Source organism: Callorhinchus milii, unplaced genomic scaffold, assembly GCF_018977255.1.
Source record: "Callorhinchus milii isolate IMCB2004 unplaced genomic scaffold, IMCB_Cmil_1.0 Scaffold2, whole genome shotgun sequence".
In the NCBI taxonomy this organism is placed as follows: Eukaryota; Metazoa; Chordata; class Chondrichthyes; order Chimaeriformes; family Callorhinchidae; genus Callorhinchus; species Callorhinchus milii.
Window position 1 is genome coordinate 38,976,705 of NW_024704743.1, and position 219,232 is coordinate 39,195,936.

Here is a 219,232-nt window from a genome sequence, read left to right on the forward strand (position 1 = left end):
AAATAGCACAAAACAATATCCCCAAAACAGCCTTGAGATCCATAGATTCCTAGACATAGAAACAGGAGTGGGCTATTCAGCCCCTCGAGCCTTTTCCGCCATTTTATAAGATCAGAAACATCTACCTACCTCTGTCTTGAAAATCCACAGCCTTTTGGAGGAGACAGTTCCAGATTTCCACTACCTTTTGGGTGAAAAACTGCCTCCTAATTTCACTCCTAAATGGCCTTACTCTCATTTTAAGATTATGCCCGCCTGGTTCTCGATTTCCCTACTAGAGGAAATAGTTTCTCTGTATCCTATTGAATCCCTTCATTATTTTACAACCTTCAATCAGATCATCCCTCATCCTTCTGAATTCAAGGGAATAAAGAATGGCCAGGGCACCGAATAGTGGTTGCATCACAATGTTGTACCACCAAGATTTAAAAGGAAGGCAAATTTTATTTCTTATTCCATTGGAAAAAGTGTGAGTCATTAGAATAGGTGTGAGCCTAAGTCGGTTGGTAGCAAACTTGCCTCTGAGTCAGAAGGTGGAGTCCTGTAGCTCAGTGGTTAGAACATTCGCTTTGCAAGCGAGAGACCTGGGTTCAATTCCCGGCAAGTTTCCTTACTCCACATGCCTGATAATAATCTCTCAAGAAAAATCACAATAATATATTGGTCATTTAAATGTACGAGTGTTTGTGGGACACTGTTGTGCGCAATTGGCTGCCGCATTTCGCCCACAAATATACAGTTAATTTACTTGATAGTCTATTCTGTGAAGCGCTTTGAGACGTCTAGAAGATGTGAAAAGCGCGATATCAAATGCAAGGATTATTATTATTATTAAGGTTGTGGGTTCAAGTCCCACATTGGGACCAAGTTGACACTTGCAGTGCTGTGGAGGTTCTGTCAGATGAGTTGTTAAACTGAGGTTATGTCTGCCTGTTCGGGTCAACGGTAAAGATCCCTTGACACTATTCAGTACCTGGACCTGGCCATTCTTTATTCATCTCAAGGCTGTTCTGGGGATGTTGTATTGTACAAATTCCATGCTGCATTTCTCTACAAGCACAATCATTGCGCTTTACAGTAAAATCCTGTGAAATACTTTGAGACCTTTCAATGGTCAAATAAATGGATTATTTTATTATTAATCACAAAATAAATGGAATTATGACACTAAATCTTTGCTAAAGGTAATGCCAGAACTGCCCCTCATTTTGAAACTCCCCATGATGACTTTATAATTGAATAGAAAAGTGAGGAGATTTAGCTTCTTGAGTTTATTACTGCCAGCTCCGCCACTGGTATCAATCAGAGTAGATGATCCCAATTTTCGGTTCCCTCTCCAAAACCTCTTACAACAGAGAACTTGATATTGACACTAATATCTGGTCCCATTGTGGATCACAGTGTATGTGCTTCGTATATGCCTATCTCTCTCTGCCTCTTTGTTTGCATATTTCTGTGTGTAAATTTCATTTTTTTGTCTCTCTTTTTATTCTCATACTCACCAGGATCAGATCTCTCCACCAAAGATTTTCAGCAGCTTTGCAGCACAACTTCAGAGGCTGTGTTGCAGATAAACAGACACGTAGAAAGTTGACATGCGGTTAAGTGGTCTTCTACTGTATTTGTTCCTAATTATATGTTTCCCAACTCTCAATAGCTGCTGGTGGGAAACATAATTTTTGAGTATACATTGTTCTTTTCCCAAATGTACAATTTCACAGTCTCACATTAAACTGCATGTGCCACTCATCTAACCATTCTGCCATGGAAATGGAAAAGTAAGGATTATTATTTTATTGTTCTGGATAGGTAAGCACATCTGGATATAATAAACCTAGAGAATTTCTGAATATGATAAATAATAATACTTGCATTTGACAGGGCACCTTATCACATCATTGAGAGTCTCAAAGTGCTTCACAGAATATATTATAATAAAATGGATTGACTCTGTATTTTATGGGCGAAACACAGCAGCCAACTGCACACTGTTGTATGAACAGTCGTGGATTGAGTTAGTATATGTTTTTAGGCATTCTTACCTCTGAGAAGCGATCCGCCAAACAACTATCAACCAGGTTCCTACTTACTGCTAGGTAAATGGAGGTGTGTGGAGTAAGGAAACTTGCCTAAAGTTTCACCCCATCCAGGAATCTAACCTGGGTTCTCTCGCTTACGAGATGAGTGAGCTATCCACTATGTTGCTGGACTCCACTGAAATAATAAATAATAATGACTCCACTGAAGTGAAATTTAGCAGTGTAAGTGTAGATAACATCTTTGGTAAAGTTTGATTGGAATTATTCAATTTCTTTACCATTAACATTAATTATTCACACATTTGTCATAGGAAACACTGAAGAACTAATATTGGTTCTGCTTTTATAAAAATAGTTAGCATGACCTCCAGATCCAGATAATTGCATCTATAACAAAATATTTAACCCTGGTGGTTTTTGAAACTTGGTGAAATTCCACTTAAGTTCCTAGCAGATAGATAAGACAGACAAATCTTGTTTTGTATTCAGCAAGTGATTCTTAAGTGAGTTTCAGGCAAGTGGACTGTGAAACAATGTTGTTAGCAGACTCGGTACGTTTAATAAAATAAGGAGGTTGTAGTGTTGCCAAGTGTCTGTAAACATATGGATTGTATGTAAATTTGTATCTTAAATTTGCATAAAAAGTGATAAATATGGGAGTGGGAGAGTACAATATCAAATGTGGTAACTATGAGGATAATAATTATCACATTACGAACTGTATTTTCCCCTATAGGCAAGAAATTTCACCAGGGTCCAAATTCACAAAACTACAAAAGTTCTTGTTTATCTAGTATCTTTTCCTGATCCACCTCTTCTTATACCCATCTCTGGGTCGGATACTCTTAGATTGGCCTGTAAAGTTTTTGTCTCCTAATCTTTCCCTTTAATTCAAGGCCAATCTTTGTAGAATAAGAGGAATAGTTTCCTTATATCAAATTTCTCTAAAGAAAAGAAAGTGGTCTCATGTACAAGCTTTTTTATCAATCTACAAAATCAATCTTATTCTCATGGGAGACATGTGCAAGATATTATTTCTGAAATGGACAATTGTATATGCACCATGAGCATAGAATTAAAAAGGCTAGCATTATTTTCCAAGATCTCTCAGGATGGTTTATGCACACAATTAAATACTGATCATTAATAACCTGAATTAAAATGTCTGCCACAATTGGGGAGGTATTGGGAAAACAATGTGCTAATGTTATATTGAAAATTCCTTTACATGATTTGTGGCTTTGTGGGGTATCAATACTCATGCCTAGCTCATGGAAAGGTCCTGAAATATCCATGTGTTTGAGGAACTGTTCATGTATGTTGGAACTTATAATATTTTTGCTATGACATAAAAACTATATACTCAGCTTCTCTATAGGGAATATGCACTACCTTGACTCTGTACTTCCAACTGTGTGAGCGCGACTGAGAGAGAAGCCCCCAATAATCATTTCCCCAGAAACAAAGGGGAAGAAGGAAGAGAAGGCAGAGAACACTATCTCAACACCTTCCAGGGCCTTGTGTATATTCGCCCCTTTCAGAGTAACCAGGATGTTATGGGACCTTCATTCTCACAACCTTTTGATGCCTACTTAGTCTCTTCCACTTATCTGCGTCCTTAAGTATGTGGATCGAAATTAACCACGTTCTGAAAGATATAAAACCAAACAAGAGAAATTCAACCTCAACAAATATTGTTTTTGATGAGCCGGGAGTCCGACACATGCAGAAACTCATCAATATTCTTAAGAGTATCCAAACCAAACTAAGAGGTCCATGCATCCCACTGTTACAAGGAAATTCCAGACATATTTATTGGAATAGGATGTGCACTCTCTCCCTGGAGGAAGACATCCTACTTACCTAATTCTGGAAAGTATACACAATAAATGGTACAGTTTTAAGGGGGGTTCAGGAGCGGAGAGACCTGGGGGTTCACATACACAGACCCTTGAAGGTAGTAGGGCAGTTGATAAGTTGTTAAAAAGCATATGTGATATTTGACTTTATAAATAGAGGCATAGAGTACAAAAGCAACAAAGTTCTGTTAAACCTTTATAAACCACTGGTTAGGCCTCAGCTGGAGTATTGTGTCCAATTCTGGGCACCACACTTTAGGAAGATTAACCTGGAGAGGGTACGGAGGAGATTTACCGGAATGGACCAGTAATGGGGGACCTTCGTTATGTGGAGAGACGAGAGAAGTTGGTATTATACTCCTTAGAACGAAGAAGGTTAAAGGGGAGATTTAATACAGGTGTTCAAAATTATGAAGGTTATTTATAGAATATATAGGGAAAAACTGTTTCCACTGGCAGTAACCAGGGGACATAGATTCAAGATAATTGGCAAAAGAACCAGAGGGGAGATGATGAGAACGTATTTTACCCGGAGTTGTTACGATCTGGAATGCACTGCCTGAAAGGGTGGTGGAAACAGATTCAGTAACAACCTTCCAAAAGGAATTGGATAGATACTTGAAAAGGATACATTTGCAAGGATATGGGGAAAGAGAAGTGGAGTGGGACTGACTGGTAGCTCTTCCAAGGAGTGGGCACATGCACAATGGGCCGAATGGCCTCCTTCGGTGCTATAATATTCTATGATTCTATGAATATTCAAAGAGAATAAATGCAACAGTTGTAAAGGGTAGGATTTGTTTGACATGCTATTGATTGCTGGATTTGATATTTCTGTTTTGGTATCTGATATGTATTGAAACTAAATCACACATTAACTTGGGAGCATCATTTAAAGTGGCCATTTCCTGCTGTTGTTGGCACGGTCTTGTTTATCACCTGCTTTGTAGCAACATGTTTCTTTCGTAACTTATCTGTTCTGTAGGCAGCCAGTACAGGGTTATGTTTAATATACTTCAGATTAGCTGAAAGTAATCTGCATTCATCAGATTTCCTCTGTGTTTGGCTTGGGGGAGGAGGGGACGTAGAACAGGACAGGGTGAGTAGCTCTCATAGCAATCTAATTTAGAAAATTGCCTTTCAGTAAATATTGATATTTGTGGAGTCCTGTAGCTCAGTGGTTAGAGCACTCGCTTTGCAAGTGAGAGACCTGAGTTAAATTCCAGGCAGAGGGCGAAACCTTGGGCAAGTTTCCTAACTCCACACGCCTAATAATAATCCCTCAAAAAAAAACAATAATAAATTGGTCATTTTCAATCCATGACTGTTTGTGGGACAATGCTGTGCGCAATTGGCTGCTGCGTTCGCCCACAAATATACAGTCAATTCACTTTACAGTATATTCTGTGAAGCGCTTTGGGACGTCTAGAAGACGTGAAAAGTGCTATATCAAATGCAAGGATTATTATTATTATTATATCAATTTATACAACTAAAATACATTTGAGCTGCTTTTATATATTTCTCTAGTATATATGCAACCTTGATAAGTTACTTATGGTTTCACTTGTGCCCCAACCTGTTGACAACATGTAATCGTGGGACAAGTGATGCATGTATATAAATTAAATGTGAATACTGTTTACTTGTGGTGAAGCAGATATGTTAAGCGTGCCACTACCTAAATTACTACAGAGATCTCAGGTGATAAATCATACCCCTCCCTCTTGTTTTTTTAAGGATTGCTGTTTCCAAATGGCTCTTCCAATATTTTAAACTGATGTGGGAAAATAAACTTTCTTTACTTATGGGGTGGAGAAGAGAATAATAGTATCTTAAATGTATTGCTCGCTGCAAACTGCCCATCTGCTCCTTCAATGTGTTGAATGTCTTGCCAACAATGGAGTCAGCCAATTCACAAGAATATAAATACAAAACTTGAGTGCCACCATCTTTGATACTGGCATTGTTTTGTTTTTAATATGTTTTAAGCCGTTAGAGAGTGTGAAGCATTTCTTTGTTGATTTCAGTTATTTTTGGGTTCGATTTTAGAAGAATCCTGGAATTTGTGCTCTTCCTGGCCTGAAAGATTTTATTTCAAATGACATTGGGGCCTTAGGCCGAGAGCAGGATTAATGGATTCACACTAAATTGTGGCAATAATTAATATTAATAATTAACCTGTTCCTAATGATATATTCATCAGGATCTGTGGCTTTACTTTTCTTGTCCAGCTTGATGTTTGTTAATTTTAAATCTGTCCTCACACAATCCAGCTCAAGTGGTCTGTACATTATTTATGAATCTCGGCATTTAAAGGATCTAGATCCTGTTCCTGTTCAATCTTTCCTCTAAAGAAAGCATATTCAGCTCCGTGGGTCTCTCTCATAACATAAATGCAGAAGATTAGAATAGTTAGTTTAATTTTATAGTCAACAGTTTTGAGCTGCAAACTAGCGTTAGATTAGTTTTATTGGCAAAAGCTTTTCATCGACGGGAAGCATTCATGGCATAGTCATGCACATCTTTTTCAATGGTCACTCATCCATATTGTATACATATCAGATGCAAGGATTATTATTATTGAATTTTTTTTATTCTAATATCTGTTTATTATCCAAATTACTGTCAAAAGAAGTAAGAAATTTGCCCAATATGTTTTTTTTCCCAGAGTTAACAGCAGAGACATCTTGGCTCTGAACAACAGAAACCTTATTTGTTGGTTAGCTTTCTTTTCCTAAAATATAAAATCTCATTTGTCACAGTAGAGATACTACTGTGCTTGGCGAGGACCTCTTGGGGTAGAAATGTTTCTGCTACTAAGTGCTGCCATGTTGGCACTTCATTTTTAATGCGATATTGTACATAATCGTTTAAACATACATTGGACTATAATATCAGATGTTAATCCGAGGCACCGTCTGCCTATTCAGGTGGACGTTAAAAATCTCATGGCACTATTCAAAAAGGGAAGGGATTTTCTCCCAGTTTCTGGCCAACAATCCTCCAAATAAAAGATCATTTACTCCATGGCTGTTTGTGGGACGTTGCTGTGTGCAAATTCCCTGCTACATTTGCCCACAAAAGACACAGTCACTTTACTTTGCAAAATATCCTGTGAAGCACTTTGGTCCATCTTCCTAATATGAACGGCACAATAACAAATGCAAAGATTGTTATTAACAATAAAATACGGCAATTACTAATGGGATTTTTTAATAAGGAATCCAAGCAAGTTTTCTTCCGGAAAATAGAAGCACGTGAGACTGACCTATGGTTACTCGGTTTTGCAGAAAGATTGTGTCAGAGCAGGATTATAAACTTCCAGTTTTCCTAAGAATGAATCCTGTTAGAAATTAATGCTAATATATAGCCCCCATTGTCAATATTAGTATACCTATCAGTAAGATTGATTTCACCCCATTCCTAGGATGTTAGCATTTATTTATTTAGTGTTAAAACCTAGGTTATTATAATTTACCTACAAAATACACAGTCACTATGTTACACACACATGTGAAAATACTTCGAGATATGCTAGACATGTAAAAGGCATCATATCAAAATAGACATGTGGTTATCCAAATGAACAGGAAGGAAGATACCGTAATGTGATAAGGGTTTCAAAATTTCCAGAGATAATGTGAACAGATAACAAACAATGCCAAGTTACAATACAAGTTATTTATTTGTAATAGGCAATTGTTTCTTAATGAATCACATGAATCAGGAAATAAAGACAGATCGTAGATTTAATAGTTTATCAGAAATGATGAGTAACTTGGAGAGGTGAACAAAGGTATAGTTAAAACCAAGACCAATGATAAGGCAAATCATTTGTGCAAGAGTTTAGGAGAGCATTGTTTGGGATGGCCAAACATTTTAAAATGTAAGAATGTTAAAATGCAACATTGCTGTAACATACGTTACAGCCAAACAAATTTTTGGTGGCAGTTTGATGTTATGTTCCTCAGGGCTCTGTCCTTGGTCCCCTCCTCTTCAATATCTATATGCTCCCTCTTGGTGACATCATCCGCAGACATGGGGTCAACTTCCACATCTACGCGGATGACATCCAACTCTACCCTCCACCCTTGCCTCCAGGACCACTGCTATCCTGACAGAATGTCTGTTAGACATTAAGTCCTGGATGAGAGCTAACTTTCTACAGTTGAATGTCAACAAGACTGAGGATCTCCTGATTTGTTCCTGTCAGTGCCTCCTCACCTCAGGCACTGGCAGGATCCCATCCACGGATGCACACTCCACCTTGCTAAGCCAGTCTGGAACCTTGGATCTTGTTTAACCCTCAACTATCCTTTCTACCCCACATCCATGTCATGACCCGTTCTGCCTTCCCCCACCTCCGCAACATTGCCCGGCTCCGACATTGACTCCCATCAGGCCTCTAACACCCTCATCCACGCATTTATTCCATCAAGGCTCAACTACACCAACTCCCTGCTTGTTGGCCTTCCCAACTCTTCCCTCCACAAGCTGCAGATTATCAAGAATCTCCGACACCAGGCTCCATGACCCTATTATCCCCAACTCACCCGACACCACTGGCTCCCCATCCCCTCGAGGATAGTTCAAAATCTTCATCTTCGCCGAGTTCAATTCCAGGCAGGGCAAAACCTTGGGTAAGTTTCCTTACTCCACACGCCTAATAATAATCCCTCAAAAAAAAACAATAATAAATTGGTCATTTTCAATCCATGGCTGTTTGTGGGACACTGCTGTGCGCAATTGGCTGCCGCGTTCGCCCACAAATATACAGTCAATTCACTTTACAGTATATTCTGTGAAGCGCTTTGGGACATCTAGAAGACATGAAAAGCGCTATATCAAATGCAAGGATTATTATTATTATTATTATTTTTATTCAAGGCCCTTGGCGACCTTGCTACTTCCTACGTCTGTGACCTGTTAACCCGATATCAACCTGTCTGCTTCCTCCGCTCAGCAGGCTCTGGCCTGCTCCACATCCCCCGCCTGGCCCGCCCCACCATCGGTGGTCAGTCCTTCAGCTTCTCTGCCCCCACCCTTTGGAACTCAATCCCCCACTCCCTTTCTCTTACTCCCTCCCTTTGCCTTTGTCTTCCTCACATCTCAAGACCATCCTCTTTAACCACACATTTGGCCACCCTCTTAGCTTTAAAATTCCTGCCCTCCAACTCCCTGATTGGGTCCAAATCCCTGACGTCCAGCACCTTGGGATATACTCCTGACGTGAAAGGCGCTATACAAATGTAATTTGTTGTTTGTTGTTGTGTGGAACCTTATCAAATGCCTTCTGAAAGTCAATCTGATGTTTAATGTTGATTTTTTTTCCAACTGGATTCAATGCTGAAATAACAAAAGCAGACGTTACCTGTTGAAATCAGCTTCATAAGTTGCCAACAATACAGCCCCAGTGTCAATCTGGACTCAGAATACAAATTCCGGTGTGGTGTTTAAACCCAGGCACGCCTGACTGGCTGACCCAAAGACGAAAGTCGTAAATTGAAACTCTCATGCATATTGTACATAGAGTTTATGCATTTACAGTCATAGCCCACCCTCTCCCATTCCAATGTCCTAGGCCTGGGAGAGCGGGGCTGGTATGAATCTTAAACATTAATCCAGGAGGTGGCGCTGCTGTTAAGCAAAATTTGACTTTATGCAAAGTTTTTAAAAATAACATCAATAACAACTTGCACTTATATAGCACCCTCCACACCGGGTAGCATCTCAGAGTGCTTAAAAGTGGCGGAGCCTGACTCCGAGCCGGGGGGAGGATAATGGTAAGCACGGTCAAAAAGGAAGGTTTTCAGTCGGGACTTGAAAAATGGGAGAGAGGTCAAGACGGAGGGATTGAGGGAGAGGGTTCCAGAGTTTGGGGGCGTAGCAGCTGAAAGCACAACCTTCAATGATGGGGTGAAGGGTGCGAGGGATGAGCAGGAGGCTGGTGCCAGTTGAGCGGAAGTGCCGGGTGGTGGATTGGGGAGTGATGAGGTCGGAGAGGGAAAGAGGTGCCAGGGAGTGAATGGATTTAAACACGAGTGTGAGGATCTTGAATTCGATCCGTTTGGTGATGGGGAGCCAGTGGAGCCTGGGCCAGAACTGGTGAGATGTGGGTACAGTGTTTGGTCAGGGTCAGTATGCGGGTGGCAGAGTTCTGAATGAGCTGGATCTTGTGAATAGTGGAGCTGGGGAGACCAGGGAGGAGTACGTTTTGAGTAATCCAGCTGGGAGGGTACAAACGCATACATGAGGGTTTCAGCTGCATTTGGGGTAAGATACAATCGGAGGCGGGCAATGTGCCGGAGATGGAGGAAGATGGTCTTGGTCAGGGACCAAATGTGGTGGTGGAAGGACAGTTGGGGATTGAACCAGATGCCTAGACTGTGCACTGGTTCAGTGAGTCTGAGGAAGCGCTCAAGGAGATTGAGGAGTTCAGATCTTCAGCGTTGACAGGAACCACGGAGTATGGCTTCCGTCTTGTCCACAATCAGTTGCAGAATGTTTGCTCTCATCCAGGCTCTGATATCTGCCAGACAAGCTGATAGAACATTGGCAGACCTGGAATCGATACTGGAGGAGGCAAAGTAGATTTGTGTGTCATCCCCATACGTGTGGAAGTTTACTCTGTGTCTGCCAAGAGGGAGCATGTAGATGAGGATGAGTAAAAGATAAGGGTGGGGGGTGGGGGAAGAGTGCAAATGTTCTGCTATGCAGCCTTGTCAAGAGGACAAGCAAATAAACTTGCTCAGGTTGCTTAACCTTGCCTCTGGATCGAGACTTTGATCTTACAGGCTCCAGTGCAATGCTGGGGGAGTGTTGCATTGTTGGAAATGCTGTCTTTGGGTGAGACTTTTAACTGAGGCCCCATTACCTGTTCAGGTAGATGGTAAAGTTCCCATGGCACTATTCTAAAAGAGCAGGGAGTTTCTCCCAGTGTTCTGGCCAACAACCTGCCAGACAAAATCGCTTTCACATCATGGCTTTTTGTAGAACACTGCTATTCAAATTGACTGCTGTGTTTGCCAACAAAAGCACAGTCACTATACTTTACAGTAAATCCTGAGAAGCACTTTGAAACTTTGGTGACATGATAAGACGCTACATCAAATGAAAAGCCGCCTCTTGGACATTCAAACTTGCACTTCAATTTCTAATCTGTGCTGAATTAGCTCATCTCAGCAGTTGGAGTGCTACAATTTTAACTTTGAGTAAAGGGGCAAGACATCAAGTGGAGTTCCTGATCCCACCTGCCAACCAGATACTCTCTCCTGAAAGTCTGCAAGTGTAGATGCTGAGTGAGAACATTGTAAACACACATGAAGATCGTGAAGGTGCGGGAGAAAGAAAGGTGACATCAGCAAGTTCCAGAAAGGAAATTAAATGTCATTAAGCCTGGAAAATTCTGGAGAAAAAAGCTGTCAAAGAAACAGAATGTAAAACAATGCTTGATATTTCTGCTTTCAAATATATTGGAGAATAAACTTAAAAAATGAGCAAACTCCTGTGTAACTGTATAAATATTTTATTTAATAGTGTTAGCTACAGCATCTGAGAACATTTGATAAAAACTAAAGGCCGAGTCAGCTACTACATGTATAGCATACTGCAGTATGAATATAGCTCAATAGGTCATCAATCCAGTACAGAAGTTATGTACTGTGAATTAGTTCAGGAACAAAGACGCTTACTAGTAACAATCCAGGTCAAATTACTAAACAAATTTACTATCTTTAAAAAATGTACAGACACACACTGTATACATACAACATTGCACATTAGATTCCCCTTAGCAAGAAAATGCTGTGAAAATATGGATTAACAAAACATGACAGAAAATGGGATGGATTACAGTCGTCCATTGAGGAAAAGCTGCCAGCAGCATTCCAGTTGCTCAATCCCATAACTCTCAGTCTCAGAGCCGGGTGTTATGTTAGTGCACAAAAATATCTAACACCTTATCGCTCCAGCAGTTTAAAATTTAAAGCCTTCCTCTCCCCCTCCCCCTCCCTTCTTCATTCCAGCACTCATTATTTATTCCAGTCCTTTAGTGAAAATCATAGTCCATAACAAGATGAGTTTTACTGTAAGGCACTTTCTCTGCTTAATAGCAGTGCAGTGTGTTAAGGCATATTGGCATTAGCGCTGATTAGGGTTTGGAAGGCCTGAGGAAATAGGATCAGAATATAATACTCTTGGAGCAGTAAGGGTCTGCTTGAATGTACCAATATTTCTCTTGAAAGGCGGCTGAAAGCTGGTTGAATTTAAATAGCAGTTCCATTGGCATAGCTTGTACATGGGGCACTTTCAACTAACGTCTGTGAATGAGGGCTGCCTGTGCAGGGCAACACTTAAGGGAAGGAAAAGTCACTGGTGGAACCGATTTCACCTGCTGCTGCACTGACTGCCCCGACTGCTTGCAGACCGTGAGGTGCTGTAGCGCTTCTTTACAATCATGCTGATGTAAGCTTTCATGAGCTTGGCGATGTCCACCACCTGCATTAAAAAAAGACAAGTTACAAGATCACAGAGGGGTGTGGATAAGAGATGGTCCTTTGGCCAACTCAATCTCATCCTTCCAGGATTCCAACCCTACCATCAATCTATTAGAACATGATGAGATTTCTTAAATGAGCTCAATGTCCTAACTTCAACGACCCTTGCTGGTAACCCACTCCAGGCATTAATTATCCTCTGTGTAAAGAATAAGTCCCTACGTGTGTCTAGAAGTTACTAGTTACAACTCTAAATCCATGTCCTACTACCTTGGTATATTTGAAAATATATTTCTGTTTTCTTTTCTTTTTCATTGACAATTGGATATACAGTAAAACTCACAAAGGTTGTATCAATCAGGACCATAACATTTAATGATTTACGTGAAATACGCATTGCAGGCAAACTGCACAACCCGTATCAAATCCGATTTAATCAATAAATGGACACCGTGCATGAATAATTCAATGCAGCTTGTAAGATAGACGGGTCAAGACTACATATCCTGCGTTTCAATGCGTCTTGACCCGTCATCGCGGGTGCACTTACTGGTAACCAAGGAATTACATTGAATCGCGGGAAATGAAGTTTTTCTGCGCATGCATCGAAGGATCAAGACTGCGTTTCCTGGGAATCAATGCAGCTGGCGCATGTGTGACATAAGTGGACGGGTCAGGATGTCATTGCCTGTGATTCAATGCAACTTGCAAGTCCGGGAGCAATGGAAGGTAGGGGAGCGGAATTAATTAATAATTAATTAATCGATAGGTAATTAATATGAGTAGTGCAAATAAATGTAAGTGATTTTGATAGGATACTGAATGGGACTTGAGAGAATGTATAATTTAGGTAATAATACGATTTATAAAGGTAAGACTTATGATGGTTTTACTGAACCTCAGTAAGTCCTTGCCAAGAATGTTTTCAAGATGGAAGAGTACTACCTTATTTAACCGTTCCCATGGCTCATGCCTCTAACACTGGAATTCAGTCCAGTTGCTCTCCTCTGAACTGATCTTTAGGGCTTGTCAATCCAGTTTGAATGCAGCAATAAAAAATATACTCCATATGTAACCTAATCAGAGCCTTTACTGATAGGAATATTGACCTTTCAATTGTTAAGCTAATTCTCCTTGGTCACATACACGCCAGGTTTTGCTGCGATGTTATCCAATTATCTTTGTTTAAAGTGAAACATTTTTCTGTGTATTCAGTGGCCCAATTGGATACAGTTTTGTTGCTTGAAGCATGGAGAGATTTTATACTATTTGTTTGCCTTTTCTTTGGTAGAGTACCAACAAATATATAATCTAGATGCAGCTTGAGGGTTTACTTGTCGTTGTTTTCATTCATTCACTCACATTCCATGAGTTCCTTACCTCTGTTGTATCAAATAGCAATTCCCTCTCATCCACAACAATTTTGTAGGTGTTTGGCTGAGGAGCTCCAAAGGAACGGATATTTTCATAAGGGAAGGTCTCCAGGGGTCTGGCCTCTCCACGCTTATATACTGAGACTGATTCCCCACAGATCCCCAGCCACAGGTCTGGTGGGAAACCACCTTCTTTACACTGAAAAAAATATTGGGATTTAATGGATTGAACATTCACATCAGTTCTCACTTCCAACCTCCACAAAACAAATTGAAACATCCAAAGGTATAAAAAATGACAAATGAAAGAATAATATTAACAATAATAATCCTTGCATTTTATATTTTATTACGTCTTCATGTACTAGGGCTGGGGAAAAGATGATTGAAAGTGCAGTCAATGAAGTACGTCTTGAGAGGGACCTTGAATGAAGGGAGCGAGCGAGTTGGAGGGATTCCAGGATGGAGTTCCAGAGAACCAGGACAGGTCGACTGAAATCCTGCCCGGCGACTATGTGGCAGATAGGGTGGACATGAGATCATGGATGAGGAGGGGTTTTCTTGCCATGGAATGAATAGATGTTCTGGAGGACAATGTGTAGGTGATTGGCAGCTGTGGAGGCTTCTGAAGGATGTGTGAGGGAAAGTAATGTTGGGAAGGATGGGATGTGAATAAGATCCCAGAACAGGCAAGCCTTGCAGTGAATCTGGGCAATGGGACAGTTAGGGTGGCTGCTTTTAGACAGTCGTCAGTGGGTGCTATGATGAGCCTGGTGGGGATGCCCAGGCTGGACCTCAGGGAGGCCGTACATCAAATTTAAGAGCTATATTTATTTTTCATGCTGAATAACCAATGTGCTGGTTCGGTTCTAGAAACCAAGAACTCAGCTTAGTGGAGGAAGACTATGGAAAGAGCAAAGTCATTCATGTTAGCTGTAATTGGTCACAGCTAGATTGTGCTTCAGTGAAAGAATTATCCATTGCACTCACCTCCACATCAAACAATGTGGAGCCATATCCACACCACTCCTTGATCAAAGCCATGTACTTCACCATGGCCTGCTCTTGGGTCATTCCTTGCACTTTCTTCCACTTGTCAATAATATTATCCTTGGCACCCGAAATCTCCTCCTTGACCCACATGTCCATCATCTGGTCATCCTCAGATTTCTGTTTACTGAGAGAGTTATTCCGGAAACTCCTTCTTAATGTTCCCTCCAAGAAGCTGGAACGCTTCTTGTCACCAGAGGGAGCAAAGGTCTTGGTTGATTGCATGATTCGCGCCTTTAACCTTTCCATTGGGAAAACCTCTTTCAGTTCTGGTACGGTTACATGTGAGGTGTAATCTCCCTGCAGGAACTGTAATCTTAAAGCAGCCAGATACTGAAGAGTCTCTTCGGGGGCAGGATAGTGACCTTGAATGGTAGCCTCATGAGCCTAATAATTCATAGAAAAAAAATTGAATGGTCTTAAAGAAAGGACACAATATATGGCTGGAGAGTTAACACAGTTGCTCATTGGGTTGCGATCCTGGGATTTCAGAAGCTCTATTACCATAGGGGATCCTGGTCCTGGAATCCCATATGGTAATGGTGTTCGCAAAATCCTGGGAACGCAACCCCTGGTTGCTCGAGCAGAAATGGTAGATTTTGTAAAACAGTTCATCAATAACAGTACAGTGAATTTGCATAATGTTAAGTTGCTTATTGTTAAAATCTGCATAATGTTAATACATAATGTCTGCCGGTCCCAGCCGTGCTTAGTATGTGTGTACACATTTGAATTTGTGCATTATTATAGCTGTGTAATGTTATAATTTGTCTAATGTTATTCAAATGTGTGACCCCAGTTAACAAAAGATCGATTAAGGTTATACCCGGTGTGGAGTGCTGCTGGAGTAGACAGGAACATCTCTCACTGGCACCTCAAATCTGGATCAAAGAGACAGATGGATGGTCCAGTGAGAACATGGGAAGGGTTGATGGACAGGTGGATGGCCTAATGGGAGCTTGGGGCAGGTTGTTGGAAGGCAGATGATCGAATGAGAAGAGTATAGTATTTTAGCGCCCATAGTGACTTTTATTTTTGTGATTCAATGCGGATAAAACAGGCGAAAATAACCAATTTTATTATAAAGTAACCCTTACTACAATAAAACTAAATAAAATAATGGATCTTTTATGTATTTTTCTTATCCTTGAATAGTAAATGCCTTCAGAACAGTCTGGAAGTGTTTGCAAGTATTTGAAAGGGAAGTTCTCCTATTCTTATAGTACAAATAATGTTATAATTTTGTCCTGTCGTACAGTTTATAACATTAAGCAGACTTGGCTGCATTAACTTTTTATTGTGTTTGGACTTACAATTAGATTAACAATAACATTTTAATGATTCCTTGTCCCATACCTGTTCAAACATAAAGGCAAATTCAACACTCTCTTTTGGCACATTATCGGTGTCAAGGAAGCAGTAGAGTTTGAAGTAGAAATTCCAGGGATTCTCTTCTCCTTCTGATTTGGCTACATATCTGAGACACAACAAAAGGTTTAGCACAACTAGCTTGTTATAAAATAAAACCATGTGATAAAAGATGATACCAATTCTTATGAATTTACGTCTATGAGGAAAGGGAAAAGGACATTTTATTTTTCATATTGGAAATGTTAGTGGTGATAATGGAAGCTAATAAAAGTTCATCTGGACAAGTAAGGTCTAATGTGTGCCAATTTCTAGGAGGATCACTTAATGAAGAAAGAGGAAGTATGTCATGCCAATCTGTAAGAAATTAACTCCAATGTTATTTACTTTTACCTGTAGTATGACATGATATTGGTGACGTAGGTTACGTTTCACCTACAAAATACAGAGTCAATCCACTTATATATTCTGTGAAATGCTTTGAGATGTTTTTGATGGAAGACAACTGGCAAATATGGTCAGAAGTGGGAAATTGAGGCTGAGATCAATCAAAAATAGGGTGGGTACATTGGGACAAGTGTTTTTTTTCCTGTTCCTAAGATGTTCTAAGTTTCCCGAGAGCATTTCCATCTTGTAATCTTGATGAGGAATGTGCTAAAATCCATCTTAATGCAGGACAGCCCCATTATGAAGTGATAGTTTGGAAGTCGCTATTCTTAGAGCCCTCCCGAGGAATTTATCAGCTCCAAGTAAATACAATCAGGGCAAGCTGAACATTAATGTAGATACTGTCAAGCAAGGGAATGAGCCGGAATGAATAGATTGTGTCAGTACCTTATTACTTAGTTTGCTCGATAGAGGGAGTCTGCAAATTTTTTTGTAGTAGGAAAAAGATCTCAAGATTCAAATAGAATCATAGAATTATACAGCACAGAAGGAGGCCATTTAGCCCATCGTGTCTGTGCCGGCTCTTTGAAAAGAGCTATCCAAATCAATTCCACTTCCCCGTTCTCTCCCCATAACCCTGCAAACTTGTCCTCCCCCAAAAATTATCTACTTCACTCTTAAAAGTTGTTATCAAATTGACTTCCACCACCCTTTCAGGCATTGCATTCCAGATCCGAACAGCTCGCTGTGTGAAAACATTTCTCCTCACCTCCCCTATGTTTCTTTTAACAACTATTTTAAATCGGTGTCCTCGGGTTACCGACGCACCTGCCAGTGGAAATAGTTTCTCCTTGTTCACCCTATCGGATCCCCTCATAATTTTGAAAACTATTAAGTCCCCTCTTAACCTTCTCTGCTCCAAGGAAAATAATCCTAGCTTCTCTAGGCCTCTACTCAACTGAAATCCCTAATTCCTGGTACCATTCTGGTAAATCTCCTTTGCACTCTCTCTAATGCCTTGACATCCTTCCTAAAGTGTGGTGCTCAGAACTGAAGACAGTACTGTAGCTGAGGTCTAACCAGTGTTTTATAAAGATTGATCATAACTTCCTGACTTTTGTATTCTATGCCCCTATTTATAAAGCCTAGTATCCCGTATGCTTTTTTAACAGCTTTATCTACCTGTCCTGCCACCTTCAAAGATTTACTTATATGAAACCCCAGGTCTCTCTATTCCTTCACACCTTTAAGATTATATTGCCTCTCCTCATTCTTCCTCCCAAAATGTATCACTTCGCATTTCTCCACATTAAACTTCATCTGCCATCATCTGCAAACTTTGTATTTGCTATACCCAAGTCCAGGTCATTTATAGAGATCAAAAAGAGCAGTGGTCCCAATACTGAACCCTGGGAGACACCACTGCACACTTCCCTCCAGATAGGAAAACAACCATTCACCACCACTCTCTGCTTTCTGTCTCCCAGCCAGTTCTGTATCCATGCTGCCACTGTCCCTTTAATACTGTGTGCTTCTATTTTGCTTACATGTCTCTTATGTGGCACTTTATCAAATGCCTTTTGAAAATCCATATAAACGATATCAACTGCACTGCCTTCATCCACCCTCTCCATTACTTTATAATAATAATAATAATAATCCTTGCATTTGATATAGCGCTTTTCACATCAGGAGGACGTCCCAAAGCGCTTTAAAAGTATATTTGTATTTTTTATTTGTGGGCGAACGCGGCAGCCAATTGCGCACAGCAATGTCCCACAAACAGTCGTAGATTGAAAATGACCGATTTTATTATTGTTTTGGGTTTTGGAGGGATTATTATTAGGCGTGTTGAGTAAGGAAACTTGCCCAAGGTTTCGCCCTGTGCCTGGAATTGAACTCAGGTCTCTCACTTGCAAAGCGAGTGCTCTAACCACTGAGCTACAGGACTCCAAAAAACTATCAGGTTTGTTAGACATGATTTGCCTTCAACAAAGCCGTGTTGGGTGTACTTTATTAACCCATGTTTGTCTAAGTGAAAATGTATTTTGTCCCGGATTATAGTCTCTAGATGTTTCCCCACTCCTGTCGTTAGGCTAACCATCTTATAGTTCCCGGGTTTATCCTTCTGCCCCTTTTTGTACAGGGGAGTAACATTTGCAACCTTCCAGTGTCCAAGGAGAATTGAAATATTGTGGCCAGAGCCTTCTCTATTTCCATGTTTACTTCCCTCGATAACCTAGGATGCATCCAGTCCGGACCAGGTGACTTAACTACCTTGAACACCATCAACCTTTTTAGCACCTCTTCTCGGTTTATTCTTATCTTATCCAATCTCTTTCCCCTCTCCTTCGATACTGTGGCATTGGCTGCATCCTCTTCTTTTGTAAAGACAGATGCAAAGTACTCATTCAGTACATCAGCCATGCCCTCTGCCTCCACAAGAAGATTTCCTCTTTGGTTCCTAATTGGATCCACCCTACCGTTGACTAACCTTTTTTTCTTTATATGCTTATAAAATACCTTAGGGTTCCCTTTTAGGTTACCCGCTAATCTTTTCTCATATATGATGTATTGACAATTTATAATGCAACACGATGATCTGAAACATGGGTAGATACTTACTTTTCAAACTTCGCCAAAATATCAGCCACAACTGTTCTGCTTTCAATTGCTTTATCGGTAGTACCGTTGTGTTCAAAAAGAGCAAACATGTTTCTACTGTCCTCCATTGCTAGACCACGGATCAACTTCTCAACAACCTGAAACACCAAAGCAGACGTCAAAGCATTGGTTCCATTTTACAAGCGTTTCTTTTCCTTTTTTTGGGTTTTCCCTAAGAAATGAACAATTCCTCCCCCTCTTCTAACAACAAAGAGCAAAGTGTAATCCCCTCTCCAACCTCTGCCAATATTGCTCTACGTCTTACACAAGGAGCTACGGAAAAGCTATTATTCTATTCCCAGTGAGGGGGTTCAGTCCTTTCCACAGTGATTCGCACTCCAGTGTAACTCGAGAAACAGGTGATGCCCAAAATTGTTTCTTGTCCTAGCTCTAAAGCCATTGCCTTCAAATGCAACAGTGGAATTTTAGAAATGTCTTAAATTCAATCTTTATTTGGAAACTTTTTCTACAGTTCTTTTTAAGACGTGTTGGCTGAGAGCATAAGAAATTGCAGGCCTCAAAATGGTAAATATAACCCTAAGCATCTTGTCCACAAATTATACAGCCAGCTCACCTTGCAATATATTCTGTGAAGCGCTTTGAGATGTCTCGAAGATATGATATGGGGCTATATGAAACGCAAGGATTATTATTAAACCTGCATCCACGTATACCCCATTGCACAGTGCACTGATGTTCCAATATCCTGTGGTTCAGCAAAACTCTATTCCTCCCATCCCAGATATACCAAGCCCTTATTAACCCATTCTCTGGAGTGAAGTCTTACCTCCCCAGCTGTAGTATGAGAATTAATTGTGATTTTGCAGGAGCCGCCTCCGTGGCAGTAAACAGTGGAGGTCATTTCTTGTCTGTTGATCAAGGCAAGTATTTCTTCCTGAGAAGGTATATACTCTCTCGTTTTGGTTTTCTTCAGTGATTCACAAATAAACATTGCATATTTCTCCATCTCGGTACCTGGAAATTGGTCTCGTATCCTACATACAAAAATTCAAAACAAATTGTAAGAGGAGCTAAATCATTTGGTAGTTACAAATACCCTGGAGTGGGAGCGAGAAGATTAGACAACAGAAGAATTATTTTACTTTGGTCATTCACTTCTTGGCTATTAGTTGCTGAACACAAATGTATGGTCACATTTGCCTATGAAATACAGTCACCACATTTTACAATAAATTCTGTAAAACGCTTTGAGATGTCCTTCTGACATGAAAAGTGCTTTGTCAACTGCAAGGATTATTATTAGGAATTATTATAAGAATTAGGTTGACAACAACAAAATTACATTTATAAAGCGCCTTTCACATCGGGAGGACGTCCCAAGGTGCTGAAGCATTAGAGTGGATAACCTGGGCAGATTTTGCACTAGGATTTGAGACAATCAGTGGCCTGAAATCTATGTTCTGAGGTTTAGGACCATTTAAGGTCATGCAGAATTTTGAAAAACATTAGATTCAGTCTGAATTGAGAAGCCAATTTTGGTGCAGCAGAAACTCAGCGTCTAAATTATGACTGTATTTAAGACCATTTACCAACATTTTGTACAACCGTAAAATTTTAAGACAATGGTCTTAATCCTAAAATCATGAGAAAGGTCAGGTTCTGGAGTTGCTCAGCAATGATGGTTAACTGGATTCACAACATGGTATATGATATATACCTCTTGAGGTGGAATTTGAGGTAACGGACCACAGTGCGCCTTGGCATAAATGTGCAGCTCATGCAGACAAGCAATTGCCAGTTGCGTAGGTTGGCGAGACTCGTTGGATGAGGGACTTTGTTGGTCTGTTTGATGAGCTGACAGTAGAGCTCATCTCGTAGGGTGCGCAGGTCTTGAGCGGTCTGCAGAATGCCTTGGATGATAGAAATATGATCGGATGAAGATTCCAGCTGCTGTAAGGAATTGAAGAGCTTGATGGCTTCATCTTGCAGCGTGGTATAGCCTTTTTCTTTCAACACTACAAAAAGATTTTACAACAAACATTGAAGCTTTAGGAGGAATGAACATGACAGAAATAGATTGGAGATTTTAGCCACAAATATATATTTTTTTCGGGTTTTGTGTCAAGTGAATTAATAATAATACTATTTAACAGGATATTATATTGGGAAGAATGTAAAATAAACAATGATCTTCGCTCTTTGTTGCCATCTAGTGATCTCTACTGGAAAGAGTTAATTTTGGGATTCTGTTGAGAACAGGATTGGGCTGGATGTGTAATGCCCTGCTGTGCAGTGGTCGAGGCAGAATCCATATTAGCTTTCAAAAGGGAACTAGATAGATGTCTAAAAAGGTGTAATTTGCAGGGGTATGAGGAAAGGCAGGTAAATGGGACTCAATGAATTGCTCTTTCTAACATCGGGCATAGACACAATGGGCTAAATCGCCCTGTGCCAAACCACTGTCCAGACCTGTGTGAAGAATGACCAGTTAGTAAATTACTGGAATCAAACTCCAGAAAAAGCAACCTTCTTCTTTACTGGCTTAATGGGTGTATGGACCTCGTCTAGAGATTCTCAGCTGTAGAGATCAGCATGGTCTGAGGTTCACTTCCATGTCTATGCCAAGTTACTGGAATTCAGTGAACAGAGCACATTGGATACATTGGGTTTGAGCAGGATATAGTTAGAACAGGAGCCTGCCACCACTCACATGTGAAGAATGGCAGCTTGAGTGAAATACCAGTGACGTCCATGGAATCACAAGCTACTGCGAAAGGTAGGCAGCAAATAAATCCCAGCACTCCATTGGTCTCAACATAACCAAAAAGACAGAACGTTCTGCACTATCCCCAATGTGAACCACAGTATAATATAGTCAGCTTTTGTACTTACAACTTAAATTAATGTCTCCGTACGGTAGTGGAAGAAGTGGAGAATGCAAAGGGTGGTGAGTATAACGCAGGATTGGGTTCCTCTTGTAGATTTGCTCTACAACTTCGACATTCAAGCAGTTTTCCTGATAGACCACAGACCAAAGATATCTCGGTTAGAACATTTTAAAGGGTACAGGATTTGGTCACTGTAACATCTCAACTGATTTAAAGAAAGAAGATTAAACTATGTAATAGTAACAGTCTCCCCACATACCACAATATATTGGAAAATATGTTAAATGTTATTTTACTTAAAATTGATAGTAGCACTCTGCCTTTAGCCTCGTGCGTCAAGCAAACATATTACACAGTTGCAAGTTCAATTCCCAGTCTGTGCTGAATAAGCTGATTTCAGTCAGGGAGCAGTTTGTGTGCTTTAATTGGCCTCAGAGCACATAAGCATGGGAGAGATGAAGGCCAGGATGCTGATAATCATCATCTAGCAACCGTGCTGTAAAACACGTGGGTGGGGATAGGATCAGGAGGTGACTCACTGTACAGGTTCACACATGGAGAATGACCCTTAAGCCAGAGAGCTGATGCTAACACGCCTCATCAAGAATCAATGCCTTAAAGTGAGGAAAGAAAAGGGAAAAAAACTTCTGGACAAATTGCCACTATTTTATTTAAAACCGTTTAATAACAGTGAAGCACATGGCATTAAAGGAAGTGAGTGCCCTGTATTCCGATACAATTCTAATTGCATTTCACAGCTGTTTCCTTACCTTGATGTCCTGAATGAGTTGCTGTGTGGGTGTATCAATAGGTACTTTGGTATCGATAACATTTTGGATGGCACCTGTCCACCTCATTGCCTCATTCAGCAGCTTTGTGTGAAGGCGATAGCAGTGCTTGCGACCGTACACTGTCACATTCCAGTAACCTGCCAGCCCGGGGTAAAGAAACTACATCAGAAGACGCAACAAAATGGACAGCAATAAAACAGATGTTTTATTCAAATCAAACGTGGAGTAGTTCAGGTGGAAAGGACTGAATTTCATAGGTGTTTCAGACATTAATAAATTGCATTTGAAGTACAATTCAAGCTAAAGAGAGAAAAAAAAAGCCAGCATTTTTGATTACTATGCAGTGACTCATGTTGGGCTTTGGCTGCAATGCCCTCCATGGCTTGATAGCCAACTGTGTCTAACCACTAGTTAGTTGTGGCAGACTCACATTCCAACTCTCTGAGCTCGTTGGACTTGCTGGCCCTATTGAACTGAACTAAAGCCAGAGCTAGTGACTTGAGCAGAGGAGGGGGGGAGGAAATTGGCAAAATACACCCGACATATTAACAACTGAACCATGTGTCGAAAAAAGGTCTTTAATGCCTTATGTGCTTTCCTGTTTATTTTCCACTAACGACCTCAGCATTCTAATGGGACACAAAAGCAGTTTTCTTTCAGAAGCCTTTGTGAAACTCCATCGGACAAAAATAAATTCACGCATAAACTGTGAACTGGGATCTTGCTGGAATGGAATTGAGGCACCAACTACTCACCAGTTTCTTTGAAAAATTTTTCATCAGGCTGCACAACAGAGCAGAGACTGTTGAGCACCAGGGTTCCCAGCTTCACGGCCCCACTCTCTGAGCTCTTGTAGTAATCCAGAGAGTTATGGGTCAGCACAAACCAACGCTTTTTCAGCTTCAGAGAGTTGTTTTTTCCACCGTTCCTTGCTTCCTTATGAAGCCACCCTATCAAAATGCAGAGACAGATTTTAACCATTTCACATAATCACTTACCATGCAGACAGTGAATGTAGAAGAAGATGGTAAGTAATCTCCTGCTGAGCGATTAGACACAACAAATTTCACAGTAAATTTCTACTGAATAAAATATTTTAAATAAATAGATGCTTGGCTAAAAATACTTTGCTGAGAGGTGATCAAGACAAAATTTGAACAATTTAGAATTAGGTATGTGATCTTTTATTTGTAAAAGGAAGCATTCTATTCAGAGTCTGATTTTTTTTGTGTTAATACGATTACAGAATTTTTTCTCTGCTATCGTTGTTTGAAACTCTGAAATTGGCCAAAGTGATCTTTTCATTGCGTTGCTATTCGTAGCATGTAATTGACCCCAGTATGAGTGGAAAAGTTCAGTTAGTGGAATTTGATAGCTAAGCTGCCAACATAAAACTCCTGATAGGTTAAATTCTGCTAAAAGCAGATTGCAAAAGGTTAAAAGCATTTGTAGCCTGATATATTTGCTCTGAGAGAGTATAGTGAAGGGCAATTCGATTGATAGATACCATTAGACACTTGAATGAATAGAGGAGGCTATGGAAGGAGGAAAATTCTGCTGGAGAAGGCTCAGGGGAGATCTTAATAGGTTTGCCACAAAATACAGTCAATTCACTTTACAGTACATTTTGTGAAGCGCTTTGAGTCGTCTCAAAGACATGATAAGACACTAAATCAAATGCAAGGATTACTACTACTAGCTCCGAGACGCTATCCTGCGTGAAGGGCACTATATAAATGCAAGTTGTTGTTCCAATAACATATTCAACATGGTCAAAAAAATCCAGAACAAGAGGATAAAGGTTCAAGCTCAGAAGAGGGAAAATGAACAAACAGTTCAGATCAAAATATTTAACTCAGAGAATGGTGACAATGTAAAATAGACTATGCAGGGATATGGCGGAGGTTGATTGAGACAGCAAGTTCAAGCAAGAATTACACAGCTATTTGGCAAAGATATTGATTTGAAGGGTAAGAGACATTTAATATTGTCTGTCCAGCACCTTTTTTTTGAAGCGCTCTCAGATTCTCACTGGTGAAGGGTGCAGTATAAATGCAAATTGTTGTTGTGGTGTAGGATTTTTATTTTTACTTTGAGACCAGTCAGATGAACTCAATAGGTTTTTTCCTAGTCATATGTATGACAATGATGTTTATGCTCCTACCTCTGACAACAAATTCCTGACCCTCTACTCTTGTGTCCCCCTTAGTCCTCTGTAGTAGTGTGATCCAGTGATGCATCTCCTCAGGAGTATCTGCATTGCAATGCACTACACGATTTGCTGTAATAATCACAAATGAATTGGATCTAGAAACACACACAAAAAAGGGAAAATGTTGGATTAAAAAAGGAACATACAGGCAAGTTACAGAATAAGGAACAATGTTGTATTGGAATCCAGTTGAAGACATCGCCCTCATTTCTGATTAATTGGGTGAAGTCTTTCAAACCAGAAAATCCATTCAAGCATGTTTTATTACATCTGCTTACATCAATTACACTTTGAAACTGAGGTCTGCTGTATACTGAGTTTTTATAAGTGAAACACTTTTACCACAATGCATATCAAATGCACATGCTAAACCCTAAAGTCCAAGCCCCTGTGGTTCCTTGGCAGCCACAAAATGGGTGAACTAAGACGAAGAACTTTCTATATCACACTAAAAAAAATCTTAAAACTGGCAAAAACTCTCATGGGTATTCCTGGTTGCTGGGACTGGTTGGTGCCAGGCTGTGCCTGTGTGCTATCCACAGAAATCTAGGCAGTCAGACTTGCAAGTGCATCTCTAATACTTCTGGGTCCACAGTTGGCCGTGTTATAAACAGACCTGCTCTATACTGGGCGCATTATAAAATGGGACCTGACTGTATCATCACCATTGAATCCTGAAAGAAAACTAAACCACATTTTTGATTAGCCTGGTATCTGATATGTGACCCATCACTTGCGGTACTGTTATTCCTTAATCACAACTATAAAACTACTCCTTAACCTACCCCTAATAAGCTATTAAATTACAGAGAACAGTTTTCTCGATCTTGTTAGCAATTCAGATCAAGACAGTCATAACCATAAACTTATACAAGCGCTTTTAAATTCTGTAAATATTTAAACTGGCTCAGGTCTAATAAACATATCTTTTGTTTATTACCTTAATCTAGACCATAAATGTCACGTTTCTACAACTGCAAATTAAAAGTGTATGTGGGAGCAGATTCCAAGGCAGATTAAAAAAAACATTTTCTTCATAAAACACTACAGTATCTGCCATACTTCATTACAGCCATAAAGAAAAAGACTGATTTAGGGCTATGCTCTGTGTAACGGCTGGAAGTGAAGCTGTTGAAAAATGTCAGATTCATTGAACCTAAGTACGGGTTTGCTGGGAAAGGAAAGTATTATCTTACCTGTCAGGGTTATCCGAGGCACAAACTGAGTCGATCAGACCTACATCTAATGTACCCTGGACAAAAAAAAACACAGATAGATTTAAAATGACGATAGAATAATATCTTATCATAATATGAATATTTTAGAAAATATTTCATTTTCAGAGATTCGTATAATTCTATATGGGGATGGGGAAAGGGAAGGTAAATAGAAATGAAAGGATTGCTCTTTAAAAAGCCAGCCACAGACACGATGGGCCAAATGGCTTCTTCTGTGCTGTCAATTTCTATGGTTTCTAAGGCAATTGATGGTTCTGAAGCTGATCCTAGTAGTAGACAAAAAAACATGAGATTCTTTTGGGGGAGGAGGAGGGACTGAATCCTGAGTGATTTGTCTCAACAATTGGATTTTCTCAAGGTCTGAACCAAATCTGAATTCAGACAGACATAATCCCTACACCCAACCAGTTGTAGCAACAATGGAAGGAACATGGTATACTATAGGGTAAAACAGTGGACACAGAATGTATTTTAAGTGGACATTCCCTGAAACCCACCCTCCAGCGTCTCGGAGTGAGGAACTTACCACTGCATTCTGTGGATTTGCTTGCTCATCATGCATTTCTTTAATCTCTTGTTCAGTCGAACCCTGAACCTGACTCAGCACACTGAACCATTGGCTGCAACAAGAAAAGAGGAAGAAATTAGACCAGGACATTTTATGGCCCTTTTCTGGGTTAATTCATTGTCTGCAAATGGTTCTCAGGGCTGGAATATGTTTGGTAGTCTGAAGAGATCACAAGATTAGCATAAAAGAACTTACTATGACCAGCTCCCGTTGTCTGATCATGTGATTTGGGGCTTTGGCCCAAATGTTTTTTTAAAATCTTTTTTTGGTTAGTTGGGTGTCTGATACATGTGGAAACACATCACCATGCTTAAGAGTTTCCAAACCAAACTGAGAGTTCTACATACGCCACCTACACATGGAAATTCCTGTGTCTGGATGGAAAGTGCACTCTCTCGATTGAGGAAATGTACCCTGCTTACCTAATTCCAGAGAGTATTAGCTGCAGCTCGGCAAGAGGCAAGGCTTGGAGGTCTTAGAGTGTGTGGTTGGTACTGCTGGACTAACCATATAGCTTGCCATTGAGAGTTCTGTCTAGCCAGCTTTCCTGCTGCTTGTCCAGCTAGGATCACTAAAAATGCCCATCCCTAGTCCTGCTGATGTGCCAGACTGGCTTCTCTGTCATCAGCAGTTCCCTGAAATACTGTGTACCTACCTGGCTCAGAAAACAAACATGTGAATACAGTGACACTATTTCATATATCATGGCAAAGAGGTGTGAACGACTCTCTTTGATCCTATTAAGTGACAAATGTAGAGTGCAAACATACTTTAAACACTTCATCTAGCTCTGGAATTTCCACGTATAGGTGGATGCATGGAATTCTCAATTTGGTTTGGTACTGTCAAGCATGGTGATGAGTTTCCACATGTGTCAGACACTCAGCTGATCAAAAAAAAGCTTCAGGAATTCAGGAAAGAAGGAGGAGGGAGAAGTATTTTGTGGTCACAGTAGTTATGATCTTTAGTTACCCAGAGGGGTTTACTACCACATACTCCCCAGGTGTGTTTGCATCAGTTCTATCATATTTTGCTGCGTTTAATGAAACAAGGAATCCTGAATTGCTAACAAACAAACAATAATATAATTTGGCACATTTAATACATATGTTTATGCCTTCAGATCACGACTGTGTGACCACTGCTTGCCTTTATCCTAATCTCTCTAAAACCCTTACATTTGGTAATGGTCTTGTGGGCAAAAAGCACCCTATTAAGTGACAAATGCAGCATCTTAAACACTTCAGGAATTTGAGGAAAGGGGGAGGAGAGGCCACCATGGGGAGTGTTGGTGTTAAGCTTTTAAACATTAACAAATGGTCCTTTAAAAATTCTTGGGGTTTCACTGGTCATTCCAATAACTTGCAAAGGACCATTTGGGAGGAAAAACAGAACAATCGACACCTGCTGTGTTTATGCTGCAGGGTGTGAATCAAAGTGCTGCTGAAACCACCTCCTCAAGTTGTCTCGGCTGCTGGGCTCAGCATGATTTACTTTGGCATCTCACTGGCCAAACCCAACTTTGTTGTAAAAAAACAACACCCGTATTAACTAATTTAGGTTGGTTGGGTGGGGAGGATTTGTGGTATGTGATAATGATGAGTATAATTTATCACCCAGTGGGGATAATTATTACAAGGAGAGAATTTGTGATCCTTTGAATCTGGGACATAATAACTGGTTGGGACTGAACTCCCCGAATTCTGGAAAATGGTTTCTGGTATTGGGTCAGGATGAAAACAGGAGGAGTCGATTTCTTTTTGTAGTTTAGTCACTAAAATAGACTTTTAACTTCTTTTATGATAGTTAAGATTTATTTTTAAGCTCCTGACTAGCAAAGAAACACATTTTCCACAAATTCCCAGGCCTTGATTTACGATTTTCCCAATCTGGAAAAAGGTCAATGGGATTATATAAATGACAGAAGTGTTGTTGTTCTAGTAATGCTCAAACCTACACTGCACAAGACAGCATGCTTTGCATATCCTCAGCACCATGTAGTAATTCACAGCACATCCTATTCCGTTTCATTAGGAGTATTCCAGTAAACCATTTCTTTCGCCCACAAAATACATTTTACAATATATTCTGTAAAGCGCTTTGAAACGTCTTAATGACGTGATTAGGTGGCATATCAAATGCAAGGATTAATATTCTTATTTCCATTTTCAGCACATTTTAAACTCTGAGGGGAATTTATGGTATGTGATAATTATCATTGTTGCCCAGTCCCAGTCAGCGCAACGGCAGAATTTGCCATTGTTTTAGTCTATATAACTGAACACAATGATTCTAACAATCAAACACAAATAAGTACCTGGCATCTTCTGCTGTCTCCGCAACCAGATAGAAGACACGATCATCCATTACTATGTTAATGCCATTCTCCTTTCCAGCATTGTCAATGATCTCTCTAAAATCAATACCACAAATATAGGAATCAGCACCAGCAAATTATTGTGCAGTTATTTAACAACAGAGTATCTGAGAGACGACAGTCATGTGGGCAGTTCCACCTAAGTCTGGATTTACTCTATTATAGCAGCATTTAGCAAGTTAATTTAGTTTGACTTGAAGAATTTAAGCAAATTGTTGAATTAGGTTTTTTACTTTGATGCTGTTTTTCTGTAGCCTTAAAATAACTGTCAGAAAAACAGCTTCAAAATTGAAGACTTCAGTTAAGAATTTGACAAATTCTGGTTGCTCTGAAATGCCATTTTAACAAGAGCATATTTACACCCATGTGGAATTTGTTCTCCTACGGTGGGTGCATTACTTAGTGGCCTATATATTAAATGATCTAGTTTGATAAAATCATTAGTTCTCTTTACCTTGCAGATCTGATCTCAATAGTTCCTTTCAATTTATCTTCCGTATCATTCTCAAAATACATCAGTTTACCGTCCCGCAGGACAAACCAGCGCTTCTTCCAGTTACGCCTGGACAAAGTTGATGTGCCGCCACCTTTCTTGTGTAGCCAGCCTAGTTTCAAGGCCTCTTGTTTTGCACGGAACCACATGAATGTTTCATCTTTTAAAACACACCATCGCCGTTTCCAGGTATTTATCAAGCCTCCTAAGAAACAAAAATACGAAATGTTAGTCATAAATTGAGGAGCTTCAGGATAAGAAAGGTACAGAAAATTCGTCAGCCAGAAGAAAATATAATATAACCTGGTAGATGGAACAATTCTCCTGGTATTCCTGATGGGATATTTCACTTGAATACATTTTGTATTGTACAACTTTGGTTTATATAGCTCAAAGGAAACACTGGTGCAGCATACTTGAGAAAATTTACTTGGGTCAAGATCTACTTTATTTTCTTACTGTTTGAGAGAATCCAGAATTTGGCAAATGCTAAAATGATATTCGTTAGCTGGAGGCTGGAGTCAAATTTGTTTGAGCGTCTCAGCTACTTACTTGATCAACCACCAGAGCCGGTGTTACACTCTGTGCAAGCAGCGCTATTTCAGTTAAGCTCACCTTTCATAAATAAGAAACTGTGGAAATATGGTAGGCTGACGCAGCTATAGACAGATTCCCGTCGGTAAGCCAGCTCTTCATCAGTGTCAAATCGAGAATCCACGTCATCTTCACTGTCTTCAAACTGCAGCACCGAAGAATTCATAATGATGTGGAGCACAACAGCAGCAGTAATTGTGTAAAAAAATATTGGGAGGGGAGAGGAGGAAAAAAAAATGTAGTATGTTATATCATGATTTGTCATAAGGTCAGAAAATGTGGTCAACCAGAAATTTTAGGTCCAATTCTAGAAATAAACAAGTTTTTTCCTCTCTCTCTGGCTCATTCAGAATTGAATCGTTATTGTGTATTCATTTTGATACAGTGATGGAACAAAGCTCTTTTTTATTCCTAGTCCTAATTAAAACATATTTTTTCAACTTTTTTCAGAATGTTACTTCTGAAATTAATTGTACCTTAATTCTAACTTACCTGGAGAAGAAGCATGAAACCTGTGCTTTCACTGTTCAATTCAAGACATTCCCTGACCCTTATAAATAATTCCGACGACCCTTAAAATCAGGACACCGTCAAGAATTTATTAAGATTGGACCTAAAATTTCTAGTTAACTGGATCTGCTCGATCACCTCTGGATTGGGATTTATAAATTACTCACCGATGATTGTGGCTCTTCTGAGCTCAATCTGTACGCTCCAGAGCTGTTGTACGTTCCTACAGAGTAACGGTAGTGATAGTCTGGGGACCACTGGCTACTGCGGGGATTAGAGAATGCTACACTGCTTCCAGATGTAATAGCTTCATCTTCACGGTTATCCTGATCATAATCAGACTCTTCATCTGGAGGAATCAGCTCTACAGAATCCTGCTGCCCATCAGCTACCTGTTCAGGCATACAGTAAGTGGAGTCTTCAATGGATGGCTTGCTATAGCTGGATTGTGGCTCTCCACTGCTCTCACTTGTCATTGTCGTCACCACTGTATCATTCATATATGGATCCTCTTCTGAAGAGTCGTCACTCGTCCGGATTCCACTGGTGCGCTGATCAAAATGGCCATTCTCACTCGGGTTTGGCGAGTCCTTAAACGCATCATCATCAGCATCGAAGCCCTCATCTTCCTCTTCCTCGGGGTAAGGCTGGCTAAAGTTGAACTTGGGTTTCTCAGCAGGATCAGACACAGTTGAGGTGCTCAGCTCTCCATCGTAGTTGCTGCTGACAGAAAGGGACTTCTCAATATTGCGAACGCACTCATCAATCTCATCAAAGTTCAGGGACTCCAGGAACTCCTGAGCTGCTTTGCAGGCCTCGTCTTCCAGACGCTTTAGCTCCTCATCCCTTAGTTGCTGGAGATGAGAAAGTGAATTCTCATTGAGTGTTGATTCATGGCGCTCCTTCTTACGCTGCAGCTCTTCAATCTCTCGCTCTAGCCGTAGGATCTCCTCAACCTGCCTGTTCTCTTGCTTTTCCAGGTGGTTATTTTGCTCAGCTTTCTTCTGAGCTTCCAGAAGAGCTGCTTGTTCCTGTTGCCGCTGTGCTTCCATTGCCTGTTGTTAAAAAACAATTACAGAACAGAGGCTTCATTAGATTCACAGGTAATCAGTTTAACTTGGTAAAATTATTTTCTATTTACAGCTTTAATAATTCAAGCAACCATAAGCGGGGTCTCCTTGGTGCTGAACCTTCTCCAAGTTGACATGCCAGGCAATGGAATGTCAGAATCGAGCCAGCCCTCTGTGGCAGTCTCAGTAGTCCGGTTCCTGAGCCAGGCGGGTCCGTAGTATTGCAAGGCACTGCTGATGACAGCACAGCCAGCCTGGCTCATCAACAAGACCTGGAAGGGCAGACTAGTCACTGGGGGCAGGGAATCCTCCCACTTAGCTCCTGTTAACCCTGCAAGCCAAAGCCCTAACAGGTAGGGTGGTCCTAGCTGGACAAGCAGTTGGAAAGCTTGCCAGACAGCAACATCAATGGCAAGCTATGCACTTTTAGCTGGTTAGACTCCAGCAGTACCCCAATGCACACTCTGGGGTCCCCAAGCCTTGGCTCTTGCCAACCTGTACCTAATACTTTCCAGAATTAGGTAAGCAGGATGTGTCGCTCCAGGGAGAGAGTGCGCATTCCATTTCAATAATCTATCTCTGGGATTTTCAGGTGTAGGTGGAATGGATGGATATCTCAGCTTGGTTTGTATACTCTTAAGCATAGTGATGGGTTTCCGCATGTGTCAGTCACCCAACTAATCCCCCCAAAAAGCAACCACACAAAGTTGAAAATAACAGCTTGTTCAGAAAATTACAAACAAAAAAAAATATTCGGCACCCTTGTGATTTCCTAGATGTTAGACTACACTCTTTGAGTCAGAATGTTGTGTGTTCAAGCCCTATGTTGGGATTTTGAGCATATAGTCTAAGATGACACTTCAATGTAGTGTTGGGTTGTGCTGTATTATTGGAGGTGCCGTCCTTTGGATGAAATATAAAACTGAGGCCCCATCTGCTGTTGACGTTAACAATCCCTCTTTTCTCGAAAAGAGAAAATTGATCATTCACTTCATAGTTTGTGGGAAACTGCTGTGCGCAAATTGGCTGCCGCATTCACCTACAAATACAACCATTATACTTTACAGAAAAACTCTTATAATGTGTTTTGAAATGTTTCAACATACATGATAAGATCCTATATTAAATGCAAGGACTATTATTCTTTTAACACACATTATTTTCCAGCATCATTATCAAAATGTTGAACTTTTTTTTAAACTGTAATGATCCTACGAAAGGGAAATAAATCATCAAAAAACAAAATGTGACCGAAAATAACACAGTAGTATGCTCATCTGCAGGAATGTCAGCAAAACTATAATAAACTACAACAAAGGAGACTGTGTAGAACAGAGACGATGAGTATCATTTGGATTATGGTTCTGATCTTTCATTAATCCAAAGAGTCAGAAAATAAACATTTTGGATATGATTCAGGAAAACTAATATCCACAGATGATTAATTACCTGCTGTGCCAGGAGCTCTGCTTCTCGTTCTTGCCTTTCCCTATGAAAGAGAGGTGTGAAAATATAATGAGGTGTCAGTGGAACCTTACAGGCCCTGTGTTGGGAGAGGAACAAGTGAGAGTTTGTAAATTCACAGATTATTTTTACAATTTGGATTATAATTAGGGCCCGTCTTGGATCTCAGTAACCATAACGGCAAAAACTTAACCAAGCCATAATGTTAAACTGTCCATCACATGCCAAAGTTCTACTACATTTCCAAGTAACATTTGAAAACAGATAAAACATTCTTTATTGCAGTCTCAAGCTGACCTTTCTTCTTGTTCCTTCCTTCTCTGCTCCTCTTCCACTCGCCTCTTGTCTTCAAGCATTTGTTTATAAATCCTGCGTGCGAGCTGACCTCGCCTGTGCTTTTGCAATGCAATTGCAGAAATTTGTAGACATTGGAATTTCCTTCTCCAGAAGAAAGCTCGGTAGTTTTTCTGAATCACAACAATATGGTTGAGCACCTTTTTGTATTGTTTTCTGTTGGGGGTGGGGAAAGAGGGCAAGAGGGAAAAAAGAAAAAAATGAAGAATACAAAAATCACAAAGTATTTCAAAGCATTATATTTCAAAACATACTGTTGTAAATAAAGCTAATAAAAATATGAATTAACCCGAGAGCTCTGGAAACAGATAACCAGTTGAACAGCATCTGAAACTTCCTTTAGCATCAAGAGCTTTTCTTTCAGTTGCGGCACTGTGATACGTGCAAGAATGGCATTGATACCTACAGAGGTTGTTATCCCACCTTCTCAAGAGGTCATCAATGTATAGAAAGTTTATAGATCCTGTGTGAAAACTTACCTCGCCTGTGCTTTTGCAACGCACAAAGTTCAGGACTTAGAAACTGTGTCCATGTAACACAGGACCTGGGTACCTGTGCAGTTGGTTCCATATTATTGCTAGTGTCTTTTGTTCCACTTTACAAATCCAGGCGCCATGTAACTTCAGAACCAGCTCTATTTGATGTCACCTCATGGCTGCATGTGCACATGGAGATCCGAGCACAATGCACTATAAATACAGCAGTGGCAGGAGGATCGGAGAACTCCAATACTTTCCTGTTCTCACTGGTCTTCCTACCTCCAATATGTAAACTAAATATGGATTTAAACCATTGTTCAGACCAAAAGGTGACTCATGTAAGACCAGAGGGGGGATCAGACCCTATTCCTGCAACTTGTGCTGAAAACGTGACTTGAAATTTTTTTTTGGGGTGATGAGATACTATTCATTAATATATTTTGACCCATATTACACATTAAGGATTGTTTTATCAAATGGTTCAGATTGGAATGTGAGCAACTATTGCCCCATTTACACTGATTAACAAAGAGAAATACAAGTGTAAAGGGCAGCCTGAGCATAAATCAAACACCGTGCAAGATTCAACATATTGCAGTCATAGGTTGAGTAACCTACCTTGCCAAATAGCCAAGGACATGAGCCTGGATGATCATAGCAGCTTTGGTGACCTTCACCTCACGTTGTCTCTCTAGTTTATGTTCAAGGGACTCTCGTAGAAATACCTAAACAAAGCAGAATATAGGAGAGTTCTGTTACTTTGCTGTATTACTTTCATGCACTAGCCAGAAAATAACTTCCCAGCACGTCAGTCATTCATGTGGAACATTTGTTATTGCACTTTGAGACGTTTCAACAACATGATAAGGTGCTGTGTCAAATGTAAGATTATCATTATATATTTCAGGTTAAATGCACAAACTTAACATTTCTGAATTCTTCAGTCAATAAATATGGTTGAACTGCATTCTATCACACTTTGTTATAATGGGCACCAGGCGGCTGGCTTCCTGCACATCGGCCACTCTCCCCCACATTTTAAATTGTCCACTTCCAGGTCATAATATTAATAATAATATGTGCATTTGATATAGCACCTTATGATGTCTTTGAGACATCTTAATGCGCTTCAGAAAATATACTGTAAAGTGAATTGACTGTATATTTTGTGGGCTAAACGTGGCAGACAATTGCGTACAGCAGTGTCCTACAAATAATAGTGGATGAGTGACCAAATTAATATTATTATATTTATTTTGAAGGAAAAGTGATCCGCCAATCGACTAACAAATGGTTCCTACTTACTGTTAGGTAAACAGAGGCGTGTGAAATAAGGAAACTTGTCTAAGGTTTTTGCTCCACCCAGGAACCGAACCCGGGTCCTCTCACTTGTGAGGCAAGTGCTTTAACCACTACATTACAGGATTCCAACTCATTATGTCGCTGTCGACAGGACTTCCTGTGTGTTGCATACACACAATGTACATTAAGTGTCAGCAGTTTCTGATGACCTGGAAAGTATCTGGCTTTCTGCCCACGTACGCAGTGGCACATAACTACCATGTTATAAAAGGGCTTTACTGTATTTGGAATTTGTACATATTATGAAAGAATAAAATTAAACTGATGGGGTTCAAGTCAAAGTAATAACACATGTAGAGGGTTTAGTTAATAAACCACTTGTCTCTCTAGGTTTAGAATACAATTTGAACCACTCAACATGTTACTGCTTCAAAGTACACTTCACATGGTCTATTCTCGCATATTTATTACTTTAGATTAAATACATCAGCTTGTGCATTAGGTTACTTGGATATAATTTTGATTGATTGTAAGCCATAAAGGATAGGAACAGCTGGAGTTTCTTAATGTAATAAGAGTATAACTTTGATTTGACAAGGAGGTTCTCATTTGAACAACGGGAATAAAATGTCAGAAACTGCTGTATCAGGGTCCTGCACTTGGCTCTGTGAGCCGATCCCCATCCTCGTCTGGTTCTACTGGCCCCTCATTCCCCAGAGGATTGAGTTCAAGATCCTCATCCTCACTTTTAAATTCCTCCATGGTCTTGTCCCACCCCACGTCTGTGACCTTCTTAAAAGTGCAAACCACTCCCTCCACTCAGCAGGCACTGGTCTGGTTTATGTCCCTGCCATGCCTGCCCCCACATTGGCACTCAGGCTTTCAGCCTATCTGTTCTCCACCTCATCTCATCTTGCCTCCCCCCTTTCCCTCACCTCCTTCAAGGTCCATTTCAAGGTCTTTTTCTTTGACTGCATCTTTCCCCTCAGTGTTCTGGGCTCGGTATGGGAACACGCAGGGTTTCTATGCCTGATCATTGCCCAGAAGTGCTGGTGGAAACTGTATGTGTCTACAGTGTATTCCAGTAGTCTGGACTCACATATGAAAAATGGCCAATTGAATGTTGGGCACCATTTAATACCTCGCCCAGGAAAGAAGAGCCAGGGGAAGTTGGTGGGGGGGATATTAAATCAATATTGTGCTGTAATGCGTTTAATGAACAAGAGTTTGATGACAACTTATGTAAAGCCAGCTTGGTATCTCTATTTATTATGGATCATGACGATCTCAAGTACATTTAATTTTCAGGGATTAGCAATCCCCTGCTGTTTTGCCAATATCTCCAGGCTCCCATGTGAACCTGGTCAATGCTAATAACATGGAATCAGCACAATAATACTGAACCTCCAGGGGGATTAAACTGAAAAGAACCAGATCTGTTTCATTCAATCCACCACTAAACATATGGGCAGTAGAAGAAATATATGAAGTGGTTTAATATGATTGCGGTGCCGAGGTACAGTTCACTGATAACTCCCACCATGCCAACTGTGTTTATAGGGGTGAAGGCAGAATCATACACCCAGACATCAGACAGAGTCAGCAGAAGAACATTTATTTGTAAGGAAGGCAGTAGGCTGTTCGGTTAAAACCAATTCAAGGGTGGCTTTTTTTTAACATGGATATGGAGTTGCAATTTGTAATGTGGTATCGTTGATATTGATTCCGAGTCGCAAACAAGAAATTCTGCCAGAAGTGCATCACTTTCTGAAGTGTTTTAAATAGATTGTGAAGATGTGATTTGATGGGTTTTAAATGTCAGCCGGGCTTGATTGCTAACCTCCTCTGAGACATAAGGCTGAAAATTCAAACCCGCGTCAGGACTTTAAGATCACAGTCTAGACTGACAATCCAGTGTGGTGGGAAGACTGCATTGTTAGATATGCAGTCCTTTGAATGAGACATTAAACTGAGATCCCTTCTATCTGTTTGTTTGGTTTTTAAGAATTCAATGGGACCTTTGGAAAAGAAAAGGCAGTTTCTCCCGGTGTCCTGACCAACAATTCTCCAGAAAGAATTGATCATTAACTTCATAGCTGTTTGTGGGACATTGCTGAACTCAAATTGACTGTTAAGTTTGCCTACATAATAATAATAATAATAATAATAATAATAATAATCCTTGCATTTGATATAGCACCTTATCACATCATTGAGACGTCTCAAAGCACTTCTCAGAAAATACTGTAAAGTGAATTGACTGCATATTTTCTGGACGAAACACGGCATTCCAATTGCACACAGCAGTGTCTCACAAACAGTCGTGGATTGAGTGATCAAATTATTGTGATTATTATTTTTTTCTTTAAAGGGATTATTACCCCTGGAAAGCGATTCGCCAATCGAATATCAACTGGATTCCTACTTACTACTAGGTAAACAGAGGCATCTGGAGTAAGGAAACTTGCCTACGGTTTCGCCCTGCCTGGGAATCGAATCTGGGTCCTTTCGCTTGTGAGGTGAGTGCTCTAACTAATACTCTACAGGACTTCACGATACTCAATACACTTTTCAGTAAAATCCAAACTATTATTTCTTCCCGTTTTCTCCATTTATAATTTGTGTCAATATTAATTATTCCTGTTACAAATCATTTCAAATTAGATTGATTTTCTACCATCCAGCAATTAATACCACAGTACTTCACAGGGAATAAAGAAGTCTCCATCTGGTATTTACCTTTGTTTTCCCCAGCTGCCAATCCATGTTGGTGTTGTCATAGAGATGAAGCAGCGCAGCACACTTTTCCTTCACATCTTCTGGCAGATCGAGGTTTTGCATCAAGACTTTATACCTGAAGAGAGAAGCCCATGAACTCAGCCTGCACTGTTCACTAAATATACATCTTGTAAACTGTACAGCCATCAAGTCAATTTGCAGCCATTAGCAGGTTGATTCACCAAAAGCAGTTAAGTTCTATCTCAGGATACAAATTCCAGGAAACTACTGGTACTAGAGTGAACGATTGGTCCTATATAATTTTTTGTGCCCAAACTTTAACGCATGAAAATTGTTCTGTTTCAGTGTTATTCTCCAGCAGACAGCAGAACTGTAGTCAATCAGAAGCCGTTTTCAGAATGAATCCGTGACTTCAGTTTAACATGCAGTGTTAACTGCTGCCTGGACATGTTGGCCATATTTAAAGACTGATTTGAACAGGAATTGTAACCCCAAAAGCATGTCAGTTGCGTCGTGGGGGGAGGGTGTGTGTGTGTGTGTGTGGGGGGGGGTGGTGGGTGGACTGGAGATGAGAGCAGAAGCCAGTTGAGACTGAATTCTTGGAGCTAGAATGTCACGGCTGAGATTGCAATGAGAGTTCGGACACATTTGGTCCTTCCAGCCTCCCGGCTGTCCCTTTTGTCTGCCGTCTTTTCCCATTAATAATAATAATCCTTGCATTTGATATAGCGCTTTTCACGTCTTCTAGACGTCCCAAAGCGCTTCACAGAATATGCTGTAAAGTGAATTGACTGTACATTTGTGGGCGAACGCGGCAGCCAATTGCGCACAGCAATATCCCACAAACAGTCGTAGATTGAAAATGACCAATTTATTATTGTTTTATTTTGGAGGGATTATTATTAGGCGTGTGGAGTAAGGAAACTTACCCAAGGTTTCGCCCTGCCGGGAATTGAACATTAGCAGCAACAGCACCAAGCTCAACAGCCTGAGCCAAGTTCACAAGCAGTATGTCACTGCCATTCACTCCATAGCTCTTTCTGGGACATTCCTATGTGCAAATTGGCCAACCCGTCCGTGTACAAAATACAGTCACTACATTTTACAGTAAGTCATGTGAAGGCTTTGATGTGAAAGGCGTTATATAAATTGTTCACAAATGATACCTTGCATGAAAGTCCTGGAAGGGCCTTCTGACCGGAAATCCAGCTTGCCGTATTTTCACAGTTTCTAACATTCCTGAATACCGCAGCTGGTTCAGCACCACAGTTTGGTCAAACTGATCTGGCATCTGAGAGGAGAGGCAAACCAGAGAACAGAATTACTCAATCTGACATCGGGAATTGCAGAGTAATATTGAACCCCAATGGGAAAATTTATTGCCTCTGATTATTTATACATTCCAGCTGCTAAAGCATTTTTCTCTGCGTGATGAACATTAAAATTAGATTTTCCTGAGGCATTCCAGACATCGCCATATCGAAGTTTCACTAACATAAGACATGATTGCATAAAGAACAAGGTACGATAATGTTATGGAGGCACTGATGATACAAATTGCTTTCAGTCAAAATTTAAACTTTCCTATATTTATAAATAAGATGAAATCATGTGGGTGAATGTTTGTGGTGGGGGTGTGTGTGGTGCGGGGAAGAATAGAGCTGGCACAGTATCCGACTCAGCTGTGTTGTCTCCCTTAGTGCAATATCTGACATTCACTGTAATGTTCACACAAGAGGAATGGACACTTTGGCTTTTCTGCAGGGAGATTATTCAGAGGTGCTGAACAGTGCCCAATTCCTGTGGAACCGTGCCCCAGCAGAACGAATGAGTCAAAATGCCCCTGGCAGAGAGGGAGGAAGAAAGGAAAAACGAGAGGGAGAGAGAAAAAAAGAGGAGAAAAAGAAAGCAGAAAATAACACTGCAAAAGTCTGAATTGCCAATATGCTGCAATTTTCAGAAAGGGATGCTGTAAAATAAATTGCTCACAACAGCCATCATGTTGAAACAGACATTTGTGAAGAGGATCCAGTGTCATATCCAGAAATATTACTGTAAATCAATCCTCGTAAGCACAAAAAGAATAAGAAAGAGGCTGTTGCACTGGGAAGAATAATCTTTTCTATATTAATATCTAAAAGTTTCCTTTAAATCTAAAAGTGTTGTTGAAAACAATTGAAAGGTCTTTGCCTCTGCACAGTTTCACAGTCATTTATCCATTGTTCTTCTTTCACATTTCATTATTCATATACTAAAGTAATCAATCAGGCAGACAAAGGATTCAAACACCTCCCCACCCCCTCTTCTATAACTAGTCGCTAGAGAACAGATCATTGTTCAAAGCTTCACTGTGCACACAGGACCAAAGAGAGAAAAAGAAAATCTCCTTGTGAGAAGCAATAGCACAGCTCTGAACACTAAAATGAGCAGGGAAATTAGACTCATAATGGGTTCCACAAATCCACAGGTACCATCAGCAGCAAATCAACCAGCAGGTGGGGAGATTTCATCAAGGTGAGTGAATCAGACACTTTGCACTCCTTACTCTTTTCCCTTCCCATCCCAACCACTGCCTCACCTCATGGCACTCACATTCCGCACTCACTGGCCTGACCAAGAACTTAAGTAACATATGCAGGGGACTCCATACACATGAGGCAGTAGAGATACATCAGCTACCTGAGCTGTTTCTTTGTCCTCTCTTTTGGTTTTGAGCAGTTACGCACCATTCCGCCCTTTCAATCATTCAGTAGTTTTATGGCTGGTTTAAGACACCCAATAAGTTACTAATCTTTCAGGGATCGATGTAATCACCTAAAATCTGACTTAAAAGTTTTTGCTCCCAGAAGGAAACAAAAACTAACACACTTTCTAACTGACCCTTAAGCAAAAGCACAGCAAGACTCCCATTTTTTAAAGAAAGCTACAACCATAGGCAAATAAGATTAAAAAAAAAGTTCAAGTTCTCCTTGTTATCTGAAGCTAAAGTTAAATACTTACCAAGCGGTAGAGTGAATATAATGTGCCCAGTTCACCAGCTCCTTCAAATCTTTAGTTGAATTCCATACGTAAAAGCTAAGGATTGCGACTGCCCTGACCTCGCTCAGACAAGCAGATAAACTGAACAATACTAAAGTCAGTCTAGCAATTTAAAAGTGACTAGTTTCTATGACAACGCTTTCCATGCTGAGGGTAATTAGTGGCTTGTACTGGGAGGGCTATTGGACTGCAGCGAGAGCAGTACTGGTCCAGTAATATTCAACAGTCACCAAAAGGGCGAGCTTCAACAAGTCACCTATTGAGACAAAGCAGCTGTGGTCTTCACACCAATTTCAAGGGAAAGCGACAGAGAGAGAGAAAGCGAGAGAGGTCCAGCTGACAATTTTGCAAGCCTACTACAGCAAATATTTGTTCTCTCCAACCCTCGCCCTTTTCTACGCTGTATGAGCCTATCTAAAATCGATGTGTGAAGAGAGGGCTGCTAGTTATATCATTGAAAAGCAAATAAGAGTCCGCGAATATGTTTGAGAACGCATCAACCTTAGGCCCTTCAAGCAGCCACGTAATGGGCATATGTCTTATCGGAAATTGCAGTAAGGCAGATTCTCTTGATCATAGAGTATTGGAAATCAATAGCTAGTTTTGAAAGACTATTTCCACTTGGCAGTGTATCTGTAACAAGAGTATTACAAAGACCTGTTCACATAAGGAAGGACACTGGCACTATAAGTGAGAGAGTACTAAAATGGGGGTGTTTATAATGGGGTTTTGCTGTGGTTGGAGCAAAAGCTGGGTTTTTCTTTAATAATGGGAATCCAGTTATATAGCAAATACACCATAGCACTAGTGGATGGATCCCTGTTGCATCTGAGGTGATAGCACATGAGTGGAGCTCTCACACAATGCCAGTCAAAAAAAAACTTGCCCCAAATCTCTTCAGCACACTGCCATCACCATCTTTAACTTTTCACAGATAAGTGATGTGAACATCTATTTGAACTCTCAAACAACATGATGCTTGCCAAGGGTTTACCTATTGCAAACAGGAAAGAAATGAAGGAATCAGAGGTTTTAAAAAAATGTTCATTAGCATCAAAGTGTTCTCAAACAAGTATGGAAATGGGTCAATGTACACAGCTATACCCAGGGGGTTCAATGAGATTTAAAAAATAATCCATCAGCACCGGGTACATTTTATGTTCAGTCCTTGGTTAAGTAAATGTGGGGCGCAGTACAGATCATAGGTTTGAAGTAACGATACTTTTTATCTTCGCTAGGGTAAACATGTAAAGGTGAAACATAGTTTATTGGACAGTGGGACATTTCTCCAATTCCCTCATTTCTCTCCACAAAGCTCTTGTGGTCCTTTGACCTCAAGTGGGTGAAGACAACTGTCAAAACTTGCTCACAGGCTTCAGCTGACCACCAGGAGGTGTTTTGCAGAAACCAGCAATTCCTACACCTTTGATTCTTTATTCTAGTCGGGAAGTTACATGTGCGTACATGTTTCAGGGGTGGGAGAGGGTTATGGAATTATTCATCAAACCCGTGGCTTTTTCGCTTTGAACTCACAGTCTTTGCTGACTCTCCAATGCAATACTGGGTGTGTGCTGCATGATCAGAGGTGCTGTCTTATGAATGAGGTCTCGTCTGCCTATTCAAATAAACATTAAAGGTTTCATGGCACTATAGACACGATCAGCATATTCAAATTTCTATTCAAAAAGAGAAGGGAGTTTCTCCAGTTGTCCTGGTCATCAAATCCCCCAGATAAAAATTGTCACTCACTTCATGGCTGTTTAAGGGACATTTCTGTGTGTAAATTGGCTGCCACAACTTGCCGATAAATTCACTATCACTACATTTGACAGGAAATCATATGAAGCGCTTTGAAATGTTTTGATGACCTGATAACCTAACGATTATTGTTTTCCCAATTAAAAGACTTCTGCTGTCCCCTTTCCCCTCTTTTGGTTTCTGTGGGAAGCACAATCTGTGGTTCACCGGTCAGCAGGGATCCCTGTCTGTAGGCCTGAGCAGACACAGCTCAGTACCCAGCTGCTCTGAGATGTACAAAAACAGCCCAGTATAACTCACGCTCCAATGTGACCTCCCACACCACACAGAGGGAAGTCTCTTTGGAGGGAAAACAACATAAACTGATGCCCCAACCATTCTTCGATATAGGCCACTGAAACACCAATACTGCTTTCCTCACAAAAATATCCCTGGGGTTTCTGCAAATGTGTAAATGTCTATTCAAGAGGGTTGTAAGTCTGGGCAGAGAAAACATTATGCAGCAAAATGACAAATGGAATCGTGCCAATTTGTGTCACAAAGCAGTTCATTTTTTTTCTTCACTTTGTGCCCATACTTGAGTTGCTAATTTAGTCCTAATACACTTGGAAGTGCAAAGCTGGAATTAAAAGGCTTTGACTTTCTAAAGAGAGTCGTCTGCAAGCACAATGGGAGCAGGGAGCACAACCGCTTCCTCGGTCATTCTCAAAACCTTCGAATTCACCAGAACCCAATAGGCAAGGTACAGCCACACAGAGCAGGCTCCAGCTGGGGTCTCTCACAGACCCTCCTCCCCACCTGTGAATAATCTGTCACAGCTTCACCGAGGTCAAACTAATTAGAGCAAGTTTCCTGTGACACAGACATCACCCGCACTGCTGCCAGCAGTCAGCATTCTGTGCCGAAGTTTCTCTTGGACCATCCTTCCCTGCTGTTGAACGTCCATGAAAATGGTGTTTAAAAACTAATTAACAGCCAGCTGTCTCCTGAGGACACCTTGTCTGGCTTATGGTCCTCAAAGTCACTTTTATTTCTATGGCCGGAATGACAAGAACAAAACCACTTGTCTGGACCCAAGTGTGTTTCATTTTGTGATACAAAAGGCTTGACGTTAATTACCAGATGTACCCGTGCATGTCCAATACCTTGCAAATAGTAAATACATCCAAGTGTTAAAACTCCAAATGTTACAATGGCATACATTTTCCTACACTTGTTCTTTTTGATTCAAGGACATAAATGTATTTTTTAAATGTTCAATGTGCCTTAAAGAAGAAGAAAAATAAAGGGAGAGAAAATCCCACCAGCCTATGAATTTTGCCTTAGAACAAATACGACTTTTGAAGACAAGTCCATAAGTGCTTTGAATACTTGAGAATTTATTTTAATGAAAGGAAATGTAGAATGAGCAAGGGGAAGTGGGTAGGGTACAGTAGAGAAACAATTATCTGCACTAATTGGGAGTGGCTGTTTCTGGATAAGAAAATGTTACATCAAACTTATTCTGTCACCATACTGTGCTTTGTCACTCTGAGTCCCTCTAACTTACAATCTTACACTGTCTATCTCTATAATTTTCTCTCAAGATTTTCTCTCTCTCTCCATCTTGAAGCCTACACTGAAGATTTCTAAATAAACTTTTATCTTTGCATTGCCATTTCACAGTGTAATCTCACGTGTGCGACAAGATTTCTTTGCAGCTTGGAGTTCACTTTTCTCGCTCTTTCTCTCTTTGAGACATCTCGAATACGTGATAAGGGTCTATATCAAACGCAAGGATTATTATTATTGTCCTGCTGTAGCCATTTCAGTGTTCTGTGGTGTTTGCTCAGGGCTTTTATTGGTGTCATGTGACTTACAAAACACTGCAAAAGACTCCTTTTTCGCGGAGCTCAGCACATCTGATAATTAGTGGATTTGAGGAGAATTGGCAAGCGAATAGGCACCATTCTACTGTAGGTATCTCCAGTGGAGGTGATAGCACCAGAACAGACACATGAATTCTTCCTGTGTTGCAAATCTTCAAATTAAAACTGCATCTTCCACCCGGCTAGTGACAGCTTTAGTTTAGTCGCCATTCACTTTACCTCCTGTAGAGTTTACAGGGCAGTCCGTAATGGAGCCATATAATAATAATAATCCTTGCATTTGATATAGCGCTTTTCACGTCTTCTAGACGTCCCAAAGTGCTTCACAGAATATACTGTAAAGTGAATTGACTGTATATTTGTGGGCGAACGCGGCAGCCAATTGCGCACAGCAATGTCCCACAAACAGTCGTAGATTGAAAATTACCAATTTATTATTGTTTTTGTTTTTTTGGAGGGATTATTATTAGGCGTGTGCAGTAAGGAAACTTGCCCAGGGTTTCGCCCTGACCTGCCTGGAATTGAACTCAGGTCTCTCGCTTGCAAAGCGAGTGCTCTAACCACTGAGCTACAGGATTCCACAATATCAGCTCCATGCACAAACTCACAGGTCCATGATATGGCCTGGACTTGGTGTTGAGCCGGAAGTCGGACATTTTAATACCCTCTGAAGACCCACCTTAGTGAGCTAGAGCTGGGAACGAACAAAGTGTAGTAACAAATCTCAAACTGAAGGGGGGAAAAAAAATCATTTTATTTGAAAACGAGAACCATGATATAGTAGCTGCTGCCTTTCTTCCAGGCTTTTCCTCTTTAAAATCTTAGCTTTTGAAGCCTTCCCCACATAAATGGTGTACAGGTGTGCAATAACCTGGAGAGAACTGAAACAAAAAATATTGGAATGCGCTGTCTCTGTTGTAGATCAAATGTGTCATTTTGGCAGTACATTAAATAATAAAATGATAAAATAATGATCCTTATATTTGATATAGAACCTTACATGTTAGGAAGATGTTTCAAAATGCTTCACAGGATTTATTGTAAAGTGTAGTTATTGTGTTTTTGTAGGAGATCGGGGCAGTTAATTCGCTCAGTAATGTCATGAAGCAATAAAATACTGCATATTGAATATGGATTTTCCTCCCAAACATATTGAAACAAAATATAAACAGAAATCGGTTAGGTTATATATAAAATAACTAGTGACTGGGAACCCAATAATGGATTCTGAAAAGGTCATAAACTGCAAAAGAGATCCCTGGGCGATTAATTTATGTCATTAGAACCCCAAGATTGTATTACAGCTCTGCAAAAGACTCCCTGCCATCTGTTGTTTTATACAATACATAGAATTGGGTTTCTGCCTCTCGAGAATTAAAAAGTGCAGGTTCACAACTCCCTGCCCTTCTGCGTGGAATTGATCAGTGTGACATTCACACCAGTTTGAACGTCCTCGGAGTGGTGCAGCCCCATGGAAAGGACACAGTTAAGTTTGTTACCAGGAATATTCCCCACCTAGATGCACCACATTCAAACCTGCAAAAAGATGGATACCAACCCGTAGAACTGTAGTTCTTTCAATTTATTTAAAATCCTTGAAACTAGGGCAGCAATTGAACACAATATTGTATCTTCCTGATTTCAAGTCTCTCTTAAGGTGAGGTATAAAAGCTTAAGATAAAATAATGCAATCAGTTAACAGAGTAGTGGGTCTAAAGTTAAAGTAATCATCTCCACATTAATTATGACCCCTGTTTGCATCTGAAAATCATGATCCCAAATGCTGACAAAAGCAGTTGTGTGCCAGCCATTTTGCTTATAGTCCTTTGCTCAGCAGAGAAATAGTGTAAAAGCAAACCGCTAAATCCACGTGTAGGTGGGATGCACGGAGCTCTGTTTCGTTTTGATAATCTTAAGCACAGTGATGGGTTTCCGCATGAGTCAGACATCTGGCTGTCCGAAAACCAAATGTGACTCCTGGTTTCCATCACAGTTTGTGTTTGGTTTCAGGCAGTTTATGAGTCAAGGAAAGGCCCGAAATGCCCAACAAAAGTACGGAAGGCAAACACCAACCATAAAATAGCTTTTGCCAAAGTACCGTGAGTTACTCACACAAAACAAATGAAAGCACTGAGTGAACACCACAGAATATCACCACACTGAAGTGGCTAATGCAAAACAACCCTGAAGAAAGCAGCACTGAGTTTACAATAAAGACGACAACTATAAAACAGCTAAGACAGAACAGCACTGAGTTCACCCTACAGAACAACACCTACTGCAACTCTCGCCTGACACAAGGCACAACTGCTGTACAGCACTTACATTATTCGGGAACCTTCAGACATAACCACCTGACAATTCTGTCATTAACTCAGGATTTTTTTTTGTTCGCTCTGTGGCTCAGTTGGGATTGTTCATAACATAAAGATCATAAAACAGCTACAATAGTGTTGTGTATTCAACCGTTTGGTTTGCATTCTGGTCTGTAGGTTTCACACAATATCACAAGGGAGATAAAGAAGATCTTTCATCCCACTTTCATCTCATCATTCCAGAATGCCCACCCTCCCATCACAGCATCACACTATTTAGTAAATGAGTCCCATGTTCTGGCCTCAACCACCCTTCCTCCTTGTGAATTTCTGCTTTATCCTCATCAGGACCAGAAACATCTGCAGACATTATCCTGTACACAAACTATACTCCTATGCTAAACCTCACTTTGGACACTGTGGTGAGTGTATTAAAGACAGATTATAATTGACAATACTTTGGAGAAAGAAAGCATTATTTGACAGAGGCATTGACAAACGATGGAACGACAAAAAAGGAACTTGTGGTGTAATAATAATCTTTGCATTTAATATAGTGCCTTGTTACATCTTCGAGACGTCTCAAAGCACTTCACAGAATATACTGTAAAGTGAATTGACTGTATATTTTGTGGGCGAAACTTGGCAGCCAATTACGCACAGCAGTGTTCCACAAACAGTCGTGGATTGAGTGACCAATTTATTATTTATTATTATTTATTAATTTAATTATTTTATTATTATTTTTTTTTTGAAGGAATTATTACGCCCGGAAAAGCGATCCGCCAATCGACTAACAACTGGGTTCCTACTTACTGCTAAGTAAACAGAGGCGCGTGGAGTAAAGAAAGTTGCCCAACATTTTGCCCTGCCGGGAATCGAACCCAGGTCTCTTGCTTGAAAGGCGAGTGCTCTAACCACTGAGCTACAGGACTCCACAAACTGCATAAACAGTTTTCTGCAAGAAATCTCCTGTATCTCAAACTTTGACTTTTGACTGCTTGTTCTTGAAGCTGAAGACTTATGATTCAGTTTGACGCACATACAAGGGATTCCCTGGAGAAAGCGCAGTGCCCATTGCAGATGCTATTTTGCCGCTAACTAAGTACTTGTCCAACCCCACAGGCGGCTTTTCTTTTTCCAGCGTTAGAAGTTTGCCACTAAATATCTAATATAAATTTATTAAAAATTAACCATTCAATGATTTTGCAGATCGATTAGAAAAAAACTTATTTCTGCAAAACTAGTTTTTAGCCAATGATGCCACAAATACAGGCATTTTTGGTTTTCAGTTCACTGAAGTGTTTCGTTCTGCTGTTTGTATTATATCCATCAGGTCTTAAAAGAAGCAAATTCAAAGCAAAATAATTCTCCACAAGCAAATTGCTTCAATGTGGCAAATTCCTTTACGTCTACAAAAACCCTTCGCTGGATTATCTCCATCGAAGGACGGATGACAAGCCGTCGTCATGGGAATGGAGCTATGTGTACCTCGCGGCCACTATATGATATGTTCGATGTAAAACCGCTTTTAACATGTTCTCCCAAACAACTTCAGGTTGCTGGGAAACCAGGGGTCAGACAACACTCAAAGGCCAGAATATTCCCATCCCCTGGCAAACCCATTGTGATAAAAGAGTAAAGGAAAAAGGAGCGCTGAGCCACCCTCTGAAATACCAGCTCAAGGTACTCGCAACACACTGTTCATTTGCACAACGCAAGAGTATTGAAATCAGTCCAGCTTTTGCTGCTGACCCAGACTCATCAATCAAAAAAATAGCTTGACCTTGTATCGTAATTGAAACAAGATTATGCCAGATTTAGAATATTTAATAATGTGGGTGTTTATTAATTTGGGTGTTTATTAAATGGTAAAGAATGATAACGGTAGATATATTAATAATAATACTTACATTTGACAGCTTTCACGACAGGAGGACAACTCAAAGATCTCACAGGATTTACAATAGGATGCTATGTGCTGGTCTGTAATATTAATGTATGTGCTGGAACTTTTTTAAATCTGAATTTTGTATGTCTTTGTCACATCTTGTTACACTGGACTATGATACTTGTCTCAAGAGATAAAGTAGAGGTGGATGATGTCCATGATAAGGTAAAATAGCAGACATGATTACTCAAATGGCCTTTTCTTGCTCTGTGCATAGACGACAATCTCAATCAACAGGACATAGCAACACCGAAATCATTGTGCTTTAGGAACTTAATAATCCCTATAAATAATGTTCTCCTTCTGTGCAATCTATGTTAGTAGAGGGCATTGGACAGTGACTAGATTATGAGTTTATGGATAGAGAAGCGGTGTCTGTGTGTGATGGGGGGTGGGGTAGAAGTCTGTGTGTGTGTGTGTGTCTGTGTGTGATGTGTGTGAGGAGGAGGTGGGGTGGCGGGGGGGTGGGGGGTAGAGAAGTCTAGCACTGTGGGGGAGAGAGAGAGAAAGAAAGGCTGGCATTGTGTGATACTTTGATGACAATATGACTCCAAGTGGAAGATGTTTTGGATTAATATAGTCCACTGCATTCTGCACCGCAACAATATTGTAATTCATCATCAAATACATATCTCGGCGCGATCCTTCTGGGGATACAAATAAGCAACAAAGTGCTCGAGAATCCAAAATGTTTAACCTGAGTAACAGCAGAAATGCAACACTTTCATTCCAGACATTATTATTATTATCAAGCTACGTAAAGTGGTAGATTTCACCCGTGTCCAGCGGGCAAAACAAGCTAGAAAAAAACAATTATTTTCAAACTCAGTTGGGTTATATTTAAGCCTTAACATTACCTCACAATGCAGGAGAACAGACGTACCTTAATATTCGTGCTATTTTGGAGTCTGTGGAGAGAGTGATACTGAAGATTTACAATCAAAAATCTTTCAGGAGCTGGTATTCCAACTGCTTCCTGCAGTCTCTCGGCTGTTAACTTTGTTATGTCATTTTGTCCGCTACTGAAATCAAATTGTGTCCACCGTGGATTGGCTCGACGATAACCACAGTGAACACTTCTAACAGGCTGAAATCAGGGTCCAGTCTCTCAAGCTTCATAATGTGAATTTGAACGTGTATTTTCAAGTGCCAAAGGTTTGCATCAAAAACTATCCAGACACTGTAACAGGAACTCCTTTCAAACAACACAAATTGCATTTAAATAGCCTTCCACGCCTTTCCAGCACTTATGTGAAAACAAGACCTGAGCACATTTTGCAGTGAATACAATGTTTTACAGTGAGCACAATGTTTTGCACTGAGCTGTGTGCACGCACGTCCTCACTCAAACACACACTATGAATGGATTCTTCTGCTATGTCGTATTTCAGTTTCCATTGATGCCATTGTCAAGGTCATGCATAACTTTCTTTAGTTTCTAAGGCAACAAAGCCAAGAGAATTTTAATTTGAGTGATCATTAGCATTTCGGAGGTCTGGAAATTCAACTGAAATTTGGGACCTGGACCAATCTCGACTCCACTAAATTGTTTGTTTCTGGCAGCAGCTTTGGTCTTTTGCCCACTGGACTGGGAAATGGGAAACTCACTGTTCTTGGCAATAGTTTCACAATATTTCATTGTACATGCACATACTTTAGAAATGGATTTTCCAGAGAGAATCTAATAAATAATGACAGGAGATGGGGGTGGAATTAAAGCCAAGAGCAAAATTGCATGATACGCGTCAAATCTCCCAGTCTCCGCTGCATTTTTTTTCATTTTTTCATTAGCAGTAATTATAAAAATATATTTCTGAAGTATGTGTAATGCATCTGATATCAGTGGGTCACATACAAAAGGTTACGTAAATTGGCATATGTACAGAACGGCCCGCATGCATTTGCTGTGGAGGCATCATAGTCCAAACGACTATACCCTAGTGGGTAGCATGTCCTCCTGGACAAGGAATGGGAAGCTTGCCAGACAGTTCTCTGAATGAGTTTTGCCAACAAAATACACAGCCAATTCACTTAACGATATATCCTGTAAAGCGCTTTGAGACGACTCCACGACGTGATAAGGCGCTATGTCAAATGCAAGGATTATTATTAATGTAAGCTATGTAGATTTAGCTGGCAGTAAACTTTTAAACATTATTAAATATGCAAGTAAAATTTTACATTTCAAAATGTTATACTCCAGCATGACCCCCAACTCACACTCTGGGGTCTCCACTGAGATAGTTTGCATTCCATTCCAGACACAGAGAATATTTTAGACCCATGTACATGTTTGGATTGGTTTCTGTATGTGTCAGACACCAAACTTACAAAAAAGTAATACTGATTCAACTTGCAGTGACCTACACATTTGAGCCTCTCCTTCTTCACTATGTTACTCTTTACTAGTGTAAAACCTGATCAGTTCTAACCAGAGAGAAATCATCTATGAGAAAGTGGAAGACAATACAATTCCAGCTGCAAGGGCTCAGTTACATATATTTTTTTGGAAACTTCATTAATTCACCATATCCAGAGGTTTAGCAGTAATTGCATGTCGGTTCCAACCAGGTCTTTCACTGGTACTTTTAATCTTTGTTCACTCAGCTCTGTGCACTGCCCAATAATTCCTCTGAATGCAGTTGCTGGAAGCACCCAGTGAAAGATTCATTCATCAACTGGCACATAAATTAGTTGCAGCGACAATGGTATTGTTTGCTGGTGTCGCATCACAGTAAAAGAGTGTTAATAGCGGGCCTGGAGCCCAAACCTTTTGAAACCCATAAACTGTTCTGCTGGACTCATTTTGTAAGTTTTTTAAAAAAAATAATAGGTCAAGAAAATTATTGATTTACTGACCGAAAACAAATACAAATATATTTTGTTTCAAGCGTTCCTGTAAAACTGTTCCAACCACAGAATTTTTTTGTGTGGCCAGCATCTTAGTAAAAGGGATTTTGGTTCCAATCATTGAAAAGTACTCATTGTGTATCCTGTACATCAAGCACCAATCAATGAATAACAGCTGCATAATCTATGTGCAGTATGATCAGACTTATCACTCTATTACAATGTCAGGAACATGAGTGGTAAAGAAGGTAGTATCTGTACTGATACTGGAGAAAACCCATCGTAAACTGGGAACGCCCCAGTGGGAAGAACACCTGAGCTTCTCAGCATCGTAGATTACTGCTTCCTGACTCAGTGTAGCAGGGAGTCCACAAGGTGCAGTTTTCCCCTCGACTCTGTTCTTGCTAGTGATTCAGACACTATTCAGGAAGCGCAAGTCGTTGAACCACTATGCAATAAGAGATAACAACCAACAACCTTTGACTTGGGAACACGGCAAGCACACAACCAAACTCCACTATACAACTTTAGACAAACAAACTGCAGGGTATGTCCACTGGTGCTAATTATCTCACACACATACATCTATCTGTCTCTTGCCCAAAAGTCCACTATTTGGCAAGTAATCTTTTTCATACACAAAATACTTGTTTTTTTTAATTCAACGATTAGCATCTTGCTTTTAACAAAAAATATCCATCCCTGAGAATGTATCAAACAGGTCGTTGAAAAGAGTGAAAGAAAAGCTGGGTGTAGTGCACACACACTAGAGCTGCAACAACTGTCTAGATGGCAATTGTTAACTCACCTTCTGCATGTTGGGTTTGATACAGCGGACAAAGAATGGATTTGATGAGCTTAACGTTGCCATGAGGGAATGGAGGGAGTTCTGAAAGTTGAGGAAAATAAATAAAACATAAATAAAACCTGGTTATGGCTTTCATAACTGATGAACCAGTGAATGTGTGCGGTGAAATAATGTCTGTGCTAAAACATAAATACTTGCTATATATTTCGTTAAAAAAAGCTTTCTGTGAACTTAAGTTGCATCACAAATCTGTGTCACCATCTCCCACCACAGGGTACTGAATTATTTTAAATACTCAACAGATAATAGCTTAAAGTTAAAGTGCAACAGATATGATACCCACATAGTAAAAATATAAACAGCTTGTGTGGTTAGAAACTGTATTAACTTCACATATCGTGGCTTATTTCATTCTGAGAGTAGAATAATTCAGAACCAGTTGAAGCTTACACCTGGATCTCTTGCGATTGAAAAAAACTATTTCCACCCATGCAGCAATTTCACATTTGCTGCAAAGTGACAGTAGAAATCGATGACTGGCCCAATAGGGAGTTATTTACTCAAAATGAGTTTCAGTGCTATCAACTTTTGCGACATTTTTGTTTGGAGCTGTGAAACAGGAAGGAATTGATTTTAGGCAACTATAATCTTCCCGATGTGAATGCTCTACAGGTTAAAACTCAAATTTTTAGAGTTCCATGTAAACCCTGAGGGATCGTATTTAGTTCAGACCGCTGTAATCCACAATGAATGTGATCTCACTGTGATGGAAAGTGCTGACACATGAGATATTTTTATTCAGTAGCTCACAACCCAAGGCTATTTTGGAGTGTCGGTGATAAAATAAGACTGACCTTTCCACAAAGTTTTTAACTTTGGAAAAGATGAGAGATCGGAAAGATTGATTTTTTAAAAAAAAATTCATATATTTTGCTATGAAATGAAATGCTGTGCCAAAGGGTCCAACCTTTGAAAGATGATATCCAGAACCTTTAAAATGTCTTAATACAACCTCATCTGTCATTTAAGTTATGAAAACAGGCAAAAAATGATTACATTTCTGGCAATTTTTAATAAATAAATAATCCTTGCATTTGGTATAGCGCTTTTCACATTTTCTAGACATCGTCACAGAATATACTGTAAAGTGATTTGACTGTGTATTTGTGTGTGAAACAACTAAATGTCTAAAAACTATTGAATTGGAAGAAACTTAGGCCTTTTATTTAATTTCCTCTCTGCCCTCCTCCTGATGGTGGTGACTCAAGCTGGTTTAATGCTCTACAGTTACTGTAAGCGGCTGGTACCAGAACAGCAACAAACCAACACTATATGTCCATTACATGGATGTCTGGCCACAAATACTAACACCAAGTGACTGTCTTGCAATCATTCACTGAACGTCCAGTGTTATGGGTCTCACGCTGTGCTCCTCAGACTGTTCAAGCTATGCCATTGTTATTGGCCAGATAAAGTTTACTTTGTTAGATTTCTGATGCACTGAAAGTTTCCATTGATTTGTTTTTAAAAAAGTGTCAAATGTTAAAATAATACAGTTGTAAAGAGGTTTGAGACTGCTCCAGCCTCGCCAAAAGTTGAATGTGGCCTGAAATGACAGTGCAGCCTCCAGTAAAAAAAGGCCTGACCTACGATTGGGCCTTTTAAGTTCATCTTATGATTTCCTTTATTTTCTCCTCTTCTCCTGAATGTACGTTTACCTGGCACAGTGGTAGCACTCTCGCCTCTGATTCACAAGGATGTGGGTTCAAGCCCCACGTCAACACTCAGAATTACATAGTCGAAGCTGACACTCTAATGCAGTGCTGGGGATGTATTGCACTGTTTGAGATGCCAGCCTTTGGATGAGCCGTTAAACCGAAATCCCTACTGCCTGTTCAGGTGTACGTTAAAGATCCCATGGCACTATTCTCGTTCCTGGCCAATGAATCCTCCAAATACATTTGGCCTCTCACTCCATGGCTGTTGGTAGGACATTACTGTGCACAAGCTGGCTGCTGAAATTTGATTACACATACAGTCAAGTCACTTTATACAACGTGATAAGGCGCTATGCTAAATGCTAGGATTTTTATTAATAAGACATGACATGAAAAATTATTGCTTCTGTTGCTTCCAAACAAACTCTCTTCCAGCTGTGAAATAAGTAGATTGGTGGGAAACCTTTCCACAGCTGGTCACCAGTTCATGCCCAGCTCCTCAATGGTATGACTAGCAGGTGGAGCACTTCCACAAAGTGAATGATAAATGAAGTGCTCTCGCTCCCTGCAGTGAGGAGCTCCACCAGATACCCTACAGGAACTATGGAGGAAAAACCTCCCACAGCAGATTCTGAAAAGAATTGGGAGTTTCTCTCAAAGTCCTGGCTAACCATCCTGAAGATTAATGGATCATTCATCACATGGAGGTTTATTGAACCTTGCCGTGTGCACAATGGCTGTGGTGTTTGCCAACAAAATCATAGTATGGATACTGATCAGGAAGGTCTTGGGTTTCATCCTTGGTCCAAGCTGGGCTTAATATAATAGTCCTCAATGCCCCTGGGTCATATGAAAAGAGTAATTTAAAAATAATCAGTCAGGGTTCCCACCCCTGATTGTGCTCGCCGACCCTTGCTGTCTGCAAAGGACTGGGTTGAACCGCGATGCCATCTCGTCTATAAAAGTAGCAAGACTGTGAGGTCCGCTAAAACTAGTGATCTGTTTGCTCATGCATGTTCTATAATGAAAACAATAATAGAACCCTTTGTGTCTAAGGCTCACAACTGAAGAATGGTCACTTGGGTGAAGTTTTAGGATGATGAACTTCTGTAAACTGGATACTAGGATAGTGGACAGAACTTCCAAGATCTAATATTAACATGGGCAACTAGAGTTATAAAATCTTCCAGGTATATATAAATCTTTTTATTTAAGAACAATTACATCTTTTGACAATGTGATAAGGTGCAATATCAAACACAAGTAGAACCGGTGTTTCAAGTGTACGATTTTACTCAGAAAGTCTTGGATCAGAATACCAGCATCACCACCTTGTTTACCTTGTGGCATCAATGTGTATAATGCAATCTGGTTGAAATCTCACTCCACCTGTGGAGTTTTCCCACCAGGCACAGTTTCTGTCTCAATGTCTTGTGCACAGAGAGAAACCACAGCCAGAAAAAAAATTATAGTTCTGCTATTTTAACAGAACCGTGCATGTGTTTGGCATGAGCACAAAAATAGTTTTTTTGATGGTAAGAGGTTTCTGACTCACTCAGCTGACACTTGTACACAACCCTTCTTAAGATATGGAATGTTTGTTTATATTTAATGTGCATGAACTAGTGAATATGAGAGCGTGGCAGGCACTATTATTGTACCGAGCTCTGACTGGTATCTAAAACAAGAAGTCAGGAATCAACCCTAGCTCAGCCCAATCAATAATAAAGAGACTGACCTTGAACTGAGAGCTCACAGTTGGCTTCCGACGCTTCGTTCCAGATTTTAGCGTGTCTTGGTTGTTCCTGCTCGATGTATACTCAAACAGGTCATAGATGAAATCAAGCCTGAAATCAGGGGAATACAATGAAATACCAATGACAGTAACAGTTTGCTTTAATCAGTGCACAGTGTTACAATGACCAATAACATTGTGCTTCAGTCAGTACACACAGACTCTGCTAATTTAACCCCTTGTTTGATCCTAATTTTACTTATATTTTATTGCTACCTCTTTTAAGTTTGCCTACACAGTGCATCATTTGTGACCAAGTGTAGTCTGTGATCTGCTCCTAGGTCTCTGCAAATACAGATCCTCAGCCAAGGTGGACTGTGGACATTCCATCCGACGCCTTTCCCTCTTTGCCACCTCCTCTGGGGAGGAGAGAAAGAAAGAGAAAGGGGAAGAGCACTACACTCCATTATGTACCTTGCCTAGATGACCTGAATGAGATCAGGGAATTGCTGTTTGTAATCAGTGCAGTCATGAATCAGTGTTTGTTATTTTTGCACCACGCATGTTAACTGTGCTAATGTGCTGTTATTCTTCAATTTGTAGTATTCAATTTGTGATACTCTATATTTGCAAATTAGATTTGTTGTGATAACCTTGACTTCCAACTAAGAAATCTTAAGATTGCCAATGGATCACAAATCCCAGAGTTAGTAAAACCTTAGAAAAGGACAGGGAGCAAAACATTAAGAAACAAGGTCAGCCTTAGTCTTGCTTTGTGGATGACTGAATAATGCTAACCGTATAAATCTGCTTAGAGTAATACAACATGGAAACAAACCATTTGGCCCAACTAGTCTGTGCTGGTGTTAATAATCCACACGAGCTCCGACCCTTCCTATTCCCCTCACCTGTACCCCTCTATTCCCTTCTCCCTCATGTATGTGTCAAGTTTTCGCTTAAATACATTGATGATTTTGCTTCAGGCAGTGAGTTGAAGATGGGGAAGGAGGGGGTGAGGCGAAGCGGTTGAGGGAGGGAGTTCTAAAGTTTTGGGGTGGAGTGGCTGAAGGCACGGCCGCCGATGGTGGAGCGGAGGATTCGGGGGACACGGAGGAGGTCGGACCCAGTAGAGCGGAGGCAGCGAGTACCGCTGTGGGGAGAGAGGAGGTTAGAGAGATAGGGGGGTGCCAAGGAATGGAGGGATTGAAACATTAGAGTGAGGATCTTGAAGTCGATCCGCTCTGTGACAGGGAGCCAGTGGAGTTTGGCAAGGACTGGGGTAATCGGAGTGCGGAGTTTGGTGCGGGTGAGAATGCAGGCGGCAAAGTTTTAAATCAGCTGAATTTTGTAAATAGGGGAGATCGACGAGGAGGGTGTTAGAGTAGTCCAGCTGAGAATTGACAAAGGGACCCACAAGCCATGAAATAAACATGGAGTTTATTAACGCAACAATCTATTCTTTAGAGAAGCATTTAAGTTCTTGATTAGTGTGAAATTCTCGGCACTCTTAACTGCTACATAAATAGAGTAAATCTAGACAGAGGAATTCCTCTTCACATATTCCTTCAGCTGTCACAAGCTCTGCTTTGCCTCACACTATCAGATCATTTTATGATCTGAATCTGAAACAGATTCACAGTTGGCAGAATTAAAAGTAAAATTGTCTTTAGGTTAAGGTGAAGTCGTAGCTGGGATTCAATAGGGAAGTATTGTGTGCAGCAATCTTTGAGAGGCAGATTTTTACAGCAACTGCAATGATTTTAAACTTTAATTTACTGGCGATGGATTGTTCAGAACCCCTCTCTGGCTTTGACATGATAGTTTGGGCCCGAAGAACTCCACATTCACAAATGCTTAAAACAGTACATTTAAGCTGTTAAATAGGAGACTGACTTAACTGTACTAGATTAGTATCTTGATTAGTAGCATTTAGTTGCTGCCTCTCGGCTCACAAGAAAGTATTTTTATCCTGCTACCGCTAGGTACAAATCCAAGTTGGCTAAAACTCTGAAAAGAAAATTTGGTGCAAAGCATTGTACTTAACAGTTCGGACCTGAAACCAGTCGCCAATTATTGACTGATTATCAGATCAGCTATCATGTGAAACTATAATTATCATATCGAATTTGTCGCATCATGTTGCATCTTCTTTCCTATATGTGCAGCATATTTTCACACGGATGTCTAAAAACTACACAGCTCCAAAGGTAAATGCTAAATCCCTTCCATACGAACGGCGTGCTTACCTGCTTTCACGTAACAAGTTCAGCACATCATCCCGGAATGTGTCCCTATTCTTCTCTAGAATCCCCTTCACATGATACAACACCTTAGAAATGGAAAAGCCAATTTGTTACTACTGTTTATAAGAGTTAGAAGAAGACTTTGGGCAAAACAAAGCGATCAAAAAGACCTGTAAAACCTCCAGCTCTTAGTTATTAGCAGTTACACTTAAGTTATAATTCACAAAGTCACACCACTTTACAGAATGTTCTGTGAAGCGCTTTCGAGATGTCTCAATGATGTGAGAAGGTGCTATGTCAAATGCAAGGTTTATTATTAGTAAAACACTGTTAAAAACAATCTGGATGGAAATCAAAATAGATACAGAACAAATACCTCTCCAGCGTAGTGTTTCACTCCAAAATAATGGTCAGTGACTCTTGGCTTCACATAAAAGGGATTGTTCTGGGAAGAAGTGAAGACAGATCAAATTACTGACAGCACACAAACAAATAAAAACAGTTTGGGTTGATAGGTATTACCCTGTCAAATGCTTGCTTTGGGTTTATAGCTACAGACCCAGGAGTCACAGCAGAGGTTGTTTTGACCAAATGAAGCTTAATTAAAACCAAACCGCTGAACGTTGACCAGAATGCAAGTAAGTTCTGTGACATGCCTGGATTCTACAAACCACACCTAAAAGAAGATGGAGTCAATCTCACCTTTTACAGAATGTGACATGTTTGTTATAAATTTAGTCCATTTGTTTTGGAAGTTTAAAGCTCTGAAAAAAAAGACCTGCTGTCTTGTGCCAAGTACATCCTGTCTTCGGTAGCAACGTTTCAACAAATCAAATGACTTTTCATAGAATAATGTCTCAACCCACTTTATAGCAATTGCATGGATTATTGAGCAAGGTGGAAGAAGGGAGAAAAGGAGATAATGAGGATATTGACCAAAAACGTGGGCAAAGATTTTTAGGAGGATTTTAAAGGCAGGGGAAGAGAGCACTTAACACAACATATTTTGGGGCAAAGGAAAGCATCAATTTAATCTCTCTAATGACAAGTCAATGCCAAGAAAGAAATATCTAACAATAAAAATAACTTGGGGCCTAATATAGAGTCTAACATTTTGTAAAGAAAAATCACATGTTGATCTTTTAAAAATGAATGGCGCTCTTGAGGACCTGGGAAAAGAAGCAGCCACGAGCTTGGGAGGGATATGCTGCCACCTAGTGCCAATAGTTTACACCAGCATTATCACAGAATTATACAGCACAGAAGGAGGCCATTCGGCCCATGGTGTCTGCGCCAGTTCTTTGAAAAGAGCTATTCAATTCAATCCCACTCCCCGCGCTCTCCCCATAGCAAACTTGTCCTCCCCAATAACTATGTATTGAATAAGCAAAACTACAAGTTTTCTAAAACACTGTCAAATACTGATTTAAAACAAGGTTTCTGCGGTTGAGGAGCTGTATCTAGTTAATCAGACTGTAAAAAAAAATACACTTGATAATTATTGGATATATTTGGTGGTCAGTCAAATAGACAACTTACATTTGTTGACAAATATATAACCTACCAAATGTTGACTGTGTAATTTTTCTAGCAGAGTGCTGTCATTGCCTTTTGGAAAATGGCTTTCTTCATTAATGAGAGCTAGAATGCCCATTTTCTAGAAATACAGGAGCAAATATTAGCACACATGAAAGCTACAGTATTCAGTTTTGAACATCAACATTTTTAGTTATAAACATTCAAAGTTGACTGGCTTACATAAAACACCACCTTTTGCCGAAGCAAAGCTAAAATTATCATTCTAAACAGACTATGCCTCAGGAAAGTGATTAAAAGCCCAACATTCCTCATTTCTGTAGTTTTAAAACCATTGTCTTAAAATTTGTGACTGTGCAGAAATTTGGAAAAGTCTTAAATTCCATCTTAATTTGGTAGATGTTTGTTTCCATAGTTTCTTTTTGCGTGTTGTGAAGGATAAGATTTGGGGCTTCAGATATTAATAAAATCCAAAACAGTTCAAAAGGCTTTTTAAATAAAAGTTCTGCTTTCAGGAGTTGGATTCTTATTCTGTAAATAGATCAAAGGCAGCAACTCACTCCTCATAAAAGTGTCCTGTAAAAGCTTTCCGAAAAATCTGTGCATTGCAGTTTATTGAAAGAAGCTAAACAACTTGCAGACTTAATTAAACAAAGAATTAACCATTCTCCACTCAGTGAATGAAGCTTGTGATGTTACCTTTGAATTTACCACAGCTTTTGAACCTACAAACAAAGAGTGATCACAGTGCTGTGAAACTTGAACTCATGTTTTTTTATTTATCATTAACCTGTTCCATTTGATCCTCCTACACAAAACGTGTAGGTTACCAGTGCATGTACATTCTGCTTGTGCAAATTACTGTCACATTGGGCTTCTGTCCAAAATATTATTATGTTTTAATTTAGTTAAATATTTATGTAGCTGTGAAACCTATGAAAACCTATGAAAAGTGTAAGTATCCCATGTAATAGGTTGGATGCAAAATAAAACTTAATGTCACAAAGGCTCCAGTCATTGAATCTGCTGAAGAACAACTGTGTTTCTGCACAATTAAATATAACCCTTTGAATCTCCACCTGAGCTCTGCACAAAGCACATCTGGATGATCTACCCGAGGAATGTAAACAATAAAACTACAGGAGAGCAACATTACCTTTTCAACAAGGTCCAAGCACTCTCCGTTGTCCATCCATTCAATGTCCTCCCACAGCAATCCCTCTCTGAATCAATAGAAGATACATTTTGATCAATTAGTTAAAACTGTACACATCTGCTCAACGTACTCAGGTTTGACAAGGGAAAACAAGGTAAACCAATTGTCAATACTTCAACTGTGGAGAATTCAGGTACAGGGAAGCTGGCTATAAGGTGGTTGATACAGTAGGTTCCCCTCTCCCAGCTCAGCTGCTAGACAGTTCTGTAAAGTGTTTTGAGGCGGCCTTGCAAGGAACTATATAAATGTCAAGAGTACTGTATTGTTGGAATCCAGAAAATTTTAATTCATGTTAGAAGTGAGGATGCTGTACAGTTGCAGTCAGCATTTTCAGGTTTGTGATGTTGCCAGTGATGACACTGAGGCACAGAAAGTCATTGGCAACTCTCCTAATGTACTGTACAAACTGCTCACAATATGCTTGCAGTGCAAAAACAAATCTGATAGGAATACTATCAAATCTGAAAGTAATATTCTCGCAGTAATATTTGATTCAGAGCACTGGAGCATCTAGGATGTAGTTTCAGGAATCCAAACAATGTTTTTTTACTGCAACCAGTAGTCAACATAAAGAGTTGAACATTTCTGCGGCAGTCCATAAATCTTTTGTGATATTAAAGAGACAATCGCCTGCCTAGCATTAAAACAATTTAACTCAGTTTTGCTTAGAAAGGCAAAGCTGTTTTCAGCCCCTATCCAATGTGATTTTGAACTCAGAAATATGAATTTTTTTTTCCAGTTCTAACCATTTTCTGCTGGAAGGGTGCACCCCAGTAAATATCAATATCAAAGTATCAATGTTTACTCCTGGAGCCAAAGCTTTGTTTTAATATATCTCAACTGAAGACTCTTTACCTGTTGTATTCCAGTTGTTCCAAGGAAAATATGTGCTTGTTGAAATATTCCTGAAGTTTTTCATTTGCATAGTTAATATTGAATTGTTCAAACCGATTTACCTGTAACAAGGAAAAACGTGCAGGTCAAACACTTCAAGGATTGCAAAAGTAAGGAATAGTTTTAATGCTGAGTTTATATTGCATGCTCAGGAGTGAATTATATGCAGTATAAGTGGGAATTCAGCCAGTATCAATCAAATTGGAGCCTTGCTTCTGAAACCATCTGGAGGAGTGGTAACGGGAAAGTGTGATTTGCAAACGCATGATATAAAAGCAAAGGAACCAAATTGCACTGAGATGATTTCCGGAGGTCCTTTCTAAGATAGCCAGCCAGTCAGTGCACAGATGCATTGAACAGCAAAATTGTTTTAGGGTCCTTCCAGCCCAGTTGAGCTTCTCACTTCACATCCCTATTGTGCCTTTCACTCTCAGTAGTAATAGAAGTATAAAAGTCAAACAGATTTTTTTCAAATCCTTCCTAAAACCCCCTCCAATCTAAGGGCAAATGAACCTGGCATTCACTTGTGTTCTTGCTGGCAGCTGGTTACAGAACAAATACAACCGGCCTGGAAAGGTCACCTTCGTCAAGTCAATGGGGCCAGGAAGGGGTGATCAGGAAGAATGCTTGTGAGCAGAACATTGGGTGTATTTATGCAAGTAAAGGGAAGACAATAGAGAAGGAATTTGGGAAGGATAATAATAATAATACTTGCATTTGACATAGCACCTTATCACGTCGTTGATATGTATTAAAGTGCTCCATTGGCTCTCTATCTTTCAGAGGATCCAGTTCAAGATCCTGGTCCTCACATACAAAGCCCTCCATGGCCTCGTCCCACCCTACCTCTGAGACCTCCTAACCCCCTACCAACCCGCCCGTTCCCTCCGCTCAGCCGGCTCCGGCCTGCTCCACGTCCCCCGCCCCACCCGCCCCACCATTGGCGGGAGAGCCTTTAGCCACTCTGCCCCCAACCTTTGGAATTCCATCCCCCATTCACTCCGCCTCGCCCCCTCCTTAGTCTCCTTCAAGTCCTTCCTCAAGACCCTCCTCTTCGACATGCCATCGGTCACCCCCTTCTCCTCCCACCCCTTACCCCCCCCCAACCCCAGCTCGGGTCTGAAATGCTGTACTCTGTCCAGCGCCTTGGGACATCCTCCCAACGTGAAAGACGCTATACAAATGCAATGTTGTTGTTGTTCCTTCACAATTATTTTTAAGGATTAATTGTAATCAATTAATTAATTTTATTTCATTAAATTTGAAACAATTTTAAGGATGAGATAAAATGGGCTGAAGGGCTCCTTCATTCAAACCTTTCTTGTAATCTTTGGAAAGAATGAACTATTGATCCAGAGCAACAAAGACAGGTTACACCTGCCCAATCTCCTGTTTGGGGAACAGCCCATTGCTGAAGGGAAATCTAAACAGCAGAACCTATTTCACAAAACTGGGGGAAAGTGGAGAATCAGAATGGGGTGGAGGAAACACAAAGAAACAGAGAAAACTAGGCTTATAGCAATATATCATTGTAGCACATGAATAAAAATAGCTTTGATTACTATACCTCAAAGTTTTCAAATCCAAATATATCAAGAACGCCTACAGACTTGAAATCCTCCTTTCCTTTTACTCTGCTGTTGATTTTTCCAATGATCCATGCAAAACATTGGGAGTAAAGTGCCATGGCCATTGAATCCCGAGAATCTACTGCCTGTGGAGAGGAAACCCACACTGAAATTTCACATTGCTGAATCTTGTTGTGCTCATCCAACCCTTGGGTAATACTGTCTCAGATTCATTGATTCTCCAGTTCAGATACATTCATACAACTCCAATGTATATGCAGGACGTTGTGCAAACAATAAAGAGATACCAGTTAATTTATTAACAGCAACGTAATATTCTCTCTACATCCCTGCCTCTCCCCACATAATCATGGTATCAACCTTTCCCTGTATGAAATATTTAACACAGGAACCACATTGAATTTCTGAGTCTTTACATCACACAATAATAGTAATAATAATCCTTGCATTTGATATAAGCACTCTGAGACGCTACCCTGCGTGGAGGGCACTATATAAGTGCAAGTTGTTGTTATCACATCTTTGAGATATCTCAAAACTTTTCACAGAATATACTGTAGAGTGTATAATACACACAAGATATGGCTCTGCTAAAAGAGTCCGGTAAATATGCTATCTCCTGTCTCTCAGTAGTGTGTGTTGGAGATCCAGAGAGGGAGTAACTAAAGATATAATCCAGCCTTGTTTACTATATGAGGAATATGTCAAAAAACACAAGTCTGAACCAGGTCTCAGAACACATTGCAAGAAGTAGCTGAATTCTGTATGTATATGTATCAAGTTGAGAATCTCTTAATCTATTTTATAAAGAACTTTGCCCCAGGATCCACATCTCCGTCATATTCATGCACTTGTTCAGACTTTGCCGTTGGCTCACTGCTACAGCAGTGCTTCATTTATCAAAGCTGTTAACTGTCTTTCCATCATGAATTAAAACCATTCAAAAAGGAATAAAAGCAATGAATGTAACTTCATACCAAAGTTGTTGTAAGAGCCAGATCTTACCCAGGCCACAGAAAGCAGAGTGAGATGTTTTGGAAGTCACACCATCTGTGACTGAGGCTTGCTGGATTACAAGTTGTTGGGTCGTTTGTATGCATACAAAAGGACTGGGATATTACAGCATGTTAGAAGCACTCTGTTCTACAGTGCTGCCAATGGCAATGACTGGCCCATCTGTTTAGAACATTGTTCTTCAACGTGTGTTTCATCAGAGCTAGTATTCAGACAAACATTTAATGTGGCTTTTTAAAATAAAAAGGCAAAGTGTAGTGTTCAAACACTAAGTTATAACAATGATCAGCTGTACAGGATTAATGTTTCCTCCTCCCAGCCATACATGTTGGCTAAATAATTGATGTTGTTAGTACTTCATCATGAAATTCTTTCCATCGTAACTGCAATTATTCGCTGTTCCTCTGCAATTCCCTTCCCAAAAGTTCAAAACTGTGCAGGGAACAAGAAGCTCAGACAGTCCTGAATTGGAAGATATTCTTCATTTTCCAGATGATAGTATAAAATCTCACATTAGTTTTGATGAATAACAAAGCAGCATTTTAAAAAAAGGTTGATATTTTGCAAAGTGTAATCCAGGCTTTACATTTGCTAGCCTGCCTGAGGTTATTGTTAACAACTACAAGCATCCGGTCTTACCTGCTCCACTGTGAGTGGTGTACTGATCTCTTCACCCCTGAGAATCATAGACCGGTGAGTCAGCACCTCCGTGAGCTGCACTGAATCCAGCCCAAGCAACTCTGATGCCTTCCCCAATGCTGAAAAAAACATTGCATAGTTCACTAAAGTGGCTTCATACACAACAGCACCACTTTGCATATACAACCCCGTTTTTAATCAGTAATAATAATCCTTGCATTTGATATAACGCCTTATCAAGTTTTCTAGATGTCTCAAAGCGCTTCACAATATACTGTAAATATACTGTAAAGTAAATTGACTGTATATTTTGTGGGCGAAACGAGGCAACCAATTATATCTATAATTGAAACGGTAACTATTTGTGAAGAAAGATTATGTTTAGATCAGAATACTGCAGAAAGTGGAAATGGATGGAAAGCATAATGGTTACTAAGGTTGAGCACCTGAGCCAGATTTTAACATTTTTGTCAATTTTAACATCCCCGTCCTCAGCTCCAAATGCCCCCTTGTCCTTGCACCATTTGGTCTATCTCTGTGATCTCTTCTGACCCTACTTTCCCTGCCACTCCTCCCACTCTTGTCATTCCTGCCTGCTTCATGCATTCCATTAGCTCTGACCCAAATTCGTTTGATGAGCTTTGCACCCCCCCCTGCTCTGGAACACTCTCTGAAAATTCTTCCACCTCTCCCCTACCCACTCCTGCTTCAAATTACGCTGGGTGGAGGGAAGGGGGGGAGATCGTTCATGTTCAATACTTATCAAATATATTATGGACATTTTAAAGTACATTTTTAGCCTGATATTGCAGATGAGGTTTGATTAACTGCTCATACAGCAACAATAATACCTTTTTCGTGAAAGAACTTTACATTGTTTGACAGTCACTGTACTCAAGCCACCTATAGTCGCAACAAGTGTTTTACCACACCAACTCTCACAGTGAGAGTTTTGTTATTTTTCTGGTACTAATGAAAAACATTTGCACATTCACCTGTTTTGGAGGAGAGGTGTGCCCCACCAGCCGTTATAAAGTCAATATTTCCAAGCTGTAGGACACCAGCGAGTAGTTTCAGCACCTCTCGAGTCTCTTCAGTTTTGAACTTCATCACTCTCATGGCAGTCTAGACATGTGGGTGAAATATGCTGGTCAGCAAAACAACATTCAACTTGGTCAGGTTAGGGCGAAATTTCACCCATTCAAATCAGTAAATATTTACACATTGTCCGATGAGTTGTGTAAACAAATCATTGTGTAAAACTGTGGAACACTCTTCCAAAATCCTTCCGCCTTGCCCCCTCTCTCCCTTTTTTCAAGTCCTGCTGGAAAAGCTTCCTAAGGAGGCCTGAAATTGCATCTAGTTTTAGCCTGCAAGATCATTTTGTCTCAAAATTATAATAATCCTTGCATTTGATATAGCATTTTATCACATGGTCAAGACATCTCAAAGCGCTATGCAGGGTATATTGTAAAGTGGGCTGACTGTGTATTTTGTAGGCAAAACATGGCAGCCGGTTTGTGCACAACAATGTCCCACAAATAGCCTTAATCTTTCCTAATCTTGGAAAAAAATGTGGTCCCTGCATGCAATTGGCTCTCACGTTTCGCCCACAATATACACAGGCAACCCACTTTAAAATATATTCTTTGAAGCCCTTTGAGACATTTCAACGACATGATCAGATGCTATATCAAATGCAACGATTATTATTATTATCATTATCATTATACTATATCAGTTTTTTGGGGGGGGATTGTTTGCCAGGTCATCAGAAGAAAGAAACTCTCTTCTCATTAGATCTTTAACATTCACCTGAACTGCCAGACGGAATCTCAGTTTAACATCTCATCCGAGAGACTGTGCCTCCAACCATGAAACACACCCTCAGCACTAGAGTGTCAGTTTAGACTTTGTGAATCCAAGACTCAATGTGAAGCTTGAACCCACAACTTACCGACTCAGAGGCGAGAGTGCTACCACTGACTGACAGGATCAGTTACAATTGCAAGATTGTGCAGAATTGTGACAAATTCTTAAATTCAGTCTAGATTTAGAAGCTTGTTTTCCACAGGTCTTAAAAAGAGATCAGCTTCGAAATTAAGACTGAATTTTTAGAATTTGCCACAAATCAAGAAATAGTTTATAGGTTAAGACCAAGTGAATTTTCAAGCCACATGTATCCAGAAAGGTACTCCGAAGAAAGCCAGGTAATTATATTTAACATTTGCATTTCTATTACAAATGGCTATAAATAGTCAGGTTAAAAGGGACTGGTGTTCTCATCTAGAATCCACCATAACTTACAGTGACATCCTGAAAGGTTTGCTGATCATCAATAGTTCTATCTCCAATACATCCAGACTGTCTCAAGTAATGGTAATTCTGCGCTGGTGATAAATGATACATCTCTGTAGAATAAAAGGTGGCATGTGTTAAACCATTTTTTAAAATGACATTAGAAATGATTACCTTTAGCTCCCTCGATAGCTCAGTTGTGGAAACCACCGACAAATGTGAAACTAAGCCATACACATCGGGAAAGGTCATAGGTACAATTACTGTCTGTGCTGAGTTAGCTGAACTCAGCTAGGAATATTTGGGAGTACTACTCTTAACTTTAGCATCACTGGGCTAAGAAGGGAATAAATAAGTTACAATCTGATATACTGAAATGTCAAAATCGTGTTTATAAACAGAGCAAACATATTCAGAAAGGTGGGCAGTCAATTTGATGAGACTGTAGTGTGAGCAGTGATTACAGTAAACAAGATTGGAGAAGATGCATATGAATTTCTGTATGAGATGCAACAAGGTATTTAGGGCCACACACAAACACTGGAAAAAGCAAAGTGACAGGCTTTGCATTCAACTGAGTTGTAAAAGGAAATACTTGGAGAAGAGAAGTCAGTAGTGAGGATGATGGAAAAGTACATCAAAATTATATATCCTGTATGTTCTTAATGAGGGGAGGGAAGGGAAAGATGCATCTGGTGTTGGGATTGTGTTGCAAATGAGTGGATCCAGTCACTAAACTATCAGAGAAATATCCGTGCAAGTGTCTGTGCGGACACTATTAGAAGTGAACATAGTGGCCGGTGATAGCTGGCGGGGGATGTTTTACAAATGTTATCTATTATCTTTCTCTCTGCAAGAAATTGGTTTGTGCCTTACCTTTCTGCTCTTCATCTGTTCCAGCCAGCAATGCATAAAAAATGTGATAATTTCTCTCCCCAGGGTTCTGTCTGACTACACGGTTCTACAGCAAAGTAAAGAACACATTCATATGTTTTGAATACTGGCAAACCCCAGAATTAGTGAGAAGCATTTTGTGAATGGGAGAAAAACATACTTATGTAAGAAGAATAGCAAATGCACAAAGCTTGAAATATTCTTACCTTTTCTAGTAAATCTATAGTTAAAATGATCAGTCAAGAAAAATTGTGTAATGTAACTTTTATAAAAATAAAACAATCAAGGTAACACTCGAAATATTTAAAATTCAGCCTACTAGCTACAATAAATAGTCTTTAGAAGATGTCAAGATTTCTTCCATGTCTCTCCAAATACAACACCAAATTGGAATATTGCAATATCTTGACACCATTGTAAATATATATTTCAAGTTTATCTATTTTTATTTTTGGTGAAATTTCTACCACTTGAGGTGATGAATGGGGAACATTCTCATTGGCAGACACCCAGTGCTCTGCGCTATCAAAGTGCCTCAGCTCCAACCTCAGAGGAACAAGCGCTACTGCACCTGTGTAACATTTTCCCACATCTATCCTGTAGCCCTCTTGACTGAAACTGATATGTAATGTCAAATTAAGGTAATTTTGGGTGGAGCGGTAAGTCAAGACTGGCTAAACTAATTTTGCAATAGGCAGATGCACTTTCATGCAATTGCTCTTTGCTGGATTCTAACGCAGGTCCCAGAGGGGACTGATGTCAATACACTGACATCCTGTTCTCCAACATGTCCATATTCTGTTCTCATTATGCTTCAGAATGGCTCTTCATTCTTTTTATGGATTGTTTAAGAAAACAAATTATCGCAAATAACCATTGGACGCTGCTGCCAGTGTCTTGTGTGCACTGTGATGTGTGACATGCGAAAGGATACAATCTATGATTCTGCCTCCCTGAATGTTGCCCTTCTTACAGAAGTTCAACTGAATGAACTTCCCAAAGCGACTGGAGTTGTTGTTGTACACAGTCTTTGCATTGCCAAAGGCTTCCATGATGGGGCTGTTGGTTTAAAGGAAAAACAAGATTACAGGAAAGAAATGTATGGGAGTACAAGTTGAAATGATCACTATAATTTCTTGTACAAATGAAAATGAAGAAATTGCTCTATTTAATCATGTTGATGGTGAAGTGGCATAAGAAACTCATAATAATAATAATAATAATCCTTGCATTTGATATAGTGCTTTTCACGTCGGGAGGACGTCCCAAAGCGCTTCACAGAACACACTGTAAAGTGAACTGACTGTATATTTGTGGGCGAACGCGGCAGCCAATTGCGCACAGCAATGTCCCACAAACAGTCGTAGATTGAAAATGACCAATTTATTATTGTTTTTGGTTTTGGAGGGATTATTATTAGGCTCTGTGTGGAGTAAGGAAACTTGCCCAAGGTTTCGCCCTGCCTGGAATTGAACTCAGGTCTCTCGCTTGCAAAGCGAGTGCTCTAACCACTGAGCTACAGGACTCCACAATATCAGCTCCATGCACAAACTCACAGGTCCATGATATGGCCTGGACTTGGTGTTGAGCCGGTAGTCGGACATTTTAATACCCTCTGAAGACCCACCTTAGTGAGCTAGAGCTGGGAACGAACAAAGTGTAGTAACAAATCTCCAACTGAGGGGGGGAGTAAGGAATGGTAATGGGCAATGAGAAACATTGCAGTTAAAATACCTACTGGTAAGGAATGTGCCACATGAGTCTGTAAAATCCTCATTTAACAAGCATAATTCTCAATTTTTCATATTGAAATGAATATAATAATAATCCTTGCATTTGATATAGCACTTTTCACATCTTCTCGACGCCTCAAAGCGCTTCACAGAATAGACTGTAAAGTATATATAATATAAATAATATATTATAAATAATAAATAATATAATATAAAATATAAAAAAAGATAATAATAAATGAAGGTGAGAAAGTTTTTAACTCAGAGCCACGCACTGCCTCCATGAATACTTTGAATTGGGCCATCGTGCAGCAGTGGCACGTTTAATCTCTGTGATGAGGTGAACAAGAAAAACCTGACAAGAGCCGAGAAGAATCAATCGGAAAGCAGCACATAGAGCTCTCTAAATAGCCAAGGGGTTAAACAGCCATTTGGTGCTGGACTGAGCCATGCAGTTAACGGGAGTTCCAGGATCGATCTCTAATCTCAGGCTTGATGGTGATGGAAGGACTGCAATAGGTCTCAATACACATGGTCTAGGAAGGGAGAAAATTGTTGCTACGGTTCCGACTCCCAAGTGCTAGCCCGGAAGCATCCCCTCCTTCCCAGTGGAAATGCACCCTCGGCAAGGTCCACGTGGCTATGAGACAAAACTCAATGACCAGGTTCATTCATAAAGAATGGGTGATGTCCTGAATGATTTCTGGGGCCCAGTCAACGTATCTGGCTCAAGAGATCACCTTCACAGGAGTAGGAGAGGGTGGGGGAATAAATAGAGTCCCGGGAGAAAGGAGTATTGATGGAGAACTATGGAAACTATACAACCTACATTATTCAATCCTCCTGGCTGAAGAAGAGTAAGACATAAGGAGGCAGCAAAGATGAAACGATTAGCCAGCAAATGGAAGCACAGTTCATATCACTATTTCAATACATGTAGTGAAGTGTAGTTAGGATCCACAATCTTAAAAAAAATTGTTCTTTGTTTATTACATAGCAGAAACTTCAGAAGACTTCTCACCTGCTTTCTAAAATAGCCTGTTCAACGTAAGAGGTCTTTTCCTTCGCTGTAGCTTCAAGTGAATGTTGGCTCATTGCTGATAAGAACTTCAGGATAAGTTTTGTGCTCTCTGTTTTCCCAGCACCGCTTTCTCCACTGGAGGTAGAACAGAACAAAGCAGACATATGAAGCTGACATCAAGACAGCAATGCTTATTAAACTGTTACAGTAGAACAATGCTCATCTGCACACCAACTGTCCATATGTTAATTTATTACCAATGGGCTCAGATGCAGAAGTAAGCATAGAGCTGTGAAAACTGCCTTAAAACGGATCAGTTTCACACATGCAAAAGAGGTTGCAAGTTGTTGTTGTTTGGGAACTCCCCCCAAAATTCTGGATCCTTTCACATCTTCAAGACTGAGGTGGATAGATATGTTAGGTCAGGGAATTAAGGGATAGGGGCAATGGCGGGTAATTGGACTTGAGATACAGATCAGCCATGATCTTATAGGTTGGCGGTACAAGCTTGAGAGGCTGAATGGCCTACTCCTGTTTCTATGTTTCTACAGCACTCCCCCAGCACTGCACTGGAGTGTCAGTGGCTCCAAGTCCTGATATGGGGTTGAATGTCCTTCAGTTTTGAGGATTGCCAGGACCTTCTCACTCAGTCACTTTATTGACATCACTGATGGGCACATCCCAGGACTTCTCCATTTATTTTGAAGGTGGAGGGACCTGAATAGATATCCAAAAGGAGTCATTTGCAGGGGTTTGGGGAAAAGACAGGCAAACGGGACTGTATGGATTGCTCTGTCAAAAAGCTGGCACAGACAGACACGATGGACCAAATGGCCTTCTGCTCTATAAAGTTCAACGAGAACTCTGGACTTCCCAGCCCTGGTACAGCAGGGTACCAGCGCGGTGCTGCTGAATGTTACTCACTGATGTACATTTCTGAGTTTGGGGGCTTCGGCTGGTCCAAAGTGGACAATTACTTTGAAATTAATGTAGTCACTTGAGAATGCTTTCTCCTCAGTCACATTACTGGAATGGAGGTGGCCAACAGCAACTCATGAAACTCAATATTATTTCAGTAGTGGCAAAAAAGTATTTAATAATTCCATAATTTTTCAATTTAGATAGTGGGTTGAAAAAAGGACATTGAACTGAAAGTACCTCTCTTTCGCCTTTTTAATTGCAGTAACCATGTTGCAATCTTTAATTTTTTGGCACAAATATTTATGCATCAAAGAGAAAGGCACGCAGTCTGCCTTGCCAGCACAGTAAACAAGCAAAAAGAAAACCTAAAAAATGAACTATAGGATGCCAAAAACAACAACTTCAAAGAATTTAAATGAATGGTCTCAATGTGCCATTAAGTTTAATGTGCTTTGCTTAAAATGGGAACCCTGGACAGCCCTGATAATGTAGGAAAGAAATGCAGTTTATAGACCCAGGAGCTCACTGGTTCAATCCTCGACTGCACTAAATTTACTGGTCTCTGAAAATTGGTCCCAAAGCGCACATTGCACAGGAAGTGACATCAATATCAACCCAGAGGGTGACCATTTTATAATGCCTTTTTGTAGCTCGGGGCCTGTGGCTAGCAAATTGGTCCCAGATGATAGTGTTTTAAAGGGATTGTCCTGGATTAATCAGGTTAATGCTCATCTTTCCCAAATGGAATATTGTTGAAATTTCTCAATTTTGTTCATTCATTTTAAAACAACAAAATTGTATTGGACCTGAGCTGGGAGTCGGGATTGGGGAGGGTGGAGGGCAGTGGAGGAAAGAGGGTGATTGAAAGCATGGTTAAAGAGGAGGGTCTTGAAGGAGGCATGGGAGGGGGTGAAGCGGAGGGACTGGAGGATGGAGTTCCAGTGGGTGGGGGCAGAGTGGCAGAAGGCTCGCCTGGCAAAAGAAATAAATGATCAGATTTTACCAATTAATGAAAAGAATCAATATAATGGGAATCATAAGTTTGTGTAATCTACTCCACATTTCCATTGTAACAACCAGCTGTATTATTTTATTGCACTTTTTTTAAATAGCACGCTCTCATCATATCAAGATTCAACTTGGAATTGAAGATCAGCAAAGCTTTGGCAATGCGAATGTTCCGCCTCCCAACAACTTGCACATATACATGTAAGAACTTTCACGTAGGATGAATCTCAAAATGATGGGAGAATCATCTAGCAAAGAGGAAAGCAAGAGTTTGAGGGTGTTGGCCAAAGTTGCATGTTTTTAAATATTTTCGGGAGGGGGTTGAAGACACTAAGAGAGGGGATTTGGGGAGTAGAGGCCAGAAAGTGGAGGACACAGTGGCTGAGGGCGAGTGGGCCACCCCCATTTGTGCATACATCATTTTAATCCACAAAGCACATTCTCACACGGCTTTTGAAGTTTAACAAACTCATCTTGTTTGCAAGCTCCAAGCTGTTCTAAAACGACAATGAAAAACCCTGCAACAGAAAGCAAGCCAGGAGTTCTTTTGTGCCCACTCAACCATTTGTCAGCTCTTAATTAACGCGAGAAGAGAATTGAAGAGAATTGAGTGAAATTCTAGAAACACACAAGAATCTTCGACCCAAAACAACTTACAGCCTAATTGAAATCCTTTCATTCTCCACCACGTTTGATACATTTGTACAGCTGAGGTTACTGAGGTGCGTAATACACAAATCTTTCATTACCCTTTTCAAGCCTGAACTGCAAGGCTCAACAAATAGTGACGCGTTTCGTTAACATCCATCCATGGGAACCTTTTGCAGAGTGCAATATTCCACCCAGCACACCTCAAATCTGCAGGTCTGTAGTTGTTTTCTCTCACAAAATAAATCTCTTTAACAAGAGGTGCAACAGCATGCAGGAAAATATACTGACCCAACATGCTGCAAAATCACCCAAACTTGTTACTTTACTGCCACCTTCTGGTATGTATTGCCTTGAACAGAGAAAAAGTAAATACAAGGCTGAAATAGTCCTGAGAAGGAAAACTCCAATCTGTCATTGCAACCGGTTTAGCCGTTGAGCTTTGCACACTGACTTGAAAATGTTTGGTTTAACTTTTCAGTTACATACTTTAAGCAGGACCAACATTTAAGGACTTGTATCGTATATGTACTGTTCCATACATTGAGAAGCTGAAACGTTTAATAGAGTATTTCATAACAGAATCAGAATAAAGTTACATTAAAATTAGCAAATGTTTTGAAATTTAGGGAGTAAAGAAGTGTTGCCAGTGATTTTGTCAGATCATCTCATCATGTGGCGTCCTGTAATTTTGTGGTTTGAGCACTCGCCTCGCAAGCGAGAGAACCTCAAATTGATTCCCAGGAAGAGCAAAATGTTGGGCAAGTTTACTTACTCCACACGCCTCTGTTTACCTAGCACTGAGTGGGAACCCACTTGTTAGGTGATTGGTGGATCGTTTTCTGGAAATAATAATCCCTTAAAAAAATAATAATTTGGTAACTCAATCCACGACTGTTTGTGGGACACTGCTGTGCGAATTGGCTGCCATGTTTCGCCCACAAAATATATGGTCAGTTCACTTTACAGTATATTCTGTGAAGCACTTTAAGATGTCTAGAAGATGTAATAAGGCACTATAACAAATGCAGGGATTATTATAATTATTATGTTACTAGGGTCGAAACATTAAGACTCGTATCAAAATGACAATTTGCAAATCATTAAAATCCAAACGAAAGGCAAGTGAGCAAAATGTTTCTCACTGCCATTCTGTTTAGGATCTTCTGAACCTTTTCCCCTGTTTTGACTCCTAACTCTTACATTGTAACGATTTCCAGGGTTATAAAATATTCACAGAATATACAGTCAATTCACTTTACAGTATATTCTGTAAAGTGCTTTCAGACATCTTGAAGACCTGATCAGGTGCTATATCAAGGATTATTATTATTATGTTATCATATTATTATCCTGGACTCTGTTCATCCTCTCTCTGTTGGAAAATTTCATCTCCTCCTTCATTTTATCAACAACACAACCTTGCTGCTCCAAACAATCCTCTCATTTTCCCCCAAAACATTGACCTAACTTTCCTCCTTCTCATCATGGTGTTTTTAGAACTTATTGCACAGTCTGTTAATTTAACTCATTCTATACCAAGTTCTCAAAAAATATGCAATTTCTTATCTTTCTTTATATTTCCTACCTCCTACAATCTATACAGCATAAAATCAAAGCTTGTGTCATCTCACTACTTCTTGATATTCTATTTTCTTTTATATCCTGTTGGACCTTCTTGGGGCAAACTTTGTAGGATTTTTGTTCTTCACTTTTATTGTCAATGGACAAACAGTAGTGGCTAAATAGTTCCTATAATAGACACTGTATTGAATATCTAGCTAAAACTTTTATTTTGTAAGTGAAATTAAATCAAGCTACATGATCTAGTCATTTGGCATGAATGGGATGAATTCTCCTGCTCCCACCAGTTTCCCCCTCCTGCCTTGAAGTTCTTGATTCATACTGGGATACAACTCTGTGACATCAGCCAACTTACAGTTGAATCCAATCACAACCTTACTCGACACCCAGTTACATGCACTTTCCGGCAATTGGGGAGGGGGAGCATAGGATTGCAATTGAGAGGCAATCTCAATTGCTGCCTGAATTTTCCCTTCCATTTTCCAGATGCTAAAACCAATCCTACTGCATTGTTAGCATTATGGCTAAGTTAATAGTAATAATAATCCTTGCATTTGATATAGCCCATTATCACGTCTTCGAAACATCTCAAAGTGCTTCACAGAATATTCTGTAAAGTGAATTGAATGTGTGTTCATCTGACTCAGGACAGAACAGAAATTTAACCTGAGACTCTCCAGGTCTGTGTAAGTCACTCGTTGGCTGTGGCTGTTAGCACCACTGGCTGTGGCTTCGTGACTGAAACATGAAAGGGAGCTACAGTTAGGATGAGTCTGATCAGTTGTTGACTCGGCACTAGATGGAGCACTTTACACTGAAAGTATAAGAATCTTACTTGCCTGCTTTTGGCATGTCAGAGCAGCCCTCGTGGCAGAAATAAAAATTGGAACCCAGTAGTTAAGATTGTCAGATAAGGGAACCAATGCCAAGATATCTGCACCTGAATTGCATTTTTGCTGGCATCATTAACCGTCAATACATATAATCAGTGAATGCTGGAAGCAAAACTGTCAGAACTGTGATCACAGGAGGTTTTAGAAAGGCCACCCTCACCCTTTGTGAGTAAGTGTTTTCAGTTGAGGGAACACCTGAAAAGTTAATTCATTTCCTTCCTTTTGATTTGAAAATAATAGGTACAAAGACATTAAATACCATTATGTGAAATATCTGGACTTATCTCTCGCCAGCCTGGAGTATAACATATCTTTTTTCAATATTGATTCTACAAAGTGTGATTTTTCCACAGATTGGCTACCTCATTTTTGCTATATTTTAACAATGACAATTTGACATTTACTTAGCTCCTTTAATGTTGGGAGGACATCTCAAAGTGCTTCACAGAACCACTCGGAAGCCTAAGCTGAGAGTGGAGGCAGCTGAGGAAGGTGGAGGGAAAATGTGACCAAAAGCTCGGTCGAAAGGAAAGATCTTAAGGCACGTTTTAAAAGTGGGAAAGGAGGGGAGGAAGCAGAGGGACTAGAATGGCTGAAAGTTCATCCACTGATAAGTGGAGGGAGTGGCCAGAGGCGGTAGGGTTGCAGGAAGTTGCACAGGTAAAGGGGAGGTGGGGTGAAGGATTTGAACACGAGATGGGGAGTCATGGAGCTGAGCGAGGATGGGGATGGTAGGCTCACAGAGCCTGATGTAGGAGAGAACATGAGCTGCAGAGTTCATTTCAGATGTCAGAGCAAAGGGAAAACTGGAGGCTCCTAGTATGATGCACTTCCCTTATGATCTTTGATCCTCATAATCTTTTTAATGAATGGGAAAACTACCAGCAAAGGTATTTTTATGAGACTTCTGTTCTCTCTAAATTATTTACTTTGTAGTTTAGATCCTATTTCTCAATTGACCCTGAAACATGAACAACATCCAATATCTTTTCTATTAAAAGTCTGGAAGAGTGCTTCTGAAATGAAGTCGCACCAACCACTTGGTGGTGTGTTCTGCTTGCAAAGTAAAGTCTACACTCTTCACAAAGCTTTCATGTCTGCTGTTTTGTTTGCCCACACTTTGACAAACTGACCACCTTGAACAAGACTTTATTGCCAACATTAATTTCCACTGTCTGTTGTTGTAGAAAGTCCAAAATCTGTTTGTTATTATCTATTTCCCCTCATTGCAGTCAGGGCCGCCAAGNAAAAAAATGATAGTTTTGAATCCAACTTCTAAGAAAAAAAATACAATGCAATAAAGAATGCCTTGAACCGGTTTCCTTTTCTTTGCTTCCAAGTAAACCCCAGACCACATTTAAAAGTTAGCTGATCTCATTAGATCAATAAGAACTAAATGGTTTTGAAGAATATTCTCTCCTATTCCTTGGCCATTGTCCTCACATAATGTACGCAATCACATTTTCTTAGGAGTCACTGCAATGAGAAGCCATGCTGACTTTTCCCAGCTGGTCTTGGACCAATTGGGATTGTCCCCTCTGCTGCCCAGATGAGATTAACAACGGTTGAGAGGACAACACAACCCTTTTTATGTTAAAGATGCTGTTGTTCCAATACCTGATTATATCTCTATTGTATGTTATTTATTTCAATAGAATTTTCTCAATTTAAGATGACACCAGCAAGAGAGAACCAGAAACAATAAATTCACCAAATACTGGAAAAGCGCCCTCTTCAATTCCCCCCCCACATTGTTCAACAGGGCTAGGAATTTTTCAAACACTGAGTATAAAACATTGAAAGAAACAGTAGTCAACCTGCACTACTCTAAAAGTTATAACCTAGTGACACAGTAGTTCCTGTCAAGTGATAACGTTGTTGTATTTCTGTGTGTTAAACACTGTTACAATGTTAATAAAAAACAAAGTTCAGATCAGCATTTCTCACGCAGAGTCAGTCCTTGGTTATACAGGGCAACAGAGTTATTAGGCACCTTGCTAGATAGAGTATGGTTTTTAATAGGAGTGCCCTGTGGACCCAGACTTTTAGTGAAGACAAGCTGACTTCCTACGCTAAAAAATGTCTGACAATTGGGAAATCAGCTCACCACAGTCATTATTTCCATGATGTGCAATAATCACTGTGCATAGGAAGCATAGGAGCCACGCAATGTTGGGATAGTGCTTCATTGTCTGAGGTTGCCGTCTGTCAGAAAACACATTCCTGACCAACCTAGAAAAAACATTGTCAGTGAATCGTTGTTGTTTAGTCAAGAAGGAAGAAAGTTAAATGTTTTATATAAAACAGGCGCCGGATAGTCTTTTAAAAAGGTGGAAAACAACATCAGGGTTCAGACAGTGACGTTTATGTTAGTGCTGCATTCTTTCAGTTTACTTCATCCAAACAATGGTTCTTTTGCAACATACTTCCAGAAATGTGTTGTTGCAATAGTTGAACTCAGGCTAATTCAAGCTCCAGAAAGTACAATGTCAAATACCGTACTTCTAGAACAATCTTTAATTAGCTATAATATAGATAACCACGTCATTGAAATATCTCAAAGTGCTTTACAGGATTAGCCAAATGCGGTAGTCAACTTGCGCACAGTCATGTCCCACCAACAGCCATGAAGCGAAAGATCAATTTTTTTTATCTGCCAGATTGGTGACCAGGACACCAGGTAATAAACCTTCTCTTTTTGAATAGTGCCTTGGGACGCTTAATGTCCCCCTGAATTGGCAGATGAGGTAGATACGGGGTTAAACATCTCATCTGACAGACAGCAACCTCTGACAATGAAGCACTCTCCCAACATTGCACCACCACCAACAATAACAAATTTACATTTATAGAGCGCCTTTTACGTCGGGAGCACGTCCCAAAGCGCTGAACAGTCAGGTTTCGGGGCCTGAGCATGGAGGAGGGATGGTGTAGGGGTGAGGGAAGGCAGAGAGATGGGAGGGAGACCAAAGGCACGATTGAAGAGAAGGGTCTTGAGACCGGCCTTGAAGGAGGCAAGGGAGGAAGCGAGGCAAAGGGACCGTGGGATGGAGTTCCAGAGTGTGGGACAGAAAGGCTGAAAGCCCGGCCACCGATGGTAGGGTAGGTTGGGTGGGAGACACGGAGCAGGCCGGAGCCCGATGAACGGAGGGAGCGGGCAAGTTGGTAGGGAGTCAGCAGGTCAGAGAGGTAGGAGGTGACAAGGCCATAGATGGCCTTAAAGTTGAGGATGAGGATCTTGGACTCGATCCTCTGGGGGATGGGGAGCCAGTAGAGTCAGCCGAGGGTAGGAGTGATGGGGTCACGGAGCCTGGTGCCTGAGAGTACACCAGACTGTCAGCCTACATTGTGAGTTGAAAGTCCTGATGTTGTACTTGAACCCACAGCCCTCTGTCTTAGAGAAGTGAGCGCTACCAACTGTGCCAGGCTTACATCGCAATACTATTGGAACAGACAGGATAAAGGCAAAATACAATATTGATACCAGTATCAAAAGTCTCATCTCTCTTTTCTAAGCACAATAAACATTTTATTTGCAATTCACATACCCAGTTGCTAAACCTTGAGATCTCTTTGAATTTTTAAATTCTATTTTCCCACTCCAATGAAATACGACTTGCAGGCTTACACATTCAGCTATTAACTTCTTTCAGATCATTAATAAATAATGGAGACTTAAACATCAAATATTGGCAGATTCCCAACTGCAGAAAAAGGGTGAAATGATACTTGGTGGGGTTCTATGTGCTATCAGCAGAAGACCAGCCATAAATATTTTACAATGCAAAATAGAATATAAATTGGCTTGAGTGAACTTTGTGCTGCAGAACGTGTAGGACTTAGTGAAACTTATATGCACAGAAACACAACACTGCACCTCACCAAGGGAGAACTTTCCCTTGTATCTCAGCACTACCACGCCAGTATTCTACCTTGGTGGATGGAAGCAATTGAACTTGGGAGAAAATGGTTGTTCATGATGTTTTGCCCACAAAATCTACTGTGAAGGGCTTTGAGAAGTCTCAAGTCTCAAAGGAACGTAGAAGGTTATGCTTGAAGGCATAGTTGAGGAAGGGCAGGAGGAGGCTCATGTGGAGCATAAACCGTAGACCAGTTGGGCCGAATGGCCTGTTTCTGTGCTGAGTGTATATTCTAATGTATTTTAAAGATATAAGATGCTATATCAAATGCAAGGATCATTATTATGTTAGAAGATTGGTTTTTTTCAGGACGGAATTAACTGTGAATAATAACTACGCTAATGGACACATGTCTTAATTTTGCAAAGCTGCACAATAACTGCAATGCTTCCCACAGTTTTTAGCACTTTAGATATTAACAGCATGCTTAAAAATGTCATGCAGAAAGAAATTGATGGAATAGAAGTCATGACTAGGAGCTGTGGAATTCACGGCATGGATGTTGACCACTACATCAGTCTTACGTTGCGAGCCTTGTGTAAAAAAACAGCCATGGAGGAGTTTAGTTTATTAGTCAAACCAAAAACATAGGTCAAAAACAATTTGGATTCCAGAGACACTGTAGCTGAGGTATTTTCTCAAGTTATTTTCTCATTTCAGTGATTTACACACAAATGGGTTTCATCACTACCATACTCAAATGTACTATTTGATCCTGTATGGTTATTTGATGCACTGGCTGAGGGGAACATGGATGCACCATACAATGAGGTCCAAAAGCTGTGGTGAATTGCTAGTGGAGAATCTTACTGATAGCATGTCACAGCTGACTAACGGATCCCTGCTCCCAAAGTGTTCTAAGTTCGCTTTCAAATGATTTTGCCATAACACGATGACTGGTACCAGCATGATTTCCCCTTACAGTACAAATGTATATTTATATGGAGCCTTTCACGTCGGGAGGATGTCCATAAACACTTGACACTGCTGGCTGGCCACTGACTCAGTCACTGTTAACGAGTTCCTTTGTAAATGTTTTTTTCAATTCCCACTGTGCAATTATGGGTATTTAAGTTGCTTCTAAACTAAAGTAGTAACTTTCCTACAGTCAACTTTAGTTTTCCAAAATAAATGTCTTTGAAGTCACAGTATGATTTTAATGCTGTTTTTAAAAATAATAGACACTATATGTATTTAGCAGGTAAAGTACATCAGCATTAGTAGATCACCCCACATTCAAATCAGTCATCAAATTAATTCTGACAAGTATTACAAATTGTACAATTTATCCCAAAATAAGATTTATAAAGACAATAATTTTTAAGCATGATTTTTTTCTGACTGAGTACCATTACCAACTTAGACAATATAGCGTGAGCTTACCCTGCTAAAACTAATCAACTCACACTACCAAGGTCCATAACTCCACCAATACAAAGAGAATAGCCGGCAGGAACTTTATACAATTCACACTTTTTAATCTAGGTTGACAACCACTCCAGGATAGTCTCATTTCAATAATAATAATAATAATAATAATCCTTGCATTTGATATAGCGCTTTTCACGTCGGGAGGACGTCCCAAAGCGCTTCACAGAATATGCTGTAAAGTGAGTTGACTGTATATTTGTGGGCGAACGCGGCAGCCAATTGCGCACAGCAATGTCCCACAAACAGTCATAGATTGAAAATGACCAATTTATCATTGTTTTTGTTTTTTGGAGGGATTATTATTAGGCTCTGTGTGGAGTAAGGAAACTTGCCCAAGGTTTCGCCCTGACCTGCCTGGAATTGAACTCAGGTCTCTCGCTTGCAAAGCAAGTGCTCTAACCACTGAGCTACAGGACTCCAAATTCAAATTCAAATGCAAGGATTATAAATTAAATCCAGCAAATAGAGGGATAAAGGTGAGAGGGAGCAGGAGGGGTGGGGACTTATGTGGAGTGTAAACATTGGCAGGGACTAGTTGGGCCAAATGGCCTGTTTCCAATGCCATATCATTCTATGTAACTGTGAACTAGCATTGGGCGAGGATGTTAGCGCAACATTTTCTACATAAGATAATTTATTGGGAAAGCAATTAATTTATTGGGACTAGCCATTCACATAGGGCATATCATCCCTTTCAGCATATTCACAAAGTGAGACATCCTCTGATGACATACTGTGTCAAGACACTCCCTGGCTCATTTTAAATCCCACAATGGATTAGCAATTGACTACATGTCACTTGCTGAATCAGCATAATTTTAATTAACCAATTCCATATCCATCATTGAATTCCAGATTGGAAGTAATCCAAGAAGTAACTGCTTTTAACTTTGTTTGCATGTCATTTTTTTTTAGTGGGGCGGGGCGGGAAGAAAGAGAATAAATGGACAACTGAGGGAACTGAATGTGTTGCACACAAGTGGACGAGTGGATGAATAGTCCACAGTGTTCATATTACTACAGCCCTGAAATGATTATGAGTTAGACTTTGGCTTGTAGGATTAACAGGAACTAAGTGGAAAGAATTCTTGCCCTTCCAAATCCTGCTGATAAGCCAGGCTAACTGGACTGTCATCAGCAGTGCCCTAGAGTACTGCGGACCCGCCTGGACCAGGAACTGGATGACCGACACTGCCACAGAGGTCTCGATTGTGACATTCCATTGTCAAGCACGTCAACTTGGAATTATCTCAGTCTCAAAGAGACCATGACTACCTCCCCCCAAGGAGATCAGTCACGAATTAGCATCTGACAAACACAGGTTTGAACCCTCACTAGATGGATGGCAGGTACCAGGAATTCTCTGTGAGCTTTCTGATGCATTGTAGAACTCTGCATGAAATGTGTGAGAGCATTGCCACCATCCTCCTGCCCACATGACGGACAAGCATCCCTTCCCACTGAACTCAATGGCTCAAGCAGTTAGAGGTGCGGAGCTTGAGAAGCAGCCGCTTACCTCTCTGCAAACCAATCAAAGTGGATTCCAATCCCCGCCACTATTCTGGCCATTGCCTCTCTTCCTGGTAATCCATTCCACCTTTTCATTCATTTCTGTAAAAAAAGATTTTTTTTTCCTGGTGTCTATGTTAAAATTTTTCCATCATAAACCTGAGTTTGCATCCCCTTCTGTTGCTACCTTTGTATATCTCAAAAGTATTGTTATGTGTTAGTATCTTACATACTTCCATAAAAGGTCCCACTTAGAAAAGTCCCTTCTTAAGGCTGAAGAACACTTATGTATGCTGCTTGTTCCACAAATTAGGCCCTCAACTCTTCTGTCAATGGCAGTAATTTCCTGACAATCTTACTCAATACCTATATCTGACTGTCATAAGGTATGTTATGACACAACAAGACTGATATGATCAGACTCTTATCCTGCTCTCCAGACGCACACAATGGTCTATTGAGCATGGCACCAATACATAACTGGTTCTGTGAGTGGGGTATTTGAACTGCCCTTTTATTTCCTAGGAATAGATGTTCATTCAATGAACTTGCATGGATTACACCACAATCATTAATCTTTCATCAAATGTACTGAGATATACCATACCAATCGGTGACTCAACTCCAGACACAATGGAACTAGCTCCATGAACTTTGCATAGTGATTTAAATTATGAAACAGAATAGTTACAGTGGATATTTTTTCAAGGCTATCATTTCCTATCAGAGATTTGAGTGATAGGTTACAATACATTATATGAACTTTGCCTGACATAACTTCCTTTTATATAGTATCTGCAATATTCAAAATCAGCTTGTGCTTTATTCGTGTGATCAACAGAACTTTCTGCAACATATTAATGGCATATGAGGATGCACGCGACTCTCAAATCCATAAAAATAAATGACATTGACAACTCTCCCACAGAGAGAGAGGATCCCTGGGTTGGTGGCTCAGCTGTGTTCAATTAGTTGATAACAACAATAAGCCCAAAACCAAAAAACTTCAGGGGTCTTGAGCAAGATTCACACTTGTGACAATTTTTCTAAAGTATGTGCAAATATAATAATCCTTGCATTTGATATAGCACCTTATCACATCTTCGAGACGTCTCAAAGTGCTTCACAGAATATACTGGAAAGTGAATTGACTGTACATTTTTTGTGGGTGAAACGCGGCAGCCAATTGCCTTCAGCAGTGTCCCACAAACAGTCATCGTTTGAGTGACCAAGTTATAATTTTTTTTAAGGAATTATTACCCCTGGAAAAGCGATTCACAAATCGATTAACAACTGGGTTCCTACTTACTGCTCGGTAAACAGAGGTGTGTGGAGCAAGGAAACTTGCCCAACATTTTGCTGTGCCAGGAATATGTAGACATCCAGATTGTTGTGCATGTATGAACCATTTTATATAACAGCAATAACAATAATAGAGTAATAATAGGGTAAATAACAGTAATAGAGCCCGGGGGAATATCAAAAAAGTTTATCTCAACCTTTCTCACAAGAATACATGAGATTCCAGATGAAGAAAGCCACTTGAAGAAAGCCTTTTGGACTCATCTCTTCCAGAACACCTACCTTAATGTTCCCCCATCCCAGCATCAAGTTACTTCTTAAATGAATCCAGCATTCTGACCTCAACCATTCTTTCTGAAAACCTGCTCCAGTAATTAACTATCCTTTGGATAAAGAAATACTTCTAAGTGTTTGCCCTAAAGTTGTTCTTTGCAATCCTTAACCTGAGGTAGGTTGGTTTCTGGAGGCAAACTTGTATTATAAAAGCAGCATTGGTGTTGGGGTTCAAAATTGTCACAGAATATAACACCAGCACCAACTGCATCATAGCATCCACTGACATCCTTCCAGGATAAACAGTAGCATATTACAACAGCAACATCTTGCATTTAAATTGTGCCCTTCATGTGGGATAGCATCTCAGAACACTTAAAGACTACATTAGTACCATGTGTCATATTGTAAAGTTAATCTTCATCTAAATAACTAGAATTCAAAAGGAAACATATTTTTACAACGGATCAAATGAATGAGTATTTCTTAAATAAGGTCCCCCTCCCAAAAATGTCTCTTTTCAAATAGATTTATGGGGTCTTTAAATGTTCACCTGAAAATCGATGGGACCTTGGTTTATCATCTCATTCGAAGCGCTGCACTGTCAAGCTAGACTACAAGTTCAAAGTCCTGATGTGGCATTTAAACCCCCAACTTCTGCCACGGAGAAGGAAGGCTGGCACAGCGAAGTAGCAGAATGAAACTTAAGTGCAAAGTGGAAAGAGTATACATTATACTCCAGAGCCGATACCGAGGAAGGATTTGAAGGTACTCCTCCAATATAGGGGTTCTGATGACCTTTTTAAATCGCTTCTAGCTTTGCTTTCACGCTATTATAGTGTCACCTAAGCATCCTCATTAGAAAATGACTCATTTGTGAAAATGATCGCTGTACCATAAATGCATTATTTTCTCTTATGCACAGCAGCATGACTCTCCACAGAAAAGAAAAGCTCTTGGGATGACATTATAGTAATTGAAAGCTCACATTATCGAATGGAATACATTTATATTTCATAAATGTTCTACTAAGAGTATAGCTGTCACAAAGGCCTTCTGCTTCTACACTACATCAGAGAGATGCATTTTTCACAATACTCATAAATTCACAAAATTGTTCTGCACAGTAAACCCTTTACCCTCAGGGGAACTATTTAAATAGGAATGGCATCAAAAGATGATCTCATCAATTATTGAAACACTTTACCTGATAAGAACACATTGATTGTCGTGGCGTTTCCATAGGCAGCGATAACACTCATTAGCAATGGCAAAGATGTGAGGAGATATTTCACCCAGGTGGTACTTGCTGTACTGTTCCATAGCGACTTTATCATAGAGTCCTCGAATGGGCTTGTAAGGATTCACCGATGCTAGAATGGAACCTATGTAGGTCTGTAAAGGAATTAAAAAAAATGGATTAGTTGGTTGCCTCGCAGTTATTTCTGTCTGCACCTAACTTTAAGCTGACATGTCACAATCAAAGTATCTTTAAATATTGTAAATTATATTGTGGCTTGGGGAGGAGCTGAGCAGGATCTCCATGGAGCTGAGCTGTCTTTAAAGTGATTTGCCTGACGATGGAATGCCAAAATAGAATCAACCCTCTGTAATGATTTTAGTAGTCCAGTTCCTGAGCCAGGCAGGTCCACAGTACTCCAGGGCAATGCTAATGCCCGCTCAGCCAGCCTGGCTCATTCACAGCACTTGAAGGGGCAGGAATTCTTCCCACTCGGCTCACGTTAACCTGCTCAGGCCAAACCCTCATGAATAGGATGGTCTTTGCTGGACATTCAGTGGGAAGCTTGCCAGGGAGTGCTCTCAACAGCAATCCATGCATTTTGTGAACTACAACAATACTCCATCACACACATCCTTGGGTCCCCAAGCCTCGACCCTATCACCCTACCCTCGCCCGGCTCCACTGGCTCCCCATCCCCCAGAGGATAGAGTTCAAAATCCTCGTCCTTCAAGACCCTTCACGATTGCTTCTTCCTACCTCGGTGACCTGCTAACCCCATATCAACCTATCCGCTTCCTCTGCTAAGCAGACTCTGGCATGCTCCACGTCCCCTGCCTGGCCTGCTACACCATCAGCGGTCGGGCCTTCAGCCTCTCTGCCCCCATCCTTTGGGTCTACAATCCCATAGTTCCTTCACTTGCTCCGTCCCTTGCCTCTTAAGACCCTCCTCTTCGACTGCACCTTCGACCACTCTCCTACTGCTATCCTCCTTGCCCTCCACCCCTCCTGATCCCAACCCCCTGCTCTGGTCTAAATCCCTGACTGTCCAGTGCCTTGGTACGTCTTCCTGATGTGAAAGCGCTATACAAATGTCATTTGTTGTTGTTGTTGACTCTTATCAAATTGCCCTCTAATATTCCATGGAATGACGTAAGCAGGTTGCATCCCTCTTTGGAGAAAGTGTGCACTCCATTCCAGACACAGGGAAATTTCCAATGTGCTGGTAGCATACATATGTGGAACTTGGTAGTCTGGTTTGGATAATAATAATAATAATAATCCTTGCATTTGATATAGCGCTTTTCACGTCGGGAGGATGTCCCAAAGCGCTTCACAGAACACACTGTAAAGTGAATTGTCTGTATATTTGTGGACGAACGCGGCAGCCAATTGCGCACAGCAATGTCCCACAAACAGTCGTAGATTGAAAATGACCAATTTAATTATTGTTTTTGGTTTTTTGGAGGGATTATTATTAGGCGTGTGGAGTAAGGAAACTTGCCCATTACTCTTAGTCATGATGATGAGCTTCTGCATGTGTCAGACACTGGGCCTGACCAAAAACAATTCTGGCTGCAATGCACAGAGTAATAGGAATTTCTACACAGACAGCTTCTTGGGTACGGCAATAGGAATCACCTTTGGAATCCATAAATGTATTCTTTTAAATTAAATTCTTGCTCAGTTTGAACAACTACAGTGAAGGTGCAATATCCAGTCAAAATCACAAAGGAGGAAATCGGAGCATTACAAAGAGGAAGAAAATAACAACTAATTGCAAGTAATGTACATTGAACATTGCAGGTAGTGCAGGTTTATTCTTTGCAACTAGTATTTTCATTAGATCAAACTAGCACACATAGCCCACTGCAGGGGAGGTGTAAATCGAGTAGATACAAGTAAATAAAACATTGAGACAGACTAAAAGTGCCTAAATCATGGCAGCCGTAAAACTGACTGAAATGAGTTGTCCTCGAATAACCACCTTCAACTAAAAGCAATATGTTCAGCTCAAAACTACAGCTTGCCCAGACTATTGACACAACAGAAGAGCTTTAAAATTAATGATCACCATCAACCCCGTCATCCGCGTGATATCCAACTTTCATATGAAAGTTAAAACCAAGTCATTGGAAAATGACACAGGAAAGGCCTATTCCTCCCCATTCCCCCCTTCCGTATATGAGGGGATTAAATGGTCAACATCAGAGAGAGAAGTGTAGTTAGAATGTTTACGCTGGGCATAAGGCAGAATGCGGGAGTGGATTTGATGAGTCGGTGGTGTGCTCTTCCCTTTCTATGTATCTATAATGCGTGAAGCAGAAAGTTGTGAATATGTTGATGGTACAGTGGTGACAATGTCTGACTGACTACTCTTAAATTATAAGCTTTCAGTCATATTCTAATCCGTGTTCACAAGGTTCAACCTCTTCACACACCAGCACTGAGTGCAACAATTGCACCAGTTTGCAGCAGTTGTTGAGATGATTTGTGAAAATCCTCTTGGTAGCCCAGTAGCTAAATATCATCTTTGGAAGAAATTACATTTATTCTGCATGCTTTAAATTAATGTGAATAAGAAAGGCCAATCAAGCAGGCATCTGATGTACATCTTCAAAGCTGGTTCCTTAATCCAAGTATTGAAACAGACCACCATCAAATCACAGAATACTTTCATCTTCTACTATCGCTCAAACAGGAATTTTAGTGCAGTCATTTTCCATTAGCAAGCATTTATTTTAGATCCTATCATTTTTAAAGCAGATGTGACATGGAAACCGATGAAAGATTAAGTTACAAATTACCGAAGTGAACAGGACACACAGGTGGTAACAAACAGTTCAATCGAAGGCACCCAATTCCAGTATCCGATTTACAGTACAAAGCTGCATGGATTCACATTCCTACCTCTAAAATAATTTATGCAGTTTTACCGGCAAAGTGGTGAAATCGGTAGCGAAAAATCATAGTCCCAACCCAACAGTTCCCACAGTGCAGCAATTACACTAGCACTTAATCGCAAGTGGGCTGAAATTTCAGTCACCATTCATGTAGTGCCTTTGGCAATGTTGACAGCTGATGGGATTTACCCATTATAATAACACATCATCAAGGACCCTGCACACAATGTTACTGCTTTCATAATTTTTTTTGAAAATGGGCATAGAAACGCTGCAAAATGTTTGTACATGTAAATTGCACTGCGGCATTGGTTCCACAGTAAGGGAAGAGGCATCCTAATTGCAAATAAACCGCTAATTGCTAATAAAACTCTTCTACTGGTGGCTAGGGAACGGTGGGTGTATACATGTGCATGTGTGTGTGTGTTTCTAGACATTTTTATTGTACCCTGTAATTAGAAAACTAAAAAACAACAAACAATAAATAGTGACTAACAGGAGTGTATGGAACAAAGGACACTCCAGGCACCAAGTCCTGGAACAAACATAAACAATTATTGTGTAATTCTTTATAGTTTGGTCCGCACTGCCCTGCTGACAATAGCTAGGGTATTAATCCCTTCCAAAAAATAAATAATTTGGTCACTCAATCCACAACTGTTTGTGGGGACACTATTGTGCGCAATTGGCTGCCGCGTTTCACCCACAAAACATATAGTCAATTCACTTTACAGTATATTCTGTGAAGCGCTTTGAGATGTCTCAATGGCATGATAAGGCACTATATCAAATGCAACGATTATTATTATTATTATTATTATTATACGCATTTGCCTTGTTGTGCCTAGTGCTGTTACTGGTGAAAACGGAATGAAGATCCACCTCAGAAGATGGTGGGATGCCTATCAATTATCAACCACACAACACTGTTCATATTGCAACACTGCTCCCGAAGACAAAGCCTCCATCAGTCACAGTGTTGTGAACAAAACTCAGCATTAACCAGCCTGAAAACCCTGTGAAATGGAGAAAAGATTTGTTTCATTGACATTTCAAAGTTTGAATCTGTTTGACAAGCAGAAGTTGTACAGTCACTTCCTCAAGTTAGATATGTCTTTATGCTTTATGCTGGAAGGGATTTTCATGCTGTAATTATGTATTTTTGTACAAACGATATGCCTGTTGTTCTGAAATATTGTTTCGAATGGACCCATCAACTGCACAGCATGTCCTCAGATGCACCAATCACTTGAAGTGTGCTTTGCTCCATACACTCATTCGCTTTTTATACCGAAATTTTTATGAGTGATGGGAAATGACACTGGTTCTGAAACTATTCCAAAACTGCAGCAAATTGCCCTGCCTGAAAATGATTGAAATCCAATCCAAGCAAATTACTTCTCCCATAGTAAAACCCCACCTTCCCCTCAGATTAGTTTGGGACCGTGTTTCCTGTAGGCTAATATAAATGTCTGATGTGAAGCTTTGAAGGAATTAAATCTCAATATCACTGTCAGTGCACGCATCAGGTGGGTAACTTAATGCTTTCTGAAGCACCGATGGATTTGGGGCCCCTCAAGCTCTAAAGCTGCAGGTATTTAGATGGGATCATCAGCGTTCAAACTGAATGAAACATGAAGAGATATGAATATATGTTACTATGTAGAAATTGTTAGTCCTATTAATTGTTAAAGATTTGCATAAGGGGGAAAACACAGAGGGCAGAGCATTTACCTTTGCAGCCTCTGCCAAGTCTCAGACATGACTAACTTGTTGACACGGTCCCAATCACTCCCCACAACACACACAATTCCTCTTAGAGTCACTTCCATTGACAAAGGGGCACATTTTCCATGGGTCGTGGTATTGCATAGCCATTCATGGACAGGACTGAATATTTGTAAATCCAGTATGAATCCAAGCTTGGCATACATCGTGTTTTTTGATGCTTAAGTCTTAAATATATATATACATCCTCCTTCCTGAAGGAATTAAGCAGGCAGAGTCTCTTTGGAACTGAACTGGCTTTGAGAAAATAATAATAATCCTTGCATTTGACATAGTGCCTTATCACATCTTTGAAATGTCTCAAAGTGCTTCACACTACTGTAAAATGTTGTGACTATGTATTTTGTGGGTGAAATACGCCTGTCAAAGCCTGGCAGGTCTGCAGTGTTGAAAGGCAGAAGGCAGGCTTAGAGGTGCAGACGTGTCCTGTAAGCCTCGATGTATGCCAAGCTTGGATTCATACTGGATTTACAAATATTCGATGGGCAGGGAGTGTCCTTTGATAACCACACAAACACTACTTGCAAAGCCAGGATCACCTCAGTAGTTTTACCAGCTGAGCTAAGCCGGGGGTTGGGGGATGGTGTTATGTACAAGCATGAATGCAACTCGTGATGTAGAAACACCCAGAAAGGTTTGGAGAGTACATGATGTGAGCATCCTCATATTGCAGATGTTGTCTGAGATCTTCCTTTCTTCAGGATCCTTCAGTGGGACTTAAAATGATGATCTCAGCCCCCAACCCACCCCCCATCTGAACAATCTTGCAATAGGGCTGGGGAGAGTATACGGTCCATGTTCGTTCACCAGATTGGCACTAAATATGATTCCACTGCTGCAGGAAGAAATGTAAAAGGCCATTCTAATGGGTAGAATCCAATAAACAAATTGCTCACATCTTTAAAATTCAAAGATGAGGACATTGCTGCCTGAACAGCAAAAGCAATCCATTATTAGTCACAGACTGTTCAGGCCAACTAGTCGTTAAATATTGGATGCAAAGCCTTGCAAATGCATTACCTTGTGGTAATTATCACATCATAAACCACAAATCTCCCACCCCCACCCCCGCCCCGCTGTGTCAGCATGAGCTTGACGTGCTCACATCACGTACCATAGGATTCCTGTCATGAACTCAACTGGATGCAGAAGTGTTGTCAAACGCTTTACTACACCAAATTGTCCTGGAAAAGATCCCAACTCCATCAGTAAAAGGGTTTTTCTACTGAAAGCCATTCATCTTTCTCAGAGTTACTAAGCTTATGCAAGTTTTCATGTGCATGCATTGGACAGTAAATCTTGTCAGGCCATTTGACTGGGGATCAAGAGGTATCACAGCCGAGCCTGAACTGGCTCCCACTGACATCCATGCAGCAGGATTCAGGGATAATTATCAGGAGCAGAAACCATGGGCAATGTTTCCCTTCATAACCCAGGGGCGTTGAAGTCAAATGTAGAGCCAAAACTCCTGTCTGACTAATATCAGCAAACTCAACACAGACCTGGGGATTGAACCTGGAAACCTTCTAATTCTGCACGGCTCAGTTTCACACTGGGCAGTCGCTGTGGCAAATGAGCCATGGCATTGGGCTTGATGTGTACACACACGACTGCAACACCTGACACTTGGAGATACCCAGAATGTCAAGTGTGTAGCTGATGAAGGTGAAACAGCGTTGTTTAATGCTTTTTCCAGCCAGCATGTATAACAATAATATTAGCGGAGAATTTTATGCTGGCTTAGACTCAACACCTCTGGGAGAGATAAATGTCTCGCTGCAATGCTGAATTCCTAGTGCTGCTGGAGTTGTGATATTTCCAATTTGTTACAATTAAGGTTTTCAGCTCTGCTGATGCCAATGGTTCCTTATTTGCTTGGGTGCTGTTTGTACTCTCCTGCCCCACCCTCTGGAATTCCGTCCTGCAGTCCCTCCGCCTCGCCCCTCCCTTGCCCCATTCAAGACCCGTCTCAAGACCTTCTTCTTTGACCGTGCCTTCGGTCACCCTCCTTCCCCCCCTGCCCACCCCACCTCTTCGATCCCAACCCCAGCTCTTCCATATTTTCCCCACTCAATTTGTATTGTTGTCCTTAAGAATAAAGGCAGGAAAAGCACAATGTCTCTTAGAACCCGCTTGTCCAACTTTAAAAATGCATTTTATTTTGTTCCTGACATACCTAAATGTAGTGTTTAAAAATAGAAACTTTGCAAAAAAAACAATCTAAAAGTGTCATTAACATGATTAAGGAAAATTGGCTCTAAAGGAGGAGACCTAAGTATGAAATGACATAGAAATTGAGATATAGGTATTTTGTATTGCTGTAGAGACCGAGTTTGCCAGTGGAATACATCAGCACATTTTCCACTGAACTGAACTTCCCTTTGCTCTAAACTAGGCCTGCTCTTCGGCCATTGCTTTTAGGTTTCATTGCTGCCAATTTAAAAATCGTTAATTCAGATAATTTATTGTGACAGCACATCACATTTTATGCAGGTTTGACTTGTGTTTACCACTGTAAAATGGACCACTTTTCTCCTACAGTTCAGCTGTCTCGCCTAGTTTAGTGTTCGAGAACTGCCACTGATGGACCGACTCAAACTTTTCTTTATTCCACGCTTCATTAAAAAACACTGAAATGGAATGGAATTTAAATGCTTAATCTTCTCCATGGGGATTCCACCAGTTGACTTCCAGCGAGATCTCTGCACATGTTGATCCTGCTTTCACTATCATCCAAGTATCTTATTCCCAAGAAAGTGGCAGTGTCACTTCAGAGAACCAAGAAAATATCACATTGCTTCCACCACTAGGCATGAATGATGTCCTTGAAAACAGTAACAAAAACTTTACAAGCTTTTGGAACCTCTTGTTCAGGCTGTATGAAAAAGATTTTAAAACATGGTAAAGAAGTAGGCTGTTTTTTTGACGTCGTAAATAAAACATAGAATCTTTTTTGGTTATTGCAGCTGTTGTACAATGTCATGTACAAAAAAAAACTTTGCCAGGACCTCCTTTCCTCCAACAACACGATTCTCATGAGCTTCAAAATTGTATTAAAATTCTGAAAAAAATAAAATCTAATCTTAACATTTTCCAGAAATGCTACTGTGAACAGCTGATGTTGAAACCGTGGTTGGATACTGATACAAGGGGTTGCACAATTCAAAAGTGTGCTTGGTCTATTAGGAAGCGTGCAGATGGTGGTAATCAGTTCCAGGCAGGAAGGCTATGAACTCGGCTCTACAGAATGTCATTCCCTTCCTCTCCCCTACTGAGTGATTCTGAATTTTGACTGGTTGCCAAATGCATTCCATGCTCCCGACCTTTTCTCCAATAGAGTGGTCGGCCCTCTTGATAGCCCTTCTGTAATGACAGACAATCTACTGCTGAACACTTGCTATTTCAAAACATACAGCTCCCTTGGGGTTAGAAAATTGGACAGATTCAGAGGCTGAGGCCAAGCTTAAACCATAAAAAAATTAAATTTAACGAATGTTGTTGAAACTTCTGGGTTTCTCAAAGCTCAACTGGATTGGATTTACGAATTTGAGCTTCTTTGAACTGGATGATAAACATGTTGCTAAAACTAATAGGTGGCGAATAGATTTATTCCTCCTTATATCCAAAATGACCAAACAAAACAGCTGTATTTGCTCAACTAAAGATTTCATTAAATATTTCCTGAGATCTTTGTCAGAAAAGGAATATCCTTGAGTGACAATAGCAAAACATTTTTTTTGCCACTTCTACATAATGAGCAATAGTTAAAGTTCCGATGTTAGCATCTGAACTGTAAAAATACTTTTCTTTAAAGGTGTACTGCCTTTTTGAAGTACACTGACAATTCGTTTTCAGCTTGTTTGTTTGCCAATACATGACTTGAAAGTATGAGTCTCACTGAAATGAAATTGCGACTTCTGTTTTGCAAGTCTCAAATTACAAAACTAATAAACAGTGAGCTTTGAATCCCAAACTGACAATGTCTGTAACAAAGCTGTCAGTCAAGAACATTTTCCCCACTTGTCAGCCATTCTTGGATCTTGCTGACTTGGATTTACAATTGATTTAATTTAATATTTAAAAAAAAACACATCAATCAATTCACAATTCACTGTTTGTGAAAGTCAAAATCGTAAATTTGCAAACCATAAATTGAAATTAGTGCATCAAATCCCGTTTGAAAATATTGCATTTTAGACTTTACAGTGATGCATTTTAATCTTCACAACATGTTTGCGATCAATGATTAAAATGTGCTACCCAATAAACATTGTGTTATTGCAGAATATGCCTGAATTTACTAGCTTTGGGATCTTATAGTGCCTCATCTGTAGGTAATTTCCAAAACAGTATTTCAATAAATTAGATTAATAATTCCATTAAAAGCTGATAAACACCTTTCATTGAATTTTAAATATAACAGCAATAAATCACAAGCTGGTTCCTTGAATTTTAGAGTTACCTGTCAGTGCAGTGAGAAGAAAAATATAGAAGACTGATCAAAAGTGAGATGCTTCAACAGATGGCGAAGAGACTCTTGCCAAATAAAGAGCAAGATAAAAGCAGCTAATGAACCCATCTACTTTAAATGTAGGCTGCCAATAAAAAGACTGGGAGATGTAAAGTTGTGCCACTTCAAAGCAGCATTTCTAGCCATTAACACAGCTAGCCATGGCATGTGCCAAGCAAAACATGCAGTCACAAAGCTAGGATTGGATTAATCCCTTCATTAGGTTAAAGAGTTGTTTTGTTTTACAAGGAGATCACGTGAAGCAACAATCTTGCATTCTGGAAATATAACACATCAGGAAAGTAGAGCAAGAATGCATATTGAGGGAGCCTGTACAGCAGCAGGATGCATCCACAAAATGCATAACATTTGTCCGCAAAACACATAAGAATTATGTTTCACAGTAAAATCCAGTGAAGTGCGTTAAGATGTCCTTCTGGCATGAAAGGCACTATATCAATTGCAAGCATTATCTTATTATTATCTCTGTATTGGAGTGCATGGCTCAGATTTTATAAATAGTTATTGATTCTGGGTAATGGAAAGGGGAAAATTATCTGCACTAAACAATAAAGAGGGATAAATGTTACTCATATTGTGGTGATTTATCTTTGCTGATGTTTATCATCACAATATGAAAAGTGTATCCATTATGTATCATTAATTAAATACGGGTAATTTTCTTCCTCTTCACACCCACTTGCCACCCAATAACGATGAGCACTGTAAAAGGTATTCCCATTCCCTCAAAAATCTTGAACTCCAGGTAAATTTTGCATTCTTTCACAAACATACTCAGCGGCATTAAAATGTAAATACTGAACCATACAGTCTAAATGCTCTGACATTCTTTTCAAATATCAAGTGATTTAAATGATATGCATTTTGCAATCTGAAAGATGTAACAGGAACTACAGAAACCATCAAAGGTTTGCGAGGAGAGGTACTTGCTTAAACTTACATAGATGTAGTCCTGTTTATAGCGTAAGTGTAAATTGTGCATGATGGCCCCTTCGTGCAGCTCTGCCAAAGTCGCCATATCCTCGACTCCCTTGATACTGGAGGGATGCATGGTCACCACTTTTTCCCTGGTCAGGGCGCTTTGTTTATATGTGAATACCTGTATAAGAAAGAAAAACAAGAAATATATTAACCACATGAACACGATGTGTTCAAAAACTCTCAATGTTTCCTAGATACAAAATATTAATCCTTGCATTTTGAGTTGCATCTTTTCATGTCATCGAGACAGGATATGCTGCAAAATGGTGCCACAGTGTGTATTTTGTGGATGAAATTGGCAGCCAATTTGCACCCAGCAATATCCCACGCCAACCATGGAGTGAGCGAACAATTTTATTTGGGGTTATCCGGTAGCGTTGTTTGCCTGTGAAATATTATTGCTGTGCAAGATTTTAACAAAAGCCATAAATCGATATGAATTACACAATTTATTTAAGACATCACAAATCACCCATCGTCTCTGAGATATTTTACAAGTTAGCAACACAATTTGTTGTTCCACATTCTTGAACGCTGCATCTTTGTTATTGGAGTAGGAAGGATCCAAAACAGATGGGAGAATGATTACATAAATTTCAAGCGGTTTTACATGCAGTGAATAAAACAAAGAGGGACATACACAGAGATTGAAACAAAAAAAATCAGGTAAAGAATGAACCTCCCAGTTACTCTGTGAACCTCAACTTTCAATGGCATCAGTGGCAGTAAAAGTTCAACATGAAATTGACAGCAATAAACTGTAATTGGCAAATCTGACATCAGTTACTGACCTCTGATGATAGAGCTGCATTCTATTGGCTCATGAAGTACAGGAGAAACTGAAAGGACAGAGACAGTGCCCCTAATATGCGTAAACTAACTAAGGCTAAATTACATAGATTTGGAGCTTATTTAAAATCTGTTGGCTAATCTCAAAGTTCTCATGACATCTCGCACCTCACGGGGCTTAGATTTATCTTTCTAAGACCATGTTTTATACCTGCTAATTTATTAATCCTGAACTTGGGGCCTTGGTGTGGAAAGAAAAATACATGTACCTCTATGCATTAGTGTGTTATGACTGCACAGAAAACTACGCTGAACTGTGCTGAACTGGCCATGTACAGTATACCATTACCAGCAAAATCTAGACAGTAGAATGGTTACCCCCCTCAGTATCCCTTTCCTCCTCCTACAATCCATTTGAAAAAAAATACATTTGGTATCAACTAACCACGTCTCTTGATTTAGCTAGCTTCTCCTATTTCAACACGTGACCCTTGTTATTTGCCCCTCCACCTAACTTTCTCAAAAATAAAAAGCAAGCACAGCATAATAACTCCGACATGGCAAGACCAGACCAACACCAAGTTTGCCAAGTCTGTTAGAGACTGTATCCCTTGAGGGTGTACAGAAATGCAATACACCAATCACTGAATGCATTCAAGGCAGCGGGAGCAGGACTATTATAGGATGAGGCGGTTCAGGGGAATCCTTCAGGACAACCCTCTCCTCTGGGGTTTCTTCTCCTTTAATGGATTATAGAATTTTGAAATATATGACAACTGAAGAGGTGTACAACATCTGTGGCTGTCACTTGCAAACTTAAACAAAAAGGAATCAGCCTAACTCACTTGGTAGCTCAGTCCCCCTTGGCCCCCTTCCCTCTACTCCCAAATCCAACCCTCAGCTCGGGTGCAGACCCACAACTGTCCAGTGTCTTGGGACATCCTCCTGATGTCAAAGGCGGTACATAAATGCCATTTGTTGCTGTTGTAGCATTCTCGCCACTGAATCAGAAGGTTGGGATTATTCATGAAGCTCTTTGAGATATTTTAACTTGATAAGGTGCGATAGAATGAAGGTGCTTTCCTTCTTCCAGCAATCAGATTCAGAATTAGTTTTCTTTTGTAGAGCAGACAAAATCATTTCTGGTAAAAGATTGGATGATGCAGTCTATGGTGAAGAGCCAAGAAGAACAAAAGCCTGTCAATGTGTCACACTGTAGTTACATTTGCTGAATACTGTACAACTGTAATTTTATTTGCTGCATAATGTATTCTAAAGAATTTACCACTGTGCGCTAGAAAATAGACTTCACAGGGAAGAGAGGACTTCAAATGCATATAAAATCTTGTGCATTTGAAATGTGGTCAAACACCACATTAAAGGAGGAAGAAGAATTTTCTGATCCTTGACAGCAGAAACAACTAATTAACTGGTTAAACCAAAATCATGTTTTCAATTGTGTGGTTTCTACAAGCACAATTAATATGCAGCACACCTGCATTGGAGTGTCATCTTAAACTATATGGTCCCAATGTGGAGACATGAAGAATATCAAAGTTATTGGAGAGGCTGGATAGGGAAGTTGTATCTCAAAGGTTGGAGGAGTGGAAAGGAGCTGTGGAAGCATTTCAAAGTAAAGTTGAGGATCTTAAAGATCAATCTGTTTGGAGATAGAAATGCCCCACTAAACAGCCATGAAGTGAGTGACTAATTTTATTTTGGGATTGTGGGTCTAGACACCAGGAGAAACTCCCTTCTCTTTTTGAACAGTGCATGGGATCTTTAACATCCACCTGAAGAGACAAATGAGGCTTCAGCTTAAAGTCTCATCTGAAGGATGGCATTTCTAACAATGCAGCACAACCCCAGCACTGCATTGGAGTGTCAGCCTAGAATATATGAGTTCAAAGTTCCCGACAAGGGGCTTGAAACCACAACTTTTTGACTCAAAGGTGAATAATAATAATAAAATAATTCTTACATTTGATAGAGTGCCTTATCATGTTGTTGAGACATCTCAAAGCGCTTCATGGATTATACTGTAAAGTTAATTAATTGTATATTTTGTGGGTGAAACCTGGCAGCCAATTGTGCACAGCAGTGTCCCACGAACAGCCTTGGATTGAGTGACCAAATTATTATTATAATTTTTTTTGGAAGCAATTATTACCCCTGGAAAAGCGATCTGCCAATCGACTAAAAAACGGGTTCCTACTTACTGTTAGGTAAGGAAAATTGGCTAACCTTTCGCCTCACCCGGGAATCGAACTCGGGTGCTCTTGCTTGCGAAGCGAATACTCCAGCTAATACGTTACAGGACTCCACATGTAGAAAGCTCTCCTCAGCCTTTCCTTTCCCACTAACACTACCAACTAAGCCCAGATCACAACACAATTCAATTGATTACCACTTCACTGATAAAATCCTCCCACACTTGGCTTCAGCATAAGCATTGACATTGGCTAAGGAAAATAGCAATTGTTTCTCCACAGACTTGCCAATGTGGTGTGGGGGAAAATGTACATGCATGTATATATCTTGATTAAAAAGTAGTTATGAATAGTGAAGTGTACTTTAGGATGGGTCTGTAACACTATTTTAACATAGGGACGTTTGTAGAAACCTCTCTCAATTAAGCTTAAAACCTAAATCAATTACTTTTGCATCTGGAATACTTTGTTACAGTTTGGTTTTTATGCCTGTTCATTGCAGCTGTTCTATCAGGCAGTACTGCATACTGCATGCTCAACTTGAGCTTACTGCTTACTGCAGGCTCCTCCGAGCCTTGTCAGATTGTACATTACCAATATATTTCCAGCTGTTTTTAAAGCTGACTGCTCCAATGTTACATAAAAGTTACACAGAGTGATATGGCATAAGGAACAGGTCTGTACTGGTCTGTACTGATGTTTATTCTCCACATAAGCCCCTACCCCTCCTACACCCCTCTAATCCCTTTTCCCTCATGAATACATCAAATTTTCTCTTAAATGCATTGATGCCATTTTCATTGACCATAGGTTCCATGTTCTCACCACTCTCTGTGTAAAGAAGTTCCTTCTAATCTCCTTCATGTTTCTTCTCAAAGTACTGCAGTCAGAGCAACTTTTGAAACTACAGAGACAGTTCACCACAGATTTTTATTCCCTATCAGGGAAGGATAGGGAGAAACATCTTGGCTGGTCAGAACATGGTTGACGCTCATGATGATAAATAGTTTTTGCCATAACCAGTTCATTTGTATTTCCATGAAAAATGCAGGTCTTTGTAGTGACTCAATGGCACTAATATTAAGCATTGGGCTCGGCTATCCTTTTGATTTTGAAACGTCGAGGCACACATTAGTCACAAAAGCAAAATGATTAATAGAATGTTAACTTTAAATTGGTTGACCAAGATACTGGTGGTGTACTGAATTGTGGACTGAGAGAAACAAGAGAAAAGTGCCCAGTAGGGGGAAGTATGAGTTGATTCAACACAAGATGTATCAGAAGTCAGTTATTCATTGAAAGCCAAGCTTTTATCCTATATATTCACTCCCACACCTCCATTAGCTCTCAATCTCCAAACAATTGACTTTTAGGATCCTCATACTTACCTTGAAATGCCTCCACAGCCTTGCCCTACTCAACTTCAAGATATCACTCCGCCACTCATCACCTCCACTAACTCTGGCATGCTTCATGACTCCCCACTGGAATACATAGTCTAAGCTGACACTACAATGCAGTGCTGAGGGTGTGCTGCATTGTCGGAGGTGCCGTCCTTCAGATGTCCAGGCCAACAAATCTCCCAGTAAAAAAATGATTGGTCACTTCATGGCTGATTGAGGGACATTACTGTGTTTAAATTGGCTGCTGTATTCGCCCACAAAATACACAGTCAATAGATGTTACGGTATAGTGGGAAATAAATAATAATTTGATCACTTTATATTATAAAATGAATTGACTATATATTTTGTGAGAGAAATATAGCAGCCAATTCCACACAGCAGCATCCCACAAACAGTCCTGGATTGAGTGATCAAATTTTTTTTGAAGGGATTTCTACCCCTAGAAAAGTGATACACCAATCAACTAACAATTGGGTTCCTACTTACTGCTAGGTGAACAGAGGTGTGTGGAGTAAGGAAACTTACCCAACGTTTCAACCTGCTGGGAATTGCACCCAGGTCCTCTCACTTGCAAGGCAAGTGCTCTAACCACTGAGCTACACGACTCCACTGAGAATGAATGGATTCGGGCCAAATGGCCTTATACTGTTTTGTAAATTTCTATGGTTCTATATATACTGAATCTCACATTAGTCATATTAGTTGGGACCATACATTTAATATGACTTATGCAAAGTATGTAAACTCTTGAACGGGCAGATGTACGATTTAGGCGATTATAGGATTTATACAGATCAGATCTATACGAGTTTTACTGTAACTGCAAGGAGCTACAAGAACACACCTATTGTTTTTAAACCCATACAAAATCTGATGTACCATATTTTGAGTGCAGCTGGTGGGATGCCAGGAGAGAAAAGGAAGACGTCAGTGATAATCCCATTTCCATTTACTGAATTTTTAATCTTGTTTATGTAGTAAATTATCCTGCAAGATGTTACCACATTTGTAAACTGACCAATGCAGTAGATATCAAATCCTTTACCCAATCAACATTCCTGAGGGTTAACATCGGGATGCATAAACACAATCACTCAAAATGTGAAATCCCTTTAAAAACCAGAATAGGGGTGGGGGGAAATTGCTATTTTAGTGACTGACATGTGAAGTACAGCACAATGGGAACAACTTGGTGAGTAAGTTTTGGATACATTTTTGAACAAAGACAGAATTGTGGCTTTGTTTCTATTAAGAAATTCCCTAGCCAATCAGCCAGATTCATTTTGTATTTTGTATTAATTCCTGTGAACACTCATTACAAAAGATGAATAAAAAAAGCTTAATTCTGTAGAATCGTCAATACCTCTAAAATTCTGTAGAAATGTGGAGATCAAGTGTCAAGCAATTCACGTTGAAGCAGATATATTTTATACACTATTCTAGGCGATGTTTACAGTGGTCGATTTGGATTCATGTGTTATTGTACCTTTTTGTTGCTTTATCACAGATTCATATATCACACATACCTTCCTTCATGCTAAACTCCCCCAAAATCAAACATTCTAGCACCTTGGGACGTCTTCCCGACACAAAAGGTGCTACATAATTGTAAATTTGCATTGTATCCTGCTTGATATATATTGATGATGAATCTTCTTGCGCAACATTCTAGGATTCTACAAAAAAAGTTTTGCTTGATTGGAATTTCATGGGTTAATGAGAGATGTAGAAACCAGACATCCAGCAAGTAACAACTTGTAGGTTGCCTCTCAGTCAGTGGGTGTGCTTGCTTGCACAAATCCATTATTCCAGTTAATGCAATATTTTGGCATCAGCCCTTCGTTTCCACTAGAGGAGCAGGAATCAGCAAAATTGCAACACAACCAAATAACTCTACGGTTTAGTCATCGAAAACACATTCAAGTGCACAGTTCTGTCATAATTCTACTTGCACCCATAACTGCTGATGTTTCATTTTTTTCAGTAAGCACGAACAAGCTCAGCAATAGTTCATTTTAAGACTCATCAATCTGTCATATGTGGTCTAGTTTTGAAAACGTTGGCTAACTTTTGTCAAATCTTTCAACACTGGCTCCTCGCATTCTTAAACAAGTAAATAATGTACTGTATTACCATTGACCAATACCACTTCTAAACTCTGGGCAAAAGCAGGGCCTCTAGAGAGACACACATTGTTAGAATGGTTAGGTTCCTCTGGCTCCTCATCACCGAACAGATCCACTTCAAGATCCTCACACCCGTGTTCAAATCCCTTCACTCCCTGGCACCTCTCTACCTCTCCAACCTCCTCACTCACCAATCCACCATCCGGCCCCTCCACTCGACTGTCACCGGCCTCCTGCTTGTCCCTCGCACCCTCCGCCCCACCATTGGGGATCGCGCTTTTAGCCACTACGCCCCGAAACTCTGGAACACTCTCCTCAATCCCTCCACCCTGACCCCTCTCTCCCCTTTTTCAAATCCTGCCTGAATACCGTCCTTTTTGACCGTGCTTACGGTCACCTCCCCCCTCCCCCCATCATCGACTTGGAGTCAGGCTCCGCCCCTGTTAAGCGTTCTGAGATGCTACCCTGCATGGAGGGCGCTATATAAGTGCAAGTCATTGTTGTTGTAGAATATGCAATCTTATGAAAGAGAAGCTTTTTGCTCATCATTTTGTTTATTGTAATTTTAATCTTCAAAACAAGTCCTTGGTGGCACCGAGGCAAAGCAGTGTCCAAGTTAAAGATTCAGACAATCCCATTATTATCCGGTCGCCTGGGTCCAATATCTGGATTTATTTACAATAAATGCGAATTTGTATCGTATCTCAGAGGCTGTTATAAAGAAGCGTGAAACAATCAAGTTAGCTATGCTTTAGTATTGGAAGCTGGCTTGAAATCACTGTTGAAACCAAGTGTAATTATAGCTTCCTGTTCAGTGCAAGCCCGCAGTAAACTCACTCTCTCAGCAAACCTGCACTCAAACAACATGTGTTCCAATGAGGCTGCCCTGTGCATGTTAATACTGTAAATGTGCTCCAAAAACAACGATGATCCTTTTGGTTTAAAAGCGTTTTTTCTGTTGGGACGGCAGATTGAAAGCACAGTTTTGGTAATGAGCAGATGAGACAGGCCATGAAGTACAGATGTGATCCCTGCTGACTGAATGAAAGTGTTATGTAGGAAATATGAAATCCCTGTCACCCACGACAGAGTGCTACAGAAACCACAAACACCGCAACTCATTCTTCACAGGTGGAATTTATAAACAAGGAAAGGTTCACCTTCACGGGCTAAATGCACTGACGAATAAGTATGTGCTGTTTATCTTTAAACTTCTAACTGCAGCTGAATGACTTGTTTTTTGTTTCTTGTCCTCACTGACGTATTCTATCCTTATTCTGAACCTCAAACATTCTGATTTTGTCTTTCTCTTCAATAGTCTAATGTCATTTTGTACTTAGCTGGAGGCAGCTTTACACCGATACCAATGCACATCTGATAGCAGCCTGGTGGCACAACACAGCAGAGAGCGCTGCTTTAAGATAAAGCACATCCTGTCTGAACCAACCATGTGTTGGTTCCAGTAATGACATAATTGCAGTCATCCTAGGTATTTAAATAGATCCAGCCCCTTAGACCAGTAGCTAACTTGGACTTTTAGGCTGACTAAGGAAGCTTCACATCACAATCACCCACACGTGCACAGAGCTCACATTGCCATTGTGCATATGCCCTACACAACATATACAGCAGCCTAAACCCATGATTTCTAAAAGTCAATTAAAAGAAATGGGAAATCCTAATCAAAAGTGATCAATTGGCCAATATACACATGTTTAATGAATAAAATGACTCATCAACCAGGTCTCTGCAATATGGCCCTTACTGTGATCCTTGTTCTTCAATGGAAGACTGAAGCGTCACATGCTTTGAGGTGGGCCAGACCATGTCTGGGAGCATTGTAGTTACTGCATGAAATCATCATCAGTCACATATTATTGCAGACATTTACTAATTCCTGCCCTTTCCAAGGAATGTAACACATTGTATTCCCAAACATGGTTTACTGTGACGAGATTCTCTCCCCACTTCCAAACCACCAAATGGCTTCATTCAAAACTACATTTATTTTTCACTTTGCCAGATTCTCCATCCCAACATGCTCAGCACTAGCTTAAACATATTGTGTTCGGTACCTGCACTGAACAGGCAAAGTAACAGGAAACCATCCAAGTGTCAACATATCCTTACAATACTTCCTATTGATTTTCCAACCGACTCACCTACAAATCCCTTCAGACTCAAGCATCTTTCTACCTCTCTGACCTGTTCATACCCCATTCATCTACCTGCCCTTTCACTTGTCCAGCTAGGCTCTTCTAGACGTCCCTTGATCCCTCCACTCTACCACCGGTGGCTGTGTTATTAGACACTATGCCCTGACCCTCTGGTGTTCTCTGCTTCAATCCCTGCACCTTGTCCCCTCTTTGCCCATCTTCAGATTGCACTTGAAGACTTTCCTTTCTGATTGTACCAACCTTCCCTTTCTCCCAGGCTCGGGGTCAAGCCACACCACTTTTAACCGCTCTGAGTCACTTCGCTGAGTGAAGAACGCAATATAAATATAATCTGTTGTGGTATTATGGCTCATTGACATGGCAGGCAGTGATCATGGTATTGTAATGAGGCACATTGGAGTAGTCTCCAGCCAATTTATAAACATAACTAAACAGATCCCAACAAACAACAATCAGGCAAAAATGCAGAGGGTCATGAAAACCTGGTTTTGTTTGGCTGCCTGCTCAGCGACCTTCAAATTTCATGTGAGACAATAGATTGTTCTTCCAACCATGTTATCTTTAATCTAACTTCCTCCAACATTTGTTTACCAGCAGAATCAGCATGCTGAGACAAGCAATGCTGAGTTTCCTGGTTTAACGTGGAGAGATTAATCAGAGCTCACCTATGGCACCAATATACTAATCCGGTGTCAGGGCTGTTGATTGATTCATTGATTGATTAATGGAAAAATCTGTCCAACAAGATCAGTTGTCAACAAATCAACAACTGATTTTTTCCCACAGAAGTTGTGCGAATTCCAGTCCTGTGTGGAGAATTGCATATTCGGAAGCACCATCTTTTAGATAGCATGATAAACAGGTCTTGTCTGCCCATTCAGGTGGACGTTAAAGATTCCATTGTGCTATCCAACAGGAAAAAAGGGTTTCTATCACTCTCCTGGCCAAATTGATAATTTACTTTGTGGCTGATTGTGGGTAATTGCTGATGTAAATAGCTGCCACATTTATCCACAAAATCTGTCAAACACTCAAAAGCGAATACTTGCAGTGTACTTTGAGATATTTTAATGTGGTAAGGTGCTATAAAAATGTTTTCACCTAAATGTATGTTCGCAAATCTACCAACAATCTAAGAGCTAAAATAGTCAATTAAAATACAATGTGCATTGTAAGTTTCTTGTAACAACTGATGCATATCTGTTGAACAAAGAGGATTTCAAGTAACATTATTATACCAAATGATAATGTAGGAATTGCAGGAATTTATTGCTTTAAAATAATCTAAAGGCAGAGGAATGCATTTCTTTCCTTCCGTATATACATCCTGCAGATATAAATGAATACAACAGTAAAAAAAAGGTCATGGATAATTCAACAGGAAATGTTCATTTTACATTTTTGGTAAAGATTACAAGTCCTGGGACAAAGACTCACTTCAGCTCATCTCCTCCTGAATCCAAGTCACAGAAGGCAAACAATTCTTTAAGATTTAAAAAAATATTCTGTGCACAATGTTCAGATGAGGGACATAAACACCAGCCAACAGTATAAGTCCAATTTATTCTTTAACGAAGGAAACACAAACAAGTTTAAAAGGCCTTCCTTATGTTGAGGTAATCCAAGGTCAGTCATTGTGCATTCTCTGTACAGAATACAGTATGTGGAGCAACATCAACAAAATTACATTTATAGAGCGCCTTTCACGTCGGGAGGACGTCCCAAAGCGCTGAACAGTCAGGTGTCGGGGCCCGAGCATGGGGGAGGGTTGGTGTAGAGGTGAGGGAAGGTGGAGAGGTGGGAGGGAGACCAAAGGCACGGTCGAAGAGAAGGGTCTTGAGACCGGCCTTGAAGGAGGCAAGGGAGGAAGCGAGGCGAAGGGACCGTGGGATGGAGTTCCAGAGTGTGGGGGTAGAGAGGCTGAAAGTCCGGCCACCAATGGTAGGGCGGGTCAGGCGGGAGACATGGAGCAGACCGGAGCCCGCTGAACGGAGGGAGCGGGCAGGTTGGTAGGGAGTCAGTAGGTCAGAGAGGTAGGAGGGGGCAAGGCCGCGGATGGCCTTAAAGGTGAGGGCGAGTATTTTGAACTCAATCCTCTGGGGGATGGGAAGCCAGTGGTGTCGGGCGAGGGTGGGAGTGATGGGGTCATGGAGCCTGGTGCGTGAGAGTTGATGATATAAGAAAAAGCTTTTCAACAGCGCGTTATTGGGTACAAAAAGCTCCTTGAAGCTCTTTGAGATGTTCTTGCTATGGGACACTACCCTAAGTGAGGGGTATATATTAAGTAAGTTTTTGTCATTGTTGTTCTCCTTATGTGAAAGGTGCTTCATCAAATACAAGGATGATTATTATTATTATCATCATCATCATCATCATCATCAGTGAATTGAGAATTTCCATCCAGTCTTGGGAAGGTCATCTGCTTCCAAATGAGGTATTTGTATTATTTCTAGGTTAATACAAAAGATGAAACTATTGTCCCAATATTTAAGATCGTACAATTAAAAATTTTTTAAACCTCTCTTAATTTGGAAGTTTTTTCCAAAAAACTGGAAAACTGGCTTCCTAAGTTAAAACTGGATTTAAACATCTTACACGATTTTAACATGAACATTGAATACAAAATGATCCTATTACAGGGAACAACAACAACAAGATTACATTTGTATTGGGCTATCAGGTTGCTGAGACATCACCTCCTGTGTCCTGGCCACCAGAAGTGACATAAGCAACATTTCCTGCAGGAAGTGGCAATTGGACAACCCAGAACGTCAGCCATATTTTAGTGCAGGAAGCCAGCTAGTCAATCACAGTCCTGCACTGTAGGTGGAGTAGTGCCGGATAGAAGAGTGCTGTAATGGGGTTTCCCTATTGGTGATATTGCCTGCCTCTGTTAAGTAGATTATGGTGCTGTGCAATTGTATAGGAGAGGTGTGTGGGAAGCTATAAATCAGTTGAAGGAAGCCATAAACAATTGGTTTTCAGCTACTTTGTCCCCGCTAACTGGAACTCTCTCCCAAAATCCCTCCACCTCACATCGTCCCTTTTCACTTTCAAGAGCCTTCTAGAAACCTACACCTTCGCAAGCATATTCAGTCACTCTCCACCTATCCCCACCCTTCTCTGTTCAGTGAAGCTATTCAAAGATATTATCCTATGTGAAATATGTTATATGAGGGCAAGCTGTGTTGTAATGCATTGCAACATTTTCAATAGGGTGAATGGAGAGATTGGCCATGAGGAGTAATGACCTGGACAATAGAAAAGTGTGGACATTTTTGCAAACAAAATTGCGGAGCACTTTACAAATCCTGTGGGAGATTGCAGAGGCCTTTGCTAAATTTTGTGGAGATATTGTGGATATTGATTGGTGCTATTGAGGTATATTTTACTGCTACATTTTTTCACTTTATTGATCAAAACTAAAAGTAAGGAAATAACACATATTAGATTGTTGGAAAAAAAATTATTAATTGCTTCTTTAACAAAAACTGGGTTGTCATTTTTTGTGAAGGAGTGGGGGTGGGGGGGAACTCCTGTAGGGGGGCTACAGGAGTTCACCACCTCCTGCCTCTCGGGGCAGGCACCACACACAGAGATCCATAGAGAGAGACACACATTCAGAGACCCAGAGAGAGAGGCAGACACACACACACTCAGAGACACACAACCGCCCACACAGACACAGAGGGAGACACACACACACACTCAGACCAGAGAAAGACATACAAATACACTCACAGACACAGAGAGATACTCACATTCTGAGAGACACAGAGAAAGACACACACTCTCAGAGACACAGAGAGAGATACACACACTGGGACACAGAGAAAGACACACACTCTCAAAGACACAGAGAGAGACACACACATTCAGAGACACAGAGATAGAGATACACACACTCACATACACAGAGACACACACGCTCACACTCAGAGACAAACACATACACAGAGAGAGAGAGAGACACACTCACAATTTAGTTATGGAGACGACAAGTAGATGAATAAGCCCATTGCACTATATTGCCGGTTGCTAGAGATCACATTCTTGATACCAAACGTGTTGCGCACATCCACGTGCCAGCTCAATAGTGTACAACATATACATTCCCAGAACATGTAGGATCAAACGAATGAGATTGTTGGCTGATTCATTGAGAAGCCTGAGAATTTATCGTTCCAAGGACACTTACCCTGGTAAGACCTGCACTCCCTGTCACACCAAGCTGAATTTGCATTTCTCGTACAGCAGTCACGAGCTGTAATGGATTTGCTATGGATCATCCATCAGAAAACTTTCATGGTTTAAGTGTTCTCAGTATGGATACCCAGGGCCACCCTGAAGAGCTTTGACCACCTGATTAACCAATGTCTTTAGAATGGCAGGCATTTTGAACCATACTTGGCTGGTTATATCTTAGCAGAGAGCATGTTTTTGGAAGTATCACACATGCATGATGATGAAACTGCGTGCTGTATCTCATTGGAGAAGGAGAGAACTTTCTAAAATGTATACCACTATTGGCTGAATTTCTGCATTCTCTAAGTATAGGGGAGGGGGTATAGAAAACATAGCGAGTCCAACAATATAGAAACATAAGCAGATAGGAACAGAAGGAGTCAATTCAGTCAATTGAACCTGCTACACCATTTCATTAGATAATGGCTCATCTACAGCCTAATAATAAATAATAATCCTTGCATTTAATATAGCAACTTTCACTTAGGGAGGATGTCTCAATGTACTTCACAGCATATACTGTAAGGTGGACTGTTTGTTTTGTGGGTGAATGCGGCAGCCAATTTGCACAAAGCACCGTTTTCCTGCCCTTTCACCATATCACTTGATACCTCTGATTGTCTCTGCTTTAAGACTAATCTGATATTATGAAATGTATCACTTCATTTGACTTCACTGTACTTTTTTTAATGGAGTGTCCATTCTAACAATTAATCCCCTGAATTTCCATGTGTAGATGGGACGCAATTAAATCTCAGTTTGATTTGGATACTCTTAAGAATGGTGATGGATTTCTGCATCTGTCAATGGAGTCATTAATTTAGGAAAAAACCTTTGAGTCATTAAGTCTGTCATGTCATTTAAATGGATGTCAGGGAACTACCAACATCTCATATGCTGTTTCTCTCCTGACTATCCTGACTTATATTTCCTCCTAATTCATCTAAATGAACTCGACTCATCCGATTGATGTTTATAGGATGCTGCTGGTGGAACTTAGCTGCCACGTTTGCCTACAGAACACTCACCTCATTTTGAATTAATCTCATTGTGTGTTGCACTTTGAGACGTTTCTTTTATGTAAAAGACTCTGTAATAAATGAAAGTTTTTGTGGTCGTAAAAAATGCTGGGAAAGAATTCAGGGGATATCAACAAAATCTTTGTACCCTGAATGTTATATATATATATATATATATATATATGGAGAGGTGATGCTGGATATATAACATTCAGGGTTCAAAGAAATATGGATCTATACCAGTGAGTTGCTGATCTCAGCTACAATTGTGCCATAAGGAGTTTCTGAATAAAGCCAAGCATCTCCCCAGGGGAAGAGGAAAGAAGGCGGAGAAAGAATGAAGGTCTTACAGATTCACACGGCCTTGCTCCCAGACTATCTGACCCACTTGGCTGGGTTACTGTCCTGCTGTTTACCAATAGTCACCTCATAGTCTTCATATCAGGTTTCCTAAGTGTAACTTAAACGTTCCAACCATTCAATTACAATGCAGCTTTCAAGCTCAGGGAGGAAGAAAGGAAAGGCCCCCTCTGAGTGATAGGATAAAGTGCTGCTTTGAGGTTATGCATCACTTGTTGGTAAATCCCTTCTTTCTCTTAGGATAGTGGAGTCCTGTAGCTCAGTGGTTAGAGCACTCGCTTTGCAAGCGAGAGACCTGAGTTCAATTCCAGGCAGGGCGAAACCTTGGGCAAGTTTCCTTACTCCACACAGAGCCTAATAATAATCCCTCCAAAACCAAAAACAATAATAAATTGGTCATTTTCAATCTACGACTGTTTGTGGGACATTGCTGTGCGCAATTGGCAGCCGCGTTCGCCCATAAATATAGTCAATTCACTTTACAATGTGTTCTGTGAAGCGCTTTGGGACGTCCTCCTGACGTGAAAAGCGCTATATCAAATGCAAGGATTAATTAATTAATAGTGTGGGTAGAACAAGTTGATAAAATATACAGTAAAACCAAAGGATTCAGTTGTCCCTTCTTCATTTAGTTTTTAGTACTGACACATACTACAAGAACCAGAGATAAACTTGTCTCCTGAAAAATAGAAATAAACAATAAGTTGGTCTTGTTCTTGGATCAGTTTGTTTGGTCTTCGTGAATTAATTTATTCGGCAGCTTGTTTACAGGCTCCAGATGTAGTCAAGTCAGAAAAAGTTGTCCTTTAAAGCATTCCTCCCTCCCCCCTCCCTGCCCAGTGCCACAGGAAATATTTTCCAAGTCATGCAAACAGGTCAACAGAACTGCACTTCAATTATATAATATATGTAATAGATATATATTACAGCAGATCAATTCACAGCAAATTAACATCAAATTTAGATCAAACCTTTTCCTGAAAACCTTATTGTCTGTTCTACAAATAGTATCTTATTCTACAAATGGCCATAGGGATGAAAGTAAGCTTTGTTAACACCTTTGCTCACAGGTTACTCCTTTATAATCCTTTTAATTTTGGCGCTATCTTACTGAGTTTGTTTCTGTTAGTTTGAGGTGGGAGGGGGGCAGGGAATTACAAGCTGCTGTTGAATGGATACGGTTGGAACACGTTTCAGGTATCAAACATCTATTTGTTATCTTATTAATCGATAAAAGTTCTGTTGATCGACAGAGTAATTATTTTGCATTTTTCTTTAATAGAATGCCTTCAATCAAGATTACTAACATGAAACATACTAGACTAATTTGTGTCAGCCGTTCTGCCACCCGCTTGCAAACTCCATTCCTTCACCTCCCCCCACCACATCCCTCACCTTTAAAGTGTGCCTTAAGTTATGCTCTCTCGGACACTACTCCGCGTGAAGGGTGCAATATAAATGTATGTTGTTGTGGTTGTTGGCCTATCTCTTCTACTGAGTTTTTGGTTACTTTTCTCCCCCTCTCCCCCTTAAACTCCTCCAATCCGAGCTCATGGAAAAAGATTCAATCTATGAAGACCAAGGCACAACATTTCTCATGGTCTTTGCCTTTAAGATTATTGTCGTAAAATTTAAAATCAGATGGTTCTCAGTGAAGTCTCTAAATGATCAAATAACAGCTTCCACAATGAAAGAATAAAAAAATTATCAAACCCCTGTGGCTTGGCCAGTTTTCTCAGTGAGCGGCTGAGCCATATAGCAACATGACAGGTTTGATCCCAGTCTGTGTTGAGTTAGCTGATCTCAGGGTTGGTATAAGAGTTTCTGCTTCTAATTGCTATCCAGCAACCAGTGTATGGAGATGTACATGTGTAGATTCTGAATGAGAGGTTAAGGACCTCATTAAGCTTGACCGCAACGGACACATCTGCCAACATTCACTCTCAAAGCTCACTCATAAATAATGCCTGCTTGTGCTTGGCCGAAGTTCAGCCAAATGACAGCTGGGTTGGGAGTAAGGAGGTGAATGGGATGAGATATTGGTTGGTAGAGTTTTTTTAAAAAAAGCAAGAGTTGATGCTAAATTGTCCAGATTTGAGTACCTTGTGACAAATCCCAGTAAATCCATGCTCATCTCCATCCCTGCATGAGGCTACTAAATTCCCTAAGGCAAATTATTGGCAATCCCTCCAAACCCTCTCAGTTTCTTTATCCTTGTAACATTTCCTTTCTGAACAAACAAGCCCCTTTCTAATGCCACTGCATCCTTTTCAAATGGATTTGTGTTAAAACCTTCCTATCACCAAGCACCTCTGCAGCATTGGAGACTTTTGACAAACTAGAGCACAGAAACCTGATTGTTTTTATGCAATGTTTTTAATTCTGCAAGTGAAAAACAGCAATAAAAAATCACAGTCTATGTATGTGTTTGCATGAGAGGGAATTGGATGACTTGAAACTAATCCAATGGTTGAAGTTCAAATGGCCAAACTGTTACACATATGTTGCATAATGACAGGGAAAAATGTGCTGAAAATGCTAGTCATGTAAACCACTGAAAATGGCATTTCTGTGCAAAACTAATTGGCAGGGAGGCATGGTGACTTGAGTAACTTATCCCAACATCAGAGAAGCATGGTAACCAGATCAGATGCTGTGGGGCATGAGGGGAAGAGAAGGGGTGGGGAAGAAGAAGGCTTGATTCAAGATAATAATTAGGAAGAGCAGAAAAACACCTCTATCACTCCAAACAGAAAATGCACTTCTACTAATGTTCTTAACATCACATGTATTGTACAACTGTAACCCAGTATCTGAAAAGTCCCAAGGCTTAATTTGCTTTATCTGGAGAATAAAGGTTGCGAGTTAATCCTACAGGCTTTTGGGCCAGATTTATGTCCATCTCCAATTAAATGCATCAATAAAGCAAAGAGCATTGGATGATCTATGATGCTTGAAAAATGTGAAAAACATATAATAATAATAATCCTTGCATTTGATATAGCGCTTTTCACATCTTCTAGACATCGCAAAGCGCTTCATAGAATAGATTGTAAAATTGTAAAATGAATTGACTGTATATTTGAGGGAGAAATGCAGCAGCCAATTGCGCACAGCAGTGTCCCAGAAACAATCGTGGTTTGAAATGACGAATTTATTATTGTTTTTTATCTTGAGGGATTATTATTAGGTGTGTGGAGTAAGGAAACTTGTCCAAGGTTTCACCCTGCCGGGAATCGAACCAGGTCTCTCGCTTGCAAAGCGAATGCTCTAACCACTGAGCTACTGGACTCCTTCCTGTATGTGCTTTGTATGAAAGAAATTTCTGTACGTTTGTGACCAAGTTATATTCTTCATTCCAAAGGATCTACTTAACATCCCCNTTTTCCTGATATTGGTTTCCTTGTACTTTGTGGTGCAAATCACAGCCCCAAGGACATTGGTAGTTTCTTCAGAGAAACTAATGTTATGATTAGTTTTGAAAAAACACTGAATGTCAAAAGTAGGAGCTTGTCATGTTCAAGTTGCAGAGCTGGATTAACTTGCTTTCAATGGCTAAAATGTTGAAAAGTTATTCTAATATTAACATCTGAGACTATAACACACAGAATGTAACATCAGCTAAATGTACAGTAAATTTTGATTTAAACTAATGCACATACTTTTCTGCAAACCAATACTCTTTTTGGCCTACATTACACACTTCAAATGCTGTTTGGTTGCATAACTGTAGAGGCCTGATAAATAGAGCAAGTTATTGTCAGCAGTGAAAAACACAAATTTTCTGAAGAGAAACATAAAAGATCCACATGCTCCTAAATGAACTGACATCCCGTTTTTTTAAAAACAAGTAACTTTCAAAATTCTGTCTGTAACCTCATTTGTACCAAAGTATGAATCATTTGGGTTGCTGACATGCAGAACACTTACAGTACAGCAAATTACTGCCTTACACAGAGGTTGCCAGCAAATAACACCACAGCACTGATGGTCAGCATAGCTTATGAACACTGTTCAGGGTACATGTTCATATCAGCAGCAATGACTGAGATATTTCATGCCACATTACCAAAAATGTGACATTTAGCTGAATTCACTCTTCATTTTCACACAAAGGGTTTTGAGAATGTGTAATACTATACTGTCTAGTGCACAGAGGATTTTGAGACTGTGCTGTGATGTCTAGCGCACAGAGGGTTGTGAGAATATACAGCACTGTCGACTGCACCGAGAGTTGAGTCTGTAGAGCTCTGCATATGAAGTGATAAGTCTTCTGAGTGCTATAGGTTAAAGAGAAAGGTTAATTTAGGAAATTTCAACTGATAGGACATTTAGTACAAGCTAAGTTTACTACACATCTAGAAAGTGTGTGTTTTATCCTTTTATTTTATTATTGGTAAAAGATGTGGGTGATTCCTCTGTATCACCCTTAAATCTTGTTAATGATATTTCAAAGTGCAGCCAGGAACACTTCAAACAAAGATAGACATTTATTACCTAACTTTTAAACAGAATACCCTGAAGAATAGGCATGATGAGCCAAACAATTTCCTTCTATGCTGAAGATTTTTGTTTCTATGAAAGGAAAACCAGACACCTTGCAGTGTTGAATGAACAGTTTCCAAACTGTTTTTGTTAGTTTTAACAGTTCACTTCATGGCTGTTTGTGGGACATTGCTGTGTGCAAATTGACTGCTGCATTTGCTTACAAAATACACAGGCACTACATTTCACGCTAAATCCTGTGAAGAACTCTGAGAAGTCCCCTCAACATGAAATTTACTATTCAAATGCAAGGATTATTAATAGGTTGTCTTCTTTTCCGTTATTTATATAACACATGCAGTTTAATAGCACATTAATACTTTGCACTGTTTCAAATGCTTTGCATGGAATTACTGTCAAGAGTAGTGACTATGGCTATATTTGTAAGCAAACATGGCCACTATTTGTGCCAGAAAGGTCCCACAAACAGCTATGAGATGATTGTTGGCTTCGACACAGGGAAAAACTCCATTTTCTTTCTTGAGATCTTCAAAACAGGTATAAGAATGGTATAAATGAAACCTGTGCTTATACTGTACTGCTCTTCTAACCTCAGATTTAGAACTAAAATACTAGTAGGTGCTGTGATATTTGCTGGCTATGTCAACAACCTTGTGATCAAACAGTTGGTACCAAACTATATATAAAAAAATCAGATTGCAGCCCAAATCAAAATAAAAGATATCCCAGCATATAATTAGCAGTTTATAGACATAACAACAACTTACAGTTATACAATAATAATACTTGCATTTGATATAGCGCCTTTCATGGTGGGAGGATGTCTCAAAACATTTCACAGGATTACTATAAAGTGTAGTGACTGTGTATTCGGAGCACTTCACAAAGATGGGTGAACGTGACTGATACACAGACGCCAAATACTAGACTAGAGATAATAATATAATAATAATAATCCTTGCATTTGATATAGCGTCCTATCACTTCGTGGAGACGTCTCAAGCTATTACCGTAGAGTGAAATGACTGTAAATTTTGTAAAGATACACAGACTAGGTCAAAGCATCTGGAAAGATGCCACTCCATACTTTCAAAATACATGAAAAGAAATCCAGCATTCATTACTGTTGTGCAATATACTTCCTTCTTATCTGAATGCTGACTTTATACTGTGCTGCTCATAATCTGTCCAAAACACAACATACATTCTAGCAAACACACTTTTACACCACTGAATATAATTTCAACTTTCTAATGTCACACTCTTACATATTTTGCGCAGGGATCTGATAAAGTACTTTTTAAGTCAATGAGTAGGACATTATTGTCACATCAATAGCGGTCTGTTTTCAGTATCTACACACAAAACCCATGCTTACCAATTTGCAAGAGGGAGTGCAATAGGTTATATTTATAATTGAAGAATGGTTGTCAAAGCCTTTAAGTCAGTCAGTCTGGATTACTGTAAGACTATATGCTTGTTATTGTGATCCATTTGTACTTGGGAAAACTTTTTTTTTTACATATTTTTAGTCATTTTGTTTTTTGTACCAAGCATCAGGCTATTTATAGTACCTTCCCTATGACCTATGGTTGAAAGTAATATGCATGAATGTAATACGATGTCTGCATTCCAATGTTGTCTGAATTGATGGATCTACATGGATGGAAGTTGGCTGTAACTGTTAATAATGCTGTTGACTTCAAGAATGGAAGTCTTATATGTTTTTCAGTCTTGCTGGTCAAACTGAAAGAAAAACCCAAAATATGACTGCATGTTCATTATGGCCACTGAGAGGTCTGACATTCTATTTGCTCTAAGGCTACAAGGGTGCATTGTCTTAATAGGTAAGATTGTGAAGAAATTGTGGACATTTTCTAAATTCGCTCTTAACTTAGAAGTTGCTTATTATTTCTGCCATCCGAAACTCCGCCTGAAGGCCACTATGTAATTGTTAGTTTTGTTCTTGTAAACCAGCTTTAACATTAAGACAGAATTAAAATAAAAAACTGTGTAAAACCAGCTTTAACATTAAGACAGAATTAAAATATGTTCCACACTTCTTTGTGACCAGACAAAATTACCTTTTGGGCAAATAAAACTAGAGTTCAAATTTCACACTTGGATTTTTCAATCCACGAAATGAAAATATTTTCCGCGGTGTTGGTTGAAATTCATTAATTCCTTCCTTTGTTGACCCACATGGGTTCTCACTGAACTTTTAATGGAGAAAATAAATGGTTAAAAAGCCTGTTTGTTTTGATCAAGATATTTAATGATTCCAAAGAGGAAGCTCAGATTTCGGACTCACTCAAGTTAGTCTCTATTCATGTAATTAGTCAATCCGTGAAACATTGCAATGCAATGCTACAGGCTTATTTTCTTGAAGGAAACCTTCTGTCTTCAAACAATTCATAGCTTGTTTATACTGAAACGCAGAGCTGTAATCTGAGCTCGGGGTTTGAACTGACCTCGGCTGGATCATGTTTCCACATCTACCCTCAGAAACATGGATGAGATGTCACTCCCCATCTGGGGGCCAGTCACCTAATTAGATATAGGATTCTTCTTTCTTCTCTTCCCCACCCCCTTCCAAACTTTCAAGAAGCACATTTTTGTCAGGGCCTTAACCTGGAGTATATTTCTGGAATTTCCAGTTGTAGGCAGGATGGATGGAACTCTCAATTTGGTTTGGATACTCTTAACTATGGTGATGGGTTTCTGCATATGTCCGACATATGGCTGACCAAAACATCACCTGTAATATCCTTGTACTAGCGCTTTGAGATGTCTTAAAAGATGTGAAAGCTGCTTCATCAAATGCAAGGATTATTATTGTATGTGCAGTACTATGTTTGTAATAAGGTTTCACTGGAGACCTACAGATCTCACAAGTCTGATCCAAGCCTGGCTACCACTCCAGATCGACTTCAAGATCCTCACACTCAGGTTCAAATCCCTTCACCTCTGGCACCTCCCTACCTCTCTGACCTCCGTACTCCCCAATCCACCACTCTGAGTCTCCGCTCGACTGGCACCAGCTTCCTGCTCGTCCTTGGCACCCTCCGCCCCACCATCGTAGGTTGCGCTTTCAGCCACTACGCCCTAAAAGTCTGGAACACTCTCCCTCAATCCCTCCGCCTTGCCACCTCTCTCCCCTTTTTCAAGTTCCACCTGAAAACCTTCCTCTTCAATCGGGCTTACGGCACCTCCCCACCCCCCCAGCCCAGAGTCAGGCTCCGCCACTGTTAAGCACTCTGAGACACTACCGTGCGTGGAGGGCGCTATATAAGTGCAAGTTGTTGTTGGTGTTGTTGATAACTTTTGACCTATTTTCATTGTACTTTCTTTGAGATAATATCAAATGCTAATTAATTTTCCGCTGTTGTGTATGAGCCTCGATAGCGATTGTAGGCAAATTATTTGACTGCAGGGGGCATCACAGCTGCTCTCACCTGGCATACTGCCCTGTTGTAATCAGATGTCCAAACACATGTACCTTCCAGCATGCTTACAAGATAGAGATCACAAGGGGAAGGAGGGGGTGGGGAGCGGCCCTGACTGATCTTCCCTTCCCCTAACCCAGTTGAGCTCAATTAAGTCAACCTAGGGATTCACGCCATCAACCCTCTGGTCAGTATGGCTAAGTGCTGCCTGTATCCACTAGGCTAGGAGAAGAGTATTATTCTTGAGTCAAATGGAGCAGAAACCCAGCAATGAAGAATTGAAAGTTTGAATCTCTGTGTTGAGTTAGCTTATCTAAGACAGGAAGTGACTGAGGTACTACAATTGGATTTGGGATCCTTTAGATTAGGCGAGGGGAAAATCAGACAGGATCCAAATGTGATATCTATCACATACCATAGGCCAGAAGAAGACACCAAGCTCCGGCCTCAAAGGTGAATTTGGAGAAGTCAGGCGCTCGTGATTTCCTGTAGACTTTGACTACTGATCAGCAGATACCAACTGTTGGGGTTTGTTTACAAAAATGCTGGTGTCCCACTAACTGGCATTGAAAGGCCACAATCCAGAAATACAACACCGTGGATTGGGGGTGGGGGCAGGAGGAATGGCCTGAAGATTCCACTTGGAATCTTCCATCCATTTTCACCTTGTGGTCACATTACTAATTACCTTTTGTGATTTTATAAAACGTCCTCCACATGTACTCAGCTTATTTGCGCTTGTTACTGCACTTTATCACATCACATTGTTGAAACATTTCGAAGCGCTTCACAGGATTTTATTGTGAAGTGTGGTGATTGTGTATTTGTAGGCAAAGACATTTGTGGGTAGCCTCTTTCATGGGTTAGACACCACAGCACACCCTGAGACAATTTAAATACAAGTCTTTACATAAATATAGACATTTCTGACACTAAATTTGACTAACCCAAAAGATCTGGGTGGAGGAATTGTTCCTGCCAGTAGTGCACTCTGTCAGGGCTTTCCTAACCAGAGGCCTGAAAATCCTCCTCGTGTTACCCTGTAGACTGGGGGAGAAATTATACCTGGGTCTAGATTTATTCTATTTATTGAAAACGATGAAAAGTTGTGCAAGTTTTACTAACCCGGTTATTAATCCGATTGCCTACTTCATCAAGTTTTGTTCCAATCTGTTCCTCATAAATGAACCATATAATGAGATGAAAACTGAGATCAATGATCCTATTTGGCCTGGGCTTATTACCACCATCTCCTGCTGGGTTCAGCCTTTGAACTGCTATAGGATCTACAAGACTCCAGTTCTTGTACCAAAGTAGCCATCAAGACCCTACTGAGAACGGAGTGTAATGTGAAGCTATTACAATGCTTTTCTTTCAAGAGTATTTTGTGCGCAGCTTTGTACCCTTGTTTGCACCAACAAAGAAGTAGTGCTTAAAGGAACAGTTGTGTCAGTGTGAAATCAAAACCTGCAGGACTGCAGACAGTTGCAGAGAGGGGGTGGGGAAAATACAGCTGTGCGCAACATTTACCACAAACTGGAATCTGGATCCAAAGCATTTCTATCAGGCCAGGTGGCATAGTTGAGAAGAATCAGGCTTATGCTGAGCCCTAAGAAGCAATTCTCAGATCATTGGTAAAACTAGTTACTGACATTGGTGGGGAAATCACGTCTGATTCTCTGCTGGTTGGTACATTTGCAGAGCTTGCATCATGAGCTTATACACTGCATTCACATTAATTATATGACTAGTGGGTGTCAGCCTGGCTCAGTTGGTCACTCTTACCTCTGAATCAGAAGGTTGTGGACTCAAGCCCCGCATTGGGAATTTGGAGCTTACAGTCTAGATTGACATTGAGGTGTAGTGCTAAGTGTGCGCTGCATTGTTGGAGGTGCCGTCATTTGCATGAGAGTTAAACCAAGGTCCTCTTTAGATGTTAAAGATATCCATGACATGATTCGAAAAGAGAAGGGAGTTTCTCTCAGTGTCTCAGTCAATAATCCCCCTGATAAAATGGGCCATTCATTTCATGGCTGCTTGTTGGGACATTGTTATCAGTTTTGCCTCCAAAAATATACAGTAATTACACTTTACAGTAAACATGTGAAGGATTTTGAGATATCCTCTATATGTGAAATATATAGATGTCAAAAACAAGGATTTAAAAAATATAATTATTACTAAAATGGATGCCTACTGATATCATTTCGTATAAAACTATTTTAAAAAGGAGTATGCTTTTGGAAACACATGATAGTCCTTCGAGAATCCATCCAATTAAGTAGCTGCAAAGGGTACAGAATCCCTTATGAGAAGTGACTTTATTAGTGAGACTACATATGGAGATGGAATATGGAAGTGAAGGTACATCTCTTAATATAAAAGTAAGTTAAGGTGAAACTGCAAACTGCAGAAAGGATGTTGTGTAATTCTTTTAATATTCTTCTCTTCCCCGTGGCTGACATCATTCCCATCAAGACACAGGCAGATGAACTTCTCCCAAACCTCTGCTGTGCTGTTTTGTCACCATGTTACAAGTCTAGGTAAATGGGTAGTGAAACTGAACGTTGGTTCAATACTCAATAATTTTACATTAGAAGAACCAATGCAGTGAAGATCAATTATCATTCAACTGTCATTTTCCTTTAGAATAAATAATAATAATAATCCTTACATTTATTATACAGCCTTTCATATCAGGATGTAATCTCAAAGCGCTTCACAGGATACACTGTAAATTGAAGTTACTGTGTGTTGCCCATAAAGCCAGAGCAGGAAAAGAGGAAGAAGCTCTGAATTCAGAGACCATAAAAATGTTGGTAAATACAGACACAGTGCACAAGTGACTCCATTCATACTGAAATGTTCTCCACCTAAAGATCAACTGTGCTTCATGTGTTCTGCAGCTTTCATCAACTGTGTGTAAAACTGAAACCAAGTTTATCTTCATCTAAAACCAGAAACAGACTTCATTAGGGAATAATTTGTGTTTCCAAGAGCATGGACAGCTACAGGATGTGGATTTTAAATAAGCATGGATCAAAGCTGACATCAAACAGAGTTTTACACAAGTTACACCGACATATACAGAAACCCTGGAAAGGTCGAGGAAAGCATTTAATTCAAAACCGGATAAAAAAAGAAAAATATAACTACTGGTCATTTATTTTTTTGAAAGAAAACATCCATCTAGCCATCTGGGTTTCTATTTACCTACTTTAATGTTTCTACTGATTAGACAGAGTGGTGTATCAGACGCTTCTAGTCTTAAGGGCAAATGGAAGTTTTCTTATGGTATAATACTTTTACTTAATCCATACAAGTCGTTCTATGACACTTTGCAAACTGCCTCAAGTTGTTGCAAGGTCACTCTATATGTTTCTTAACAGAAGATATGAGATACACAATAACTGCTCTCATCCAATTACAGATGTACAGGAAATTTTAAAATTCCTTTTAAAAAAACTCGATGGTTGTATATTAAACAACTGGTGTATATTGGGTCTTTGTACATATTAAATCTACCGTGCAGCTGACTTGAAACTATTGTATCAGGGCTCAACATTAGCAAGCTTCTTTAGCTAAATACCTTCCATACCTGCTCATTTGTATGGTAGAACGTTTGAACTTGCTCTAACAGTTTTTTATGCCTTCCTTATACTGCTGGAAGTAAAGATTTATCACTTCCAGCCTAGGCAAACAATTTATGATTCCTACTTTACATTGCATTGGTTGGAGGGATTATATTAAGTTCAGTATTATTAACGACCCAGTCACTCTTTAACAAACTAAAAAAAATTAAAATGTTCTTGGTCAGTCACGGATGGCAAAATAAATGTCCGAGAAGATTCTTGTCATTACAGTATTAAAATAATAATAATAATTTGGTCACTCAATCCACGACTGTTTGTGGGACACTGCTGTGTGCAATTGGTTGCACATTTTGCCCAGAAAATACAGTCAATTAACTTTACAGTATATTCTGTGAAGCACTTTGAGATGTCTCAATGATAATGATAAGGCTCTATATCAAATGCAAGGATTATTGTTGTAGTATTAGGAAGCAGAGCTGGTAGCAATTTGCAGTGTTTTTCTTTCTCTGCAGCAGGTGCATCAACTTGGCTCAGTTGGAAGCACTCTTGACTGGGGCAAAAGGTTTTGGGTTCAGGTACTGTGTCAGACTCAAAATTCAAGTGCAGTGCCAGCATGACATTGTCAGAAGTGCCATCCTTTGAAAGAGACATTAAACTGAAGGTGGATGTTAAAACCCCGTGAATAGAGAAGGGAGTTTCTCCTGATGTCCTAATAATAATAACAATAATCCTTGCATTTGATATAGCGCTTTTCACGTCGGGAGGACGTCCCAAAGCGCTTCACAGAACACACTGTAAAGTGAATTGACTGCATATTTGTGGGCGAACGCGGCAGCTAATTGCGCACAGCAATGTCCCACAAACAGTCGTAGATTGAAAATGCCCAATTTATTATTGTTTTTGGTTTTGGAGGGATTATTATCAGGCTTGTGGAGTAAGGAAACTTGCTCAAGGTTTCGTCCTGCCTGGAATTAAACTCAGGTCTCTCGCTTGCAAAGCGAGTGCTCTTACCACTGAGCTACAGGACTCCACGACTCAATTACAAGATGTAATTGTACTTTTGTTTTACAGACCCCCCCACACCATTCTTCTCATAGTATTTGAAGATGTTCTTCAAATTTTCCAGGTCTTCAATCTGGGCATCAAATTCTTGCAGAAAAGTAGATATGAACATTTCTGAGGTCACACTCTGCAGAGTCTCCTGAAGAAGTGGAATCTTCACTGACAGTACTGTAAGCAGCACAATAGTGATTAGGGTCCATTGGGAGGGTCGGTGAAGGATATTTGTGTTTGTTAGCCTGAATGTTTTTACACTGTTTAGCACAGGAGAAATGTCACACATTGTAGGTCGAAGAGGCCCTACAATGTATGTCAGGTAAGGCTTTTTTAAGTTTTTCCACAACAATTCGTCTTCTGATCTGGTGCTGGGCATTGGAATCCACCGATGGAAGAACCGGGTTACCTTTTCTGTGTTTATAATTTATTGATTCGAAATGTTTTTCAGTATTGCCATCAATGCCTTCAGATAAAACATACCGCCCCTTATAAAATTCTCTGATTTTCAGGTGAAGGCATTCAGATTCCGGCTTCAGTCGTTCTATATCTGGGAGTGGTCCAACATTAGTCGCTGACCCTTGGGATAGAGGACATTGTCTCAAACTATTATCATTTCTGGAATTCTGATTAGGATCTCCAATTTCAATGGCCTCCAGATTGTCCAAGTCATCTTGGACAAGTCCTAATCAACAATCCTCAAAATAAATTGGTCATTCTTGGTTATTTGTGGGGCATAACTGTGCACAAAATTGCCTGTTGCATTGACTTACAAATACAAATTAACTCTTGTAAAGCACTTTGAGACTTTTGACATAATAAGGTGCTATATGAAATGCAAATTTGTACTATTATTAATAATAACCAAAGTGCTGTTGACAGTCTCTTTTTAGGAATACTCTAGCCGTAAATAGCTCATTACAAATACAGACTGAAAGTAGGGCTAGCCAAGTGCAAAACTGGGATTGGGATAGAGTAGAAATATTGGTAAAACAGCCAGTTCTATGTTACTTATTAAAAAAGAAACAAGTCCTGCATACAATCTGAAAGGCCATCTGGTTAGTGAAGGATGTTGTGCATCTGGCATTTCTTCTGTAGCTCAGCTATTAGTCTGTGCAGAGAAAACTAGTTCTACAAAATGAATCTTTTAAATTCATGCGTGTCTGAAATTGTCTGCTGCTTCTCACGTGTACCCGAAGATGAACACCACAGAAAAAAAAACAGGATGGCTTCACAGAAGAGATGAAGGAATCACTGTGCAAGGAAAAGTATGCAACATTAGGTCACAGTCACAAGGAAGCAGCTGAGCAGTGAAGAGCTCAATTACAGACATTACTGTCTGACTGGTACTGGACACACATCAAATGGCACTGGGAGAAGAGACTCAGTGTTACTGCACTGCTGCAGTTAATTAAATCCAATTAAAGTCCTGAGATCAGTGTTTTTGAATAGTCTGTCTTGCGCACATATAATAATGTTTCAGGATCTCTATATGTTTGGTTTACATTTAAAAGTTTGCTGTTCACCTGTACACCAAATTCCAACATGTTTCGGATTATGTTATATATATTCTATGTTCTCTAAAAAGACAAAAGTACTGAGGGGGTGGTGAGAGCAATACTTTTAATCTCGCCAGCAATACAAAACTCCTCCGAGTGGAGTTATTCTTTAATTACCTGGTGTCGCAGCAACTAGTAATAATTGGAAAAGACCTGCTTGGGTGATGTATCTGTCTCTGGCTGCCTGCCGATGAGCAGAATGGTGCTACTCATCCTGACTTGCTCCTTACACAGAAGTGCAGCTGAAAATCTTAGTAACAGCCAAGGTACAAACTCAAGCATTCTGCTGTGTTCAAGCACTCAGTGAGGGCTAAGAGAGAACACCAACCATTACACCCCCCAAAAAACTGGTCATTCAATCCACGACTATTTGTGGGACACTTGTTCTACTTTGTTGGCGCATCCCAAAGTATTGTTCTGAATTTACTTTTTGAATCCCATTTAAAATATTATATACCTCCATAAGTTCCCTTCTGAATTTGTCTTTTCAACATTGAAGAGCCTTGTCTTGTTCAGTTCAATACCTTGCTAACTGGAGGTAGATCCATCAAAACTGTTAACTGAACAAGACATAGTTGAGCTCTGATCTTCTATGAATAAACAGATTGCTCATTATTCTCAGGCTAGAAAACGAAGATTTGCTCAGCTGCTCCTTCCACTGAGCCAGTAACTATTCCTGGAAGTGTGTATCCAGCGCCTTAAGACGTCCTTCCGACGTGAAAGGCACTATATAAATATAATTTGTTGTTGTATGTCTGAAGATCATGTGAAACACCAGGATCTGCCACTGCTTCCTCGATGAACACCATCTTTCAATATGGAGCAGGTGGGGGTGGGGTGGGGGGAAGAAAGAATCAAGAGATAACTATCATGAGTGGGAATCCTACCTATTTTATAAAAAAATCAAAAATAATAATTTGGTCACTCAATCCTTGACTGTTTATAATAATAATAATAATAATAATCCTTGCATTTGATATAGCGCTTTTCACGTCGGGAGGACGTCCCAAAGCGCTTCACAGAACACACTGTAAAGTGAATTGACTGTATATTTGTGGGCAAACGCGGCAGCTAATTGCGCACAGCAATGTCCCACAAACAGTCGTAGATTGAAAATGAACAATTTAATTATTGTTTTTGTTTTTTGGAGGGATTATTATTAGGCGTGTGGAGTAAGGAAACTTGCCCAAGGTTTCGCCCTGCCTGGAATTGAACTCAGGTCTCTCACTTGCAAAGCGAGTGCTCTAACCACTGAGCTACAGGACTCCACAAATATTATTATGGGACACTGCTGTGCACAATTTGGCTGCTGCTTTTCGCCCACAAAATGTACAGTGAATTCACTTTATAGTATATTCTGTGAAGCGTTTTGAGATGACTTAATGACATGATAAGGTGCTATAGCCAATGTAAGGATTATTATTATTTTAGCCATACCAAACTTGGGACACTGATTCCAGCTGTAGCATCTTTTCTGTGCTCTTTCTTTTTCCTCTCTGTGTTCTCATTCCTCCAGTTAACTTACCGAACACTGAGGATCACACCCAAGACCATCCTGCTCTGTGAAGGCTCATCTTTACACTGTTCAGTGAATTTGCAAAATGAGACAGACAGACTGATGCATGGATTTTGGGGAGGCTGTCATTTTCTGTGTTTTTAATATTCAGCACGCCAGACAATTCATCAAGCGCATCGGTGTGCGTAAGACATAAGCATGCTTAGAATTCAAAAACACATCTGTGTAATATATGGGTTTTTCTTTAAGAGTTTGCTGCTGCATTTGTTTAGACTGAATAAGTTGGTTGTGGCACAAAGATTTGCAATTTTTATCTGCAGTTAAAAGAAATGCTGATCACTGCACATTTCGAGACCAGACCCAATTTCTTGGCAAACCAGTGATACGTTTACCATAAATCAACTGCATTGCAGAGACAGAGATTAAAACACAGCCTGTGATTGAGTTTCAACAGACCTAATTGTAAGCTGATGTCTATTGTGATGTGCATAAACTTACCAAAATAACTTTATCTTGTGCAGGTGAACCAGGAGAATTTTGTATTAAAAATATTTGCTTGTTTTATTTTTATTGGGTGAGCAGTGGGTGGTGTGAGAGGGATATGAAAGGTAAAGAACTTCTATTAGAAAAGAAAACATTGATCAAAAATTAAAATGAAGCAAATACACACCAGGTGAATTGCCGGGGAGACTGGCAAGGAGTGCATTGGAAATGTTGAGGTGAGAGGTGACAAAACCATGATTGAGAATTTCAGCAGCATTTGAAGTAAGATAGGGCTGAAGGTGGGCAATGTGGCTGGTGGGCTGGAGGTGGAGGAAGGCAGTCCTGGTCAGGAACCGGATGTGGGGCAGGAATGCTAACCAGGGATCGGACCTGATGCCAAGATTGCATAAATGTTTGGTCAGTCTGAGGGCTAGACAGGAAAGCTATTGAGAGTACTTTGTTAGTATCTTTAGAACCTTAAGGCTTTAGGCACAAGTGACTCACCAGCTGTATACACTTGTTTAGCTCTTAAAATCCTACCAGGGTAGAATCCCAGAATTAGAGAAAGAAATGTTATATAAATGGTGAGTGAGTGATGGTGAGACTAGATTGGCTTCATACGGTTACTCTATATCTGTTACGGCCTCTGGTCCCTGTATCCTGAAGCATAGCGGTATCACTACTCCACTGAAGTCTTTTAGGATGCAATGCATAACTCTTTCCATTCTTCATTGTGCAGCAGTGCCATTAATATAATGAATACCATTGTGTGATGAATTATAATCTGTTGGCCTGCAACATCCCGCAGCTGGATCTGTGCCGTACTAAATTCAAAACCACATTGGGCTGGCTCTGTTTGTTCTGGTATAGCCCAGCTTGGGATCATACCAGGATAGCCGTGCTACATTTTTGTTCTGTGATTTGATCTAATTATCAATAATACTAATCTTTGCATTTGACCATCAAAAGTTTCAAAGTGATTTACAGGATTTTACTGTAAACTAGAGTGATTGTGTTCTGTAAGCAAAGCACGGCAGCCAATTTTGCGTAGCAATGTCTCACAAACAGCCACTAAAGTGAATGTTCAATTTTATCTGGAGGTTTGATGGCCAGTACACTTCTTTCTCTTTTTGATTAGTGTACTTTAAAAGGCAAAAGAGACCTCAGTTTAACATCTCAAGGATGGCATATCTGACAATAAAGTGCTCCCCAGCCCTACACTGAAGAGCTGAAGAGTCAGCCTAAACTAATAGTTCAAAATCCCAATGATGGGCATGGTCTTCATTTTACCAGAATACCAGTATGTTTGTGAATAGTTTGATACAAGAAACACGCTTACAAACTTTATGTTCCCATTTTTCTTGACTTCCATGCTGGGATCTTGAATCTACGAGGATGGTGAACATCTGAGCGATCTGTAAGTCATCACACTAACAATCGATGATTCTATTTGCTATTTTTAGAAGCCTCCCTTCAGTGCCAAACTCATTTCCTCCTGACAACAGTAGAGCCCAACTGTTGTACAATGTCGTAAAATCACTTGTCAAGCAAAATAAATTGATTCTTTTCTTTAAATAGCTCTTTGGTGTCATCGCCTGTGGTTTTGGTTGTGGAATTCAAAGAAGACAACAGTGGAAGGAATCACGTGTGAGAGCGGTTGTTCTAAAATGTGCTTCAGTGACATCCTGGGTCCTTATTAAGCTTTCCCAGGAAAAGAAACCCAAATTAATTTCCGCATAATTCAGGAGATCAACAACAAAGAAAGAGTGCGAAAAAAGTACCATCCACAGAGGCTGAGCGACATTCTTCACCCACAAAACCTCAACCCATCTGTTGTGTTTTATACCACTCAACAAGCCACATATTCTGAGATGCTGATGAGAGTGAGAACAATGATTCCACATATTCCTTACAGCAGAAACAGCTGGTTGCTATGTAGACAATAGGCAACGCTCGCTCTTGCTTCATTGCCAGATCAACCAACAGGTGTCACAAGCTCCACTTTCAGCAGCATCAGCCTAAGCCACAGACACAATGATCCTTTGACCTGCTAAAGGAATAATGGACATCTTTTTCAGGTAACAATAAGTCAAAAGAAAAACACAGTACTTGTATCAGGAAACATTCTGTCACCTGATATACCTCTTGGCCTACTGTATAGCGTGCACGTGATCCTGTCAGTTTCTGGCTTCTCAGGAAATCCCTTGATCACAGCTTCATCTGGAAACTTCATTCAGAGGTAAAATCCATGCTGTCATTAGTTTTATAAACCAGGATCACGGTTTGGAAGAGGAAAAGTACAAAGAGGAGATATTGGGTCTCTCAAGCAACAATTCTTATCACAAAATATCTTTTCATCAGCCATTCATAATGGGATTGACAATTACTGTAAAACATGCAGCTAAAGTCCTTTAGTGTAGTGGTTATCGTGCTCGCCTCGCAAGCGAGAGCACCTGGGCTTGATTCCCAGGTGAGCAAAATCTTAGGCAACTTTCCTTACTCCACATGCCTGTTTACCTAGCAGCAAGTATGAACCCGGTTGTTATTTGATTGGCGGATTGCCTTCTGGGAGTGATAATCCCTCCCCCTCAAACAAAAATTCACTTAATTTTTGGTCAATTAATCCAAGACTGTTTGTTGGACACAGCTGTAGCAATTGACTGCCGCATTTGGGCCACAAAATACACAGTCAACCCACTTTACAATATATTCTGTGAAACGCTTTGAGACATCATAACAATAAGATGTTATATCAAATGCAAGCATTATTATTAGTATAAAAACAAGTTTATTTCTACTGTTTATCCAGGTAGAGCCACATTAGCCAGGAAGACGTCAGCTTGAAGGGTTATCAGCAACAAGAACAACAATTTGCATTTATATAGCGCCCTTCACACAGGACAACGTCTGAGTGTTGCACAGTGGTGCGGTTGGATGCTGAGCAAGGGAGAAGGAGGGGTAGGTGACCATGGGTGCAGTTCAAGAGGTAGGTGTTAATGTGGGATTTAAAGATAGTAAAGAGGGAGTGAGGCAGCAGTATTGAGGTAGGGAATTCTCGAGTTTAGGGGTGTAGTGGTTGAAGCCACGGCCACTAATGGTGGCACGGAGGGATCAGGAGATGCACAACTGTCCTGTATTAGCTGAGCAAAGGTGACTGGCAGAAAAGTGGGGTACAAGCCAGGTCAGAGAATTAGGGAAGTGCTTGGGTCTAAAGGGATTTATATTGGAAAGTGAAGATCTTGAAATTGATTCTTTCTGAACCAGGAGCCAGTGGAGCCTGGCGAGAACTGGGGTGATGTACATTGTGAGTTTAGTCCTAGTGAGGATGTCGCAGCAGAGTTTTAGATGAGCTGGACCTTGTGGACAGTGGAACTTGGGAGGCCAGCACTGGTATAAGGGTAGATCAGGAGCCAAGTGGGAAGAATCTCACTGATCTATTTTTCTAAGTCCGGCCGACAAGCCAGGCTGGTCTGACATCAACAGTTCTGTGAAGTACTATTTGCTGACGATATTTAAGGAGCGTTTCTTTAAAAAGAAAGCAGGTCCAATTTGATTTCCTCTTCAAGAAAAATGGCAAGCCAGTTGGTCGTTTACTATCATTTAAACATTCTTTGGCATTTGGACACTACGGGAGTTTGCACAGCTCCTTGAGCAATTTTATAACTGTGTGAACTTGAGACAACAGAGCAGTGTAGAGCAGCTTGTGCAACTATCCTCACCTGTGCAACATGAAACAGAATGAAGCAGGTATTTCTTTCAAACAGTAGTATTAGTGTAACCCAACTGAAATAGCTAGAAACACCTCAAAATCTTCAGGAATGCTCGATCATGTTGGGATTCAAAATATCCAATCGGAAGACAAACGTTTTGCTCCATGAATTTGACTGGTTGCTCAGATCTGAGCCTCCCAAATCAAATGCTAGTTGTTGCACAGCTTGTTACACAGCGAGCATTGATTCATGTTATCACGTTTCTGCATGTACCGATGTGTCTTGCACTAACCATGTTTCCCTTGAAATCTGAACCGCCTCCTAATGTTCAAGTTAAAACTCATTATTTCATACCACTGAATGTCAGGAAACATCAGGCATCAGACAAATTCCCCCTCCCTCCAGCACTAGGTTGTTCGGTTCATCTCACTCAACTGTCTGAATATCAGAGCTTTTCCATTTGAGGATCATTTCCTTTGGACATGATTCTATAAGTGACAAAGCTACAAACCTCAAGTGGCTGAAAAGCTAGATCACTACCACTGCACCTTTTGGGGTTCTCTATATTCTTAATGTTCAATTATCTGCAACACTCATTTTATAATCTGTAGTTCAATTTTAATCATGTAAAAATATTTTAAGGATCCTCAAAAAGAAAACACTTTTAACCATTAAATGCCCGCGAATCAATCCAAGACAAAATGAGTGCATTCTCCTGGGATCAAAAATGTCTCCTAGTCTCAGCCTGTAAAACCATTTGGTCTTAAACTTTGAGATCACGCAGAATCTTAGTTTAGAAACTGGTTCTCTTCCATTCTTAAAAAGAACCGGCATCCAAATGAAGTTAAGTCAAGAATATTCACAGTCCTACATGTTGATAATCATAACTTTAAACAGAACTTTAATACAGTTTTATGTCTTAACTTAATGGTAAGGCTTAGGTTTCTTGTGTATAATTAAGACCAGGTAATATCATTTGACCACTACTTCAAATGCAAGGATTTATTATTATTGCTTTTATTACAGAAATAATTCAGCTTGACTACAAATCAATAGATTGATTTCTCAAGACTTTAAGTCCTGTACCCTGGACTTGCTACTGCTGATAAGGCCACTTTGTAGGAATCATAGCAGTACTCCTATTCCACCAATGCTGGCAAATAGAGTGAAAATAAGTCTCTGATCATACAGTGTTACATGAAAACTGTAAGTAAATATTAGTTTCTACCGCTCCCTGAAAAAATACTCAAAACAGAAACCAGTATCAGTTTTGAACATAATGCAGCTGGCTAAATTATGCAAATAGATAAGTAAGGTAAATAGGACGAACACTTCGATGGCTGATATGCAAAGTTGAAGGGGGCATTTGTTTGTGACGAAATATGTGCATGTTGCTATGCCCAGTCTCTCCAGAGCAACTTTCATGACTTGGGGCCCCAGGTGCAGGAGTGATACGTTCCAGTTTTGACTTCAGTCCAAAATCTACTCACCCACTCAGTGTTTAAACAGCGTTATTAGACTGGAGCATTTGGTATTTACGTCATTATACATGTCAAGGAGCTTTGGGTTAGAACTTAGCTGATTACTTAACCATTGATGTCGTGCAAGAATTTAATGAACAGCAGAAGTTTCAAACAATAAACTAACGTTTGTCGTAACAATACAACCAAAGTTAATAAGTCATAATCCTTGCTTTTGATATTGTGTCTTATTATATTGAAATGTCTCAAAGGGCGAGCCAGATATTTGTTTCCTGTAAATAGTAGTAATAAATACACAAGTAGGTGCCAAGAAATCTGGTGTTTGCATCAGGCTATCCATAGTCTGCAGATTGACGTGGCTGTTTGGGAAATCTACATCCTGCAGCCATACTTAAAATAATTCAGCAATTTGATCTAAACATATAAAAGTCCTGAGATAGAATATTATAGGTCAACTCTTTTTTAAAGGAACATTTGTATTTGCAAATAGCCCAGTGAATTCTGGCAATGCAATTATAAGGTTTTATATACTTTGCATTTAAGAACAAACTGATGGATCGGAACTTTTATTCAACTTCCTTCAAGCAAAGAGGAGGGGAGAACCCCACTCATACCCCACTCCACTGCCCTCCCCCTTCACTCAGCAACACTGCACATTCCAAATCCCTCTGCGCCACCATCAGTGGCCATGATTCAGTTACTAAACTCCTACCTTCTAGAACTCTCTGCCTCTATCTCTCCACCTTGTCTACCACCCCCACAACTCTTTATCCATCTTTAAATCCCTCCTTAAGACTTATCTCTTCAAATGCAGCTATGGTCAGCTCCCCATCCCCATCTCCCTCACTCATCCAACCCTGCCACTGCGTGGTGCTCTGAAACAATATCCTGTGTGAAGGACACAATATGTTGTTGTTGGTGGTGGTAAGAAACATTGGAGGGAAAAAAAATCTATCTGGACTTAGGTTCTGTGTGAATCAAGCGTTTTATCCAAATTTCACTAGAGCTTCACACTATCGAGATTGTAAATGTCAGGGCAATGGAGAATCAGAAGCATTTGCCTGGCAAGCACAGTAAGTCTACTGGCAATTGGAGAACCAGCTTTAAGTACAAAACACCCTGATGTTTTTAACGGGTAGCCAGGCAATAACAGAATACAGTTTTAAACCATGTCTGTGGAATAAATATATTATTCAACAGTTTACCACCACTAAATGGAATTGCAATCATAAGGAAGGACTAAATAATTCACTGTTACCAAAAGTACACTTAATTCAGTCCAACTCAATGAATTCTGTATTAAATACTTGTGACTGAATTGCCTCTGTTCAAAATCTTCAACAAGAAGTTTGGGTAAAGTTGTGGCTATCAGTGCTGACGTTTTCTTTGTTGTTACCAGATGTTTCTGTGTTGCTTCTTACATCATTAAAGTGATTCAACCCACTCATCCCATTTGCCAAGTTTTTGGATCTGAATTTAAACAGAAGATGACACCTTCTGGGGTAAAAGATATGTGATGTGATACATATCACCAGTGATACATTTCACTTGTGATAATTATCACTATCCAAACTTTATTTTTTACTCCACAAAGGGACAGACTGAATTGTGTCACTGGTGTGTATCAATGAAGTGAGATACACAAACAATGTATAACCTTTAATATTCTCAATTAACTCTTAAAAAGCTGGTGTCACGGTAAAATGTCTGTGAAGCATTTTGAGACAGTTTGATGATGCTACATCAATTGCAAGGATTATTGTTATCCCAGACTTAGCTTTGTTGCCCCCACAATAGATAAGCCTGCCAGCAGTTATAGTCAAGGCTCACACATGAATAATGGCCATTTGGGTAAAGTATCAGCACTGTACCTCTCCGTCATAATTGCCTTGTAATGATGAAAATTCTATTACTTGTTTGCAGGGAGAAGGGTGTGCAACTGCAATATTTAAAGGGAAACAAAAGCCTAAGGGGTTGCTTTTGTTCAAAGTACTCCTCCCATTTTACAGAATACATTAGCCTGAGGAAATCTCATAATGACATGTTTTTAAAAAACACGCTACCATTTGGGACATCTGCATCTCCCATGTATATAGCATGTTTGGCAGGAGCTCTGGTTTTGACTCTCTGGCTAGTTTGACATTACCCGTTTCCTACAGAACCTTCCCCCATTGCCCCTGCACAATCTAGCAGATAAGGTCCAGGTCCTGGTATGGAAATTTGGCTTAAAAATGTGTCTGTATCTGTCAGCGAGTTTTGCTGATGGACCAGTCAGTAAAGGTTAGTATCCAGAGCATCACTAAGCCACACAGACCAGATGGTCACAGGTTTGAATTATGGTATAAGATGAGTTCACAAATATTTGATGGTGAAAGTCAGGAAGATACATTTGACCTCAGTGTCCTTATGTTTGTACAGGAAACTCAGGCAGATTTCCTGCTCCTGTGAGAACACTATCCAGAGACTCATATTGAAGGCGGGTGCGTAGGGATGGGAGGTGAGGACAGGATCAGGGTTATTTGTAATGCTTTTAGAAGATGAATAACCAAATGAAACTACTTGTGGAAGTGCACATAAGCAGAATGAGTACAGGGTGAAAGCATTAAAGAAAGGGAGGGAAGCAAATTGGAGAAAAAAAGTAAAGGCTTGAGTTTTACTGCATTTTAACAGCCTATACGTTCACTAATACAACAGAAAGGTAAAACGTTCAGAGGGAGACTAAACACTGAAAATGTGAATTTTAGCTATAACTTAGAGCAATTAATGACAAACTCCTGTGCAAAACGTCTATTTGACATTCCAAAGAGGATTCTGTCTACTGAACTGAGGAGTTAAAGCACAGTTCATTCTAAGACTGCACAAAAGTGGGATTTGGGGTTGAAAGAAATGACGCCACAAATTAAAGGCTGTAGCAATAGAATAACTATTGCCTTGGTTATTGTATGACTTGCTACCCGAGACAGGTGACAAGTGGACAGGAATGACCAGCTACAATCTGTAGAGACCACCCATCTTCAAAATAACAGCTTTGGTCCTAGTGGTGATGATGCAGTCAAATTGTTGTATAACGAATTACTAACGTGCAGAACTTAGCTAATAGTGATCCTATCACCAAGGGACAATACAATGGATACAGCTGAATCTCACATCAATTTATGGCCTTATATTTTATGTAGAGCTTGATCAACCAAACAGTTACACCAGAAAGTTTCCCAATACCACAACTCGAAAGATCACAGCACTCCAACAGCGATTAGGTAGCATTCTTCACATTTTTGCACTAACAAGCTAAATAAATACTTTGCATTATTAATTAGATATCTTACCATTAAAATATCTATCTATCCAGAAATACATAAATATAATATAATTCGTGGAGTCCTGTAGCTCAGGGCTTTGCAAGTGAGAGACCTGAGTTCAATTCCAGATAGGGCGAAACCTTGGGCAAGTTTCCTTATTCCACACGCCTAATAATAATAATCCCTCCAAAACCAAAAACAATAATAAATTGGTCATTTTCAATCTACGACTGTTTGTGGGACATTGCTGTGCGCAATTGGCTCCCGCGTTCGCCCACAAATATACAGTCAATTCACTTTACAGTGTGTTCTGTGAAGCACTTTGGGACGTCCTCCCGACGTGAAAAGCGCTATATCAAATGCAAGGATTATTATTATTATTATAAGGCAATCTTTGAAGCTGGGGCATTTACAATTCCACTGGTGTCTGAAGCATAGAATGGAGAAGGAAAAAGTGTGTATCAGTACCAAACTCATACAGCCACCACTGCAAATCCACACAGAAAGGCATCAAGTATGGTATCCATGAGTTATTTATTTAGATTAGAAATGTAGGACAAAGTAGACCTCCTTCATTTGATTTGATCACGTACAGCAGCTTATTTGGGATGCTTTGGGACGTCCTCCCGACGTGAAAGGCGCTCTATAAATGTAATTTTGTTGTTGTTGTTATTTGAAAATGTAGTGACCAGTGCTTTTTCTGTTGTGTTAAACGTAAACCACCATCGTGCCTTAATACAGTGCAATATTTGACATGCATGTTACCGGTTAACTTCTGCTAATTACATATGTTGTCTATTATTGCAGACAGGGGTTTAGATTACTGATCACTTCGGATTTCTGCTAGGAACGATACTAAGCTGTTGAAAAACCGGACACTCAGGATGAAGCTTTAGCTTCTTCAAGTATTCACTTATTACAATAGGTGACCAACATTTTTGGTTGGCCAACAAAATAATCATGGATAATATAAGGATTATTATTCTATGTTCCAATAATAGACTAACATCTTTATCCAGGTTGAGTGACTGAGGAAATGATACTTTCCTGGTATGGCCAGAAATACCTCATTGGGTAGAAAAGTCAAACCCACCAAATGAGCTCCCATGTTGTTGTTAAGTGTTCATTAGACGTAGTGAACCCAAAATCCCATGTCATTTTTATAAATAGCAACACATCAACTTAGCATTGCCCACAGGAGGAAGAGGACAGAGCCTTAGAAAATAAAACTGTAAGAAAGGGCACTGTTGGCAATTTCCTTAGTGGGAGTTTGATAGGCATTTATGGGGATTTTTAATAAAAGGAACTATTCATGATCACTCAATGTGAGAGTTAACTTACATCATTTATATAAACACTGAGTATCACGACAAAAATAGCTTCAGTCTTAAGCTTAATAGGTTCTCACTATGGAAGTTCAAGAGTGGAACTTTTCACGCAGTCTCACGATCGAGACAGTCTAAATTCCCAGACTTATATTTAAACCCAAATAGAGCATTTATATGTTGTATTTATTCAAACCAGGCTTTTTCCACTATTTTTCAATGCCAAGTGCAGTTGAATCCAAAAACTAGTACTTGCTCTCTGATTTGAACAAGAGCGCAATGCTGGGTGTTAAGATTTACTTAATACTGTGGAACACTGAGTCATAAGCGTGTTCAAGATTTGCGAGTTTTAGCTCACCTGGCCATAGTCTGTGGTGAAGTTGATCACTCCTCCTCCATAGGCCGAGACAGTGCTTGGAATGTACTGATCATTCTCTCGTAACCAGACCCGTGTTCCCTGTGGAAAAAAACAGAGCACAAGGATAAGAAAACTATCAAGCCAATCTATAATTTTTTTTTCTAAAATGGAGCCTACTTCAAAAAAAATTTGTGTTCAATAAATGGAAGTAGAGAGCCCGATAGTCGCAATAATCGTGTCCAGACCCATTGTGGATATGGAATCAGGTTAATAGTCAAAGTTCAATGCACTTTGCTGCCATCATTCTTTAATCGAAGCAAACGTATTTGTGTACACATGCAATACTCTATAATAGAGTAAAAATACAAAGAGTACCGTAAAATAAGTGGACTTAATAACAAAAGAATGAAATATTATTAAGACTATATGACTATACATACTATAAACAAGATTTGAACATTGTTACTGCAGGTAAGACTAAACAACAGTCCACCAAATTTACTTTTACTCAATCATCCTGCTACCCGATTGCTTATGTATACACCCAACAAAAACCTTTTTGCGTGCTCAGGATATGCACATACTCAATATAAGACATGGCATGAAAACTTGGGCATTATAAGAAAACTTAACACAGAAATGGTTTACAAGCCTGATTTTGAAAACTGCTGATTTTGCCTTCCAAAATAATTTCAAGTTGACACTATTTCAGGTTAGCATTTCACTGGATAACACTTACAACAACAACTTGTATTTATGTAGTGCCCCTCTTGCAGGGTAATGTCCCAGAGCGCTTGAAAGGAATGTGATAAATCATATGCCATTATCAGGCACTCTACTGTATTCTGAATATAGTAAAATAGTGCATTGGTTTTCCTATCTTATGATAGATGGTGCTATGCCTCTGGGGTGCAACATGGTGCCATACAGATCATGAGGCTCTCACATTCAATCTCTGGTCTGTACTGAGTGAGCTAATGTCAGCCAAATCAGTGTTAATGGTCTTGATGTCCTCATTCTATCTAAAGCAGAAAGTACAAGTAATGTTCTGTCACTATCCAATTACTTCTGGCAAAAGGGGACAAGGGAAGCTCAGCTATAACTACCAATGCTCATCGTCCGACTCAAAAATGAAGAATAAAAACATGAAGTATAATCTAATTGGCCAAGTATGGGAGGCTTGTCCATGGAACCAAGAACATGTTTACTAGGTATGGAGGTTCCTTTTGGTGTGGTGTGGTGTTCTCACTTAAGGGATTCTGTAAATTTTAAGAATGGTTTTACTGGGTATCAATTAGCCTGCGAACAATGTGATAGTCAAGCGGTATACTAAACCACAGATGCTTTCTGCAGACTGAAGGTTTAGTGTAGAAAAACATTGTATGCAACACAACCACTTAAGACACAATGGGCAGAGGTGTCCTTGTTTGGTTTCCTAGTCACAGGACTCTATGGCAAACAGAATATACTGACAAAAAAAATGTGTAAACTAAAAAGGTCAGTGAATACACAGATCCAAAACTTGCACCTGCTCATCTTATTCAGGGAATTGACTGTTATCACAAGTAACAGCTGTCTTGGATTCCTGTATTTTCATATAAAACACACTCTGACCATTAACGGAACAAAGCTGTCATTACCTGTAAATTACAGCGATAACAAAGCTTAGTTTCAAATTTAAAGCCTTGTCGCTGGCTCAAATTCTAGCCCTGATTGAGTATCTCTGGCCCACTTCTGGTTCTGAACACACGTAAGCAAGTGCCCAGAGATTTTAGTTAACACTACACCATGAATGTTCTATAACCCACTCACAGAAAGATGATTTTCACAGTGTAAACTATGACACTAAAATGCTGCAATGTGGACAGATATGAAAAAACATGGTCAATTTGTATCACCCTTTTCCCCAGGTAAGCTTGCATTATTGTAAGCACAGTGCTAGAATGTAAAATTAATTATGTTGGGGGAGGAGGGAATTCTTTGTATGGAAACTAGAGAAAGTGCACACTTTGTTTATGTGCAATGCCAAGCAAGTCACGTGTTCGAATCTCTATCTGCGCTGAGATGTCGGGTCTCAGTTGGAGCTGGAGTTAGAGAGCTACAGTTGACATCAGTGATTCGTGAGCTGCCGAGGGGGAGGGGGCTGAAACCTCATGATAACATGCTCCATTATGTCCAATATCTCAAAGATCATGGTATAAGCGAAGCAGGAAAAAGGGCCTTTTTGAAGTGACATCAGTATCCTGCGCATATGCAGAGTGTAATTAATGGCCCTTTCATAATGGGGGGAGCTGGTTAATGAGCATTGGAAAGTGGATGTATAATGCTTCTGGTTTGAACAGTCCTAGGATACTATATAAGTGAGACTGTGCTATGGGTGGGAGCGAGGGTATTATAACCAGAATGCCCTGTATATACCAGAAATAGTCTCCAAAACGGTGCCAGAACTAAGCAATAATTCAGAAATAATAGGGTACAATTTGTAGTATTCGAAGATTTTATGCCAGATTTTGTCACAAAGGTCCTTTTATGCAGCTGCTGTGAATAACTGGTAAATTTAACAGTAAGTGTAAGTATCAGACAGACAGTGAAGCAGAAATGATCCTAGCTGGCTGATTGGATGCTGACATTTAAAATCAAACATAACCTATGATCACGTATCATAAAGTCAAGTTGGAGCTTGGTTGGCAGTTTAGTCATTGCTGCAGTTTAGTATGAATGTACATTGAGAAAACAAACTTGTTAGCATGAAGTGCTTCATAGAATCAGGTTACAATATTTAACTCAAATGTATCATTAAGTTAAATACCGCACTGCTGATTGCTACTGAATATTGAATGATGTGCCCTCATTCCAGCATAACAGAAGGAATCAGTCTAAAATTAAGAGTGAATTGCTACAAGATCCAAACAAAGATTGTAACAGTGTCTTAAAATACATAACATAAAATATTCTTACGTTTAGTTTTTCTTTAAAAAAAGCCTCTAAATAACATGCTGAACTTGCTGAAAAGGATCAGTAATCATGAGTTTGTAACTCACAGAACTTGGATCTGAACAATGCCTAAATGTTCGGTTAGTTAAGAGTATTGGAGCTGGATCAGAATGTCTGCTGAAGTCATTCTGTAGTTCATGAAGTAGCCAACCTGATCACAAGCCATAACTCCTAAATGCTATGTAGATCCATCATTAAACAAAGAAAGCGGCTTATTTCATGTAGAGTCTGTGTAAAATAACACACCAAAGGAAACAACGGAAACTGGGAAGCAAAGCGCCAAATAATTTTTGAGCACAGCAGATTTACCTTTTCTGTAAACTCATTGCACTTGGTAATTTTCAATGCTGTGATCAGATATTATTTTGCTAACAAAGGACGCAGACTACAAAGCGCAACACTAATTCTGGCAAAATAATATAATTTATGCAGTTTTTTAAAAACATTGAACTTTAAATGCTTTTTCCCTCTTAAACTGAGTTCATAGTAGACTATTTAATTCAAAAGTTAATGTACTTCAGAACTACTCACTTCAGTGGAAGCCAAATGGCAGCCCCTGAGGAAGGAAGGGAGGGAGGTGGAGAACACTGTATATTGGGAGGAGTATAGCCTGAGGCTATCCTCTTGAACCTTTGTGCAGCCATAAAACTTCCTAAGCCATAAAACTTCCCTTTTCAGCAGCAGAGACTTAGGGTTATGTACAAATACAAGCATACATTAAAAGAGGGAACACCACCTCAATAAAAGGACAAACTAATAGGATGTCTATAATAGATATTAATGAGAACTAATTGTTGGCACACACTGATCTGTGAAGCTTCTTTACACAGTACGATGGGAGAATTGCTCTCAGCAGACTTTCTTATGCAATTTACAGATGCCCAGAACAGAAAGGCCAGGGGTGGGGAACACGACAACGGAGCCTTTCCATTCATTTAAGCACGCAACAAATTGAATCATTTTCTTTTACAGAAACATTTGCGCTCATCAAGAGGTAGGTCTGGGGAATACAAGCATTAAAAAGCATCGATATATGAAACGGCCATTTGGCCCACAGGTCCACTCATTTTACAGTCCACACAAAACCATTGAATGCGGTTCATAATGCAGTGATTTTTTAAAAAAATGAACAAGCACACAAACAACATAATTAATACAATGGAACAATGTCTGATAACTCCCTGTATCACTTGAAGGAATATTCCTGATTCTAAAGGTGATCAAGGGATAACTGCAGAATACAGCATGCAACCAATCATGAATTTCCTTTCGTGAATCTTAGCTTTCTTTCTTTTATAATATTTTCTTCCCTCTAATTCCTACTTCATCAGCACAGAAAACAAGATGGCTCTATTGGACCATTGATTAATTTTAAGCACTGAAAATGGGCAACAAAGCACACTTTGGATAGATATAGCAGCATGAGGAACACTAAAGCAGCTACAGAAAGACCTTTGACCCAATATACTTTATGCTCAGGCCCTCTGCTACGCCCTCAACATCAGGTCATGTTTCAATGTTATCTTTGTCTGAAAGACCATTTTTGTCTTAAAATTTTAATTTGTGGAAAATTCTTAAAACTCAGCCTTAATTTTTAAAAAACTATGGAAAACACAAATTAAGATTGGATTTAAAAAAAATTCCACAACTCTGCACAATAATAAATTTAAAAAAGATGTCTTACATGCTAAGACTAGGTGAAATTTCAGGCCTGGAACAGAAAAACAAGTGTTTAAAGTGTTACAGGCTACATCTAAGTTGAATGTCAGGCTTTGATGTCTCCCAATATCTCCTGCTCTACCAGTGTGACATTTTTCATTTCCCAAGCCAGCCATCCTGTAGTCTCTGACTGAGAGTACTAATTTACTGTCAAATTGAATTATGAGTTGTTGTTCTCCTATGGGTCCTAAGATCAGCAAGAATTGGGTTAGAAACACCCCATCCTATTTCACAAAGGACCTTACACATGATAGCGAGAGATTTACAGCTCATCAGTCTGGGCCAGATTCTGATCCGGATACCAGAAGTAAAAAGTACGACATGCCATCCATTTGATAACAAAGTCATAGGTTGCACTGTAATTCTGTACAAGCACTCCTTGGGTGAGCATAACAGGATCCAGACCAGTAAAGCTTCCACTGAAATCTATGACAACAACAACAAATTGCATTTATATAGTGCCTTTCACGTCGGAAGGACATCCCAGGCGCAGGACAGTTGAGGGTTTGCACCCGAGCTGTGGGAACAGTAAGAGGCCATGGTCAAGTAGGAGTCCATTTAACTCATTAAACTGTACTTTCATACTCTTTACTATGTACACAACATCAGGCCCCAAATTCCTTCTACCGTTTGCCTGTAAGACAACAACAACAACTTGCATTTATATAGCATCCTCCACGCAGGGTAGTGGCTCAGAGCGCTTAGACCATTCCTCTTAAGATCTAAAATTCTGCATAACTGTGGAAAATTCATAAATTCAATCTTAGTTTGTAAATGACATTTGTAAGATACGATATTCTAATCCTTGAAGAATGCACTGTAATGTTTTTACATTTTTTGAAAAAAAACATCATCTACGTTGCCTAAATGCTAGTTAACCAATCACTTTGCATTGAGATTCAAATGCTTGTACAAATCCAGTGAAGGATCAAAGTCCATCAAATTCTGATTCACTCTACCTTGCACCGAATAACAGCTGCAAGCTAACCTTGAGCTTTTGCCAGCTACTATCAGAGAGCTAGTGAAAGAATGACATACAGGGCATAAACTGGCTGTGATGCATTGGGGGACAAAGGTTTTTACAAATGCAATTCATACTGATGTTTCCTAGTCAGTTTCAGGACAGGAAACCTTGATGTCCTGTGTGAGCCTGTGCTGTCCTTTAAGCTCTGCATCCAAGCTCTTTCTTTTCAAATAGTCATTACCTTCCTTCCTCAGCTCCCCCATCCCCCAGCTTGGCCTCCCAGGCAGTTCTGTGAAGTGCTAACATGAAAGGCACTATGTAAATATGAAATTGTTGATTTTAGAAATGTTTTAAAGCCTGATTTTCAATAAAAGGATGGTTATCAGGGAAAACTGTAGCTTCATTAAAATAACTCGAACAGCTATACAACTAGGCAACCCAGAACAGCAGAATTCTTCCAGTTAGAACCATGTAATTCCTGATCTTAAACCTGTCAGACATGTTTATATTAAACCCAAGCCCAAAGTTCATCTCAATTACAAACAATGGATGTAATATACAACAACAACAACTTGCATTCATATAGCATCCTTCATATCACTTGTCAAAGCGCTTTACAGTGATAGGGTCGAATTCCAAACAGAGGAGAGGGTGGGAGATGGAGGAGAACATAGGCGCAGTCATAGAGGTAGGTGTTAAGGCAGAATGTAAAGACAGATAGAGAGGGGGTGAGACAGAGTAGTTGAGGAAGGGAGTTCCACAGGTAAGGGAGCAGAATCCGATTCTCAATACAGTGATTCTCAACGGATTTCTGAACATAAAATCAAGCACCTAACCATATGTGTGTTTCTCTGACCTGCTGGAACCTATGATAATAATCATTACATTTGATATGGTGCCTTTTCACGTTGGGAGGTTGTTTCAATGTGCTTCACTGGATACACTGTACAGTTTTTGTGGGTGAATCTGAGAATTCCCTTTGCCTGCCACCGGGCTTCAAAGATGTCAGGATTTACATTGCTGTGCTAGGGGAATTCCAGAAGGTTAGACTGAGACAAGATAAGGAGAGGGGGCTTCTCAGGGTTGATTGTAATGCACAGAAGAGCAATAAGACTAATCCTTAATAATCAACACGAGAGAGAATTAACATATCATCTCCCAATTTACATCCCCGTATCACAATTAACGTTTTATTATTTTTACCTTAAAACTTAATGTAGGCTTCCCAATGACTTGAGTAACGGCTCTATGGAAGGGAAGAAATAAGGTTTCAAGCACCAAATAAACATTGGATTTGTTGCTAACTCTTAATAGTTTTTTTTATTTTTTTTAGTAGGGAAAATTTCCAGCAGAAAACGATTTCATGTTTTTCATTATTGTAGCCAGCCTTACTGGTCCAATAATAATATGAAACTAAGTTTTTTTTCCTTTGGACTTTTTCTTGGTTTTAAAGGATAAAAGTCTAAAGAGATTTTAAATCCTCCATGTCTGTTCTTTCCATAATGAATAAGAAAAAACATGTAGGATTCAAGGTTTGATGCAAAATGATGAACACAATAGGTCTGGCTGTACTGCAGGCTCTTAAATAATATTTAATGGTTTTGCCACAGGGAGTTATCAGCAGTAGCGGACATTTGCATAACAGACATTTCCCAATTTACATTTTGCTACAGCCTGGTGGTGGAAGGGAGGGGGTTAATATTCATTTGTTACATCTCATGATGACAAGCCCCCTTCCCCAATACTGGTATTCACTTCCGTTAACAGTTGTTGGAATAATGAGTATGGCTGCATTTTCATGAATGAAGTATATTGGTCTACATTTTTAAAAAATGCAATGATCTAAATAGAATAACATTTGTTAACATAGAAAAAAGCCATTTGACCCATCATGTTCTATATTCCCTTCATAATTCCCCTTTTCAGAAGTTCATCTAATTCCTATTTAAAAGCTATTATAGATTTTGCTTCAATCACCCATTTTGGCAGGAATTATAATGTGTTTTCAGTTGCTCTGAAGAAAACCAGGACTAAAATATGTTCTGTTTCCTTTGCAACCCCTTCTCCCTTTCCAACAACTACATATAGAAGAACCATTCCATTCAAAAAACAAACTAAACAAATCGAAGCAGGCTCAAGGCTCATGCTATGCACAACTTGAGGACATGCCTCTCCATCAAGATCAAGCCATCATTAGGCTTTCCACTTTAATCTCCGTACAATTAAACCTTTCCCTAAAGCTATGTGATCATCCTAACCTCTTGGATTTCCAATTGTGGAGTAATGGCCAACTCTGGGATTGTTTTAGAAGACTGTATGACATGATTCCAAAATGCATTCCCAGGAGAAGAAGGCGAAGACAGGCAGCAGGAAACAGAACAGTTGCACATGCCAGCATTTTCCCTTCTGATGCCTTCCGTCTTGACAATGATCTCCTAGTGTGAAGAACCCTCGTGCTATGAAACCATATGGGATTGTGGGCCCAAAGATAGTTGTCTTTCCAGACACCAAGCACAAGTAGTGCCAAAAACAACTATTTCTGCGAAAAAGAGCAGCCAGTAGGATGGTGTTTGTTGTAGAATAGAGCAGCAACTGACTTCTGCCTTTTACAAACACAGAAAATGCACAACAGGTCAAACAGCATTTGAAAGAAAAGACAGATCAAAGTTTTCAACATGGATTGCAGAGGCTCCATAATAGGATACAGCAGGGAAAGTCTGACAGAAAGAACAACAAACACATTGGGAAGATGTTAAAAAATGAAAACCACTGAATATATATTCACACATATGGTCTAACTCTTCCTTCAGTCCAAAAATACTTTTTTTTTCTTGCCAGAAGCAATTTCCTTTCCAAAATGAAAAGAATTTAGTCATAAGAGAAGCAGAATTCTAATTTAACATCAATCACATTACAGTACTTCACTTCTGAAATTGTTTTTCATGTACAGAACACAGGCTTCGCCTCAATATTTATTTGATCCCAGTATTCTTTCAGTGCTGCTTCTTTGAAATAACTGATGGAGAGGAAAACTCTGCCCAAAGGTAAATCATTTAGAAACTTAAATGAATGAAAGAATACTTGGCAAATGAACAGAAGCTGCAACCTTGCAAAAGACAGGGGTAATTTATAAAGAGAATTATTGTGTCGATCTATAGAAAAAAGTAGTAAAGAACCCAATGGGGGAAACCTCAATAACCTCAATCAATCCGAGTGGTCCCAAACTGCAGAAGGAGAGGAGCTCCCAAGATGCCGTTTCAACAATTAGTTTAAAAACACAAGCTTAAAATTCTGTTTATTTATAAAAAGAGCATAGGAAGCTCCATCCATTTCACTGGAAATCACAATTTAAAAATACCAGGTACAAGACTGAATAAAGTAAACCCACGTATCCAGGAATAGCACATTTCTCATTACAGGGTCACCTAGTGTGCAGGGATTTTACAAATACTGTAACAGTTACCATTGAAATTGGTCATTGGTACAGTGTTCAAGAGAAGGTGGCAGTAATTATGGAATAAGTCCTTTTTGGTGTTTAGGTGGCATCTGCTGTGCGCTGTGTTCAAAGTAATATTTTCTGGATGAACCCTGAATAATGCATAGATCTGATCATCACCTGCCTCAGGGGATTCCAGTCAGCTAACACTGCTGAAAGAAGAGTGGGGGATTTGGGTTCACCTTATAAAGATGGGGAGGGGGAAGGTTGGAGTGACTTATTTAGATAAGGGAGATGAAAATGCCAGACAAAGCCATGTTCTATCCTCAGGAATAAGACTCATACGCCATGTGCTCCAACAATTCTTATGCAGTGTCTGAGACACTATCCTGCCTGAAGGGTGCTATATAAATGCAAGCTGTTGTTGTTGCTGCAGTGCTACAACCTGCCAGTGCCGTCCACTCTGGTAGCTCAGGCCTAGTTCACAACCCCATTGTTTCCATTTTCTCCCTAAATACCTTTACCCCATTGCCTTACTCTTGGCTTTCAAACCCTGTCTTAAAAACCTACCTCTTTCACAGTGCCTCGGTTATCCAACTCCACCCTCCCATCTTCCACCCTGGCAGTCTCAGACACAGAAGGGACAATTGCTGAGCTATAAACTCAGTTTATTTACAGTGTATAGTTTGGACAAAAGCAACAACAGCTTACAAGACATTTTCCTCACATGAAAGGTGCTATATGAGTGCAAGGTGTTGGGAGTTTTTGTCAAAATTATAAATAAACTGAGGAGACTTAATGATAAATGTCATAAATAAGTCAGTTCCTACATGGGTTCAGGTTTCTCCGTGCACCTCCCTCTTAGTTCGGGCCATTTACTTGAGCTAGTCATGAAGCTGATGCTATTGGTGGCTATCAGAAGCACAATGTCAACTTCAAGGATGCTCACAAAATCCAAGCGCTTGGCTTTGAAAATGTTTACAAGTTTTTCCTTCTTCAAGTAAGTGCAATGTACTTCCAGTTATCTTGTTCTGTCGCCTCTGTCAACGATTTTCAAGTCTTCAATCAGTCCGGGTGCACCAGCAGTGTTATGTGTGTCATCACCTCTTTCAGACTATGCTCCCCAGATAAGATTCCACAACTCCCACTCCTGAAATTCTAGATAGTTTTCTTCAAGGACACAACCTTGGGTTGAAAATGGTGCTATTCAAGCCTTGTTTTCAGAGCTTTCAGCAATGAGGCCCTCATTGGGCCTATGGGCGTGGGGAGGGAAAGGTACATGAGGGCAGGAACTGGGCAAAATGAAATGTGTATATGCTCCTTCCTAGTTTAAAGCTGCACAAGAGACACATAAATATTATGGGAAGAGGATATGGAATTTGGTTTAATTAAGCAATGGAATGTATTTAGGAATGATTTAATTTAACGGGAACAAGTGAGTTGGTGTGTCAAAGGTTGTACTTCTTGTACGATTTAATTAACGGAATCTTTATTCTTTGAACAATGCTCCTTCCAACCAATTGCTCACGAGCGCTTGCAAATTAAGATCACAGGGTAAGCACTGCAGCATTTCATAACCTGCACCTTGTCCTAACTGAAGTTATTTTAAACACAGCAAATTTTATCCAGAAGCTTCAAAACTAGTTTGTCAACTTAAAATTAGTCCCAGAAGAACTCCTGGCCCAATTGCATGGCTAATTTAGAAGTTCAAGCCTCATTTCAACTGGGATCAAATAGTTTTTGTACCCAAGATACCAGCTTGTTGTCTGCGCAACTGTTTATTCTATTGCAGCCCCAGGCTGGTATCTTGAGGAAGAAAAAGAATCTATAGTCTGCGATGGAATAAACAATTCTGCAGACAACAGACACTGCAATTCCCATTTCTAGGGAGGAGCTCCAAATAACATTCATCCCTAACTAACCGAATTAGAATAAATTCAGAGAACTGCTCTGAACTTGTCCTCGTGCAGTGTACACACTGGATCCTTTCTTTCCTTTCTGTTTGCCCTAAGGCTACATTGACAATATCGCAGCAAAAGAATTGGAAGTTTTTTTTGTGTCACCAATAGGAAGGGAGTGACTTAAGTAGCTGGATTTAATTAAAAAGATATCGTTATCCATGCCTAGTCTGTCCAATTTCTAGTTATGAATCTAAATATGTATTTCCTTATAACCTAGGAATGTTCTTTCTCTTGTGCAATCTCTGCTTCAGAGATCAGATTCTTATTTTTTGGGATCCAAATTCTCACAAACATACACACACACAATTAGAAGGATTACCAATGTTGTACCAGTAGCCTATGCTCATGGAAAAATGTGTGGGAAGTTTAAAGACTTCCTTGCATATGCTCAAACACTGGCTTAGACTGCCAACGTTTCAACCATTGCCAATATCAGTATACTTGGCTAAGAGTCATTTTGGAAATCATGGAGATGCTACCCCTGCATGAAGGGCGCTATATAAATGTAAGTTGTTGGTGTTGTTGTGATCAAGGTTACACTAGATGTGGCATAACATTCATTTGCTCACTGTGAACCAGGCAATCACGTGTGGTTGATGTTGATTTTGAGCAAAGTGCTAAACATCACTGGCAACACACAGAATGGACCAACGTGAGTCACTTATATCACAATATGAAGTGAAAGAATTTGCCAAGTTATGAGATCAAGTGATGAGAAATTGCAGTAAAATCATTTGATAATGATTGTGTGGTCTGCGGGAATAAACATCCCTCTCCACTCGACTTTACAACAAAGGCCTGATGTTTTCTGCAGCCATCTCTGTAGTTGCCGAGCTCAGCACTTCTGTGCCACTTAACTCAGCCTCAGAATTGAGCTAAACTGATTTCCCATGAAGCAGCAACTCCAATAACAGCTGCAAGAGGATTCCAGCCTACACTTGTGTTGAGGTTCAGGGGTGGGGGGGGTGGAAAGTGAACCCATATCTGAAGCCAGTCATTATTATTGACTAGTAATATAACTAACTAACTATATGATATCGCATCACTGGTCACCCTCACATTTTAATTTGCAAACAAATCATATTTTTTTAAATATTATTGAAAATTGATTGCATTAAGGTTTATTTTCAAAACCACCCACTGGAATAAATGGCCAGACAACCCAAAGTTAGTGCTGTTCATGAGCAGAAATGTCTGGCCTCAAAGCCCTGCCAAACAATGACAACAACAACAAAATTACATTTGTAAAGTGCCTTTCATGTCGGGAGGACATCCCAAGGCGCTGTGATGTTTCACAAGGTGACTTTTCACACAACCTTTTCTCCCTGTCTTGGTTGATCAACATGAAAAGTTTGTTTTTATTTTGAGATCCAATTTAAAGCTAATTAATGGCTATGTCCTTGTAATCATGCCACTGTTTCTGGAAGAAGATAATGTAGGAGTAGGAGGTCTCACAGATCTGCTTGCAGGCAAGATTTAGTGAAGATCATTGAGACGTCTCAATGTCATGTTAAAGCACCATAAGGATTTTTTTTATTATTTCCAAATATTTTTGCCTCCGAAGGCCATCGAGTAACAAGAAAGGTAGTAGACCAGACATCACAAGAAGAGTGAGGGAGTAATTCTCCAATCACTGATAACTAATAATAATAATCCTTGCATTTGATGTAGTGCCTTATCATATCATTGAGACGTCTCATGGCACTTCACAGAATACACCGTGAAGTCAATTGACTATATTTTGTGGGCGAAATGCAGCAGCTAATTGCACACAGCAGTGTCCCACCAACAGTCATGGATTGAATGACCAATTTATTTATTTATTTTTTAAAGGATTATTAACCCCAGAAAGTGATCCATCAAACGACAAACATCTAGGTTCCTACTTACTGCTAGGTAAACAGGTGTATGGAGTAAGGAAACTTAAACCAGCTGACCTTGGTGGTGTTGAGTTTGCAATGTAGAATAATTCACTAATATCCCTACATCATCCACACAAGATCATTTTATTTACACAGATGTAATGCTCATAACAGTCATACTTTCATTTTAAGTCAGTCAAAGCAGGCGTGCTTTCACAGCTCTTGTAGTCACGGAAAGCTGCTATGACCTCCATTCAGCATGTGTTTGACGACCACAATGATAAATCCCAAGGCACGGATTTAGGTTAGATAAAATACAGCTTGACTGTTTTATCCTCAAAAAAACTATTTTTTTTGGATTTTCAATGATCTTGTGTTGTATTACATGGTCGCTATCAGGTAGAGTTGTTCTGTATTGTCATCTTATCTCCACTGGCTTCCCATCACACAGAGGATACAGTTCAAGATCCTGGTCCTCACCTTGAAAGCCCTCCATGGTCTTGCTCCCCCCTACCTCTCTAACCTCCTAACCCCCTACCATCCTGTTCGCTCCTTCCACTCAGCGCGCTCCGGCCTGCTTCACGTCCCCCACCTTGCTCGTCCCACTATTGGCAGTCAGGCCTTCCGTCACTCTGCACCACCCTCTGGAACTCCATCCCTCAGTCCCTCCTTCTTGCCACCTTCAAGACCCATCTCAAGACCCTCCTCTTCGACCGTGTTTTCGATCTTCCTGCTTCCCCCCCGCCGTCCACCCTCCGCCACCCCAACCCCCAGTTCAGGTCCGTAACTCTGTCTGTCCAGCACCTTGGGACGTCCTCCTGTTGTGAAAAGAGCTATACAAATGTAATTTGTTGTTGTTGTTATCGTAGCGTTGATGACTCAGATCCTTCCGAGTGAAACAAGCACCTGCTCTCAATCGATTTGCCTGTGTATATATGTGCAGTAAATCAGGAGAGCTACTTTCACAATCTAATCACAGCTATTTCTAATCTTCCACATTGCCTGACACCACCCATACCTCACACCCATCCCTGCTGATACCCTCATCCACACTTTTGTCACCTTCTACCTTGATTTCTCCAATGCACCCTTCGTCGGACTCCCAGACCTACTGAATCAAAACTCTGCCACCATATCCTCAACTATAACAAAGTCTGCACCCCCTCACAGGTGACTGGGAGCACGAGCAAGGAGCAGGTGGCAAGCTGAGGGTGGGTGGAGAAAGGTGGCCAAAAGCACAATCAAAAAGGTATGTCGTAAGGTAACTCCTAATATTCTGGGTGACCTAGGTTTAAATTTAACGCCTACTAATGTCTCCCAGTGAGTCTGAGTCAACCCAGTTCCTAAATGGTCCCACAGCACAAAACCAACCAGAGTTTGGCAAAGATTGACAATGTCACTCAGAGGTTGTGGGCAATTCTAGCAATCATTAACACAGCTTTAACAAGTCCTCTATAAACTATAACACATTTAATTTTTATAATTTTACATGTGAAAAATAGGATGGGAGGTAGGGGTGTTAGGGCATCACTCTGGTGTACCAAATGGTGCTGGAGGTTTGGGGTGAAAGCATTTTATTGGTCTGTGTGCAGCCAGCTTCAATCTGCATCTGGTTATACAAGATAGCAGATGTCAGGTGAAACATTGTTCCGTTCCCAGCTTGATGAGTGTAAAAATTGGTAAAACCATGCACGTTTCATTGTGTACATAGCTGGTGTTATGCCCTGTGTGGAATAGGACTGCTAATAATATATTTTTATTGCATTCAGAAAGAGGGAAAGGTTGATAAAATAAAATATTTTTAAGGCTTCTTCATCTTGCCAAAAAGCTGTCTCTGAGTTGACTGAGCTGCCAGCAACAATTGAACATTTCAGCTGTTACAACACTTGAATAGCATCAACGATAGACATAATTAAAATAACGGACTTAGCACCAGAAAAAGAATATAACTATAGCTGATGTGCTAACACTTTGCTGTCTGCTTACAGCAATCTGCCAACTATGTTGATCGCATAGCTGATTATAATTCTTAGCCTTGTGACCAAATGTCATTTCAAAGTATCCTTCTTCTCCACTCCTCCCCTCTTCTCCATAGTACTAACTCATGTGGGTTATGTTTCCATTACATTACATTCTGCAAGTGCTTCACCCATCTAGACATTATAGTTGGACACGTGTCAATGGGCTACTTAACTTTGAGGAGCATTAGTGCCAGGTCTGATTCTGTCCTCCTACAACAGGGACACATATGAACTTTCTGGCAGGTACCCTATGTTTTATACAGTAAATTGTACAATTGTAATTGTATACTTATATAACAACAACTTGCATTTATACATCACCCTCCACACCGGGTGGCATCCCAGAGTGCTTAACAATGATGGAGCCTGATGCCAAGCCAGGGGGAGGGGAAGGTGACCGTGGGAACAGTTGAAGAGGAAGATCTTCAGGCACAAGCTGAACATGGGGAAAGAGGGGGCAGGCAAAGGGATTGAGGGAGGAAGTTTCACAGCTTTTGGGGCGTAGTAGCTGAAGGCACGGCCGCCAATGGTGGAGCGGAGGATTTGAGGGCCAAGTAGGAGGCCGGAGCCAGCAGAGTGGAGGCAGCGGGTAGTGCTGTGAGAAGAGAGGAGTTTGGAGGGATAGGGGGGTGCCAAGGCGTGGAGGGTTATAAACATGGAGGGATATAAACACTGGAGTGAGGATCTTGAAGTCGATCTACTCTGTGACAGGGAGCCAGTGGAGTTTGACAAGGACTGGAGTAATCGGGGTGTGGAGTTTAGTGCGGGTAACAATGCAGGCAGTAGAGTTTTGGATGAGTTGAATTTTGTGAATAGTGGAGGAGGGGAGATCAGCGAGGAGGGCATTTAAGTAATCCAGCTGAGATGTGATGAAGGCATGGACAAGGTTTCGGCAGCTTGTGGGGTGAGGTATTGTTGGAGATGGGCAATGTGGCAGAGATAGAGGAAAGCAGTCCTAGCCAGGGATCTGATGTGGGGGAAGAAGGATAACTGGGGATCGAACCTGATGCCTAAGTTGCGCACAGGTTCATAGAGTTTTAAGAACAGATCGGGTAGGTTGAGGAGGTCGGAACCGCAGGTAGAAGACAAACTGATAGAGCATCAGAGGACTGGGGGTCATAGTTGGAGGAGGAGAAGTAGAGTTGAGTGTCATCCACACACATGTGGAAATTAACCCTGTGTTTGTGGATGGCATCACTGAAAGGGAGCACATAGATGAAGGAAGAGAAGGGAGCCAAGGATAGAGGAAGTTGGGAGGAAGTCTCCATTTGTACAAACTATACTACAAATACACAGTGAACTACAGTAGTACCCAATTAGGCACCGTTTTGTATGATCGTCTTGTGCCCAGTAGAACTCCGCACACTCAACTCACATTGAATTCACAACCAGCATTAATGCCCAACTCCAAAATGTCAAAGGCCCAGCTCTGTGTTTTTTTAATCACTACTAAGCCATTGAGTTAAATATTTGCACTGATTGTTGAACACAGGAACATAAGAAGTCTGGCTTTCCTTTGAATGGTTTAAAAGTACCATCACTGATGCAACATCTGTATTCTTACCCCAATCGATACTGATACAGCGTAAATGGTAAGTTAATAATAGAATGTCTCGGCTGAAGGTATTTTGGTATTACTGAAATTAGAAAGTTAAGGGTGTGGCGTTTCAGAAAGAGTTCCTTAAACACAAGGAATATAATATGAAACCCTGAAAACTTTGACCCTATATAATATTTTTAAAAATTATAATAGAAAGAGAAAATCAGAATTGCTTTTAAAAAAGAATCACACTAACGTATACACAAACTCTACAGAATTGATCGTGACATTGCTTCTCTGAAACAATTGGCTGAAACAATCTCCAACCAAAAACCTAAGGGTAGGATCTTCACCTTGCATATGACATGTACTGGCATGTAACCTGGCATTTAATTAAAATGACTGTACTGCCCACACTGAAGCCTTCAAGCATCCACACAAACCATTAACCACAGCCCTGCAAAAAGGGAGTTTAAAATGAACTGGAAAGAATTTTTGTGGTGTGAAATACTGTATGTTCAACGTAAAAGATTTTATCACTAAGCTACAAATACCATGTTGTCACCATATACTATTGACAGCTCAAATCATACAAAGACTTGAAATATGAAAAGAGAAGCTCAAACTGTTCATAATACAGTAAAATAAAAAAGAGCTGTAGGCAAAAATATGACATTTCATAACAGATTAGATAACACGTTCAATATTTATCAAATCTGTTGTGAAACCTTAGATTTTCACCCCTATATTTAATGCATTATAACAGTCATCTTATTGCTATCAACGATATCGGGGAGATTATTCTCCAGGCAATGTGCAAAACAAAAAAAAACGATCCTGTATGTCTAAGGTAACAGTTAGGACTGCTGCTTTTTCACAGTGGGACTTCAGAACATAGCCTGCCCAAGACAATGTATATGACACAATGGTTTGAGTCCTTGGCCATTTTCTTGTTCTTTGGGATGATGGTTTTTTTTACTTGGAAACTGTGAATGAGGAATGAATGAGAAGAAATTAAAATATAATATGCTCTTTATCCAAGAAGTCATCAGAAACAAATGTTTTAAAGATGTTAATATATAAGAAATGCTAATATGTAAAATTATTCTTTCAAATTACATCATGGAGGGCTTCTTTTAATTTAGGGTAAATAAACAGATTAATGGTCTGTCTTTATATGTGGGCCCAATATTTGCTCTGAAGCTTTTAAATGGCTGTTTTGCCGTGTAAATGATTCTCCAAAAAAAGGAAGGGGAAAAGGGGAAGAAGTGAGCTATTTATCCCTCTGAGAACATCTTGTATTCAGGCTGCACTGGTTGAAAACAATTTTGCACCAGATTAATCATTGTGAATGTTTATTACGGCTTTATACACAGCAGTATTTCAATAACATGGAGAACAAGCACAAGGAGTGAAATGGGAGCACGCAGGTCCCTAGAGGTAAGTAAGATTAAAATAAGTAATGTCCAGTCCACTTAATAAAATTTTAAATTAAATGAACGAGACTGAAAAATGCACACAATTCAAAATACTTTAAATGCTGGAAATCTGAAACAAAAACAGAGGTCACTGGGAACACTCAGTAGGTCAGGCAGCATCTAACGAGGAAAAATGCACATCTTGTTCAAAGAAAAAAGATTAAATGCTTCCCCACAGGGGAGAGGGGATCAATTCAGGGGAAGGGTTGTTCTGATTTTGTTCTTGCCTGTGACTTGCTTATTAGCTGCTGGCTCAAGGAAGCACTGATACAAACCCACAATCAATCTGTCCAGCCACTGTCATGGTTTAAAAACTCAAACCCGGCTCCTCGAGCACAGATGGCGGAAAACTGGCCTGACAGTCCACCGCCAACTGTGGCTCGAGCATCTCCACAGCTACCGCCGTTCTTTGACATGTGCAAAAATGGCCTTCTACTCCAACATCATCTTGGAGGCTAAACACAACCCGAAAGTTCTTTTTTCCACCACCCACTACCTCCTCCATGCCCCCCCCTCAGGCCTCCTCAATATCCAATGCCAAGTGCGAGGAGGTCATGGACTTCTTCTCATCTAAAATTCACAAAATCTGCCAGGCAGCCTCATCCACCTGCCTGTCATCCACCACCGTGAAAGTCACAAACGGTTCCCTCGGTCTCCTTATCCTCCTGGACCTCTCCACCGCGTTCGACACAGTCGACCACGTCATCCTCCTCCAGCGCCTTTCCTCTGTCATCCATCTCAATGGGATCGCACTCGCCTGGTTCGAGTCCTACCTCATGAACCACCAGCAGTACGTCTGCACAAATGGCTTCTACTCCCGCTCTCATCCGGTTACCTGCGGGGTACCCCAGGGATCCATACTTTTGTCCCCCTCCTCTTTCTGATCTACATGCTCCCTCTTGGGGATGTCATCCGCAGACAGGGGGTACATTTCTACATGTATGCGGATGACACCCAACTCTATTTTCCACCTCTCTTTGCGACCCCAGTCCCCCGATATTCTGTCAGCCTGCCTGTCAGACCTCAGGGGCAGGATGAGCGCAAATTTCCTTCAACTGAACTTCGACAAGACAGAAGCCATACTCTTTGGCTCTCGCCAATGTCTCGAATCCCACAGCTCTCACCTCCTCCCCCTACCCGACCTCCCCCTAAAACTCTCTGAAGCCGTACGCAACCTTGGCGTCAGGTTCGACCCCCAATTGTTCTTCCTCCCCCACATCCAGTCTCTCATCAGCACCGCTTTCTTCCACCTCCGACGCATCACCCGTCTCTGCAAATACCTCTCTCCGAAAGCCGCTGAAACCCTAGTCCATGCCTTTGTCACCTCTCGGCTGGACTACTCTAACGCCCTCCTCTCCGGTCTCCCATCCACCACCATCTATAAAATCCAAATCATCCAAAACTCTGCCTCCCGTATTCTCCCCTGCACCAAACTCTGTTCCCCGATTAACCCCGTCCTTGCCAGACTGCACTGGCTGCCTATCCCAGAGAGGCTTGACTTCAAGATCCTCACCCTTGTATTCAAATCCCTCCACTCCTCTGCACGCCCCTACCTCTCTGACCTCCTCTCTCCTCAAAACAGTACCCGTTGCCTTTGATCCTCCGGGTCTGGCCTCCTCCTCGTCCCCCGAGTCCTCCGCTCCACCCTCAGTGGTCGTGCCTTCAGCCACTATGCCCCGAGGCTCTGGAATTCCCTTCCTCACTCCCTTTGCCCACTCCCTCTCTTCCTACTTTCAGGTCCCTTATGAAGACCTTTCTTTTCGAGCGCCCCTTTGGTCACCTTCCTACCCCTCCCCCTGGCTCGGCTCTGGGATTCGTTATTGTGAAACGCTCTGAGATGCCGTCCGGCATGGAGGGCGCCATATAAATCCAAGTTGTTGTTGTTGTTAGTGTAGGGAGACCATAGGTAACTGATAATAAAAAATACTCAAGAGGGATTCATACAGTTTGAAACAAAGTACCGTAAATACTGAAGACCTTCCCTTTAGACCGTGTCTACAATCACCTTCTCCCTCTCCTAGCGTCTTGGTCCACCACTGTTAACGCTCCGAGATGCTACCCTGCATGAAGGGGGGGTGTGGTGAGTGCTGTATAAATGCAAGTTGTAGTAAGTGATGTTTTCAGCCATGTCCAAATTACCATAGAAGTTCCAGCACAGAACAATGCGATCCAGCCTGTCAAGTCTATTTTGGTCCTACCTTCCTTACACATTTTTCCAAGATATAGTACATTTTTTAGGAGAGTACAGACAAAAACAACACTAACAACCATACCAAGAGAGCCTAAGGTCTTTATTATACTGCAATTTCATCTCAGTCATACAGTGATGTGTTTAAAGAATAATTAACCCAACTATTGCTAAGCATAGACTCCTGTCTCAGAAAGATCATCATATACTGAAAAGAGAAGCCAAGAGTGAAGCATTGACTGGCCAAAAGAATTGGATTTCTCAGACTGTTAATGGATATGACCAATCCTGGAGCCCTGAGTCACTGCCCTGAAACGTAAAGACGACAGAAACCCAAATGGCAGCACCGAAGCTGCATATTCATGAAGTGAAAAAAATGTTGTGATCAGCTAAATGCCTTCAGTCTGTGAAAGTACTGAGTCATGTGAACATCCAGTCTATCCCTTCCCATGACCTTGGGAAACCCAGAAAAAGCACAAAACTAGTCTGTTGTTGCTGAGAGGAGACACGGGAAAAGCGATACCACTTACCAAGCCAGTAGTTACCGAATGTACCTTGTTAGACATAGAAACATGTGTACACAGGTCTGACAGAAAGCAGGCAGACACACAGAAGAGCGGCAGTTAAGCGTCACTGGAAAATGAATTGCATCTAATGGTGGCATTTTACAGATGCGCTCTGATCTCTTTAAGGAGTCAATGCTGAATGAGTTAGGGAGGGAAAATAAATAAAAAACAGGGTTCCAGGGGACCCTTGTTGCGAAGACTGTGCCTGTGGATATCATGTCAGGGCAGCATTGGACTTGGTTGTGAGGCCCGTTTGGTCAAATGACTTACTGACACTCACAATCAATGCTGACATTTGGATAAAATATCAGATGATGCTCAGCAACTGTGAAACCATACCCCAGTAAAAGGGGGGAAACATCTTCAGAAGAAGAAAAAATTGAGAGAAAAGACATAAGCGGGGTTTTATTTTTTTAAAAAGTAAAACCCGTTTTCACGAGTGTAATTTGCAGAGGTGATTACAATGACAAAGTCAGGAAACTGGAGAAGATGTACAAAGCATTTGAGAAACAGCTTCAGATGTGTTGAACAAATATGGATGTTGCTGGGAAAGGGGAGGGGGAAGGGAGAATAAAGATGGGAGAGGAGAGAAGCTGAAAGGTTAGCTTGTTCCTAGAATTTCTGCCCAAGGTTCCATCTTATCAGTATATCTACTACACAAACCATCTGTCTTTAAAAGGATATTGAATGAAGCTTATTGAGGATCAGGTTGGAGTTAATCCGATTTTCCTAATTTGATTGAACTTTTACACAGTTTGGTCCACCTAGTAACCTTTATATGAATGCCCAGATGGTGTGGAGACAATGAAAGGAGTGGCAGTGTGGTACATGACTGTAAGAAACCTCTGGGTTATACTGACATGCATACCACAAGCAAATATTATAGCACCAATACCTAATTAATTCCATCATTTTATATAGGAGGTACATTACTGTGATTTCACCCCCATTCACTCACTTGAACTACTCAGGGGAGTTCATCTAACTTTGGAAAAGAGGAAGGGCACTTTGCTCCCACTCCTCAGTACTGGGTACTATAAAGATACATGAGTGAGGCGGTGAAAACCTGTCCACCAGATGTCTTTTCTCCAACTCCTTGTGGCCAAATACTTGCCTTGACATGGCATCTTTTGGTCAACAAGCTGAAAACACGAAATCCAAGCCTGCGCCCTAAACTAGCTTTTAAGGAGTTTCATCAGGCAACATCAATAAGGATGGCAGTGTTCCAAGGTAGAAGTACAGGTGCAGGTATTTTCCATAATAGTGCAAGCCAAAGCACTAACAATAAACAGGTCCTTGCTGGATAAACGTAATCCCCTACAGATATCCAGTGCCTTGGGACGTCCTCCCAATGTGAAAGGCGCTATACAAATGTAATTTGTTCTTTCGGAGAAACTATTGAATCTACAGAAATGTCTGCAATACCTCAGTACAAGACTTAAATAAGTAACATTTAATAAAATTGTCACTCAACAAAGATAGCTGTTATGTTTAAGTTCACAAGAATATATTGCTGGGGGAATTGCAGTTTGCCAAGAATATTGTTGAAATTCTGATACCAATACTTTACATTTTAAAAGTAAATCACAGTCTCACGTAGAACAAGTACCAGAATGACTTTGAAAGCATGCATCCCGACAAAAGAAAATAGTTAGTAAACTACAAAACATGTAAACGTAAGCATATTCAATGCATAACATGAAATAAGTGTTAGATTAAGAGCAACATACTAGAATTTAGTGGTGTTAGGCTGTGTTTCAAATTGAAGCCTTTTATTGAGAGAATCCTAACATCACATATTCACTGGGATGCACTGAATCACCCCTTAATAATAAACCAGTTAATGAGTAAAATACACCTATACTGCAGTTTTGAACAGAGGTAAGACCCAGGCAGACAGTTTCATTTGTCATTTTACTTTCAGACAGGGTTCGCCTGCATTCCGATAGATTACTGAATACACAGTCATCACAGAGTTTCCCTCAGAATATGAGCAAGAACATGTACCGACAGCAAAGAAACTAACAATAACATTGGTATCCATAATAGTAAACTAAGTAACACCACGTCAAATCATTACTGTTGGTTTGCTCAAAGAGATTTTCTATTTAAATCTGTCCATTGAAACTGTACCACACACCCACAGCTGTTACATTGTTAAAACTTTAAACAAAGCGAAAAGGCAAAGAGCAGCAAACGTCTAGGGGCACATTTGAGGCAATAATTCAAACTTGACATTATGTCGACATTTATAAATTTCAGGCTTTACTCACAAGAGTTTACGATAATATCTGTAACAGGTCATTCAATGATTAATTTCCTTCCTCCTCGCTTAATCTAAATATTTTTTTAATTCTAATTTTTCTTTGGTAAACTTTCAGCTATTGATAGCGTACACCAAATATGGAGAGGTGTATAGGATGAAGAGTTGTACGGTATGAAGGGAATTGCTGACAGCCCTGAGAAATGGTATCCGTGGTGGGTCTAACTGCTCATCTTCAACCTGATATCGGGTGGCTTTTGGTTATGCCACCACAATCTAATTGATCTTGCTCGGTGTAAAAGTTATGTGGAGTGCACTTCCAACATACTGGTCAGACAGCTTTTGGCAGCAGTTTAGAAAAGGCACCAGATGTCAAAATGATGTCTTGATTCAGTCTCAGCAGACTCATCGTTTTCTCAGCGCTAAAAAAAGTCTCGTCTCCAGGACTCTGCGTTTCTAAGACACTTCTCTGCATGAAGGGCTCTATATAATTATAGTTGTTCAACCAAGCTGAGGTAGAAGATATCTGTAGCATGTGTTTGATTTGCCTTTTTCTTTACTATAGGTGAGATCATGCTCGCTGCTTCTCAATTGATTCCCATTATCATAGAAAAGACACACTCTAGATTTTGGTCCCAGGGTTATTTTTGCTGTGTTTTGTGTTTATGGAAATAAAGTGTGCATATCAATGTAAAACTGGTTGGTTCTACCTTTGTGGAATGGGAGGAAGTTTGTTGGGCTGCTGGTGGATGCTGATTCCAGCCCAGATGGTTTGATTGAATAGGGTATTATAGATACTTGGGAGGTCTAGTTCTGATGTGGCTGGAATTTAATAGGAAGGGCACTGAAGGATTTTATGGCTGCATCATCACTATGCAATGGGTGTCTTATCTCATGTGAGGAATTGAAGTCATTTTCATGCTGCAGGTATTTACACTAAAGAGATGATCCACTGAGCCTCTGGTGTCTTGGCCCATATCTCCATAATACTACTACTACTACTACTAATAATAATTATAATAATAATCCTTGCATTTGCATTTGTGCCTTGTTACATCTTTGAGGCATCTCAAACCCCTTCACAGAATATACTGTACAGTGAATTGACCGTACATTTTATAGGAGAAAAGGGGCAGCCAAATTGCACACAGCAATGTCTCACAAACAGTCGTGGATTGAGTGAACAAATTATTATTATTTTATTTTTATTTATTTTTTGACCAAATTATTACCCCCCCAACAACCGTGTTCCTATTTACTGCTAGGTAAAAAATGGCTTGTGGAGTAAGGAAACTAACTCAAAAAATTCTGTCTTGCCCAATAATGTCATTGTGACCCAGCTATGACTAGAAAGGAGGGGACATTTTGATCACAAAAGCATAGATTAGGTGTGTGATGTAGAAAGTCTAGCAGAAAAAGACTGGTAACACTTTTTCTTAGTCTGGATGATGTGGCTACATGCTTGACCAGGACACTGATGTCTGTTCCTCAATTCAGGAGGTTAAATCTTTGTGATAGCTTTTGAGCATCTGTAGTTACATTGGTTCACTTCAGCAATATAAACAGATAGACTCAGCACACAGAGGAAGAAGCCTGGCAGGTGCAGGAGCATTCTGCACGCCAATCACAACACTACATCATCAACAACTACAAAGTGGGAAACAGCTTCCTTCTTCCCTGCTGAAGGAGAAAAGCACAGCAGGCATGGACATGGGGTCAGTGAGGGCTTACAAGTTGAAAGGAATAATAAAAGTAAAGTGACATCGTTACTGATCAGAAGGTAATATTCCTGTCTCGGTGATAACAATAGAAAAAATACATTTTCAAAAATGGAAAGTCACTTGAATCTTTGTAAGTAATAAATTATTATTAATAATACATACATTTGATATACAACCTTTCACCTCAGTAGGATATCTCAAAGCACACAAAAAGTGTATTTTGTGTGTATTGTGGCTGTGTATTTTGTTGACAAACGCAATAGCCATTTTTTTGCACATAGCAATCTTCCACTAACACCCAATGAAGGGAATGCCAAATTTATCTGAAGGAAAAGCCCAGGACACAGGAACAAACGTAATCAGAGGAAGAAAAGCCACTTTATCAATTTCTTCATCTTCTGCGTTAACTTCACATTGATAATTGTGTTTCAGTTCCCACACTTTATTTGCCTCCAATAACATTGGAAACTTTCATTGCTAGAGCTACAATTTTGATTTCCCATATACCTGATATTTTTCAGATAAACTCAACAATAACAACGTGTACCTACATAGCATCTTTCATTTGTAGCTATGTTGAATTCTTTCAGTAGAATGAACATTTTAAAGCACTTTACAAAGGCATTGGAGATCACTGAAACAGGGTGGAACAAATGTGTGGGAGGTGGGGGGAGTTTAATTGGAGGGTTTGGAAGGCAGAGAGGGAAAATTTGAGGTGAGAGGATTTTTAAGAATGTTCCAGATAGCAGGGGCAAGATGGTTGAGAACTCAGCATTCAATAGTAGGATGGAGAATGAGATTTTGTTTCTATTCAAGTTTATTGTGTAAGTAGAGAAATTTCATTTTCATCTATCAAATCAGAAGACACAACTTTATGTGAAAAGAATTTGATGGCCCACAAACACTGATAGCAAATTATGAGGTAGATTTCTCACAGGAACAAAACTAGCCAGACAAGTGTTGGTGATTCTAGTTATTTGCAAGGTCTCACAGGTGGGATGAAAAGATTGTAATTCAGGATTAAAGGGAATAAAAGGGAGTTCTGTTTGACCCTGAGCTGTCCTTTCTTCCTCATATCCGCGCCACAACTGGCACTGCCTTCCATCACCTCCGGAATATCGCCAGACTACGGCACTACCTCACCCTCACGCTGCTGAAACTCTGGTCCACGTCTTTATCACCTCAAGGCTGGACTATGGGAACTCTCTCCTCGTCGGCCTTCCCGGCACCTCCCTCCACAAGCTGCAGGTCATTCAGAACTCTGCAGCTCGTGTACTGTCCCGCACCAGGCTTCGGGACCACATCACTCCCACCCTCGCTCGCCTCCACTGGCTCCCCATCCCCCAGAGAATCAAATTCAAGATCCTCATCCTCACCTACAAGGCCATTGACGGCCTTGCTCCCTCCTACCTCTCCGACCTACTATCCTCCTACTTACCTGCCCATACCCTCCGTTCCTCTGGCTCCGGTCTGCTCCACATCCCCCGCTCCAGCCGCCCTACCATCGGTGGCCGGGCCTTCAGCCTCTCAGCCCCGAGGCTCTGGAACTCCATTCCCCAGTGCCTTCGCCTTACTTCCTCCCTTTCCTCCTTCAAGGCCGATCTTAAGACCTTTCTCTTCGACCGTGCCTTCAGCTCCCCTCTCGACTCTCTACCCCCTCCTCGCTCCCTCCCTTCCCTCCCCTCACCCTGACCATTTCCCCCCTGCTCGGGTCCCGACCCAACTGTCCAGCGCCTTTGGACGTCCTCCCGACGTGAAAGGCACTCTATAAATGAAATCTTGTTGTTGTTGTAAAAACAGGACAACAAGAATACAAATCCAGCCACTCTGTTGTTTTCAGTCACAGCATGACTTATTGACTCGAAGGTAAACTAAATCAGTAATATAGATCCTACAATTTATTAAGTTCATATCCAGTTCCAAACAGGAATAGTGCAACAAAGAAAAAAAGTTTTTCTTCACTTAGCTTTTCCTCACATTGAAACTTTTCTTCAAGGGGCTATGATCACTTGTAGCTGTTCCAGTAATGACTTTCTTCAAAACTTTTTGGCTTTAGGAAATGTTCAACGTTCTTAAATGGCAAAGTCAGATTTCAAGCATTGTATTGTGAGTATGTAAGCATGTGAATGCATGTGAGAGTGCATTAATTAGTTACACAGGATTTGCAAGAAATAAACAACAGATGGTTGACTGATAAGCACACAGGTCATCAGCAGACGTGAGCCCAGTAGCCTTTAGAGCTGCAAACCATTGGCTAACGCCATAGCAACCTTTAAAAAACACTGCATGTCTTTAACCATTAAACACGCTGTATAGGTTTCATTTAGTAAATGAATGCGTGTGTAAAATTACAATTAACAATGGGAATCTAAGAACAATTACATTTATGTAACGAGAGTATTGAAATTGTGATCTCTAAGTTTTTAAAAAAATTCTGCTGCCATATTAATATATTTGAAAAGATTACAAAGTGCATGTTGAGCTAGCAAAGTGTACATTATATTATTTTTCACTTTTACAGCCACAGTTCTGCATCTTAACAATTAAATGCATTTAGCCCAAACACTGAAGCTGATCTTGTGATGACATTTTCAAGTCCAGGACAAAGAATTAACAAAGTCACCCTGAATTTCTATGATCACAATCGTGATCTTCAATGTTCCTGGTGGGGGTTACATATCAAAGTACAAGTGAGGTTCTGCAGATGAGATGTGTGGGTGGGGGTGGGGTTGGGGAGAACGCTTCTGAGGAATGGGAACCTATTGTGTAGGAGTCCTAACCTCCAAAAAAAGTCTGTAAGGAACAGATGTCTCCTTCTGTTTTGCTGAAGGGTGGAGGGCTAGGGTCAAGAAAGTTAAAGAACATGTTTTGAAACAGTACCATGCTACTGCTGATAAACCTAAGAGTTGCTCTTTCTTATACAACAATGTTTTTTATTTAAATGGTTATCTCCAGTTGCACAAGAAATTGATTATGAAGCGCAAATAGCATCGAATAGAATTTATTCACTGCATTTAGGTTACATGTGTTACATTATTTCACTCGTACATTACAATCGTAGTTTTAAAATTGATCAAATCTGTGCAAGGCTGCATAGCTCCCTTACATTGCAATAAAGTTTCCTAACACACCGACATAAAAATGCTCGTGTACTTCTGCCAAGTGCCACATGCTCTGCAAGCATTCAGCTTATCACATCAGGGGGCGAGCACCTTCTGGAAGAGAGCAATTAAGGGCATTCTCGCCTTGTCATATTCAAGAAAACTGACTGACCTGACACCCTCAAACCCATTAGCCTGATCTTAATAATGGAATCAATCATTATAAGTAAAATGCAAGTATATATGTATGAAAGTAACCTAATAAATGACAGCCACATTGGCTTCAGAAGGGTCAAATCTGATCTGACCGACCTCACACTTTTTTGAGTGAGTGAAATCGCTATCTGACAAAGAAAGTTACACGACGTGGGATACCTAACGTTTTACGAAGGTCCAAGACAAAGTACCACATGAGAGTTTCTGTTCCAAATTGAAATCACTTGGTATCAAAAGATAAATCATCTATGTGGCTCTATAATGGGAAGGACGTAGAAGAGAGTCATCTAGGGAGTTGACAAAAAATGGGGCGGAGAGGGTTGTGTTAAGGAAGTATTACATTAGTGTGCCTTAGAGATCTGTACTGAGACACTAAGTATACATAACTGGCCTGGAGTCTCAGACCCAGTGATCCAGGAAAGTGAATAGCCAACTAATAAGACAAAGGTTCATACACACGCAACAGGTCTGGTGTTGTTGCTGGTGTAGGAATCTGGCCCACAAGTGAATGCATTTCAGCTGTCTCTAAAGTGCTCCACAGAGGAAACATACCAAAAATATATAGAACAACAACAATCAGTACTATCTTCCCAAAAGACTTCTTCCCAAAGGAATACTTTCAGAATTGGTGCCAATTAAAAATATTTTCTGGAATGAGCTTCAAGTCAAGAGAGAAAACAAATCAGAGGTGTCTATTGCATTACATTAAGGTTTTCAAATCAGCCACAGTACAACAGTAGCTTTTCTTTGGGGATACATTGTCATGGAAGTGCATGTAAAATTACTGTAATAAAAAAGGATGCAGAATTTCNAAAAAAATCTCTGGTTGGTTATGTTTGAGGAAGAAGCATACACAAAATGTTCCTGAATGTTTGTAATTAAAACATGCTGTGTGTTTGTGTGGTGTGTGTCTGTGTTTGGGGAAGAGAAGGAATATCATTTACAAAATATGTGTAACTGGGAAGTCACTTCATTTTTTTATGCTTTCACCTTAATCATAAGAAAAGTTAAATGAAATGTGGTTTGACCTGAGCTTTGGAAGTGACCTCTGGTAAGTAAGGATAGTGTGATTACTGCTGCTCACTCAAGTCAATGTTAATCAAACAGTTCGGGGTAATTATCATTTTGAAGCAAAGCCTTTTAACATCAATAGTTACAATCTTTGGGTTTATGTGAAGTGAAATAGGGCTTTTGTGTTTGTTAAGTCAAGTAAAAAAAAACGTTCTATTTTTACCATTCTCTTCTGCTTTCTGTTCTCAGGTTAATGATCGTGACAATTTCATTCATTGCCACGTACTTTTAAGACAATATTTTTTAAAAAATGACTCATTCCAGTTCACATAGTTAAGACTGCACACCACTGTCAATCACTGCTGCGCCCATGAAAACTAGACCCAAGTTTGAATGGTCGGGGTGTTATATTGTAACGATTCACCCATTTTATGAATGGAAAACACTGCAAAAAAAGGTTATCCGTGGTAACAAATTGATCAAACAAGTGTTGCAAGGAACCACATCCTATTAACACGCAGGAGTGATAGGAAGATTGGTCTGTAGGGGGACAGGAAACTAACCCTTTCCAGTTCTATTGCAGCAACTTCGAGTCTGCCTTCAGCCAACACCATCCCTCAGCCCTGTTTGCATAGACTCTGTCCTCTCAGACTATTAGCATAAAACTTCCTGACTGACACATAAAAAGAGCAGTGCTCATAGAGAACTACTAAACGTTCAATACACGTACAGTAAGGGGAAAAAAACACACCCATCGCGTTATAGTCTGCCACACATTTAAACAGAATAATCCTTTCTTTTAACTCACAGGATCAAAGCTGACTTCAGTGCCAAATCCCTCCTTTGTTTTAGCCACAAAACTTAACGCCACCAAAGGGTCATTTCCTAGAAACAGTTTTGCTTACAGTTTTATTTGACCAAAACATTTCTGCACTAACACAAACCCAGTGAAAGGTCACTACAGCAAGTGTTGCTTTCCTTGGGACCCCACATCTTCTAAGATAGGTTTTGATATTAAGCGCTGCCTGGAGTGTAAAACGAGTTTGACCGACCGTCTGACATCTACAGCGTTCAAACAAATGACTTGTAAAAGCAGAGGGTGAAACACTGTGTTTATATATACCCAAATTTGTCGATCCACCTAAACAGACCCGACTGCGCTTTTGTCTTCCCACAGAAGACTGTATAGAGACTGAGGCCATGGGGGTGGGGAGAAGGGAATGTAACATGAACGAGTGATATTGTATTGGAGACAGAAAGTTTATGAATTTCAGTATCAGTCCATGTAAATCCTCAGACAGTGCCTATCTCCTGGTATCTGCTCTGCAGACTGAGGTCAGTTGAATAAGGACTCAGATCTGTTTGCAAACCTCTTGACAATAAACTTAGTGCAATCTGAGGTCCTCATATGACCCATAACAGCAGCATTCAAGAGCCTGTGTTCACACAGTCACTCAGTCAATTCGTGCACATTGATCTGAAGGTGTTTTATATTACATCCTTCTCTTAAATATAACCTCTCCTAACTGGGTCCCGGTGCTGTGCTCTATCACTGCAGAAAGCACTGCATCCCTTTGCAGGAAGGCAGCAGTTTGTGAAAGGAAATGCCAGACTCTCTCAGTGAGGAGCCAGGCATCTGGCCATATCCTGGTTAAAGTTATTCTTCACTGCAACAGGGCTCTCAGTCACCCAGCTCCTCTCTTTTATTCTTCTCCTTGAACATTTTACTTCCAAAAGCCGAGCCAAGAGTTATTAAAGCATAACCCTCTTGTCCTAAAAAAAAAGACTTTAAAACATCAGAACACCAAGTGGATCTCTTGAACTGTACTCACCTCAGTGAAGAAGTTATCCATTGTTTAATTGTAATCCAGCCTGTGCAAGTTTACTCTCTGCAAAATGCCCAGACAAACCATGGGTTAATGGTGTGTGCAGCGAATTAAGTGGGTATTTCGCTTCTCAGGTTTCGCAGTTACCACCAGTCTTGAGATCAACACAGACTCGTTCACACACACTCACACAGACACAGACACAGACACACAAACACACACACACTCTCCTTTGTTTTAGAGTTTCCTAAAGTCAAACACACTGTGAAACAGGCACGAATGCATGGCTTCCCCCCCCTCTCTTTTCTCTGACACGGCAGTGGGAAGTGGTCCTCGGATCAGCAAAGCAAAGCAGGAACCAAACCCACGCGATTGAGTTCTTGCAGAACTTAAACCAGAGTTTAAAGCTCCTGTACTTTGTCCTCCCAGTGAGTGAGAGAGTGAGAGAGTGAGTGAGCACAAAAACACACACACTTTCCCCTGAGTGCGATTGCTTCTCTGACCTGAGCCAACTGAGTCACACTCCCTGGTGACTGAGCCAACTCCACCCAGATCCTCCAGCCCAACCCACACTCACCCCAAATAAGGATCGGTTCCTTATCGATTCCCAAGTTTGAAAGTAAACTCCATCGTGTGCTCTCCCAAACGGAAATAATGCTGGAAACCCCCCCCCCCCCCCCACACACACACTCAGGAATTCCCCACCGTCTAGCAATTCCCGTGTGTAGGTGAGAAGAGATAATGCTGCAATGCATGAACAGGGAGTTGGACTGAATGGGCGGTGCAGGTATTTTTTTTAATGCAACTTTTAAAGCACCGAAAGTCTCAAGATGATAAGATCATTCTGGAATGAGAAGATCATTCCAGGCAGAGGGCGAAACCTTGGGCAAGTTTCCTTACTCCACACGCCTAATAATAATCCCTTCAAAAACCAAAAAAAAACCAATAATTAATTGGTCATTTTCAATCTACGACTGTTTGTGGGACATTGCTGTGCGCAATTGGCTGCCGCGTTCGCCCACAAATATACAGTCAATTCACTTTGCAGTATGTTCTGTGAAGCGCTTTGGGACGTCCTCCCGACGTGAAAAGCGCTATATCAAATGCAAGGATTATTATTATTATTATTATTATTCTTTTGATTCCAACTGGCAAACTCAGCTCTTCTTCAAATTGTATTCAAGCAGAAATCAGATGCAAATTGATGGGTTCATTAGGTGGACGAGCTCTGCCCCACCCTCCTCCTCCACCCAGTGTTGCTCATATACAACACTGTACAAACATGGATTTTTAGAAAAAGTAGTTTGCCCAGTTTTCCAGGAACCTGGAACAGTCAGCTGGATATCTTTGTCAGTCTATCACTCCCAGGCTGTTTGTGAGAGGTTGCTGTGCGCAAATTGGCTGCTGCATTCGCCCACAAAACTCACACAGTCACACCACTTCACAATATATCTTGCCAAGCACTTTTAGAAGTTCTGACGTGAAAGGCGCTATATCAAATGTAAGGATTATTATTGTTAATGGTAAAATGTTGAGTCATCTGCCTCCTTCCATTACTTAGGACTCTTGTTCAGCGCCTTGAGACATCTTCCCGCCGTGAAAGGCGCTATACAAATGTAATTTGTTGTTGCTCATCACCCTCAAGCGCCTATACAAATTAGCTTTCTCCCCCTTTGCTCCATTCCCACATTCAAATTTTTTTTAATTTTAAGTATGACTGAATTCTGGAAGCTTTTTAATTGCAGATTTTCTCTCCCACACACCCCACCCCCCAAAAAAAATGATTCACCAGAATATGATTTCACAGGATACAATGTACGTCAGTTTGGAGCAGTTGGTAGCACTCGAGCCTCTGTGTTACACAACTTTGGGTACAAGCCTCATGTCAGGACTTGAGCTCCTAGACTAAACTGAGAGTGTGGAGGAGTTCTGCATTGTCAGCGTAGCTGTCTTTTAGATGAAATGTTAATCTGAGCTCCTGTAATTCAGGTGGATGTCAAGGATCTCATGAAACCCATGCACAGGATATGATTTTCTCCTTTTTTCTCCTGCCCAACTATGTCATTCACCTCAAGAATGCGTGTGGGACTTTAAATAAATTGTCAAGTTTCCCTGCAAAAAACCCCAGTCATTTCTGCAGACAATAAATGGCTTTGAGATGTTCCAACATGATAATGCACTAAAACAATGACAATTCCATCTTATCTGGTCATTCTTGATGTGTGAAGCTCCTTGAATAGGAGGTAAGTGGGGTGTACGTGGAGCTGACCTGGCTCCACGGTGACATGCTTGGCAGTGGAATGTGGGAATTAAGTCTCACTAGACTACGCTGGTTCCAGAGCCATGCATAGTACTCCAGAGTACTGCCGATGATAGCACAGCCAGCCTGGATCATTCTTAGGACATGTGGAGTCCTGTAGCTCAGTGGTTAGAGCACTCGCTTTGCAAGCGAGAGACCTGAGTTCAATTCCAGGCAGGGCGAAACCTTGGGCAAGTTTCCTTACTCCACACGCCTAATAATAATCCCTCCAAAAAACCAAAAACAATAATTAAATTGGTCATTTTCAATCTACGACTGTTTGTGGGACATTGCTGTGTGCAATTGGCTGCCGCGTTCGCCCACAAATATACAGTCAATTCACTTTACAGTGTGTTCTGTGAAGCGCTTTGGGACGTCCTCCTGACGTGAAAAGCGCTATATCAAATGCAAGGATTATTATTATTATTATTATGGGGGGCAGACTAAATAAAAAAAAACTGGGGATAGATACTCCCACAGTGAGGTCCTGCAACCTGCAAGCCAATGGGTAGGGTAGTGCTAGCTGGACAAGCAACGGGAAAGGTTGCCAGAAAGTGCTTTTAATGGTGGTATGTGGTTTTAGCTGGTTAGTACTCCAATGCACACTTTGCGGTCCCCAAGCTCTTGCCAACCTGTGCCCAATACTCTCTGGAATTAGGTAAGTTGGATGTGTTCCCCCAGTGAGAGAATGCAAATTGGATTCCAATACATGAGAATTCCCATGTATAGTTGGGATGCATGTAATTCTCAATTCGTTTTGGATACACGTAAGCATGGTGATGGTTTTCCACTTGTATCAAACACCCGGCTGACCCCCCAAAAATGTGTGAGCATATCTAGCAAGTGTCTGTGGGCTGTTTGTGAAGGAAGTCATCAGGCTTGATCCTGATATTGCTCTCACCAGACTCTGTCACAAGCACTTTCCAGCAGGGGGCACTCAATAATATACCTTATAAATTATATTGTTGCATTTCATATGGAGCCTTTCATATCAGGAGGATAACTCAAAGTTCTTCACAGGAGTTACTGTAAGGTGTAGTGCAATGATTGTGTACATGTAAATTTAGAAACCAGGGATTTTGCAAAATCCTTGAAATTTTCAGTAAAATTGTGATACGGTGAAATCATTGAAATTAGGAGTCAGGATTTCGTGAAAAAGTGAAAAAGTGGAGTCCTGTAGCTCAGTGTTTAGAGCACTCGCTTTGCAAGCGAGAGACCTGAGTTCAATTCCAGGCAGGTCAGGGCGAAACCTTGGGCAAGTTTCCTTACTCCACACAGAGCCTAATAATAATCCCTCCCAAACCAATAACAATAATAAATTGGTCATTTTCAATTTACGACTGTTTATGGGACATTGCTGTGCGCAATTGGCTGCCGCGTTCGCCCACAAATATACAGTCAATTCACTTTACAGTGTGTTCTGTGAAGCACTTTGGGACGTCCTCCCGACGTGAAAAGCGCTATATCAAATGCAAGGATTATTATTATTATAAAGTGACCATTTCATTATATTCATAATCTTGCCTTGATACTTGTTAGCATTGTGAAGCTGTCATTGAACACTCTGTGGTGGACAAGGCTTTACAAAGCCCTTACTGCAGTCAGAAGAAATGTCAGACCAATGTTGTAAATGGTTCAAAGCAAAAATGTAACTCCCGATGTCATGGAAAGCTCACGTGTGTTAACAAATGAACATCTGACCCATCAGTGAATGAAATGTCACATGAAGTTTATGGTGAACAAAATATTGTGATTCACCAAGAGATACTATGTTATTTGCCATTTCCTTTTTTGACTGTGTTTGCACCACCCTGTAGCAAAAAAACTCCTTAAAAATCCATCTGATAAGTTGTCCTTCTGGAGGAATTTACCAGCTTTGCAAACAGGATGAAAGTGCAACAATGTGATCAAAGACACAGTTTTGTCATTGTGTTGGTTGATACAAATTATTTTTATCTCAGACCTAATTTAGTATTATATTGGATGGCGGATAACTGCAACATGTGTGTTCCTGCTGACTCATGAAAGCACCTGCTTATAACTGGGACAGTTTTGTGTCCAGGACAAAAATAGTTTTATTGCTCCAATCTTCTCATAGTCTGTTATCTTATAAGTAAGAAAATAATATTTTTTTATATAGTGCTTTATATGTCAAAATGTCTCAAAGTGTTTTACTGTTAATATGAAGTGTAATGACTGCTTTTTGTAGCTAAATGCAGCGGACACTTTGCACACAGCAAGGTTCCACAGGCAGCGATGAAGTCAATGACCAATTCATCTTGAGGATTGCTGGCCCAGTGAGATTCTATTCTTTTTTTTGAAATATGATCGATAACATTCACCTGAAGAACAAGCAGACTGGAAATTGATTTAAATGTCGCAGCTGAAGGATGGCAAGCTTGATAATGCTCCCCCAGTACTACTCTGGATTATTCCAGTCTTGGCTAGGAGCTCAAATCCACGTGTGGGATTTGTAACCTGTAGCTTTCTGACCCAGAGACAAGAGGTGGGGGGTGGAGGGTCGGTGATGTTTTATATGGAGGGAAGGAGGCCAGAATGAAACAGTGCAGATGTGTGGATTGGTGAGTATTCTAGAGCTTGATCTTGTTTTGCTTTGTCGCTCAGGGAGTATCTATGAAAAGTTGGGAGAGAACAAGCTTGATGGGCCGATTGATCCTTTCACATTCAATGGCTTTATATTCTGAAGCAATGGTCTGCAGGATTGAATCTTGATTCTATACAATAGTTTTCCCCTCATGAGCCACAATAGTCAATGTCTTAAACTAACAGCTAAGATAAAAGTTATGATAATAATAATCCTTGCATTTGATATAGCGCTTTTCACGTCTTCTAGACGTCTCAAAGCACTTCACAGAATAGACTGTAAAGTGAACTGACTGTATATTTGTGGGCGAAATGCGGCAGCCAATTGCATACAGCTGTCCCACAAACAGTCGTGGATTGAAACAACCAATTAATTATTGTTTTTTGTCTTGAGGGATTATTACTATGTGTGTGGAGTAAGGAAACTTGCCCAAGGTTTCACCCTGCTGGGAATCGAATCAGGTCTCTTGCTTGCGAGGCGAGTTCTCTAACCACTGAGCTACAGGACTCCACTTTGTAAAAGTTAGTTTACAAAACAGATTTTTTAAAATCTTAATCTCTTTTTTGGACTTGGAACTTGCTGTAGTGGATGACAACAATATTACAGTTCATTGAAACATGCAATTCCTTGGTCAGTGACTGCCTGAAAATTGTGCACTCAAGCAAGACCATTTGAATCGCAGTGTTGCATTTCATATGGTGAACTACAATCATTTTCTTTATAAAGTGCACAGATTTCTCATAATGTCCAAGGTTTCTTGCCATTAAATTTAAATAAAAATCAGAATTCATGGGAAAAAAATCTTCTAACCAGTTTTTAAAAAAAGATAACAAAGAACTATTCAGAATTCTTTCCCGAGAACTGCATGGAATTTGATGTGGTATTCTCTCTATATTGCCAACTTTCAGATAGGCTCAGTTCCTGGAGTTTTTCAAGTAGAATTTTCAAGTTATTTCTCCACTGAATTGGTCATTGGAGAACTTTGTTGCCAGACCATTTCTTTTTTACTCATATTGTCTTAAACTATTTTAGTCGCACATTTGACATGTGACTGAATGACAGCAAGCCACCGAACACATTACTGAATATTGGCTGGATACCAACAGGCTTGTTTGAATTATAATCTAATAATAATCCTTGTATTTGATAAAGCGACTTACCATGTCGTCGAGACATCTCAAAGCATTCCAACCCTTAGGGATAATTGGGCACCTCTGTCCCTCTTCCGCCTTGTGGAGTCCTGTAGCTCAGTAGTTAGAGCACTCGCTTTGCAAGCGAGACACTTGGGTTCAATTCCAGGCAGGGCGAAACCTTGGGCAAGTTTCCTTACTCCACATGCCTAATAATAATCCCTCCAAAAAAAAAACAATAATAAATTGGTCATTTTCAATCCATGACTGTTTGTGGGACATTGCTGTGCGCAATTGGCTGCCGCGTTCGCCCACAAATATACAGTCAATTCACTTTACAGTATATTCTGTGAAGCGCTTTGGGACGTCTAGAAGACATGAAAAGCGCTATATCAAATGCAAGGATTATTATTATTATATTTATTATTACTCAGCCCACTTCTATCACCAATTGCCCTTGGAAAACAATCTCCCCCGACTCCCTTTCCACTGCCCTGGAGTCATCCAAACTCTTGCCCCTCTGACCCTTCTCTCACAATAACATACCCTCCTTGATCTCTCTCTTCTCCACAACTCCCTCTCCTCCATCCTTGACTCCCTTGCACCCCTCATCTCCCGAACCACCTCATATTCTCATAAATCACCCCGCTACACCAGCTATCTCTGATCTCTCAAGGCACAAGTGAGCACTGGCGAACATACTTGGACCAAATCAAATCTAACAGTCCATTAGCAGATCTGGTTTGACCACACTAAGACCAAACGCTCTTGGAAGCCAAGGATGATTCTAGGCTCCTCTTCTCCACCCCTAATGGCCTTCTCCATCCACATTCCCGTGCCTTGCCCATCCTCTCCTCCAATTCCAACTGCGAGGAGATGTTGGACTTCCTTGAGTCCAAAATCCAGATGATTTGTTTGGCTACCCCTGTCCACCGCTGTCCTTTCATCACCCACCTCATGCCCTGACCCCCACCCATCCCTCCCTACACACTTTTGACCCTGTCTCCCCTGCTTCCCTCACCTCCATCATCTCAAAAATTAGGTCTATCTCGACCCCATCCCCATCTCTCTCTTCAACTCCCAGCTCCACTTCCTGGTCCCTCTTTCAACTGTCATCATTAACCTCTCCTTATCCACTGGCAGTGTTCCCATCATCCAGAACTCTGCAGCTTGGGTCATCTCCCGCACTAGGCTCCTCGACCCTATCACCCCCATCCTCGCCCGACTCCACTGGCTTCCCATCACACAGAGGACACAATTCAACATCTTGGTCCTCACTTTTAAATCCCTCCATGGTCTTGTTCCCCCCTACCTCTGCGACCTGCTAACCCCCTACCAACCTGCCCGTTCACTCGGCTCAGCGAGTTCTGGCCTGATTCACATCTCCCACCTCACCCGCCCCACCAATGGCGGGTGGGCCTTCAGCCACTCTGCCCCAACTCTCTGGAACTCCATCCTGCAGTCCTGCCGCCTTGCTCCTTTCTTTGCCTCCTTCAAGGCTTGTCTCAAGATCCTCCTCTTCGACCGTACTTTTGATCTCCCTGCTTACCACTCTGCCCTCCACCCTCACCGAACCTGATCCCCAGCTTGGGTCCAAAACACTGAATGTCCAACACCTTGGGATGTGACCCTGATGTGATGGGCACTATATAAAATGTAATTTTGTTGTTGTTGTAGGTGGGACTCCCCTCAGCCTTACAACATTCTACCATCTCATACAGAGCTACAACCTGTCCCAGACATTCCTCACAAGAACGGAAGCCAACTTGCTCCTTCCTGATCAAACCGCGAGCCTCCAATCGGTGTGATGTACATGCAGTGACAACCTGCAGCACCACTTTAAGAACCACTGAAATAAGCAAGATTCCTCTGTAGTTATCGGTCACTAGGGTCACTCTTCTTGTGGATAGACACCACAATTGCACTCTGGAGCACTGACTGGGTGCATACCTCAGAGAGATTCCTATTGACCAGAGCTAGAAGGGCAGCTCCAAGGCCAGTTGGGAATTCCTGGCTTTGACCTGTAAGATCCTCACCGTTCTCCATCTCCTTCCTCAGGGCAGCTTTCAGGAATTACCAGTGTAAAGCTGGGAGCTAGTGATAAGTAAGGACAGTCTGAAGAAGATGGACGTAAAAAAGTAGAGCTTCCTTTACAAAAGAAATCTTTCTTTTTATTGTTAAAACTTTTGCGCAAGTTTTGTTTTCCGGTTGTGACCCACACAATCCTACATTCCCATTTAAACTGTAATACACCTCTGTGAGGTCCCCACTGAGGCGAGCTCTCTGGAGACTGAAGAGTCCTAGTGAGCTCAGCACAGATCATGGCGCAAAGCTGAGGCCTTCCTGATCTGTATGGCTCAGTGATCCCATTAAAAAAACAATTTGATTCTGTGATGGGAAGTCGTTAAAGTGGATATTCTGGAAGGATGAGATTCAATGGTGAAAGAGTCTTCTCCAGCTGAAACTCTTGTGATCTTGTGTTGAACACCAGCCAGTGACTTTTACCAATGGGGCTATTGTAGAAAAAATCATCTTTTGCTCTAGGTCAGATCAAGATCAGTGCATATCAGATCTCTGCTAATCTTAAACACATCACAAGGCACACAGAGTTATCATGGTTTTATAACAAACACATTTTATGTTTATTCAGTAATAAATTGAAGATGCTTCTACTTTAGCAATAGCAGGCTGATGTTTATAATTTAGGAGTCAGCCTGGCTCAATTGGTAGTACTCTCGCCTCTCAGTCAGAAGATTGTTGGCTCAATCACAGGACTTTGAACTCATAGTCTAGACTGACATCCCAGTGCAGTGCTGGGGGTGGGCTGCATTTTTTCTGTGGTGCACTTCCTGATGAGATTTTAAACCTAAGTCCTGTCTGTGCTCATTGAGGTGGACAACAAAGATCCCATGACACTATTCGAAAAGGAGGGGAATTTCTCCCAATGTCTTGGCCAACAAATAAAATTGGGCTGCCACTTCATGGCTGTTTGTGGGACATTGCTATGCCTCAGTTGGCTGCTGCATTCGATTACGAAAGCCACAGTTAGTATACTTTACAACAAATCCTGGGAAAGGCTTTGTCACGTCCTCAAATTTAAGGATTGTTATTATATTTTAACCCTCTATGTGATGACTTATTAGCTGCCCAATTGTAACCCAGTTGAGGGCTAATGATATTAACTATTTCACATTTTCCTTACATTGGACAGGGAGTGAGTCAGAATTCCCTTAACATCTTATTCTCAATTTATAGTGGCCTGCGGAGGTTGAATCAGACAAACAGCCAACGTTAGATTCCTCAACTAAATGTAGCTAAAATATGCAGGCTGAACCAATACCACCTTAAACAAAATCTACTTCTGGAAGGGTGTTATGCCAATTGGGTTGTACACCAGGGCCAGCCTCACTCTTCACTCTTCCCTCTTCTTCCTCACTGCCTTAGGGTTTTGTTTTAAAAAGTAAGTTGCATACATCTTATCTCTGCACATACAACTGAATCTGTCACAATGTCAATGTGGAGAGCCTGATTGAAAAGTTACCAGAACCCACATGTGAACCTATGGACTATAGTTTAATCCCAAATATACAGCGGGTTCAGAGAATCTGATACTAATTTTGGAAAGTGTGGAATTCCAGAAGTCCTGTCTGGAACTATTTTTATAAACAAGGCTCATAATGTTCTGTACAGCTGAGGCAAAAGTTCCACATCAAAAACAAAGCAGCCGTTGTGCTTTTTTTACATAGTGCTTACTTTATCCCAGCTTTTGGTTAATACTAAATCAGCCAGTTCCTCTGCCAAACAAAGCTGAGTGACAGCACTATCGGTGTTCCAAGTAAAACAGTTGTATCCTTCAGCTCTTAAGGCCTTTACAGATCCAGTTAAAATCGTGGAAAATAATCTTAATACCTGTTGAAACACAAACGGAAAAAAATGTTTCCAACAAAGTAAGAAAGCAGGTAAAAGGGATTGTGCCAATATGTAGCAACATCTCGATTTTTACCTAACTGCAGTGCATCATCACTGCACATCTCGTGCGGGTTCCTCAGGGCTCTGCCCTTGGTCCCCTCCTCCTCAATATCTATACGCTCCCTCTTGGTGACATCATCCGCAGACATGGGGTCAACTTCCACATGTATGCGGATGACACCCAACTCTATCTCTCTGCCTCCACTCTTGACTTCAGGACCACTGCTGTCCTGACAGAATGTCTGTCAGACATCAAGTCCTGGATGAGAGCTAACTTTCTTCAGTTGAACGTCAACAAGACTGAGGCTCTCCTGATTGGCTCCTGTCAGTGCCTCCTCACCTCAGGCGCTGACAGCATCACCATCCATGGTTACACACTCCACCTTACTAAGCCAGTCCGGAACCTTGGGGTCTTGTTTGACCCTCAACTATCCTTTCTACCCCACATCTGCGCCATGATCTGCTCTGCCTTCCCCCACCTCCGTCACAATTGCCTGGTTCCGACACTGTCTCACACCGCAGGCCGCGGAAACCCTCATACACGCTTTTATTACATCGAGGCTTGACTATGCAAATTCATTGCTTGTCGGCCTCTCCAACTCCTCCCTCCACAGGCTACAGATTATCCATAGCTCTGCAGCCCATGTCCTCTCCCGCACTAAACTCCGTGACCCTATCACCTCCATCCTCGCCCGACTCCACTGGCTTCCCATCACACAGAGGATACAGTTCAAGATCCTGGTCCTCACCTTCAAAGCCCCCCACAGTCTTGTTCCCCTTACCTTTGCAACCTCCTAACCCCCTACCATCCTGCCCGCTCCCTCTGCTCAGCGGGCTCCGGCCTGCTTCACGTCTCCCTCCTTTGTCACCCCACCATTGGTGACTGCCACTCTGTCCCAATCCTCTTGAACTCCATCTCGCAGTCCCTTCGCCTCGCCCCCTCCCTTGCCTCCTTGAAGACCCATCTCAAGACCTTTTCGACCGTGATTTCGGTCACCCTGCTTTCCCCTCTGCCCTCCACCCTCCCCAATTCCGATCTCCAGCTCGGGTCCAAAAAACTGGGACATCCTCCTGAGGTGAAAAGCGCTACACAAATTTTATTCTATCACCTGCCTGCCAAGAACTGAGTTTGCAGTGAAGCCCTCTACCATATTTTCTTTGCACACACAGCCTGATAAACCTACGGGGATTGCAGGAAAGTTATTTTTAGTTTTACAGCCTCACTTTGCTTTGTTATTACTTCAGTAATAACTGCAGGAGGAAATGGTTGACAGCATCCAGTTTCAATGAGTTGGCCAATAATTGAACCACAGTGTATAATTAAACATATATATTAATTGCACACAGGCTATTTTTATTAAGAAGTCAGTCTTGTTTACCCTTTCCGTACTTTTTATGGTTACCATAGTATCCAGTGTAAAATAACCAGTCAATGACAAAAGAGAATCTAAATTTGAAGAGTCTGATGAAGTGCACAAAACAAGGAGGAAATGGCAGAAAGTATGATAGCTGAAATTGGAGCAGGAATTTACACTTCCATACGTAAATAATTACACACACAAAATAATGTTGGGCCCTAGAAATTCACTGCAGATTAAATTCTGGTAATTTTACTACCAGAATACTAAAATTTGGTCACTCAATCCATGACTGTTTGTGGGACACTGCAGTGTGCAATTGGCTGCTGCATTTCACTGACAAAATATACATATACACTTTACAATATATTCCATGAAGTGGTTTGGGACATCTCAATGAAGTGATAAAGCGCTATATCAAAGGTAAGGATTATTATTATATTACTATTGCTGACATGAAATGTAATTCTTCAGCAGTGTTATAAAGAACTCAATTTTAAAAACAGTTCTTAAAAATAGTTAGTTTCTGAGTTAATTCAGCGAGGTGCTGAGACATACAAATTGGAAAGTTCACAGATATGATCCCCAGTCTGCACTGATCTCAGACAAGGCAGCAGAAGGGTATTGCAATTGGCTTTAGCCCTCTGAACTGGGAGGGGAGAATTAGCCTGTGTTCCTCGATTTATGATTACTGACATCTTCTGTCAGTTGTGCTCTTTATGCCTCTCTTCCTTTCCGTACTTTGGCTATTTCTCACTTACCTGCATCCCAACCCTATCTTCCCTTGTACCCCTTATAGTAAGTTAATTGACTAAGCAATGGAAATACTGAGTAAATTTTAGAAAAATACATGTTTTTTTACACATCTATTGTTCTAACTTTAATACATACTGTGTTTAAGTAAGCGGGTATGCTAAGTGACTTGGCCTGTGCATCCACAAGCTCCCTCTAGTGCCCTGTTCATCTCTGTCCAGATGAGTTCTCTCCTTCCTTTGTCCTTAGATCAGCTGCTGTTCCTGTCAATCTTACACAGTGGACCCACCTCCCACAGTTCAGTCACCTTGTTCAGTTCTGCCTGGTCAGCCTCTTGGGACGTCCGCCCTACGTGAAAAGCGCTATACAAATGTCATTTTGTTGTTGTTGTACACTCACCAGCCTCCACCCTCAGATTTTCCCCAAGTTGGGACTTTGAACTTTGGGATCAGCATGTATTCCTAGAGTGTCAGTACTTAGCAAAGAAGTGGGATATCACCCCTCACGTTCCTTTGCACAAGCCAGAGGATTTATTATTGTTCAGTTTTTTTATAGGGCTGAAATTTGTTATCACATCAAACACATTATCGTAGCACTCACACTTCTGAGGTATAGGTTATTGATACAAGCTTTACTTCTGGACTTGAGCTCAGACTAGTTCAGGGTAACAACCCACTACAATAATGGAGAAATGCTACATTTTTAGAGGTCAACATTGTCTTCCTGTTTGAAAAGAGAAGGGAATTTCTCCCATTGCCCCTTATCAACAATCCTACAACTAAAATTTGGTATTAATTTCTTGGTTATTTGTGATACCTTTGTGTATACATTTATGCATTTCCATGGCATGAAACCCGAATAATAATACTGTAATAATAATCCTTGCATTTGATATAGCACTTTTCACATCTTCTAGATGTCTCAAAGTGCTTCAAAGAATATACTGTAAAGTGAATTGACTTTATATTTGTGGGTGAAACGCAGCAGCCAATTGCGCACAGCAGTGTCCCACAAACAGTCATGGATTGAAGTGACCACTTTTATTGTTTTTTTTTCTTAAGGGATTTTTATCAGGCATGTGGAGTAAGGAAACTTGCTCAAGGTTTCATCCTGCTGAGAGTCGAACCCAGGTCTCTCGCTTGCAAGGCAAGTGCTCCAACCACTGAGCTACAGGACTCCTTACATTTAGTATAAATCCTTTCACATTGGGAAAACAGGATATATTATGCTCTGAAATGCTACCCTACTATATAAGTTTTTGTTGTTATTGTTGAGTTCAAAGTCCCAACTTGGGGCTCGAATCAGCAACCTTCTGACTCAGAGTTGAGAATGCCTGGACTAAAACAGGTCTATGTTCCTCATGTTTCAATTATGCAAATTTGGACCATATTATTTACTACAAAAGCAGTATTCTGAAATGGAGGGTTGAATTTCATTCCACATTGAGACAGGTATGACGTTCATTGGTTAACAGAAAAACAAACCTTTAGTCTGTCTGAATTTGTCAGCTTTAATATCGTACAACAATCAACAAAATCATTAATGCATTTATTTCAAACACAAATGTGAAATTAATCTGCACACATAATCCAAATGAAAAGGTCATTAGTTTATACATTTTGTACCAGCTTTAGTGGTAGTCCACTGAATAGCACCCAGTCATTGAGTGAGGTTTGCTGTGATTCTCCAAAGTTAGAAACAATTTTAAAATAAATTTTCAACTCTTTGTATCTCACAAATGAATGACTAGTTTTAAATTCTGCTTTGTTTGTGAATACCATGATTTTGTAAAGCAAAAGAAAGATTTAGATTATTTATGACTTCACGAAAATACGTCTCAAATCTCTTGACAAGTAATTACTGTCAAGTGTTGTAACTATTTTTTGTAGGTAAAATCTACCACAAGTTGGAATGGAATCAGTTCGGCGGCCTCAGTGGTCCGATATCTGAGCCAGGTGGGCCTACAGGAGTCCAAGGCACAGTTGATGATAGATTAGCTAGTCTGGCTGCTGTTAGGACTTGAAGGAACCAACCAGCCATTGGGGGTCAGGCTTCTTCCCACTCGATTCCTGATAACTTTGTAAGCAAGAGCCCTCATGAAGCATATGTCATACTTGCAAAATAACCACCTCCTGGCATCGCATCAATTTTTTTTTTAATAGGTTCAGTGCCTTGGCCCCAAGTTGAATATATATTTAAAGGGGATTGAGTGGGGTGAGGAAAGAGTTATTTTGTACAAGTTTGGCAGTTATCTTAATTCTAATTTAAATCCTGTCTGAGCCACGGCAAGAGATTAAAGTAAAATGTCATCAATGGGTTGGGCATACCCACTGCTTGAGCTGACACGGATCAAGCCTTCTGCAAACGAAGGCTGCGGAGACAGAATGTGTTCATGCTGTTTGGGATAATGGGAATTTAATAGTTTATATACAGAATGCCCAAGGAATAAAAGGAGAGGATACAATTTTTAGTTTAAAAAGAATGGAAATCCAGCTGAACGAGTTTATCCATTTGTTATCTTTAACAGATGGTGAACACAATGATGTTCACCCATCACTATTTGTCTGAAACATTTGCTCAGTTTCCAACTTTACTGGTGGTGAATTGTTGTATATTGAATGGGCGCTATATAAATACAAGGTATAGAATCATACGATCATAGGATACATCACAGAAGGGGCCATTCGTCCCATCATGTCTGTGCCAGCTCTTTTAAAAGAGCTGTCCAAATCAATCCCACTCCTCCATTCTCTACCCATAGCCCTGCAAACATGTCCTCCCCAAATAATTATCTGCTGCTCTCTTAAAAGTTGTTATCAAATTGGCTTCCACCACCCTTTCAGGCCGTTGTTGTTTATATTATGTTGGGTCTAATTTGTAATATTCACAAATATTCACAAATCAATGCCATCACCAAAACAAACACTCAGTGGCACATGCAGGGATAGATTCAGGTATAGAGTTGTACTTTGCTGAGCACTCATTCTAATGTTCCCGAGATGAATCTGAGAGGGGCTAACCTGTTTCTAAATGTTTTATACACTGGATTTTCTCTGAGCCTCCTGCCAAACTATCAAATTATCCTCCAAAAGTATATTATGAAACAGACCAGACCAGTTTAGCTTATACACTAAACAAATAAACTAAGTTTGTTGACAATATACAGTAGAATATGAAAATTATCTATGGGGTTGGCACAATTTAATATAGGGGTGAAAATAGTAATAATGTTTCATTCTGTGTTTGAAGGCCCTCTCATTGTGACGGTCACACACATCTGTGTGATACCTTCCCCTCTCTTGGCCTAGGTACATTTGAGAGGAATCCAGAGCTTCACGTGAGGGAGAGGGGAATGGAAGGGTATGGGAGGAATGGGTGATGACGAGTGTGGAGTATAAACACCGGCACAGACTGGTTGGGCTAAGTGGCTTGTTTCCTGGCCGTATATTCTTTGTGAATCTTTGTGAAATGGCACCTTGACATTGCAAAGGCATTGCTCCAAAATCTTTAGCTTCTTTTCACAATCACTGATAACAGAAAACATTAAGAGGCCAGGCGATCCACCTGATCATTGGGCATCTTCACTCGCTAGCCTTTTTGATGATCTTCCACTTCAAGGTATGATTAGCCACCTCCATCGGAGGAATTTTGGCAATTTACTCTCATGTGCACTGTACACAGATTACTACATTGTGTTCATATGGAATAACATGTTAGATTTCTATTCAGAAGCTCCACATTATACCACAATTACACTGAAACCCTGTAACACATTCAAAGCTCGGTGTGTCAAATCTTCACTTGGGGTTTAATGGACTGAATTCCATTATACGGATACTATCAAAAAATGTAGCGCCACTTTTTTAAAAAAAAGCTTCATATACATGGGTCAAAAATGCAACTTTAAAACTACCTAATCAATAGAGTTATAGGTACAGAATTGGTCTGTCATGCATCCTGAGATGTGATCAGTATAACAAGGAGGTATGTTCCTTGATGAGATGATAAGCAAGAAAGAAGTGGGTGGGTGTTTGCCCAGTTTGGCAGGTTTTACTGGTAATCATCCAAACTGGTGCCAGAATGAAGCAAATAGAAAATTTATCCCAGTTCCAATTCAGTGCTTATAATTTGGGTCAATTATCCTGAAGGCCAAAGTGTGACTTACCTCAGATCACCTAAAGTGGGTGATTTGTGCATTTTGTCCTCACATTAGCATAGATTTGAAGACTGTTCTATTAATGGTAATTCCTGTTTAAATAATAATAATGGAGTTTAATTTGGGGCATTTCTAAATGGAATTTTTCATAGCAAATTTCACTAGAATTGCTATGGACCACTAGAATTATGTTCTGAAAGTACATCATTCAAGGTCATTCTTTGTTGAGGAATTCTGCTAAAAGAAATATCTAATGTTGGAGCCACTGTAGCATTCATGGTGAGTAAGTAGATGTGCATATTTTAAAATTTTGTGTGATGTAGAGAGAATGAAGTACTTGTTTGGGAAAAATCCATCTGGTTTAATGCATGCAGGAGTCCTGCAGCTCAGTGGTTAGAGCATTCACCTTGCAAGCGAGCGACCTGAGTTTGATTCCCGGCAGGACAAAAGCTTGGGCAAGTTTCCTTACACCCTCAAAAAAAATTGGTCACTTCAATACCATGACTGTTTGTGGGACTCTGCTGTGTGCAATTGGCTGCCGCATTTCACCCACAAATATACAGTCGATTTACTTTACAGTGAATCGCTTTGAGACGTCTAGAAAATGTGAAAAGCGCTATATCGAATGTAAGGATTATTATGTATGTTCGTATGAACATTCTTCAACACTAAGAATTCTTGTTAATCCAACTGTGCCACATCATTTTCCTTGACTGGAAATTTGCTGCTCCTCACTGTTTGGAATATGATTTTTTTTAAAAGCTCATTAGTACTGTAGTGTTTCTGTGACTTCAGTATATAACTGCACACAGTGAACTGCAGTGTGCCTGTACGCAAATCCCTTGGGGGCTAGAGGGAGCCACAACATAGAAATACAGGCACAGTGACCTTGAAAACCACAGGTAACACTGTAACAAACGAAAAGGGTAACTGCAAATCCATATGTGACTGAAGGAAATGCCAATAAATGCCTACCACCTGCTGCTTTGTTAATGCCACATAGTTAGTTCAGTACATTCTGCTGAAAAGAATCTGCTTCCTCTGGAAGCTGGTACTGTATAAAGGTGACTCGTGCCAAAACATGACTGCTCTATCACGAATCATAAGTGGAGCCACTTAACATCTGGTTTAGTTTTATTTGCCAGCTCATGCTGCACAGACCCACATGTGTTTAAAAAGGTTTTGCTTATTTACAAAAATATAAAGGCAGCAGGAACAAACAGAATCGTGGTCAGGATGTGGCATTGAGGCCTAAAATTCCACTTAATCCTAGCCCATAAGACCGATTTGTGTTAAAATTCAAGACAATGTACAAATCAATCACACCTATGAAAATGTCCTCATGTCTGGAATGGAGTCTCTCTGGAGGAACATACCCTGCCGACTGAATTCTGAAGAGTTTTAGGTACAAGTTGGTGAGAGCCAGATCTTGGGGACCCCAGACAGTGTGTTAGGCTACAGCTGAATTTTAACCAGTTAAAACCACATAGTTGCCATTGAGCGAGGACCTCCCTATCTGTTTGGGCTCTGGCTTGCAGAGATAATAGAAGCTGAGTGGGAAAAATCCCTGATCCCAATGAATCTAAAAGTGTTCCACAATTCTATAGTGACCCTAAATTTTAAAATAAAATATCTTACAGGCTGAGACTGGGTGGAATTTTGAAGCACTTGAGCCCGCAATAGCATGGTGGGAAATTCAACAGAGTCTGCTATTATTATTTTTACTCCACCCACATGTCTAAAATAGAAGTCTGTGCAAAATTAACCCAGGGGAAGTGTGCCTCATTTGCACGAGCACCAATTCAGCAGCTGCAATTGTAATGGGGTCTATTGCACATTGGATTCTGGACAATTTGAGAGCTAATCTGATCACCAGTATAACCACGGGTCAGAGGAGTGCAATTTAGCTCTGCTTCCCATTGACTTATTCTGAATTTCTATGGTGGCAGGGTAGTAAAGACCTGCTGCCATGAAAAGTCTTTCTATTTAGCTGTTATTGGCATGAACAAATAATTTAATCCACTTTGAGATGAGTGAAGGGCTTCTGTAACAGCTGATAATCCATATATTGAAATAAAGTACTGCAGTGACTCTTGGTTGTTCAGAGTAGCTTGCGTGCATCTTCCAGAGGGTCTGAATGCCAAATAAGACTACATATGTATTTTAGAATGAAGTGATGCACTGTGAACAATGCAGCTGTCTGCATCTTTGTAGGTCAAATAACCATATCCATGGCAGCTGCACATAACAGCAGCTGAGCTGGTAAGGGTACCATGAGTAGGAGAAATAAAAGAAGCAAAGCTAATATAGATCATTTTGTATTCATGTCAAAATAATCACTGTATCAGCACTTTGAGGGAAGGGAATGAATGGGTGGGTGAATTCAAAGCAACATATATATGTGTGTAAATATATCACTCAGCGTGAACCAAACCAAATATGAACTGAAAGGTAGTTTTGAGGTGCACTTCACAGGCAATCCTAAAGTAATTGGAAGTCAGCAAGTGTGAAAAAAGTAATTCTGAAATGACTAAAATTAAATGTCTAAATGTGCTGTGTAATGTTATGTGTCAACTTGGCTCTGTTGATGGCATCAGAAGGTAGTAGATTCAAGCTCCATGTCGGGACTTGGAACCCATTTAGTCAATGCTGACATCCCAATGGACTGCATTGTCAGAGGAGCCATCGATCTGGTAAGATGTTAGACCACGGTCCTACTTGCTTGTCCAGTGGAGTGTTAAAGATCCCATGACACTATTCAAAAAGAGAAGAAAGTTTCTCCTGGTGTCCTGGCCAACAATTCCATCCCAACAATTTGCTCATTCACTCCATGGCTGTTTGTCGGACATTATTATGCACAAACTGGTTGCCGTGTCTGCCCAAAAATACACACTGTCGCAGCACTTTACAGTTTTTCCTGTGAAGTGCTTTTGTGATGTCTCAATAATGTGATAAGGTGCAATATCAATTGCAAGGATGATGATTATTATGAGACTTGAGGTGGTTGATTTGCAGTTTGGTACATGGCATTACCCTAGTTGAAAGATAATCCTTGAGAACAATAATATAAGGTATGTTAACATTAATTTCATAGTTGATAATGCGGTATCTATATTTAACAGTTATTATTTTATGCCTTGTACTTTGCTCAAAAAACCTAAAAAATAAGGCCCCAAACTTCTGGCCTTAAGACCATTGTCATAATTTTGAATACCATGAGCAGAAGATAATGAATAAGCTGTCTTCTGCTCGTGGGATCCAAACAATCTGAGTCAAAGCCACAATATTTTTCATTCAAAAAAAGTCAATTCCCTTTATAGTATATTTTGTGAAACTCTTTGAAACATCTCGAAGATGTGCCAAGGCGCTATATCAAATGCAAGATTTATTATAATAAAGTAGATGGCCATGGTTAAAACCAGCAAGTGCTGTGAGGCTGCTCAGCGGGGCAGTGATGTATGCTAAGACAGTTGGGAGTCGGAGGTTTAAACATGCCTCACAGAAACTTTTGGACCCGGAATTGTTTTTTTTTAAATGTTTTGGTCCTGGTCCGGCTAGATTCAAATTCTGGATACTGGAGTTCGGTAAGAAGCAGTTTACTGTAATTGCAAAATAATCTATCTTTATCCAGTATCTTTGCAAACTCAGCATCCAGTTTGATTCATACTCACACAAAAATAATCTTGCTTGTTCATATATAATCCTCCCCTAATAATTTTCTCAATTTCCATGTCAACTTGACATTTCTATTCAATCTGTTAGTAATATGTAACAATAACCATAAGAATTGGATTATTGCCCATGGTATTATCACATATTTAGCAATGGATGTACTGGAACAATGGACCACACAGAGTGATTCAACCAATTAAATGTAACAATTTATTCAGAATTAGGACAATTAGAAAACCAATGACATTTTCAAAACGATTATATCTATTTTTGGACGAGTCTTAACTATTTCCAATTTCACATCTCCCATCAAGCGCTGTTCGTATCGACCTCTCTGGTTGCTCTCTCAAACTCATGGAGCCAGTGTGGAATCTTGAGGTTTTGGTCAACCCACAACTATTATTTAAATATTCCATCTGGGCTTTGATCAAGTCTTCTTTCTTTCATCTCTGCAACATTGCTCACCTCTGCCAATACAAGGATTATTCTTATTATAGAATCAATGGCATAACGCTACAGCCTCCCCGAACATTATTAATGGTAAGTCAGTTGCATCAAGAGAAGTGTCTTTGGATTGCTGTTTTCTGGATATCTCAGTTTCTTTTCTAAATTATAATTAGATTACAATTACAAATATAATTTAATGTATTATAATTACAAATATAATTCCAGCCAAATACCTGTACAATGGAATAAAAAGTGTGATCTGTGATGTGGTTAAGTATAATGATTGCTTTGCGGAAAACTCCGCCCTGTTGCTGTTTTAACTAACTTTCTGTTTGGCAGGCTTTCTCTTACCTTCTAGCTCAAAGCCAGCCCATGCCACACATTGCAATTGCTGCACTGTATTGTAGTGCTGGTTAGTGGGATTCTAACATAACTGGACTGAAAATACAGTGAGTGTTCAACTGGTACTCTGCTCACCTACACCTCAACAGAGCAACTTGAGCAGGGACCTGAAAATGGGAAGAGAGGGGACGAGACGAAGGGAGTGAGGAAGGCAGTTCCAGTGCCTCGGAGCATAGTGGCTGAAGGCATGGCTGCCGAGGGTGGAGCGGAGGACTCGGGGGATGAAGAGGAGGCCAGACCCGGAGGAACGGAGGTAACGGGTACTGTTTTGAGGAGAGAAGAGGTCAGAGAGGTAGGGGGTGCAGAGGAGTGCAGGGATTTGAAGACAAGGGTGAGGATCTTGAGGTCGATCCTCTCTGGGATAGGCATCCAGTGCAGTCTGGCGAGGACTAGAGTGATCGGGGAGCGGAGTTTCGTGCGGGTGAGAACACGGGCGGCAGAGTTTTGAATGATTTGGATTTTATGGATGGTAGTGGATGGGAGACCGGCGAGGAGGGCGTCAGAGTAGTCCAGCCGAGAGGTGATAAAGGCATGGCCCAGGGTTTCAGCGGCTTTTGAACCAAATAGATGTGCAAAGGGTGCTTCAGGCCAGCTTCAAACCATATGAGTTCCAAGTCCTGACATGGGGTTTGAATCAACAACAACAAAATTACATTTGTATAGCGCCTTTTATGTCAAGAGGATGCCCAAGGCACTGGACAATCACTGTTTCGGAAATAACTTTCTGACTCAGAGGCGAGAGTTCCACCAACTGACCAGGCTGACACAATGTAAACATATGTGAATACGATTTACATTTATATAGTGCAGTTTATGTCAGGGGGACATCCCAAGGCGCATTCACAGTTCTGAAGGGTCACCTGAGCTGGAAGTGGGAGCTAAAGGGGTGTGGGGAGGGGAAAGATGACAGAAAGCATGGTCAAAGAGGTAGGTTTTGAGATCTGCCTTGGAAGAGGAGAGGGAGGAAGGGAGTGGGTGAGACTCCATCCTGGAGTTTCAGAATATCATATTCCATTCCATATAGATTTTCTATACCAAGTGCAGCAAAATATATTCAGTTTGCAAGGAACTAATCTGAAGTTAAGTAATGGCACCACTGGAATATCTATGCGATAAATGTAAGCCTTTCCCTTGATTGCCACACAAGTTCTGCTTCTTGTTAGTCATTCTGTAACTTCCTAACTCCTCATTCCTTTGCCACTCCCAAAGTACTTTTGACAATTTTGGTCAGTGTGTCTCACTTGAACTTCCACTTCCTGTCTCTTCCGAACTGCCAAAAATACAATCGTGCAATTCCTTCCTTGTTCCTGTGGCAAAAAAACAAGAATGTGGGATGTTAAAGGGGTTGGGTTTAATCATGGTCTCCAAGCCACAGGAAACCAAATAATTTCCAGTGATCACTAAAGGGAAGCATAAATGGACTATCTAGAGGCAAACTGCATTGTTTAAATCGAAACATTTTCCCACCAATGTTCTCCCCTCCTCTTCTAGAGAACTATGGTTCAATGCAAGCTGTTTACCTTTATCATACTCAGTTCCCATTCGTCGTGTGTGATCCCAGATCAAGCCAAGGATTTTTCTAACGTGTATGACTGAATTCCACACAGGGTAGTGCTCTACTAACTGTGTAATCAGGAAAACCTCGGGATTAATACCATATGTAGAGGATCACAGGCATGAATCCTCTCATTCTGTGGCACAGCACACAATGGATCACCTGCTTTTTGGGGTACCTGAAAATAATACTCTGATAATAATCCCTGTATTTGATACAGTGCATTATTATGTTATCATAATTTGGGATTATGGGATGTGGGCCACTGCTGTGCGCAATTGGCTGCTGCGTTTTGCCCACAAATATACAGTCAATTTACTTTACAGCATATTCTGTGAAGCGCTTTGAGACATTGAGAAGACATGAAAAGCACTATATCAATGCAAGGATTATTATTATTATCACATTATGACCAGGGAACTTGAAATCTAGTTTGGATGGAGACTGATGTCTGTTGGAATGTTGCTTTTGTTATTTGCATGGTATTGTTTTGGTCATTTACACTCCACAGGTAGCAGGAACTGTTAAAGGATGCTATTGTCTGAAGGAGGCCTGATTTACACGAAAACGTATCGTCCCTGTGATCGCGTATTGTGTGAATGTAAGAGTACACTCACACAGGGATAAATCAATAGGTGTTTGAGCAGGCAGCAGAGTTGCACCTTGAAGGTACTTGTAACAAACAAGTGGGTTAGCTCACTCCTCTGCTCAAACTGTAAGTGGCAGCATTTTATGTATTACGACTCCGACTTAATTTAAGGCTTTGGGGTGTCGTTAAAATATATGCTTGTGTCCATTAAATATTTTAAAGCTATTTCGAGAAGTGCATATTTTAAATTTGTTAGTATCAATGGATACTGCTTTTATTTTCCTGACTCGAAAAGCCCCGAACTTTAATCACTGAAGAATTCAAGTTCTATGACATTGTGAAGCGCTTTGAGACATCTCGAAGATGTAATAAGGCGCTATATCAAATGCAAGGATTATCATTATTATCAAATGATGTGACTGTATTTTTGGGGGCGAGCAGCAAATTTGCACACAGCAAAAATAATAAAATAATAATCCTTGCTTGTAGTGACTACACTTATCAAAAGAATCTCATATCTGTGCATAGATGTTGCAAAGCTCCGACTCATCAGTGCCTCATGATGCTTTTAAAGGGTTACATCTCAGGCAGAGTTTTAACTACAAGTATTAAATAGTTAATGGTTAGTTTCACAAATATAGTTCAAAGGAATACCATACAGAGTACCATGGAAACGATATTGCTGCCAGTAATAGAGCAATTAAGCAGAAAGTGAAGTTATATTGCGCTCTTGGAATCATGCTCACCGGGAGCTAAGCAGGATTTTGCACATGTGCATCTTAATGCAAGTGCAAGTAAGCACATGTCTAACTAATGAATGCTTGTGTATCTTTTGCACTCCACAGTACCAGGTATTTGTTTAGCTTTTATTTAAATAGAAATGTACCCAGTTCTCAAAAAGGAAAGGCACTTACTTTTTATTTAACAATGACCACACTGGACTTTTTATTCTTACTGGAACATACTTAGAATTCCAACCAAGGGTTAATCATTCATGCTGAAACGCAATTTATAAATCCACAGAACTATTCAGTTCCCCACCCTGTCTCCACCCCCACCACCGAGTCCCATGAATAGCACTAATTTGACAGTATATAGCCTCATTGTTACTGTGGTCAAAATCAATGATAATTGAGCCTCAGAACACAGGCTATGAAAATATCATTTGCAACTAGTACATAGAAAGTTTCTATCCAGCTTTGGCTTCTGCCCAACTAAACCCATTGACAAATAACATCAGTCTGTTTCTTCCACCATTTCTAATGTTTCATTTGCTCTTTTAAATAAGCTCACTTTCTGCGTAAAATCTTTTGTACTCTTTCAAAACTAACCGACCAAATTGTAATAACAATCCTTGCAGTTGACAGTACTTATAATGTTAAAATGTCCCAAAAAAGCTTTTTAGTGACTATTTCTAGCAGCCGATTTGCACACATTAATGCCCTGTTAATAGCCAGGAAGTGAATGATCAATTTATCTGGAGAACTGTTGATCAGGACACTGGGAAACTCCCTTCTCTTTTCAAATAGCACTGTGAGACTGAACAAACAGAATGGACCTTGGTTTAACGTCTAATCTGAAGGACAGCAGCTCTGACAATGCAATGCTCCCCCAGTCCTACACTGGCGTCTTAGCCACTTTTAAATTTACAGATTTAAATTGTAAAAGTGCCTTTTGTCCCAGTTGCATCAACTCCAGTGGTGATTTTTGGTTTTGCAAGGGAACACGAGAGAATGTATCAAATGCAGATGGGAATGAAAACATTGTATAAATGGCAATTGTAAGAGGAAAGAGACACAGGTAGCGAAACAGTCTGTGAACTAAAGTTCTACACACCACTGAAGGATGCAATAGTGGCTCTAATTTTATGTGTCCCAAGTAGAGAGCTATGCTTCCACTCTCTGTTCATCATCCTTGCAAAATAAGAGAAGGCAGAGCTTTATGCAGGTGTTCTCAATAAAGGTATATAATAAAGTATTGTCGTCTGGATTTTTAAGGATGGAAACATATGACAAGTTAGTCAGTACTTTGCTATCGGTAAAATATGATTTGGTGTGTTTTCAACTTTGAAACCTTTTTTGGCACCAGCTGCTTTTATGCTTAGGTTGACACACATCCTTAATGGTGCAAAGCTACAACATTCACCGATATAGTGCACTAATTGGAATTGCCAGTTTTGTAAAGCATTTTGGCATTGGCTCTGAATCAAAGAGAATGCTGCACTGATGCCAAAAATGCAACATAAAAGGAACGTACCACATTAATCAGATGAAATCCCTTGCAAGCGTTATGGATTGAAGAGGCAGGCTACTCTGCTGCTCAGGGTCGTGCAAAGTAGAGCTCAAAGCAAAACTTGTTTCTATAGTTAGCAATTCAAAGCTTTTGTTTTGCTGGTTATTGAGGATGGGTGAGGTTATCAATTTGGCTTCTAATTCCAAAATATTTTCTGTGCATATCCGTTGCTCAGTTGACCATGTGTTGTTATACTGGATGTTATTTAAAGCAGTAAAGAAAAGAAAAAAACTTTTGTTTGTTTTGAAAATATCCTTCCACTTCTTTCATTGAGTATTTAAGCATGTCAAAGTCCTTGCTCTTTGTAGGTTGAAGTGGGGATTGAGATTCTGGATATTAGCAACATTACATGGGTGTGCTTTCATCAAAACTGGCTTTTTATTGAAACTCAGGCTTTTATATTCTGATTAATTGTTAGATTGGATCAAGAATATTTTATAAAATGCAAGGTGAAAAATTCAGAAACATTATGATATGTATACACTCAATTCACTTTACAGTATATTCTGTGAGTGCTTTGAGAGGTCTCAATGATGTGATAAGGTGCTTTATCAAATACAAGGATTATTATTATCCTATTACTCTATTGCATCAATACAATCTTTTTCTAAATTGGTACAAAGAGCACTGCAGCCCATTTGCAAAATAAAGCAACAGAACTGCTTTAAACTCAACTACCACACTCACACTGTTTATTTTGTTGAAATAAGGACATTTTTAAACCAACAAATACACAACAACAACAACAAGATTCCATTTATAGAGCGCCTTTCACGTCGGGAGGACGTGAAATACACAGCACCATGGCTATTTTTGAGAAGCAAAAAGCAAGCACTAGATAAAAGCAGAGGCATTACTATCTTAAATCTAGAGGCTAAATTAATTTTCACTTTGAAAATCATGGGTTAATGAAGGACAGTCAACACAGATTTGTTGAAGGCAAATAGTGTCTAACTAACTTGATTGAGTTCTTCGATGAAGCAACGGAGAGGATTGATGAAGGAAGTGCAGTTGATGTTGCCTTTTGATATGGACTTTCAAAAGGCATTTGATAAAATGCCATATAATAGATTTATTAGCAAAATTGAAGCCCATGGGATTAAGGGAACAATAGTAGCACAGTAACAGATTGCAAGAGGACATAGACAGGCTGGTGAAATGGGCAGACACGTGGCAGATGGAATTTAATGCAGAAAAGTGTGAAGTGATGCACTTTGGGAAGAGGAATGAGGAGAGGCAATATAAGATAAACAGTCAATTTTATAGGGGGTACAGGAGCAGAGAGACCTGGGGGTTCACAAACACAAATCTTTGAAGGTGGCAGGACAAGTTGACAAAGCAGTTAAAAAAGGATATGGGATCCTTGGCTTTATAAATGTAGGTATAAGAGCAAGAAAGTTATGTTGAACCTTTACAAATTGCTGGTTAGGCCTCAGCTGGAGTATTGTGTCCAATTCTGGGCACTTTAGGAAAGATGTCAGGGCCTTGGAGAGAGTGCAGAGGAGATTTACAAGAATGATACAGAGATGAGGGACTACAATTATGTGGAGAGACTAGAGGCTGGGATTATTCTCCTTAGGCAGAGAAGATTTAGGGGAGATTCAATTGGGGTGTTCAAATTTATAAGGGTTTTTGATAGAGTAGATATGGAGAAACTGTTTCCACTGGCAGGTGGGTTGATAACCAGGGGACATAGATTCAAGATAATTGGCAAAAGAACCAGAGGGGAGATGAGGAGAAACATTTTTACCCGAGACTTGTTATGATCTGGAATGCACTGCCTGAAAGGGAAATGGAAGCAGATTTGGTAATAGCTTTCAAAAGGGAATTAGATAGGTACTTAAGAAGGAAAAAATTGCAGAGCTATTGGGTAAGAGCATTGGAGTGGGACTAGTTGGTAGCTCTTTCAAAGATGAAACAGGGATAATGGGCAGAATGGCCTCCTTCTGTGCTGTAAAATTTTATGATTCTATGAAGTCGTACTCTAGTTGTATATTCATCTCTACTCACTGCCCACAAAATTTCCATCACTCACATATTTTATCAATATGGATGCTTTCAGACGACATACATTAAATCCTGCTTAAAGAGCAAGAATTGGATTTCTGCGGTAATACGTTCCAGCAACAACCGCAAACACTTACTGCACTAGATAGTTTTTGAAATCCTTAACCCATCATCAAATACTTTTCAAAACTCTCAAAATACTGCACATATGTATGTGTTATATAAACACACATGAAAGTTTACAAATCAAAACAGGGTAAGTCAATTCATTTCAGAATTAATTGAAATGAAATGTTAGCAATTTAATAAAAAAAAGTTAATAAAAAAACAAATAGGGATGAAATTAAAGCATTTCATAACATAATCAATTTGATAGTTATCATGTTTAATTTGATCATTGTTGTCCTGTATGGCTCTATTGCACAAATGTCATCACAGTAAAATGTCATCACCATCAAGTTAAAAAGGGAATCTGTGATCAGTGTTAACGTTCTGCAGTTTGTAATATTAAAAAGCTATGGTACTTTTTGTTCTGAGAGGATTAGAAAATTAGCATCAGATTAATTTAGTAAACTGGTACAATAGACTGAAAGGGCTGAAGGTCTTTTACTGTACCCATTACCCATCCTCCACCCCGATTGAGTGCAGCTTCTATTAAAGCGTGGGTCTACTGTGGATCTGTGCTAACCAGGAATGATACACCTGGTTTCCAGCTCTGAATAGCCAGCTTCCAACACTAAAAGATGACAGATTTTGGGTTGTCAGATTGTCGTTTTGAGAAGGAAATGACATCAGTGGTGCTACTTGTGCATGTATGTTAGTGGCGACTGAAAAACTGGGACTTAGACATTTTGTTGCATGCGCTTATAATGCAGAGTCTGAGCTATTGGATTAAGATGACTGCGATATATCAAAGTTGCCCTTTAAGTTATCTGGGCATGATGATGCACATTTTAATCTCTAAAGAAAATGATTCTGACTATTGGATTAAGATGTGATGCGAGTCTTATCGTATGAAACAACTTCCATTCATATAACATCCATCAAACAGGATAACATTTTGGAAAACAGAAATAGACATTGAAATGTGTTGTTGGAATGTGCAGTTGACGCTCTTTTATTCTCCTCCCCTCCCGAGATGTTTAGTAAAGTGGAAATTATTTTTTCATGCAGCTTTGAACCTAGTGAGAACGTGATTACATTTATAAATCATGGAACAGAGAGCAATAAAATAAACATTTCTTTGATTTTATGCCTTGTAGAAAATGATTTTTTTTCTATAAAAAATGATTAGATTTCCATCACTGTTTCTATAAAAAAAAGCATTGATGTAGCTAAATGGCAAATTAAGATGCTTTTGAAATTTTGTCTTAACAATGGATGTTCTTTATCAACTAATCTTGCATCCAGTTGGGTGGACTTCCTTTGTGTTATACAACAGCTACTGATTGAACCTTCTTTCCTATTTGGAGTAACAGAAGGAAATTAGCGCCGAAAATATTTATTTTTCAAATGATATCTTTACACAGCTTCAATTCAGAGAATTTTTTTGAAAGGGCTGGAGCTTTGTTATCTTGAATCTTATCAGGAAATTAAGTCTGCCTAGGAAGTGTTTGCTTTCCTTTTCCTGTTGACTTACAATGTATTAATCGCTTTTGTTTGGCAAGCAGCTCATTGAAACTTTAACTGAACCACTGCCCGTGAAGTTTTCTCATGGCTATATAATCTCTTGCAGTTCATTCACTATTCTTTTCACACAGCCTTTAATACCTCAGCCTCTGAATGAGCACAAGAAATATCTGAAGTTGAAGCATTTCAGGGGATGCAAAGAATGAGTACATTTCTGATCCTCCATTACTCAAAAAGTTGTGGGTTTAATCCCCACATCGGAACTTTGAGCTCATTCTCTAGGCCGACACTTGAATCCAGTGCTGGAAGGCTGCTGCATTATCGCAGGTGCCATTCTTCGGATTAGACATTAAACAAGGTCCCGTCTGCTTATTAAATTGACATCAAAGATGCCATGGATCTATTTGAAATGAGAAGAGAAATTTAGCATGATCTTTTAAAATTAAGATATAATAATAGTCCTTGAATTTGATATATCGCCTTATCAAGTCTTCGATACGTCTCAAAGCGCTTCACAGAATATACTGTAAAGTGAATTGACTGTATATTTTCTGAGCAAAATGCCCGCAAACTTAAGAGAGGGTGGGAGTGCGAGGTGACCATAGGTGCTGTTGAAGAGATAGATTTTAAACTGGGATTTAAAGACAGATAGTGAGGGGACAAAATCAGAGGATTAGAGGGAGAGAGTTCCAGAGATTAAGAGGGTAGAATCTTAAGGTTCGGCCATTAATGGTGGCTTGAAGAGGGGTATGCAGGTAAACTAAACAAAATCATAATATTCATTCCATGAACACCTTTTTCATAAAAATTCACAAATTCCACCTAATTCAATACAAGGCTTATACCACCCAGGAGTTCTTTTTGCTTCAGAATAAGCACAAGTTTGAAACATGAAAGATCAAAGCAAAACTGAACACAAATCAATGACTAACTTACAACATGTGATGTTTGTTGATTGTGTAATTTGGATGCTACTCTACAAGTCCACTCCCTACTCAGATCGATATTACAGTTTTGAGCATAGTACTGCAAAGAAGAAACTTTCACATGGTTCTATAAATTATATATTACACGCTGTCATTTTTAATACACCGTGAAACCTTCTCTGGTGCTTGTAATTACTTTCACATGTGAAGATCATCAACCAGAACACACATCATTCCTGCTTCAAGCACATTGAAATAGATTTACAATGCCATTTGTACGTGTCAAAACTAAAGTAAGTAAACTGAAAGTGACACATTTTCATTTGTAGTTCAGTAGAAATGTAATTTCTGTTACTGCATTAACACACAAGATCAGTTCTGTAATGAAAAACACAATTGTAGTGATCAATGTGAGTTTAGCAACACTAAACATTTTTTTAATATCCAATATATTCCACTATTTTACTAAACTTGGAATATATAAAATACTGTGTCTGTGTCTAAAACAGAAAGTTTTATGTGGAACACCAATGTTTTCCTGTAATATTACTTCAGTGTCAGTTGATCATTATAAAACGATTTCTTAGATGCTGCATGACTATCCATCAGTACAACAGCCTCTTGATTTCAACAGTCAATTCAGTATTGTTATTTTCCTACAAACCAAGGGCAAACAGAAGCTTGTATAGATTATACAAAACAAACATTTTGAGATAAACTGCACAAGATATGTAGCGAATTGAATTAATTTGGGATTCGTATATGCAGACCCGTGCAACAAGTCCAATACAATGGACATTTAACTTTGAATGTGTTTTTCTGCTTCCATCTTCACTCAATAAAAGTGAGGCAAGAGAAAATTAAATTTTATGCAACAGTGAGTGATACTTGATAAAGGCTGATATTAAGTTATAAGTGGTAGAGAACTAAATGTCTCTAATCACGTATCACCACAACCAATCATCTTTAAGAATCTTAGGTTGGCAATAATTACAAAGATAGAGTGGAAAAGATTTTTTTATTTTTAACGATCAGACCAGAGTGTGCAACAATGATTTTGGTGTGAAAACAGTTTCTCTCTCATCATAGAAGCATAGAAATTTACAGTACAGAAGAAAACCATTCAGTCCATCATGTCTGTACTGTCTGTACCGCCATCGGCTGCTGAGTTTTCAGCCATTCTCCCACTCTCTCTGGAACTCCATGACAGAGCCAGTCCAACTCATCCCTCCTCCTCCATTTTCAAAGCGCACCTCAGAGTTACTTTATTGGCCGTAGTTCCAGTCATCTTTCCCCACCCTACTCCCTTCAGCTCCCAATCCCACCAGTAATGTAAAGTGCTTTGGGATGTCCTCCTGATGTGAAACGTGCTATATTAAATGTAAATGTATCATACTGGCTTCTTGAAAGAACAATCCATTGAGTCCCGTTTACCTGCCTCCCCCCGATACACAGTTGTCAATGCACTTTTCCCTCATCAGAATTCCAATATTCCACAAGCACGAAACTGCTAAATACCAGGCGTTAGCACAGTAAGCCTAAGGATGATTTTGATTGATCTGGTTGCTTTGGAGATTTTCAACAGCTTTGTGTTAACAATGCCCGTATTATTGCTATTATTGGCTGAATTACTTGGAAAATAGAGGTTTACAGTGAAGGTGACGAATTCTTCCATATTTCACAATTCAAAGTTGCCAGACATATTCTCCAAGGTCCTAGAGTGTTTCACTTGGCACTAATCTGCAATATCAAAATAAATGGTTGGCAAGTTCAGTTGATAAACTGCTTGAACTATACTGTATTCGCATCAAATTGTATGCTTGCATCTTATGACTTCATTAGATCCCATGACTGAACCACTTACTAGGTAAGACCATTTTGTCTCAAAATTTAAGATGGTGCAGAATTTAAGATTTTTCACAAAAATCTGTACCATCTTAACTTTTAAGACAAATTGTTCTTACAAAGTAAGACTGAATGGAATTTCTGTCTCTTGATTGCTCCAAATTGCAAATTACAAGGGCTGGGGAAGAGTTAAATGAGCGGAGGCACCGTTCTTTGGATGAATTATTAAGACGAGGTCCCATCTGCTGGTTCAGGCAAATGTTAATGATTGTACAGCACTGTTGGAAAGGAGAAGGAGAGTTTCTCCCGGTTTCCTGGCCAACAATTTCCCAGCAAAAATTGACTATTCACTTCATGACTGTTTGCGGAACATTGCTACATTCATTTGGCTGCTGTGTTTGCCTACAAGTACACAGTCACTACACTTTACAGTAAATCCCATGAAGCAGTTTGAGATATTGATGATATGAAAAGGTGCTATATCAAATGTAAGGATTATTATTAAATAGAGATGATATTTTAAGACAATTATCGTGCTATAATTGTTGAAAACATTGTTTTTCTCCCCAATTTTCTCCCTTCCTCTCATGAAGGTGCTGGGTCATTACTAGAGTACAATTCCATGAGGTCTGTGTACTCTGGTATCTCACTCCAGTGACCACTCTTCATTTTTAAGGCTAAAGCTTGAACATTGGAAGTGAATAATGGAGAGCCATCCCTGTTTGTCCTCTTACCCGAGGCCCAATATTCTATCTGGATTTAGAATTAAAATTGAAATTTTAGAAAAATCCTGAAATTTTAGGATGTGTAGAATTTCGTCAATCCTTAAAATTCGGTTTTATCCTGACAGCAGTCTTTCTGCTTTTCTTTGTAGCAAAGGCACCGGACAGCGATCAGACAAATTGTTCACAAAGTGAAGAGTAGAAACACATAATAATAATAATAATCTTCTCATTCGATGTAGTGCCTTATCGCATTGTTGAGATATCTCAAAGTGCTTTGCAGGATAAACTATTAAGTGGATTGTCTGTGAATTTTATGGGCAAAACACGGAAGGGAACTTTTCTTGTAGCATAGTCAGCTGGGTCAATGTTTCAGGGCCTGTGTTATAAGTGAGCTGTGAAAAATCTGCTAACTTCTGGTAGTCAAGCTGCTGCAGGCATCATGTCCTGTGCAGGTATTGTTGATCATTGCTGATTATTGTTCTTCCTCCTCATTCCCAACAGACTCAGAAAGAAGCTTCTACATGTTGCATATCAAAAATGTAATTTGGGATAAAGCCACTTATGACTTTTAAAATATATATATTTCCAACATTTTCCTGGCCGAGGAACGCTGACCAAATTTAGTGCCAAACTACTGTTTCACACACTGTATGGCTTGGCAGGGTGTTGCTCCCATTATTCATCTATTTCGGGATTAATCAGTCACAATTCTGGGCAGGGACACAGATGGGGTGGGGATGGGGGGGTGAGGTGGGGGAAGGAGGTAAATTGTGAGTTTATTCTGGCCTTTTTGGAAAAAAAAACCAAACCCCAATAACAGAAACAGTCTTAAGATCTGAATTTACAATCTAACCTTGTAGTTCCACAGTACTACAGTGCAGAGTACATTGCCAGTTGCTTAACATCCTGGATTATTTCACCGGATGTTTAAAGAGAGTCCACTTTTAACCCTTAGACTCCTGGCAGGTCCAGGAAAATTCCAGGTCTTGTTGCTCTTGGGCAATGAAACAATGCTGAAAACCTCAAATTTAAATAAAGTTAAACACGTTAGAGTGGTTGTTCGACCTTTCCCCTTTCTTCTCATTCTTTGTCTGCTTTTAAACTGACATATTTTAATTTTTATCTTGCTAGGATTTTAGCATGGGCTGAGGTTCTTTACTCTCCAAATTATGTCATTGACTGTGCAGAGGTTTGGCTGGGAATTTCTGCTTATAGCGGCTTACTGGGTGAATTACCTTTCATGTGATATTAGTTTTGTAACACGCAACGACAAGAACAATCATTTTTTAAAAAAGGGAAGATTCATTCTATTTATAGATTGGCCAAACCATTTTCTACAATGGAACAAAGTTCTTGAAGGTTCGAACACCGATGATGGGAAGTAAGGGGTGGGGAACACGCAGCAGGCCCAAGTTTGCTAAACAGTGGAGGGTGAGCAGAAGGTGAGGCTGAAGATCACATAGGTTGGGAGCTACAAGGGTGTGAAGTAAAACAGACTAAAGGTTACCATTCCTTACATATTTAAAGTTTTACTGCATGATTATCCATACTTCCTAGAGAGTTCAATCATAAAATAATCCCATCTTGGCCTGATATCAAGATACCAGAACCAACACCCTTAACGTAATAGGTTTAGCAAATTCCATTTGGTCTCTTAGTCCCGATGTGCAAGGAGCTGACTGTGTATGATGCGGAAAGACCCAGGGCTTAAAATGAACTGTGCAGAGCACTGTAAAAACCCTCACATGCACAGAACAAATTCCCCTGGCTCTTGTATTACTCTGGAATGCTGAGTGTTAACAAGAGCAGCAGTACTTTGCTTCACATTTCTGCCTCATTGCAGACAGCTGGAACCATGGTCAATGGAATTTCCTGGCAAAGTTTTTTTTAACTTAATTGTTGACTAATAAGGCAACAGAAAACTGTAGCCAAAACAGGACAAGGAAGACATCCACCCCAAATTGCTATGTACTCCATTTTTATTTTTATTTTTTGTTTTGAGTGGGTGGAAGAAAAATATTGGATGAGGTACTACCTGTAAGATGATACTCAAGATGTTACTGAGCTTACAGTTGCCTTTTAGCTCTTGAACTAACTAATTTGACATGGGAAATATTTTTATCCTAAAAATAGAATTTTAGGAGTCTTTGAGCCAAGACATAAGCAGTGTATTAGCTCATTATACACTACAAAAGGAGGCCGTGTGATAATATTAATTTAATTCAGGCATAAGCTCAGATTTTGGCATTTTGTGACCCATTTAGGGACAAAATTGCTGTCTGTCTTGACACCATAAAAGTTCATTTTTCGTTTGGTCAGCCAAAAGAAAAATGTGTCTGCCACATGTGGAAACCCATCACTATGTTGAATTTTATCCAAACCACACTGAGAGTTCCAAGTATGCCACCTACACATTCCCATGTCTGGAATGGAATGTGTACTCTCTCCCCAAAGGGATGCACAATTCTGGAGAGTATTACAATATAATTACATTATAATTTACATTTATATAGTGCCTTTCACATCAGGAGGATGTCTCAAAGTGCTTAAAACTTTATAAGGTGCAGGTTGGCAAGAACCAAGGCTTGGGGATCTTGGAGGCTTAGGGGTACTGCTGGAGTCTAACCAGCTAAAACTGCATAGATTGTCATTGAAAACACTGTCTCACAGATTTTCCTGTCACTTGTCCAGCTAGGACCAACCTTGGGGCTTACAGGGTTAACAGGATCTGAATGGGAAGAATCCCTACCCCCTGGTATCTAGTCTGGCCTTCCAAATCCTGCTGATGAGCCAAGTTAGTTTGGCTGTCATCAGCAGTGTCCTAGAGTACCACAGCCTCATTTGGCTCAGGGACCAGACTACTGCGATCGTCATGGAGGGTTGACTTAATTCCAACATTCTAATGGAAGCATATCACTTTGGAGCCACTTCACCTCCAAGGAGAACCTGCTTATCTGTCTCCCCACCCCCCCCAAAAGAAAGTAGTAACTGGTTGGTCATTTCACCTGCCAAGCAGTGATTTGAGCCCTCACTAGATGGATGGCAGATAACAGCAATTCAATGCAAACTTCCCAGTGAGCATCCTAGCTCAGTATAAAACGTGTGAGAGCATTGCATGCAGTGACTACATTAAGTACTACTTTAAGAGACATTGAAATCAGTGAGTAGTTCTCTTTCTCACTAGGGCCACCCTTCTTTTGGATGGAAACCATAGTTGTACTCTGGAACATGGATGGGGTGTGTTCTTCAGAGTGAGCCTGTTAACCAGCCTTAGGAAGGCCGTTCCAAAGCAGGTTGATGGTTCCTGGCACTGAGCCCTCTCTCCGAGCAGCTTTTAGGAACTCAGCGTGGAAGTTAAGTAGACCCATTCTGTGTGACAGTTAAATGTACCTGACTCTGTAAGGACTGCTGTGCATCAGTAAAACATTGATTTACCATTGTTAATAATTATAATCCTTGCATTTGATATAGCGCCTTATCACGTCTTCGAGACGTCTCAAAGCGCTTCACAGAATATACTGTAAAGTGAATTGACTGTATATATTTTGTGGGAGAAAGCGGCAGCCGATCGTATACAGCAGATAAGTGTAACATTTATCATGGGGTGTCTGTAAATTAAATGGTGAATGGGGTTGTGCTATGTTGCCCTCTAATGGTAGGACTCTTTGGGTTCAACCTTGAAATGAATAGATCACATGAGAGGTTTGTCTGAAGAAAGTGATTTGGCGCAATTAGAACCATAGAAATCCACAACACAGAAGAAGGCCATTTAGTTCATCATGTCTGTGCTAGCTTTTTTAAAGAGCAATCCTTTCAGTCCCATTATCTGCATTTTCCCCAAAGCCCATTAGTTTACTCCTTTTTAGATCGAGTTCCCTTTTGAAAGTTAATATGAATTTTGCCTGAATCACTGCTCCTACAGGGATTTTTATATCCTAATAACTCTGAGTGTGAAAAAATAAATACCTCTATCCTGAAATTGCCTTTTGCAATCCTGAACTTGTTCTTCTGTCTTGGTATGAATAATACTATTGATTTAATATTAGATTTCTGGATTTTCTGGGAGAACATTGCATTGCCAGAGGCACAACAGATGAAACTGAGGCCTCATGTGAATGTTTAGGTGGATGGTAAAGATCCCATGACACTATTCAAAAATAGAAGGGAGTTTCTCCCAGTATCCTCATCAAAAATCCATAGATTTAAAAAGACAGATTATTTACTTCATGGCTGTTTGTGCCATATTGTTGCTGGTAAATTGATTGCTGCAATGACACAAGCTCTACATGGAACAGAAAAACTCTTTAAGTGCTTTGAGATATTTCATCAAGATAAGACAAATATTTAATGCAATGATTATTATCATTATCGCTCTTGTGTTAAAGTGCAAGGTGGTTGTTTGTAACTTTTTTTATAACACTGGCTCCAGTGAAACTAATTTTTTTAGAAATAAGGCTTCCTATCAACCTGGAAAGCCTGACGCCTCTTGAAAAGGGCCGAACCTTGGACAAATAGATAAAGCCAAATGTTTGAGATGATGCTTTAAACCAAAAAGATGTGGAACATTTCCACATGTTTCACATGGATGAAATTTCCATTATCTTCCGGGATGGGGGGGGGGATGGGAAGGTAAATGAGTTCTCCTTGGAGCCGAACTGGCTCCGGGCATACGTGTTTGGTACCGTAATGTCGGAATGGAGCCAGTGGCGGTCTTGGTAGTCTGGTGCCTGAGCCAGACGGGTCCGCAGTATTCCAGGGCACTGCTGATAACAGCACAGCCAGTCAGGCTCATTGGCAGGACTTGGAAGGGCAGACTGGGGGCAGAAAGTCATCCCAGTGAACTCCCGTTAACCCTGCAAGCTAAAGCCCTAATGCCCTAATGGCGGTCGTAGCTGGACAAGCAATGGGAAAGCTTGTCAGACATTGCCATAATTTCTTAGCTTCTTTCAGAAATAAAGCCAGATAATGACTCACCATCATGAAAAATGTATACATACAGCTTACAAATTCCTGCCTAGTGAAACATCTGCAAATAGATTTGGGGGTCAATTCTCTGTGGCTTCCATATTTATCACTGTTGATGCAGAATCAACTACTGTGCATCTCTATTCTATGTCATCTAGTGTTCATTTTTTCCAGCAGCAATTCTAATTTGGCTCCCTGCTCCTACTACACCACTCCCACCAATAATGATATTAATCCATTCATTTGGGAGTAACCCTTTCACATCAGGAGATTGTCTCAAAGTGATATGCTGATAAATATATGATGTGTCCAGTGATAAACATGATACACTGCAAAGACTGTGCATTTTGTGAGTGAACATGGTATCCAATGTGCTCACACCAATGTCCCACAAAATAAAGCAAGCACAAATACTAAACAGTGTAAAAGAAAATCAAAAACAGTTTGCACTTACATAGCACCTTTCACAAAGGAAAATGTCTCGAAACAATTCATAGAATGAGCGGCCGAGAATGATGGAAGACAGTGGAGATAAGAGAGGTGGTCAAACCCTCTTTTAAAAGCAGAGACGGAGGATACGAGGCAGAAGGAATTAAGTAGTAAATTCAAGAGAGTATTGATTTTACTGAATCTTAAATTGACTCTATACTTAAATTGACAAATATGCTTGGAACTTGGAGTTGGCCAAGACCTACTTTTTTGACAGTGATGTCTGTCTACGAAATACAGAACAAATCCTATGAAGTGCTGTTGAAACACCCTCCTAATGTGAAAGGTACTATATCAAATCCAAGGATTATTGTTATAGCTCTGAGATTGGGTGCTGGCTGGCCCGTAATAATGTGATAATTTTATTCCTGATTCCTAATGCCATCCTCATCCATTCCGTTCTGACTCTGACTCCCAAAAAGGTTTTCCACCACTAGGGAGCAACTGACTGAACAAATAGGATTTTTTTCTTTTCTTGCTCTGACAGAGCGCAGATTTAGGAAAAGCTGTGCATGGGAAAGGGTGATGGGAGGAGGAAGGGAATAGATGGAAATAAGTAGCCATGAAATCTAAACACTGGAGTTGAAATTGAGGCAGGATTTTGGCAACTAGGTATAACGTCTAAAGATCTGAAGCAAGTTTCATTAAATGTGACATCTCTTCCCACCAATGAACATGGCAAACAGGGACCTTCCACCAAATCACAGACCCTTCCACCAAACTGCAGACTTCCACATCTTGCACAATTGTGGCCTCTAGTGGTCATCATTAGTAATGCCAATAAACAAAATTTTGCCTATTCATTGAACTATTAAGGCTGATTTTCCCTACAATTGCTAGTTAATGTTTGAGTGAGACCATTTGTCTAGGCTGACATTCCATTGGAGAAATACGTGCTCATTCAACAAGTTCATTAAATGTATTGCGAATCATTCCCATTATGTGCTTTGTAGAATGGTGGCATGTATTTCCTATGAGTAACCAATGGAATCTTTTCTTTTTTCTCTCTATTGCATAGGCATTATAAGGTAAAGCACAAAATGCCAAATGTGTGAAAGAATAAAATAAACATCAGCAATACCACAAGTATGAATTGATTGGTGACATGTGAGGCATGTATACTTATCACAGCATGCTATAAAATATATAAAGTTTATGATGTTTCAGAACAGATGGAATACATTATGAAATGTTGCAAACTCTTTATCTTTCCTTAATTAGTGACAGGCTGCAAACATAGACAAATTGCCAAGGAGGAAGCTGAAAGAGATCTAGGTGTTAGTTGACTCACAACGTCAAACAGTATGGGGCAGCAATAAATAAGGCAAACAGGATGCTGGGCCATATTGTAAATCAGTTGAGTTCAGATTCCCAGACATGTGCTGAAGTTATATTGTGTATCTCAGAGCAGACTTTATAGAGGTGTATACCAACTTAAATGAGATTGAAAAAGTAAACCAAGAACAATATTTTAGGAAGCACCAAACAGTAGAACATGATGGCATAAGTTTAGCGTTGGAAAGGCCAAATTCAGGATTAATTATTGGCTGGAACAGGTTGCAAGGAAGTGGGGGTTGAGACCAGGACAATGGTCACAAATTTTTGCTAATTTTGGGGGGAAAAGTGACCAAATCAAAAAGATATTCAATCCCATACCTATCATTAAAGACAGGTTTAAAAGGGCATGTTTTCAATTGCAATTTTTGTACCCTTCACAGTAAGTAAGGAACAAATTGCCTTTGGGAATACTACAATTTTGACCTCTCCCCTTCCCATGGGAAATTGTAGTTTAAATATTTGCCTTTCCTCTCTGTAACACAGACTAGCGTGACATTCAAGCACTCTCTACCTTTTAGAGGTTTATTAGAACTTGGCAGATCTTTTAACAAAGCAATAATATTAATGTTTACATTTGATATAATTCCTTTCATGTCAGGAGGATGTCCTAATGTTCTTCATAGAATATATTATAAAATGCAACGACTGTGTATTTTATGGTTGAACGCCCAATGCCCTGCCCTTTCACCAAACCCCTTAAGATATTTACTATCCAAGAATCTGTCCAGCTCAGTTTTAAACATTCATATTGATTTTTCCTCTACAGTTTCTGGGCAGAGCATTCCACATCTTCACAACCCTCTTTGTAAAGAAATGCTTTTGGATCTTAGTTACAACTGTCTTAGGTCTAATTTTAAGGCATGGTCTTTGTAATAGATCCCTCTACCAAAGGGAAGTGAGTCAGCCACTATCTAACTTGTCAATTCTTTTCAATGTTTTACACACCTCAATGGCATCATCCCTTGAACTCTTCTACTCTACATAATATTATTGATAATAATAATCCTTACATTTGATATGCTTGTACAGGTTTTAGTGGATATATTAAAGTGGATTGACTGTGTATTTTGTGGGCAAAACACAGCAGCCAGTTTTATACAACAGTGTATCACAAACAGTCCTGGAGTGAGTGAGCAGTTTTATTTGGGGAATTGTTGGCCAGGACACCGGAAGTAACTCCTTTCTCTTTTCAAATAGTGCATGGGATCTTTAATGTTCACTTGGACAGGCAGATGGGACCTAGTTTTAATGTCTCATCTGAAGGACAGCACTTCCAACAGTGCAATCCTCCCCCTGCACTGCAATGGAGTGTCAGCTTAGACTATGTGATTCCAATTCCTAATGTGGGGTTTGAACCCATAACCTTCTGACACAGATACAAAGTACTACTCCTGCTCAGGTTAACATACAGGGTTACCACAGTATATCCTATCTTCTCATCACAAATAGATCCCTTCAACCCAGGTGTTACCATGCTGAATTCAATGCTGGACATGATCTGAAGCTAGTATATCCTTCCTAAGATTGGTGCCCCAAACTGAACACGGTACTCCAATAACATCTGACCAGCTCTATGTAACTGGAGCAACACTCTTTTAATTTAAATTCCAGAGCTATAAATCCAGCTTGTTATAAAGGTCAGCATCTTATTTGTTTTATTGACTGCTGTCTGTACCTGCAAAGTAGATTTTAATGATCTATGGACTTGAACCGTTTGATCTCTTTCTCATTCACTGTTAGAACATACTTCAAACCATTATCTGTTTGAAATGTACTAACTCACATTCTTCACCTATTAAACTTCTCTTCACAATTTCCATCATCTCCAAGCTTAGTGCCATCTGCAAACTTGGAAATAGTCCCCTTTATTCCTATGTGTGGAGTTTTGTAGCTCAGTGGTTAGAGTGCTCGCTTTGCAAGTGAGAGACCTGAGTTCAATTCCAGGCAGAGCGAAACCTTGGGCAAGTTTGCTTACTCCACACAGAGCCTAATAATAATCCCTCCAAAATCAAAAACAATAATAAATTGGTCATTTTCAATCCACGACTGTTTGTGGGACATTGCTGTGCGCAATTGGCTGCCGCGTTCGCCCACAAATACACAGTCAATTCACTTTACAGTATATTCTGTGAAGCGCTTTGGGACGTCCTCCTGACATGAAAAGCGCTATATCAAATGCAAGGATTATTATTATTATTATTATTATGATTATTATTATTATATTCAGGCTATTGATATATAGAGTGAAGGTCTGGCCCCAGCAGTTTTTGCTTATAATCTTTATGTGGCACTTTATCAGATGCAATCTGAAAATTCATAAAAAATGACATCTATCTATTCCCTTTTATCTTCACCTCTAGTTCTGTCAAAGAGTTCTATTAGATGTGTGAGATAAGATCTTTCCAAAAACCCATGTTGATTCTCCCTGATCTCTGTATATTTATCTAGATGTTCACTTACTCTGTCCCAGATCACAGATTCCATTTATTTGCCCATCACTGACATTAAACTCTCAGCCTCTTGTTGTTTTCTTTGTCTTTTCCTCCTTTCTTGAATAATGACATTACATTTGCTGTCCTCTGATCCGTTGGGACTATTTCAGTATCTATTTTTCTTTGGGAGTGCATAATTAAAACCTCTACAGTTTATGCCCCTATTATTTTAGTATTCCGAGGTAATATCCTAGGTCTGGACACTTGTCTGACTACAATCTCACTAGTTTCCATTATCTATTATTGTTTCTGTTTATATTTAGGCCTTTAATCTTTTCGCTTTCTCTCTTCCTTAAACCCCAGCCTTTTCTGAACCTCTGGTATCACATCATCCTTCTCCACTGTGGTCACTGAAGCAACATATTCATTCTACAATTCTGCCATGTCCTTATCCTCCACTATTGTCAGATCTGTGTCAGATTCTCACGGACCCACCACTTCCTGTAATTTCTCTTGTATTTATAAAATGGTTTGCTGTTACCCTTGACTCCACCATATTCCCTCTTAGCCTTCTCTGTTGTCATGCTGCCTTTCCATTCTATAGGCCTTTTACTTTGGTTTAATACTAACCTATTTATTTGAACATAGTTGCTTCATATCAGAGATGCAACCTCCGCCTTTCAGTGGTATATTTGAATGCAATCATTAAATTGAAGTACTTTGGGTAGATGTGCAGAATAAGAAGTTTTTAAACTACCACCCTTCAGATGAGATGTTAAACTGAAGTCCCGCCTGCCTGCTTACGTGAGTATTGAAGATCCCCTGGCACAATTTAAAATGAGAAGGGAGTTTCTCCCAATGGCCTGACCAACCCCAGATAAAATTAGTCATTCATTTCATGACAGTTTTTGAGAGATTGTTGTGTGCAAATTGGTTGTTGCGTTTGCCTCCACACACCTACTGAGAACCTAAGCTGGGTGGAGGGGGAAGCCGAGGAGAGTAGAAGGGGGGGAAAGATGACTAAAAGCATGTTTTAAAATATATCTTAAGACCTACCTTTTCAATGTGGGAAGGGAGGAGGCAAGATGGAGAGACTTTGGGATGGAGTTCCAGAGTGCAGAGGCAAAATGGCTGAAAACTCATCCATCTGACGGTTGGGTGGATAGGGCGAGGGATGTGAAGTAGATTGGTGTTTGCAAAGCAGAGGCAGCAGTCAGGTTGGCAGGTTGCAGGAGGTCACAGAGGAGGGATGGGTGAAGCTGCAAAGGGATTTGAACACCAGGACAAGGAACTTAGAGCCCGAGTGCGCACAGTCAGGCATACTTCCCACATATGTGATCATCATTTGGAACTCCATCCCACATTCCCTTCACCTCACTTCCTCCCTTACCTCCTTCAAAACATGTCTCAAGACCCTCCTCTTTAGCTGCACCTTCGGCCACCCTCCTCCTCTCCTTGCCCTCTATCTGCCCTGATCCCAATCGCGCCCCCCACCACCCCCCTCGGGTCCTGACGTGAAAGGTGCTATACAAATGTCATTTTGTATTGTACTGTATCTCTGGGACTCAGAGTGCAAGAACTCTCACACCATTTATTATTTTACCAAAATAGCTGTCCAAAACCTTACTCAAATTTGCTTATCTGAGTTCCTATCATTCTGTGCCCTTTTAGCTTGTTCTGATTTTTTTTAACCCTGTCCTAATGTCTTCACATTCCTAACACAACACCATTTGATCTGTCTTGCTCCAAATAGATTAGCCTCTACTTTCAAAACTGCAAAAAGGGCCTTGCAACACTTCAATTAAATATATTGCAAAAATGTTTCAGAGGAAACTTGAAGCAGATGTGAGGGAGAGGGAAGAGAGGGGGGTTTAGGAAAGGGGAGGAGGAGGCATGGAGGTTTGTTTGGAATAGTTGACTGACGGCCTGTTTCCATGTCGCAACATTCTATGTATAAAAAAACACTTCATTCAAACCAGCCAAACGGCTTCAGTTCCACAGTCACAAGATGTACACATACCACAAGACAGTGTGACTAACACTCTAGTCTTACTGTCAATTCATTTTAACTCTCTGCAAACCTATCTTTTAAATCAAACTATTAGCTACCAAGCACTTCTTTTTATGTTCTATCTCTTGGCAGACCCAATTCTCACCACACTGCTGTCGTTCCAGTCTGCTATTAGCATTCAAATATAATTATACAAAAATGTTACAGAATACCCAAGGGCCATTAGTTAATGTATTTATAATTCCCACCAGTAAATAAATGGCAGTGTGTCAACTAAAATAGGTATATTATTGAGTTTTGGTTCTGAATAAGGTCACATTTGAATCATAAAAAATCTCCGATCAGCACTTTAACTCGTTTTCCAGTCTGAAAATGCAATACATGTGTGCCAGTGTACTTGACATTGTAACTGGAAGAACTCAGCTTGTGCATTGATTTCCCAGTCAGAATCTAATTCCAACCACACATGAATTCCTAAATTTTATAGCCCAAAAGTTTTGCTGATGGTGGTGTGACTTTAAGAAAAACAAAGAAAAAAATATTGTATTCCATTAGTGATATAAGTAATCTTAAGTGCTTTTATTCTCCTGACTAATGTACAGAACCCTTAGCTAATGCAAATGACTCCCAGTCTCATTCTAGATTCCAAATTACAAAATCACAAGTGAGGTTTGAATGGAAAATCTCATTTGAATACCCACCCGACTGTCCTTTTGTTGTAGCATCAACAACAACAACAACAACAACAAGATTCCATTTATAAAGCGCCTTTCACGTCAGGAGGACGTCCCAAGGCGCTGCACAGTTGGGTCATGACCCAAGCAGGGGGGAAATGGTCAGGGTGAGGGGAGGGAAGGGAGGGAGCGAGGAGGGGGAAATGGTCAGGGTGAGGGGAGGGAAGGGAGGGAGCGAGGAGGGGGGAAATGGTCAGGGTGAGGGGAGGGAAGGGAGGGAGCGAGGAGCGGGGAAATGGTGAGGGGAGGGAAGGGAGGGAGCGAGGAGGGGGAAGAGAGTCGAGAGGGAGCTGAAGGCACGGTCAAAGAGAAATCAAGGGATTTCTTAATGATTGTGCCACCCTTCCTGGTAACCTGTCCCAATCGTTGATTCCTTTCATTCCCACCAACATGTCTCAAAAGCAGCAAAACATTGGATAACTTCTTAAAGAAAGAGTGCACCACATCAAACTGCACTAGAACGCTTAGAAAGGTGTGGGACAATTCATGAGGAAGTTGTGAGCCATTTTGCAACAAAGAGTTTAGTTCATCATAGCTAAGATTACTTGATTTCCATTGCAACACGACACGGTGTCAAGAAGTGTCTCCATGCAGAGGCACAATTGTTTATTGAGCCACTGTAGAAATACTTCCATATTTGTTGCATTTTAACAACAACAACAATTTACATTTATATTACACCTTTCACCTTAGATAATATCCTGGAGCACTTAAGTGAAAATCAAAGGACTAGCACTGGTCAAATAGGATGTTGGCTCCAGATTTTAATTTTAATCCCATAATTAATTTAGCCTCATCCCCAGAGAGTCACCAGCTAATTACCCTGCTACTGTATTCAAAAGGAACCACTTTATGGCTTGGCACTCCTTGCTGCAGACAGAGTTAAAATATAACCCTACTGTCAAAACAAACAAAAAAATATTGATGACTATTTCATGATCCATTGAAATTGTTAGGCTGAATTAAAGAAAACAGGATCAGGGTGAAGTGGCAGACACTTTTTATTCGTGCACAAACAATGCACATTGGACACTTACAGAACACTGTAACTGTAGACTGTTCCATAAAAAAACACATCCAAGATAGGGGTGAAATCGGTGACGTTACATAATGCATCAAGGAATGTGTTATGAAATGCAACACATTGTACTGCACAGAGTCCATGACAGATCTCAGAGGGACTCCAATTTGACGGTGACGTCTCAAGATGTTTCCTGCAGCTAGACATGATTTTTTAAAAATGAAACGACTAACATTAGGAGCAGTATTTCTGTGGGAACCAAGATTGCAGATGTTGCCACTTTATATCTATTCTAAGGGGAAATAAAATCAATCAATAAATAATAACAAGAATAATATGATCCAAGACTCAGACAAGTTGGGGCAATGACCTGCAACAGCATCAAAAGTCAGTCAACAAACAAGCAGTCAGGGCCTCGGTTAAAATGTCCTATCCAAGTAAGGTACCTCCAGCAATGCAGATCTCTCTCACCATAGCGCTCTCAACAGAGCACTCTTCATGTAGGGTAAAGCCTGGGAGTGGTTCACAGACATACTGTCAGGCACCGAGTAGGTAGAGGAGGAAAAAGGAAGGTAACCATATAAATATGAGTTTGTAAGGAATAGTCAGTCAGAACATACAAGCAAATAGAATTTAGGTTATGCCTCACACATCTACTAGAAATCTTTGAGGAAGAACTGAACTGATGTACAGTAATGGCTATGATTTACTTGGATTTCCAGATTTAGGGAAGTTATCTCCCACCTTGATTTTTCCAATGCCCTCCTTGCTGGGCACCCCCAGCTCCACCATTCATAAAATCTGATTAATTCAAAACTCCATCTCCTGTATCCTCACCTGTGTCAAACACTGAAACCGCAGAACAGATCAATTTTAAGATGCTATCACCCACATATAAATCACCTCATGCCCTGGCACATCTCTACCTCTGCTCTGCTCCACCATTGGCGGCAGTGCTTTCAGTCACAATGCCACAAATCTCTGGAACTCTCTCCCTCAACCCATCCACCTTGCCCCCTTCTTGTCCATCTTCAGATCACATCTGAAGACTTTGCTCTTCGACTGTGCTTATGGTCATCATCCCCCTCTCCCTGGCTCAGCATCAAGTTCCATCACCGTTAAGCACTCTGAGACGCTACCCCATATGAAGGGTTGTTGTTGTTGTTGAAGTTTCACATGTGTCACTTTTAAAGAAAGCACAAAACATATGGAATCCATGCATATTTAGTCCACTGAGTTGAAAATTGCCTTTGTAATGGAAAATAACACTGATAATAAATGCAAAAGTTCTGTTTGGGTAGTTTAATCAGTGAGTACAAAACTGTTAGCAATAATAATAATAATGATCCTTGCATTTGATAGGGCGCCTTATCACATCATTGAAAAATCTCAAAATGCTTCACAGATTTTTTTTAAAGTGGAGTGACTGTTTTGGTGTCTTTATGAAGTGCTCAGAGATGTTACACTATGTGAAAGACATTATACAAATACAAGTTGTTATTATAGCAGCTCCTATATGTATGGCCATTTTCTTCAAAAAGGGACAATGAAAGTGATTCTTGATTTCCCGGTTACTCACTTTAAAAAGCATATTTGAATGTTTGTGATCTTTAATCAATCATCAGACTCAATATAGCAACAAACCATTCAGATGATGTCTCTTCCCATCACAAATAAAGCTGAATGGCTAAAAACAAAAGTTTGGAAACTGAGGATTTGAAGATCTTCTTGAGGAAACAATACAACATAATTTACACTTATAGAGCATCTTCTGCAGTGGAAAGGTGCCCCAAAGCATTTTACAATTCTGGCTGAAATAAATATTTGTAAGTACCGTGAACAGTGAGAAGTAATATCTCCTAAGTACATGTAGTTCACAGGCAAATAACCCTCCCCATCACTGTCAGAGTTTGCAAGACAATATTCTCACACATCAGAGGTTAAATGTATTTGCAGTTGCTGTGAAATGTGGTTTCATTCAAATGTGCAACAAAATGTTTGGCAATATTATGGAGCTTGGGTGTCAGAGCAATCATTCAATTTACTCATGACAGTGGTGAGACTCCAGCAGCCTTCTTTCACACAGGCCAAGATCCTGTCATAAAAATGCAAGTTCTTCATTCAAACTACCATTTAGATAGTTGATGATCATGGCATGTTATCCTGTGGGACTATGGCTAATGTAGAGGTTTGTATCCATGGATGGTGGATCCATTTAGTGTTGCTCCCAAAGTTCTGTACATAGTTATGTGAAACATCTGTGAATGATATACATGCTTTTGTTTAAAAATTGCATTATTATTCCATGACTGAAATGATATGACTGGTCACAAATTTCACCTCACTATTGTAGTGTGCTTCTCCATAGAAGTTATGAGAAAAGCTGAAAAAATGCTTAATAGAATATCCTGTAAAATGAATGGACTGCATGTTTTGTGGGTGAAACACGGCAGCCAATTGAGCACAGCAGTTGTCGACATACTGGCTTAAATCAACTTTTGATACTCATGGTCTACTACCTTAATTCAACAAATAGTCAGAGTAAAGCTATTATCTCGTTGACTAGTAAATGTCCATGTCCCAAGTCAGGACTTTGAGCTCTTAGCAGGCTGACACTCCACTGCAGTGCTGGGGGTGCTCTGCATGGCCTAAAGTGCCATTCTTCAGATGAGACGTTAGACTTGTCTGCCTGTTCAGGTGGATGTTAAAGTTCCGGTACTCAAAAAGAGAAAGGAGTTTCTTCTGTATCCAAAGCATCAATCCTCCAGGTAAAATTGTTCATTCACTTCATGGCTATTTTATGAGACATTGCTGTGGGCAAATTGAGTTCTGATTCAACTACAAAAACAGAATCACTGCACTTCACAGAAACACCATGATGCAATTTGAGGCATTTTGACATTTTAGGTGATATAATAAATGCAAGCATTATTATTCCATTATCATTATGATTATGCAAATGATATGACTGGTCACAAATATCACCCCACTATTGTAATGTGCTTCTCCATGGAAGTTATGAGACAAGCTGAAAACAATTCCATTCAGTGTATCAGTTTTACAAACTTTAATTTACTCTCATTTCTCTCTTAGCCTCCGAGGTACCAGCCATTAAGGGAGTGTGTTCCACATTGTAGAAACTAGCTTGAAATTGACTGGAAATAAACTTTAATGGGCTTTCTTCCCCCTCCCTGGCCTTCAAGTGACGTCTAGAAGTTTAAAGATTGATGTGCTCAGGTTATGTAATTAACTGGACAAGAGCCAGATCATGCTCTGGTGTGATAGCACAGCTGTGGTGTTCTGAAATTTAATTCTATTCAGTTATTTACCCCGCTAGCACTTCAATTTTGATTAATTTCAAACCTAAACACTAAAATGTACCTCACTGTGTCTTATCCTTTTTTTATATGCCGTTCAGCAATAAAAAGCTATAAAGCTGTAGATTCTGGGAATTTTATGTGTGTTATCCTCTTGGACAGACAAGTCATAAATTGTCCAAGTCTTTGGTGCTTAACATTCCCTGTATTCAACAAATGATTTTTACCAAACTTTTTTTAAAAAATCCACACATAAATAGGTATTTGAAGAAACAGGAGGTTTAGAATTCCACTTTATCTGAACAGCAGCCTCAAGATACTTACTTGCATTTATAGAGTGTCTTGGAGAGCTTTAAGACAATTTATAAGATTCAGCTGAAAATTGGACGTTTCTAAAATCCAGTTTTAATTTGGAAGCTGTCTTTCTGCAGTTTTTAAAGTCAACTAGCTACCAAATTAAGACTAAATTAAAATTCCATAATTCTGTACAGTGCTAAATGAAATAATGCCACAGTTTAAGACTCAGTTGAATGTCATGCCTTCTCTTTTCAACAGTGGGATGGGATCTTTAACGTCCACCTGATCAGGCAGATGGAACCTCTGTGGAATCTCATTCGAAGGATGGTACATCAAACGATGCAACACCTTCCCAGCACATCATTGGAGTGTCAGCTTAGACAATGTGATTTCAAGTCACGACGTGGAGCACTTGAACCCACAACCTTTTGACACAGAGGTGAGAGTGCTACCACTGACCCAGCTTGCCGCAAATGATCTGATACGTACATGCTATTTGTTGTAAACATCAACAACAACAACAAAATTACATGTGTACAGCGCCTTTCACATCTGTCCCAAGGTGCTGGACAGACAGAGTTACGGACCCGAGCTGGGGGTCGGGGTGGGGAGGGTGGAGGGCACGGGGAGAAGCAGGGAGATCAAAAGCACAGTTGAAGAGGAGGATCTTGAGGTGGGTCTTGAAAAGTGGCGAGGGAGGGGGCGAGATGGAGGGACTGCGGGATGCAGTTTCATAAGGTGGGTGCGAGTGGCGGAAGCCCCGCCTGGCAATAGTGCAGCGAGCAAGACAGGGTGAAGTGAAGCAGGCTGAGCAGAGGGAGCGAACAGGGTGGTCGGGGTAGGATTTCGGAAAGGTAGAGTGGAGCAAGACCGTGGAGGGCTTTGACGGTGAGGACCAGGATCTTGAACCGTATCCTCTGTGTGATGGGAAGCCAGTGGAGTTGGCAAGGATGGGGGTGATAGGGTTGCAGAGCCTAGTGCGGGAGAGGACACGGGCTGCAGAGTTCTGGATGAACTGCAGCCTGTGGAGGGAGGAGTTGGAGAGGCCGACAAGCAGTGAGTTTGCATAGTCGAGCCTCGATGTAATGAAAGCGTGTATGAGGGGTTCAGTGGCCTGCAGTGTGGGACAGTTGCGGAGGTGGGGGAAGGCAGAGCAGGTCATGGGCAGATGTGGGATACAAAGGATAGTTGAGGGTCAAACAGGACCCCAAGGTTCTGGACTTTCATAAACTTTCATAAGCAAAACACTTTTTTTTCTCTAAACATCAGTGCAAGAATATCAGTAAGGCAGGTTCTGTTATACAACTGCGACGCCCAGCACCATAGGCACAAACACAATCGGCAAAATGTCCCCTTCTGAATAGAAAAAAATCTATGTTCCTAAGTGCCAAGATCATAGAGGTCGAGTTTGAAAAATCGCACAAGGGAAAATCTGCAAAGTTACACAGTGTCACAAGTTCATCTGATCTAGTGCTTCTAAGAACAGAACATAAGAATTTGCTGGGCGAAAGAAGACCAAAGCCCATCCAGTTCGCCTTCCATCATCCTGGCAGTCGCTTTATATGTCATGTTGCAAACTATATAATGTATCCTGAGATATTATTTTCTAACGGAAGTCTATCTAATCTGTTCTTGATAGAATCAACACTTTCTTCTTCCACCATCTCCCTGTTCTATACATTTACTCTTCTGAGTCACAAAAGAACCAGGACATTCAGAACTTTAAAGCTTAAAAATATAGAATAAAGAGAGCAAGAGGATAATAACTATCAGGCATAGGCATCTCTGCTCTCAGACTTTAATTCATAAAGTAGTTGTATTTTGAAATGTAGTATGACACCAGGAAAATGCCTTCCTGCGCACTATCTGCGAGGGAAGCTCTATGATCTGCAGCAAATCACCAGCAGCCAACAATCCTAGTTTAAATCAAGATTATAACACACTTTCATCTTGAGCTGGACTCACCATATTTGCAATTTGCACATCACCTGATCGTGGTTAGGTGGAGGGAAGTTACTGACATGAAAGAGAAGCTCCTTCCTTCTCTATTAACATCTCCTGCTCATAATCATTCCTATCCTCAGCCAATGACTCAGATTCACTCATATTTGTTTGGCTGCTCCATCTCATCTAAATCACATAAGATATTACGTGTCTAAGATGTTGCCTGCATTGTCTCGTTGTGGCGGTGATGCATGACTGGGTTTGTGCTGCTGGTTACAGTTGTACTGGGCAGCTGAGCCTCCACAAGAGATTGCATTACTCCAGCAGGTCCACATTACTTTCCCCCTGATATTTGGGGAATTCAGTAGACCTACTGTGGCACACTGTAACAACTAATTGAGAAAGAAACAGTTTCTGTTTTGTAGAAGATGTGATCCATTTACAGGAACAGTAATCTTGTCAGTTTCC

At 40.2% G+C, this 219,232-nt stretch overlaps 1 protein-coding gene, 1 long non-coding RNA gene and 1 other non-coding gene across 3 annotated transcripts; all 3 read right to left on the bottom strand.

Annotated features, from left to right (window-relative positions):
• Nucleotides 1-11,416: 11,416 nt before the first annotated feature.
• On the bottom strand, nt 11,417-168,333 carry myo10 (myosin X). The gene is made up of 42 exons (XM_007901716.2): nt 168,121-168,333; nt 167,864-167,920; nt 136,991-137,089; nt 96,289-96,447; nt 86,094-86,281; nt 71,398-71,532; nt 69,578-69,702; nt 68,850-68,863; nt 68,626-68,710; nt 67,759-67,862; nt 66,447-66,576; nt 65,452-65,570; nt 63,777-63,923; nt 62,171-62,271; nt 61,256-61,322; nt 60,128-60,220; nt 58,940-59,008; nt 58,567-58,649; nt 56,324-56,432; nt 52,868-52,948; nt 39,445-39,569; nt 38,279-38,393; nt 34,856-34,962; nt 33,702-33,914; nt 33,390-33,429; nt 31,038-31,925; nt 30,382-30,505; nt 29,728-29,971; nt 29,214-29,309; nt 26,855-26,948; nt 26,287-26,342; nt 25,043-25,185; nt 23,634-23,828; nt 22,858-23,015; nt 22,092-22,215; nt 20,917-21,214; nt 20,026-20,233; nt 19,200-19,336; nt 16,176-16,296; nt 14,760-15,206; nt 13,777-13,968; nt 11,417-12,397 (listed from the first exon to the last, which is right to left on the bottom strand). The coding sequence occupies exons 2-42, from the start codon at nt 167,882-167,884 to the stop codon at nt 12,287-12,289; spliced, it is 6,165 nt and encodes a 2,054-aa protein (XP_007899907.1). The 5' UTR covers nt 167,885-167,920; nt 168,121-168,333; the 3' UTR covers nt 11,417-12,286.
• On the bottom strand, nt 48,122-48,193 carry trnae-uuc. The gene has a single exon. It is a non-coding gene; the product is annotated as a tRNA-Glu (tRNA).
• A 19,777-nt stretch (nt 168,334-188,110) lies between the features above and the next one.
• Nucleotides 188,111-193,087, bottom strand: LOC103183949. Its single transcript, XR_488467.2, has 3 exons — nt 193,049-193,087; nt 189,890-189,955; nt 188,111-188,266 (listed from the first exon to the last, which is right to left on the bottom strand). It is a non-coding gene; the product is annotated as an uncharacterized LOC103183949 (long non-coding RNA).
• Between the last annotated feature and the right edge of the window lie 26,145 nt (nt 193,088-219,232).

What these genes read in the sequence shown, in the direction of transcription:
- myo10 (XM_007901716.2), bottom strand. Translation starts at nt 167,884, where the DNA reads ATGGATAACTTCTTCACTGAG. An exon ending in ATAAACAGGACTACATCTAT is followed by an intron (nt 86,282 to 96,288) that starts GTAAGTTTAAGC and finishes ATTCCTTTACAG; the next exon opens with ACCTACATAGGTTCCATTCT. An exon ending in CAGTTTCTTATTTATGAAAG is followed by an intron (nt 29,972 to 30,381) that starts GTGAGCTTAACT and finishes TTTGTTTCTTAG; the next exon opens with GAGGCTTGATAAATACCTGG.